Source organism: Hippopotamus amphibius, chromosome 10 (assembly GCF_030028045.1).
Source record: "Hippopotamus amphibius kiboko isolate mHipAmp2 chromosome 10, mHipAmp2.hap2, whole genome shotgun sequence".
Lineage (NCBI taxonomy): Eukaryota > Metazoa > Chordata > Mammalia > Artiodactyla > Hippopotamidae > Hippopotamus > Hippopotamus amphibius.
In genome coordinates this window covers 64,801,978-65,090,335 of record NC_080195.1, presented here as the reverse complement: position 1 = coordinate 65,090,335, position 288,358 = coordinate 64,801,978, and the positions used below count along the sequence as shown (strand labels likewise).

General features: G+C 36.6%; 1 protein-coding gene across 4 annotated transcripts; it reads right to left on the bottom strand.

Moving 5' to 3' along the window:
* Positions 1-70,373: 70,373 nt before the first annotated feature.
* Positions 70,374-270,188, bottom strand: CBLB (Cbl proto-oncogene B). Of its 4 annotated transcripts, XM_057697271.1 has the most exons (19): positions 270,077-270,188; positions 268,533-268,714; positions 255,706-255,956; positions 181,127-181,273; positions 163,422-163,578; positions 158,090-158,211; positions 155,722-155,859; positions 151,717-151,804; positions 148,492-148,623; positions 135,851-136,054; positions 120,807-120,992; positions 118,905-119,270; positions 111,187-111,281; positions 100,165-100,308; positions 96,909-97,006; positions 96,662-96,793; positions 93,973-94,113; positions 87,428-87,547; positions 70,374-74,134 (listed from the first exon to the last, which is right to left on the bottom strand). In XM_057697271.1, exons 2-19 carry the CDS (start codon positions 268,698-268,700, stop codon positions 73,875-73,877), a joined length of 2,949 nt encoding a protein of 982 aa, XP_057553254.1. In that variant the 5' UTR covers positions 268,701-268,714; positions 270,077-270,188; the 3' UTR covers positions 70,374-73,874. The 4 variants fall into 4 exon arrangements, with proteins under 4 accessions (XP_057553254.1, XP_057553255.1, XP_057553256.1 ...); XM_057697272.1 differs by lacking the exon at positions 100,165-100,308; XM_057697273.1 differs by lacking the exons at positions 118,905-119,270; positions 120,807-120,992.
* Positions 270,189-288,358: the final 18,170 nt, after the last annotated feature.

Sequence of the window (288,358 nt, the reverse complement as noted above, 5' to 3'; positions counted from 1 at the left end):
AGATGTTATTAAAACCCCAATGATTTGACGTCTGTGCTTCTGAAATGCTTGCCTCTTCTCTGACCTCTCTGGGACCAACATTCACCCCTCCCCCAGGACCTCCAATCCCTCCGTATGGTATTAAATACACTTTGGCATCAACACATAAGAATTATTTGTAGTAATGCCAGGTAGCTGTTTAGAGATTCTGAGTGTATCAATGTTAAGTGTATATACAAGTTTCTTGGCAGCCTGGGCACATTATGTGTTCTGTCTGGCTCTGGCCCACATTTGTCCCTTTTCATTGTTCCAAAGTTCAGCATTCAAGACAGGTTCATATAATTGCTTTCTCTATACGCTCACATAATTACATGCCAATACTTTTCCCCAAATTAGAAATTATATTCAGGCTAGATATTCCGCTGACACCACATTTCTCACCAAATGTCAGAGTCTCTTAAAAAATACTCTTAGCTCAAAAGGCCTAATTAGGTTTTCAGTAATTCATGTCATTGGTCATTAGGACAATCATACAAATCAGCAAGCACTCAGGTATCCAGGCACTAAATCGGAAGATGAATCTCAAAGATCATAGGCAACATCCTCAAAGATATCAGAAAAGTTTTCTCGCTGCTTTCATTAACCCTTTCCTTGTGTTTTCACATTTCAGGCACAAGTTCGGAAGAATAAAACTGCTCAGCAGGAAGGTTCAAAGTAAGGAGAGGAAAATATAGGTAGGACTATATAAATAACAAATAACTAGGAGGGCATTATTAAACAGACCTACACAAACATACACCCTTACCAAATCCTCTTGCGACCTTCACAGATCCTGCAGACCCAACTCTCCACCACATCTTGGATGAAGTAATGGTGGCTATGGTGTGCAGGGAGAGTTGGGTACTTTGTTTTTTGTGTTCCCCAAATGGCACAGGGACAGATGTACTTATTGGCTTAATGGAGGCACAGATGTACTTATTGGCTTAATGGAAAAAATAAGTCTTTAAAAACAAGCAGACTTTGAATGGACTCCTAAATGAATGGAGATCTATAACTTATTAGCAGTGAGGTCTGAAGCACAACACCCAAACCCCTGAGCGTGAGTTACTTCATCTGTAAAATGGCAGGAATACTAATTACATCAGAGCCTGTTGTCCTTTAAAGAATAAAATGCACATGTTAAGAAGAAAATGACTGTGTGTACACTATTGAGTGCAAATTGGAGATTACTGCAGGGCAGGGAAGTGCTGTTGAACAGAGTGTAGGTTACAAAGATGGAGGCAGTAAGCAAAGAAATAGGTATGTTTTTTAGATATGAAAACCATAAGCGGTATCTTTTCCCACATCGGGAAAACAAAGTCTCTGAGAACTGCTGACTTGCTGGTGGTATCTGGTCTAATAGATTAACTCGGGCAAATACTGGCCTATCTGTTTGTAGTTATCCTTGGAAATGGTCTCCACACATACGGAGCGGTCCTTATTCTAGCTTAGAGTCAGGTCTGTGCTGCTGTCAGCAGGCTCAATGACAATGTCAAGGTTTGACATGGACCAAAGGACCACAGTACCTGCTGTACAGGAGATATTGGATGTATGTGCATTCATCTTACTTTGTCCTTGTCTACTGCAGTTTGCAGCAATATGGACATAGGTGACCCAGTATAGCTAAGATTGATGGAGTGAAGTCTGGGTTACATTAAGTCTTCCAATTCACAGGTTTGTTACTTGCTTCCTCTGTATCTTAGTCTATTGCAACTGTGACCTACTATGCTTTGTTGGAGGAAAAATAATTAAATAATTTAAAGAGATAGCTTTAAATATCCTCCAAGGCCAGAGACCTTGAAGCCAGCAGTAAATAAACTCCCTAAGCCTTTTCCCACCACCTCCCCCATACTCCCAAGTCCAAAGAGTTAATGCTACAGATACAAAGCAAGGATGTGGCGAGAATGGGGGAAAAAGCAGTCACACTGCACTTCTGTGTTCAAGCTTTAGTTAGAGCAAAATGGAAAATGAAAGCCTTACTTCACAATGAATATTGAATTGTTGATTAATATCTTGGACTGGACCCTCTTCCTTGATGAATTGAGACTATGCTCTGTGATTTCAAGTAATTACAGACTGTCTGTTATCTCTCAGTGAACCAAAAAGTCATGAGTCCTGCCCAAGTTTCCATCCAGGGGTAGGGAACTCAAAAAGAAAGCTCTTTTCTGCTGGGGTGTCTGTTTCTTTAGACTGAAAGTCATTGAATGGACACTACAGCAACCAAACGATTGCTAATTTTGCCCCATTATTACTTGTATACATAGGCTTAACCAAGGAAAAATGCTCATCTGCACTGAGTCCACAAGTGGCAGCAGTTAGGCTGCTGAAAGAAATTAGGCGATTGATAAGAACCACATTAGTGGTCATTTCTTTCTTATTCTTCCTTCCACTTTCTCCTCCTTCGCCAGTCTATGCACACACCATAAACGTGATGCCACAGATTATCTGTTCACCATTACAACTAATGAGATGAGCTTTCTATGGCACACAATCACAAATTCGAATTTGTGACAAATCCACCTTTTGTCATGTGCAGATAGGTAACTTTGTAAACAGCCTTACAGAAGCCTCCCAATTATTGCCAGTGACAGTGGATTTAAAGGATTGGAGGTCATTGATCTAAATTAATGCATGGTCTGATTAGAAAGCCCATTGCAATGCAATTCATCCTTTAAAGGAAATTTTCCCAAATTAAGATAACACGTGGTTAGAGTATCATTTTCTTGAACTTCCTCTGCATCTCAGGCAGCTAATAATTAACACGCAAGGACAATCTTTCCAAGTGCAACATTTAATAACATCAACATGTCCCTCCCTTAGAAACTAGCACTTTTAATTCCTTTATTATTAATTTGATTAATGCAAACTACTGTATGTGGCTGTGAAGGAACAGAGGCAAATCAAAGTTAGCACATTGATTCATTTAAATTTAAATTGCTGAAAATGATATGCTCTTTAGCCTGTGATATCAAGCAAAGGAAAAAATATTCCCTGTACAAAATAATAGATTTATTCCTATATGAAGAATCCAAGGGAACATTTCAAATTCAAAATGACTGTGTGCATTTGGGGATGATATATATTCTCCATGGATTTAAGGGAGGAAAAATAAAATTCATAACACACATGAATAACAGCAAAGTAACTCCAAAGCCAACTTAGTTAACCAAGAACTCATGTGCTAAATGAGAGGGTCGTCTGGGCTGCAAACAACACCGTAGAGAAATATAACCAAGATAATTTTATAAACCTCATTTATGTTTCATTTTCCATGCTGTTGCCTTTTTTGCATTTCACTGATCATCATTTTAGGCAGAAGTTTTTCTTCTTCACCTTGAAGAATACATGACATTCTGTAGAAACAGCTCCATCTGTATTTCAATTTTAAAGAGTAATACACACGTACAAATATGCACACATACACACACATACAAAATTTATTCATTTAATATGCAAATAAAGAATTTGAAGATCAGAGAAGTAATTTCTGAAGGGTCTAAATTGATAGCAGGAAAAAATACATTTTTATTTTGACTTTGTTGACTTGTGATAGTCCACACCTAAAATGTTTTTCTTAAGACCTCTCTTCCTTGAGACGAAAATCAAAATGGATAAGGGTATGATCCTTATTTTATTTTCTAATGACTTCCAAGCACCTATACTAATGTCTAGTTCAGACAGCCATTCAATAAATACGTGTGGGAAGGAAGGAAGGGAAGATGGGGAGAAGGCAGGGAGAGAGGGAGACTGCCCCTGGACCCACAGGAAGTCAATCTCTGAAGAAGAGGATTTAAACCCAGGTCGTCTCCCAGCTGGCTCCTCTAACTCTGTCTCCACATCTCATAATGTTTAAGCAAATATGTTATTTTTAACTACTATATTTAGCAGTCCTAAGGCCTGCGTTTTTCTTTCTCACATTTTAACGCCTCTGTAATGAAGATACAAGTTATGCCCAATGACGCCTTATTTTGCCTGGCAGCAATCATGACATAGTTGTCATTTTATAAGAAAATATAAGAATTTCCAGCATCAAAACTTGCAAAATTAAATTTCAGTACATTGGAGGAAAATCAGAAACACTCTTTCAACCCGTTGGATATAAACAATTGCAGGAGGAGGTGGGAAGGACATGAAAAAATACAGGTTACGTTCTAAATGGAACTCAAAAGTAGACTACCTCTATACCATGGCAAAACTGACTGACGAGCCCAACACCAGGAGACTTTAATTATATTTTGGCTCTTGAAGGCACAAAGGAAAATGTGTGGCAGAACATAGACCTTGCTGACTGAATTGAAAAGCAATGTGGAAAAGTCATACTCCGAACGGTAAGAAATTTTAGGAATTCTTGGCCAACATAGTTTGCTAATATTGCTGATTTTCTGTATGATAAAAGTGATATATGATTCAAAATAAATGCCTAAATAATACCATAGGGATTCCTTTAATAGGTAGCAAATAAAAATTCTAAATGATAAAACAATGTATTTTATTTCATTTGACAGCATTTTTCTTGGTCCATGAAATAATTGTGAATCCCGCAATTGATGGCATTTTGAATCAATGAAATATAGTAAATGATAAATAAGCCAAGGACAAATCACAAAGTGTGATTTGCATTAGCTAGAGAGGTATCAGCAATACTTTCTTCAATGAATGCTATTCTAAAGCCAAGAAAGCAATGAGGAAACTTGAACCTTAGAAACCTTCTTTGTAAGTGTCCGGTGTCCTTGAGCAAGTTATTTAACCTTTCATAAGCCCCAGGTTCTTCATTTGTAAAACAATGAAAATATGGCTCTCATAAAATGCCTCTCATAAAAGATTGTTGTGAGAAATAAAAGTGCACAAGAAGCCCAGTGTCTAGTCCCTAGAAAGCATTCACAAGTGATGGCCATTATTTTTATCCGCTTGTGTCTTCTCACTTCTCAGTCAGACACTGAAGGTCTTCAGAAAGCAGTTCAATGCCTATTATTTCCCACAGGAACTGCTTGCTCCTCCTTTGTTCCTGTGATTTGGTCCCTGCTTTTAACACTTTCCTCTCAGCCCTCCCTCCTCCTGTCAAACTTCAAAGTTCTGCTTACGGTTCCAAATTCAACTCATTTGTCACTCTATACTCCCTGTAAACAGGTGGTTAAATGTGGATACTTGGGTAGATTTACTTGCAATTATCTAGGCAAACATCTCTTGCAGGTTGTAATATGTAGTTCCTTTTGTATCACATCAGGAGGCACACGCCTGGTAGTCTCATTTAAAAAAAATAATTGTGGTAAATATACATAACATAAAATGTACCAGCATAACCAATTTTAAGTGTACAGTTCAGTAGTATTATAGTCATTCACAATTGTTATGCAAACGTCAACACTATCCATCCCTACAACGTTTTTCATCTTGTGAAATTAAAATGTTAAAACTATTAAAAAATAACTCCCTTCCCCCAGCCCCTGGCAACCATCATTATACTTTCTGTCTATCCTAAGTACCATATACAAGAGGAATCATATAATATTTGTCTTTTGTGACTGGGTTATTTCACTTAGCATTAGATCCTCAAGTTTCATCCATCTTGTGGCAGAATCTCCTTCTTTTTAAGCATGAATAGCATCCCATTGGAGGTATATACCGCATTCTGCTCATCCATTCATCCTTAGTGGACATTTAGGTTGCTTCACGTGTAAGGAATTGTGAATAACACTGCTATGTGCACGGGTGTACAAATATCTCTTCAAGACCCTGGTTTCCATTTTGGGGGGTATATATCCAGAAGTGGGATTGCTGGATCATACGGTAATTCTATTTTTAAATTTTTGAGGAACTGCCATACTGTTTTCCACAGCAGTTGTTATCATTTTATATGCTAACCAGTAGTGCACAAAGGTAGCAATTTTTCCACATCCTCACCAACACTTGTTAAGTGTTAACTTAATGATGATTAGATTTGGGGTTCAGGGTACTTCTTGTGAAGTTCCCCATTACCCCTTAACAAATGGTTGAATATCCATTGATGATCTTTTCCCAGTTCCACTAATAACCTAGAGGTTGCAAATAATAATTTTCTTATTCTATCATTCTTTCAGCATGTTTTAGAAGAGATTCTTCTATAAAGAACTTCACACATTAATTACTTAGTTATCCTAAAATAAAATTTGTACAGGAAAGGAAGAACAGATGTCAGTTTTTAGAGAAATGACACTGGGTCTTATGAGCTCAACATGGTAACCAAGGAATATATTTTTCTTAAGAATATTAATGAGCTAATGGGTTTTTATATATTGCATGTGTTTCAATCCATGGTTGGCATTATTATTATCTTTTGATGCTCACATTATCCTATTTTAGGCCAATGGGGAGAAAACCCTTTCCATTTGGTTTCTGTTTTCTTTTGATATGAGGATATTGGTCTAGATAAATTCCTTATTTCCTGTTACAATAGGATGTCTCAGGTTCATCTTCCCATGATCTGCCCCAGGTCTAGCTATAAACAGTTATTTCACCAAGAGTCCTAGAATATTTTAGTGGAAAATTATATTTACAAACCACACAACTTCTCTTTGCTACTAGGCCTTTTCTGTAGACAGAGTCAGGAAATGTAGCTTTTTTTTGTTTGTTTTAAGAGAAAAAAATGTTTCCAATTCAAATTTAAGATTGCAGGTTTAAATATATTTAACTTGTTTTACTTTATATATGTATCTTTTCTCTGTTTTTTCATGATGAAAATCTCTTTCCTTAACTACCTTAATGTAATTACCTAGTTTTATCTTAAACACACCTATTGTAGTTTTAAAATAATATATTTACTACTAAAAGTAATCACTTGAAGTTATTTTTTTAACCTGAAGTAACTTTATCTCTGTGTGGTTACATAATCAACAACTGAGTTCACTTGTTTGTTTTTTAATAAAAAATTGAAGTATTTGATTTTTTGTCAATTCTGATATGTAAGAGGTATTCTAACTTACTGTTAATGTGACTTCCCTAATTTTGAGCAACATTAAGTATCTTTTGTATTTTTTTTTTAGTGAAATAGTCACAGAAATCCCCCTCCCCCCCTCCTTTTTTTTTAAAGTCTGTGTGTTTATTGACAGGGCAGGCTACTTGAGGGGGTAGAAGCACGGGCAGTGGGTGGTCCTGATGCCTGCGCTTCACGAGCCTGCAGGTGGTGGAGAGCTCGCTCCGGTAGCGACCCATGATCTCAGGCTTGATCTCCACCTGGTTGAAGCGCTTGCCGTTGTGAACGCCCCCCATCCCCCATGCTGCCCACCATCTTAGGCAGGATGATGGTGACCCTCAGGTGCACCTCTACCACCTCGGGCGTCTCGCGGGCGGCGCCTCGGTCTCAGCCTTGCGCAGCCTCCTCAGCTCGGAGCAGGCTTCCTCGGCAGGCTGGTTCCGCCGCCCGGCTGCCCCGCTGTCCCCGCTGTCCCCGCTGCATGAGCTCCAGGTAGGACGTGTCCAAGCAGGTGGTCGAGGTTCACGCCGAGGTAGGTGAACTTGTGGACGGTATGCTTCTTCCGCTCATTTAATTCTTGGGCTGTTGGCGTTGTCTTCTCAATTTTAGATACTCTTTATATTTTAGGGATATTGTATTAATCAAGAGTCTCTAGAGAAAAGAAACCAACAGGAGAGAGAGACTTTGCCTTATTTTAAGGAATTGGCTTGCCTGGGTGTGGGCGCTTGCAGGTCTGAAATCTGTAGAGCAGGCTGGCAGGCTGGAAATTCAAGGCGGGGTTGTTGTTGCAGCGTTCAGTCCAAAATCTGCAGGCTGGAAGTCTGCTGGCTGGAAACTTAGGCCAGGTTATTCTGCTGCAGTCTTGAGGCAGATTGTTTCTTTGAGAAACCTGCCTTTGCTTTTAAGGCCTTCAGCTGATTAGATGAGGCCAGGCACAATATGGAGAGTAATGTGCTTTACTGGGTCTACATCACATCTAAAAAATACCTTCACAACAACATCAAGACTGGCGTTTGACAAACAATTGGACACCATAGCCTAGTCAAGTTGACACGTAAAATTAATCATCATAAATATTAAGGATGTTTTCCTTAAGTGGTCAACTATCTTTTGACGTTATCTAAGCTCAGATCTTATGTATAAGTATTCAAGTATTTGTTGAGTTAAATTGACATCTATTTATAGATATTAGCCATTTTTATGGAACCTAAGATACCCACTAAGAATTATGAAACTTAACTGGAGTCATCTGTGCACTTTAATCGGAATATTAATTTATGTGAAGTTTATTAATAAATAACTTTGCATTAGTTTTTTAATCATAGGACTGCAGTTAAATGAAAACTTTTTACATATTCACGGAAACACTAGGTTTCTTTAAGAAATATCTGCCACAAGATAGTTCCACAAGAGGAAACAACCTTTTAATTATCAAATCTGCAGATATGTGATTCTTCTATGGTAGATGAAAACATTTGAAAATCTGGAAAAAATTCCCACAAAATAGTCCATTTATGTGAGTTTTGTCAATCTAGAATCACACTCAAGCTGCTTTTTCCTCCTAGGAAATGTTTGTCTTTTTTTCCTACTCTATGTCATGCAGGTGGTCCCCACTAGCATCTTAAATACTCTGCTTCCTGGCCACAGTGATGTTCTAACAAGACAAAATGATCAGTGTCCTTTCCTGAGACTTCTTAACTTGGGAAGGGAGAGAACCAGTTCCTCTCTAGTATGGGTGATGTAATCATCTGAATCCATGCCCCTCAATGTGTTTTTAAGAAGCCGGTCAGCTGTGTAAAAGTGAATGTCACCCAAAAACTAAGTTCATCTCTTGGTAGGTGTCGAGCCGAAAGACATAACCAACCCAAAGATTGGTAGAAGGAGGGATTTATTATTACTTGCAGCAAGTGAGGAGAACACCAGGGATCTTTCCCAAAGCAGTGTCTCCCCAGTTACCAAAATTAAGGAACTTTTAAGCTAAGGGTACACACATATTCGTGAAGGGGCTTGGGCAGAGGAGAATTCAGCATAAAATTGCTGCAGAGGTTGCCAGAGTCCAAACTTTAGTTGATTGAAGTCTGTAGGGTCAACATCATCATTCCATCCTCCACCTGGGTGGGGTCTTTAGTTCCCACAGAACTCAGACTTGGATCAGATTGTTACGTATTTCCCTTGAGGAGGAATTAGAACTGTTTTATTGCTGAACTGTTGTTTCTTGACTGCTTTTCCTTTGTTCCTGCATTCCCATACTTCCTTTAAGAACATTAATTACTGAGACCTGTTCAAGGGCAAGTGTTATGGCCAGGCTTAAATCACAAAATGGTTTAGGCCAAAATGGCTTCTCTTACGTCAAGAAAGCCCTGCCTGGTTCTCTTTTTCCAGGACCCCTCACCCTATCTGCTTAAAATTATTCACATCTAAGGAAGAAACAGAGCCACTAGGTGGAGGGAGCACCTTGGCTGTGTTCCAAGCCCCGGTTCCAACCTGTTCCAGGCTTCTACCTGTAGTTTCTTGATGGTCTAAGCTTGTGTGGGTTCAGTTTCTGTCACTTGCAACCCAGAGTCCTAACATACGCAGGTACCCAGAAGTTTTATACACTGTCTTCAGGGTATTCATGGGCTTCCTGAAGAAGCCCATCTTTGAACATTTATCCATGATCCTCAAATATGAACCCCTGTTCAAAGCTATTCTTCAATTCTGTGAACATTAGTCTCTGTATATTTACCCAGGAAAACACTATCAAGCTCTTTCACCTGGTAGCTTTCATGCACTTAATTAATCACATTCAACTCTCATAACTACAATTCAGTCAAGCAGACATCTTCAACCTTGTTTTTTACCTAAAGACACTGAGGCTGGAAAGGTTAAATAATATGTTCTAAAGTAGTACAGCTAAATTAAACCTAGTATTTTGCCTCAAATCTGGAGTTCTTTCTCCTGTACTAAAGTTGCTTTTAAGCATTATTGACTCTGTTGATTGTTTTAGATTGTTTTAAGTTACAACTTTGAAATTTGCCTTTAAACATACATATATATAAAACTGAATTGGAACAGGAAAGTAAGCACTCTTGGCAATATAAAAATGTTAATAATGGAAAGGTATATAAAATATGATTTTAAAAGAAAGTTTTAGATTGCTTATTTGCATATTCACCTCACCTCAGTCTTTAAATCAGCTGCAGTGAATAGCTGTAGCCTCCCAGAGCACGCTGAAATCACAAAGTCCTTAAGAGAAAAGAGCCATAGTCATAAAAGTGCCATTATAAATAATTAGAAATGTCTGTCACACATCCACCTAAAAAGGTTTGTGTAAAACGACTGGCATGTGACCCACCTGGGTTAATCTTCCCACTTCAGTTTAGTTTCTATGAGAATCTAGTTATCTGGGGAGTGTGAAACTCACAGAAGAAAACCGTGCGAACAAAGCCCACGACTGTGTGGGAGGGCTTGGGTTTGCTCCTAAACACAAGCACGTGAATCCGCCCTTGCAAGTTTGAATTTCAGAAATAATTGAGAGGGCGGCAGGGCAGTCCTGCTCCCTATTATCTTGGGGTGGAACAGCCTGCTTTTCCGAGGGAGGGACGGATTCACCACAGAGATAAACAAGCCCTCGCCTGGCCTCTGCGCACCTTCCCTGCCATTCCCAGCCCTTCTCTGGTCAAACAAGAGATTTTCCTTTTGATCAGGCAGTCTCCACAAATGACAAATCAGAAAATTTAAGAAGGACTGAGTAAAAATAAAGACACCAGGAGGACTGTGGCTAGCTGTGGCTTTATTGTAGCTGCTGTCCTAGATTTTGTCCTCTGAGAAGCGATCGCGCAGCATCTACCTTCGCTCAGTTTACAAAAGGCTTCTGTGCTCTTTTGTGAGTGGAATACATACTCTCACTGTTCTCAGAGGAGTTTTCAGGTTGTTCAGCAGCTCTGTGATTTACAAGGCCCCCTGGGTGCCCTGGATCTGGTTAACTCCCAATTCCCTTGCTCCAGGAATGAATATTTTCTGTGCTAACAGAATACTTGTCAGCTCAAAATGAGCCCCCCTCGAGTAAAGTGCATTGTGCTGTGACATCTTCCAGCTAACCTTGACTCCCAGGCTTCTCTCACGCGTCTAAGCAGTTGGCAGAGGGAGCAGCCAGGCAGGGGGCCCATCTTCTCCTTGCTTTGTCATCCCTCACTGAACCTAATCAGGTGCTTTGAGCCCAGTGGGAGCCCAGGAAATGTTCTTGTCTGTCAGGCTGCCTGTGGTCTCACAGAAGGTGGAACCATAGTGTCACTTCTTCTTCCCAGGAAGGCGCCATCCTACCCATCCCACCACCATGCACTGAAGCCTTGGAATTACACAGCTAGAGGTGTTTCTTCAGCCACTTGCTCACAAATTGCTTCTCTAAAGCTGTGACAGGGCTGAGTTGAAGTGGGCAAGAGGTTCAGAGTTAGCGTTTTTAACAAGGGGTATCAGGAAGATAGACTGAGCAAATCTGTGTGTAAAAAATGAAGACCCATTGAAAAGCTGAGCATCAGCTACGTGCTAGGCATTTTCCTTTCATGCATTCACTTAAGCAGCAACCATTCTTTACCAGAATGCTTTCTGTCTGTGTCACAGTGGAGAGAAGTGAGGCTTCACTGATGTAGGTCCCATGCAGAGAGACAATAAGGACTGTATCATACTGTAAAACCCTTGCCCTTGTCTCCAAGTTTACTCTGCCTCTTTGCAGAAGGGCTAGTATAGGATTCACTTCAAATTTCATAACCAACTTCTCCGTGGCAAATAGAGTGGGAATGGATTGTGGAAGGAGATGAAAAGTAGCATGAATCTAGAGAATGGCTGGAAATTTCCTGGGAGAAAACCTGCGAAACAAATTTAGGAATATAATTGGCTTTAGAGATAAACATAAAAACTGGGGCATTTTAGGTGCACATTTATAATAAATGGGCTTTTCAGTGCTTTGTAAGCCTGCAGATTTGCTGGAAATGGGGTAGTTAAGGATGTGATCATTCTTGTATCCATCCGGGACCAAATTCTGAATAGGTTGGCCACATTGGTTCACACACTGTATTTGGGTTTCTCAGTCCTCCGGAGAAATGGTCAGCTGTCTGTGGGCAATAAAGCATCACTATCTGCTCACAGCATGTTCCAGGGAACACTTGTGTGGCAGTCAACAGCAGCGGCTGCTCAGAAAGAGATAACAGATTTCCATCAATCACGCAGTGTTGGAATGTCAAGTGTACAACCCACTTATTCCAGTGCTGCGTCCTCTTGTCTAGAGTGGAGACTCTCACGGGAAAGGTTTAAGAGGAAATTGCAGAAGACATTGACATTTATCAATCACCACCTACTTCCTAGTTGTTGTACATTAATTCCTTACAACAATCCCAAGTAAATGTTACTGCTCCATTTTACAGAGGAAGGAAGAAGTGGGGATTCCGGGAGGTTGAGTGAATGAGCCAAACTCTCTTGGTTGTCCATAAGTGGTTTCCAACCCAGGCTAATGTGATTCCAAGATCAGCTCTTAACATTATATCACAACTGACTGCATAATTGTTAATACCTAGATTATATGTTGCCCTGGAGCCAGATGGTAGCAGCAGCAGTAGTAGTAACAGCAACAGCAATTTTTATGAGATTGCCATGTGCAAGGCATTTTATAAAGTTTGGCTCATTTGATAATCAAAACAACCAAACGAGATGGATATTTTTATCTGGTTTGATAAATGAAGAACTTTGTCTCTCCTCCCCTTGAGGGGGTGTGTGTGTGTATGTGTGTGTGTTAGAAGCTAGGGAGAGGGATACAGATGACTTCTTGGGCTGGTGTTCACAGCAGTGGAATGGATCTGATGAAATCTAGGCTGCATCGTTGAAAACTAAACAACAGGAGGGTATCATTTTAATCATAATTCGGGGTGTCAGTGAATCTATGGAGCTTTTCCAGCTAGGCATGTCTTGCTTGTCATGTAGGATATTGATAGTTGCATTTCTGCATATCACGGTCTTGCTCCTTTTCCCCACCTGCATTCTGGGCCACATGTATTAAGCTGAGATTCTTTCGTACTACTACAGATTATTTCTTCTGGTGTTATCTTAGTCTTACATATACACTTTAAAACAGATGCATTTCTGAGCACCATTTTCTGAATAAACAGTACTCACTAAGCACATCCCTACAGCCATTTGTATTGATAAGGATCTATGACAAAGCCTAGGGGATTATGTGAAGCTGCGACCTTGTTTTAGAGAAGATAGAGGTTCTCATCAATGGAGAGTCTCCCTCCTTGGTCCCTGTCCCAGCCCCGCTCGTCCCTCATAGTGGCAGCAGGAGAGCCCATGTATGGTTAGAGTCATGGCTTTCTTTCCCTTCCAGGTGTGTAACACGGAGTAGGTATTGCTCTCTTTAGGTCACTTGTTTTTCTCAGCTAATGTAGCATTAGATTTGCTCTCACTTATGTCAGTTGTTACCAGTTGAAAACTGCTCCATAGGTTGTGTACTAAATCTACACATATCTGTCACTTGTGGCCTAGTTCTAGCAGCTGCCTTCTGCTCAGAGATGGAAACTTTCCTGAAGGGAAAGAGCCAGTACCCCTCTGAGACTCATCCACAAAATCAATTTTTACTTCTGTTCCCAACTTGCCCTCGAAACACAGATGCTGTGCTTAAAAGATTAATTGATCATTTTATTTCAGTTGCACAGAAATGATGTTGAAAAAATGAGCAGACCTTAGGCCATTAGAGCTCAATAGTGGGCAAAAAGCAATCTGCTTATCAATTAAAATCAGCAACTCAAATTCCCACTGTTTCCAATTGTCAAAGCAGTAAAGAAAAATGTACCGCCAAATGGTATAGTATTGAGTACCAAATTCATTCTTGTGAATCTCTGTGTTTATAATGTAAGCATTGTCAGTTACAGTGGGAATCTGCTGGCTCTAATAGCTAATAATTTATATGTATTTTCCTTCACCACAGCTCATAGGTTAAATGTGATATTTATATGCAATAAATCCGATTTCCCTTTCTACCGCACACTTTACATGAAATCATTTGCTATTATTATCATTTGTATAATTTAATAACTGTCTCTCCACACCGTTTTTTATATTTTACAAATAAAATGGCATTTTGGTCATTAGCAGTGAAAGAGGACCAGGAAATCCAACCTACTTTGAAAAAAAGCCAAGAAAACACGACTTTCGTGACTAAATTATCACGTTTATTTTATGTTTAATCACTGTTTCCAATGATTCTATGTTTAATCACTGTTTCCAATGAACATTCACTTGGTTCTAGTCATGTGCCTTGCACTGTGCTTAGTATTATAGTTGAATCAAAGAAAATTAAGACTAGGGACTGGCCCTCAAGGAGAACAGATTAAAAAAACAGATATAATAGCATAATATGAGGCCAACCAGGATGAATAATAAGGTACTTTTAGGGTGTTGTTGGAATGCAAAGGAAGAAGGGATTCTTTTTGACTAAAGGATACTGACAAGATTCATGGAGAAAGAGCTGCCTAAGAAATGAAGAGAACTTTAATACACAAAGAAGGGGCTTTCAGAGCCCCACAGCAAGGGGAAGAACATCAGAAAATGCGCCAGGGTGTAGAAATGTATTTGTATTCAGGGACTGGGTTGAGGGTTGCTAGGTCACTGGGCCAGGAGGCTGGGGAGATGAATTAGGAGGTGAATCTGGAGGGTGAGTTTTGGCAGATGGTCTTTGATGCTGTGTTAGATTGCAAAAGCAGTCACAAATTCTTCTCATCCCTTCATGCATACTTCCCTTTTTTAAAAAAAAGAGACTATTTCTTACAGAATTTTAAATTTGCAGAAAAACTGTGCAGAAAAAACAGATTCCCCATATACTCTTCTCCCATCCCACCCCCGCCTATCTGTCACACGTGCACGCCATGCACACACACACATACGCCTATTATTAACATCTTGCATTAGTGTGGTACATGTGTTACAATTGATGAACCAAATATCAACACGTTATTACCTGACGTCCATAGTTCACATTAGGGTTCACTCTGTTGTACATTCTGTGGGTTTTGATAGATGCATAATGCCATGTGTTCACCATCTCAGTATCATACAGAATGGTTTCACGGCCCTAAAAATCCCGTGTTCCACTCGTTCATCCTTTCTTCCTCACAGACCCCTGGTATCTATCCATTGGTCTTTTACTGTCTCTATCGTTTTACCTTCTCAAGAACATCATATATTGAAATTACACAATGGATAGCCGTTTCAGACAGGCTTATTTCACTTATCTATATGCGTGTAAGTTTCTTCCATTTATTTTCATGGTTTGATAGCTCATTTCTTTTTTTATTACTGGGTCAGTGAATCACATATTGGTTCTGAGAGAGTAGCTTCATCCTAAATCTCACACTGCCTAGAATGTTATTCCTCTGAGTATGCACATTGGCACTCTGCTTCAATTAAGTAGTCACTCAGATATCACCTATCACAGACTTTCTTTGACTATAAATTCTCAAATGTCACCTGCTCCCCACACCCCTTATCCCATACCCTGTTCTGTTTTTCTTTGGACTTAGCACTTCTGGTATATATATTTTTTGTATAATCTGTTTTCTGTGTCCCATTGTCCCCAGAAGAATGCAAGACCCATGAAAGCAAAGGCATGGTTTTTTGGTGTGTCCTCAGTGCCCAATGAGATGCTTGGCTTTAGGTACTCAAGAAATAGTTTTGAATTATTGAGTAAATGAAAAAATAATAAGTTAGTGAATAAATGAGTTGAGTCCAAGCATGACTGTCCTGCCTCAGTCAAGAGAGACTCAAGTCCTGCAGCTCTTGCAAGCCTGCGTGTAGGCAGTATCGTGCATCATCTATGAGACACTGAGGCACACAGAAGCTGCCTGCTAGGACAGGTGATAAGTAATGGTAATCAAAATTCTCACTGATTTTATTGATTCTACTCATAGTAAGACACATCTTGTGAAAAGGTGCTGGTGGAAGAGTACCCCTCACAATGGATAAAATACAGTACTATCAATTTCACAGTGATTCTCTTGGTTAATTATTATTCACTGGAGGTTGAAGATGGAGAGGGAATTCAGATTGAAATCAGGTACCCAACTGTGGCAGAGAGTGCCATTGTCCTGTACAGTATTCATCTCCCCCCACCCCACCCCCCTCCACACACACCTTGGTGACAGATCCCTGAGGTTTGCCTTGAGTTCCTTGCCTCTCAGAACTAAAGACTACATTCCCCAGGTTTCCCAGCCACCCTTAGAGTGAGATGTGGTCCTGCTCTAAGTTCTGACCAATGACACATAGATGGAAGTGTTGTGGGGGACTTCAGAGAATGTTGCTTAAAAAGAGCTGACTTGGTTGGGAAGCGCTCATTTTTAGCACTGTCTGCAATTCTCCATGTAATCCTCAACAGGGAGGTGATGGCTGGAAACCCTGGAAACCAACTGTCCTCTTGAAACATAGACTGATAACTGAGGGTGACAGCCAGGTGTTAGGGAGGGGAGGAAGAAAGAAGCCTGGTGCCTGATGATTCCATAGGGTCACCACAGTGGCTCAAGTCTGCCCACCTCCACATAGAGGCAGAAGGAAAAGAGAACTTCCGTTTTGTTCTGTTGTTGGTGGTATATGCAGCCAAACCCGATCCTAACATACATCTGGCTTCAAGAGTTATAGCAAATAGGTTATTAATGGAAAAAAATATTGACTTTAATTTCAGAAGACATGAGTTCCTGTTGCAGATTTCCTTGACGACCCAGCTGTCACTCACAACTGGGAAAGTAATTTAATCTTTCTGAGAATGTGTTCCTCCACTTTAATATTTAGAAAAAGAATGCGTACTTGTGAAGTTGTGAGAATTAAGTGTAAAATTGTATATGAAATGGATTATATTGAGTATTAATAGTAATTATAATCAATAAGGCATCCTTGCAGGAAAAAAAATAGTCCTTGCTTCTACTGGCCTATTTAAACATTCCTAAGAAGCAATCAGTGTCTCATTATACAATTAAACTGACAATTTGGAACCACCTATTGTGTGCAGATCAATATTGGGTGTCCTGATGAAAAAAATAAATTATGATACCAGCCACCAAGCACCTCCAATCTAAATAGAAAGGAGAAATTTTTTTAAAATAAATTTTAACCCAGTTGTGAATTACTGCTGCCCCCTCACATATAGACTAAATAATGCAAGTGACAAAAATTAATTTTGGTTTCTGTCCGCCACAGATCTATGGCTAGCCTTTATCATTCCTTGGGATAATTGAAGGGACTGAGAATCTGCTGATTATATTCTGACAATTCTCTTTCAAACCACAGTTTAGAGTGAATTTGGCAAAATTCCACATTTCATCCTCCAGCTCCTCTATAGCATGTATAAAACATTTTATTGAGAATACTTAGAAAAAGGAAACTGGAGATTAAGAAAGAAAAGGAGGTAATACAGATGGCAGAGTGGAATGAGCTGTTTTTGCAGTGCATCCTTGCAAGAAATAAAATAAGTGGGCAAGGAACAAATAGTGTCAAAACCTTAGAAGTACACCTCTGCATTTGTGGGGGAGAAGAATGAAAGGTGGGTTGAGATGTTATAAACACAATGTGGTCATCATTAGTGATGAATGCAAGTATTTCTGGCTTCCAGTCTTCTGCGCACATAGAATAATGTGCTTTTTGGCCCCTTTGTGGGTGGCTGATGAGGTATAAGAAGACAATATATCACATCTGAGCTTGTGTGTTCAATTATTGCTGCCAGACCCCCCGCCCTGGCCCTCCAGAGCTCTCTTTCCCTCTGTCATTGTGACCAGCAGTGTTTGAGATGGTGTTTGCTTTGTCAGACTAGGTTCTGGAGTGTGGTGGAAAGGCACAATAGGTATATAGAAAGAGCAAAACAAATGTTTAGATTTTTTTTCCTGTCACTGAGATTTTGAATTTCTTTGTTACTACGACTGAATTTAGCCTTTTCTGTCTAGCCTATACAGTATTAGAAAGTTTTCCATAATACACCATGGAGAGGCCGTAGGTAGAGGTAGGGATAGGAACTGTATAATTAATGAAGGAAATAGGAAAAACATATAACTGATTGTCAGTGGAGATCTGCTCCACCAGTTACGTGAACCTCAGTAAGTTAAAAATATGATATAAAAAGTGACAGAAAAAGAATCGGCTCTTTACTGACTTCTCAGAGGAATGGAGTGAAGGGAGATTGTATTCTTTGGTGAGCAAATGGTGAGGCTGGGAATGCTGTTCAGTTGCTCTGTACCTAGGGGAAGAAGTAAGGGAAGGATTATAGCAAGACCTGAGGAGAGGAATGGTGGGGAAAACCAAAGCCAAGAGAGCTGGAAGTGTTGGGTTCTGGGAGGGTGGGAAGGAAATGACATGACTGTAGATGCATTAGAACCTTGGAGATAGAACTCAGAAGCCTAAGGGGGAATTATATTGAGTATTTTTGTGTGGCATGCAAATACAACCCTCTCCTCCTTTTTCCTGCACAATCTTAATTGAATCCCCCAAAGCAAATTTAATTTCACAAAGCCTTAGAAACTACTATAGGTTTTACTGAAATGTTAATTCCCACTTCAAGGTAGGTGTAGGATAAGACTATTAAGTCCCCATGGGACTGAGACAATTGGTAAGCAAATGTTTTATCCTTATTTCAGGCATTTACGTTATTCTGTACTTCTAGAATCACACTGAGACTTTTCTGAGACTGCAAAAAAGTGAGACTTACATAAATGTAAAAGTTGTCAAAGATATAGGAGAATTTATAACTACCATTTTTATAATTTTCAAATACATTTTGGGGGAAAACTTAGGTTGTCTTCCATTTTAATTCAATGCTGTTTTTTAAAAAATGCAGCAGTGATTTTGTTCTCAGTAAAAACTTGGATAAGCACTGATGTTTTTAAACCAGTGGCAGCTTAACTGTGGGAAGGGAGACCAAGACAAGGGTGTTATCAGCTTCCAGCATGTCTCCCATTCAATCAGAGTGTCTTTGCTTTTATATATTTTAAATATTAGAATTCCAGATAAGAATTCCTAGTTTTTAAAGAAAACGTTCAAAAGCTCAGCTCTTTGTGAAGTTTTAAATACTTATGTGTGTATTCTCTTTACTAGATAAAACATAGTCAATAACATCCAACCTAACCCCAAATTTCAAATCCTTGTCTGCCTGCTCTCTTCTGAAAAATCTCCCTGAGAAAGTCCTTTCCATACATCCCCCTCCCTCCCCCAAGCAACTCTACTTTACTTGTCCTGAAGCTCCCTTTATTGTACCCTCAAGACAACTACAGATCTGCCACACTGACCTTACGTGTTAGAACATAAGTGGTAAAAAAGTAAAAACAAAAAAACAAAAAAACCCATAAGTGGCACTTATCCTGACTTCTGCATCCTTCTCTATTTTCTGTTAATTGTTTTCATTTCACATTTGGATTGTAGACTTTTATTTCTAGCTTGGTATCCTCCCATGTATCTTGGACTCCTTAAGCCTTGAGAGTTGCCTGTGCATTTGTCAAATTCCAGCATCACCCCTTCAGCTGTCCCATCTTTGATTATAGAAATAAAAATCAAAATATTATCTTTAGAGCAGAAATTAATTACCAGTCAGGTAATACATTTGTTTTATGGCTCAGATTAGAGCTCTAAGAAGGGATTCTGCTGTATTTAAAATGTGAACAATTCCCATGCGAGGACAGCTCTGCCAGGGGAAATCACAGTAAAAGGACAAATCTTACAAATCTTTTAAGAGAACATCAGTAAAGCAGGTGTCCTTTCATTCTTTAATCAACCTGTCATAGGGAATTTTCTCATGAAACCAAACATGTGGGTTGAGGGAGAGACATCAATGCATTAGGTTTAAGTGCGCTGTGAGTATCTATCACCTGCTTGTGTACATTTCTTGTGCCATTAGGAGCTGCTCAAGTCCAGTCTCGTATATACCCCTTCCGTTGGATAGTGGCTGCTGCCACACATGCCCAGATATGGCTTAGGGGAATGGGTGATGCTGAGTGTAAGATGCGTAGTTCAAGTTACTGGCTCTATGGTGACTGACTTCTTCAGTCTCTATTAGGACCCACAGCCATGCAGAACAGTGTCGCAAATGGAAAGTAGTTGCTGAAGAGAGCATTTTATTGCTCTAAACTCTGAAATACTCAGATGGAAGTTTGTGGCAGGCTCCCTTTAGCATTCCACTAGCCCATGGGAAATTTAAGCACCATTAGATCAGCTGAGTGTGAAGGCTCAGGTGACAGAGCTCTTGTAACGCAACCTCGGACAGCTGGGAAACCTTCTCTAAATTATATCTAAAATTGTACAGGTTACTTAGTAAATGGTCAGAGCAGCACATCCAAATGTGACTTCCGTTGCATCCAAAATCAAAGAGGCCCGCTAAATGTGTAACTTTTTCTCTGTGGTTGTTAGGACAAAGTGCAGCAATTGTCATTCTTTACGGCTGTAACATGGCTGAAAAACAGACATCCAGAAATTTCCCTGAACTGACACGTCCTTGGATTTTCTTGGGGTTTATTGCCCATTATCTTGCGTGCGTTTTTCTTCCTGAGATATTATGTGTATGATGCTTATCAGATCCAGTAGACATGACGTCTTTAATGTAGCAGACAGGTAATGTTCTGTGGAAATGTGATATGATGAAAATCCCTGTGGACCTAGATATGGTGTAGAATCAGAAAGTTAACCTAGAGATGAATTAAGATGTAAAAAAAAATACTATTGGCTCTGCCAAGTGAAAGAAAATGGATTCTGATAGACTTGGTTTATTATTATTTAAAAAAAAAAAATCATCTGCTTTCTCAGTAACTTCAGGCCGATTACTAGAGGCTTTATTGACTTTCTTCAGTCAAGGCACATCTGATGAGTCAGCTCTGATTGAGGTTACCACCTTATCTGTTAAGATATTCCAATGTCATATTCCAAGACCCATCTACCTTTTTCAATGATGAAATGGAAGTTAAATGCAGATGGGAAAAGGATAACATCTGTACGAGTTTCCTAGGGCTGCTGTAACAAAGTACCATGAACCAGGTGTCTAAAAACAACAGAAAATTTATTGTCTCACAGTCTTGGAGGTTAGGAGTCCAAAATCAAGTTGTTGTAGGGCCATGATTCCTCAGAAATCTGCAGAGGAGAATCTTTTTGCCTCTTCCTGGCTTCTGGTGGTGCCCATCCATCCTTGGCACTCCTTACCTTGCAGCTGCATCACGTCAGTCTCTGCTTCCATCATCACATGGAATCATCCCTGTGTGAGTGTCTGTGTCTTAACATGGCATTCTCTTCTCTGTCTCTCTCCTCTTCTTACAAAGACAGCAGTCACATTGGATTAAGGACCACCCCACACCAATCTGATCTCCTCTTAATTTAACTGATCACATCTGCAGCAACCCTATTTCCAAATAAGGTCACATTCTGAGATACTGCGGGCTAGAATGGCAACATAACTGTTGGAGGGGGGACACAGTTTAACCCATAACAACACCGCTGTATCGTCTCAAGACTTGATGTTGGTACTCATTTCTGAAATTTCTCCAGAGATTCCGTATTGTGTTTTATGGGTGAGGATTACTTCAGAGGTTTTAAAGATGCCCTGTCTATTTTGGTAGCCTTCACACCATTGTCAGGGAGACGATAGTGGGACTGTGTTAGTTGCAGTTCATGTGTGTACCAACAGTGCATTCAGAAACAAAGAAAATAACCTGAGAGTGTTTTTTTGTTTGTTTTTTTTTTATTTTTTTGGGGGTACACCAGGTTCAATCATCTGTTTTTATACACATATCCCCGTATTCCCTCCCTTCCTTGACTCCCCCACCTCGAGTCCCCCCCACCCTCCCTGCCCCAGTCCTCTAAGGCATCTTCCATCCTCGAGTTGGACTCCCTTTGTTACACAACAACTTCCCACTGACTATTTTACAGTTGGTAGTATATATATGTCTGTGCTACTCTCTCGCTTCGTCTCAATTTCCCCTTCACTCCCCGCCCCCTCCCATACCTCGAGTTCTCCAGTCCATTCTCTGTATCTGCATCCTTGTTCTTGTCACTGAGTTCATCAGTACCATTTTTAGATTCCGTATATGTGAGTTAGCATACAATATTTGTCCTTCTCTTTCTGACTTACTTCACTCCTGAGAGTGTTTTTGCAAACTCACTAGGCCTATTCTGATGTGGACTTAGGATGAAATTCCATTTATCTCCTGACCCCATGCCCCCTGCCTGTCTTGTCTCATGCTGGTGTTCAGACCCTCAGAGCCAGTGCCCTTTCCTAGTTGACTGGAACTAGTAAAGAGATGCAGCACTTTTGAGGGGAGGCCGTAAAGAAACTTCATAGTACGTGCTTGTGACAGTGTCAAAGGGACACACTATCTCTTGAGTCAAAGGTCTTAGGTAAGCCAGTCTAGATAAAACAGGTCTGGGAAGTAGGTGAGAGGCAGCGACACTTTATTATAACGATAGTGATTCAAGTTAGGTACACACAGGCCAGATCTATACTTGCATAGATGTTTTGGTGATTGTTCATGCAAAAATGTTTGGCAACAACATTCTACCCAAGTATTTTCAGCCACTGCTGATGATTCCTAATTATCAGAACATTTTGATTAATAACCTGGACTCGATTTCTCTTACAGCAGCCATGCTTACTGATTCTCGTGCTGTCATTTGTCCCTCTTTCTGCCTGAACCGGTGGGAGAGAGAGAGATCAAGGAATTGGCTTCCGTGGTTGGGAGGGCTGAGAAGTCTGAGATTTGCAGGGCAGGCCACCAAGCTGGCAACCCTCAAGCAGGAGCTAACTGCAGCCCACAGATGGAATTTCTTCTAACTCAGGGACATCTTAAGAATTAATTGATACCTACCGCTGTACGAGTTGGAGGCTCATGGCATCATGGTTTGATTTACATATATTGTGAAATGATTACCACAATAGATTCAGCTCACATATGTTATCTCATATAGATACAGTAAAAAGAAGAGAAAGAATATAGAAAAAAGAAAGAAAATTCTCCTATGATAATTGTTAGGATAACTCACTTAACAATTTTCTCTATATCATACTGCAGTGTTAACTATAGTCATCATGTTGTACTTTAAATTCCTGGTACTTATTTAACTTGTAACTGGAAGTTGGTACCTTTTGACCACGTTACTCCAATTCCCCTCCCCCAGTCCTCAGCCTCTGTTAACACCAAGTCTGACCTCTTTTTCTATGAGTTTGTTTTGTTTTTGATTTTTTAAGATTCTATATATGAGTTCATACACTATTTGTGTTCTTTCTCTTATTCCACTTAGCATAATGTCTTCAAGGTCTATCCACACTATCACAAATGGTAAGATTTCCTCATTTTTATATTCCATTATACAACTACTTTATCCATTCATCCATTGGTGGATGCTTAGGTAGTTTTCATGTCTTGGCCATTATAAATACAATGCTGCTATGAACATGGGGGTGCAGATATTTTCAAGTTAGTGTTTTTAATTCCTTTGGATATATACCCAGAAGTGGAATTGCTAAACTATATGGTAGTTAAACATTTTTGAGAATCCTTCATATTATTTTCCATAGTGGCTAGACCAGTTTATATTCCCACCAGTGGTACACAGGCGTTCCCTTTACTCCACATTTACGCCAGCATTTGTTATCTTTGTGGTTTTGATGATGGCCATTCTAACAGGTGTGGTGATATTTTATTGTGTTTTTAATTTGCATTTCCCTAATGACTAGTGATGCTGAGCGTCTTTTCATGTACCTGTTGGCCATTCATATGTCTTCTTTAGAAAAATTTCTCTTCAGGTCCTTTGCCCATTTTTAAGTTGGGTTATTTGTTTTTTTGCTCTTTTTTTTTTTTTTGCTATCGAGTTATATGAATATTTAGTATATTATGATTATTAACCTCTTATCAGATATATGGTTTGCAAATATTTTTTTCTCATCCTGTAGGTTGTCTTTTCACTTTGTTGATTGTTTCCTTTGTTGTACAGTAGCTTTTTAGTTTGATGTAGTCCCACGTGTTTATATTTGATTTTGTTGTTTGTGCTTTATGTGTCAAATCCAAAAAATCATTACCAACACCCACATTGAGGAGCTTTATTCCTGTGTTTTCTTCCAGGAGTTTTATGATTTTCATTCTTACATTAAAGTCTTTATTTACTCCATTTTAAGTTAATTGTGGTGGGTGATGTAAGATAGGTGTCCAGTCTCATTCTTTTACATGTCAATATCCAACTATCCCAGGACCATTTATTGAAGAGATTGTATTTTCTCCATTAAGTATTCTTCACTCCTTTGTCAAATATAAGTTGACCCTCTATGCTTGGTTTTATATTTTGCCTCTCAAATCTGTATCATTGGTCTATTGTTTTGATGACTATAGCTTTATAGTATAGCTTGAAATCAGGAAGTGTGATGCCTCTGGCTTTGTTCTTTCAGGATTTCTTTGGTTATTCAAGGTCTTTTGTGGTTCCATATAAATTTTAGGAGTGTTTTTTCTACTTTGGTTAAAAAAAATGCCATTGGAATCTTGATAGGGATTGCATGGAACCTACAGATAGCTTTAGATAGTGACATTTTAACAATATTAATTCTTCCAGTCTATGAACAGGGGATAAATTTTCATTTGTTTGTGTCATCCTCAGTTTCTTTCATCAATGTCTTGTGTTTTCAGAGTAGAGATCTTTCACCTCCTTGGTTAGATTTATTCCTAAGTATTTTATTGTTTTTGCTGCTATTGTAAATTGGATCAATTTCTTTACTTTTCAGAAAATTTGTTGTTGGTGTATAGAAACACTACTGATTTTTGTATGTTAATTTTATCCTGCAACTTTAGTGAATTCATTGATTAGATCTAACGGTTATTTGGTTGAGTCTTTGGGCTTTTCTATATATAAAATTATGCCGTATGCAATCCTGATGCCTTTTATTTATTTCCCCCCCCCAATTGCTCCAGCTAGGACTTCCAGTACTGTGATGAATAGGAGTGGTGAGAGTGGGCACCTTTGTTTTGTTTCTTATCTTAAAGGAAAAGCTTTCAACCTTCCACTGTTGAATATGATGTTAGCTGTGAGCTTGGCTTGTCATTTATGGCCTTTATTGTGTTGGAATATATTTCTAGTATATGCCTAATTTGTGAAGAGTTTTTGTCATGAATGAATATTGAATTCAGTCAAATGCTTTTTCTGCAGCTGTTGAGATAATCATATGATTATTTTCTTTTATTCTACTAATGTGACGTATCATATTGATTTTGCATGTATCTAACCATCTTTGCATTTCAGGGATAAATCCCACTTGATCATGGTGAGTGATTCTTTCATTGTGCTGCTGAATTTAGTTTGCTAGTATTTTGTTGAGGATTTTTGCATCTGTGTTTATCAGAAGTATTGGCCTGTAGTTTTCTTTTCTATTAGTATCCTTTTTGGCTTTGATATCAGGACAGTGCTGGCCTTGTAAAATGAATTTGGAAGCATTCCCTCCACTTAGATTTTTTTGGAAGAGTTTGAGACGGATTGGTGTTAATTCCTCTTTAAATGTTTGGTAAAATTCATCCTGAAGCCCTCTGGTCCTGGGCTTTTCTTTGTTAGGAGATTTTTGATTACTGATTCAATCTCCTGACTAGTAATGGGTATATTCAGATTTTTAATTCATCTTTATTCAATCTTGCTACATTGTATGTTTCTAAGAAATTTTCCTTTTCTTCTAGGTTGTCCAGTTTTTTTGTAGTATAGTCATTCATAGTGGCCTCCTGTGATTCTTTGCACTTCTTTGGTATCAGTTGTAATGTATCTTTTTTCATTCATTATTTTGTTGATTTGGGTTTTCATTTTTCCTTGCTTAGTGTGGCTAAGGGTTTGTCAATTTTGTTTCTTTTCAAATAATGAACTGTTTTTTAAAATTCATTTTTTATTGGAGTATAGTTGTTTTACAATGTTGTGATAGTTTCTGCTGTACAAAGTGAATCAGCTATACGTATACATATATCCCCTCTTTTTTTGATTTCCTTCCCATTTAGGTCACCAGAGAGCATTGAGTAGAGTTCCCTGTGCTATATACTAGGTTCTCATTAGTAATCTATTTTATACATAGTAGTGTGTATATGTCAATCCTAATCTCCCAGTTCATCTCCCCGCACCATATCCATATGTTTGTTCTCTACGTCTGTCTCTATTTCTGCTTTGCAGGTAAGTTCATCTGTACCAGTTTTCTAGATTCCACATATAAGTAATATTATAAGATATTTGTTTTTCTCTTTCTGACTTACTCCACTCTGTATGTGACAATCTCTAGGTTCACCCACATCCCTGCAAATGATACAATTTCATTCCTTTCTATGGCTGACATTCCATTGTATATATGTACCACATTGTATATACGTACCATCACATTCCTCTGTTGATGAACATTTAGGTTGCTTCCATGTCCTGGCTTCAAATAAACAACTCTTAATTAGTTTTGGTTATTGTTCTTCTGTTCTCTATTTCACTTATCTCTGCTATAATGTGTAGTATTTCCTTTCTTTTGCTAAATTTGGGCTTAGTTTGTTGTTCTTTACCTAGTTCCTTAGGGCATACAGTTAGGTTGTTTATTTGGGAATTTTCTTTTTACTGTAGCTGTTTATTGCTGTGAACTTTCCTCTTAATATTGCTTTTGGCTGTATCCCACAAGTTCTGGTGTGTGTGTTTCCATTTTTGTTTGTCTCAAGAAACTTTTAAATTCCCCCTTTAATTTCTCCTTTGGTTGTTCAGGAAAGTGTTGCTTAATTTCCATGTGTTCATGGTTTTTCCAGTTTTACTCTTGTTACTGATTCCTAGTTTCATGCTGTTGTAGTCAGAGAAGATACTTGGTATGATTTCAGTCTTTTTGCATTTGCTAAGACTTGTTTTGTGGCCTAAAATATGACCTATCCTAGAAAATGTTCCATGTGTACTTCAGAAGTTGGATAGAATATTCTGATTACATCTAGTCTGTTAGATCCATTTAGTCTATAGCATTATTCAAATCTACTGTTTCCTTATTGATTCTCTGTCTGGATGAAAATGGGTATTTAAAGTCCCACTTTAAAGTAATATTGTATTACTTTTTATTTCTGCTTTTAGCTCTGTTAGCTTCTGCTATGTAGGTGTTTTGATGCTAAGCACATAAATATTTACATTGTTAAATCTTCTTGATGGATTGACCCTTTAATCATTATGTAATGACCTCTTTGTCTATTTTCACCATTTTTGTTTAAAGTCTATTTTGTCTGATTATAAGTACAGCTACTCCTGCTCTTTTTGGTCACCATTTGCTTGAAGTGACTTTTTCCATCTCTTCACTCTCAGAGTGTTTATGTCATTAAGGCTAATGTGAATCTCTCTTGCAGGCAGTATATCATTGGATCTTTTTATCCATTCAGCCATTCTGTGTCTTTTGATTGGAAAATTTAATCTGTTTATATTTAAAGTAATTTTTTATAGATAAGGACTTATTACTGCCATTTTGTTAATTGTTTTCTGGCTGTTGCGTAGATTCATTATTCCTTATTTCTTATCCTGCTATTCTCTCTCTCTCTCTTTTTTTTTTTTGTATTTTGATGTCTTTTAGTACCAGTGTGCTTTGACTTCTTTATTATGTTCTATTGTGTAGTTGCTAAAGCTTTTCCCCTTGTGATTACCGTGAGACTAACATAAAATATCTTAAAATTATAACGCCCTGTCTTAAGCTGAAAAAAACTTAACTTCAATAGACTTCCTAAACTTTACACTTTTACTTCTCCTCCTCCTCATGTTTTAGGTTATCGCTGTTATTACAATATTCATATTTATATGTTGTATAACTAATATATTGTTGTTATGGTTAATTTTACATTTATTTTAACTTTTAAATGAGAATTGTAAGTTAATTATGCTCCACCATTACCAATTTACAGAATCTAACCTTGACTATATACCATTACCAGTGAATTTTACACTACCTTTTTCTCTTTTTATTATGTTAATTGGTGTCCTTTTACTTTTACTCAAAGAACTCTCCTTAGCATTTCTTCTAAGGCAGGTCTAGTGTTAATAAACTTCCTCAGCTTTTGTTTGTTCAGGAAAGTCTTTATCCATTCTTCATTTCAAAGGACAGCTTCACCAGGTGTAGTATTTTTGGTTGATAATTTTTTCCTTTCAATATTTTGAATATGTCATCCCATTAGCTCCTGGCCTGAAATGTTTCTGTTGAAAAATCTGCTTCTAGTCTTATAGAGGTTCACTCATGTGGAATTTCTCTTTTCTCTTGCTGCTTTTAAAATTCTGTCTTTGTCTTTGACTTTTGACAGTTTAACTATAATGGGTCTCAGTACAGCCCTATTCAGGTTAAACCTGTTTAGGGTCTTTTGGGGCCTCATGCATCTGGATATTCATTTTTCTGCCCAGGTTTTCAGCCATTATTGCTTTAAATATACTTTCTGTCCTTTTCTCTTCTCGTAGAATTCCCTAATGCGAATATTGTTTCTTCTCATTTTTTTCTATAAGTCTCATAGGCTTTCTTCATTCTTTTTCATTTTTTTTCTTTTTGCACCTCTGACTGGATAATTTCTAATGTTCTGTTCTCCAGGTTGCTAATACTTTCTTCTGCGTGGTTGAGTCTGCTTTTGGAACTCTCTATTGAATTCTTCAGTTGTGTTATTGTATTTTTCAACTCTAGAATTTCTGTTGGGCATTTTGGATGGTTTCTACGCTTTGTCCAGCTTCTCGTTTTGTTCATACATTGTTCACCTAATTTTGTTTAGTTGTCTGTGTCCTTGTAGTTCATTAAACTTTTTTAAGAGGATTACTCTGAACTCTTTAACAGTTTACAAATCTCCATTTCTTCAAGGTCAGTTATTAGAACTTTATTAGTTTCCTTTATGGTGTCATATTTACCTGTTTTTTCATGATCCTTGATTCCTTATGTTTGTGTCTGTGTACTTGATTCCTCTTCCAGACTTTATGGGTTTGCTTTGGCAGAGACAGATATTCACCATTCAGCTTGGTTTAGGTTTCTGGGCATGTCTGCTGATAATGCCTTTTAGCAGGAGGGACCTGCTATTATGCTCTGTTTTGGGGGTGTGACAACTGTTTAAGCTCTGAGGTTGGGGATGGGGGCAGGGGGGCACTGGCTGAAAACAGTTGGATAGGAGTTCTGACTTGGTCTCCTACTTAAGTGAGGCCATATGATGGGTTCCACGGTTGCCTGGATTACTAGATAATTGAGACTGGGTATGATATTCAGTAGTGGGTGGGGCTGTGAATTAGCTTCCCTGCCCTGGCCTGGCAGCAGGATGGGACTCAGGGCCTGTATGGTTCATTGTTTGGGAACCTGAATTAGGCAACAGTGTGCACTTAATTCCCCGGTCAGATGAGACCACCAGTTTTGCTCTGCAGATAGGGAAAGCCATGGGCTGTGCTGTCCAAGTGCTACCATAAGCAGCATTGTTGAATGGGCTATGCAGCTTCCCATGTACTCTGGTTAGATTCCCTGGTCATGTGGGCTGAGAGTGTATTCAGCAATGAATGTAGCTATGAATTAGTTTCCTTGCCTGGGTGCAGTGGGAGAAGCAACTCTAGAGCTGGTAAAGGTCTTTGCTGTCTTAACTCAAGCTGATCCATGCCAAGTTCTCTGGCTGAACAGGACCACTGGCTTACTCTGTAAACCATTGACTCAGTCTTCCCTTTTCTTGACTTGAGCACCCTGGGTGCACAGCTTCCGAGTGTTCTTGCCAGCCCTCTGGTCAGATGGGGCCAGGAGCCACAGCAAGTTCGGCTGTGTCACAGCTTCCGTGCCTGGGGGAGGGGAGGGTCTACTCTAGGCAACTCTCAATTTCCCAGATAGGTTCTCCAGCTGGAAGGGGCTGAGTGCCATCCTAGCCTTGGCTGTGAATTAACTCCCCTACCTGTGCACAACAGGGGAACTCTCCACGCTCAGTATTGACTCTACTCTGGGAGCAATCAGCTCTGCCTGCACCCTCTTGGTACAGGGTTGCTGAACTACACAGCTTGCAGATGTTCCTGCCAGGCCCTCTAGTCAGATGTGGCCGGGAGACACTCTCCACAGCGGCTGGAGGTGCAAATTAGCTCTTTGCTGAGGCATGGGCAAACCAGCCTTTAGGGCCAGCAAAACTCCTTATTTGAGAACCCAAATCAGGCAGATTTGCACTTTGCTGAATTTCCTGATTCCGAGTGTGCCGCCCACTTGATTCTGTGGATGAGCAAAGCCTCTGGTTGGGATCTGTTTGGTCACTGCAGGTGTGAACTCTGTCTGCCGGGTTCTGTGTGCTGGTTTGTTGCAAGCCCCCTTCTCCATCCCAGTGAGGTTCCTAGAGGCTGGGCCCCACAGATGCCACTGCAAACCACGTAGTGAAAGATCAGAGTAGGGGCTCCCACCAAGTAACCCACAATGCTGGAGGGGACTGATGTCTTTTCCCACGGAGAACCAGAGGCTCAAGGGAGACTTTTCTGCATGATGCTGAGCCGGCCTGGGGGAGAGGTGATGCAGTCAACATGTAGCCACTTCTCTTACCCTTCTAATGAAGTGTGTTTTGGACTCTGTGGTTCAGGGGTGTTTCAGCCTTACCCCCATGTTGTAGGATTCTTTCAGTGGTGTCTTGTTCTTGAATAATTGTTAGTTGTTCTTCTTGTGAGAGAGAGCGATGTCAGGAACAACCTGTGTCACTGTACTGGTGATGTCACTCTCCTCCAGGTTTTCTGTTAAGGCTTTCGGCTGACTGGGTGAGTCTCACCCAGAGTATCCGGGTTAATCTCCTGCACTTAAAGTCAACTGAGTATAGATGTTAACTTCATCTACAAAATACCGTCACAAGATGTTCAGGGATTGTGTTTAATTGAATAACTGAGCACTATATCCTATTGAAACTGACACGTAAAAATAACCACCACATTTCTCCTTTGGGGATCCGTCAACTCAGTGAAATAAGTCAGTCCATTTAAATGGCAACATTTCCCACATTAATTAATGCTGGCCTTTAAGGGACAATGTCTAGAGAGCTTTATAGTAATCTGGTGCTTCTCTCACGCATTTCTCAGTGCTTTGGAGAAGAGTGTGCTTTTTGGGTTCTCCTACAGATGTTCATTTCAGTTTGGTTAAGTAAGCTATAGATAACAAATCTGCGCCATCATTCTTATCTTCCTAAATCTTTGTATTCTTCTTTCTATAATATTAAGAATTTTCTGGGGCTTCCTAGGTGGCGCAGTGGTTAAGAATCCGCCTGCCAATGCAGGGGACACAGGTTCGATCCCTGCTACAGGAAGATCCCACATGCCACGGAGCAACTAAGCCCGTGTGCCAAAAAAAAAAAAAAAAAAAAAGAATTTTCTGCACTGTATATATTATTCTACGTAAGCCAGTCTTGAGTCAGAAGCACTTCCAAATACTTGAGCTAGCACACTGAATTACAAATCTCTGGGAAATGTACACACATTGATAAATTAGACCTAACCTAAACAATTGAAACTCTTTTCCTATTTAGGACCTCAGGAATCTATTCTTGCACAATTTTTTTTTATATTTGTTAGTGAAGGAGAGTCTGAGACTCCTCCCGTGGGGCTTGGTTTTTGGTAAGGAAGCAAAGAAGCATCTGAGGTCTTACCCATTGCAAAAGAGTTTATAGAAGATAAGGAGAGAACAGAGAGAACACCTCAAGAGAGAGGTGGGACAGGCCAAGGAAGGCAATAGCCTTGGAGAATTAGGGTATAGAGTTTTGTTTGTTTTCTTTTTTTTAAATTAATTTATTTATTCGCTGCATTGGGTCTTTGTTGCTGTGGGTGGGCTTTCTCTAGTTGTGAGTGGGGGCTACTCTTCATTGTGGTGCGATAGCTTCTCATTGTGGTGGCTTCTCTTGTTGCCAAGCATTGGCTCTAGGCACACGGACTTCAGTAGTTGTGGCTCGGGGGCTCTAGAGCTCAGGCTCAGTAGTTGTGGCCCATGGGTTTAGTTGCTCTGTGGCAACTAAGGGATTGAAACGGGGATCGAACCTGTGTCCCCAGCATTGGCAGGCATATTCTTAACCCACTGCACTATCAGGGAAGTCCTGGGCTGTAGAGTTTTTAAGGCAAGGCTTTTGCATAATCCAGGAGGTCGTTGATTGACAGTCTTGATTGGCAGCTGCAGGTTACATAACAAGAGGCTCTGCTGCAGATATCCTTCCCATACTTCAGTCTGTTATAATCGGATGTGTGTATTCATAGAATATTTATGAACATTTAATGAGTCTAATGGCCACCAAAGGTTATCTATGGACATGATAGTGTGAAGTGTGCACATGTGCCAGAGTGGGGGATTTTTTCCAGTCCCCTGACCATTTTGGAACACTTGATGGGGGTGTGTTTGGGGCTGGGTTGGCAAATAGCTTGATGGGATTAGGTGACTGTTAGATATTCAGCCGGTGGGGCTGCCCCGTTGCTCATGACTACCTTCCCGCCTAACATATTGATGCCAATAAATTAGCAAAATCTAGAAACTTTTTGCTGTCAAGCTATCGCATCCCCTGTGGGGTTTTGTTTTTTGGCCCCTGGGTATATGGAGCCTGACTGTTCTAAGTCAGGAGGCAATGATTTTGTAGCTGTGTTGTAAGGAGAGTGGGTTTTTGCTTACAAAGTATGGGTAACTGCCTCATGTGAGGGCTTAACAGGATCTCCAAACAAAGTAGAATCAGCCTTATAAGACTGGGAAGAGAGGATGCTTCTGCTGACATAGGAAGATTAGTAGGTTTGGAGGGCCAGAGAGCTCAGATTCCATTGAATCCACCTAAGTATATTCATTCCAATTGGGAGAAATTTTTTTCCCCAAAATTTGCACTAAATCATATAAGAGAGTTGATGACAGTGTACTTCAGTATGTATTTTAATTTGGTAGCCTACGTGATCAGACTATGCCTTTGATTTTTAGCTGTATCCTACTAATAAGAGATCATTTTAGAGCAGGCCCAGGCTTCTGGTCCTTGGTAATATCAGTACCTTAAGCAGACAATTTAAAATCTTGATTTTTCTCATTTTCTTCAAAGCACCCTACGTTTTCCCCTCTATCCTTTGTTCTGTCTCTCCTGCCTCTCTCCTTTTCCTCTCTCCCTCCCTTCCTGTTTTCCTCCTTCTCGTCCCCCTTCTGCTTAATCTATATCCGTGGAATTATAAACTGCCAGTCCAAATTACGGTCTCTGTATGCCTTTTTGTCTCTGTCAAGGCCCATTTTAGAAATCTATTGTTTCAACAAAGTCTAGCTTTTATTATTTCAGGTGACACTGTACATAATTTCAGTAACTTTCTTGCTCATTTCATGCACTCTATTTTGCATGTTTCATTTTCCAATGATATTACACCATTACTGCCTTTAATCCAAACCAAGTAAAATCATCCCAGATGATCATCTTTAAGTGTTAACTTCTCCAGATATTTTGTGTTGAAAAAAGAAACCACTTATATTCAGAAGAAAAAAGTTTAATATAGAAGATTCGGTGGTTAGAACATCATTCAAAGGGCTTTAGGACAAAGTTGTAGTTTTGGTCTATAGGCTGATTTCCGGATATATACAGGACTGACTCACAAAAGCATTATTTCACTAGAGGCCAATACCAGAGTTAAGAGTTCAAGATTCAGGCTTGTAAAATTGGAAATAAGAAGCTGTCATGGAAACCCTCTCTTAACATGGAGGACAAAAAAGAATGGACATTTAAACAGTTCCTCTTAACACTGCCTCTCTTAAGCCTTCCAAATATTAAACCAGTTCATATAACAGAGTCTAAATCAGATAAAGAATCTAAGCTGCAAGGGCGTCTGGAAAATAGACTTTATACCTTTCCAACCTGATCAATAGGGTGGTCAGTTAGAGGATGAGTGAGCCCTTACTCAATTTTTATCAGAAGTGGAAATCTGGATGTCACCAAGATGGTGACATGAAAGGCTCCTGGATTCCTTCCTCCCATGGACACAATGAATACACAGCTGCACACGGCAGTTCCCTCTGAGGGAAATCTGGAAACTAGCTAAGTGACTCCTACACATCAGTCAGCTAAGAAAAACCAGTATCAAAACAGGAAAATCCGAGACACACTGTCAACAAAATCCCCACCCCCACCACAGTGCCATAAAATTGGGAGGGAGCCCCCAACTACCAGCTTTTCCTTGAGTGAAGGGTTTGGGTCATAGGTCTAGAGCCCCAGCTTTTAAGGTTGCCACCCAAGAGATGGAACCCCAAATCACCTAGGTCTGAAAGCCAACAGCACTTGCATTCATGAGTCCCATAGGACCATAGCAAACGAAGAAGCATGGGTGCACTGGCTGTGGCTCTCTCTCCAGGGCTCAGTGCAGAGGGAGGAGGCAGAAACATCTAGCTCCCAGTCTTTCTCTGGAAGGAATTTGACTACATACTTTACCGGCTGGTAACTGAAGTTTGGGCTTCCAATCAGACTTAACCTAGCTGCTGACTGTGGTCCTCCCCGTAGCCCAGCGAAGTCAGTGTGCACTTTTCCTGCCTTCCCTTGTCTTTCCCTTCTGTCTCACTCCAACCATAAAACCAAGACTCCACCTTCTCCCTGGAAGCAGCTTATCCACACATTTGATGTTCGAACTTTTGACACAGCCCCTTGAGTGAGGCCTTCAAATCACCAGCTCTGATAGCCAGCAGGGCTCAGCCTTCATAAATACTACAGGATCATATTAAACAAACAAACAAAAAGCTATCTTCAAATGGGCAAATAAATACTTCCTGCTGCTGTCCCCCCAGGGCTAAACACAGAGGGAGCAGGCAAAAATGTTTACCTCCCGGTTTGTCTTTGGAAGGGATTTGACTGTATACCTCCCTAGCTGCTGCTTGAGGTTCTGGGTTCTAATCACTGTGTGTGCTAACTAGGATCCTCCAAGGAACCTGAGAGAGCTGGTGGGAACATCCCTTGCTTTTTCTTCCCAGCTTCCTACAATAATAAAACCAAGTGTTCATTTTCTCCCTGGAAGGAGCTTACACGCTCATATCTAGCAACTGTTATGGCTGTCACCCAACTGTTATTGACTCCCAAATCACCTAGCACTAGGAGCTGACAAGAATTGGCATTTGTGAGTCCCCAGGGACTACACAAAACAAAGAAGCAGTTCTGCTTGGGCACATAAACATTCCGGAGACGGTTCCCTCTGGCTCAGCACAGAGTGAGTGGGCAAAATACCCAGCTCCCAGTTTCTCCTTGATAGGGGCTAGACTGCATATCTAACACTCTGACTTTCCCAGCTGCTGCCTGAAAGTTGAGCTTCCAATTAGCCTGCATTGAGGAGCCGAAGGGGCAAGCAATTAGTAGTCATCCTGGAACCTGAACAGCCATAAGGACATTGCCCATGCCTCTGGGAAACTGACAGGTCTTGGCATATCCTCAACTTCTGGGAGCCATTAATTACAAAGACGGTGTCTTAGACAATCACAAAGGTTTGAGAGGCAACAAGGAGCTCCAGTCTGGCTGATTGACAAGCTTCGTCTACACAAGGCCAGTCTGTCAAGATGGAGAGAAGTTCCTGTTTAATCTAACGTGCAGAAACCAACACAGAGAGTTAAGGAAAATGAAGAGGCAGGGTTATATGTTCCAAACAAAAGGAAAAAACAAATCTCCCCCAAACCAACCATAATGACACAGAGATAAGTGATTTACCTGATAAATAAGAATTTAGATAAGAGTTCAAGTTAATGGTCATAAAGACGCTCACTGAGGTAAGGAGACCAGTGCATAAACAAAGTGAGAATTTCGACAAATATTATTTGAAATATAATTTCAAAAATATTAAAAAGTGCCAAATAGAAACCATAGAACTGACAAACATGATAACTGAACTGAGAAATTCAACAAGGGGCTCAGTAGCAGACTAGACCAAATTTAAGAAGATTTAAATCCTATCATGCAGCTTCGGCTATCACAGTGGTATGAAACTAGAAATCAGTTACAAGAGGAAAACTGGAAACTACGTAACTGTGGGTATGAAAACAACATGGTTCCTGAATAACCAACCAATCAAAGAAGCAAAGGGGAAATCAAAAAATAATTTGAGATAAATGAAAATGGAAACAAACATACCAAGCTTATGGAATGCAGCAAAAGCAGTTCTAAAAAGGAAGTTTATAGTAATAAATGCCTACATTAAGAAGAAAAGAATGATCTCAAATAAACAACCTAACTTTAAATCTCAAGGAAATAGAATAAGAACAAACTCAGTCCAAAGTTGGCAGAAGGAAGAAAATAACAATGATCAGAGGAAAAATAAAGGTTAGAAAAACAATAGAAAAGATTAATGAAACTATGAGTTTTTTTTTTTTTGAGAAAATAAAATTGACAGATATTCACCTAGATGAACTAAGAAAAAAGAGATAAAAACAGAAATGAATGAAGAGACATTACAATTGATAACAAGAAATACCAAGGATCACAAGAAACTACTATGAATAACTATATGCCAACAAATTAGATGACTTAGAAGAGATGGCTACATTCCTAGAAATGAACAAGCTACCAAGACCAAATCATGAAGAAATAGAAAATCTGAACAGATCAATTACTGGTAAGGAGATTGAATCAGTAATCAAAAACCTCTCAAAAAACAAAAGTCCAGGACCAGATGGCATCACTGTTGAATTCTACCAAAGATTTCAAGAATTAATACCAATCCTTCTCAAATTCTTCCAAAAAATAGAAGAGAGAATAGTTGCTCATTCATTTTGCGAGGCCAGCATTCTCATGTTACCAAAGCCAAAGTCACTAAAAAAAGAAGAAAATTACAGGTCAATATCCCTGATGAACATAGATGAAAAATGTCAACAAAATATTACCAAATGAAATTCAACAATACATTGAAAGAATCATACACCATGATCAAGTAAGATTTATTCCTGGGGTGCAAGGATGGTTCAATATATGAAAATCAATAAATGTGACACATTACATCAACAAAATAAATAACAAATGTTGTATAATCATGCCAATAGATGCAGAGAAAGCATTTGACATAATGCAAATGCTTTTTTCATGATAAAAACTCCCAGCAGGTTAGATATAGGTAAAATGTGCCCCAACATAATAAGGGCCACATATGACAAGCCCACAGCTGACCTCATACACAAAGGTGAAAAGCTGAAAGCTTTTCCTCTAAGATTAGGAACAAGATAAGAATTCCCATTCTCACCATGTTTATTCAGCATAGTCCTAGCCAGAGCATTTGGGCTAGACTAGAAATAAAAGGCATCCATACTGGAAAGGAAGAAGTAAAATTGTTTCTCTTTACAGGTGACATGATGTTTATAAAATTCTAAAGACTCCACCGAAAAACTAACAAAAAATTCAGTGAAGTTACAGGATACAAAATCAATACATAAAAATCAGTTGTATTTCTATACACCAACAAAGAACTATGTGAAAGAGAAATTAAGAAAACAATCCCTTTTACAAAAGCATCAAAAAGAAAAAAAATATTTAGGAATAAATTTAACCAAGGAAGTGAAATATCTGTACACAGAAAACTATAAAATATTGATGAAACTAATGACTTATAAAGAAAGAAAACAGAAATAAATGAAAAGATAGCTGTATTCCTAGATTGGAAGAATTTATACTGCTTAAGTGTCCATATTATCCAAAGTGACCTACAGATTCAGTGCAGTGCCTATCAAAACTCCAATGGCATTTTACACAGAAACTGAAAAAACATTTCTAAAATTTGAGTGGAACCACAAAAAACCCCAAATAGCCAAAGCAATCTTGAGAAAGAACAAAGCTGGAGACATCACACTTTCTGAAAATTATATTACAAAGCTATGGTAGTGAAAACAGTATGGTATTGGCACAAAAACAGACATATAGATCAGTGAAATAGAGCAGAGCACTCAGAGATAAACCCATCCCTATATGGTCGGTTATCAACAAAGGCACCATGAATATACAATGTGGAAAGTATAGTATCTTCAATGAATGGTACTGAGAGAACTGGATATCCACATGTAAAAGAATGAAACTGGACCCCTATCTCATAACACACACACACACACACACACACACACACACTCACACACACTCACACTCACACACACACAATCTACTCAAAATAGATCTACTCTTGAATAAGACCCCAAACCATAAAACTCCTAAAAGAAAATATGGGGTAGGATGCTTGTCATTGGTCTTGGCAGTGACTTTTTGGATTCAACACCAAAGCAAAGGCAATAAAGCAAAAATCAACATAAAAAGCTTCTGCACAGCAAGGAAATCACCAACAGAATGAAAAGGCAGCCTACCAAATGGGAGAAAATGTTTGCAAATCATATATCCAGTAAAGGATTAATATCCAAGATAACAAGGAGCTCATACAATTCAATAGAAAAAAGCTATTTAAAAAATGAGCAAAGGACTTGAATAGACATTTTTAACAAAGAAGACATACAAATGACCAATGGGGTACATGAAAAGGTACTCAACAACAGTAATCATCAGGGAAATGCGTATGAAAACCACAATGAGACAGCACTTCGCATTTGTTATGATGGCTCTTATCAAAAAGACAAGAGATAAGTGTTGACATGGAGCAAAGGGAAATCTTTTGCACTGTTAGTGGGAGTGTAAACTGTTACAGCCACTATGGAAAATAGTATGTAGATTCCTCAAGAAATTAAAGATAGAACTACCATATGATTCAGCAGTCTCACTTCTGAGAATATATCCAAAGGAAATGAAATCATTCTGTACTCCCATGATCATTTCAACATTATTACAATAACCAAGGTATGCAAAGAACCTACGTGTTCATTGATGGATGAATGAATAAAGAAAATGTTATATATGTGTGTGTGTATATATTATATGTACATACATATATGACACATACATGCACACAGTTATAAATATATACAATGCTATATATATAAAGTGGTATATATATCTCTGTATATACACAGACACAATGTTATATATATATGTATATACATGCAGTGTTATGAATATTATGTATACACACACACAGTGGAATATTATTCAGCCTTAAAAAGAAATAAGGAAGTCTTGCCCCTTGGGACAACATGGATGAATCTGTAGTGCATTATGCTAAGTGAAATAAGCTGAACAGAGAGAGACAAATACTGAATGGTATCACTTATACATAGAATTTAAAAAAAAAAAAAGTCGTACTCGTAGAAACAGAGAGTGAATGCTGGTTTCTGGGGCCAGGGTAGGGGGTGAGAGAATTAGGGAGATGTTGTTAAAAGGGTACAAACTTTGAGTTATAAGATGAATTCAGTGTGAGGATCTAATGTATAACGTGGTGAATATAGTTGATAACACCATATTACAGAGTTGAACCTTGTGGAGAGATTACAGCTTAAGTGTTCTCACAAAAAAAAGTAGAAATTTATGCAGTGGAGAGCTACCTGGTGAAGTTGTTTTGGTACAGGCTTGTCCTGCAACCTTGAGTCATGTGTAGAGTCATGTGTTGTTAAAATCCTACAAGTTCTGTAGAGATTACAGGATGTCTGGCCCTCATTCTGATGGTGATCCCTGTCTCTGTGCCCAGGAAGTAGGTGGCCAGTAGACTGGACTGCTTTGAAGAGCACTGAGCTCACTCTCAGGACCTGCCTGGTGTACCACCCAGATGATTAGCCTAGACAGGCCTCCCTGTCTCATAATAGGAATTCTGATCATAGATCTGGCACATTAATAGTCCTGTGCCTCATATATAACACTCCTTCTGGCAGGACCCTAAGACACTTTAAAAATTGGGGGTACCTCTGTAGTGGTACAATGGTAAAATAACTCGGGGTGGAGGAGCCCTGATTTGTGTGTTAGGTGTTTTCAGAATGTAAGTGCTCCCTTTGAGATCATGGCCAATGTGGAGCTACCAACATGACGCCATTGAAAATGGGAAGAGGTGCATAGCCAGCTTTTAAGGACCTTCCGGGGAGGGCTCCAGCACCTCAGGCTTCCTAACAGAGTGGAAGAAGTGTTCTCTTAGGTACAGCTTTGGCTCACCCTGGAGGCAATCTGAGGCCTGTCCTGGACACCTGCTCGGTGTGGTCCTTTTTTTAAAAAAATATTTGTTTATTTTGGCTGCATCTGGTCTTAGTTGCCCTGCGTGGGCTTAGCTGCCCCTCAGCGTGTGGGATCTTGATTCCCTGACTGGGGTTTGAACCTTCATCCCCTGCATTGGAAGGTGGATTCTTGACCACTGGACCACCAGAGAAGTCCCTTGGTGTGTTTCTGAAGCTGTTACCACTACTGGGTAGTTCTAGGAGAGGGTTAAAAGGCTAGCAATGGTGTTTGATTCATGGTGTTTGTTCCAATCCATGTGACTTCTCTCTGAAGATGGATAGAGGTTGTGTCAATCTGGGATTCCCAGACTGGCTAGTTGGACCACCTTTGGAAAGCTGCTGAGTGAACACTTGATTATCCTTAAATTGAGGACTGTTTCTTTCCTTCTCAGAACTTAGGTCAGTTCATTATAGGTATTCATTAGCATCTCTGTCTGTGCAGTATTCCCAGTATCTAGTAATGACACCCAGACGGGCACATAATGGGAATTTCCAAATAGTTGTTGAATTAATGAATGAAAAAGTAAAACTGTGTATATTTTGAATAGAAATAAAGTGATGTTTGACCTCTTTGAAGAGTATAGTATGCCCAGAGAAATTCAGTTCTTTCTAAAGGCCATCTACCAATTGATTCACTTATATGCCCATGAACTGCCCCCAGATGGTCCTGGATTACATTATAATAAAATAACTAAATTATTCTTTTGGATTCCTTGTGAGCAGTGTTCAAATACACATATACTTTCCATTCGCTTTGATAAATGGACAAACGTGTACCTTTTAAATCTTCCTTATAAGTCATGTGCCTTTATATCCCTCTTCTTCAGACATTGTGCAACCAAATATTGAATGCAAAGAAATCTCTCCTGGGTCTCAATAAAGTAATGTTTCTTTTATTTATGATAAAGACCTGCATATTATTCACATCTAAGAACACAGTAAAATCCCAAAAGAATGAACCATGCTGAGTTTACTATTATTAAGGTAAATGAGAAGTATTATGGGTAATTCTTCAATTGTGGAAGGATTCAGAGATGCCTCCTAGTGAGACACTGAACTTGACAAGATGAAATCTACCTTAGTGACTTTCTGCCCCATTTCTAAATCAACCTGCCAATTTCATGTCTACAACTGAGATCATTCATTCAAAAATGTGATATATCACCACAGTCTCTGAAGTCCTCTTTGCCCACCTTTACATTGCTGCAATGCATAGAGGGCTCTGAATTTCTTCAAGGGAGCTAGAAAAGAAACCTAACCAAAAGATAAGTGAAAATTAATTTCAAAAACACTCAGTGCAAAGAGCCAAAAGTAATAAAGAACTCTGGGACAGTGGATAACAATACCTTTTTGATTGTCAGTCTCATCAATTCATCACAATTTAAAGATTCTAAGAAAAATTCAAAACACTTTTGGAAAAAAATTTAGCCTTACAAACTAAATCCATGCCACTCAGTTTGTGGACACAACAGTCTCTTTCTTGTGCTATTTCCCCTAACAAAGACAGTAGTAATTGATTAAGAAACTTTCCAGTTGTAGAAAAACTGTCAAAACATGTAAAAATCTTATAACAAAGTTTGACCTAAAATGGAAGCCAAGTTAAACTAAGGCTGGATCTCCACCAGATGGGAATATTGGGGCAGTATTTATGTATTAGATGAGGAGTTTGATCTGATCTAAATGATTTATTAAGCACTCTTCTATTCTAAAATTCTATCTCCACACACAAAAAGAAATGAATGTTTCAGTGAACTGTATCATAGTGAGAACCCAAGTGTACTGTAAAGTTACGTGTCTACATATCTTGATGTCAATTTATCTGAAAGCTTCACAGAGCCATGGAATGTCCAATCTTCTATTTAACAGATGAGGAAACTGTTCTTACTCCTGCTTTGTATCACCATGTTGATGGCTTTTCAGAATGCTGGTGTGCTTTGCCCATAGCTATAGAATCATGTGCATTTGCAGTGGTAGATACCAGGCAGATCTCCTGCTTCTAACATAAGTACAATTTTTCTACTGCTTTTTCTACTACTCTACCTTGCATGTTAAGTTATGACCCTGTAAGGAAAAGAGACAATATGTATTTAACTTTCCATGCTTTCAGAAAATAAATAACTCTTAAAATATGTTTGCCACTCCTGTTGCCTCAGAAGGCATTCGTGTTTTTAAATTGTAGAGTTAGGAATTTTGACTAAGGCAGACACACACTCTAACCTCACCTTAAAGTATCTGGCATTATACTGAAAGGTGGTTTTACTGCACAACAACTTGGAGGCCAGGGCTAGTATGAGAGTATAAAGTATGAAGCACAGAAAAGTCCAGAGGTAAGAAGAGGTTATTTGTGAAAATTGCTGTAGAATTTTCCCCTTGTTTTGAAAACTTCTGAGAGCAGTTTAGAAAGTCCACTATGATACTACTAGATGAAAGATGCTTTCTAAATACACTTTGAAAAGTGCAGTGCCCTGAGAATTAAATCACCAGGCAGCTCCCAACTATAGGGCAAATGAAACTACAAATTGCATTTATAGGATGCATTTCATCCGAAGGAATCCCAGAGCACTTTATCACCTGATTAGAAAACACACATCTAGGAATCAGCACGCCTACAGCTGAAACACGGCTGCCTGTGGGGCCAGTCCGGCAGCTCTTTAGCACGACAGCTGAGCCACACTTGGACAGGGGCAAGGAGACCCCAGCCTTAGCAACCACATGTTGGCTCCTGATTCAGTGTCATGGGGTTGGTATTGCAAAGCCTGGTCTTGGAATGGGAATGTCTAAGAAATTACATTGGAACCAGCCATATGGGAAATTATAGTATTTTTCTCTCATAGCATAGTGAATAAAGCATGGGCTTTGGAGTCAGACCATCCTTGGGGCAGAACTCAGTCTGACCGTTTTACTGGCTGTGTTACCCGGGGCAAGTTACCTAACTGTTCAGTCTCAGTTTCCTTGTATGCGTTACTTTATATAGTACATGAGATGATATAAGACCTTAGCTCAGTGTTTCGGACATAGCAGGTGTTCAGGAGATCTTTGTTTTCTTCTTTTGCTTACTGATTAGAAAAATCATGTTTTCCTTGTAAGCAGTATTTTATACCTAAATTTGCTTTGTTATTCATGCTTACCAGCATTTTAGGTACACACATATATGTATGATATATGTATATCAAGATACCATTATTTTATCTTTTCATTTTTAAAATTAATTTTTATTGGAGCATAGTTGATTTACAATGTTGTGTTAGTTTCTACTGTACTGCAAAGTGAATCAGCTATACGTATACATATATCCCCTTTTTTGGATTTCCTTCCCATTTAGGTCGCCACGGGGCATTGAGTAGAGTTCCCTGTGCTATACAGTAGGTTCTCATTAGTTATGTATTTTTATTTTGAGTCTTGGAAATTCACATCCCTTTCTTTTTTTTATTAATTTTTATTGGAGTGTGGTTGCTTTACAATGTTGTGTTAGCCTCCGCTGCACAGCAAAATGAATCAGCCATACACATATAGATATGCCCTCCCTTGCGGACTTCCCTCATTAGTTCTCTATCTTTTACACAGTTTCAGTAGTGTATGTCAATCCCCATCTCCCAATATGTGAATTCATGTGTATACATAGAATATGTGCATATATGTACATGGAGAGACTCTCATTTGTCCTGTTGCCCTGTACCCCACCATTGTTAGAGGAAGTCCTGGAAAGAGTATGAAACCAGTGCACAGGTAGAGGGGTGGCTTTCCTTAGGAGCTGGGGGGAGTCCCTACCTTGTCAGGTGAGGAGGCTGAGTGCAGACACTCATAGCAGTGTCGACGTGGTAGTGGGAGTCTTAGAGAGTTTTTACCGATTGCTTCAATCGTCTCATTTTTTTTTTTAAGGGAAATGGAAGCAAAATCAGCTGAGAGTGAAGGTAGGGCAGAAGGTTTGGGATGTTTGAGGAAAAACAGGTGGGCAGAAGAACCTCCTGGTCAACAGTGGGAATAAATGGCCAGGGTACATGTGGCAGGATTTCTGGCCAGTGTTATAGACTGTCTCGAGGTTCGTGGTCGTGATTCTAAAGTGAGACCAGTCAGCATGTTTGTATTTCTCTTTTGCCATGTCCAGCTGCATAGTTGCAAGCATAGAGCAGGCAGAGGACTTGATTTAATCAGGGTTTAAATTTCATCTAATCAGGGTTTAGTATGGCGAAGAAAATATGACCACAATAGGGGGTAAGGGAATGGAGAGTGTGCAGGGATTATAATAATTGGCCTCGCATTTAAGCTGTGACAGGAGGAGAAAGTGGATACCAAGGGTGTGAGGGAGAATGACAAGGTGACAGAGTCCATAGATGGCAGGCACTGGTAGGGTTGAGGGGTCAGGAGTCAGGATTCTAGAGGAGGATAATGGTCAGAGAACTTGTTACATGAATCGAGATTATGGAGGGTTGCAGTTTTAGCTGTGATGAGGTTTTGGGTGTGCCCCTTGGAGTGAGCAGCTGAGATGGAATAGAAGACAAGATAATTGGAGGAGAGAGGGTCAGAGTGCTAGGACGCCACTGTGTTGGAAGGATCGTCAACTTATGTATGAAAATCACTAAAATTTACATCAGTACTAGTGTGAGAGAATTTTATGCACCCAGGACTTCTGTTAAGAAATGGTGGGGAATGACCCAGGAGCTGGTAAAGGGCTGCAACATTAAGGGAGACCTCATGGATTTAGTATAATTCCATGAGATGCAGAGCTGGTGGGATCTGACTGTCCTTCTTGATCTCTGTTGATGAAAATAAGGAGATCTGGGGGGGAATTAAGAATAACACATGATCTCATCGCCCAGAGATGGTAGTATTTTAGAATGGTTTTTGTTTGTTTGTTTGTTTTTGGCATATTCTTAAAGATACTTACCCATACGGAGTAGAAAGAATGGTAGAATCAGTAACAAAAAAGATCTGTGTGTCTGCTGCCCTCTTCATCTCACTGGAGAAGTCAAGGCAGCTACAGAGATCTGAGGAAAACACCTGTGGAGTGATCAGATGAAAGAGGAACTGGGAAGAAAGTCTAGGCTGTCCTCTCCCTCAAGGAGTTAAACATGGAACCTCCAGAAAGTTCATCCACTCTCTTGGCCGGGGCACAAAAATTATGTTCAGAAGCCAATTAGAGCACATATGTTGTGGGAATCTGGGAGTCATGCCCCCAGTTATATGAATTGCACATATCTTTTGCTGTCTGTGATTGTTGATGTTATTCTGTATTATCATGTTTGTGAATTTTGTCTGTTAGAGCTTTCATTCCCCTCACCCCAAGTTCCCCCACAGAGGCGGAGACTATTCTGGCCACTATCTCACATGGTGGAGAGCAAACTGGCTGAGGAGTAAAGTCCTATTCTCCAGCCAGCTCTATCAGTAATAAAGCTGATCTTTTGATCTCCATCTAATGAGCCTTATTCCTCAGATTGTTTTGAAAGTGGGAAGGGAGAAGAGGGCAATTATGTTTGTCCATCCATTACACACACACATACTTTCTCCCTTCCGTTTTCTAGCTTTAACGTCTTGTTTCAAAAGGTCTTCCCCAAAACAAGATTTGTTTTCCGACAATGCATTCTAGCACATTTGTGGTTTCATCTTTCAATACGTTAAGTCTCTACCCCAGCTCAGATTTATTATATGAGATAGCAACTTAAATTTACACTTTTAAAATTCCCAAAGCCATTTTTGATAGCCTAAATTTTCCCCATGGGTTCGAAATTACAACATATGTAGCCCAAATATTAGAAAAGACCACCTTATCCTTTGGGCATCAAATGAAATGGTCTTGAATTGGAAACCTAGAATTCCTCTACTCTCTGGATATTCTTGTGGAAGTTTCTGTGCTTCTAGTCATCTTGTGCTTAAATTGAATGATCTCAGGTTTTGTCTGTCTAAAAGAAAATTGTATTTAGATTTTTTTTTTTGGAGGATGCAGATTCTAGATTGAGAGTTTTTCTTTTATCACTTTGAAAATGTTATTTTTCTGTATGTACTATTTCTTTTTGGATGGGGAAAGAGCTACTGCTAAGATTTTTCTCTCAACATTTGTCTTTCAGAATTGAAAATTTTGTGATTTGGTATGGTATTCCTCATGTTAACTTACTTAGGATTTGTTGAGCCTCTTGGGTCAATGCCTATAGTTTTTACCAAATTTCAAATTTTTCGAATGTTTCTTCACCTGTTTTTTTCTATGCCCCTCTTTCCTCTCCTCTTGATTTTTCAATCATATACATGTTAGAATATTTGGAATTAGATCACAGGTCAATTGAGGCTCTTTGTTTTCCAGTCTTTCTTTATGCTTCATTCAAATATATGTTGTTGAAATGTCTTCAAACACTATGTTAAATTGCTGTTAAGCCAGTTCAGTGAAATTTTCACTTCAGACATTGTGGTTCTCAGTTTTAGAAGTTCCTTTTATTTTTTTTTAATATCTAGCACCTCTCTATCTAATTTTATCCATATTTTCTTTAAATAAATAATGTCATATATAAACTTGTGATCGCTATTGTAATATACTTTCACATTTGTTCTGGCATTTCTGTATCTGATTCCATGGATTGAATCTTCTCCTGGCGATGAGTCCCATGTTCCTGCTTTTTGGCACATGTAGTAATTTTGACAGATACTGGCCATTACGGGGATCACTTTGTTGAAGGTCTGGATCTTGTCGTCTAACTTGAAGGGCTGTTGGGCTTTCTTTTAACAAGTAATTAAGTTTTTACAGATCACTTGGATCTTTTTGAGGTCCTTCTTTTAAGCTTTGTTAAAGTGGGTCTAGGGTAGCCTACACTCTAGGGGTAATTCAGTCCTACTGCTAGGCGTCATGCAGCCGGGTCTCCACTGAATGACCTGATAATCACTGAGGACTTGCCACTCTGGTTGGAACTCACGTAACTCCCTACCCACTGTGAGCTCTGGGAATTACTCTCCTTACAACTCCTTCATCATTCTTCACTTTATGTTGTGGAGTTTTACTCTATGCGTGTGAGGCGTAGTCCTTGGCAAAGACTCAAGAAGAGCCAGTGCAAATATTTGGGGCAACTTTTCTGCATACCTCTCTCTTTTTCTGGAACTCTGTCCACAAATTTCTTTTGCATTGGTCTCCCTTAACGCTGATCTCAAACTGTTCAACTCTATAAGATGCCACATACTGTTTCGTTTCTACCTCTTTCTGTTCCTGGTCTGGAAACTGTCTGCTTCCCAATGCCTGAAAACAGTTGTTTTTCAAACATTTTCAAACAATTTGTTTTCTGGTTATTTATTTCCAGAGGTGAAGTCTTGCTCTTGTTATGTCTTCATCACTGGAAAGAGGTCAGAACTTTTCTGTTAGTCTACTGATTGATTTCTGTGTGATCTTTCTGCTGTATTTGCTTTTAAGCTTTCTGAAGTGGCCTTTAGGAATTTCACTATAATGTATTAGATCATCTTCTAGTTATTCAATCTCTTTGTCCAGATGTTCTAATTGGTCCTTATTCAAATTTTTATTGTTCTTTTTTCATCTTTATGTTTTTAACTTTTTCTTTACCACAATAAATATTATTCATATTTATTTTGTGCTGTTTTTCACATTATCTTATCAGTTTATGGGTATTGTAATTTCAAGATCTAAATAAGCAAGATTTTTCAAAACTTAGCTTTCCAAATTTTCACACGATACTTGTTTTCTATGCACAGTCTAGGTCGATTCAGGTAAGCTTCCTTTTCAATTCCCTGTGTTCATGCGCAGACTTTTTTCTAATCTGCTTTTGTTGAATTTTTAGCCCTTTGAGATGCTAGCTTTAGGTAGGAGTCTCAGTTTTAGCTCCTACTTGACAAGGGCCCACAGTCCTATCAACTGTCTTTGCATGAACTTTGTAAAATAAAGTTCATTACAGTGAGAGCCGCTTGGGCAGCAACGACATGCGTTCTCACGCTGGTTCCCTTAGTTTTCAGTTCAGTATTTGTGTCTTACATCTTGAGATTTTCTTTTCATCCTTGCAAGCCCTGTTACCAATTCCATTATTTTTATTTTATTGTGTTCAGCAACTTATGTTTCAGTTCCACAGACAATCATGTTGCCTGACCAGAAATTCAATATTATTTTCTAAAGCATCAAAAATGAAAATTGTTTCTCAATGAATCACATATAAAAATGAGTCATAATGGTCAAAAAAGATTTCCTAGCTCTTCCTTATCTTTGAAATTATCTGTTAATTTTATTTGGGCAGGAATATATTTCTTACCTTTTTTGACTAATAAAATATCTTACTGAAGTTGAACATGCAAGGGTGTTCTGTGTTCAGTTTTTTAATGACACTGCAAATTAAGGAGTGATAAAATGTAATTCCTAGTTTGAAACAGTGGTTTTAAACCTGATTCTATGTTAGAAAAATTTTTAGAGCTTGGTGAAAATAATTTGAGATTGTGATTCAGTAAAGCTAGGGTGCAGTCATGTATAAATGGAATTAAGTGTTAATCCTACTTCAAACATGTCCTGAAACTCTCATGGCCTCAAACATCTTGTGCCCCACTGAGTATAAAATGTTGCTAACCAGCATCCAACTAGCCCTAGAATTTGCTGATAGCAAACAAAAAAGGAAGCATAATATTTGAACCATAACACTTTTATTTAGGGCATGCAAACTAGTGTTTTCTGTCCTGCCACCATATGTGGTAAAGTGTAAGTTGGCATCAGTTCATTTTTGGAAGGTACAGAAATATAAAATTTTTATCTTGCTGCTAACTGGGACTAAATGTCCTGCTTGTTTATTTTATTCACATCAGCTTATTTTAAATGGAGAAAGGTTTAAGCCCAGTATACACATGCTGAGTTCTACTTTGTACCTCCTTCAGAAATCTTATTATTGTTTTCTAAACTGTTATATAGTGCTTGAATTTTTATTTGCAATTTTCCATTTAATATTTTTTTCTCAAGAATATTATAAACTCCTTGGGGTCAAATACCCTGAAATAAACAGTCTTCAGTTTTACCACTGTGTCTAGTAGAGAACTAATACACAGGTTCTCCATACATGTTTGATTTCATGGTCTTTATTTGACATCCATTTTTCAAATAATTACCAACTCCCTACTCTCCTCTCATTTCATTTATTCACTTTTTCTCACTGTACACTTTCTTAAAATCCTAAATAAATGTCACATCTGGGGAGACCATATAATATATTAAAAATGGTAACCCAGAAGTAAGTGCCTGTTCTGTTTATGAATGAGTAGCTGGTATTGGATCAACCCATTGGCCAATAAACAACAAATAAGAGAGAGAGAGAGTGTGTGTGTATTTAATGGTACTGAAAAGGAACTAAGCAGGAGAATAGAGCATAAGCCAAAAACATTGATTTAAATGAGGATACTGATCTGAGGGCTGCCAGAAGGGCCCAATTCCAGAGAGAATGGAGCCATACAGAAGAGAGGAAAAAATTTCACGTATAATTTTACCTAACCTTATTGACTCCTGAACTGCACATACACCGAGCAAGATTTTACAAAACCAAGAAAACAGCAGCAGCTGGAGCTTGAAGAGTTTAGTAGAGATCTCAGTGCTATTTCGGGGACATACAGGTGGATGTTCAAATCATGTCAAATTAGAGGGTCCCAGTAAACACTTAGCCATTCCCTTGAGGCACCAAAAGATCATATCCTAGGATTAAGAACAAAACCCAAATAGGCCAGACCCATCAAAGACTAAAACTAACCTTGAAGGATTAAGTGATCCACCTGAACTCTAAATACCTTTAAAAAATATTTTAATGCTTTTTGGAGAAAGTAAATATGAAGAGCCTCTACAGTTCCTCATCCACAATGTCTAGCTTCCAATCAGAATTATAATCCAAGAGAAAAAAAACCCTAATAGGAGATACAAAGATGATTGAGATATTTATATTTTTCAGAAAAGAAATGAATGCAATTAACATGTTCAGGAAAACAGAGAAATGTGTTTGTAGTTTCAGAATATTCTTGGATTTTATAAATGAAAGTCAAAGAGAAGTTCAGTTTTAAAACAGAAAAGCATAACTTTTGTAATTAGCAAGAGAATAATGAATGTATCATTGAAAAACTGATAATGGAATAAAAAATTGGAATAATTTTGAAAAGTTTGTGTTATACAAAGGCAAAAAAATCAAGAAACACATAAACAAAAATATGAAAACAAATAGCAAGACCATAGGCTTAAACCCAAGTCCACAAGTAATTAATTGAAATTCATTTGGTCTAAATATTGCAGTTAAAAAAAAGATGATCTTCCTTGGCGGATAAGATATATATATTTATGGGAAATACTTTAAATATGTAGAGAAAGAAATGTTGAAAGTAAAAGTGTTGAAAAAATGTATCATGAACACATTAACCGTAAGAAAATAGGTGTGGTTTAATTGTATAGGAAAGATAGGTTTTAAGGGTAAAACATTAGCGGAGATAGTGAGGGATATTTCATAATGACAAAAGTCAATACAATAGGAATGGGTAACAGCCCCAATTTACATGCATATAATACTGTAGTTTCAAAATAGATAAATAAGGTTAGTAAAACAAAAAGGAAATAGAAATAATGGAGATTTTAACAATCAAAAGTGTAAATACATATAAGACGGAAAAAAATGAGTAGCCAACGTGACTTAATTGGCACCAATTATGTTTATAGAACATTGTACTATGCAATTGCAGAATAGACATTGTTTTCAACTGTGCATAGAATATTTGTAAAAATTGGCCATACACTGGCATCAAAGCAAATATCAACAAATTTCAAAGAATTAAAATAATTCAGTGTATTTTCTAACTACTTCAGAATTAAACTGGAAATAAATTAGAAAAACTAGACATTTTCATTGTTTGTAAATTAAGCAGTATAATCCTAAATAACCAGTTCCACTCAAGACCAATGAATGCATATCACGAAGAGAATGTGTAAGAATGTACATAGCAGCTTTATTCATAATACAGTATCCCCAAACAGAAAATAACCCAAATGCCTTTCACTGGGTGAGTGAACAAAATATGGTATATTCATACATAGCAGTTAAAAAGAACAAACTACTGCAACATGGAACCTACCACGTGGATGGATTTTATAAATATATTGTTGAATAAAAGAGGCCAGACACAAACAAGTACACACTGTATGATTTCCTTTATATGAAGTTCAAGGACAGGCAAAATTCATCTATCATGATAGAAGTTAAAAATAGTGGTCATTTCTGGAAGAGAAGATAGTAATGATTGGGCTGGTATATGATAGAGCATTTGGAGTGAAGGAAAAATTTCTACATCATCTTCTAAGAAGTAGTCAGATGTGAATGCGTGTGTATGTACAAATTTACTGTAAGCATGTTATATCCTCTATTATAGACTGAACACAGTCAAAACTTCTTATGTTGCAGTCTTAGCCCCCTCAGAATGTGACTGTATTTAAGGTCCTTAAGAAGGTAATTATAGTTATATGAAGTCATATACGTGGGCTCTAATCCATTCTAACCAATATGCTTATTAGAAGAGGAAATTTGGATACGCAAAGAGACACCAGGGACATATGTGCACAGAGGAAAGATCCTCTGAAGAGGTGGCAAGAGGATGATCATTTGCAAACCAAGGACACAGGCCTTAGGAGAAACCAACCCTGATGGCACCTTGATCTTGGAGTTCCACCCTCCAGAACTGTGAGAAGATAAATTTTTGTTGTTTAACCCATGCAGTCTGTGGGATTTTGTTATGGCAGCATGGAAAACTAATACAATCCCCCAACTAGAAAATAATAGCTGACATTTTAAGTGTTTATTAAATGTTCATTTAATCCTCTCAACTTTACTATGAGGGTTAATAGTTACATATTATCTTTACTTTATAGAAAATACTTAGAAAGGATGAGTAACTGTCAAAAATCATGAAGGTGGTAAGATGCAGTCCAGTGATTTGACTGTGCTGCCTGACTCCAAGTCTATATGTTTAATTCCTAGATTATATGTTAAATTTCTAGATTATATTCCTAGATTACAATGTGAAGTTTCTTTTATGTAGGTAGCTAGAAGAGAGCAATGGTTCTGCAGACATTTCCAGGGATGTTCTTGGGCATGGGTACTGAGGAAGAGAAAATTCCAGGCCATGGGGGATTGCCAAAAACAGTCGAGTTAAAAGGACCTCTAGCATTAAGCGTGTGGGTGAGGATAGCTGCCCTGAGGGTACGCATCCTCTGGGTTAAGTGTCAGCAATAGTGAAGAGACTGTTCACACTTGCAAGTAGGTCCTTGATTACGTGTGTGTTGGATTAAATGGAAAAGAGTGACAAATCTTCCCAAATGGCCTTGTGCTCTTTTACACTTTTTCCTTGAAACTCATCCTAGTCTCATCTCAGGTCTGTAATGGCGGAAGATTAAAATTGCAGGCTCACCTCCTACTTCACAAGTTCTGAGGAGTTTTATTTATTAATGCTAATCAAATATGCTAAATCTGCCAAAGGTGCCTGTTGAAAATAAAATGTGATTCAGCAGTGAATTTTTAGTGCCGTATTTTCTCTGTCCTTTTAACATCTTTATTCTCCTCTAGAGCTTTGTTTTATCTCCGTGTCTTGCATTTCTTTGATCCCGATTCCTCTCTGTGCGGTTGTCTCCTTGTCTTTTTCTTCCATTTCTTATGATTTACTCCCTTTTGGGGGGACTGTCCCTGGTTCAGCAGCTAGAGATTGATAATAATGTCTTGTTCCTGCACCGTAATTGCTGTGTCAAGATGGCAGGCTCAGCAGGCTCTCACAATTTTAAGGCCGCTGACTGAAGAGGAAGTTTGCTGTGTGCCGATTAACATGGGGGGAGGAGGGGGGCCTCAAGTAAGGATGCGACTGTCTCTCAAAAAGTGCCTCCTTCCCTCACTTTAAAGATGGAATCACTAAGCATACATGAGCACACTCATTCACAGTAGTCAAAGCAATGTATCTTTCATGATATTATTAATTGGTTTTGCATAATCTTTTCAGAACTTTTCAAGATAATGCATATTTAATTTTTCCCAAGTTATTTTAAATAAATGAGAGGCTGTAGTACCATTTTTCCTCATAGATAAGGAAACTAGGTCACAAATATTTTCAATGATCTTTCTCATCATCATGTAAAGAATCATTAATGATGGCACAGCTAGTATTTCAGGGTATTTTTCCATTAAACCAATTTCATACTATATATCCTTTCTCAATACACACACATACACACAGTTAATTGATGTAAAATTAATATAGAGAGCTTACAGTGATTTGTCTCTAATATTAAAGTTTGTCAATAAAGATCTTTAGTGTGAAATTTTCTTTTTTTTTTTTAATTTATTTTTACTTATTGGCTGCGTTGGGTCGTCTTTGCTGCATGCAGGCTTTCTGTAGCTGCAGAGAGCGGGTGCTACTCATCGTTGGGTTTGCAGGCTTCTCATTGTGGTGGCATCTCTTGTTGCGGAGCACAGGCTCTAGGCATGTGGGCTTCAGTAGTTGCGGACCATGGGCTTATTAGCTGTGGCTCACAGGCTCTAGAGCACAGGCTCAGTATTTGTGACGCATGGGCTTAGTTGCTTCGCAGCATGTGGGATCTTCCTGGACCAGGAATGGAACCCGTGTCTCCTGCATTGGCAGGCAGATTCTTAACAACTGTGCTACCAGGGAAGCCCATTAGTGTGAAATTTTCCATTCCATTAGACAGTGAGTTCCTAAAGTGAATATTTTTGAGTGAAGTACTGGTAATATTTGATTTATAGGGAGCCAGAATATATATTTTAACCTAAGGGAAACTTGATTGTCTTTAAATATACTTTAAAATTTGCATATGACCAGAAGTTTGGGTAGTCTTGCAGTATGTCGAGAATACGTCTTTGCTCTCAATTTACATAACTAAGAAATATTGTGAAGGCTCTGCATTCCCTGTTAGAGTTGGAAGGAATGTTATGAAATGACCAAGAATAGCAAACAGCTCTTAGAAATCCAGGCAAGCTTGGGTCTAGATGACATGTGGTGTGCATATCTCTTAAGATAACAAGGACAAAGCAATGAGGTCGGGAAGTCGGAACAGGATGAGCTCTTGAGGGCCCTTCCAGGTCTATCCATCTATGAAAATAGCTCATCAGTAATGCCTCAAATAAGTTCACATTTAGCACATGGGCTTTAAAAGTTTCTTCAAGTGGACAGGTTTTGCAGCATGTGCTGTGGGTGTCTTACGATAACAGGAGAGAATGCAAAGCCCTCAGCTGCCGCTTATCTCTAGGCTCCCAGAATTTAACACTTAGGGATTTATAGCAAACCCACTGCCCTGATGGAAACAAAAGTTCACTCATCTTGCTCAGAGCTAAACCAGAAGTGCTTAAAGTTAATCTCCCTAATAACATACCAAAGACAACGGTGTGGTGAGCTGAAAGCTGGTGCAGAAGTCTCCCAGCAGTTCTGCTTTAAATTGTGCTGGTCTCCAAATTCCTGCATTGCTGAATTTCAACTGAAAGTATACCTTTTGTCTAAAAAGCATCATGCATATTGCTTCTGGATTATTATTCATGGAGGTCCCAACAATCAGATTAGGTGTATATGACTCATGTGTCATTAAACTAGCTTCAGTGGTCTCCAATGTCAAGGAGATACAAGTTTTCAAATTTAAAAAAATGTAAGGTTTGATTGTCTTCACAGTCCTGCTCATGAGGTTGATTAGTTTATATAGAATATTTTTGCCATATAGATTTATTTTTTGTCTCTATTTTTTTCAGCTTTATCGAAGTGTAATTGACAAATAGATTTGTAATGTATTTAAAGCATACAACGTGATGATTTGATATATATAGACGTTGTGAAGGCATTCCCACAATCAAGTCAATTAACACATCCGTACCTCATATATTTACCTCTTATTTTTGGTTTGTTTTTTGGAGAAAACACAAATACGACTCTGATAGCAAATTTCAGTTACGCAATACAATATTATCAACTGTAGTTACAGCCCTATTTAGCTTCTAACCGGAAGTTTGTGCCCTTTTATCAACCCCTTCACTCCTCGGGGAGAAGCTAGGAGTTTGGAGGACCCTCTGGGATTGAATGGCGCTGGGCTGGGGTGGCGTTTATGGCAAGAGTGTGTATTAGCTTTTCTTACCTGTTTAGATGTGTTTAGATTTTCTCAGTTGTCCAATGTGTAGGAGTCACTTAACTAGTTTCTGGATTTCTCTCAGAGAGAGATGATCTGTGTGTTGCTGTATATTCAGTACATCTGTGGGAGGTGGGAAAATCAGGAGCCGCTTATGTTGCCATTTTAGTCATGTCCTCCTCCCCAAGTAGATTTAGATTTGAAAGAATCTATTGAAAAAATTTAGTTCAAACTTCATGTGTTGCAGATGAGGAAATGAGCCTAGAGAGATGATGTTACTTGCTTAGTGATTCAGAAACAAGAATGGTGGTCACTGATCTGACTTCAGTGAGGGCAGAACATTTCTCCTGTGTCTTTATAAGACAACAAAGTTAATAGGTGAACGAGATCATGGACTAATGACTTCTGTAGTTATGGATGAGCAATGTTAGAGGCCAGAACTCTTTCTGGGGGCTTTTCCCACTGAGACGACTAAGCGTCTAGAATTTCCCTCTAAGAACTTGGATGAGATGGAACAATATGTGGATGCAGTGTGTTAGGGCGTTTGGGGAAAATATAGTCGATAAACAACGAATGAAAGAGAGTTCTGCTTCCTGATCTTTGTAAAAAATGTAGAGAGCATCACTAAACCCATTTAAAGTCTTTTAAGCTTGCCCATGGATTTTTACAGTGTCATGTTTTAACTCTTTAGGTGAAGAAATGTGGGCATGAAGTATAATCTGAGGATGCTACAGTTTCACTTAGCGAAAGAACACAAAACTAGAGCATGAGCACTGGTAAATTGTCCTGTGATTTAGCATTTTATCTGTGATGTTTTTTCAAATCCCTGGCATTCTCCTGAGTAAATGAAAGTTGAATCTCCTTATTGATATCAGAACAGATTTTAATTAACACTGAAGGGTTTGAATACTTCTGAATTTTCCAGGTGGAATGGTAGCATGTGATCTCTAAAGGGAAGCAAGTGCTCTTGTGCCAATCTTCAGCTCCAAGTGAGTTTAATTTAAGGGGTCAATATCACAAAGGATTGAGAAGTCACATGCTGAAGTGGTAGTGGTCCTTTGAGAGGAGAACAAGAACATTGGTCTTCTCGAGGCGCTGAAGTGATGATGAGAGGCATAAGTGTCCTTACATGCTATTAATGTGAAAAGCAAAGTATATTCAAGCTGAATTTGCAGTGTCCTTAACATGACAAGTTTATAGCCTCTCAGAGATTAACAGCCTGGTGACCAAAAATGCTTCTGTGTTACACAGTGGAGCTCCACAGATGAAACAGATGCTTTTTGATTTAACCTGCGAGAGTATTAATTTGTTCCCTTTCCCTATTTATTGGCTTTTCACTGAATCAAGCAATTAACCACTTTTGCTGAGAAGTGGCATGCTGTAACATGCATTTTTCTTTGCCTCTTTTTAATATACACACACAGTAAATTACTAACAAAATAGATATTTATACACGTTGAAATGGCTAGCTGGAATGACCCAGTGTGCTAAGCCACTTTAGAATGCAGATTGATTAAGTTCTGCACATTTTCAAGTTGCTGATCACTTTGCAGAGTTTCCAGTGCATAGTTCAGCTTCAGCTGTGTGATTCTGTTTAATTTCCTGATGGTGTTTACCAATTACCAAACCATTCTTAATAATAATAAAAAACTGGTGAAGAAGCAAACATGTTTATCATTCTGACCCACAACTTGCTGCAGGTAAGAGGTGAAAGTAACTTGCTCATTTTCCCTTTCTGGTCCATAAAAGGATTGCTTAGATCTTGCCTGATTGTTTTTAGGTCTATTTTTAATGTCTAATGTGTAGAGTGGGAGTAATCGGTGGATTATAACTCTAGCTCTGCTTGTGAATTGTCGAGTGACCCAGGGAAAGTTATTTTTGTTCTCTGGCTTATGAATTCTCTCTCTGTGTGAAGAGAAGATACCAATTGTACCAATTTCAAAAGTTTTGAGAAGCATAACCTTGAAAACAAAACATAAAACTTTCCCAAACCCAAAGTGCTATATATATAAATGTTTAATGATGTTAGCACTGATTAAAAAGCCCAATCAAGATACATTGGTCTTGCTTTTGACCATCTAGTCTCCCTTATTTTGCATGAAATTCCAGATAAATAACATTGCCAATCGCTCTTGATTAAACATTTATACAAGTAAGTATCTTGGTACCGCTGTTTTTATTCATGTCCGTGTAGCCTTAGAGCCTAGGTATCTGTGATTAACTTTAATTTTCAGCAAAGATACCTTGCATTTTACATTGGAACATTTCTTTAGGGAAACATACAGTTCCTTTTGAGAGTAATTTCAGCACAGTCACGGATATTCTGGTTAAGTTGCTGCCACATGTTTTATTTCATGCCCTACATATTTACTTCATAAACAAGCTAACAAATGAGGTTTGAGTAGTTTACTGGGGGAGAAGGAGTGTCTGCTGTGAAGAGAGATTGGGGGATGAGATTGGATCCTAAACTGTTGAGTGACAAAGAGGAGAGGATCTCTGAGGAAGAGATTTTTGGGAAGGGGTGGAGGTTAGCCAGAATTTGCAGCTTGAAGGGGTGGACGGATTGAACTTGCCAGGCAGGAAGTTTTTCCAGAGAAAGAAAATGAATCTACCCAGCTCACAGCATCTTCCGAGAGAAGAACCCTCTAACGATGGCCACCTGCCTTTGAATATTTTTTTAAGCTAAGGAAACCACTGAAGTCCATTTGAAATGAAATGATTTTGTTTTATTTTTAGTAACCCATTAACTGAACACTTTGAAACTAATGGGCTGCCAAGATAATACTGTATGATGTTTTTCCTCTAATCACTAGTTTTGATTAGCGGTTCTCTTTTCTTGTCTGGTCACCAACATTCTAATTCAGTCTAGCCTGTCCACTGTCTCCCAGCCTTGGCCAGGCTTCAACCTCAGGCTAGGAGAAGAGAAGGCGCAAGATCTATTCTTTTCTACTATTCCTCTTCACACTTATGTTTCTGATTCTTCAGGATCGAGACAAGGGAGGAAAAGTTGAAGGGAGCAAAATTATTTTTGCTTCAAAAGTGCTATTATAGTGCATTTTTTATTTTATCTGTGTGGTAAATCCCTAAATGTAAACTCTGTCACTGAGTTAAAGTGTGAGTTCTTAAGGAGGTCACTTACTGGGTTATTGTCTTTTTTTTTTTTTTTTTTTTTTTAATGGAGGTAGAATTTACAGTATTATATTAGCTTCAGGTTTTGGACATAGCGAATTGATATTTTTATACATTACAAAATGATTACCACTATGAGTCTAATTACTATCTATCATATACCAAGTTATTATTCCCTATGCTGTACATCTCTGTGACTTATTTTATAACTGGAAGTTTGTACCTCTTCATCCCCTTAACCTATTTTGCCCATTCTTCCACCCTCACCCCCTCTGGTGACCACTAGTTTATTCTCTGTATCCGTGAGGCTGTTTCTGTTTTGTGTTTGTTTGTTTTGTGTATTAGAGCCTACATGTCAGTGAAATCATATGGAATTTGTCTTTCTCTGACTTATTTCACTTAGCATAACATCCTCTAGGTCCATCCATGCTGTTGCAAATGGCAAGATTTCATTCTTTATTATGGCTAATATTTCATACAACCCCCCCCGTCTTATTTATCCATTTGTTTATCAGTGGTCACTTAGGTTGCTTCCATACCTTGGCTGTTGTGAATAATGCTGCAGTGGACATGGGGGGATGCATATATCTTTTCGAATTTGTGTTTTTGTATTCTTTGGAAAAATACCCAGAAGTGGAATTGCTGGATTGTTTGGTAGTTCTGTTTTTAATTTTTTGAGGCGCCTATTTTCCATAGTGGCTATACCAATTTACCGTCTCACCAGTAGTGCATGAGGGTTCCTTTTTTTCCATATCCTTAGCAACACTTTTTCTTGTGTGTAGTGTGATGTGATATCATTATGGTTTAGATTTGCATTTCCTTGATGAGTAGTAAAGTTGAACATCTTTTTATGTGCCTGTTGGCTATTTGTATGTCTTTGGAAAAATGTATATTCATGTCCTCTGCCCATTTTTATTCAGATTTTTTGGGGTTTTTTGGCTAATGAGTCATATGAGTGCTTTGTATATTTTGGTTATTACCCCTTATGGGATATATCATTTGCAACTATCTTCTCCCATTCAGTCAGTTACCTTTTTATTTTGTTGATGTTTTCCTTTGCTATGCAAAAGCTCTTTAGTTTGATGTGGTCCCGTTTGTTTGCTTTTGCTGCCCTTGCCTGAGGAGACAGATAGAAAAGAAAAATATTGTTAAGACTGATGTCAAAGATCATACTGCCTATGTTTTCTTCTAGGAGTATTATCATTTCATGTCTTACATTTAAGTGTTTAATTGATTTTGAATTTATTTTTGTATATGGTGTACAAATATGGTCTACATTCATTCAAATCTGTCAGATTTCCCTACACCGTTTATTGAAGAGACTGTCTTTTCCTCATTGTATATTTTTGCCTACTTTGTCATAGATTAATTGACCATATAAGTGTGGGTTTAATTTTGGGTTCTCTATTCTGTTCCATTGATCTGTATGTCTTTTTTGATGCCATACTGCTTTGATTACTATAGCTTTGTAGTATAGTTTGAAATCTGCAAGTGTGGCACCTCCAGCTCTGTTCTTCATTCTTTAATTGCTTTGGCGATTTGGAGTCTTTTGTGGTTACATTAAAATTTTGGGGTTATTCTAGTTCTTTTAAAATTGCCTTGGATATCTTGATAGGGATTGCATTGAATCTGTAGATTTCTTTGGGTAGTATGGATATTTTAAAGCTATTAATTCTTCTGATCCATGAGCATGCTATATCTTTCCATTTATTTGTATTGCCTTCAATTTCTTTCATTAATATCTTATACCTTTCAGAGTATAGATCATTCACATCCTTGGTTAAATTTTTTCCTAGGTATTTTATTCTTTTTCATGCACTTGTAAATGGATTTCTTCCTAAATTTCTCTAATAGTTTGTAATTAGTGTATAAAAATGAACAGATTTCAGTATATTAATTTTGTGTACTGCAGTGTTGCAATGTGGTAATTATTTTGTAATGTATAAAAATATCAAATCACTATGTCAAATAAATGTTATTTATTCTAATAGGTTTTTTGTGTGGAGTCTTTCCAGTTTTCTATATATACTATCATGTCATGTGCCAATAGTGGCAGCTTTACTTCTTCCCTTCCAATTTGAATGGCTTTTATTTCTTTTTCTTGTCTGATTGTTGTGGCTAAAGCTTCCAATACCATGTTGAATAAAAGTAGTGAGAGTGAGCATCTTTGTCTTATTCCTGATCTTAGAGAAAAAGCTTTCAGCTTTTCACCATTGAGCATGATGTTAGCTGTGAGTTTGTCATTTTGTTTTGTTAATGTGGCATATCACATTGATTGATTTGTGAATATTGAATCATACTTGGATCTCTGGAATAAATCCTACTTGATCATGGTGTATGATCTTTCTAATGTATTGTTGAATTCAGTTTACTAATATTTTGTTGAGAATTTTTGCATCTCTATTCATCCAGGATATTGGCCTATAATTTTTTTTGTGGTGTCTTTGTCTGGTTTTGGTATCAGGGTAATGCTGTTCTCTTAGAACGAGTTTGGAAGTCGTCCCTTCTCTGCAATTTTTTGGAACAGTTTGAGAAGGATAGATATTAACTCCTCTTTAAATGTTTGGTAGTATTCTCCTGTGAAGCTTTCTGGTCCTGGAATTTTTTTGTTTTCTGGGAGTTCTTTGATTACTTATTTAATTTCATTACTAGTGATTGGTCTGGCCATATTTTCTATTTTTTCTTGATTTAGTCTTTGAAGATTGTATGTTTCTAGGAATGTCCATTTTTCTAGGTTAGCATATCTTTGTAGTAGTCTCTTATGATTATACAATTGGCTTTTTTTTTCCCTTGAAATTGCAATTTGTTTTAAGCTCTTTAATGGAGTATAACTGCTTTACACTGTTGTGCCAGTTTCTGCTGTACAACAAAGTGATTCAGCTGTATTTATACATATATCCCCATATCCCCCCCTCCCACAGCTCCTTCCCACCCTCCCTATCCCACCCCTCAAAGTCATCACCAGTCATCAAGTTGATCTCCCTGTGTTATGCAGTAGCTTCCCACTATTTTACATTTGGTAGTGTATGTATGTCAATGCTACTCTCTCACTTCGTCCCAGCTTCCCCTTCGCAATTGACTTCTGAAGAGCACTGGTTGGAACTGCATGAGTTCACTTATGTGTGGCTTTCTTTTCCAATAGTAAAGGGTGCAATACTACATGACACACAATTGGTTGAATTCCTGGATGTGGAACCACAGATATGGAGGAATCATGTATAAGGAGGGCCAACTATAAGTTGTACACAGATTTTTGACTGTGTGGAGGGTCAGCACCCTAACTCTTGCATTGTTCAAGGGTTAAATGTATTTCTGCAATATCAATTATGCCTCTGCTCTTTCATTGGTAATTGGGGTCTCTCTTGAAGTGTCTGTCTAAAGGTTTGTCAATTTTGTTTATCTTTTGGAAGAACCAACTCTTAGTTTAATTGATATTTTCTAATTTTTTTAGTGTCTGTTTCATTTATTTCCACTCTCATCTTTATTGTTTCCTTGTTTCTGCTAACTTTGGGGGATTATTTTTCATCTTTTTCTAATTTCTTTAGGTATAAAGTTATGTTCTTTGAGGTTTTTCTTATGTCTTGAGGTAGGTCTGCATCACTGTGAACTTCCTTCTTAGACCTGCTTTTGCTGCATCTCACAGATTTTGGAAAGTTGTGTTTCTATTTTCATTTATTTAAAGATTTTTTTTTCTTTTACATTATGGCTTATTACAGGATATTAAGTATAATTCCCTGTGCTATACAGTAGGACTCTGTTGTTTATCTAGTTTATATATAGTAGTTGTATCTCCTAATCACAAACTCATAATTTATCCCTCTTGCTTCCTTTCCCCTTTGATAAGCATAAGTTTTTTATATCTGTGAGTCTGTGTCTGTTTTGTAAATGAGTTCATTTGTATCATATTTTATATTCCACATATAAATGATACGATAATTCCTTTCCTTTTTCTGACTTACTTCACTTAGTATGGTAATCTCTAGGTCCATCCATGTTGCTGTAAATGGCATTATTTCATTCTTTGTTATGGCTAGGTAGTATTCCATTGTGTGTGTGTGTGTTTTAAGTGTAAATAAACACACACACACACACACATATCACATCTTTATCCACTCATCTGTTGATGGACATTTAGGTTGCTTCCATGTATTGGCTATTGAAAATAGTGCTGCTATGAACATTGGGGTTCATGTATCTTTTTGAATTACATTTTTCTCTGGATGCATGCCCAGGAAGAGGATTATAGGATTGTAGGGTAATGCTATTTTTAGGTTTTTAAGGAACCTGCATACTGTTCTCCATAGTGGCTGCACCAATTTACATTCCCACTAACAGTGTAGGAGGGTTCCCTGTTCACGACACCCTTTCCAGCATTTCTTATTTGTAGACTTTTTAATGATGGCCATTCTGACTGGTGTGAGGTGATACCTCTTTGTAGCTTTGATTTGCATTTCTCTAATAATTATCAATATTGATTATCTTTTCATGGTCATCTGTATGTCTTTTTGGGAGAAATGTCTGTTTAGGTCTTCTGTCCATTTTTTGATTGGGTTGTTTGTTTTATTGATTTGTAGGGGCTATTTGTATATTTTGGAAATTAAGCCCTTGTCAGTTGCATCTTTTGCAAGTATTTTTCTCCCATTCTGTAGGTTGTCTTTTCATTTTGTTTATGGTTTCCTTTGCTGTACAAAAACTTATAAGTGTGATCAGGTCCCATTTGTTTATTTTTGCTTTTATTTCTATTGCCTTGAGAGACAAACCTAAGGAAACATTGCTACAATTTAAATCAGAGAATGTTTTGCCTATGTTCTCTTCTAGGAGTTTTATGGTGTCATGTCTTATATTTAAGTCTTTAAGCCATTTTGAATTTATTTTTGTTTAGAGTGTGAGGAAGTGTTCTAACTTTATTGATTTACATGTGGCTGTCTAGCTTTCTTAACATCATTTGCTAAAGAGACCGTCTTTTCTCCATTGTGTATCCTTGCCTCCTTTGTCAAAGATTAATTGACCATAGGTGTGTGAGTTTATTTCTAGGATCTCTGTTTTGTTCCACTGATCCATAGGTCTGTTTTTGTGCCAGTACCACACTGTTTTGATTACTGTGGCTTTGTAGTATTGTCTGAAGGCTTATGCCTCCAGCTCTGTTTTTTCTTTTTCCCTCAGGATTGCTTTTGCAATTCTGGGTCTTTTATGGTTCCATATAAATTTTAGGATTATTTGTTCTAGTTCTGTGAAAAATGGCATAGGTAATTTGATAAGGGATTGCATTAAATCTGTAGATTGCTTTGGGCAGTTTTAACAATATTGGCCATTTTAACAAATATGGCCATTTTAACAATATTAATTGTTTCAATTCAAGAGCATGGAATATATTTCTATTTCTTTGAATCATATTGTTTCCTTTATCAGTGTTTTATAGTTCTCAACGTATAAGTCTTTGATCTCCTTGGTCAGGTTTATTCCTAAGTGTTTTAGTTTTTTGATGTGATTTTAAAGGGCTTTTTTTTTTTTTTTTTTTTTTTTTTTTACTTTCCCTTTCTGGTATTTCATTGTTAGTATAAAGAAATGCAACAGATTTCTGTATGTTAATCTTGTATTCTGTCACCTTGTCGAATTCATTTATCAGTTCTAGTAGTTTTTGTGTGAAGCCTTTAGGATTTTCTATATATAGTATCATATATCATCTGCATATAATGACAATTTTACCTCTTCCCTTCCAATTTGGATAACTTTTATTTCTTTTTCTTGTCTGATTGTTGTGGCTAGGACTTCCAATGCTATGTTTAATAGAAGTGGTGAAAGTGGGCATCCTTGTCTTGTTTCAGATTTTGGTGTGAAGGCTTTCAGCTTTTCATTGTTGAGTATTATGTTGGCTTTGGGCTTGTCATAAATTGCTTTTATTATGTTAGTATATGTTCCCTCTATACCCACTTTGGTGAGAGTTTTTATCATGAATGGATGTTGAATTTTATCAAATGTTTTTTTCTGTATCTATTGAGATGATCATGTGGTGTATCTTTTGTTGATATAATGTATCACATTGATTTGCATATGTAGAACCATCCTTGTGACCCTGGGATGAATCCAATTTGATCGTAGTATATGATCTTTTTTATGTGTTGTTGGATTCAGTTTGCTAATATTTTCTTGACAATTTTTGCATATTTATTCATCAAAGTTATTGGCCTGTAATTTTCTTTTTTGGTGGTATTTTTGTCTGGTTTTGGTATGAGGGTGATGGTGGCATCATAGAATGACTGTGGGAATGTTCCCTCCTCTTCAGACTTTTGGAAGAATTTGAGAATAATCAATATAAGCTCTTCTTTGTATGTTTGGTAGAATTCTTCAGTGAAGCCGTTGGGTTCTGGACTTTTGTTTACAGTGAGTTTGGGGTTTTTTATTTTTTTTTATTTTTATTTGGTCTTTTTGTTTGTTTTAATTACAGACTCTATTTCACTTCTAGTGATCATTCTATTTAAATTATCTTTCTTCTTGATTCAGTTTTGTTGGGCTGTATGTTTCTAGAAACTTGTCCACTTCTTCTAGGTTATCCAGTTTGTTGGCATATAATTGTTCATAGTATTCTCTTATGGTTTTTTGTATTTCTGTGGTATCTGTTGTTATTTCTCCTCTTTTACTTCTTATTTTGTTTATTTGGGTCTTTTTAGTGAGTCTGGACAGAGCTTTATTGATTTTGTTTACCTTTTCAAAGAATCAGCTCTTGACTTTAATGCCTTTTTTCTATTGTTTTCTTAATCTCTATTTTATTTCCTCTCTGATCTTTGTTATTTCTTTCCTTCCACTGACTTTAGGTTTCTTGTTTTTGTTTTTGGTTCTTCTTTTTCTAATTCTTTTAGGTGGTGGGTTAGGTTGTTTATTTGAGATTTTTCAAGTTTCATGAGGAAAGCCTGTATTGCTATAAACTTCCCTGTAGGGGCTCTTGCTGCACCCTATAGATTTTGTGTGGTGTGTTTTTCAAGGTTTTTTAAAATTTCCTTTTTGATTTCTCCAGTGACTCATTAGGTTTTAGTAGCATGTTGTTTAGTTGCTGTGTGTTTTTGTCTTTTCCAGTTTTGTTCTTGTAATTGATTTCTAATATCATACCATTGTGGTCTAAAAAGATGCTTGGTATGATTTCAGTCTTCTTAAATGTACTGAGACTTATTTTGTGGCCTAGCATGTGATCTGTTATGAAGACTATTCCATGTGTACTTGAAAAGAATGTGTATTCTGCAGTTTTGGGGTGGAATATTCCATATATATACATATACATATACACACACATACATATATATAATCTGTTCTAGTGTATCATTTAAAGTCATTGTTTCCTTACTTATGTGCTGTCTGGATGATCTATCCATTGCTGTATTTGGGGTGTTAAATTTCCCTATTATCTTATTACTGTCAATTTCTCCCTTTATATGTGTTAACATTTGCTTTATATACTTAGGTGTTCTTGTATTGGGTACATAAATATTTCTGAATGTTATATCCTCTTCTTGGCTTGACCCCTTTATCATTATGTAACGCTCTTCCTTGTATTTTCTTATAGCCTTTGCTTTGAAGTCTATTGTCTAGTGTATTGCTACCTCAGCTTTCTTTTTGGTTTTCATTTGCATTGAATACCTTTTTCCATTCCTTTCACTTTGTGTGTCTTTAAGTAAGTCGTAAAATGAGTCTCTTATAGGCAGCATGTAGATGGGTCTTGTTTCTTTATCCATTCAGCCACCCTGTGTGTTTTGATTGGAGCATTTAGTCCATTGATATCTAAAGTAATTATCAATAGGTATGTCCTTATTGCCATTGTGTTAAATATTTTCGGGTTGCTTTTGTAATTCTGTTCTTTTTTCTTTAAATCTCTACTTTTTTGGTTTGATGACTCTCTTTAATGTTATATTTGGGTTCCTTTATCTTTATTTTTCATGTATGTATGGTAGGTTTTTACTTTGTGGTTACCATGAGGTTCATGTCTGTTTCTCTCTCTCTCACTCTCTCTTCCTCTCTCTCTGTTTTAAGCTGATAGTCACTTAAGTTTGAACACATTGTAAAAGCTCTAGGTTTTTTTTTTATTAGCACCCTCCCCCCAATATTTTATGTTTTTGACATAATTATATCTTTTTATTTTGTATATCCCTTAAATTAACATATCGTAGTGATAGCTGATTTTTTGAATTTGTCTTTTAATCTTCATACTAGCTGGTTAAGTGGTTGATCCGCTGCCTTTACTATATTTTTGCCTTTATCAGTGATATAGAGATTTTTTTTTTTTGGTATATTTTCTTATTTCTAGCTATATCCTTTCCTCTTTCCCTTAAAGAAGACCCTTTAACATTTCTTGTGAGGCTGGTTTAGTGGTGCTGGACTCTCTTAGTTTTTGCTGTGTGGGAAATTATGTCTTTACTTTAATTCTCAATGATAACATTGCCAAATAGAGACTTCTTGGCTGTAGTTTTTTTCTCTTTTTTCTTTTTCTTTTCTTTTTTTCTTTTTAGCACTTGAAATAGATCATGGTACTCCAACGGATCTGCACAATTTCTGTTGAAAAATCAACCTTATGGGGGTTACCTTCTGTGTTTTTCTCTTGCTGCTTTAAAAATTTTCTCTTTTCAGTGGGTTACTATCTGACACAAAAGATATTCACTGGCAGGGTTCCCTCATGTCTGGTGCAGTGGCATACAACTCAAAGTCTTTTGATTCTTGGGTTATTGTGCCTGAGAGGCAGCCTTCTTATTTCAAGATGACTTAAGGTCAGCTGCTTCGACAGGGCTCTGCTTGTCTTGTAAGAATGTGTATCCTTGCCCTCCCAGTGGTGAGACTGCTTGTCAGGTGATTCACTGCAAATCCCTCTTGACCGTTTTGTTTTCACTTTGCTTAAATACTTACAGATGGCACATCAGTAAGTCCATTGTGTAAGTAGATGTTCAATAGAAGAAAATGACAGTTTCTTAATCTCTGTAATTGACTCTTTTCTGGAGATAACTTTACTTGGATTGAGAGAGGTGGATGCAGTCCATAACATTGTCACCCATTCCTCACTTCTCCCAGATCAACTCCTGAATCCATCATCTGCGTATATATTTTGAGGGCTGTGGATGAGCGTTCTGCTACCAGCTTCTTAATGAGTCCTACAGAGGTTTGCTAGGTGGGTTTTTACAATATAGAAGCATTTAGTTTGTACTTGTTGTTTTTAGCATTGGGGCTTTAGCCTCATTCTAGGGAAAGTCTTCTTCAACCTCTGGTTTAGTATGAAGAGACTAAAGGAGCCCATTAGTTATGCCACTTTTCTCTATATCCCAAAGACAAAATTATCTGTTATGCTTAAACTCGATTTTAAACTTAAAAAACAGTTTTCATCTATTAATAAAATAGAGAGCTTCTGAGTATTTGGTCTAGGTGGTGGTCAATGCGTAAGAAAACAGCTCTCGAGGAACCCAGACTAGCTTTGGTGATCTAGCCATCTCACCATCTCTAACCTCCACCTTCATTGTATTGGGCTTTATGTAGCAAGTACAGGAAGAGTGCATGACGATAGTAAATGTTTCATGTTAAAAACTCACCTCTGCAATTTGTCAGCAGAATGTGTAGCTCATTACCCTTCACAGTTTTAAGTTTTCTCAGTTTAGCCATTACAGTCGTTCCACTGTTGTCTGCCTTTTGCTATGTGAAGTAATAGAATAAATCTGACGTGCTTCTCTTTGCCATCTACTCTGGGGGTCCTGGGAGATCAAATGTGGCTCAAGTTCTTCAGGGTATGTGCTAATTAGAGCTGCCGTTATTGAGCATTCAATGGGACCAGACATATTCTAAGTTCTTTATCAGTTTTCACTCACTGAGCCCCCTATAAATCCTTTACTGTAGGTTTGGTTGCTGTTCTTATTTTACAAATATGGTATCTGATGGACAAAGAGGTTAGGACACCTGTCTAAGGTCATATAAATTGGAAGGAGCCAGAGACAGGAATTGATCTTAGGCAGTCTGGCTTCAGAGCCTGCCTTCTTAACCACTGTCACATTGCCATGGGAGTATGTGGGTAGTAATCTCTTGAACAGACATGTTTGTCATAACCTCTTTATGAATAATTAAGTATTCTCTTAGCCTCTCAAGTTACTAAAAGAGTAAATTACAAAATTTTAAATCTTGAAATTAAATTTTAAAATCTCCTAGCTTTTACTCTGTGAATCTGATTTTTTTGTTGTTGCTAGTAAATCACTGTTTGGATGGGGAGCAAAAGTTAAGAAAAGCTAAGGCAGCTACTGTAATCACATTAGTGAATAGGCTTATATATTGCCTAGTCCATGGGTGAAGAAAGCAGAATGAAAGAGATGACATTCATTTTCAGGACTGTTTCCACTGTTGGCTGCTTAAGAATGTCATTTTCTTTTATTTGAAACATTTCTATTGTTTACTATGTGTTAGACTGTATATTAGGAGCTTGTGACACAGACATGTATTAGACTAAAGTTCAGTCTGGTTGGGGCCATCTGTGGAATGAATTGCAGAAACTGCATGGTAAGCGTTAGAAAATTGGTGCTGTGTGAGATGTAGAAGATGACATGCTCAACTCGACTTGCGGAATAAGATAGGAAATGCTTCACAGAGGAAAAGCTTGAGCTGGATTTTGAAGAATGAGTTGGCCAGGCTGGAAAAAAGGAAAGGAATATTCATAAGGACTAGGAAGTACAAAGACATGGAGCCAATCTGGGCAATTACCAGCTCAGCAGAAAAGAGGGTCTGGAGTGGGAGGTGAGTAGGAGGAGGAATGATCCCTACTATAGAAAGTCATCAGGGGTTTCACATCAAGGCATAACACTGGCTTTGAATTTCAGAAACTTCGTTCTGTCTTGCACTGCAGCCACAGAGGTCAATTACAGGCTATTTAAAATTCTAGGGGAGTCAAAATTCAGACCCAAAAGATGGTGGTGAAAGTAAGGATAAAAAGAAGCAAAAGTATGTAATTAAGAACACTGCCCAGTTTCCCTTGAAAATCAAACAAAAGAGGGACATAAAAGAAAGGCATGAAAATTATATTAATTTCCCTTAGTTTATTGCCTGATTATCATTTGATGTGGCAGTTTCTGTTAGACACACCCTAATTCCTCTGGGCTCTGGGCATTTTCATAGATATTATCATCTCTGACCTCCAGGAAGTGATTCCTAACCCTATGGTTCCTAGGACCTGAGAGTGACTTGCATGGTCCTTCACCTTCAGGCATCAATATACCCTCCCTGGTCTCTTCTGTGTTGCATAGGCCCTACTACTTCTCACCTTTGCCTAAATACGTGTTTTATCATGTGTGCTGTTCCTGTTGGAAGAGCTTTACCTCTGGAGTTCTTTCTTAACAACAAAAACCTTCTCTTTTAGGCTGACAAAATGCTACTCAGCCTTATCATTTTCTAACTTTCCAGAAGGAACATCTCACACCCTACTTTACTTTCACAGTCCTGAAAGAAGCGTGATGGTTGTTGAAAGGATGAAATGCTTTAATACTAAGTTCCTTGCATATGTTAAGGGCCCGATATAGTTCTTCAGCACTTACCATAAGCACATAACGCCAGTACAATGTGCTAACTTATGTACAGTATTTATTGTATTGGAATTATGTGCTTGTATCTCCCATTTAATTGTGCGTGCTTTGAAGGTATAATTATTACTACTATTCATGAGAGTTTGCATGTACCAGTGATTTTCACAATATTCTGCTATGGTTCCTGGTATAGAAGCAGTTATTAACATGGTTTATCGCCACTGTTCTCTCCCTAATATGTACTGGCCAGTAACAAATGATTAGAAAAATCAAGAATTTAAAGAATAGTTGTTACTCTTGGTTAAGAATTATCAATTATATGGTATGTTATCAGAAGACCGTCAGCCTTTCCCAGATATGATATTTTTTATTCAGAATCTTAATATAACTATGACTTTCAGTTCTAAGGCATGGGAATAGCTTATCTACGTGAAATATCTTTAAATGATATGGTTTTGGTATTTAATAACTAAATCATCTGGGATGGCTACTTTGTACCACTTTGGCCAGTTAGCGCTTAAGTGAAATGTCTTTCCCTTACCACGAAGGAAAAAAATACAACATAGAAATGCTCTGAAAGAAATGTTTGCATTCATTTGAAAAATAAAATACCAACTCTGCTTTTGTTAACATTCATTTTATAAAATACTTTAAAAGAACAGATAAAGTACTGGAGTTTACATAATAACCAGAATTGCAAAGGGATGAATACAATATAAATTAATTGAACACATAACTATTTTGCCACATTAGACAAGTTTAAAAAAGGCATTAAAAAAATAAAATAGTAATTGGGAAGAAAACCCTTCACTCAATTGCCGTCATTTTCTGGAAAATCTTCCTAGAAGCACTAAAATTCCAGGTCAACAGGGAGTACCTGTATTGTTGAAAACATACTGTAATTTGCTTCCAAATCTGTCAGCATAAGAGAAAAAATTAAAATTTTAACCAGGTTAGATAATTCAGTGCAAATTAAAGCTTCAAGTTGAAGATCTGAGAGAAAAAATAACGTCTAAACCGCAGGAAATGCTTCTGGAACTGAAGGAGAAAAAATTCACATTATGAAGAAATCTTTGCAAGTGTTCTTGTGTGTGAAATACTGAGTTAACCGATAGGCCCTTTGAAGTTGCAATTAGGGCTCTATTATTAAGACTATTTGCAATATAGGCAAGGCAGTATGGATGGGGAGGGGCTAAAGGTCATCTTTGTGGAAGGAAGTTCAAGGTAACCATAGCACTGCTGATTCAATTCTAGAAAACCTGGTCAGGATAGATATTACAGACATCAAGGGAAAGAGAGGTTATGGAGATTAATTTACGGGACTATCTTTGAGGATAAGTACCTCTACCCCTAGAATATGTGGGGCACAGGGGAGAGCAGGTTAATGTTGGCCATCATCTATTTTAATTGTACGAATTATACGTCATACTGGCTTTAAAAATAATCTTATTACCAAGACTTGAAAAATGGGAGGAATGTCAAACTTTTTGGATCACAGTGAAACCAAACCTGGATCATTTCCAACCATTAATGGCTAGTCACTTTTATAATTAAAAAAATGTATTTTGGTTAAATTATGTCCTCAAAAAAAACTTTTGAGTGTGGTAAGTCATAGGTAATAGGTAGCAATAGGTTTTTCATGACAGTGTTTGATAGGAAGTTTCCTTCTTTCCATTCAATACAAAATTTTGCTTCTTTTTTTTTAATGATAAAAGTAGTGGTTGCTATTGAATACTAGATACAGAGAGATTTTGGTGGAGGCTAGTAAGTTTTCTTTGCGAAACATATTTTAAAAACTTTGGGTCTAAATTTACTGTATTGTCACCAGTCATTTTCTAATTCTCACTGGAAAATTTCACAGATTTTTGAAAATTGTTTGAATGAGATTATACTATGCTTTCTAACGTTCGTATTTTACATCCTTCCTTAATCTATTAAGAATGTTATAACAATGTTATCACAATGAAGTGGCAACTTCTGGCTTTTAGACTGTACCTAAGATCAGCAAGTCATAAAACAAAACAAAACACAGTGCTTTTCTAATGTTGTGACATCAGAAACTAATAAAACAAATGAAAAATCATGATGATATAACATGGAGTTCATAAAGCAGTGGAGAATTAGCCAATGCAATTTTTAAAAGTGTAAAAAACTGCCCTCATATACCTGCTTACAGGAAGAACATCTAAGGCAAACTAAAAATTCTCTTCCAGGGACATGAACCAGCTCAGAATCAGCTGAAGAAATTAAAACATGAGCACAAACTATCCAAGGCCTGTGACTCAAGTACCTCATGTCAGGAGACCAAACTGTCAAGTAAGGGCACGTGTCAGCTCACAAAAGAACAAAGGAATTCATTGCTTCCCTCCCCAGGTCAACGCAATGACTGCACAAGTCTTGGCTCTTCATTTCCTTTGGCTCTGCCACACATTGGGGCACGTGCTTGCAAATCCTGACGAGAGGCTATCAGTCACACTGTGTGAAGTTAGAGGAGTGGCAGAAATGTGCCCAAACCCACAAATTAGTCCACGTTTAGAAAACTTTCTGTGGGCTCAAGCATTTTAACATAGACCTGGTTTCATTTCATTTGTTCACTAACTTAATAAGGGGGAAAAAAAGCAGATTGCCTGAAAATTCTGAAGCACTGGTGGAAACTTTCCAGGCTTTGTCCAGCAGAGACACTTTCACCATCAAAAGCACGGACAAAGGATAACAAAATATTACAATGGGATCAGTTTATGATGGTTTGTGCTTTGAGAACACAAGTGCCTGACAGCGTGGAGCACATCATAGATGGCCAATAAATATTTGTAGGTTTATTAAAAGTAATAACACGGTTTCTGAAGAACCAACCTCCATTTTGCAAAAAAGGCAAAACTATATAAATTTCTTTCACCTGACTGGATAGAGCAATGAATGAGAAAATCTAAAAAATACGAACTCTAATTTGATGGCAGAGAGAAAATTACTAACAATTTTGCAAAAGAAAAAAAAATTGCCACAGTAGCATTAGCACTTAACAGTGCATCAAAGATTTAATGTTTGCACTGCAATATGAACTGGTTCCTGCACTTGCTAGGTACCAGAGTGTAATCACTCAAACAGGAAAATGAACTCTGTTCTGCTTTGGGAACTGTATGGTCATAATTTTATCTGAAAATTATTAATATACTTCTGGGAGACGGCCCTCTTATTCAGCGTGCCTCAAAGTAATGCAGGCAGGGGACTTCATTATATAACTTCAATACGGCATTGTCATGTGCAAGTGTATTTCCCCCACCTCTGCAGTAGTTGCTTTCTAATATTTTAGGGTTTTTTTGTTGTTGTTGTTATTTTAACAGAGTTGTGACACCCCTGGGATGACAAAGATGAGAGTGTGGAAGATGAAAGATCACAAACCTTACACCAAAAAGGGAAGCTCTTTTATATTATATGAAAACTTCTTATAAAAGGAAGTTCATTGACCAAAAAAATGCTTTATACATTCAGATTTTCCCCATCTCTCAACAGCGATGGTTTCCAAAGAAAAGACTCAGTAGTGAAGGCCACACACTTTTTTTGCATTAGTCTGATATGCTGAAAATCAGAACCTTTAAAGCATCTTGTAAATGGGAGCAATGGAACTGGAGCTGGATGGGAGAGTGGCACGGGAGCGATCGCAATGAATATGTGTCTTAGCTGCTGACGGAGACAGCAAGGGAGCTGGTGGGCAGTGTTACAGCAGACCTGACCACTGTACAGAGGGTCCATCAAGAACACAGTACAAGTTTCAAAAAAAAACCCAAACAAAACTAAAAAACTGCAACTTTGCCAACTTGTAAACAAGGAAAAGCATTTCACAGACTCAAAGTTCAAGGGAAGTAAACGTCTTTAAATTATTTTCGTCAGTTCAACCCTGATTTAAAAGTATGGCTAGAAAAAATAAGGAAGCCGCGGCCATTGGCATCCTGAGCAAGAAGTAAGCTGTCTTCTGAGAAGCAGCACTTCTGAGCTTCTCTCTTCTCAAGATGCCACGTGAGGAGGAGTCACTTTCTCTCTTGAATTCCATCTCACCTTTCTCCTCTCCACACGCCTGGAATAGTCAGCAATTGCTTTGCATTCTGGTGTGTACAGTCCTGGCTGCTATAGATTTAGACGTGGGGAGACTGGAGGTGGGAAGGCAAATTCTCGGAGGATGCTACGGGCCACTTCGACATTATTCTGGGCGATCTCTAAGGCTCTCTTCACTTCTTCAAAGGCATAACCCTCTCCCATGAGTTTTGCAATTTTTGCATCGACATTTTCCAACGCTGCCTCAGGCCCGTGGGGTTTTCTGTGGTGAATTTCAGGGGCAGTCCTGCGGGGTCGTGGTTTAGGAGGTCTGGCTGGTGCTTGTGAACCATCTGTGTAGATTTTTAAAAAGAGACAGCATTTATATAATGAGATAAAAATAAAGACATCATACATTAGTACGATCTCATTTTACATGAAAATAGTTTTTCATTTTTCATCATTTTTTCATTTCATTTTCTACAAAAACCATTTTCCATTCTTATATATTACGGTTGGATACTCTATATTGTCCCCATTTTGAACGTCAAAAAAACTGTTAGGGTGTGTTGGAAATTTGGGAAATTAACACAAATTATTCCCAGTTCTACATAGTGTTTTTTAAACCATTTGAAATAAAAGATACAGGAGGAAAAAAATTAAAATAACTGAAAAAGAAAAGCTTTCACTTTGGCAATACAGCTCACCCTTCTGTACTATGGTGGAGGCACTTTCTTGGGAAGTTTCACCAGAGGCAACTGTTACAAACTTGTGGATGTTCCTGGCAGAACATCCCCACCACGTCCTACATCCCACCCGTGTCACAGCAAAACTTCTGAGAAATATGCTTCCTAGCATATTTCTCAAGTTAATGACGCTGTAAAGTGATACCTTACTGGTGCTGGGGGGAAATAATGAAATAGTAGGTGCTTTGAGTCTGCTGTTAGTCAGTAGGTTGGACAGAAGTAAAGTCAGCGCTTTGCTGAAATACTTTATCCAGATTCCAATGTAGAAACCTTAGCTCGAGAAAAATCAAAGCCAGCAGAAACATTTGTGGAGAACTTGGTTCCAGATCAGTCCCCTGATAATAGTTTCTCAAAGTTAAACCAAATGATATTGGTATCCATGAATGGAAAGTAATCTTATTAAGAGAAAAGAAAATTAGTTACAGACCACCACCCCATACAGATCACCAGGAATCACCGGGGCATGGGCTAGTAACTTGATGGGGCACTTTTATCATGGATTTCCATTTATCTGTATCTGGTACTTAATATCAAATGCCTAGATTTTAAAAAAAAGGTTAAAAGTTGTCAAACATATGCCATGAAACATTTATGAGTTTAAGACAAGGTAGACATCAGCACTTATTTAATGTCTTTCTTCTTAGACCATCGACAAGTGCCAAATTCAAGGACATAGTTAAATAAATGAAGGAGTGAGGCTAGAACACTCCTGTCCTCCGTTCCCCTGCCAGCTTTCCTGATGGCGTCTGGAAATACTGTAAGCTGATGCTTTCAATAATAATCAAATGTAAGTCATAAAGAATTACCTGATATTGATACATTATTTCATATTTTTCTCACAAGTATATTTTTCTCTGAGAAGGTAACTTGTAAAAAAAAAATCATCATATATGCAATTCTAGCAATATCAATATAACATACACAAAATAAAATAGCCTCCAGGATGAAGATACTTGGTTCTACACAAAACTGGATGATAGTCTTACTTTTAATTGTCCCTTTCTTATCTAGTTTAAAAATATATAGCTGTGAATAAGTTTATTCAGCTCATACATAAGAACACACAGTTTCTGGTTCTTGCTAAAGTCTGTACTGTTTTTTTTTATCTAACTGAACATCTCAAATTATTATGGTCTAGTAAATTGCATACTGTTTTGAGGTTTCATTTATTTTTCTATAAAATATTTCCATTATGTCATACAGAGATGGACAATAAATCGGTGTTTTGCTTCTAATCACTTCCAAAAAACTATTAGAGATTCTAGCAAGCTTTCCTTTAATCAGTTACCAAAGAATTTATACACTGAAATATTGTCTGTTCTGACTTAATTTTAGGTGAGAAAAGTACCGAGAATTAAACAGAAGTTTAAATTCCTTGTATTCTACTGGTAATTTTCAAAGAATTTTTCTAATATTGTTATTTTGTTTCTGTCTAAATACTATGAATATATAGCTATGTATACTATTAAACTGGGAAAGATGCTATGGCAGTGAGAGACATCTAATAGTATAATCAGAAATTAAGTTTTAAGATTTAGAACTTTTAGATTTAATAAACATGTGTCTTTGATCTTGGTAGCTGACACTAAAAAAGATGGCACCTATCACCAGGAAAACCCCCCAAGCAATCTATCCACTCTGTGAGGCTGCTATAATTAATACTGGCCAAATGCAGTGGAATTTGCAGATGATAAATTTTATTTGAGAAAGCTATTCTTTTCTTGAAAAGTACTAAACATAATTCAGGAAGCCTAAGTTAGGTTAAACCAAATGTTGGTGGGGTGGGGGGAAAACCCACACGAAATGATTAAATCAAAACTAGAGGTGTGACGGTCCCTCTGATCTATCTGAAATATCAACTAGAGGAAATGATTCAAACCACCTCTGGAAGTAATCACAATAGATTTTGAAGACATTTTCAGTAAGAAAAGAAAAAACTTTGAAGCAAAGATTAATTTTTCCAAAAGACAGATTTTTTTCCCTTTAAATACAAAACTCATATATCCTGACTCATTTAATCCTAGTCCTCATTGCCCTAACTCAAAATCTGTCTCCCTAAAACACTGCTGACATTTCTTCGGAATCTTACAAATGCCCAGAGTTGAACTGTGTCGTGTATAGAGACTTGAAATTGGTTAGATGCATCTCAGTTTGGTTACTGAGTGAGTGACTTTGAGTTAAGTAGTTTACTTTTATAATTCTCTCTCTCCAAATCTACTTTTGTCTCTCCATTTTTAGAGGTATTACTTATCCCTTCTCAGTCAGGTAGTATGCAAATTAATTAATGTAATGCTTGCTATATGTGCTGAGGAGACCTTTAAAAAGACAAGACAATGCATTTACATCTATAATGATAACCACTATACTCAAATGCTGTAGAACAGCAATTATTATAAATTAATAGGAATGTCAATTAATAGTAATGTCAAACCTGGAATTTGTAGTGAGTATCTAGTTCTATACAGAACTTTTAAGCAAGATATTAACAAGCAAGATCTGTTACAACCTGAACTAATAGTAAAAGCTGTTTAAAAAAAAAAAAAAAAAAGACAATTTTCATGCTGATCATTACAGCAAGCCAATCCCTCTTTTTAGATACCCCTTCTTAAAACTCATGGACAGCCTTCACTGTCTCCACTCCTTCTTTCTCACAGTGTCTAAAAGAGGAGATACCAGGTGCTTATTCACTTTGGAATGTGTAGATGATGGAAAGGAGCAATGAAACAGCAGATGAACCTATCTCAGAGTTCTCCCAAAGCTGTTATGTTGTAGTTTTGGAGTACACTGGAATGACTATGAATTTTACCAATGCTGTGGGGATTTCTGTACCTGAATACATGTCATCCTTAAAAATCTGATTAGAAGGAGATGTTTTATTCTGGTGCTGCTGTCCATGCTCATGGTATTTTTGAACTCCAGTGAGCAAGGGCAACAATATCCAAAAAAGTGTAAGAAGATACGGAGACATAGGATATAAACAGTACGTCTTCCTGGATCATAATTTTACTCAAGGATATGAGAGAGTTAATATTTTTAAATATAGAAATAAATGCAGATACACCAAGTAAAATGCAAAATATCTATAAATTTTTTAAATAAACTATGAAGTAATTTCCTGCATGTGATTGTCCACTTTTAGTTAGCTCTTTGGTGGGGAGAAGCAATAGTTTGACAGCATATAAAATGGATGATCATAATTTAAAGTGACATTTTAAAAAATTTAATGATGTGGTAAGAAACTTATGATACTGTCTTGTACTGTGGAGTGTGATCTCCACTGTGTGAACCTCTCCGTGGACACAACATTGAAGGGCTCCCAAATGGCAATAATGTTTCTTACTGATGACAGAGTTCTTGGTGATTTTTCTTTTTAATTCTACTTTATTCTCTAATGTGCATACTTTCATAATTAAAAAAAAAAAGCCTCAGAGCCCATCTGCTGGTTTTACAGGCCTGAGCTGCTCAAGAATCTAAGACAGAGATTGCTGATATAAAAGGTACAGAAAGCACATAGTGAGTGGCTTCCTAAAGTCATGTGAAAAATGATCACAATCCAGGTTTTGAAATCTCTACTACAATTTTAGAATTCTTAGTAGCCTCTTTCATCACTACTGTTCCTTTGCTACTGTCTTTGATTTTATGATTGGTTATCTCCAAACTCAGCTTAGCAATCTTTGTTACATGAAAGTGTGAGTTGAGGTTTTAAACCTAATTTTTGGCTTGGCTAATGGTGGGATAACAACAAACTTGGCTAACAATAACATAAATGGGTACATAGCTTACTGATTCAAATCCTATCATTTACTAGCTGTGAGACACTGGGTAAATTACTAAACTCTGTTGTGTCTCACTTACCTCTATAAATTGACATTAATAATACCTATTTCAGATGGGTTGTGGGAAATAAAATTATGACTAGATCTATATTCTATAGTAAGTTTACATTTATATTGTACATATAACATTAATTCTATTATATTTATATAAACTACTCAAAACAGTACTATACAATACATAAACTATTATTTATAGTTGCACATACAAAACATTTTATATATGTTATATATTAAATTATCTGTTACCTATATTTAAAACTATACATAATAATAATTTTAAAAATCTGAGACAATCTAAAATTATTTAGTAATTCACTGATGATACTTGGGATGGACATCAAGACAGACTACAGATATTTTAGTTCTCAGACATTGAAAAGAAAAAAAAATTGGAAGAATCAATATTGTCAAAACAACCATACTACCCAAGGCAATCCACAGATTCAATGCAATCCCTATCAAATTACCAATGAAACTTTTCAAGAACTAGAACAAAAAAATCTTAAAATATGTATGGAGATAACAGAAGACCCCGAATAGCCAAAGCAATCTTGTGAAAGAAAAACAGAGCTGGAGGAATCAGGCTCCTTGACTTCAGACTATACTACAAAGCTACAATAATCAAGACAGTATGGTACAAAAATTTCAATGAAACAGGATAGCCCAGAAATAAACCCATGCACCTACGGTTAATTAATCTATGACAAAGGAGGCAAGAGTATACAATGGAGGAAAGACAGTCTCTTCAATAAATGGTGCTGGGAAAACAGGACAGCTACTTATAAAAAAATGAAACTGGAACGTTCTTTAACACCATACACAGAAATAAACTAAAAAAAGGACTAAAGACCTAAATGTAAGACCAGATAAATATAAAGCTTTCAGAGGAAAATATAAGCAGAACACTCTTTGACATAAATCATAGCAATATCTTTTTTGCTCCATCTCCTAGAGTAAAGGAAACAAAAACAAAAATAAATGGGATCTAATTAAACTCAAAAGCTTTTCCACATCAAAGGAAACTATAAACAAAACAAAAAGACCACCCACACAATGGAAGAAAATCCCTGCAAACAATGTGACCAGCAAGAGATTAATCTCCAGAATTTACAAACAGCTCATGCAGCTCATATCCAAAAAACAAACAACCCAATCAAAAAATGGGCAGAAGGCCTAAAGAGACATTTCTCCAAAGAAGACATACAGATGGATAAGAGGCACATGAAAAGATGCTTAACATTGCTAATTATTAGAGAAATGCAAATCAAAACTACAAGGCAGTATCACCTCACACAGGTCTGAATGACCACCATGAAAAAGTCTACAAACAATAAATGCTGGAGAGTGTGTAGAGAAAAAGGAACCCTTCTACACTGTTGGTGGGAATGTAAACTGGTACAGCCACTATGCAGAACAGTATGGAGGTTCCTTAAAAAGTTAAAAATAGAGCTACCATATGACCCTGCAATCCCACTTCTGGGCATATATCTGGAGAAAAACATGATCTGAAAGGATACATGCACCCAGGCCAACGTTCCTTGCAGAACTGTTTACAATAGGCAAGACATGGAAGCAACCTAAATGTCCATTGACAGAGGAATGGATAAAGAAGATGTGGTACATATATATAATGGAATATTACTCAGCCATATAAAAGAATGAAATAATGCCATTTTCAGCAACGTGGACAGACCTGGAGATTACCATAATAACTGAAGTAAGTCAGACAGAGAAAGACAAATATATGATATCACTTATAAGTGGAATCTAAAAAAAAAAAATACATTGAGATGGCCGTATATGCATTAATATGTATAAAATAGATGACTAATAAAAAATATCAAATTGTGCACTTTAAATATATGCAGTTTATTGTATGTCAATTATATCTCAATAAAAATGCTACAAATGAACTTCTTTACAAAACAGAAACAGACTCACAGACTTAGAGAATGAACTTATGGTTACCAGGGGGGAAGGGCTGGGGGAGAGGGATAGATTGGGAGTTTGGGATTGACATGTACACACTGCTATATGTAAAACAGATAACCAACAAGGACCTACTGTATAGCACAGGGAACTCTGCTTAATACTCTGTAATAACCTAAATGGGAAAAGAATTTGAAAAAGAATAGATACATATATATGTATAACTGAATCACTTTGCTGTATACCTGAAACTAACACAACATTGTTAACCAACTATACTCCAATATAAAATAAAAATTAAAGTTTTGACTAGATCTGTATCATACAGTAAATTTACATTTAAACTTCTAAAAACTAATATACAATATATTGACTATATAGACTATATTATATAGTTGTGCATGTAAAATATATTTTATATATATGTATTGAATTATCTGTTATCTATATTTAAAATACTTAATAACATTTGGCCCATAGTAAGTGCTTAAACTTTAAAAACAATTACTCCATACAATCTGAGACAATCGCTACAATTATTTAGTAATTCACTGATGACACTTGGGAGGAACATCAAGACTCTTTAGACAATAGGGCTTCCCTGGTGGTGCAGTGGTTAAGAATCCACCTGCCAATGCAGGGGGCACAGGCTGGAGCCCTGGTCTGGGAAGATCCCACGTGCCTCGGAGCAACTGAGCCCATGCACCACAACTACTGAGCCCACATGCTACAACTACTAAAGCCCACATGCCTAGAGCCCATGCTCTGCAACAAGAAGCCACTGCAATGAAGAGTAGCCCCAACTCTCTAGCTCTCTGCTACAGAAAGCCTGCGCGCAGCAACGAAGACCCAATGCAGCCAATAAAAATAAATAAAAATTATTAAAAAATAAAAATAAAAGACTACAGATTTTTTCAAGTGTAACAATAACTGAGAATTAAAAGAAAAAATATAAATTAACTTGTCAAGGCATAAAAGAAATCTCAAACACATCATCATTATGACTTTGTTACTCTCCTATAAGTTGGATCAATTATTTCTGGAACTCATTTATGTAAATTTGAATTTCTGCCACTACAGATATACTATTTAATTTTAGAAGGACATGTTATAATACACAGTTTTCACTAAATTACAAATAAAATATCTTCACATACACTATGGTAGGTATTTATGATTGTTAGAGCCAAGGTTATAACATAACTTTTTTAATACAGCCAGAAAATGGTTATAAAAGAACTATATTAGTATTATAGTTGTAAGAAAAATGACCCTATGTTGGGTGGTTTTAAAACTGAAGCTCTATGTAAGGAAAAACATTTTAGGTAGTTGAACTGTGGTAAAACTCTCTAACACTGCAATTTCCTTTGTTGAAACACAAAACAAAATCTTAAAAACACAATTTATCTTAAAATATCACTAATAACAATACAGAATTCCAACTCTTATGTGAAATGAAGCCATGATTTCCAATTGAGATCTTAATATAAAATTCACTCAACATCTGGTCACTTCTCCTTTAAGCTAGTGAAGGAAAAGTAGTATTGGAATTAATTCCCTTTATAAGATCTCCTTTATTTTGTAGGTATACTTGGCAATAATATCTGTTACCAGTTACAAACACATTTAATATAAATCATATGCTGAAATTCTAGCATTATTTTTAAGTGTTACCTTGAACGTCCTCTTAAATACTAAGAATGTTAAAAAGAATCTCAAGAGCTCAGCTGCACTTCATCAGAATGAACACAAACATCATCATTAGACTTTGTATTCCACTCTAAGTTGGATCCCCTGGGTTTTTACAGAATGGTATTCAAACTGTAGCACATTATATCTCACAATAAGAGAAAAGCAAACTGAAAACTGTATAAAAACTCATGCATAGCTAGTATAGACATAAACCCCATGTGAAGAAATAAGACTATCAGCAAAAATGTTTGGTCCATATACAGGTATATGTGAATTTAACACAAGCTGGTAAAATTCACTTATTCTGATTATCATTATGACATATTCATGTCAGCAAATATTGTTACACCTAAAAACTTTGGAAATTATAAACTTTTTTGGGGGGAGGAATAAAACATTTGGAAGGCTCTTTGTATCTGCAGACATACATTGACATACACATGTCCTTTTTAGATAAGGGTATAAGGAAAATATTTTAAAATCAATTAAATTTTTTGAGTTAGAAATCTTTTCATAGAACGCTTATATACATAAATCACCATCGATTATTTAGATCACCATAAAAAAATAGGAGAAATGGACTTTATAAGATGCAGCAATTACACCAGAATCCTCAAGGATCATCTCAAAAAGGCCTTAATGTCAATAAAAACGCTACTGCAGAATAAACGCTATTTGTATCCCAAAGGCACACAGCATCCAGTCTCAAGTTTCTGACAGATCTAATCCAGAAGGCAAGCTGAGTCCCTCTCCTGGTGTGAAATAAACCAGTGGACAGCTTGGTAATCCTGTGAAGCAGCATGTGAGCAAATATCTTGTTGGAAAAAAGTATCTTATTTTCTGTGGTTTGATTGTGTTTGTAAAGAGAGTTCAGGGAGCAGGTTGAAATAGTTGACGTTACAGCTAGCTGAGGTCCTCTGAGTAATAATCAGGACTATTTTATCACTCAGGTAAAAGCCAGTTCAGGCTTCTGGTAAATGCCTATTTGGGGATGTTTCAACAGAGGTTGTGACTCAATGTTCTTCCTTGAAATTTCTAGTGTAACGCTAACTGGAAGTCCTACCAGTTCAAATCATATACGTGAATGATGCTCCTCTGGGCTCAACAACACCCACGTGTTATGGTGCAAACTGCAACGAAGCTGTGGAAATAGAGCGTTTAGCTCACAACTCTTCTCGTAACTTGAGTGTATGTTTCTGTTAATCCAGAGCTGGTGGTACTGAATATGTTATTTTAAATCAGGTATGGAGCGCTTCTCAAAGTTGTATTTTAACATTATTTCCTTAAGGAGTTTGCTTCCTTCTCTTATATATATTGTTATTGATAGATACTGTCTCTCCGTCTTGACTTTCACATTTTTCATCATTCTAGAAATCTACCCTTTCAAATGGAAATACAGTGTTTCAGTGGGTACCCATGGAGATACCTGAAATATTGGAATGACCAAAAGTAAACTGGTAAAAACAACATGGACCAAGATTTTCTGTTTTCCCGAGTTATATTCAAGTGTAAAAGCTTACAAAACTACAGAGGGATTTTTGCATCTCCCATGCATGTCACCAAGTACAGAACTACTGTATTGATAATTCTCAAAGCAGCTAACTAATTATCTTGATTCAGAAGTTACAGAATGGACAGCTCTCACTGTGAACTGAGGTTTGATCTTAAAAGCAACCCGAATCCAATAATACACCAAAAAGGATCATTCACCATGATCAAGTAGGATTTATCCAAGGGTTGCAAGGATTTTTCAATATCTATAAATCAATCAATGTGATACACCGCATTAACAAACTGAAGGCTAAAAACCATATTATCTTAACAGATGCAGAAAAAGCTTTGATAAAATTCAACATCCATTTATGATAAAAACTGTCCAGAAAGTGGGCATATAGGGAACATACCTAAACATAATGAAGACTATATAGGGCAAACCCACAACTAGCATCATACTGAATGATGAAAAGTTGAAAGCATTCTAAAATCAGGAACAAGACAAGGATACCACTCTCGCCACTTTTATTCAACATAGTTTTGGAATCAGAGAAGAAAAAAAAAAAAAGAAAACCAAATTGAAAAGGAAGAACAAAACTGTCACTGTTTGCAAACGACTTGATACTATACACAGAAAATCCTAAAGACGCCACCAGAAACTGCTAGAGCTCATCAATGAATTCAGTAAAGTTGCAGGATACAAAATTAATATACAGAAATCTGTTGCATTTCTATACACTAACATGAAATATCAGAGAAATTAAGGAAACAACCCCTTTTACCACTGCATCAAAAAGAATAAAATACCTAAGAATAAATCTTCCTAAGGAGGCAAAAGACCTGTACTCTGAAAACTATAAGACACTGATAAAAGAAATTGAAGGCAACACAAACAGAAAGATATATCATGTTCTTGGATTAGAAGAATCAATATTGTCACAATGATTATACTACCCAAGGCAATCTACAGGTTCAATACAATCCCTATCAAATTACCAATGGCATTTTTCATAGAACAAATAATTTTAAAATTTGTAATCAAACACAAAAGACCTTGAATAGTCAAAACAATCTTGAGAAAGAAGAACAGAGCTGGAGGAATCACACTCCCTGACTTCAGACTGTACTACAAACTATAGTAATCAAAATAGTATGGTACTGGCACAAAAAACAGACACATGGATCAGTGAACAGGATAGAAAGCCCAGAAATAAATCCACACACCTATGGTCAATTACTATATTGATATAACAAAGGAGGGAAAAAGTCTCTTCAATAAGTGGTGCTGGGAAAACTGGACAGCTATATGTAACAGAATGAAAGCAGAACATTCTCTAATAACATATACAAAAATAAACTGAAAATGGATATAAAAAAGTAAATGTAAGACCAGATACTATAAAACTCCTAGAGGAAAACCTAAGCAGAACACTCTTTGACATAAACCATAGCAATATTTTTTTTGGATTCATTTCCCACAGTAATGGATATAAGAACAAAAAAACCAAATGGGACCTAATTCAATTCTTTTTTTTTTCTGACTGTACCACATGGCATGTGGAACTTCCCCAACAAGGGATTGAACCTGCACCCCTGAAGTGGCAGTGCAGTCTTAACCACTGGACCACTAGGGAAGTCCAAATGGGACCTAACTAAAAAGATTTTGTACAGCAAAGGAAATCACAAACAAAAAGACAACCTACAGAATGGGAGAAGATATTTGCAAACAACAGGACCAACAAGGGATTAACTTCCAAAATATACAAACAACTCATACAGCTCAATAAAAAAAAAAAAAAAAAAAAAAAATCAAAAAAATGGGCAAAAGACCTAAATAGACATTTCTCCAAAGAAGACATACAGATGACCAAGAGGCACATGAAAAGATGCTCAACATCACTAATTATTAGAGAAATCCAAATGAAAGCTACAATGCGGTATCACCTCACACCGGTCAGAATGACCATCATCAAAATGTCTACAAATAGTAAGTGCTGGAGAGGGTGTGGAGAAAACGGGACCCTGCTACACTGTTGGTGGGAATGGAAATTGGCACAGGCACTATGGAGAACAGTCTGAAGGTTCCTTTGAAAATTAAGAAGTGAGTTACCATATGATCCAGCAATCCCATTCTTGGGCATATATCTGGAAAAAACAAACTAATTCAAAAAGATACATGCACCCCAATGTTCACTGCAGCACTATTTACAATAGCCAAGACATGGAAGCAACCGAAGTGTCCATTGACAGATAAGTGGATAAAGAAGATGTGATATATATACACAATGGAATATTACTCAGCCATAAAAAAAGGATGAAATAATGCCATTTGCAGCAACATGGATGGACAGAAAGGCAAGTATCATATGATACCACTTATATGTGGAATCTAAAAAAAATGATACAAATGAACTTATTTACAAAACAGAAACAGATTCACAGAATAGAAAACAAACTTATGGTTAGCTAAGGGGAAAGGAGCAGGGAGGGATAAAGTAGGAGTTTAGGATAAGCAGATACACACTACTATATATAAAATAGATCAACAACAAGGGCCTACTGTCTAGTACAGGAAACGTATTCAATTATCTTGTAATAACCTATACTGGAAAAGAATCCATTATATATATATTTTTTTCCATTCTTATCCATTATATGTATTTTTTCACTTATATAACAATCACTTTGCTGTACAGCTGAAACTAACACGTCATTGTAAATCAACTATACTTCAAAAAAAGCCAAAATATAGTTAATGAAAAATATTGATATAGGACAAAAATCTACGTAGGAAAAACTTCTGATGTTCATAACTATGTGACAAATATATTGTTTTAATTGCTCAAAATATGTGTATGTTCAACATAACACACAGATATCAGCTACTCTTCCCTCCTCTCTTCTATCCATCCACTCATCCAAGAAACATGTGCTAGGCACTCTATGGACACCCGGATAAAGCAGTGAACCAAACCATGTGCGAATCTTCAAAGCATTAATACTCTAGCAGAGGAGATAGGCAAGCAACTAAATGAATGAAAGGTGCTATGAAGAAACATAAAACAAAAAGGGATAGAAAGTGACTGTGTGAAGTAGGGGGAGCTATTTTAGATTTGGTGGTCGAGGAAGACCTCCCAAAGAAGCAAAGCAGCAGCATTCCATTAATAATAGTTATGGGTACGACTTGTATTTACTAAAACGATACATCCTTCTGCTTGATGACTGGCAGTAGAACATTGCATGGTAGCCCGAAATGAGCTATGAAAATGAAGAGTTTGGGGACTTCCCTGGTGGTGCAGTGGTTAAGAATCTGCCTGCCAATGCAAGGAGCCCGGTCTGGGAAGATCACACGTGTTGTGGAGCAACTAAGCCTGTGCGCCACAACTACTGAGCCGACGTGCCATAATTACTGAAGTCCATGCACCTAGAGCCCGTGCTCTGCAACAAGAGAAGCTACCGCACTGAGAAAGCCGCACAGTGCAATGAAGAGTAACCCCTGCTTGCTAGAGAAAGCCCACATGCAGCCAAAAATAAATACTAAAAAAAGAAGAAAAAAAAAGAAAATGAACACAGTTTGGTGCTAATACTAATTCTAAGGAGATTTCTTCCTTTAAGGAAGAGAGAATGCAGCAGTTCAGTGTATAAAGACATTGCTCCGATTTCTCATATCTGATACACTAAAACAAAAGTTAGAGAGTGAATAGATTTTGAATCACAGAATGTGCTTTACTGACATGTCAAAGTTAATACTAAGGCTTAATATTTCCTTTTCCGTGAGACAATTCTGTAGGCATTCTTCTCATAATACATGCTTTATGAACAAATGCAAAGGTGATAAAAATACTTTCTTAGGCTGGCAGTGCTCATTAAATTATAATGAATAAAAAGGTGCTCCAAAAAGCAATGTACAAATGTAAGGTATTATTATTACTATTATTAGCCAACTCACCTGAAGATGAAGGAAGCTGATCATAGTCCTGTGATGTTCTGTTGGATTTGACATTTTCACCTGGTAATCTCCTAGCAGGAGGCAAAGGAACTTGGCCACTTGCTGGATCAAAAAAGGGATCTTAAAAATAAAGATAATTTTCAGATTAAAACTATTATCTTTGCCAACTGGCCCAAGAAAAAAATAAGAAATTCTCTATAAAGATAACTTTTTGAAAATAAGAAAACATTTCATGACTGATAGCCATTTTCTAATCTGTCTGCATATTTTCTAATTTATTCATCACTTACTCAAATATGATCTTCCTAAATAATATACACTATTAATTTTGTAGTTTTCAGATCTCTTATTTGATGGTAAAATTGTTGATGATAAAAACTGCTTCTAATTTTAATTTTCTGTCCCAGTCTGCCCTGTACAGTGAATAGAAACTGTTGCAAAGTCAAAGAAAAAAATGGTTTTGAATTTTGCCTGTAAGAGTATTATCATATCTCTCTCTCTAAGCGCTAGGCATGCACAATCTGTAACATGGACCTGACATTGGAGATTTGTGAGGATTAAATGAATTCATGTGTATGAAATCTCCCATACAGATAATGTGCCTTTTAAAATACTACATTGGGCATCCTATGTAAAAAACTGTTCATTGGCTCACTGAATAATAAATTCAGTTATTAAAAACTATGATATTATTAACATTAAGGGTTTGTATAAATAGTAAAATGTGGTTTTTCTTAAAAACCACCTTGACAGTCAGAGGGGGGGAATCTGAAATAGTGAAAATTTGAATTGTAGACAAATTAAAAATTATTGTACTTCTTAATTATATTTATTGAAAATATAATAATGGCAGAGCTAATGGCAGAAAAAGACTGTCTCAGTGCTACTATATTAAATTGTTAGGACCATAAAGCTAACTGGTTTAAAATTAGTAGTATATGAGTTTAAATTCATAGAACTGATTCCTTTTCTGAGTAGATGAACATTACCTCTGCAATCTTTCACTGATAATTTTTTATCTGCCACCACTTCCATCTCGGGCTCCTCTGTTTTCCTCTCTCATAACACTTTCTTTTATGTCTGTCAGTATCTCCAAAGGGCCTCTAAATTCTTTTGAGGGCAGGGAGCTTATCGTACTCAATTGTGCTTGAATTATATCTCCTAACAGAAACACAGTACCAAGCACACTGCTTGGTAAATAGCCTGCACGTCATAAATATTTACTTTTAGCTACCAAAATTAACTCAGATTCAGACTTTTCATAAATTCAAATTCTGTGAAATTTGTATTGCTAACATAAGGCTAAAATTATACCTATTAAAGAAGACCTGATATTTCATTGTTTTAACTTCCGTTTGAGTTTAATGTTAAAAATGTGTAAGAAGGAATGTAAGATTATTTATGAAGGAAATGCATGCCTATTTATATTAATTTTCACTAGCTGAAGTCATTATTTCCTTCCCCCTATTTGAGTACAATAATTATCTCCAGCTTTACTGGAAACTTTTTTTTTAACTTAAGCAAGGCTACTTAATTTGCTTTCATTAATTTTGAGATTAAAATGAGTCTTAGATTCTGAGTTTTCAATAACTGAAAAGTCAATGGTTCAGCCTCATTAATTTTGCTAAAACATTTTAGGAAGGAATAAGAAGATAAATCAAATTCCATGCAACAAATGTTAATCTTTTGATTTTGGAAGGCTAACCAAAGGAACCAAAAACTGTGATTTCTACATAAATTTAGAAATTTCCCAAAGACAGTTAAGTATTCAATAGAATTTACTTTCAGTTATTGTTCATCCTAAAACATCACTGATATAATATTAGGTCAGAGAAAAGATTGTCTTTTATAATACATACATTTTTTTATTTCCTTAGGGGTAAATTTATAGGTTTGTTAGATATGCTATAGACTAAATATTAGATTTTGGATACGTTACTAAGTCAAAAACAGTACAAAATATACAGTAGTATCATATTGCTCCATTAATCTATTGCACCTAAAAAGTCACTAAGTACACTAAAAATATTACCAAAAATAGCATGAAATACTTAGTTCAGTTCTGAATCACTACGATGCTTCATGCTAAGTTTTGCCACTGGTCAGGTACAGGGTAAACTGGGCTTCTGTAGCAAGTTGTAAATTTGGAGGCATTCCTGCTTCAATGGGAAAAGATATTATATATAATACAATTACTACAGAGAGTAGAATAATTACCAACTTTGAAAATCAATGAAGTTTTTAAAAGTAAAATCTTCAAAAATTCGTTAAAGTAAAATTTTTTATCCACACTTAGGATTAAAACATATGAATTGAAAATACCATAGCCAATGTACCATTTATACAGTAATACATGTTTGAGAAATGAATGAATAAACATGATGGGATTAGTCTACTCTAAAAAGTGGAGTACTAGTACCTGTGATTTACAGTATGGTAGTGCTAAATTGAAAATTTTTAAGACTTATTTTAAGAGATTATTTAAAACTAAGGAAAGACTGGGAGGAAAAGGTTTGCTAACTATGAAAGAAGTGGGGAAATATGTATCAATCACAATTATGCTGTGTAAGAAGGAAGCCTATCAACTGGTTATCTCTGGGAGGAGGCATTATGGAATTTTTTTCTTAATTCTTTTATTCCCACTATCTGAAACACTTCCATTTTTTTACTCTAGTATAGGAAAAGAGGCAAATAAAATTGAACACTTAAAACAATGGCATCTACTGTGGTTGAAGGCAACTCTAATACACACTCAAGATCTTCTCTTCTCTCTGGTTAAACATCCTCAGTTTCTTTAATCTACTGTAGTTTACGTGGCATGGTTTTACTTCCTTTCCCCATCCTGGCTGCACTCCTCCAGATGTAGCCTAGCCCTGGGTATCTCCAGCTTGAGCATGCATCAGAATCACCCCCAAGGGCTTGTGGAAACAGATTGCTGGGTCTAATTCCCAGAGTTTCTGATTTAACAAGTCTTGGGTAGGTCTAAAGAACTGGCATTTTTAACAAATTTCTAGGTGATGCTGCTGCTGCTGCTCTCTAGACTGCAATTTGAGAACCATGGCTCCACCCGTCAATCCTTCAGCACCTGAACACAGCAGTCTCCACACTGGCTGAGCCCCGGAGAGGACCTCGCTTCACTTGATCTCTGATTCGAACTCTGTGAATGCGACCCTCAAAGGGCGTGCGCGCCCTTGGTAACCATGTCATGAGTGTGCTTCATAAAGATCACAGTCAACCAGACCCCTAAACCCTTTCCAAGAACTGTTGCTAATGATCCAAGTTCTCTCTGTATTTTACGTATGCAATTGCATTCTCTGGATCCCGTGGAAAACCTTCCCTGATCTCTAATGAAGTCAGTTTGGCCAGCTTTCAGAGTTGAATTGTGACTTTAAGATTGGATAAGGACTTCAAAAGAGATTCCAGGCTAGAAATATAGTGAGGAAATGGTTCAGTGAGGGCTGCCAAATATGTTGTGAACTTTGTGCACTGCACAAAGACATGCAGTAATGGGAATGAGCAGACTTAAATACAGCCTTGGCTTTGTTCCTGGAGCACTGGCCCTGGCAGAGGGAGGTGTCTTCAACCCACCAACACAAAGGAAATGCCTTTTTGTAATTTGGACAAAAAGCACGTATATGCTAGCAGTAGCCCTGAGTTTGGAGACAGGAAAGTGTGAAGCTTTTACTGAGGACTCTTCAGGTTTTGTTAAGATATGACTGGCCTGTCCAGAGTAGATGGCTCATATACAGCAGTGGGCATTACTATTTTGCCAAAAGAAATCTTGCATGAAGGCCTAAAATAGAAAATAGATAAAAGCAGCATCGGAGCTGTCCCCTGCTTCGCTTCCCCACCCTGACTGCACAGGAATCCTAAAGCTCCTTTGCAGAAACACAGGACCCTGTGGTTTGAAAATCACTACTGTAGAGCAGTCACTGGGCTGTAAGACTGGAAAGGTGGACCCTGCAGGGCACTGAATGCTGGAATCAAGAGGTAGGTCTGAGTAGGTATTTAATGCAATATCATGAGGGATATCCAACCTCTATCTTTAATTAGTGATAATGATTTCCTCAAGGAAACCAAATCGCCATAATGCCAGAAAAGGCTTATCATTACAATGGACTAAAATTTTACAGATTAAACTATAGTGAAAATAATAGCAGTAAAATGCTCATATGGTCCATTTAAATTTAGCAATCACCTTTATTTACTTTGTATGGTTCTACAACTATTGAGTTAAACTTTCCTTTAGCATTTATAGAGTATTCTTTCATGAAGCTCAATTCAGGGTGAAGAACTGTTTTTGTGAATTTTCTATTACATTTCTTTAGACAGTATAATGTGTTACATACTTTGCAAAATGATGCAGTCAAGTGCTTATTTAAAAGCTGAAAGAAACCTTCATGTTCTATGATATCATTAGGTTAAGAAGAATGAAAATATTTCTTTCAAAAAAGGAGGTCTAATACATGTGGCTTAAAATTGAATACAAACAGTTGACTCACTGGATCTCATAAAGGATCTGGCAACAGACTAGCAATTCCTTCTGTTAATGATATGAGACTGGAAAGTGGGGAAACGCCATTTTTTTCTTATAAGTATTTATCATCAAGGGATATCAACATTATTTGGAATGGAATTAGAATACTTCCATGTATAAAAGGAGGTCAAGAGAGAGTCAACAGGTTCAGATGACCCTGCTCTGGTCCCATGTTAGCCTCACACCACAGGTTTAGGATAACTGCTACTGAGTCTGCCTGGCAGCCAAGCAAAGCTATATATGAAATAAAACAGTTTATACAACTCTCATTCTGTCTAATAAAATGAGGCCTTTTCATTTTGAAGTAATTTTTTACTAATTAATCTTGAGAAAAAATTTTTTGAAGATTTTTACAAAAGCAAAATGAATAATGAAATTATGATAAAGGACTGAAATATTTTACAATTAATTCTTTTGATAAAAACAGGTCAAAGTCTGTGTTTGTGGAAAATGTTCTCTTCTAGCTCCTGGAAGGCTTGACTTAATTTTAAAAGAAGACATTACATTGAGCTTTCATTTAATGGGGCTTAAATTACATCTATAAAAGGTGGTAGGTACCTTATAGGAATCTGGCCAGAAACTCTCCAGAAGTTTGTCTTGGAAAAGGTTGTTTACTAAGATTTAGAGATACTCATTTTTTAAAAAATTTTATTGGACTATAGTTACTTTACAATGTTCTGTTAGTTTCTGCTGTAGACATTCATTTTTTCAAAGTCCATGTATAAAACAAAGATTTGAGTAAGTGAAAAAGATAGCAAAATGTTAGTGTTTATATGTAGTTATATGAATAAGAGCCTAAGAGTTATCCATGCTTTCTGCTTCGATTAGAAGGGTTCTGAACCTTGCTCTTTGACTGGTAGCATTCAGTAAATTAATGTGATCCATGAGGGCAGGGAGGCATCTCACGGAGTGGGCGACCCAGAGGACAGTTCGATCAATATTTACTGACGAAAAATCAAACTTTTGAAAAATCAAAAAATAAACTACTTTTAGAAACGGAAGCTATATATTCCAAGTTATATGTCTATACTTTTGTGTGTCATATCCACAAACTGCCTCAAACTTCTAAATTATCAAACCAAATGGAAAAAAAAAAGTGAGAAAAATGTTAGAGGTGAATGATAATGGCTAAGATTCCCAAGTTTTCAATGAAGCATGTAGGTGGCCAAAGGACAAAGTGAGCACTCTTAAAAGGCTTTCATGATTCATCTCATACACAAATGTAAAGCAGTTGTTAAAAAAGAAAATCTTTACCTTGTGTTTAACCAAACCAAAGAGAGGAGGCAAACATTTCAGAGTACAGATCACAGTATCATAATAGGACTGACAGGAACAGTTACGGTCAGCAGATTCAACATAACAATATTTTTCCTGATAATTCTGACTACTGGAGTGGATGGTTTATTAAGACTTTTAATTTCTATTCCGCACTTGAGATTTTTTTAAAAAGCTATGTATTAATTTTTCTTTGAAGATTAATAACTTTAGTAGATGCATTGAGGGATTAAAAATAAAAACTAACAAAAGAATAAAATGCAGATATTTCAGAAAAACATGTATTAATGTTATAATTTATCAAGATATGTTTTTGAATAAAATTATTACCCTAAAGCACATTTAGTAAAAATTTTTAAACACATTATTCGAAAAAAATATTGCACTCAAAATTAGGAGAGAGTCTAAATTTGTCCCCATCACGATTAGCCCACACACAGAGCCCTTCTGGTTCTCACTTTGTGCAGCATACAGGTGTTTGTTTGGGCTGGACAATCTCTACAGCACTGTTTCTAAATTCTATGATTCCTTGTTGCTTTTGCCATTTTTGTAATCTTTTTGGCATTAAACCAAACAGTTGACGGATAAACCTACCCAACTGCTATTTTCCCCACTCAGGGATCTTTCCGCTTGGGAGCTAGAAACCAATGAATTACCAATGCTTATTTGATAGTATCATATTAGAAATGTTTTTGCTTTCAGAGAACAGGTTTGCTTGGCTGTTGCCTCCTACCTGAAGGAAGGAGGAAAAGGTCTTGTCCTGAGGATGGTCGGCTACTTGAGCCAGGAGGTTTTGAATGTTCGATGAGACTATGCCTTGCAGGAGGTGGGGGAGGTGGGAGGGATGGGGGGAGGGCATCAAAAGCATCTTCACCTGCATTTAAAGAAAGGTCAGTATCAACAGCAGAACTTCATTAATCAAAACACAGTATCAGGCAAAACTAATGATTTTCTCTTGCTGCTTATAAAGAACTTCACCTGCAGTGTTTATCCAGCAGTTCACTGACTTTAATCATGGGAGCTGATTATTTTGTAGGGGGTGTTTGGAGAACACAGACACACAAACACATGTGTGCATGCAGACTCTTTCTATCTCTCCAGGCCTTTCTATTAAAAAGCAGTATTTCAGGTTATGAAACAGTTTATTATTCCCTTGTAACCTTTATAACATTAAGACATTGGAGGTTTGAACTAAATATAATATTTCACATCACATCATCAAAACAGTTTTTGTGTAACCATAAGAGTTCACAGCCTCTAATTAAAAAAAAAAAAATCACACTATGCACAAAAATTTAATGTCACAGAATAGTTTAGATTATCTTTTAAAGTTTGCTCCACTGGATTTTAATTCATCTAAAGTAATGCTCCATATATTTCATTGTCAAAACATACAGAAAATGCACCTGCAGTAGAGGAGCATGAGCTTTTCCTACTTACCAGCTATGTCTAGAGAGAAGCAGTTACGTGTCACTAGAACTGCCTCTTGTGGTGGACCCAAAGCTGGTTACTTATATTTGCATTAGTTCCCAGCATCAGTAACTATACAATATTGCAGCATGCTTTTATGTCTACTGATGTTTCCCCTGCCACATCTTACTACCCTATTCATATTTTCCCTCACCTTGATTCTTTAAATAATAAAATTGCAGTGTATGTATTTTTGTAAGCAATAACAGATACTCTGTGAATAAAACGGTATAAATACCTACATATTCTAGTAAAAATTCTCATGGGTTTAAATATATTGACTTAAATATAAAGCTATATTTAAATACAGTTTCACCACTCATCCAACTTGCCTTGCAAAAAAATATTCAAAATATTTAATCTTAAATATTTTTCTCATGTAAAACATATGAAGGTATAGGAGAGAGAGAGCACACGCGAGAGAGGGTCCTTTGTGATCATTCCAATCTTCAGCCATCCACTACATTATCTTATTCATTCAAATCCTTTCTCAGCCGCTAAATGTCAGGCACCATGCTAGGCACACGGGTAATGTGAAGATCTAAATCATAAGGCCTCAACCTGAGGAGTGTAGATTCCACAATGAGATCTAAGAAAAGTCCACAAATGAGTCACAGGTGAACATCCCATCGGTCCCAGAGAGAGAGATGCATTGTAAGAGGGAGGAGGAACATAGAACGTGGCATTCAGCAGGGTGTTACCAAGAACAGGAAGGCCTGGGAGAGCAGGGGCTCAGAAACACTTGCTCATCAAATGCAAGGATGGTGTCTTCTAGGCAGAGTGAATAGAATAAATAAAACATGAGATACACATGAAGAGCCAAAGGAAGGATGAGTTAAAAATGCACTTGTCTGCATTGTGCAATATGGTAGTAAGTATCCACGTATAGCTATTTTTAGTTTAAGTTTAGTTTAAGTTCTGTTGGACAATGCTGACCTAGCCATAACGACTTGGGTAATAGGACAAAAACCAGCATACAAGAAGAAGTATTGATAGAAGGAAGAAAAAGACTGGAGGTAAAGAAGGAAGGTGAGAGGCTCTTGTAATCCAGGTAGGTGAGAGTAAAGCACTGAACCACAAAAAGAACAGGAACAAAAGCCATTCAGTTGTACAACAGGAAGCACCAGTTGATTGTGCTTTTGGAAAAAAAAATGGAAAGGTTCATTTCTAGTTGCCTAATAATTCAGATAAGCTTATAAATGAACCTTCATCATACATTATTTTATGTTATGGTGACTTGTTATTGTGCAACCTTGTGAAGGTTTTAATTGTCTTCCTCTAAAATAGGGTGAGGAGCTTCCTACCTAGAATTAATGACATAGACACCTGCACCAGCCAACTTTAACATACATACAGACTGTATGCACCTTCACACATGTGCACACACACACACACACACACACACTAGTATACTTCATAGTAAAATTTGAAACAAAGAAATTGAAATTCTTTGGATGTGTTCTAGCTGCAATGATTATGAGACAGAATTTATTCTCAGCTCTCTACAATAAAATATGTAATTTTCCATAATGTAATTAGCGAAGTGGAACTGGGTCATTTTATACTAAAAGAAAAAGTAAGTACACATTCATTAAGAATTGTACTTAAAGAAAATCTCAGATGAATACTCTGAATCTACGGGAACACAAGCACCTGGGGGGAATGAACAATGCCCTCATAAGATTTTGTAGACTGCATTTTGTACATGAAGAGACAACGTGATAAAATCCTGACTGATGGCAGCTATTTACACCGCCGCTTCAATCGTCTAAATGGAATAATGGTCACATGAACTTGAGAGCCACCATCACCTGGAGATTCCACTCTAATTCAAACAAATTCATAGCCTAGTGAGAATCTGCATTGCACTGAATTCCAAATTCTGATAATTCAGATATTAACTCAAAGAGGTGGCAGGGTGGCTTGTTTGAAAGTGTTTTAAAGGTTTCAACCTAATGGAGGGATGAGAAGATCATAATCAGAGGGCGTCCTGTTGAGTGAAGAACCATGCTTTGCATTGTCCCGAGCTGGAGGCCTGGCAGGTGGTAATGGCACTGGATCAGAGGCTGAATCAAAAACATCTCCTAGAGGATAACACAAAATCTTAATGTATTTTCAGTATAACAGTGGCATGGAATTTTGCCTTTAAATTCCGACCATTAAGATGTAGATTACCAAGAGAATATGTTTTACACATACCTTTTATATATATGCCTAAATCAGGGATGTTTGATTTCTTCATCTCTGAAGATGTACCATGTGTTCCATTCAATATACAGTGACCATTATCACAAGACCTAAAGCAGAAATCAAAGGACAAAAAGCATAAGGATAATTACGTTCCATTTAAAAGTCATTTGGGAGTGGGGAGATGAAGGGAACTAGCAACCCTGCGCGTGTAATAAAGTGAGAAAATAAACATAATTAATTTTCTTTTCTAGAAAAACTGTAAATATTATCTAGGTACTCTTACTCAAATATTTTACAAGGCAGAAATAAATATTTCATGGAAGACAGTCTTTTTTTTTTTTTTAAAGCGAAACCAAGAATTACGAGAGCCACAAAACTGTTGATACCCTTAGCACATCTATGGAATTAACATATCATTTTGGAAGATTTCAAATATTTATCAAGTTTTTGAGGAAAAAAATGTAATATGCAGGCAAAAAAATATGTAAAAGTCCCAGTGACATCATTACTGGTTAATGACAGTTAACAGTATATTTTTATTTCTGTAATTTAAGTTTTTCCTATAATAAACTAGAGCCTGTCAAAGAAGAAGAATTATTAAATATTCAGAAAGTTCGTTAAAATTCAGATAGGCATAGACCTAGAGTCTGGAGTATAATTTCACCACTGCCATGAACAAAACTCTGGCACTTCTGACAACTGTAGAAAAATGACTTTAGCAAAGGCCTTGGGTACACAACAAATATTTTAGTCTGGGTGTCTGTAAAAAGATAATGCTTATTAAAAAAGTATCTTTGTTGTTGGTATTAGTGCTTTGGAGTCATACTATAAACACAATGCATAAATCTGGGGGCACTGGAAGATAGCAGCAGGAAGAGAAGGCACGGAGCATATTTTGTCTTCAGAATATAGCTGTGTAGCAAGACTATCTGCTCACCCAAGTTATTTTGCTCACAAAGAGCTATATAGAAAGCAGAGTTTATATTTTACTTTTCTCTGATTTAGTCTGAATTCTTGGGGCAAAGTAAAAAGTACATACATAATGGAGGAGATATTGGACATTTGAATAGTTATTGCAAAGTGCTTCATCTGAAATTCATTTCCAATTTCTCTGGTGGCCATGTCTCTTTAAGGGGCCAGAGATGGTTCATTTAAAAATAGTTATCATATATTGAATTTTCATAGTAATGATGGATTTTTACTGAAACTGAATTATTCATCTACAGTTTTTTTTCCGTATATTGACAATTTACTTCTGATGTTCCAAAAAGAGGAAAAACATAGAAGGAAAGGATGTGTCTAAGTTTAAAGAGTGCTTTGTAGAGGACCTAAGAAGGTACTTCATCCATCAGCTTTCAAGAACAAATTATATTAAGAAATTCACTCAAGTTTAGGGATTATCAACATTTATTACTTCTCTATAACTGTAGAAAGATAGTAATGGTAGTCATAAATCTAATTTATTTTCAGGATTTGGGAGGCCTGCCACCAAAAATCTCATCCAATATGATGTGACAATTAAAATTAAAAGTATTAAAACTACACCCCTCACTTATCCAGCGATGAAAAAAAATGAGATCCCAAGGAGACCAAAAAGGCTCATCTTCAGTTTTTAAAAATTACTGCACATTTGTCAGAGTCAAGGGAACTGAAAATTTTAACAATTTACGTTTGATGTAAAGGAATAACTTTTTTCTCTAATGAGAATAGGAGACATTTGGTTCTTCTAACATAACAAATTATCTCTTTTTTCTCTGTTTTCTCAATGATACTGTTTTACCAACAAATGTCCTAAAGACCAGCAATCAGCAAGGAAAGTTTTGGTTCTCGCTTTGAAATATGAAGCCCTGGACAGCAAAGTGTTACTAACTGTGCTTAATCATTCTGCTGAGTGTTGATATTTCTAGCCATGTGACTCACTAAGGCAGATCTCTGGTTTAAATGGAGATTTGCTTCTCTTTCCAAGTACTGCAGTATGATACTTAAAGGAAGGTGTTAGAATATTTTTGATTTTGCACCTGAAAAGAAAGGAACACTCCACTCATAAAATGCTTTCTGTTGATTGACTTGACCTCTAAAGGAGAGGGCACACTAAGTAAAGATGACACAGATGACTGACGTTTTCAAAAGCTCTCCTATCCCTCAGTCAGTAAAGAGATACTGGAAGGCAAGAAGGCTGGCCCACCAGTAGCTGAGCCCTCTTCTGCATGTGCCAAGCAAAGCTCCAGGGATGTAATTATACAAAGAACACTGGAGCTCAGAAAGTAAGTTTGAACTGAGATTTGACTTACAGAGTACTTCATATATGTCAGATAAAAAAAAATAGAAAAATATTATTAGATTATGATTTACTAATTCAAATACATAAATGCAGAATTGTCCATCTACTTAAAGACAAACTCATATTTCAATACACACTACCCATTTTTTTTTTTTTTTTTTTTGCGCACGGGCTTAGTTGCTCCGAGGCATGTGGGATCTTCCTGGAGCAAGGATTGAACTCATGTCCTCTGCATTGGCAGGCAGATTCCCAACCACTGCACCACCTAGGAAGCCCTACACTACCCATTTTTAAAACTCTTATATACCTCCATAGGGCTGCCACTTCAAAGACCAAGGATGTCTCCATAATAGTGAAAATAAACAACTGACAAGGAAACAAAACCCTATCTCACATTCTTATTTGACCCAAGGAAAAGTAAAATAGTACCTGATAAAAAATAGGTAAGGGAAATAATTTTTTTCAATTCTTTGAGATCTTAATATAAGTAAGTAGCACATCAAGAAAGTAAATGAATATAAATTATATTAGGCCTTGCATCATGAAGAAAAATTCTAAGGAAGGTTGGTATAGTACCTTAGTTTCTAAGCACTAATTTTTCTTCATGAGATATGTGCTTAGAACTGATAAAATGCATTGAAAATAGCTTATTGAAAACTCATGAATTAATCACCACTATATGTAACCTAGAGCAAAATTTTATTAGAGTATAATTTGTTTTTTGGGGAGAGGGGCAACAAATTATACTGTTAGACTTACTAGTCAACTAATTTAGTCAAAGGACTTCCTAGTTAATAGAAATCTGCATCTTTTCATTTTCTCTGAAAGTCATGGAAAAAAATAGTATGATAGGTAGAGAAGACTTTGAGCAAGAAACCAAGGGTTTTTAATTAAACAGATGTGATTCAGTTGTTTAAAAACAAATGCCACAAATGATAATGCTTATGCAGATGCGAGGTGATAAAAAATGGCCCATATTCTTACCTAGGAGGAGGTTTTACATTATGACAGTGAGATGGTTGTGAATTCAGGGAAAGAGGATGGGATGAAGGAGTCTTGTACTCATCATCTTCCTCTACCGGGTCTCTTGTTTTCTCTGAAAGGGAATTTGCTAATGGACCAGTACACCTGCCAGAGGGGAAAAAAAATCCAGTCTAGTTTAAGCATAATAATTCGAGACAGGCAAGTCTGATGTGACATATTCAAATCAAATAAACTACTTTTTCACTTGTGTTTATTTTTCAATTACAGGGTAACATCAGAAGGGCTGTTCTTATACTAAATACAAATGAAAAGGATTTTCAATCTTTTGTTAAGACCCTATTGATGAAATAAAAGAGTTTTCGTACTTATAATTTTTAAATGGCACAATAAGAGAAACTAGTAACCTGTCAAATAAAATAAAAAGGTCCTGGAGTTGTAAGTGAATGCATAAAATTATTTACTCCAAAGCTATTACAATATTAACATTTTGTTCCAATTTAACCTAAACTGGTAAATTAAGGTGATATATATGGATATTTTATGTATTAAAGAAGTATTTATAGAAAGGTCAACTTTCTGTCTCTTGTGAATATTACTTATAGTTGAAAAATATCCAGTTTAATTAAACAATTCTTTCTCTCGTGAAGTTTCACTTCAGATTGTTAATTTTTGCCCCAACAACAAAGATATAAAAATGACTGGAACAATTAGAAGTAGATAATAAGAGAACTTAATAAGTCCATTATTTTTATGGCTTAAATTCCCTGGCTAAATAAAAAAGAATGAAAATATGTAGAACAGTTACCTAATATCAAAAGAAATTTCCAAGCATTTTACTCACCCACTGAGTAAACAAAGCCAATTAATAAGCCAACAAAAATATACTTTTTTTTAACAGTTGTTGCTAATGGAGTTTATCCTAACCCTTGCTGACGCCAGTGAGAAATACCAAAATAAGAACACACAAACCTACCCTGACCAACTTTAGGACAACTAGCCAGTTTGCAGGACACTGGAGGTATGTATGGATCCAAAACTTATTTTTTTTAAATCATGAACCTCAAGATAAATGTTTCGTTAATTTTTTTTTTTAATCTTTGTGACTGCAATTTCTAAACACCTTCTGTAGAGGGAGCAAGAGGCCTTTGGTATATGAACCATCAGGCCTGAAATAACTTTTTCATTTTTCTTTGTCCTTACTAGTTCGAATGAAAACAACTTTAAGGGCTTTTCTCTGTGCCCATTACAAGAAGACATTTTGAAAAACCTAAAGGTTTTAAAATTTCAACTATATATCTGAGTCTCTAGGAAGTTCAGAGATGGAAGAAAAATCTCTCCTAAGATTTTTCAAAAGTGTATTTTTACCCATCTTTGAAGACTTTTTCAATACGGATTTTTGAATTCTTATTTTGTTTGAGCAGCCTTGGAATTCAGATGACAGTTTCTGGTGAAATGAAAGCACAATGAAGCAGTGACAGGAAGTCCACTGTCACCGCCCCAAGCACAAGCTAATAACCTTGTTAATAACCTAAGGGTTACACCTACCGTGGTATAACCTTGGAATATGTACATCCCAAATGAAGGCCAGTGAGTATGTGGACTGCAAAATGGTGCTTCGATGGGAATTAGAGCAGGGATTTCACATACTACCTTTACACAACTTCTTTTAAACATGGATATAAATTTAGCTAACTCAAGGGCCAGAATGGGTTGGCAAAAGAAGTGAGAAAAACACACATCCTTTCTATGTCCTAATATACTGCCATGTACAAGGAAATTTTTTCCTCTGCAATCCAAGCATATACTGTATAAAAGAAAAAGACTTATTGACCGAATATTCAACCACCACATCAGTATCAGGAGTGTTCTATCTGCCTGTTGCAGCTTAGTTCCAAAGATTTAAGAGTCTTCAAAGAAGCACTGCACTATGACACAAGAAAGGACAGTGTTTGAAATCACAGTTGTTCTGGCTGATTCTATATTTTATCTTCAAGGATAAAGAATTTAAACAGGGTAATTCACCCCCCTCTTTATCTTTGCTGCAAATCAACAGATGGAGTATCCTGAAGAAAATGAAAAGCAAAGTGCACCTAATATTTTATGGAATAATAAGGGCTTGCTGCTAAAACTTACTAATCATAGATAATTAGCTTAAATGGATTTTAGTGAATTATGCTAGAAGTGAAGAAACTCTTCGAGTGGCATTTGCTGCATATCTAAATCTGAAAAAAAATGCCTGGATATCCCGCTTATCACCATTTTTAATCAAGTTCTAAAGAGTCAGATTTTATTTTCCTTATTTATTATATTTTTAATGCAAACTTTTTATATCAGTAGAATATTCTAGTTAAAAATAAGCCAATTTGTAAGAATATCATTCCAGTGCATTTTCTTCAATATTATGTAAATTTTTATACAAAATTGATCTTAGTTCTGAAGCAAAAAATAAAAGCAATCTCTATCATTTAAAAAAGGGAATGTCACTGTTGTACAGCAGAAACTGGCACAACAGTGTAAAGCAATTATACTCCAATAAAGATCTGAAAAAATAAAAATAAAACTATGAACTTTGGGTGGTTATGTGTAAGTGTAGGTTCATCATTTTTAACAAATGTACCACTGTGGTGGAGGATGCTGAAAACAAAGAAGGCTGGGCCGGCATGGGGGCCGGGGGTATATGGGAAATATCTGTACCTCCTCAATATTGCTGTGAATCTAAAATGGCTCGAAGAAAATAAAGTCTTAATAAAAAAAAATAAACGAGGAAGGTACAAATAGATAATTTGTATATAAAGTACCAAAAGAGAAATCTCAATTTATATAAATAATTACACTATTTGTAATTACATGTGGGAGTTTTTTCCTTTCACAAACTCGTTCAAAAAAGTAGGTTCAGCTTTACTTGCAACTAGATAAGTGGTAAAAATAATTAGCTTAAGAATTTTCATTAGCTATCGTGTATGTTTACTTTTGGTAGTGGAGAAACCATCTAGCTTACAGGACATGGGAAAATGTTCAGTCATTGATTTAGCTCATGGGAAATTTTTAGGATACCAGAGGAATAAAATAAAGCAGTCTTATTTGGCTGGTCCCAAGTTAAAGCTGCCAAGTAAACAATCTTACCATTTACACCCAGTACTTCATTCCCTTTATATTATCATCATACATTCACAGAGTGTTCTGCACTGTGGCTGTCATTCCTGAGTTAATATGCTGGTAATGCACAAGCACACACAGTCTTAAAGACACACAGCCATCCTCCCCACAGCCTGCACCTTTTCCTAAGTTCAGTGTGTGTTATTTAAACCTTTAGTGACAGATACATCCCCTTTCTGCATGTGCACACTTGAAACAAATCGAGAATATATTTTCTAATGCTGCTTTTAACTAGTGATTTTGCATTTTGAAACTGAAGGCTTACAGATATAATCCTCTAAGCCTCCTACACTCCTGGCATGAGAGGCATGTAATCAGAGGGGTGATCTTCTGCGTATCTCATTGGTTTTACCTATATAACTTTTACCTCAAACATCACCCTTGCCAAGTACTTTTCTTTCCTTCATTTGAGCAATTCCTGATACCTAGATTAGTTCATCAACTTTTCCAGAAACAAAGCCAATTAGAAATATCCATCTTTACTGTCTACTGATGAACCTCCTGTGACACTGTCCCACAAAACAGTAATTTTCTTGAAACTTTAATCTTTTCTGTGTATTTAGTAAGTGTTCATATGTTGACATTGTATTTTCTATATATTCATCTATTTCTGTTTAATTGTAAAATGCTTAAGGGCAGACCCTGAGTCAGCCAAGGCCTGGCATGGTATGTCCCATGAAGCACTCACAGCTTTTAGACAAAAAGAATGAGAGGCTATTGGAGAAATACATGACCAAACTGTTACGGGAAAGAAAAACATTTTTAGGATCCTTTCATAATGTAGAAAAATATTTAAAGTATATTATTTTGCTTGTTTTCTGCATGTAACAATCTTATTTAATAATCTCTGAAGGCAAGGTTTTGAAAAATATCTTTTATTAAAACCAAATCTTCAGAGCCTGCCATATACACGAGTCCATATTTCTTGTACTAACTATCCTAACCTAACAGGGAAAACACTCAACTCAGAGAAATCATAGCCCAGAGAAGTGGTAACACAAAATCTAGCTGTATTTGAAATGGGGATTGCACATGTGCCACCTGTAAGTCATTTCCCCAGTATCTCAGAGTGAGCTTTACAAACATGCCTACTAATTTTGAGGATTCTTTCATGACGTCAAGAAGAATCAGTGTGGTATATTATTAGATTGAACATTAAGCTTTAATATACTTTAAGTATAAACATTTTCATTAATTTGTTTTTAAGCTGGAGAAACAAATTTCAAGTTAATTTTTAACTTAACTTATTCAGGAACAATATTCATGTCTAACACTTTTAGGGGACTGCTTTAGAAATCAAGAAGACAGATGTTGAGGAAACTTTTTTCTTTTTTTGAGAATCTAATTTTCTAATACACATTGAACATTAAAGACTTCACAATGATATTAACAGTGGCACTAGTTATACTTGCCAATAACTAGACACAACTCAAATCCCTTAGTAGAGGGATGGATAAACAAACCATGGTGTATTTTACAATGGAATACCTACTCTAAGCAATAAAAAAGGAACAAACTATTGATACACTTGACCACTTGGACAAATCTCAAATTCATTGTGCTAAGTAGAAAGAAGCCAATCTCAAAAGGCTATATACTGTATGATGCTATTTCTGTGACCTCCTGGAAAAAGCAAAACTATATGGACACAAAGCAGATTGATAATTTTCAAGGGTTTGGGTAACAGGAGAAACTGACACAAGGCCTGGGGGATTTTTTTGGAGTGATGGAACTGCTCTGTATCTTCATTGTGGTCGTGAATACACGACTCCACATTTGCCAAAACTCACAAAACTGCACATTAATAAAGCAGGATGAATTTTACTGTATGAAAATTATGCTTTAACAACTGGAAAATTTTCATTTTAGGGATAAAAATTCATTTTAACTCGTTTAAGATATTGTAGATAAGCATCTTCCACAAACAAATATGCTTAATATCCCTAGTGGCCTTCGAATCACTTACCTAATTCGATTTGAGCCTACAGAGAAATGTTGATAGAAACAAGAAATGCTTGAATGTGGTGGAATATGTCAAGATGCCCTCACTTAATGTGAAAATAAAATCTCACGCATTTCTAACCACATGCATTTTCTATGAGTGGATCAATATATTCATGGAGAAATGGAGAATATATGGTAAATTATGCCTCTGTGGCACAAAAAAGAGGCAGTATAAGGAATATAATTTAGATTGCATATTTAAGTAGAATCCAATGGCTCACATTTCTGTCTAAGGCTACCTAATTATTTGTGATTATAAATCAGTTGTATGGTATATTATAAGTAACAGATTTGTCAGACTACTGGGATTAATGTTAGTATCAGTTTTCATCTTAGCTTTTAGTCAGAGAAAATGAAAGATTAATGGGATTAGTGGCATTCCTGCACCCAGATTATAGCCATCCTCCAAATGTCATTTTCCCACAAAGGATAAGGGAGGGATGACAACTCTATCTGAATTTAGAAATTATAATAAGAAAATAAAAAGAAAATACCCATAATATTTATTTTGTACCCTGTCCACACACTAGTTCTCTTCCTGTTGAGACTAGGTTAAAACGATATACTTGCAGCCCCCAATTCTTTTCATCAATGTGTCAGCAAGTAAGTTTTAGGAATTCACCACAAAGCATTAGAAAACCTACATTAGGATGGTCAAGCTGCTTCTCAGGAGATTTGAACAAAATTTATAAATCAATGAGAATATGCAGAAGAAATAAAGTCTGCGTTTCAAATACGAGTCATATCAATATCAGCAGGTCAAAACCAAATGCACAAACATTTCTACATGATACATCAATGAGAGAATGCCACAGCCAACATAATGAACAAATGGAAAAGAGGATCCATTCCACACCATCCCATATACATCATGCCAACTGTAACTTACAAAGGACTGCCATCTTATAGTGCACCGTTCCATCTACCCAAGGTAAAACAAACAAAAAACAAAAACAGTGCACCATCTTGACAAATCTTAAAAATATTTTAACATACTTGAATGAAAGCTGGATCAAAAACTAATAAAAGAGCATCACTGTTCATTCACTAGGCTTATGAAAAGAGTAGCTCTTAATTACAGCCTCATCTTCCATTTAAAGTTCTCTACCATATTTTCTTTAAATCAATGAAATTCATTTCTTATCACTGAATATAAACAGGATTAATATAAAACTACACAAATCCTCAGGTAAAGAATAACAGAACGTGTTTTCCTGCTCTTTTGCCATTAAGGATAAACAGTGAAGCCCAGTGTGCACTGTATATAAGATGAAAACTTTTCATCAAGCTTATTTTCCTTCAGTTTTTAAAATCACAATGTGATGTTTGCTTTAATAGCGCCTGTGGCTTAGTACTTATGTCTGTCTTTCTCTGTTTTTCACTCCCCAGTCAAAAACAAAGCAAAAGAAAACAGAAATGTCCCTTTTCCCATGAATTTAACCACCATTTCAGTAAAACTGGTCTAGCTTTATCATTTTGCACTTACCTATCTACTGACCATTTTGGCCACTGTTTAAAGACAACCACACTCACATGCACACACACAGGCACAGATGCTGATGTTGTCTGGAGGTGTGGACCTCTTAAATCACACACTGGAAGGTGGCAGTAGTTGAGGCTGTATTCACAAATTCACATTTCTAGTTTTAGATTATGATAATAATAATAATGTTTACCACACAAAAATGTTCTAAATTTCTACAATATAAACATTTCAAGGGTAAATGGTATAGTTTTATAAGGTGATATTTAAATATGTAAGTTCCTACGTTATTAAAAAAAATCTTATAGGATTACATTCATATGTCTAAGAGTATAACCAGTCTAACTAAATTTGGGCACTGGGCATGTAGAAATGGCCTTATCAACTTTAGATAGTATCGATTAAATATTTACTTGAATATAATATAAAGTTTAAGCTTAGATGGTTTGTCCAACTGTCCTCCCAACAGTACTGTCTGGGTGTATGTGTAATCAGTACCAGAAACCCAACAGATCTGTACGTCTTAATTGTACCACCCTGCCCCCTTCCCACACTTGCTCCTTATCCAGTCTCTCTCCCTTTGGTAAGGGGCACCAACCCATTCACCCAGTTTCTTTAACCGAAAACCTGTATAAGAATCATACCTCACAGACATCTGATTTATTAACAGGTACTGTTAGAGGAAAATATAACCCAAAGCAGACCATGTAACTCCATCGCCATCACCCCAAATCCCTGACCATCTCTTACTGGTTCACCACAGCAGACACTACACTCTCCACTGGTCTCCCTGCTCCCACTTCTGCTGTCCTATAGACAATTCACGTAGCAGCCAGTGAAATTCTTTAAAAACACAAACCAGCATCATGTCATAATGTGGATCAAAACCTTTGATGGCTCCTAAAACTAACCAAACCAAAGTTCTTAGCATGGCCTGAAAGGCAATATACGATTTAGCTCCTGTATACCTTATTCAACTCCAGCCCTACTGTCCCTCTTGCTGTTCCCTCAGACATGCCAGAGGGATCCACTTGAGTTCTGTCTAGCTTCTATGCTCTTCACCCAGACAGCCTCATGGCTTGCTCCTTTCAGGTCTCTGTTCAGTATTATTTTTCCTGATAACTTCATCTAAAGTATAAACCTCCCTACCATATTTATCCCTTTCCCTGCTTTATTTTTCCTTCTAGTACTTACCACTACCTGACAGTATATACTATGGTTATTTGTTTCCTTGCTATTCTCCCCAACTAGAGGACAAATTCCAATGAGGATGGAATTTCATCTTGTTCACTCTGAATCTCCAGTTAGTACACTCAACTGAATGAAAATAGGATAGTTAGGCAAAATTTGGATTCTCTATTCACTGAGCTTAAAATATTAGCCCCTTATCTGTTTAGAAGAAAATCTGTAACAACAATCACCACCACCACCTGCAACAACAAAAAACCCTTTTTACAAAAATATGAAGTAATATTGATTCATGTGTATTTGAAAGCTTAAGATTAACATGTTAAAGTATAAAAGGTCCATTTCTAAAAGACAAGGAACACGAAAAATATTCTTCCAAAAAATGATATTCCTCAATATTCCAGAACATTATTTTACCTGAAGTAATTATTCCATTATTACAATAATTCCTTTGCTTATTGGCCAACATCTTGTGTTAAGTAAAATAAATATTTTTAACTGTTTCAAGTTTCATTTAGTTTAATTTTGAAAAATCAAGTTATTTCAAGATAAATATAATTTAGTAAAAATTGACACTGCAATAAAAATAATCCACATAGGTTTTTTCATTCTTCCCCTAAAAAATTATAATTACCCACCTCAAACTTTTAAGAATCTATATTTATAGCTAAGTGTCAATCATCTTAAATAGAAACATTTAAGAAAAAAATAAGTAAATCTATACATACGAGTACAGTTTCAGCTTACTTTTATAAAAGAGTATATTTTAAAAATATAAATTAAGAAAAATGCTTATTAAAATATTAAGTGACAAAGGAGAGCATGAAATTATCTCTACAATATAATCTAAATCATGTAAAAAGTCTAAAAAGAAAAAAAGTCAAAATGTTAAAACTCTGAGCATTGATATTTTGGGTATATATTGATATATGCTCATATTTATGTATCTAATTTTTTCTTTTATATATTTTCCATATTTTGTACAATGAAAAACTGCTACCTGTATGTCAGAATAAAAAATAAAATGGAGAGATAAACATGCCATTAAAAGCCAACACCTGTAATTTTAACTATGGTTAATTTGCAGCATGCAAAATAGAAAACTAATTTGCTGTTATGGCTGCACTGTTAAAGTATTCCTCTGGTTAAGTAAAGCAACTGCCTTGTTTCTGAGGGAAAAAATCAAGAATAAATGGGGAGAAAGTATATCCATGGAGACATACAAACTGAAGTGTTAGAAAAATATCAATAAAATGCATTTCACTATGAATTTGTTGTTCTGTATTTATAGGAAAAACAAGCACTTAATATTAAATATAAATGAAGCAAATTGTAACCTGACTCCTGGCCCACTTGCCAATATGAATTTAATAAACAGAATGTAAAATTTTAATCTCTAATTAGCAAGATTTCATTTACTTCATTTTCTGATGTTCTCTGATTTAGAGGTAATTGAGCTTAGATGTTTTAATTCCATATATATATATCCAGGGTTCGGGGGACTACAATATTGTATGTTATTACTGATGCAGAGTCTATTGCACAGAATATGTGATTTGCTTCTGACTTCTACGTCTGCTACATATCTGGCAGCTCTAAGAAAAGTGGCCACCAGAGAATGGTCCAATTAGCTGTTTCCCACTGTTCCTGAAATGATGTCAAATTTCACACTCTTCCTTTTTCTCTTCCCAATTGTGCTCATCCTCCATGAGTCAGGAAATTTCCATCTTCTCAATAAAACATCCTTGACTTACAAAGTCTGTAACAGTCTGTTCTCCAAGCTTATATAAAAACTAACAAGTTAGATTCGTACAATTTAGTGCATAATGTTCTCGTGATTTCATGTATGTTAACTTTAAAGTGGATTGTAAATTTCTTGGGAGCTGGTATCTAGCTTATCATTGTTTTGCGTTCAGTGACGAGCAGAGGAAGCAGTGAAGATGCTCTAAGACTTTCAGTTAGAAATGAAGATCTTAGCAGATGATAAAGTCAATCAACCAAACAACCAGGTATTCTCAGTATACTCACTCAAGAGCAAACAAAGGAATAAAGTGTTAAGGGAGAAGCAGAGATTACGAGAAAAGGGTTTTGCCCCTAAAACCTAATAATCTTTTTAATGTAGAGAGGCACTTTAGTATTAGAAAACAGTAGCGCAAAGTACATAATTAAATGTGTAGAAAATAAACGTTAGGAGGAGGAATGAGAATCATTCTTATTACCATCAATATGACTGAAGTCACAGAAATTCACAAAAGCAGAAAAAAATCAAGACAAGATTAGAGGGAAAGCATTATGAATTTCTGAACAGTATTTCAGTTGGGTAAAATTCTGTGTATCATACTGATAGCAGGAGAGCATAGCATTAATTTAGAAGGAAAGAAAAGAACAATGTTAGGTTTTCAGCAGGAAAGTGATCTGGGGAAAGCAGAATTTAAATTAAATCAGCTACATGAATAAAATACATTGGAGGAAAGAAAGGCAGCCTGATTTAATATAAAGAGTAGGAAAATGGCAATCTGGAGACGTGCTTTTATCCAGGTTTGATTTGGGTAGATACTGTCACTTAACTGTATGATGTGCTTGTGTCCCCATTTTTCAAATGTGACACCTGGTTTAACTCATTTTTCTGGCTTTAAAACCCACTGATATTAATTCTGAGATCATATCATATGATCAGGTAGAAGGCTCTTTCCATTGTCTTGTTATCAGCCGAAACTAGGGCAATGGGGAAGATTAGCTGAATATGAAAAACTTTAAAAGAACAATCAACAGGACTTAGTGACTGAATGGATTTGAGAAATGAGAAAACTGGAGGAACCAAAGATTATTTTATGATGTCAAACTGGGTAGTTGGAAAAACCGTGATATCTCTAAGGAAGAGACATGAATTGGAAAGTAGAGCTCATTGTGCTACTTGAGCCCCCTCTTGGATGCAGGGAAGACTTATTTAGCTTCTTCTCTGTTGCTTTATGTGTAATCTCAGAGTGTAGGTAAGTCTCAAAAATGCTGTAGTTATCAGCAAAGAATCAGAAAGGATCTTGACTTCTCGTACTTTAGTTTAAAAATCCAGCTGGTTCATTTTTATTGATGCATTTCTATGCACCTTGTACTTTCTATACTGAGAACCTCAAAACCACTCTTTCAAGAACAATACGCGTGGACGACCGATCTCCAAATTCAATAAAACTCACTTGATGCTGGGAAGAAGGGGGGCAGCTGGAGGGGGAGGAGAAAGCCGGGGAGGAACATCATACTCTTCACTTCCCAGGTGACCATTGGAAAAGACCTGAAAGGAAATAAACAGGTTAGTTTAGAATTTAACTTCTGGGGTACTTTAAGACAATAGCAGCTCTTAGACAATCTATAATTTTAAAGGGAATATATAATTTCAGTTTATTTGAACAAATGAAATACCATATAATTTACTTGGGAGTACCATAGTGATTATCTACCACCACCCAAAGTATTACCAGGTTATGTGAAAACATAAAATACAACATGATTCTTAAAAGCATTGAGAGGAGATGCTGTAATTTCTAAATGAGATATAGATAGCTAGATAAATAAATAGTAAATGTCCTCAAACATGGTCTGTTTTTATTGAATAGTTAGCATTCTCTGTAAGGATTCAATAAAGAAAAAAAGCAGCACTGGTGCAATTCTTATTTCAATTCCTCCCAAATAAAAGTGTTCTAAATTATATCTCTCTTGGGTTAACAGAACATTTCTAAACTTCTTGATGAAACAATATATGAGTGTAATCAGAAATGCTTTTGTCCTTTCAGCGCTACAGGGAAAGAGAGACCTGGTCTGGCTTTCAAAGTGCAGGCAATTTTAAACATACTTTTCCGTGTGTGAACAACACAAACCAAAATTGTCACCTTGCTCAGAAGGTACCATGGAAAGCCAGTGTTTACTTACTCAGAATTCAGAAATTCTGATTTCCAAGTTGCTCTGTTACATTATGGGAACTGTCTGAACAACTGCTCTTTACGAATCCAACAACTTGAAATAAAAGCAACTTAAAAGAGAAAAAGAATAACTGCAAAGAGAGATTAAACATATTTTAAGACCTTTAAGTACTCATTAGGGTTTTATCATGAAGCTCTTTCCCAAACTCTTTATTAGTTCATATTTTAAAAGGTATGGGCTGATTTGTAGCAAAAAGGATGTGATGTAACTTGAACAGTTCTAGGTAACCCTATCATGATGTACCGATTTCTTTTTCCCCCCTCATAGTTCTAAAATGGTGTTGAAGCTTTTGAATGCAAAAGTGAAAAGGCCATACATATCCTTTCCTAGCAACTTAAGAGGAGGAACATGTTTAAAGAATCCATTTGAAATATATCAATGTTTGCAATTCAAAGCTACACAATGTAAATTTTACAGCATTAAAGTATCACTCTAAAAATAAGTCCTGTGCTCTAGCTTTTATTTCTTATTAGATTCAATACACTGGAGATACACTATGACAAAAATATATTTTTAATTTTATCATAGGTTTCTGACTATGGACCAAATAACTGAACAAAGCAGAGGTTTTTTTTTTTCTTTTTGGATTTTGCTAGAGAGAAGAAATTTCTAAGTAGATATTAATTACTGTACAGTTCAATGAAAACCTTTAACATAAAAAAATCCCTTTTAACTAACAAATACGTGTATCAAACCACAAATGCTCAGAGTATGATGGGCATATGAAGTCATCCTTAATTGGAGTCCTGTGCAATTAATTGTTGCCAGAATGGATACAATGTAAGATTTCTGCAACCAGATCTCCTTGATGTTTCTGTCATAAATACATTTAAAATTCATTCTGGGAAATGTAATACGGGTTTATATGCAATTATTTGTTTTAATAGGAGCAAGTATCTAATGTACTGTTGATACCTAGTAAAATTTCAGCAATTATAAAAGAAAAGGGAGCTATGGGAATAATAGTTTCTGTTGTATTAGTTCTACATGAGTCTTTTTCAGGACAAAGACTCCGATTTCCTCATTTTATAGGACATTCCTTCAATGCTATGCACAACAGTAGGGCTCAAATGAATACTGACCGCTGATTGATTTACATTTTACACATATGCAAACAGTAAAGGACCACAAAAATGCAGGTACTAAAGTGATGCTCATATTTCTGTTTATCGAAAGTGGTTGAATGACAGGATTTAACATTATTTCATTCTGAACTCCATGTTCCCACCTGCACACATTTCATTAGACAAAATCATTTTATCTAAAACTACCTGGGGGAATGCAGGAGGTCACAACTTTTTGAGCTAAAAATAAGTTTTTACCTCCTCTGGAAATCTGAAAAGACTTTTGCAAATAGGAGAAAACAATAGGTCCTCAAATGGATAGACTGATAGCATCAACAGAAGCAGTTCACACTGAAATCGCACTGCTTCAGGCCTTCTTTAACTTTCAACTAAGGAAACATCTTTTTCTTCTGTCTTCCAAGCTCACCGTTGCAAATTTAGCACAATTCCATTGGACATGCTACCAACTTAAATATTCTGATCCTATCACTCCTCTGCCAAAAAAGTTTTAAAAAGCTCTTTTTTATCTACCAAATTACAGATAACTTAGTATAGAATATAAGACACTCGAAACTGCTTTCAGTTTACATTGTCATAGTTTTACCTGCTGTACTTCCTCTCTTTGTATGCTCTATAGTCTGTCCAAAATTGACTTCCTGCACTGTGCTTACCTTCCCACCTCCGTGCTATTCCTCCCTGTCATGTCTACAAAAACACCACCTACTGATCTTTTAATCTGTATAGCCAGTGACTCTCTTGCGTGAAGCTTTTATTCCTTCTTTTACCGTGCATCTCAATTAGAACATTTTCCCCCCCTTGGGGATCTCGCATTATATTTTCTGGAGGCTTCTCCCGTGCCTCATCCTTTAGTTGATTATATACCTGTCTCGTTCTCACTAAACTGTGCTTGATTCGTTTGTATTTGTCACAGTGTCCTGAACATCCTACTCATTTAACCAAAAGAGGTTGAAGGAATAAGAATACATGAAGGGGAACTTACACGTGTGGAAGAAGTATAATCTGAGTGATCACTAAATTTATGATAAACTAAGTTACCCTAGATTAATATTTTTCTACAAGCCTCAAGATAACATTTCATCCTAATTTTGAAGTTTCAAATGTTTTCTTATGATTCAGATATTGTCTAAAAATTAAGGTTAAAGCATTTGGGACCCCTGAGATGTAAGAAAAACAAACATAATTGTGATAATCTTAGCACAATTCAGAAAAACCTTTTTAATTACAAAACTGCAAACACAGCCACCTTCCCCCAACCCACACATGTAAACCCACACATACATTACACCAAAACTATCACTATAATTTATCCTTCAGCAACATTAGATGAAAAATGAAACCTGTGTACACAGAGGACTTATTTTCTGAAAGATGACACTTGAGATTCATAGATAAGTTTAAGGTCATTCTTATAAACATGTGTCTCTCTACCAAAAAAGCAAAAGCCACAATCTCAAAAAGAGGAATCCTTCCATAAATTTATCTAGCAACATCTTCAACAGATTATTGTACACAGGGTCATTTTAGAATAATGTCAAAGTGACATGACAAGTCAGAGATAGTTTTTATCACATAAGAAACACTAGCATTCTTAATCTTTTAAGAGGAACAAATAAAGATAGTTGGACACAGTGTTAGTATCTAGATGTAAGGAGATACATTTCAAGTTTCCGATGATATTTTCTAATATTTTAGTGCAAATAGTTTTACCTCAGATAATTTAAAACGAACAAACCAACAACAATAAATAAATATCTAGCCAATAAAAAATTAAGGAACAGGTTTATAATGTGGCTAGAATTTGGGGGAATGGAAACAGTCCTATAGGAAAGAAATCTCTTACCAATAAAATAAAACAAGATACATAAACCCAATAACTCTAAGCTTGCAGGTTCATGTTAAAAGTAAAGTATGACCTTAGCTAACTTGATTATGCTAGGTGGGAGGGAAAAGAGAAAAGGGAGTATAAATGCAAGTCACAGAAAATTCTTACACTTCATTTTAACTATGAATTTGAGGGCTTTTTTTCCTTAGAGCTCTTTACAATTAGTCAGTAAAGTAATTTGAATTTATTTGTGCTTCCCTTACATTTATTTAGTAGTGAAGATGCAAATAAAAAGGGCACATGGTCCTAATGGATGATGGGAACTGGCACACTGACAGAGGACACACGACAAAGGGGGAGCGAGTCCTCACTCCATCTACATAATGTTTAGTTTTATGAATTCCCCTTATGGTATTCCATATGTACATTTAATTTTAAACTTTTAGCACTCATCTAAGTTTTCTTATCTTTAAAATGGGAAGATGATATTTAATTTGAGATATTTCCTTTAATGAAAACACGTCTAAATGATAGTTGTTACTATTTGACACAGAAATGCATTTGCTTACATTTGGAGAGACTGATGGGTTATGTGAAGACAATACATCAGCCTCCAGGTATCCAAATCCCTACGCCCTTTAAAGACTGCACACTAGGCATGGAGGCTGAGAATATATTGTGACATTTACCATCTTCATTAATATACAAGTCTTTTTAAATCAAAATCACTTCGCCTTCTTCATCCCTTCTCCCTTGTCTTCCTCTTACTGTGAATATGGGATCTACCTACAGAGAGTGACTACTTTTCTAAAAGGGTAAAAAATCCTATTTTAAACAAGACCATTACATTCTGCCTTTGGCTGAAGGCTAGTGCTGGAAAAATTCATGAAACAAACTGTCTATACTCCTCGTGTAGCATGGACATCATCTTCCTCCAAGCCCTTTCCTGCCCCACCCTTGCCCAACCCCACCCCCACATGCATACACTCTTTCACCTCTATCATCAACCTAAGCACTGTAATAACTCAGCAGCCCAGTTACTGAGTGTTAGCCGAGTATTCATTAGGAACTATGCTAAATAAAAGGAGAGAGGAAGGGGAGAAAAAGATAATGATTTTTGTTTTAAATTAAAAAAGAAATGACATCTATTTTAAATGAAAATGAACTGTTACAACTTATACTGAGACTCCGTATCTAATAGTTTGGTTTAATTCCAGAACCAAGGGGTATATGGAGACTTAGATATTTGGAGGGTAACTATTCTCCTAGAAACTAGGTACTCTTATTATTTCATTTCATAAAGTAAGGGAAATAAGTGGAATTGGGGGCAAAGATGTAGTAAGTTGCTTGCATCCACAAAGCCAGTGAATTCTAGAACAGGAAGTAAAATTCAGGTCTGATTCCAGAGCCTGGCTGATCTATGTTGATCAGATTTTTAGTTTTGTTAAAATGCAGCTATCAGGTTTCCCTTATCATTTTTACTTCTGCCTAAAGGAGCTGAACAGTTCCTCTGCTATAAAAACATTTTGTTCAGTTTGAAAGGGGAGAGAACATTGGGATTCTGGTTGCCCTGAGCACTAGGAGAGTCCTGTATGTAGAAAGTGCTTACAAATATGTAATTAAATCAGTCGGGATTGAGGAACTACAAAGACGTAAGGTGAGAAAAACTCCAACCCAGGATAATGCAGAAACTGAGAACCACAGGATCCTAGATGGACTCAATCTTCCATCAGTTGAAGCCACCCTCTAAGTCTCCCAACAGTGAAATGAGAAGAGGAATTAGGCTTTTTCTACTTTATGTCCGTTGTGATATATCCTGAGGTCTACTGAAGTGGAACCATTTTTCCTTCAAAAGACAATACAAGAGGAGAATAAGGGGTGACATGGTCTGTTTTATAGCACTTAATACATTAACTATATATAAATCCTTCTTTATAATCTGCCTTAAAAGTCAAACAGCTAGACTGAAATGAGAAATCTTAGATGTCTAGTTTTGGTTAAAATATTAAGTCCAGTTGTAACTTCAAATGAACTTTGAGAATATAAGCATTGCAATGCTAATACACACAACATGTGAGATTAGATCTTAACGAATTTTAATGAAGATTATTTAGATAGAACTAAAATTCAGCCTTCAATAAGAGAGAAACTTTGTGCTTTGCTCAATGTTCTCTGGGATATTAGCATGTTTCAACGATCAGGTCATGAAAGTTCACATAGAAAACATGTAAAGGAATCTTTATAACTGAAATCACCATTAATACTGCATACCTATAGTTAATATAATTAAAATAAAATTTCATACCTATAACCTAAGAAATTATAACCCCAATTTAAAAAAACCACCATCCATACAAAAATTAATAGCCTATATTCTAGGGTTTAGAAGGGCAGGTTTATTTAGTGCTAAGACTGTTTCACATATTATCTAAGAAGAACCCTGAAACAAGAGGTCTTCAATGAATTGGCTAAGATTATTATATTCTAAGTATTTCCAAAGTCCATTCAGGAAATGAATTATAATATGTTGCTGAGATATAACCATTCATGTCAGAGCTCTTCTGAACACTCTCCTTAAGACAGGTGTGATTATGTATGAATGAAAAGTAATAGAGACTGAAGGGAAGAAAAAAATCACTGTGAAAAAAAAAGGCAGGTTCTTCTGATCAAGAGTCTAGGTTGTAGAAACATACTTTTGAGGATAAGCTCTTCATTTTCAGAGAACACTATAAAAATGTTTATATAAGTGTGTTCTCTTCCATTTACATCACCTTTACATGACCTTGGAGAAAACCTTTACAGATCTTAATAGATGCTTTCTTACTGAAGGCACCAACACAAGGCATTAACAAAGAATTACAGCAAACCACCGCCACCCTTCCTCTTTGTTTTGAGCGCTTGGGTAGACAGTTTTGACTCTTGCTATCCTGGCTACCCGAGAATATCACTAATAATTAAATCTTACGCAAAGTTTTCCTTGCCACATGTGCATGGAAATGCGTGTGTGCACACACATACAGGAATTTAGCACATGTCATTCCTCACACTTTGTTTCTTGATCAACTCACCTATTGAACAAAACAAGCTATTATTTTGAAGGAACAGTCTATTCCTCTAAAATAACAACTTAAGATCAAGAGAGATGGGAACACTTTAATACCACAGTCTTCAAAAGAGGCAGAGCCTCCCTCAGCTGAAGGAAGATGGTGACGATCTGATCTCAGAGTCAAAAATATCATGGACACAAATGCCAGGAAACAGCTACAGGACAGCTCTACCAAGGGCCCACCGACGGTTCCAAACTCTGTGATTTCTGCTGCTGCCTCTCTGGTTCCCTGCAAGCTTAAAATCTTTCCTATACGTGGAAATGACAGTGGTAATATCCTTCAGGTTAGAACTCAACACGTATGAGAGTCTCTTTCAGTTTTATAAAGAGCTTGCTTTGTAACAGTGAGCTGGACTTGGTGTTTTCATGCATGTGAGAAGTTCATTTTACCTGGCTGCCTAAGGTGTACTGTCCCAGGCAACAATAATTCTAATGACTGATTGATGATATGCTGTAATTATACAATGTCTTTTCAAATTAGAACTAGAAGCGTTAAAAAAAAGAGTGCTGATTTTCCCACTGACAACTTATTCACGGGAAAAATTTTTGCAGACGAAATAAGGAAAGGTGAACTAAACCTCTGGCAAATTGTCTAGTGTCTTCGTATGAAAATTAAATCACTACTTAGAACCTTCTTCCTGACTTTTTTTTTTAAAGAACTTTTATTGAGACACAGTTAGCATACAATAAACTGCATATATTTAGAGTGTACAGTTTGGTATCCCAATCTCCCAACTTCCTGACTTCTTTTAGGTTTAAGTTTTAATGAGCTTCTGACTTATTTATTTATAACTTGCAGATAATTAAAGACTTACAGGGAAGTGTCACACTAGGCAAAAAAACCCATCACCCAACCTTCTATACTACCTCCTTATCAGAAGACTATGAACAGACTGTTTAGCTTCTGCTTTGCGTATTTCTTACCTTGGCTCCTTCTAAAGGCAAATCATGGCGTCTGTGTTTCCGCATAAGCACTGGGTCAGAGCCCATTCTACTGTGCCTTCCATTTACACTGGAACTGGCTGTGATTCCAGGCTTTGGAGAGCCATCCCCTAGGAGGCGACATCCCACCGACTGATTAGTCCCAAGCACATCCCGAGGGCACCAGGCTTCAAGAGGCATCGGCTGGTCTCTGGAAGGCACACTTTCCACGTGATGGAAGTGACGACTCAGTCTATTGTCAGGGGGGATTGGGGGAGGTCTCTCAGGTGGAGGGGGAGGAGGGTCTCTTAAGGGAGGTGGTGGTGCTGGGAGTGGTTTATCTTGTTTTCTCACCATGCAAGGAGAAGACTAAAGAAACACAAGAGGAAAAAGAAATGAAAAGGTGTTCCAGGCACTGAAATGACTTCCAGACTATTATTGCTTTTGTTTTCTAAGCCATAACAGAGCTTTATTAGATTCCTGTGCCATCTTTTAATGAGTTTCTTTTATCACCAATTAATGAAAGCTTAAAAAATTAATGAAAAACTCAAATATATCTCATTAAGATTTCTTTGTAGAAAATGAATACGTAAACTCCAATGTTAGGATTATAAGGACTATAGGAAAAAGGAGCAACAGATCAAAATTATATGATGATTTTTACTGGTTGACATTAAAATAATAATGAGTTATTATTTTATTTGCAAGTTTCTATGATTTAGGAGAGACAGCAGAAACCATCGAAGTTGTTTTAATTTTTAAATTGATTTGTAATATCTCTGGAAGACTGAAAATGTTGATTTTGTTATTTTTGTGTTCACTGCTATAATATAGAGCAACTGACAAGGGGGAAATGTGCTCTGGTTCTTTATCAGTTACTACCAGAATGGTGAAAATTCACAAATAATAGAGCAGCATTATTTATAAACCTTACCTGAATTTTACGGATCCTTTAAAAAAAAAATCAGTCTGAAATGCTTATGTGGAAATATGAAACTATAAGCTCCTGAATTGAATCTAGGTGAGTTTCACAGTTTTTATTTTCATTTACACAGTTCATCTGATGAATGATTTGTGCTTTTATTGTTAGAAAATATTAGAGAAAAAAGGAATGTGTTGTGTGTTTACGTAATTCTGACATCTTAAAAAGTTTTAATATGATCTTAAAATCATGTTGACTGTAATGTAGAAAAGTCCAATACCACTAAAATACTGCACTTGCAACTAGTTTTACACCATAAAGCATATTACTAAGTGGGATTAATATTTAAAATCTTATATGTAATAAAGCAAAATATTCCCTTATCAAATTTGGAAAAAATCTGCACAGAACTAAAATAAACTGTGGGCTTAGATGTACAGATAGAATTATGTCTTTAATATTAAACAGTAATGTAATTACTTTGCAAATACTGTAATTCTTTGTAATTAATTCCTTCAGGTATAAAAGGTACATATAATTCTCTCTTCTGAGTCACCTTGAAACATGGGTGATAATTTATCACATCTTAAGCCCTTATGCAAATATACTCCCATAACATTTTTCTTGTCAAGACACTATGAAAATGAGTGTAAAATATCATTTAATAAGAGCATGCAATTTATTTTAATATATATAATGACCTTTTAAATCCATTTTCCAGAATAACTATACTTACTCTGCTGTTTATTTTAGCAAATCAGGGGGCTGTTACAGACATGTGCTCTCTCTGAATAATTATGTAACTTTTATAGTAATAAAGCAAGGAATATGAGAGTGGACTCACTATAAGCAAAATGAGAGATCCATCAAAGTTGTTCATAAATAAGAGCATAAGAGATACGAGTAACAGAATTTTAAAAGCCTGAGCAGTCAATAATCATCATATAAAACTACCATCTGTGTTTCTAATAAAATTGATTTACCTTTGGTGAACCAGTTGGGCTGCCACAGGGAGACCGAACTACGCCTTTCTGAATTAGATCCAGGCGAGGAGGCACTGGTGGCAGGCTTAGATGTGGGATCTGGAGAGGGTCTGGATGTGGCTTTCTTCTCTGTGCGAGGGGAGAGGAGCCTGGTGATGTGACGGGGGAATTCTGCCTGTCAGTGCACTAGAATATCAAAAGACAATAGTGCTGCTTATTTCACGTATAAAGTGTGTACCTTTCAGTTCTTAAGACATTCGGTTTTGAGGATGTATCTGCTATTGAACATCTGTTAAAATAAACTCACTTAGTGGACTCTGATTAATAGATGGAAACAGCTCACATTGTCCCTCAAGGGCAGTATTATGTAAGGAATAAACGGATTAGTTTCTCCTATGTACTGCAGAAAGGGCCTAGGAAAAAACCAGCAAAAGTGTAGTTTAAAAAAAATCAAACGCAGGCATTCTTCTAGAAACCTGTCTACATCTTATGAGGAAACCAGAAACACGCAATGTAGTAATGCACACCACTCTTGATTATCTATATTATAGAATTTTCTTAGGTCTTTGGTTTATAGTATATTCTAGAACTTGGAAATCATTTGTTCCATATAAAATATACCCAGTGCATAATCTACTTTCCCACAAACCAATTAACTCAGACAAGCTTTTTAAAAAAGCTGTGTATTTAAAATAAACAGGTTTAAGACCCATATTTTCCCCCAAGCCTTCACATGGAAAATAAATCCTCAAGTTAAAGGTTCCTCTTTAAAAACAATTAAATCTAGGAAAGCCTGTACTTCTAAAAATCTGATAGTCTATCCTTCTAAACCCTCTGATATTACAGGGTTTCCATGTTATCTGGCAGATAAAAGAACAGCAAAAAGCCATCAACAAGTGCTTTGATTTGTATGCGTGTTTGTGTGTGTGTGTGTGTGTGTGTGTGTGTGTGTGTGTGTGTGTGTGTATGTCTGACGTAACCTGATTCCTATTTGATACAAGACCCATCCTAATTAATCAGATAGCTTCACTAAGTTAAATAATATTCTGTTCTGAAATATCAGGCAGTTTCCTTTCCAAGGCTAAGTTACCACCTACCTCTTTGGAAATCTAGGCTTAATTTTTATACCTACTACGTTAATCTAGTGTGCTTTGCTATTTATCTATTTCCTAGTGTTAGTATTTATAGAGTTTTAAGCTTGTTTTTAAGCCATCTCCCCCTAACACTACTTACCTTTACAAGAGTGGTCAGTGCCAACTGACAATTTAATATCAGCTCTAGCAACAGTGAGAAAGATTTAGCCATTCTGTCCTTAACTGAGATGCGATAATAAATTTGTGTTCATGTCCGCACTTAGTTACATCGTGTAAGGTCTTTTTTTTTTTCTAATGTACTACAATTGGGGTTTGTCTGCTGGTTTTCTTATGATCAGATGAGCATTATGGGTTTCTGGAAGGAAGGCCATGCTGGTAAAGTGACACTTTAACCACATCGCATCAGGGTCTGCACTATCAATGGGCTTCATCACTGTTGATGTCGACCTTGATTATCTCGCTGAGGTACTGGCTGTCAATGTTTCTACACGATAAAGTTATTTTCTTTTTCTCCCCATTTTCTTACTGTAGTCTTTGCAAGGAAGTTACTACGTGCAACTCACACTAAAGGAGTGGGGACTTATGCTCCCCCTGGTAAAGGCTTTTTAAAAATAAATATGAATGTCTACGCAGAAGCTTCAGGACCATATTTCAGGTATACTTGAATATTGTCACGATATTGCTAAACTATCAATTCTTTGTCTCTCTCAATAGGTGCCAAATAAAACAGGTCAATAAATTAGATGCATTTTCACATGTAAATTTTAAGAACCTTTTCTTTTTATTAATTTCATGATTCTTTTTATATCTCTTACTTGTGAGAAGGCAGAAAAATTCAATTGTTACTTGAAGGAGAAAAAGTAGAAACTCTAGAGTCATAAGCTGATTTTAATGCAGCCGGTCATTCTTAATAAAATAACATTTTTACGCCAAAAGTCATGGAGCCTTGCATGTCACGAATTTGAACCTTATGGAGCAAAACCAGTCCAAAAATGATCACAGACAGAACAGAAAAACATCCTGATGTCAAACTATGTGCATCACAGTATTGTAGCAATTCAGCTCAGGAGATGTCACAGGACATCTAATTCTCCACAATTCCCATTAAGGATAAATTACATTCTCTTGAGAACTAGAAAAACTGTTACCTGATAAAAATGCTTTATTGATCTGGTTATTATTCTTTACCAAAAAAAAAAAAAAAAAGATTCAAGAAGCAAAGCTATCCACATGGTTCCTATCCTATAAAATATAATTTTTACATATATATACAGAGAATACATAGCACTTCATCGTTTCAGCTACTTGCAGAGAAATTTTCCAGTGCTAGGTGCATTCACTGCAAAGACCTATGCTCCTCCAAGCACTCTTCCTCCACAGCTACCTGCCTGCTTCCCTAATTACCTGGAACAGGAAGGAGAATTCTGACACAGCCAACAGCCCACCATCACCATTAGAAATTGACTTCTGCTTTAACTACTAATTTAATATTTAAGTAGTTACCATATTCCTAGCATATTTAAATAATGGGATGGACTTGAAGTGGGTGAACTGTTAAGATATTGAAAGGGTGTATTGAAAATCTTCAGACAGACATCCAAATCACTGTGTGTAGTGCAGCAGTAACCCTGAACTTCTAGGTACCTCCACACAAGCACACTCTCTACAGCTTTGTGAATGTAATCTGAAGCAGACCTTGCTTAAGAACAATTCATACTGTATTCTCAAGGTGATTTTATACTGTCCTCCTGAAAGACTAATTCATTTTGGAGCATTACAGTATCTGTAAGTTGCCTCATTCAGAAAGATTTTATGGAGAATATATTAGTATGTGAAGAAACAAAAAATGTTCTCTCTTTATTGATTATATGATCTAAATTCACCATAACATTCATTTTCCAGAGCTCTCCTAAATTATAGTAAAATTCACATGTAAGAGTAGATAACTGAACAGTGCCTTTTATTTTATTTTACGTTTTAACAGTGCCCTTTAGATAATAATACATTTTTCTTTGCTGAATCCTTTTTGTTGTCTCTATGAACAATTCTGCAAGTAGAATATTGAAACTTTGCATTAACTTTTATTGCTGGTAAAATTCAAATGCTAACTATGAACACATAAACATTTTTAATAGATGGTCACATTAAAGGTCACTTTTTAATTTATTTGAGTAATCACCAATTATATTTTTCCTTCCTATTTGAAAGTCTAAGGAGACAAGAAGTCTTACACAATGCTTCACATGCCCACTCATGTTATGTGCTTTGTCCCATTATCTATCATATTCTTTTATTTACCTCTCAATGATTTGAAAGAGCTCTTAATATGTTAGGATAGTGAACCCCTATCTGTTTCAATTATGGTGGATAATGTTTTCTCAGTTTGTCTTCAAATTTTGTTTATGGTAGAGATTTTACTACTGCTCTTCTGGTTTTAATCTCCCAATGAATAAATAAAATTAATTAGTTTAACAAAAAGGCATATTAATCAAGGGATGCTAAAAAGGATCATACCCTTTTTTCCACTGCCCTACATGAAATCCTTTCTTTGTCTCTCCCTCTCTATCTATCCACTCTGTTAGGTTAGAACAGGAAAATGGAAAGCTAAGAAAAGATTAAGTAGGAAAGTATAGGAAGTAGAAAATAGGAGGTGGACACAGAATCAACTTTACAGAATTTACTGCACAATATAAAGAAAATCACTTATGTAGAGGTAACTGCAAGAATTGGGAAGAATGGATTCATCCTTTCAAGTTACAAGATAGCTGATCTGAGTAATTCCATTCCTTTATCTTGATTTTAGGTAATTCTCACTTTTTTCTAGTATTACACTTGCTTTCAGAACTTCAGAATATATGATCTTTTTTCATTTCCACTCCTTTCAAAATACAAAAGCTGGGCACCTTGGTTCCTGCCTGTATTATCATCACACCAGCCGTGTTTGTCTCACTAACAACTTCTCTTAAGTTCTTTAATGCTGGTCATTGATGAGCACGTCTTTAACAAGCTGAAAACCTGGTGCTCTAGAAATTCAAAGACCACGCTTGATTCTTTTATGTCTACATGCTTACCAATTTTTCTAAACCCGTTGCTTCATGAAATGAATAAGTGCTATACTTTATTTTTCTGACAAAATTTACAGAATTCTTTAGCACTTAGAATAGGAGGCGAATGACTACCATAAGCAATAGAGAAACCTAAATTTGCAATTTTAAGAGAAATCCTGAGAGAAAAAAGTAGTCAAAAGCCCATCTCAGCATGCTCAGCAATTACCAATAATAATCGGGGACTCATTCTATTTTAGTCGCTCTTCATTTTATCCACACCTTTTAAAGAGTGATTTTATAAAAGCCTTAATAAGATCCATTATTATGGAAATGGCAAAACATTTGGTAAGAAACTTCAAACCCTGCCAGGCTATTATTAAAAACAGGACAAGAGAAAACCTCTCCAATTACTAAGAAGATGAGAGTTCTGACAATCCCAGAGATAATCAAAGTCAATTTTATAATATTTCTAAGAAGATTTTTACTTAATGAATTTTCATATCTGAACAAGGTAGATACATGTATTATAAAGATTATGAAAAGGACAGCATTTCTCTAAATGCACGAAAATTAATGAAGGACACTGATAAAACTTTTATCACATAAAATATACTCTAAGTAAAACATTCTAATAAAATAGAATTAAAACAAAATATTCTAATATTTTTCTGCTACTAACTATCCTCTTGGTTTTTCTTCTCTCATTCATTTGTGAACATACATAATAAAATCAAAAGACTTCAAAATAATAGCCTATACAGAATATTATTCAGAAGGTATCCATTACTGAACCATTCACACACACACATATTCATGTGTAATCTGTAGTATAAGTATAAATGATTTACGTTGTCTGCTTTGGAGTACTGTATCCTTGTTCCCTTTTAGGTAACAGGCTTATATGAGGAACATCGTATAAGAGCAATACAATCATTTCATATTTATTCACAGTCACACTTCAAGAAGTCTCAAGATGTAGGAATTCAGGGAGAAACTTGAAGTGAAAAAGAAAAGTTTTCCCAACTTAATCTATAGATTGAATGCAATCCCAATTAAAATCCAGCAAGTTATTTTTTAGATATGGTCAAACTGATTCTGAAGTTTAGATGGAGACAAAAGACCCAGAATAGCCAACAGGATAGTTAAGAAGAACAAAGTTGGAAGACTGACACTACTTGACTTTAAGACCTACCATAAAGCTACACTAATCAAGATTCTGTGGTATTGGCAGAAGAACAGACATATAATACATCAGAGGAACAGAAATAGATTCCCCGAAATATAGTCAACTGATCTTTGACAAAGGAGCGAAGGTAACACAGTGTAGTAAAGACAGTCTTCTCAACAAATGGTGCTGAAGAACTGGATATCCACATGCAAAAAAAAAAAAAAAAAGGAATCTAGGCATAGACCTTATACCCTTCACAAATTAACTCAAAATGGACCACAAACTTAAATGTAAAAAGAAAAATTATAAACCTCCTAGAAGATAATATAGGAGAAGTCTAAAAAGTGATCAACAAATACAAGGTCATCTAGATACAACACCAAAGATGCCATTCTGGAAAGAAATAATGGGTAAGCTGGACATCATTAAAAGGAACAATTTCTGTTCTGTGAAAGAAACTATCAAGATAATTAAAAAAACAAGCCACAGACTAGAAGGAAATCTTCGGAAAATACACATCTAAGAAAGGATTGTTATCTAAAATATACAAAGAACTCTTAAAACTCAACAATGAGAAAACTAACAACCAGATTTTAAAAATGATCCAAAGACCTTATCAGATACCTCACCAAAGATATACAGATAGCAAATCAATGTATGAAAAGATGCTGCACGTCACATGTCATCAGGGAAATATAAATTACAACAACAGTGAGATCCTACTATACACCTTTGTGAATGGCCACAATGCAGATCACTGACAACATTAAATGCTGAGGAGGATGTGGAACAACAGAAACTCATTCACTGCTGGTGGGGATGCAAAATTGTACTGCCACTTTGGAAGAGTTTGCTGGTTCTTACAAAACTAAACATACTCAACACATAATACAGCAATTGTGCTCCTTGTATTTACCCAAAGGAGCTTACGTCCACACAAAAAACTGCACACAGATGTTTATAACCGTTTTATTCATCATTGCCAAAACTTGTAAGCAACCAAGATGTCCTTCAGTAAATGAAGGGATAATAAATAGACTGTGGCACATCCAGACAATGGAATATTATTAGTGCTAAGAAGAAATGAGCCATGTAGAGCCATGAAAGGACATAGAGGAAACGTAAATGCACGTCACTAAGTGAAAGAAGCCAACCTGAGAAGGCTACATGCTGTATGATTCCAACTATGACATTCTGGAAAAGGCAAAACTATGGAGACAGTAAAAAGGATCAATGGTTGCTGGGGGTTTTGGTAGGGGGATGAACAGGCAGAACACAGAAGATGTTTAGGGCAGTGAAAACATTCTGCATGATACTATACATGTCACCACACATTTGTGCCAACCCACGGAAGGCACCACAGCAAAAGTGAACCCTACTATAAACTATGGACTTCAGACAATAACGATGTGTCAGTGTAGGTCCATCAAGTATGACAAATGTATAAGTCTGGTGGGGAATGTTGATAATGGGGGAGGCTACGCATGCGTGGAGGCAGAGGGTACATGAGAAATCTCTGTACATTCCCCTCAATTTTTCTGTGACCCGAAAACCTGCTCTAAAAGTCTTAAAAAACAAAAAACCAACCAACCAAAAAAAAAAAAAGAAAAGTCATCTCAACGGAAAAACTCTGCTGGCATCTCTCCCTGCAGGAACAGTAACAAGCAATAGCACCTTTTAGCTTACTAAGAATACGGATAAATTGGTGCGTAAACTGAGGTTCACTATTTTAAATTATTATTGTTTACATTTCACTAATAACTTCTGTAAAATTTTTAGATACTACAAATTAGAAGGAAAATAGTTGGAAACATACATACGGAGAAATACTGACTGGAGTAAGAGCTGACTTCTCTTTGAGGTTTGACAGGGAGGCAGTCAATAAAATTGCCAACAGGGTCTACTTTAAAGAAGTGCAAACAGCCTCGCAAGTGAAATAACCCCAAGGGCCCTCTCCATTAAAATGTTAAACATTATTAACTACATAGAGCTATACTGCTTCTCCTTGAAGTACCTTTTATAAGAGGGACATAATCTCCTAGCCTGTGACCAGCCTCTATAACCCTGAAATTTCTTTGAAGTTTCACATTTTACTTTAAACATTTATATGAGTTTTACATTCTGATCCAAATATATATGTGATTTTAATTCAAAGTTATGGTTCTCCTGTCTGTGTGCAACCTCCCCTTAAATCTTGTAGCAAAATGTAAGCCTTAAGAAGTATGTCACGTTGATTATAGTGGCTCCTTACGCCCTTTGGTTCATTCAGCTGCACAGCCAATTTTGAGAAGTCAGGGAAGAGTAACATATAATTCAGAAATATCTCCATAAAAATGGCTGAGAAACAAGAACATCCTGGGAATTACAGGAATTAACCTTAGCCACTGAAAAACGCCTTCATGTGAAAGCCCTATGGCTCCCAAAATATCAGTTACAGTTGCTTTGAACAATAAGCAATTGCTATTTAGTTACTTAAGTTCTTCACCGTACTTTACAGAATATGTCCTTAATCATTTTTTTAAATTAATTTTTACTGGCGTATAGTTGATTTTCAATGGGTTGTAAACTATATGGGTTAGTTTCTGCTGTACAGCAAAGTGAATCAGTTATACACATACATGTATCCACTCTTTTTTAGATTCTTTTCCCATATAGGTCGTTTACAGAGTATTGACTAGAGTTCCCTGTACTTAATCATTTTAATTTACTCATGTAGAAAAGAAGATTATTGTAAGCTTATCTAAATTATATAGTCCTTAAAATAATACTTCAGCTGACATGTTGGCAACGTTGCATTTTCTCTGTTTTAAACCTATAAGATAGTTGTACAGTAAATTTAATGTGGTCATGTAATGAAATCAGAATTATATATACATTAATAAACTAAAGAAATACAACCAACCTCCTGCCAAACCAATCCAGTTGTGGTGTCTATTTCTTCCTAAACAATGACAGCTAATAGTATCTAAAAGAAAAAATACTTCCACAGACATCTCAAAAATACTGATATTTAATTCTCAGAAATAGAGCAATACTGCAGGAGTCTTAAATAACATTATATTAAAAATAATGTTAATAACAACTGATACTTAACATTTACTATGTACCAGCACTGTCCCAATGGCTTTACATTTCTGAACTCATTTAATCTCAACCCTAAGAGGCAGGGTTTCACAGACAAGGTCACTGAGGCACAGGCAATTAAATCACCAATGTAAGGCACACAGATACTAAGTGTCAAAACGAGAAGATGAACGCAGGCTGCTGGACTCCAGGGACCACAGCTCTCTTAAGAACAGTACAGTTAAGAACAGTGTCACCACTGATCATTCAATGAAAAAAAGAAAACCAACTTTCTCGATGGCATATACCATGTGTCAGGCACTACAGGAGTCTCTGAGAATGAAAAGAAGAGCAAGGCACGGCCTCTGCCCTCCAGGAGCTCACAGTCTACACCACAGGAGGCCAACCCTAAATCACTACATATTCAGCTATTTTTGAGGAATACGTGACAGTGTCTTCAAGGTCCCCTATATCATCACACTGTGTTGGACAAGGTAGTTTTTTCCTTTGATATTCACCTACTAATAAATAAAATGCTACTATTTTGCATGGAGAGCTGTAAGAAATCAGTAAACAGAATGCAATTAAATGGCAAACAATGAACCTGTGGCTTTGGATTGTTTATTGTCATCCTCGACTCTGCCTGTGTTGCACAGCGGGAGGGGTGAGGTCCACTGGCATGTGGTCCGAATAATTCTTAGGCGGGACTGTCCCATGGTTGCAAGATGTTTTGCGTCTCTGATCTCATCCACTAAATGTCAGTGGTTCCCTCGATCTCTCAGTCATTGTAACAACGAAAAATGTCGCCACATATTTCTGAATACCCTCATGAGGTAGAACTGCCACCTGAGAACCATGTTCTACATTTCAAATGTCTTGTTATTTTTGAACTTCACTTTTGTTGCAGGTTTTATCCTTACTGCTCCAGCATGTACTTGAGCCCTGTGGCTGGAATCTAAATCACATTAAAAAAGGTAATGCCCTCCTAAGAACACTGCAAAAACACTGTGATCTATACACATGAATTCTTTCCTCAGGATCAGGAGTGGTATGGATCCTTTCTTCACACATTCTTAGGAGAAGGAAGACTTCGATGATATATTAAGTTTTCCACTAGCTATATGTATTTTAATTGGTGACGGATGGCAGCATTAGGAGAATGCATTAAAAAAAGATGAAGAATAATTCCTTTGGCCTCTCTCTGGTCACACCTGTTTTTCCTCTTACATGGTCATTCATTAAAATTTTACATATTGTTTTAAGAAAATATAATGTTTAAGACCAAGAGAATTAATCTCAGTTCATACACTAGGTCAACCTGTCAACATATTTTTGTATCAAATCTTCATTTGTTTGTAATTTATGTATTTCATGAATAATATGTTCTACCAAAGTAATTGCTAAGGAACTACTGAGATTCTTTACACCTTTGGCAAAATGAACAAAATTCTGACTAGCAAGAGACACCTTTTCTTAGCTTTGATCTGACTGAAGTCAGAGAGAAGGATGTGATCTTACCAATCACACCCTGGACTTCCTCTAAGGACTCACTCAGATCCAATTATCCTAGAAATTCTGACAGCTTAAGAACTCAGGCAATGGTACAATTTCAAGGAAAACCTAAAACATCTTCTAGTGAAACTCATAAAACAGTTACATCTAGAAAGGCAACCAATACACTGTATTATAGATTTATAGGTTCTATTTGCTTCTGTAAGATTAGCATTACTAAATAAACTTATAAAACAAACAATAAAACTACATTCTATATGTTCAGTATGCTACTATTTATAAACGCCAGCTGCAGGATATCACCATGGCAACAGGAATATACAAACAGCTCAGTTCTCCATGCTGTGATGGAAGCATTACTAATTTAAAGAACGCAATATGCTTAAGACAGACAAATGATTTCACAATATAGTCATCAGGAGAAAGATGGAGATGAGTATTTGAAATGGCAGATAAAAGAAAACTGATTCCTTCTGCTGGACAATGACTGACAGTCACTCGTGGAGTTGAGAGAATAAAATATTTTTAAAATGAATGAATGAATGAATGAGGCAACAGACTGACAAAAAAACAGAATGGAAGAAAATCTGGTAGAAGAGCTAGTGCATCAAAATGATCTGTGATATTTGTTTATAACCTCAGCTATAAGACAGAACTGAAAAAAATCTGTAATTTGGTATTTTGCACAGACATAGTCTTCAGATTGGAATGAAAAACGTGCACAAAGTCAGGCCCCTGCCCTCACAGACCACGCGAACATGCACATGCATGTCATTTCACTTAATAAATGCTAGGTACCAGGAAACACGAAGATAAAGAAGATATTGGCACTGGCCTTAAGAATTAATAGTCTAATGGAGAAGACAGTTCTCTAAATAAAACATAACAATTTAGTGTAACTCCTGAAACAGAAGCATCTATAAAGTGCTATGGGAGCATAATATGATAGTAATGTTTTTCCCAGTTATTCAGAAAGAATTGATGCTTGTGTCTGCAGTAAAATTTAGGTTTTATTGAAAGTTAAGTGGCAATGATTTATGAAATTATAAAATTCACAACCTGTTTAATCGACTAGAGGCAGATCAGTGCTTACTAAGACATTTAATTGAAATATGATTCCTCAACTTGAAAACAAATGATTACAAGTTCTTTAAATTTTTCCAGTCTCTAACTACCATAGGAAAGTATAGAGAAGACACTGACTGGAGTGAAAGCTTTGTTAAATCACACTGCTGACTGCTGGGATAATAATGTCTGAGAACGGCACCACCCTTCTCTTTTTTGGATAAACTAAAGAGAAGGTCATTGTCAAAATCTCTCAGCTCCCTCAACAGAAAGCTCACCAGTGTGCCAGAGAGAACACAACATGCACAGTGTGAGAGTGCGTGAAAGATCAGGGAAAACCACCAGAGTCACCTTTGAACGTTCTGTGCTCATTTTACCTTAGCAGTGATGCCCTTCAATTGTCAGTGCCACTACTGAAGCAAAGCTCAAGCTTCAACTTAATTCAGTGGAAATCAAGCTGAAACTGCAACCTTTCCCAAACTCATATAGGGTAAATACCATTTTCCCCCAAGCAGTAAGGTGTACAAAGTTCTTGAAAGAACTGCTCTTAAAGGCCCTGCTCCCCACCCTGACACCAATCACTGAAAGAAGAAAGGTCATTTAGTAAAGAAAATTGAAATGCCTTTCTCCTAGCTAGAAAACATTACCACCTCCTTCATTGAAACTACTTGAGCTGTTGTATGTTTCTCAAATACTTTTCTGTCATTCCCTATTATCCATGCATTCAATAAACATTCTTTAAATGCTTTAAGGGGGCCTAGGCCTGGGAACTGAAAAGTTCTTCTTAAAGGGCCAGATAGTAAATATTCTAGGTTTTGCAAGCCAAGATGCACAATCAAGGAAATTATGTAGGTACTTAAAAAAAATCATTTAAATATATAACCATTTAAAATGTAAAATCATCATTAGCTCACAGGAAAATGAAAATAGGCCACAGATTGCCAATTTTAGTGCTAGATCATAGTCAAGCATTCAGCACAAAGCTAAGACCATTAGCTTACTAAATTAAAAGGAAAGCTCTTTTGCAACAAGACCTAGCTTTTTCTAATAAGAACCTACAGGAGTGATCTGTCCAATATAATTATCTACAGGATATTAGATATTTCTATTATATCTGTCTAAATAGATATTTCAATACCTATAGGAAATGTTCTACATCTGTACAGTTCAACACGGTAGGCACTAGACACAAGGAGCTGTTGAACATTTAAAATATGTTGAGTGGGGCTGAGGAATAAAATTTTTAAATTGTATTAAATCTTAATCACTTAAAATTTACATTTAAATAGCCACATACAACTAGTATATTGGAAAACAGATGTAATAGTTACTTATGTATTGATTAGCAGGGCCTAATCAAATTTGCTTGGGTTTTTGGTGACCAATTAGGGCATAAATATTGATATCTTTATAGGTTAATACCAACAGATCACGATTTAAATTATTAACTTCTGGTTAAAATTTCATTGGGAGTTAGTAACTATTCATGACAAACATTATAGTACAGAACTGAAAAGACCTTCAGAGAACAGAGACTTGTACTCTATCAAGAACAGTGTGTGTGACATGTTCCAAAGAGGGCAAAAGAGGTGTACTGCATGATGGCTCACAACTAGAGTTTTTTTGTTTGTTTGTTTTTTATCTTTTGGACACAACATGTGGCATGTGGGATCTTAGTTCCGCGACCAGGGATTGAACCCGTGCGCCCTGCATTGGAAGCACAAAGTCTTAACCACTGGACCACCAGGGAAGTCCCACAGCTAGAGTTTTGAAGTTAGGAAGACCTGGAATAAAGCACCAGTTCTGCTTTAGGGTAGTACTGGGATCTTAGGCAGGTTATTCCACCTCTTTCTTCTTCAATTTCCTCCATTATAAAACAGGACAGTACCAGTAGCTTCTCTATTGGACTGGTGTCACCATCAAATAAGATCAAGGATTTAAGAACCAGAACCCTGCCAGCTCATTGAAATCATAAATGTTACTACTTTATTTTACTCTATTAAGATAATATCATATGACAAATATTTTAGGATACAGTTCACCATCTGACTTGGTAGAAACCATTTCATCACTCTGCATGTGAGAGAGCTACATGTGGAGTGTTAGATATATCACTGTATTCTTATCCAGCAGACACAACTTTGAATTCTGGCTCCACAACCTCCTAAAGCAGCCATGTCACATGACTAGTCTGAGCCGCATTTCCTTATCTGAAAAATGAGAAGGATATTTACCTCTTCAAGCTGAGAAAATAAAATATGTGGAAAAGTTTTGCTCATATGCATATTAATATTGGTTACTGATTAAGAGTTCATCTTAAAATCAAGTCTCAATTCCCTGTTTAAATCTGAGATTTCTTTTCTTGTTCATCCTCTAGGGTTACTGAGGAATAATTACTTCCTTTCTTCCATCTTTTGGGCCAAAGGGATCATGAACTTCAAAACTAAAAATGGAATGTAGTTGTCAGCCTTAAAGGATAGAATCAAGAGTACTTTCTCTGAGAATTAAATTATGACATTTATGAAAAACCAATGAGGTGAAGAATAAAAATCATCCTAGACCAAAGTAAAATTTGAGAGTAGCCATGCTGGTGGTATTAATATATCTCCATATGCAGAAATTCATTTTAAAAAAATCCTAAGGAGGGACTTCCCTGGTGGTGTGGTGGTTAAGAATCTGCCTGCCAACACAGGGGACACAGGTTCGACCCCTGGTCTGGGAAGATCCCACATGCCGTGGAGCAAATAAACCCGTGCACCACAACTACTGAAGCCTGCGTGCCTAGAACCAGTGCTTTACAACAAGAGAAGCCACCGCAATGAGAAGCCCGTGCACCGCAACCAAGATTATCCCCCTGCTCACCACAACTAGAGAAAGCCCGCTCACAGCAAAGAAGACCCAATGCCACCAATTAATTACTTAATTTTTTAAAAATCCTAAGGACCAGACGTTGGTGAGCATGGCACACTGGAACACAGAAAATGCACAAGGCCAAGAAGTAAATTTTGACACAGCCCTAAAGAAGGGATAACCCCTGAAACACCTCATCTGTTTCCCGCACCACGTGTTTCCCTATCGCAAGAGACACACTATGGTAAATCCAATCTGATGTCGTTACACATTATCCTTGCTCCACCTAGATGGCAAATAGGTTGCATGTTACCTGCCAAATCCTAATGAACTGCAGTGGAGGTTCTATACGGCTGTGCAGGCCAAGTGTGAACTCAGCAGAGATGGGGACCATAATTGATTAGCCATGCCTGCCGTTGAGGCAGAAGGAAGGGGGGCACCTGCCTACTGTGTGTGCAGACCCTTTCATACCACTCATTGCCATTTACCTGGTTTTAAGAGCAAAACACTTCTGAGTGTAATCTGAATTTCGTTTATCTTTTTGTACAGAGAATAGCCTGATAGCTCAGAGTCCAGCCCTTCTGATCATTATGTTTCCAGTTTGTAAATTACTCCACTGGCATTGTTTCATTGACTAGTCTCTTGTGGGCTTGGTTACATAAACTTCAACTGGGCAGCAGCATCCATTCCCAGTGAACTGACAAAGTTAATTTTCTGAGTCAGCAATATTGATAAGCAAACCCCAGACTATGGTAAATTCACAAAGGTAAACCTTCTGTGACCTCTTCTTAGCCAAACAGAAGGCTGGCTTTCCTGGTAAGAAAATAACTATTAGACACTTCTTTTAGATTTCAACAAAGACTATTTTTCACCAGTTCCATCATTCCTAATTTTTTTTGTTCCCCTCATCCCCTTCATCATTCCTAATTTTAATAAATTCCTCTCTTAAATTTTTCCTCACAGATGTGCTATTGCCAGACTCGGATGATGTTTAATTCTACATGAAAGCTCTCACCATCTCTCATTTTGGAGTTTAAAACCAGCGAGAGCACTCTCAGTAGTCTAGTTCTTTCTCATTCTATGATTCCATCAGCCTTTCAACATTACTTATAGCTTCACCTTTCTTTTGATTCCAGAATCTTTCTTTCTCAAACCCAAACACAATCAGTCATACCCCACTTGTGACAGCATCATTTCTTTTTCATGTCCACACACACCCAAAACACCTGTGTTTCCTAGTTTTACCTTTCGAACATTTGCCAACCGATTCATCATCAAGGACTCCTCTCGGTCATCGTCGTCATCCAAGTCCAGCATCGGCATTCCAAAGGGGTCAATGATGCTACAGCACCTGGAACCTTCATCTCTCGGATCAAAGGGGTCCACGATTATGGGCTCCGTTCCTTTTATTTCGCAGCGACAGAAGGGGCAGCCCTGGCCGTCTGACTCCTGAATAAACACACAAATTGTGCTGATTGGTCTTTGTTCAAATAAAATACTACTGAGAGAGGCCAAAGTTCTACTATAAAAAAGAAGTTGCAAAAAAAGAGGTTTTCAGGTAGGCAGTGGGGGTGGAGGAAAAGCTATGTTGAAGGTGGTAAGAATAGAACAGGGAGCCAACAAAATATATGTTCAGTATTTCAAATTTCAAATTGTTGAAGAAAAATTTCTTTACAAAAACCTTTGATTTGCCAAAGAAAAGGAGTCTAACTTTATTTTACAATTTTAATGTGTCAAAACTTTAGAGTCCTGCAGAAAACTGGAAATTGAATCATGTCTCTCTTTACCAAAAGGCACCAGTGCTAATTCAACATTCTATAAAAAGTACATTTTGATAAAAATTCATTATAAAGTGGTAGGATCAATTAGAATAATCCATTTCAAAATCAATTCTGGAAAAGTTCCTGTGCACATAACGATGGCTACATATTTCCATTTTAATTGCCTGGGTCTTTTAAAGTCTTGATTTATAAGCAATCAATGGGAAAAAAATAAGTTTATATTCAGAAATCATCATCTGTCCTGAGAGCTCATATGGAATGTAATAATATGTGAAATATCAAGTTTTGCCCCTCATCTTGCTTTTGAACTAGATGCTGCAAAAAGATTTGTGCAAATACTTTTGGACGAGAAATTCATTTATTGGTAATTATTGAAGTTTTTTTTTAATATCCCAATTCTGTTTCTCAAAAACTAACTACATTAAGAATTCACAATTGGGAGGGAAATAGGACAAGATTATTTTCTCACCCTGCAGATAATGCTGACTTTTAGAGACGGATGGTATATGATATTCACCACCATATTTTTGTTTCTCCATTATATCCTGACTTTAGTAATATGTTATTTTAAAAATTGTAAAAATTATAAGATCATTTTAAGGCAAAAAATGGCATCAGAGCATCATTTTTAGAGATGAGGCTATGAATGAAAAGAGCTAACATCTTTAAAGAAACCATTCAGTATTTAAGATCATCCCATCCACTTGGTATGATGGGAAGGTGGTAATCTACCTGCCCTCCACTGACACTCTGATCAGTGGTGGAGTATCACTCTGGCTCTCCTAAGTTACTTAGCATACACTCTGTGGCAGATTCTGTGGTATGTAGTTTATTCTTTCCCAAGCACCACTCTGATTAACAAACTGAACACCTCCTTTGCCAAAGTGTCAAAAAAAGAAAAACAAGTGCTTTTTGGATTGGTTAATGAAAAGAAACTGCAACAATTCCTTATTCAGCTTCTGGTATATAACTTGGGAATGAAATCTGGAATGGTAAAATAGTTGAACTAAGGTGGTATGAAGAGATATAGGCAGGCTAATACAGAATCCTTTGATGTTTACTGCCACATGTGCTCAGCTCTGGTGGGTTTCAAGGGAACTCAATTATTTGCTCCATCATTTTACAGATGATAAAGCTGATACTTAATTCTCCCATCTTACACTGATATTTTCTAACATAGGAGCAAATATTTAAGGAAAGCTAAACCTTCCTCCTATTTTTTGATAACAAGAATATTAAATGTAAGTACATATTTGTGTGCCTGGAGTGAATTTTCCTGCAGATCTACATAATTTCGACCAAACAGTTCTAATATATAAGAGCAAAATGCAAAAGAACTGATGTTCCTTGCATTTTTAATGCACTGAAGGATAGAAACTGGTACTCTGGGCCCTAAGTAGAGCAATACAAAGCTATAGCAATTAAAATAGTATGGAACTGGCATAAAAAGAGACACACAGATCAACAGAACAGAATAGAGAGCCTAGAAATGAACCCATGGATATATGGTCAATTAATTTAGAACAAAGGAGCGAAGAATATACAATGGGGAAAGGAGAGTCTCTTCAATAAATGGTGTTGGGAAAGTTAGACAGCCCACATGGCAGAAATAAACAAACAAATGAAACTGGACCCATTATCTTACACCATACACAAAAATTAACCTAAAATGGATTAAAGACTTGAAAGTAAGAACTGAAACCATAAAACTTCCAGAAGAAAATATACGTGGTAAGCTCCTTGACATAGGTCTTGGCAAGATTTTTTGAACCTGACACCAAAATCAAAAGCGACAAAAGCAAAAATAAACAAAATCAAACTAAAAGTTTCTGCATAGCAAAGGAAACCATCAACAAAATGAAAAGACAAACTACTGAATGGGAGAAAATATTTGCAAAGCATAGATTTGATAACAGGCCAACATCCAAATTATATAAAGAACTTATACAACTTAACAGCAAAACAAACGAACAAACAAAACTACAACAAACAAAAAACCCAAACAAAAAACACACAAAAAACCCAACAATTTGATTAAAAAATGGACAGGTGTGAATAAACATTTTTCTAAAGACATATATATGGCAAATAGGTACATGAAAAGATATTCAACATCACTAATCATCAGGGAAATGCAAATCAAAACCACAGTGAGATATCACCTCACACCTCTTAGAATGGCTATTATCAAAAAGACTAGAAATAACAAGTGTTGGTGAGGTTGTGGACAAAGAAAACCCTCGGGTACTGTTGGTGGGAATGTAAATTGGTGCAGGTACTACGGAAAACAGTATGGAGGTTCCTCAAAAAATTAAAAATAGAACTACCATACAATCCAGCAATTCCACTTCTGGATATTTACCTGAAGAAAATGAAAACACTGATTAGAAAAGATATATGCACACCCCATGTTCACTGTAGCATTATTTACAGCAACCAAGATATGGAAATAACCTAAGTGTCCATCAGTGGATAAATGGATAAAAAAATTGTGTTATATATATACAATGGAATATAATTCAGCCATAAAAAAGAATGAAATCTTGCCATTTGCCACACATGGATGGACCTCAAGGGCATTATGTAAGTGAAACAAGCCAGAGAAAGACAAATATGGTATGCTCTCTCTTACATGTGGAATCTAAAAATTAATTAGTTCAAACCAAAAATAAGTTCAGATACAGAGAACAGACTGGTTGCCAGAGGCTGGGGGTGGGGTGGGGGGAGTAGGTGCTGGGAGAAATGGGTGTATGGTTTTTCTTTAGTTTAAGTAAGTTGAATGCCACTAAGTAAAAAATTAAAAGAGCTGATGTTCCCTGTGTCTTCAATGCATGAAGCATGGAAAGCTGTACTCTGGGCCCTAAATAGACACTTCATTCATTTATGCATTTTTTAAAAAAATTATTAGGAATTTTCAAACATAAACAAACGCAGAGAGAAAAGTGTAATGAATCTGTATGTACCTAGCTCCCAAATGCAACAATTATCAGTTCAGGCCCAATCTTGTTTCAGTTGTATGTTCACTTGCTCCTTCCACCCTTGGATAATTTTGAAGTAAACCCTACACATTACATAAATTCATCTGTAAATGTTTTAGTATGTGTACCTAAAAAGTAAAATCTTTTAAAACGTAACTATAATATAGTTCTCATAACTACAATTAATCTACTCAATCTAAATAATTAGTCATTATTTTTGAGTGCAGTGTCTAGAATGTGTAAGCCATCATATTCTCTTACAAAAGCTTCCTTAGGACCTCCAAGGTCAGTTTGTATGTTGTCTGATTAAGGATGACTTCTGGTTTATGTGACCTATTTCCTGCTAAATGGTAACAGAAAAGATTGTGTTTGGAAAGGGGAGGAGGTGAAAGGCAACAACAGTATTATGGTGGGAAAAATCTGGGAACAGTTCATCTAAAACTGAATTTAGGTTTTTCGCCATCTCTCCTACCTTAAAGTTTAATGCTACACAAATTACTGATGTCACAGTAGCTGCTTTATAAGTATGTCACGAAATATATTTTCTGTTAAGCTTTATCTCTGTTGAGAGTTTACATTACTTACTAGGATAAAAATCCAGCTGCAATGTACTTCTTTTCTGATTTGCAAACATAGATCACACAACAGGACTCCTCTAACAGGACCTCTCCCACCCCTCTCTCTGTAAACTGACTACTGTCATATGCAAATTAGGCCTGACCATATTCTCAAATTTGGTACTCCAATTCTCAAATTTTGGTGCTACTTTGGTACTCCATTCTCGTTTCTGTCAGATGGTTGATGAAGAACGTCTTCAACAGACAACTCATCAGGATTGCACTTCAATAATTAAAATAACATTTCTGTCAAAATAGACTTAACGCAAGATCACAGAACATATGTTAATGAAGAAGAAGGACCAATGAATAACTCCTTCTATAGTCACCAACACATCACATTCTGAGAAAGTTAAGAGGAAGTACCTGGACTCCATCCATTCTAATTCACTCAGTAGATTTCACTTCCTCAAATAAATCCTCCCAAACCAAAAGACACAGAAATTATCAGTGAGTTCTACACCATTTGAAAATTAACTATGTAATATGCTCATGATAAAACTACTCAGACTCATTTGGCAACTGTAAATACTGTAAGCTAATGATATTAAATATAACTTTAGGTAACCTGAGAACAAATTAACATTGATAGAACAGAAAAAAAATTTTTAACTTTCCCCCGAAATTCCCACTCCCCAATAACACCCTATGTAAAAATCCAAATAAATATTATCACTATCTATTATCTCATCATCATATATCAGTCACCTTCCCTATTCTTTCTGCACATGTTGTTTGGCTAGATATTATCTCTTAAATGCTTTCTTTTAATTTTTTAAAGATAAACATCATATATAATACAATTTATTTTGCTCTCAGGATGATTAATTATTTGAAGGCCTACTTTAAGGTCAATCACTTCATGCATTCCCACAAATACAATATAAATGGAGGGCTCTAGAGAATACATAGGACTTCATACGTCTCATTTTGGAGCACATTTTATATTTTTACTGTGTGTGTGTGTTTCCCATCTCGGTAACTTCTAATGTACTTTACCTTGCTATACTTCACACAGATTTGCAGTTACCATAAAGGTCTTTTTTTAAACATGGAACAACTATGATAACTAACTAGATAGATAAATACCCACATACATACACTGAGAGCAGCCTGGGTCCATACTAAGCATTTTCAGAGCACAATATATCCCACGAAAACTCAGTAACTTGTTATAAAGAATGAATAAGGATAGTTAATAGTGATATTAGAATAAGCAGCAGAGTAAGAGATATCTTTGGTTTTGATGTTCTTTTATGATGGGCAAGGGATTGATGAATCTAGACTCTTCTACATCTAATTTGGGAGGCCCATGAAAACAGGGAATCAGAAAAGGAGCATAGACATCCTGAATCAGGAAGCTTGGATTGGAATCATATACCTACCAATTACAGCTCTGTGACACTGGGTAAGCCATCTCTTCTTATTTGTAGGGTACAATGAGAAAATGCACATTTTAAGGGCTATCTTAAAGATAAAGTAAGAGAAACTAATTCAAAACTTTCCAAAGTGTTACATAAATTCCAGTTCCAGACTAAAAATAGTCTCAAGAGCAAAGAAACAAAGTAAGATAGCTGAGGAAGTGTACCATGGCCCTTACAGCAGTGGTCCCCAACCTTTTTAGCACCAGGGACCAGTTTCGTTGAAGACAATTTTTCCACAGGGGGGTGAGGGTGGGGGATGATGGTTTCAGGATGATTCAAGTGCATTGCATTTATTGTGCACTTTATTTCTATTATTATTACATTGTAATATATAATGAAATAATTATACAACTCATTCAGTGGGAGACCTGAGCTTGTTTTGCTGCAACTAGATGGCCCCATCTGGGGGTGATAGGACTGCCTCAGCTCTACCTCAGATCAGCAGGCATTAGATTCTCATAAGGAGTGTGCAACCTAGACCCTTCACAAACGCAGTTCACGGTAGGGTTTGCACTCCTACGAGAATCTAATGCCGCCGCTGATCTGGCAGGAGGCGGAGCTCAGGCGGTAATGCAAGCCATAGGGAAAGATGGGGAGCACCTGTAAATACAGAAGTAGCTTCGGGTGCCCACCGCTCACCTCCTGCTGTGTGGCCCGGTTCCTAACAGGCTGCAGACCAGTAATGGTCCATGGCCTTGGAGTTGGGGACCCCTGCCTTACACGACTCTCAAAGTGCAAGAGGAGCTCCAGGACTTTATCACCCTTATACAAAAAGACACGTGTAATCAAGGACAAATACTAATTATAACATTCTTAAAGGAAAATATTTTCTTATTGGTAGTACTAAGGTTACAAAGTTTCAATGAGGCTAGAAATTTGAAGGCTGGCTGCTTTTAAAGGAAGATATATTAAAGGATTATTTCTTAGTGCCTTGAATGTGATCCTCTGAGCTGGCTTCTCACCTCTTTTAGACAGTTACACATTTCTTTCCCAACAATGCTCTCTAAATATGGGGCATCTATAAATCTCTTTACACATCATAATAAAATCAAAGCTTATTAATTTTCATCTATTGACTTTTTGTGAAGTACTGTTTTGAATACTCCAATATCTTTCATTTAAATTATTGTGAAAAAATATACAGGAGGAATAATCAGAGGAAAAAAAATTAATTTTACTTTTAATTGAATTTACAGTCCTTGGCAGTAATTCAAAACAAGGCTGCACATCTAACTGACGTATGTGTATTCAGTTTTACTTTGGAAGGAAGAGCTGAAGAACACAGTTTAGAGTCTGTAGCTCAAAAGATATTTTCTAGATTCCTGGAAAGACAAATAGAAGGAAAACAGTTCCTTACTTTATACTTTATGTGATAACCCTGCTACATCCCTGCTGCATAATATGCTATTACAGAAAAGAAGACATGGAAGAGTTCAGGGTAAAGAAGAACATGTTTTATTAACATTCGTGGAATAGTATGGAAGTGAAAGAAAACTCTCCAAGTTTCATTGCCAAGGACAGAATAGAAATGTTGAACCCGGAGTGATACTACTTCAAAGAATGCCTCAAGAAGTGATTGCTCAGTTTACTTAGTATTCTGTGCAAACTCAGACTTGCCAATTCAATTTATTAAATAACACAGATGTTTTAGAAGGAGAAAAAAGTATTTGACACCTCTTCGGAGGCATGACTAATGGGCCATTATGACAGCAATTAAAGAGTAACCACTTGCAGCCCATAACAACTAACTGACACCTCTACTGTGCATTTCTCAGGGTTTCTGTTAATTACATAAATTTTAAGTCTCCAATGAATTTCAATTAAACCAAAGTAGGGCATCAAACAGAAGGAAAAGTTGGTGAAGTAGGACTTGCTAAAAATGCACAATGGCTGAACACATAATATTTTATGGTCAGGGTTTAATATCTCCTATTGGACTCTGACTGATTTATCAGAGCTTCTTGGCAGACATGCAGCCTTTAAAATCCTTTTCATATCAGCATGCCCAACCAAATAGTAGAAAGTAACAAAGATGTCTCGCACTCATAATTAAATTAGAAAGATAACAGGATATTCATTTCAAGTGATTATTAGTACCATGCCCCACTGTAAAATTTTTAGATTTAATTTTAACTTCTTGAGGGTAGGGACTGTCTTTAGTACAGAACCGGGAACACAGAAGCTGCTTAAAGAATGTCTCCTAAATATATGAGCAAGTGAATAGATTTGAGATCTTGAAGACTGATGGATGAAACATTCTCTGTCAGCTTCTACTAAGCCAGTTAAGGGAAACCAAATTATCCCTGTGCACAATTACGTTTGAAAACTGAATTTTTTCTCTGATAGGAAAACAAACAAGCATATAAAAATAAAAACACTGGCTTTAAAGTCAGAAAACAGACTCTAGCCCTTTACCATTTTGAATAAGGAAAAAGTTGAAAAAAAAATAAAAAAGACATATTACTCCATGTACTCATATCCAGAGACTTACTACTCACATAACATTTCCAATTACATCTACAAGCTTAGATACCATGTTTCACAATACAGTGCAGAACTCGGGAGATGTTCCATAATTGGTCCTTATATTGACCATCAATTAGGTTCAGTCCAGTGAGCAACTCATTGAGGCTACGATATGAGGTTTTCAGTATAGCTAATGTTTATTAACTGTATTTTAAATGGATTAACTTTATAAGACTTTTTTTTTTCTAATAACAGGGGCATTTTGCAATAACGTATTTAAATGATTGTCAAATACTGCTGTTCATACAAAAATATGAAAACTGCCAAAACAGATCTGTTGGTTGGCAGGAAGCAGCATTGCGTGAAATCTGTATGTAAATGCAGAAATGTTCAGATTATCCAAAAGTGGAAATGTTCAAAAGTTGAAGCTTCTTTGAAATCTAGCACAACTGTGGCACCCCAAGGATCACTAGCTTTATTAGTATTAGGAGGAGATAGTTTCTGAAGGCAACATTACCCAGAGTGTAAAATAAAGCCACGGAAGTCCCAGTGATGCTTCTTCAAGCAGCTCTGCGAGCACTGCTTCTCAGCAGGCATGAACCAAAACAGAGAGGGATGGAAAAGGCAAAACCAGAAAGGCCAGCAGATGGTTCACAGGCACACACGAGGCACCCATCTGGGGATGTGCACACACAGCTGGGAAGACTTCTGTTCGGAGGGAGGGCAGTGGAGGGCTGTGAAGTTCCTGCCTGGGCTAGCAGAAGGTTCAGAGACACTTAAATGTGGTAACAGGGTGTGCAAGTGTCTTCATTTGATGCAGCCAGATCACATTTGGACTTCAAAGGCCTGTGTATGGCAAAAGACTGGTAGAGTGGTAGGAAAAAGATGCTGGAAAAAGAATGCAAAGACAGACACTAGCAGTTGGCTATAACATTACAAGGAGAAATGAATGTAATATTTTCAGTGTCAACATGCTGAAGCTCTATGGTGTCACCCACTCTGGTGGGATAAGTGGAAAGAGGCTTCCACTCTGCAGTTGACTCGGGGTTGAGAGTCTAACTGGGAGGTGGGCTGTCATAATGGCATGAGAAGCAGTACGGTGTTGTGGTTGGATCTGGGTTAGGAATTGTAAAGACCGGAATTAAATCTCAAGTTACTGGTTTCCCCATAAATAATTAAAAAAAAAAAAAAAAGTTGAAGCTTCTTTAACCACTAAAATCCCACTAAGATGTAGAGACTATGAAACATCACTTTGAAATTCTCAAACATTGACCTAACAACAATTTTCTCAGGGTAGAGAAAACTTGAATCAGGGATCACTGTGCGTGTTTCTTGGTGCAAAAAAGCAATAAATAGAAACTTCGTCTTCCTGCCTGTAGGTTAATGCCAGGAATATTGCAAGCAATAAAAAAAAACAGTGCAAAAACAAAAACAAAATGTGAAAAGTTGAAGGGAAGCACCCAGCAGTGACTAAGTGGAACAAATGGATCTGAGGTTTAAAATTCTTAGAAATCATTCTCAGACCTTAAGCATAATAAAAGGTATTTGAAAGACCACAGATACTTTGCAGAGGAGAAATGAACAGAACTGAGACATTACAAGGGCTTTTCACAATTCATCTACAATATCAATGTCTTTTTATTTGTTGTAATTTTAGTCCTATTCTTGTCTTTCCTTTACATTATCCAGCATATGGTCTACAGGCATTTACTGAGTAACTACCAATGTGGAGGTAGCATGCTAGGGGAGAGGAATTCTAAACTAGGTAAAGCAATCCACATCCTAGAAGAAAAACAGGTAAATATGTATGTAAATGCTTATAAGACAAACACAAGGAGGTAAGAGCTTACAGGGACATATACAAAAGGTATCAGAAAGATATTTATTAATCATGAACTGTCTTGTGTGGGAAAAATTTTAAAGATGCTGAAATAATGCCTTTGCATATCTTTCATCAACTTATATGCAAAATTCTATGATTACATTAGGATAATAACATTATTCACTAGTGACATGAGTGTGATTTATTTTATTTCAACCTTCTAAGCACTTTTGAATTTGTCAGTTTTTTATTACTTTACTTAGTTAACTACTTTACTACCACTTTTTCAAACAGCTTCTCCTAAAATTTTATTTAGAGACAGTTTTGAGCACTTGGTAATTTATGCACTTCCTTAATCTCTAAAAGTAAAACTAAGAAGTATTGTACTTCAGAGTAAAAAAATAAAAAAGAAATTGCAAATGTTAACAATTTACAAAAATGACTGCACATATCTTAATATAAGGCCATTAGATCAATATTGAAAATCATGAAGAGAATCTAGGAATTGTTTAGCTACAAGCAAGAGGAACTGCACCATTTGGAGACTGCAGAGTAATATATAGAAAAGCTGTGGTGATGTAAAGGGCAAAGGGTTAATAACATACCCATGACAACTGGGAAATACTCCTGTGTCTTTTGCACATAATATACCTATTGCAAACAGTTCACAGACTTACTAAATTAAATAATAGCATTGGCCCTGAAGTTTTAAAAGATAAATATCATTTAAGAAGTATACAGGAAGGAAAATAAGTAAAATCTCTTTGTTTTACATTCAACCCTACTCTTTTACTCACCCTGAGCCACAAGGTAAACAGCTCTTTTGTATGACACTATAAACAATAATCTTTACCAATCAAAGGTTTATGCCAACCTAATGGGAGCTTCTGACTTTTAACCTTCTTAACTTCCAAATGCTAAGTTTCAAGTTGAAGATGCCAAATTCTACAACATGTATGTATTTGTGTGTTCCAAGCCGGGGGCCCCCAAAGAAGGGGCTGAAATACAGAGGCCATGTATGGAGGTAAAGTACTGGGAGTTTGTACCAGCCTAAAATTCTGGTTTTCTTTAGGGAGAAAAGCAAACTTTTAGATTCTTCATACCTGTGAGAACCATACTACCACACTGAGGACATAAGTCAACCTAAAGGGGTGACAAACACATTTGGCCTCTATCCGTTTAATACTTACCCTGAAATACTTAATGGGTTTCAGGTAAAGCAAATCATCCTAAAGTAGTCTCCTCCCAGTCAGCCAGGCTGGGTCAATAACAGCTCTATAATACTTTCTACTGATACACTTCAAACTCACTTGCAAACAGACAGTTTCGTCTTTTACCAGCGTAACTAAATTTATTGAAACTCATTTATAAAAAGACATTGCTATGTCTGCAGAGCTATTATTGCTAACATAACTTAAATAGCCATCATGTGACTATGTTGAGAGTCTGCTGATGCCATACTGAGCACCCCTTTCCCTCCAACTTCTCCCTGTACTACACAGAATTCACAAGCATCATGAAGGGATAAAGGGAAATTAGGGCAAGGATAACAAGGAAAACCTCAGGTAAAATATAAACCAAATGCATACTGAAAGAAGTGTAGGGATTTGAGCAGTTTTTACCGAGGTAGCAAAGATGTCCGGGAGTTCAGAAATGGCTTTGAAAATGTAAATCAATTGTAATTCATTTCCTGGTTCTTTTCCCTTTTTCTTCATCCATTTTTAAAATTTCCCCAAAGGAAAAAAAGAGGTCCTCTTTATAAGATTATGAAAATGTGAAAATCATTAATATTTTATCATCAAGTAATGAGTTCAACAAACATCAATGCTCCTGTGAGTCTGCATCGCCCCTTCCTGATCCTCTGAAGGCATCCTTCCTCAGGTACTGCACAGGTTCTGGGTTGGAGAGAAGGCTGAGGAACACCGATGATACACGCGACTGCAAATTTTTTTAAAGGCTTGAAATTTTCATTGTTTGTTTCCTAAACCCAATCAACAATACTGACTTCAATACTGGCTGTGTTAAACAGAGCAATTAAAAAATGGCTTGAGGAAAATATTCTGTGAATCCTCCAAATACTCAAAACTAGAAATCTGTCCAAAGATCTATTTTAAAATCTCCAACCTTTATTACAAATAAAAAAGTATAAAAAAGCCCTTGGGGAAACCAATTATTCTCTAGGTCTTATTCTAAAACATCAAATCAATTTATATTTATTGAATGCCTACAGAGCGGAAGGCAGCTCACCTTAAATTCTGCTTCTGGAAACTGGAAAATTTAGTGCCTGTTTCTGTGGGAACTAAAGGTAGTTGGGAACCTTTTTCTGTCTGATTCTCCTATTTTAGCCTTACAGAGCAACTGTAGACATATGTGAGATGGGAGTCACACCTTCTCAGAAGACAGGTGTTGAAACATCAACATAAAATTTATCTACTAGGGTTTACTGCTTGAGAATCTGACCTACTACAAATAGAATCTGACCTATGATAAATAATATAAATATGGTTAGTAGTTAACATTGATAACTTACATTCTGAAATCAAGTGTTACAGAAGTAGAACTGCTTACGATTAATATCATAAAATGAAGTTATACATACAAAGGAAACATAAAAACAAAAAAAATCAAATTATATAAATGAAAGACTCAAACATAGGAGATTTTTTCTAAAAACCATTCAGACAAAACACTTATCCACATTACTTCCTGAAACATTACGATGAAGAAAGGTGAAAAGAGAAATAGTCACAGGGAATATAAGGAAGACATCAACGTTGCTAATTAAATCTTGATTATACCTGCCAGGCTGTAAGGCAAGAGGTGCACATCAAATGCCCACAAGGCTCAATCTTGACATCTTTGTCGTTCTCAGCACAAATTTTACAGAGCTGAAAAGTGGAACCCATTTCACAATATAATTCATATTGTTCCTGGAAATTGGGGAAGAAAAAAGGCAATGATTATTTTTAGTGTGAACTGATAATACTGAATTTTCTTAAATACAATGACTTACACTTGATCCTGTCAGATCACGTTGCCATTTAAGACATGTTTTAAATTGGTAATCACAATTTGTTCTACAAAATTAAAGAGATTTTATCAGCAGTTGCATAAGCTTTTTCAATACTCTGGATTATTTAACATTTTGTACTGTTCCTTTGGGAAGGTACCTGCATCAACAGAGTGATGTAAGAGACAAAATTTATGGTTTTAAAAGGCAACAATAAATAACTTTGTTTTCTTTGTAAATGCCGCACACTCATCTAATTGTAATGTCAAATTGCAATATGGCTGACCATTAATTTTATTTCTCAGATAGCTATCTATAGAAATTCCAGAATGGAAGTAAAGCAGCATTTGCCAAGGCCTTTCTTCATGCTAGGTACTTTCGTCCACATTTATTATGTCACATAATCTCCAAATTATAATAAGATATACTGAATTAAAAAAAAAAAAGACCCGAGGGTAAGTTTAAATTGTTTTCCTCAAATTGTATATTAAATCTCTAACTCTAATATGCACACTCTTTTCCCAGTCTAACACCATCAAGAAAACTAATCTTTTCAGCAACCAAAAATTGTTTTATTAAACATCTATTCTCTTGATTTGCTGGTTTAGAAGCTTTTGGCATAGTAAAATTCTCAGTGTTCAAATAATGAAAAGATCTATGTCACAAAGAAGACACAAATATATTGGTAAGTATTAAAAAAGTATGAAAAAATAGTGTTACTTAATAGGCATACAAAGAAAGGGAACTATAGAAATAAAAATCTGTTTAAATAAGGCAATGTTTTAGTCTAGTAAGTACCTACTACATACATGGCCCTGGATAGGATGAATAAATGACAATTTTAATCCCTAACCTACTGAAAGATCTTACAACCTTGGTGAGAAAAAAAATATATATAAACACATAGATACACACGCATACATACACCCACACATTCATTTATAAATTGTCTACCATGATATATGTATGTGTGACTATATAAATAATCTTAAATTAAGGAAAAACAAAAGAATGGATCAAGATGGAAAAGAAGTCTAAAGTAATCCAAAATAAATATCACTGAAATCCCTAAAATAATCTATACTGGTTATGAAATCCAAAGGACCAATTTATAATTATAAAAAAATTAAAATAGGCTAAAACCATAGCTGCAGAATTCAACACAACCTAAGAGGTAAGCTATTCAAATATTTATGAGTAATTTAAGAGAATGATACTACTCCTGAATATGAATTTTTAAACAATTAAAAAAATAATTTTTAAACAATGACTTTATAAGGAATTGTGTCTCTTTACATATATTAGAAAATACATGAATGGATAAAGAAGATGTGGCATATATATACAATGGAATATTACTCAGCTATAAAAAGGAATGAGATGGAGCTATATGTCATGAGGTGGATAGACCTAGAGTCTGTCATACAGAGTGAAGTAAATCAGAAAGAGAAAGACAAATATTGTATGCTAACTCACATATACGGAATCTAAAAATGGTACTGATGAACTCAGTGACAAGAACAAGGATGCAGGTGCAGAGAATGGACTGGAGAACTCGAGGTTTGCGAGGGGGCGGGGGGTGAAGGGGAAGATGAGATGAAGTGAGAGAGTAGCACAGACATATATATAGTACCAACTGTAAAACAGATAGCAAGTGGGAAGTTGTTGTATAACAAAGGGAGTTCAATTTGAGGATGGAAGATGCCTTAGAGGACTGGGATGGGGAGGATGGGGGGGACTCGAGGTGGGGGGAGTCAAGGGAGGGAGGGAATACGGGGATATGTGTATAAAAACAGATGATTGAACTTGGTGTACTCCCCCAAAAAAATAATAAATAAATAAATAAATAAATAAATAAATAAATAAATAAATAAAAAATACAGAATCACTACATCATTTTTAAAATGGCTTTCATATATTAAATTTTTAAAATTGCTCACACAGTACACAGGTCAACAAGTGTTTCACATAATAATATCAAGACCACTGAGACTGAAATCTGGAGAATCAGAAATAAAATTAAAAATTATCTGTTGTCTTCCCCCAAACCTATAATTTCTTTCTATTAGAGTCTTACTATTATACAAAGCATGAAATATCTAAATTAAAAAATTTCTTAAACTTAACTACATGGAGAATAAAATATTCAAGTTCTCTCTCAAAGACTGTTGCCAGATTGGTGTTTCTCTACTTTTATTTTTTAAAAGCACATTCATATGTTCATATATGATCATTTTTTACTTACAAAACTGAACTTACATAATGTAATTTTACAAAATAAAATGTTACATAATTAAGCTTTACATAACTTTTTTACATAATAATATGCAGAAGTTCCCACCTGAGTATGTAGTGCTACCTTCCTCCTGTTAAAGACTACAATATAACGCAGTATCAGTATACTATGGTATTTAACCTTTGGTTGAATAGAGTGCTATTTTGTAACATTTCGTTTTTATGAAAAATGCTAAAGTGAACATCCTGGTGTACAGATCCTTGTGTGTATGTGCAAGTGATATGTATATGGAATCTACAGTCAAAGATCTTTAGATTTTGATAATTATTGAGTTTCACCCTCAAGAAAGGCTTTACCAAGTTATACTCCCACTCATAAACCTATGAGGTTGCCAACAATGGATTTATAAGAATTTAATTACTGTCTACGACAGGCTTCAATTACTCATTTGACTCTGAAAACTAATGCATATTATTATCCTAAACTCTTTGGAATTTTCTAAAACTATAGTACTCCCCTCATAGTCATCTACCTATGGATTTATCTATCTCCACACATAAATGTCAATATTATATTGGAAGTAAGATTTAACAGCAGAAATTTTTATTCAAAAAATGGAGAAAGTAATGTAATTTCTTTTCAAATACTCTTAGAATTCCTTAAATATCTTTTGCATTAAATACCTGTACATGATTTTACCTATGATATAAGAATCTTATTTATTTCAAAGGCATCATACTTATTAATTATAAATATGTCTCCAGAAATTGTCCTTACCTGTGTAACTTTTATATGATCGTGGGGTGTAGGTTCACATAATCCAGTTAAATCAGGATTATAACTCCTCCCATCAGGATAAAGATAGCTGGGTTATAAACAGAAATTTTATTAACATAAATATACAAGTCTTAGTTGCATTTAAGTTTATTTAATCAGATTCTTCTATATCCAAACACATTTGGATGTTTCCTTTTTTATGTAACTTACATCAAGAATTTATTCTATCACTGTTTCCATAATACTACAAGTTATTTTTAGGACATTTAAAATCTAGGAATCTTTTTCATAAGAGAAAGATATGATGAATATGGACTCAGCCATTAAGCAATCATTTTCAATTAAATAACTTTCCTATATGTACAGGTAAGTTAAAAATTTATTTCCCTGGTTACTCATATTCTATTCCAAAATACTTTGAATATACTCCTATCTGCAATTATTATGTCTTTCATCTGAAGCACAGTTAAAGTTAACTGTATCATTTTGCCCTATGCTTAGTAGTACAAAAAAAGAAAAACAGAATTAAAGCCCACAATTTTCCGACAAAAGTTATTCAAAGACTCCTGTGGTGGTGTCTTTCTCCAGTTTCCCATCCTTTTTCCTTCTGTTTCACCTTCCACTTACCCTGACACATACACATGTGTGCACACACACATACATGTTCATTAGAGAAATTTAAAAAATGTTACAATTCTATGCTTCATTTACTTCAAGTCAAGCTACAAACAGAACGGTTTATAAACATAAGGTTCTGTTACTAGAGAGAATTAAAATAAGAATTTAAATGCCATCTTGCTGTGCTAAACCAGCTTTTACTCACTCAGAAATTCATTAAAAAATGAAGTTTACTGTGTTGGTAAACACATATTTTAGATTAAGAAAACAGTAATATTACTGCTAGATTTCATCAATTCATTAATTTATAGTTGATTTTATTTCTATCTTTCTGTTCTAGATTTCTGAATGAAAAGTTAGGAACATAATACTACAGTGGTGAATATTTTAAAGGGCAAAACTATGCTAAAATTATTCTGTGAAGTAACCAAAAATATTTATCCTTAAATAAAGTCCATAAATACATTAGTAAGTGCTTAAAGTCACCCAAGAAAAAATGAACCTAGAAGACAGCAAATCAGTGAGTGGTGGGTTTTTTTGATTTTTGGTTTTTTTAAGATTTAGGAAAGGGAGTTGACTACATCTGACTATGATATAAATTTAGAATATCATTATAGGGGTTGGGACACAATTTTATAAATATTAAAATGACAGATAAGCAAAAGTTGGTAACTTTCTTTTTATACCCTAAAATGGCCAGTTTTAAATATTATCATATATTTTGTTCATCACACTTCAAAAATGTAGAATTCTAGGAAGAATTCAGAAATGAAAGATTACAAAATGACAATAAGGTTGCTAGAGGAAAGGTTAAACGGCTCTATTTAATGTGTAAGGAGCATTTCAATGATCACTGTTCTCAGTACACCGGGCTGCTACTGATGAGCCCTTTTCAGTAGCAGTGAAGGAATAAGGAGTCCTGGCTGGTTATCAAAGTAAACTTCTTTATCACCTACTTCCTACAATATCAGATTAACTATAAGGAAAGGGCAGCTGACCCTGATAGTTGGACCAGATGATATCCTGTGCTTTTACTGATCTTAAGGGAAAAAAGCAAGCAAACATAAACACTATGTAATTAAAATGCTAATATTTTAATCTAACCTACAACCAACCTGATCAGATTTTAATGCAATCTGTCATTAGACTTCAAATTCAACTTGCTAAACCCCTCTGAAGATTGCGTGTGTGTTTGTGTGTGTGTGGCTGTGTGTGTAAATATTAACAGCTAATCTGTACAAGAGTTTAGAGGCTAGACTGATTATGACATTATAATTTGTTAGTTTTGAATGACTTTTGAGAACTAGATATAAGGCATTATAGCAATCTAAACAAGCTATATCAAAATTATTCCATTCACAGATTTGCCCACTTGTAACCTCTTTTTATAAATTAAAACTCTGAAGCACATTTTCTCCAAAACAAAAATCCTGTTATCATAGTGAATAGAAAGCTACACATATGAATCTCGGATGCACTAGAGGTAACGTACAAATAACAGAATAACAAATTTAGGATGATTAAAAGAAAAAAAAAGAAATACACATTTGCCATTTAATTCTCATGTAACTCTTTAAATTCACAGGTTTTCTCTCTCTTCACATAGAGCCCATCACTTTTTCTTCTTTTTGTTTTTGCAGTTACTTTGGAAAAGTCAAACTTTTTGCTACTGGAAAACTTAAACTACTTGCTCTTCCTGGTGGACTTTCTCCTGCTAGGTTTCTATCACAACCTGCGCCACCCCAAGGAGGAGCACATGTATAAGGAGCTCCTTATAGACATATATATGTGTCTAAGTCACTCAGCAAGGCAGGGGACAAGAAAAGTCAGTGAGATGAAGTGACAGTGAAAACAACAAAAGGGAGAAGGGAATGGCATATGACTAAAATGAATGAAAGACATATTTACTATGAAGGGACCCATTAGATTGTCTAAATTTTATGTGTGGAAAAAAGAAGCATTCTTAACTTAAAAAGCAAAGAATTTGTTTATTTCTAAATTAAAAAAAAAAGCTTAAGATAAACTGAACTTAGCTATTAACATACAATTCTGGAATATGGATTTATTATTGCTGTGAGTAAAAGGAAGGAGACAGGAAGAGAAAAGGAAGGGCAGGGATGAGGAAAGCAGAAGAAGAAAAAGAAAACGTGGTATTACCAGCCAAAATAAAAAGTAAAACTAGCGATTTAAGGATTATATGAGGCAACAGAAGTCAATTACTTTAAAGAATTATCTCAATATATACAGTTTTACATCTAATTTTAAACTACCTTTAGTTATTCAGTTCTTGTCCTGTGAAAGATACAAGCTCATTGTAATTTGATGCTGGAATTTATTTGCTATATTATACAGTTAAATTCAGTGACAGCAATTACAGGTGGAATCCAAAAAATACAACAAACTAGTGAATACAACAAAAAAGAAACAGACTCACAGATACAGAGAATAATCTAGTGGTTACCAGTGGGGAGAGGGCGGGGGGAGGGGCAATACTGGGGAATGGGATGAAGAGGTATAAAATAAGCTCCAAGGCTATATCGTACAGCACAGGGAATACAGCCCATGTTTTATAGTAATTACAAATGGAGTGTAACCTTTAAAAACGGTGAATCACTATATTGTACTCTGGAGTGTAACCTTTAAAAACTGTGAATCACTATATTGTACTCCTGTATTGTACATCGACTATACTTCGATTAAAAAAAAAAAAAAACAATAACAAAAAAACCCCAAAACAACAAAAAGGAGGACAGAGAGGAAGGAACAGAGGGAGGAAGGTGAAAGAGAGGGAAGACACAGCTCAGAGACATACGAGCACAGTGCTCCCCATGGAAATGAAGTCCTGGGCCATTTAATAACCAGCTGTATTTTTCTGAGAGAGAAGAGCTGACGAAAGGCTCTTTGGGGGGGTGCTTTTGTGAGCAGCAACCCCACAAAGGGGGAACCCTTTGTAACTTCACCAATGGCCCACGCACAGAGCTGTCAGAACCTGCTCATGATCCCAACAGCAGGGTTAAAAGGCCCTACACTGACTGGGAGTGAGATTTGGGAGCCCAGGAGCAGAGCTAGGTAGAGAACAACAAATAATCAATCCGTTGAGTCCATTCCCCAATTGTACAGTATTTTCTAAGATTTGTTAGAAAATATTGAGACCCGGAGATTGTTCAGACCATGCTAAAAAAAAATACATATCATATAATTAGGTTACCTCAAACTGACTATTTTAAGAGATGAACGATAAAAACTAAGGAACATCCATTTCTTAGTCTTGAGATAAAAACCAGCCAGAACATGAGCCTCACCATCCATTCCCTCCATCGCAAAGCAGTCTCTATCCTCCACATCTGTGAATGATAAGCAGCCCCAACTCCCACGTGTCACACTTACAATCCTTCCCTGCTGCCGTCAATCAGGGCTTGAAATAAGGGCTTGTTGTGCGGTATGGTCTGTAAGATATTTCCATCCCCTGTCACGTAGCCGATGGCCCACTGTCCCAACCTAGTGCAGCTCAGCCGGAAAATGTAGCTGTGAAGTGTGAGAAAATTACGTTTAATCACATTCAAAATGTCAGCTAACGACTACTAAACAATTTGTTAGATTTTTCTTAAGTGAAAGAATACACAGAATCATTTACAATGTCTCTCTTCAAACTTCCTGTTACACTCTTCTCCTCCATGTACTGATCTGTAAAAGAAGCAAGGATGGTAATTCCCTCTAAGTGGTTTCATCTTCGAAGAAAACTGGGTTTTTAAAGAAAGGAAGAAGTTGTGATTTTTCAATGTTAAGAACTTCATATTGGTTTTGGAACTTCTGGAAAGAACGTCTCAAGAAAGTCTAAAAACATATTCTCCTAGAAAGCCGGAAAATAAGTATCGTGTCACTTACTAGCATCCTTAATCATAATCACAGAGAGTAATTCCACACAGACTTATGACTGTCAGCTGGATCCCAAATAAGGCACAACCCGAAGAACCCAAATGTCCTTGGAATAGACCCGACTCTTTTCTTTACCATGAAGCCAAAGAGATGAACCACTTTCCAAGAGAAAGGACCACTTAAACACATATCCAGCAAATATTTATCAAAGTCATTGATTTGTTCAGAGTCTTCCGAAACACATTTTAAATATCCTGTCACACCTTACACGTTACAGTTTACCACAGACTAATCATTTCATCTTTAACTACCTAAAACTTAGAAGAAATAATTCTTACAGGGCAAGAAGAGCACTATCTTAAGAGAACTATTCTGACAGTGATGAGACCTGGCTTTTGCTTCCAACATTGTCATTAATTATCTCCATGACCTTGAACACAAGAACACAAAAAGGACTCAGTTTTTTTATTTTTAGAATTGGACAAGATAATTTCCCAAATGACTTCTGTGTTAAATTTTTATGAGTCTGTGACTCCATCTTTCAAATCATACCTCCAGAAGCAAGAAGATACTTTGATGCCAATCAAGAGAGTAAAATTATGGGAAAATCTGGTTATGAGAGATCCTTGAACGAAACAAAGTGACTCACCTAAGCCACGGTCACTGTGCACATTATCTGGCCTGCTCTTGCGGTCACAATGAGAACCAGCTCTCAGGCTAAACCAATGACTCCACAGGAGCCACACTGTTTTCTGTACCCACTACCTCCTTCTAATATACCATATAAATTCTTAAAAAAATAAAAGGTGGAAATTTTTCATTATGACAGAGAAGAAAGGAAACATCAATAACTGATTGTACTTGAAAAGACTTTGTTAAAGGACAAATGGCATTTGCACTACAAATCAAATAAAAATGATATTAAAAGGAAAAGGTAGACTTAAACCACCAAATTCATTCCTAAAGTGAAATGACCCTTATATGAAAATCAGTGCACTCACGGACACTGGGATGGAGTGCACTGGACTGGGATGCCCTGCTTCACTCTCTACTAAAACATGAGTCTCCACTGTCATTACCGTCATACCCAGTACACTGCTTGTCACAGCACAAATGCCTACTATGTGCCTGGTGCATTTCTAGACTGGATGTGGGGAGAATGCCTGCACCAGGAGAGAGGCAGTTTTTCTGACCCCAGATTTTCCACTAATAATAAGGCGTGCTCTCTCGGTCAAAGGCAGAGGGGCTGATCACACAGCCAAGCTCTGTGAGTTTCACTCCATTTGAGCATCAAGCATGAGGTATTATGGAAGAAGTTCTCAAGGACATGAAACTGGTTTGGGTTGTTAACAATGGGCTTATACGTTTATGTACTTATATGTGTTTATCATGTATGTATATGTTTACTTGTATGTACTTATATGCATTAATATGTATTTCTGTGTAATTATGTGATTATCATAGAACCAAATTGAATGTCTTGAAAAATACCCTAAAATAATGAACATGAAACTGACTTATTTTGTCATTAGCACAATATTCAAGTATTCAAATATACACATACAATTTTATATACAAGCATGTGTGTCATGAAAACAGTTAACATGCTAATATCCTACTTCAATTTGAAACTCTGAGGCTTACTCTCTAAATTCATCAAATTACATACCACCATATCCTCTTTCACTTTATGAACCCAAAATTTCAGGACACGCATAAATGTACCAATTTGAAGAATTGAATTAAGAAGAACTGTTTTGGTCTATTAGCATTTCCCTCCCCTCACCCCCATGTGTGTTACTGACTTACTTAGGAAAAAGCCACAGAGGACTTTTCATCTTTACATACATCACATAATACTACTGCCAAAAAGTCTTACCTTCCGGGTTTGGTGCTGTATTTCTGTAGCCGTGCTTTTACTTCATCATACGTGAGAAATGCCATGTACCCCGGATGTGTTACAGCTAAGAAATTCCAATTCCGTAATATAGAGCCCCAAGGCTAAAAATGTAAATAAATTAAAAGATTACCTAGAGAATATCAACTATCAATTACACACCAACCCATCATTTAATACACATACTGAAATTCTGGATATTTTTAAAGTGAATATGAGCTTATGTGGCTTAGGTCAACTTCTATTATCTAACAGCAAACAGGCAATTACTTATTTTCTTTTTGGAGAAATAGGATTATGCAGAAAACAGATTTCTTAGGAATAAAATACAGAAAGCAAAAGGGAAACCACATTATCTCTTCTCTACACACTCTATTCCCAATACGGCAGCTGTGAACACTTTGAAACATAAACCACATCACTTTTCTGTTCAAAACTCTGTAACTTTGAGTGAAAGCCAAAGTCCTTAGAAATGGCCTAGAAAGACCGTGCAGGGTTGCACCCCACTTCCCTTTTTGTCCCCATCTGCTGTGACTCTCCCACTTTCTGCCTTTCCTCTAGACACATGGGCCTCATGGCTGTTGGCTTGAACATAATTATATTCTCTCACCTCAGAGCCTTTGAATTTGCGGATCCCTCAACCTGAATTATTTCTCCAAATATCATGTGACTACTTCCTCTCCAAAGGTCAATTCCTCAATGTGGCCTTCTCAGACCACCCTATTTAAAATCACTACCTCTCATCTCATGCCTCACCTCCCTGTGTGTCTGTTTTGTTCACGACTCTACATTTAGACATCTCATTGTATAGAACAAAAAACTCTATGACGGAATGTAAGTGATTTGGCAAAGTCTACACATTGACTATAAAGCCACATGAGAACAAAGAACATGCCTGTCTTGCTTCCCAGAGGGAGACCAACACACTAATGCACAGTGTCAGAGCACAGTGATCAGGCTGGGATGATAGCTGATGAAGAGCTTCTCTAATGAGTGACTTGTCTACAAGGCCTCAACTCCCACCATAATATACTACTGGACTCACTTTTGGTTTATTCTCGTACAATTATAAAATAGAAAGGTTTATGGTTTAGAGCTGAGCTCTGTAAAAATCTTTCACTGAAATACACATACACACACACACACACACACACACACATAGGGTCTGCATCCTTCTGTCTTTAATGGGATTAGTTGCTCCTCCAGTTACCATGGCAGGAGAAAAAAGGCAGCCAGTAATAGACAACTTTGCTTGAGGGTGTGAATGAATCATCTCTGCCATATCTTCAAGGCTGAAGCTACATTTATCCCAAGGAATTGGCAGTATACTCTATCTGATGTGCCAGATTATTAACTCAAATCTTCTACATAAAAGAAAAAAGAAAGGTATTTTGTGTTGCCAAGTGAAAGTTGTTGACACAGTCATACTAGACATGACTATTGGTGGAGGGCTCCTGCTTTTGTTTGTTTTGAGACATGTTCCTTGCTATTGTTAAGCAAGTTTCAAATTTACAAGGTGGAATTCTTCAAGGATTACATCCCTTGAGATGAGGATAACAAAGGAAAAAATGATTTAGTACTGAAGAGTTTAACCTTTTCCGAAATAACAAGAAAAATCTTTAGGGTATTTCCCCATCACACTAAAATACCTAATTGGGGAAAAACGAGCTCTGGAGGACACTATTATGAGAGGTTGTCTATGTACTTGAAAAAAAAAACCATGTTTTTAATTTTCTTGTTAAGGGATGACTAAAAATTATATAAACAATACTTGAAAGAGTATTAGCATATGTTTAAAAAACTGAAAAATAACTATTATAGTCACTGAGTTTTGTTTTGTTCTGTTCTGCTTCCTCATCTACAAAGAACAAGGATGAAAAGAATATAAAATATTTGCGTCACATCCATTAAAATCCACACAAATTAATGAAAGAGTTCTTTTTAAAAAATGCTGAACTTTATAAAGAGTCAATGCACAGATCAAATGCAAGTGAAAAAAAAAATGAAATTGGGAGTTTTGAGCCAAATGCTGCAGTATTTAGCAACTATTTCTTAGTAATAATCCAGAGGGCCATATTCTAACTGCAAAAATATGTAATAGAAAGAGTTTGTGTACTAATTTTCTTTGCCAACTAATGGCTTAAAGAAGGTAAAACAAAGTGATTGGAGAATGATCATTTTTGCAATTTGTTTTTAGACTATAGGAAATCTTTTCTTACACACGAACACAAAGTTATTTGGAGATTCTTAAATGACTACAGAAATTAATGCAGTGAATGAAGAAGACCAGTCCCTCCATTCTCCCAAAGGCCTCTGTGTTCAGGAACAGCCACTGACCGACCTACAACCTACATCAGGCATCGGGCCTCAGCTAGTCTGCCCAGATACTCTCTTAATCCTCACTACAATAGATGAGTTTCCTCCTCTTCTTTTTCTCCCTATTCCACGATGCTATGTGTATTCCACAGTCACTCGTATACTGCCCCAAATCACCCATTCCTTATCCTGCCACCTACTCATCCCATTTATCGCCCCATCTCTCAACAACCCAGTGTTCTCTACAGTGGGAAAATAGAAAAGGAAGCGAGCAGCAACCCCAGGGCGAGGGAAGAGGAAAGCAAAAGGCCTGTATTTCCATTCCAGGACTTGAGCACTTGCCAATCCCAGGCATCGCTGAACTACCTGGAAGGGAGAAAGGTAAGGTGAAAGGCAGACAGAGGAAGGTAGGCATTGCAAGATCCTTCCAATGACTCCCGGCACTTGTGCAAGTTCTGGCAAAATATCAGAGTGAGAGAAGACAGGAAAAAGGGAAACCAGAATCCACCAGCTTTCTTGCTTCTTTCATTTCCTAAGCAAGTCTCAACTTCATCTCTTCGCCCCCACCGACACCTTCTTCAAACCCTTATGCTAGTTCTTTATGTCACACCCCAATCCTGAGGGTGTACCTTGCTCACTTTCAGATCCCACTCTGCTAAATACCCCCTTCCCAACAATTTAAAGCTAGAAGAATTCACTACAAATTAACCATCAATATCACAGCTGCAGCAGAATATGTGTTCATGCAGTTGCAGTAGCCACAAAACTTAGGTATTTCAAATAGAATATACAATTACAAGAAAATATTACTCAATTTTTAAAGTTATGTAAAAATAAAAGATCATTAAAAGTTAATACATCTTTCTGTGCAGAGAAACAATTTTATTGTATTTTAAAGCACATATATGATTACAGTCTAAGCATAGTGAAATCAGGAGAGGTGAAGAATCTCAGAAATACACAAGGGCTAACAAGAGTTCTTTAGCTACTGCTATAATTATGAGTTTTTAAAGACATTAGGCGTTCTTTGGTTCACTGGTAAGGTTTTGGTTTTGTTATCCAATACTTTTCACAGTAGCTCTACTTACAAATTCTTTTCCTCTCCCATCCCCATGAGCATACATGAGATATATGTGCCTTAGAGTGTTAAGATTACTTGGGCTGTTTTAGAGCAAAACAGCTTTTAAGAAAATATGTGCACATATTAAGTAGCTGTTTGGGTAAGCGTTTAACCAACATTAAGCTGCCCTCACACCTCTGATATATAACTCTGAGGCAGTCTAGTATTTAACATCCTCACTAAAAAGTCGTCCAGGCTCCCCACCAAAAAATTGCACTCTTTCTAGAATAAATAGTTAGGCTTAAAGTATGAAAATAACCTTTGTTTTCTTCCTTCTCAAGGGGAAGAAGCAAAGTGCCTACTACTAGAATGTCTTGGTATCATGTTAAATAAATGAACTATCTGTAAAATTCTCAAAAACTTTTAAGGAAAGGAGAGGTTCCATTATAAAATAATCAGTATCAGTTAATACAACCTTTCCCTAAAATGTATCTTAAAGTTATTGGAAAGACATTAACTGACAATGTACATATACCAAGGGAATAATCACGAAACTACAGTAAACTGAAAATAACCAAAAGCATACTTTCTGCAGTCATGCATCGAATGCCCTATTCTATACATCTAGGTAGAATTATGATTATAAAGTTGTAATAAAGTAAAATGTATTCTGTAAGTATTGTTGACAAGAGTTAATTTGCCCTCTATTAATGGGTTCTTTCATAAATTAAAAGTTAATCCCACGCAATCTTATTTTCTTACATAAATCAGCTACCCGATCCTTGCAGGAGAGTACCAAGCAGAGTCATAGAGAAGCAAAATCCTTACAACATGAGAAACATGAAAACTAATATTATGCTCTAACATTTGTTGAAAGCATGTTTCAAACAGAATTAATTTTACTGCAGACTAAAATAATTTTTAAAAATTGTGTCAATATAAACAAGCCTGGCTTTTGATCAATTAACATCACTTGCTACATAATTTTTATTATTAGAATCATAAGATTTTAGGTGGGATTCTCATTTTGTGACTACTTGAAATGAATCTCATAGATGATATGCAATTTAGTGGCAGAGGTAAATTCGAAACAAATTTCAGGTCTTCACGTTTAGGATAGTTCTATTAACACATACAAAAGCACAAAATGATGGTACTCAGCTTGTATTACATGATACCCGCTTCTGAAGAGCTATGTGAAGACAATTATAAAAGAATGATTTAAAAAGCAAAAACAATAAGTAGGACAAGAAGGTTACTCTCAAAGTCATTTATATTAGGGGGAAAAAAAGGAAAACAAATCTAAATTTCCCAAATGAGAGATTTGCTAAATTAATGACAGACTATTTTGATAGACTATTCTGTAGCAAATAACTGAAAATTATATTGATGAAAATATTTACTGACATGGAAAAATGACTATGACATATGGTTGAAAGAGCAAACCAAGCTGTAAAAACAGTACACATCACAGTAATCTCCTATACATAAGAAGGTAAGTTTGTTATTTATTTCCAAGCTTACTTCCCTTCTCACCTAATGAATGTGGGAGGCAAAGGGGAGAAGTCGGGATACAACCTCAGCAAATGCCCACCTGTAAAACTTGCATTCTATTAGTTACTGGGCTAAAATGATCAACAAAGTGAGAAACTATATAGGAACTTTAAAGCAAAGCTCTTTTACATCAATCTTCTCAATGCTAATAAGCAACCCCCAGGCTCGGAACACCAGATACTCCAAACTTAAACTCTAAACTTACAGCAATGACCAAAAACTTGCTTTAAAACTGTAGACTACCAAAAATGAGACTATTTCCCATATAATTGTATGTATGTATGTGTGTGTGTGTGAAAGAGAGAGAGAGAGAGACACACGCGCGTGCATACAGAAGGGAGGGAAGCAGAAGAGAGGGCAGGATTAAGAAAATACAAAGCTTACCTGAAATAGCCTGGTAAAAATATCAAATTCAAAAACTGAAATGTAATCATTACAAGTTAAATCAATTGTTGATTTTAGAGCCATTGCTTCCAGGCCAGAGCTAATTTGATGGACCTCATGAAGGCACTGTCTGAATACTTTCCAAGGTACGATAGTTCTGTGCAAGAAAAAAAAAAAGTAATTGAATCAAGTGTCATTTAAGACATACCTTCCATTGAAACACCACAATTCAATCATAACATTAATATACTTGCATTTGTACTAAAAGACAAATAGTTGAAAAAACTGTTCATAATTCAGAACATATGTAATCTGTTTTGCTAACTGGATTATTTTCCATTTGCTAAGAATGTGACAAAAATGTAAATCAAATTTTCTCTCAAATAGTCCTTGACTATCAAGGTATTTCTAAAAATACTTCAGAAGAAGGTATTAGATCAAAGTCCTGTATGTCTGACCTCTTCATTTGTGTATACAAGGTTATGTAACTTTGAATCAAGTTAAATTCTTTCCCTCTATTTGTTTTCTTAAAATAATAACAAGATGATGTGTTCACATAACAGCAAGAATTCTTTGTTCACTGCATAAGAAAGTTCAGATGGGAAGTCATCAAGACATTTCTGCCACCACCCTGATATGTTCTACAGAGATGGAAAGCCACTGTATCTAACCTAACCAATCCCACTGGCTATCACATAGAAACTTATCTATTCAACACTTGTTCATTAATTTAATCTTATTAAATACCCCACATGAACACTTTACTATGTAACGCACATACATGGTTCAAAAATTTAGAAGAGCATAGAATGGTACCCAGGAGAAAGTCTCCCAACCCATCCTCTACCTGACAAGTTTCCAACATTCACTCATCTCCTCCCCACCGTGAAAATGAGTAACATTCATAATTCGTTCCTTACCTTTCCTCAATTTGGAATGTTAAATGCCTATTCCTGAACAGGTAGAAGAAAGCAATCATTCATATTTCAAAATTTTTAGAACAGCATAAAAGCTATATATACCCTCTTCCAAGATTGCAAATATTTAAATCTAAGACTTTACTTGTATCTCTTGAGAAATAAAGACTCAGGCAGAATGGACTAAATTGGCCCCATCTGATACTAATCCTGCCAGTGAAGCATCAGCATAAATATAAAACTTTCACGTTCATTCAATAATTATCTACTGCAGTGGGTGTCAGACTTAAGCATGCATCACAATCACTGAAAGGCTTGTTAGCACAGAAACTGCTGATCCCCAGCCCAAGATACTCTGATTCAGTATGACCGGGGTGGGGCCTTGGAACTTTCAGTCCTGGGGCAACACTTTGAGAGTCACCAATCTATTGCATCTATTAACTGCTAAAGTAGAGCACTGTGGAGAAATACAATTATGGAAATACGAGATACTATCTCTGCCCATGAAGAATACACACTTTCAGGGTAGAAATAAGATCTGTAATGCTAAAGAATACAGAAGAGGTATCTAAGAAAGTGCTGGAGGAATTCCAGAGAAGGAGTGGTCTGTGGCAAGATGAATAAATGAGTGATGAGACAGGCTTACAATGCTATGTTGTATATATAAGAAAGTTTATGTTTGATATGCCATTAAAAGAAAAAAATGATGAGGCTGAATACATCAGAAGGCTTTTCTCTATGTATGAAAAAAACAGGAAACCACAGAGAACTGAAGAGAGACACCACATCAGAAGCCATTTAGAAGAAACACACGTCAGGCTCTGATTAAGGTTAACAAGATGCTGCTGCTTTAAAATAACAATGAAAACTTTTGATAATATGAGAAGGCTATTGATTTATGGTGAAGTGTAAATATGCAATTATGTCCAGCTTCATTACCGTTACCTTGGAAGTAGTACCTAAGAAGCAGTTTTCTTTTCCAAATTAAAGTTTAAAATATTCAATACATAAAAGAGACATGAACCATAATATTCAAAGTAAAAAACAAAACAGTAAACAAAGAAATATTGATTTAAGAAGGCTGTGTTTTTTCTCTTTTGCATGGAAATGCGAAGAGAATTTTGTCTTGTGTATATATTATAGAAAGTGAATAGACTGGCCAGACACCTTTCAACATTTGTTACCATAAAAAAATGCTCCTCACCCCCGTATTTAAGATGCATGCATATCATAACTCTTTGGAATACCCAGTGATTTTCCAGAGCAAATTATTAAAAGATGTACAAACTTCTAAAGCTGCAGTCTAACTCACTACTTTGCAACGACAATTTACAAAGGGGCAAGCTACATTTCCACAGTACCTGTGCAAATGAGACTTTCCCCCAGCTCTCCTGTGATAAGCCTAATATCCCAACAGGCATTCACAGGAAAGTTACTTAAAGGGTAGTAACAGGGATTTTTTTAAAAAAGGGCATTATCTGTTTAGCTTACTACATATAAAAATTTGTACAATAGATACCCTCCCCTTGACCAGCTGAGCCAAATACCCACCATGGGAAGAAGGTGGGAGCAGGGGTGGGGGGTGGGGAGGGTGTCATGAGTGAAGAAGAGAAATAGAGTACCAATGATTTCTGGAAAAAAAAAAATGTTCTAAAATTGCTGCACTACGGATCTAAACTTCTTAAAGAGGATTTCAAGTTGCTACCACATTCTTTCCTGAGGTTTGTGGGGGGAGAAGGAAAGGCAGGGGATGACTCTTCACACCTTTAATTAAACTGCAGCAATACCACAGAGTGGTGGTTTCTACCACCGCTTCCCCCAGAGATGAAGCTAGTGAGAGAAGATGTTAATGGCAAATTGTTTTACAAATATGTAGAAACTTCAGTGTGCTGGCAGAGATGTAGGGAAAGAAAAGAGGCAGAGAAAGAAAAGGAATAGAACAGAAAAGGGCCAACTAAACTTCAAGCTCTCACCAATTCAGAAGTATTTTAATTTGTTCTTTTGCCACTTACAATTATAAATCACTTGAATTACAAGTTGAATTAACTTTAAAATTCAATGAAAAGCACAAGCAGCCATCAATCTACAAAGAACTGAATAAAAGACCAATGGGTAGCCAGGCACCTATAATAATGATGTGAGTGAGTTCAGGATGTTTTAGCCTCCAATGGGAATAAAAATGAGAGCTGCCATTTATTGATGACTATCTCCCAAACACCAAATTAAGTACTGAGTTTATCATAATAACAGTGTGAGGCAGATTTATCCTCATGATAGAGATGGCGAAACTGAGACTTAAAGAGGTTAAGTGATTCACCCAAGAAAGACCTAATATGTGCCAGACATTGTACTAGGTTCAGAGCTAAAAATCTAAATAAAGCCACAATCTAATAAGTGGAAAGACCTGTAAGTAACTTATGCTATGCCATGTGCTAAGGTTATCACAGAAAAAGATTCATATGCTATGGGAAGCCAAGGGGATGGAGATCCTTGCAAACAGGGACAGTATCTTATTCATCTTGGCCCAAGACAGAATAGTATGCAACTAAAATTTGTGTAATTAAACTGTGTCTAGGGAAGGCAAGGGAGTGTTTCATAGAGGAGGAACCTAGGAATCTGAGTGTACTACCACTCTCCTACTGTACAAAAATGGTTTGATAACTTTAAAAAAAAACAAATGATAGTATATTCACATAGTGTCAGGAGAGATAACAACTTGATAAATTTTAAATTCCTGCAATTTAACACAAAAGAATAAGGAATAGAAGACAAAAATGTAAGAAGATCGATACTCAAAAAAAGGGTAAAAGATTTCCATGAAATCACAAGTTCATAAAAAGCTACATAGGTTTTATTTTTAACTCATGTGAAAGAAATCCATATAATAAGAGTGTGAATCTCAACAAAGTCTAGGGTGTTTGAAAACAGGAACTTTTGTGTACTTCTGGTGTGAATGAAAATTTACACATTTCTAGAAGGCAATTTGGCAGCAAGTTTCAAACACCTATACATTTTAACCCAGAAAGCCTACTTCTAGGGATTTCAATAAGGAAATTGTGTCAAAAAAAGAAAAAGAAAAAAAAAAACACAGCAATGCAAAGACTCATCCATGTCTCTTCAACAGTGTTGTTCATAATAGCAAAAAATTAAAACAAATAATATGACATATTATATCTATAAATTAGAATATTTTACAGCAATTAACAATTGTACGAAAAAAGTACTGTCATGGAAAAGTGTCCATGGATTAAACGGAAAGAGCATTTTTTAAATTGTATGCCCTTGGGAATCCCCTGGCTGCCCAGTGATTAGGACTCCGCGCTTTCACTGCGAGGGCCCCAGGGGCCCTGCCTCAATCCTTGGTCAGGGAACTAAGATCCCACAAGCCACGTGGTGTGGCCCCCCCCCCCCAAAAAAAAATTGTATGTCCTTTATGATCCAACACTACAAACTATCTGGACTGTCTGGAGAGATCAACACAAATTTTAATTGATGATATCTAGATCATGGTAGGATTACAAACAATTTCTTTTAGAATTATTTCTAATATGTTCTAATGGCTTAAAGGAGTAAAAGACACTAAAACTATATTTTGTAATCACAGAAATAACCAATTAAAAACAAAATTAGAATAGTATTTGCCTATGAAATGGTTTTGTATCTAGGAAATATAAAAAGATTTACAGATTAAACTACGAGAAGACAAGAGAATTCAACATGGGTGCTGAATATAAAATCAATATACAAAAATCAGTTGTATTTCTATACAAGCAATACATAATCAGAAAATAAAACTTACAGAAATTGCAATAGCATCTGAAAATATCAAATAAATGGGAATAAAGCTAGCAAAACACAAGCAAAGCCATAGCATAAACACAGACATACAAGATCAGAGATGTAAAAGACACAAAGAGATGTAATGCTTTAGTGGACTGGCAGACTCAAAATAGTAAAGATGTCAATTCTTCCAAAAATTGATTCTTAGATTTATTACAACCCCAATGAAATAGTCCAGGAAACATTTTCATAGTAGGACTTGACAGGCTGATTCTAAATTCTTCATAGGGAAATGCCAAGAGCCAAGAAAAATCAAACCAAACTTCACTAGGAACAACACTGACAGGCTTATACTCTTTACATTAGTGAAGACAGCATGGTATTGGCACAAGGATAGACAGACAACAGAATAAAGCAAATTTTGGAAACAAATGCAATCATATCTGGACACTGGATATGTAACAGCTATATAAACAGCAGTAGGGAATGGATAATGTTTTCAATACATGCTGCTGGGTCAAATGAATATATATATGAAAGAAAATGAATCTTGACCCTGAATATCATATGAAAATCAATTTTATATGAAACTTAGACCTAAATATGAAAGATAAAGCAACAAGGTTCTTTGGAAGAAACAGAATAGAATATCTGCATTACTCTGGAGCAGGCAAATAATGTAAACAGGACCCCAAATGTTCAAAGGATAAAGGAAAAGATAAATTAAAAACCTGTGTTCATGAAACAATGTCATTAACAAAGTGAAAAAGAAACCCACATACTGGGAGAAACCATTCACATAATCAACAAAAGGTTCACATCTGTAATATACAAAAACTTCTAAATAGTAACAATTACTACTCAAAAAACTGGGCAATTTTCACACTCACACAAAAAAATCAAAATATTCAATACACACAAATATGTACTCAACTTCATTTGTCATCATGGAAATGTAAATTAAGAACAAAATGAGATTCCACTCATCCCCACCAGAGTGGCTATTAAAAAATGTTAAAATCACAAATGTTGGGAAGGATATGGAACAATAGGAAACTTCAGGCACACCTTATAGGTGATTAAATTGGCAAGCTGTTTTAGAAAACTCTTTCATGGTTTACTATAAGCTACTAACGCTAAAACTATGCATAAACTGGGAGCCAGCAATATCACTCTTAGATATACATACAAAAGAAATGCATACATATGTTTTTTAAAATGTACCAAAAATGTTCATGGCACCACTACTGATGAGAATCCAAAGGAGGAAGAATCCAGAGTCCATCACCAACAGAATGAATATGTAAATTGGGAACGCAATACAATGGGGCGAGGAGAATGAACAAACTATTGCTATTGCAAGAGCATAGATGAAATTCATACACATAATACAGAGCGAAAAAAGCCAGACTTTTTCACAGTATAATTGTATGATTTCAGTTATGTACGTCTCATGATGCTAGAAGTTAGGATACTGTGGGCAGGCAGTGACTGCATGGGACTTGCTGAGGGGGTGAGAGGAAGGCGGATTCTGAACCATAGATAATATACTATTACCTTACTTGGGTGGCATTTACACTGGTGTGTTCACTTTATGAAAATTCCTCATCTTACATTTATGATTTGTGTACTTTTCTGTATCCATATTAAGCTTCAATTATATATTAAACTTAAAAATTTTTTACATTAAAATTCTAAGATTAAAAGAGTAAAAAATGTGGGAACGGACAAAGCACCTGCCCTGGTACAAACAAGGAAATTAATGTGTTTGTTGGTTGGTTTTTGCTTCTGTTGCTGTGGTACTGGTAGTGGTTGTGATGGTAGTTGTTTAAAATCTATTCTAGCTCAGGGATATAAAATGTCATCTTGACTTTAAACAAAACGAAAATCTGTTCTATCTATATTAACTCATTCCTATTTTCCATTTCATCTGAATTGTGCTCAGAAAATTCACCTTAATCAACAAAAATATGTTCAGTGGCAGTACCTTTAAGTTAATAAAGAAGACGATAAAATATTCATAAGCTATTTGATATGTGTTGATTTTTATTATGGATGCAAATATTAGTACTGTGATTCCTAAGCCCGTTGATATTTTGTATATAGTTATTCCTTAAATCCAATCTTTTCTTAGTAATGACTATTTGTGAACGGATATGAAAATAGATTCTTAACAAGCTATTACAGCTGTTGCTCTTCCATCACTAAGAGAAAAATTGTTTTCCAGCAACCCACAGAAAGAACATATCAAAACCACTCTGGTCAAAGAGTCGCCTTACAACTAATCATAGATAGGATGGTAACCATGGTTACCAAGGACATTCATGATTAGATCTAACCATTCTTCCTCATAAGTGAAAATTCCTTACTCTCATACAGAAAGACACAAGATGCTGGGTATTTGTGATAGGTTATTTTTCTTTGTCAAAAAAAGTTTATAACATTTTGTCTATACAGTAGACAAGCATTACCTCCCTGTATAGGGGACAAGCATTCTCATTTTCACATTCTGAAACTTACATTTAGAATCAAACATATTTTACAAGATTGTAGAAACAAGGAAATAGATTTAGTATTATCCTTGACTTTTTTCAATAAACTCACTCGCGATATATTTGATGCTTTCTAACTTTTTGTCTCACAATCTAACTTTTGAACATAATAAACAGTAAACTTACTGTAACCAGGAAATTATATTTTGTAATTACTTTACTATTTTATTATTTTCAAGCTTTGAAAATAAAGTTTATTGGTGGAGAGAAACTGCAAATATAATATATAAAAATATATCAAAATTCCATTAAATTTTTTTTCCACTTAGTAGCCACTGACCACAGAAAAACGGAAAGATTCTGGTTTGAAACAATGGATATTTGCTCTTTTCTTTCTAATGCACAACTGTCCTTCAGGAGATTTGCTCTGCAATTTCAATGATGCTTGGTAAGTTCACAATACACACAAGATACCATAGTTTATGGACCCTAGCAAGATGCCTCTGATCTGCTGAGGTCAGATTAAACAAAATTAGTAAATTCTATACCCTAAAATTAGAAAGTTCTGCCACAGATCTTTTTAGCATTAAGAGCCCAGCCTGTCCTACAAACAAATTTAAAAGTCTGTAATAAAAGAAAATTCCCCAGAAATTTCTCTACATAGGTCAATTACATTAACAGGCAATGGGTGAAGTCTGCTAGCAATTTAACGTAAGTTAAATTGAGGCCAAAAAGCACACAATTTTCAATAACACTTCTAAATCCTCACAGAAACTATATACATACATACTATTGTGCACAGTAGATCCCCCCAAACTCCTTTTTATTAAGAGAGACTACTGATGACTGCAAATAACAAGGCAAAAACAAAGCTACAGAGAAAAACAATTATTATTTCTTACTGATAATCAACATTCAGAATAAGGAAAATAGGAAGATGAAGCATTAGCAGCCTATTAATGAAAAATAAATCCTAAATATTAATTTCATAAAGCTTTATTTACTTTATTTTTAAGTCACAAACGATTTCTCCACCAGCAGAACATGGTTCTAACACAGACATATATATAGTACCAACTGTTAAATAGCCAGTGGGAAGTTGCTGTATAACAAAGGGAGTCCAACTCGAGGATGGAAGATGCCTTAGAGGACTGGGACGGGGAGGGTGGGGGGGACTCGAGGGAGGGTGGGGGGGGGAGTTGAGGGAGGGAATATGGGGATATGTGTATAAAAACAGATGACTGAACTTGGTGTACCCCCCCAAAAAATAATAAATAAATTAAAAAAAAAAAAAAAAGGAACTGTAAATAACCTGAGATTCTACCCTATTTGCAAGCTAACAAGTTAGCTGCATGGATGCTGGAAGAAGATACAGGATTTGTGAGTCAGGGCATCAGAGCCAAAGGACTTTGTTATTTACAGGATACAGTGGTCAGAGTATCACCATCTTCTTGAACTTGTTCCCTGAGCTCTAATTCCCACAGAATGATGCAAAGAGAGTCAGGTGATACTTATACACACAGCGACTTTTGTAACTGGAGAGGAACCTAGGGCTTGGGGCACCCAACTATTTTATAGTGGTTAGTAAGTATGCTTGTCCATGGATCTCAGAGAAATACTGTCTTTACGTTACAAGGTTGTTAAGCAAACATGTTCTTTGCTTCAGAAGGAGAAGCTCTCTCTCTTCACCTACCAAGGTAGGAACATCCCACAGAGAAGGGAACAAAAGTGCAGAGTGACTAAGAACCAGGACCTTTTTGATTCCAGGGGCACATTACTAAATACTTAATAAGAAAATAATTATTTCTCTGAATACAATATAAGAACTTCTGAGAATGGGAATATAAGTGGCTTTAAAAATGTTTTAATTAATTAAATCAAACCAATCAGCTAATTAGAACTAACAAATGGAGAAATGTGAAGTCTGCTTTTAAAAAAAACAACGGTGTTCTGCACAGGAGAACTTTTTAAGTGATATTTTAGAAACAATTTCTGGTCGTTTTAGTGATTTGCTTAATATTCTGAGTTATGTAAAAAAAAATTAATGGTCTCAGCAAATGGCGTGAAACTATTTTCCTCATTTGGTAGAGCAGACCAAAAAACAAAGACAAAACAAAAGCAAATTACTTCTCAAGACAGGGAAGTAAAATAAGTAGCCAAATTCTGGATACAAACAGGTTGAACTTTAGAGGACAAGGTTAGAATTTTATCTTATCATTAGGGAGCTTAGACACTTCAAAATAAGAAAAGATATTCTCAGACTCTACCACCTAGGTGGCTGGCTATAATTCACGAGAAGTCTTGGTAGAAGCCCAGACACATTAATCTACCTACTTAGTGCACAGCAAAATCCAATACACCTGTTCAGTGTATACCAAAAACCCAACGCATCTATTCAGAGAAACATGTGGAGCCTATTAAAACTTTGGTTATAAAGGAAACATTCAGAATGTTAAAAAGAAAATAAGTTATAAAAGCCTCTTGTACCACATCTGATGAAAACTTTTTAAGTCTTTATCTAGTTGATCTTTCAGTACTATTATCCGATTCATCTCCCTCTTTCTTTAAATCCTATCTTCCTTTAGCATCTATAATACCACACTCCCCAGGTTTTATGCCTACTTCCCTGGCGATGCCTCCATTCCTTAAATTTCCTCTGTGCATACGTCATTCATCAGAATTCTTTAAGGATCTGTCTTCTTCATTCTCCCTGCACATTCTCCATGGTCTACATCAATCAGTCCAACGCCTTCACACCGCTTTTAAAGATTACAAACTCAGGTATCTGGATAGCAGGCAGATAATGTATATGAGTAAAGAGATCCAGGTAAGGACTGCAATGGAGGGGACACCTCTAAACTGGGCAGCTGGCACCCAGGTCTAGCCAACTGCTGCCATGTCAGAGTTCATAAACAGTGTTGCCATCACTTCCAATTTCTCAATGAAATTCAATACAATATTTTTGTATAAAATCAATAATTTTAAAAGTTACCAACTAATTTTTTAATGTAGATATTGTCTGAGGCCAAGGAAAACATTCCACAGGCTGTCAATCCACAAACATAAAGGTACTGTCAATCCTAAAATCTGTCTTTAATTCTATGTTCTTTTCCTCAAGGTTGTATATCTAATCTACTAATAAATATCACCACATGGATTTGTCTGGACTCACAAAACTGAACATATGCCAAGCTGAATTTATCTGACTGCCAAATCTCCTCTTCTTCCTACTTTTCCTGTTTCAGTAAATGCTATCCAGTTATTCAAATTGGAGACTGAGGCATGACATTTGGCTCATTTTTTGTACCTCATATATCTTAATAATCAAGTACAGTTAATTTTATCTGTACATAATTCTCAAATTCATGCACTTCTATTTATTTATTTGTTTACTTACTTACTTTATTATTATCTTCACCTAGTCTTCCACAATAGCCTCTACCTATCCCTAATTTATCAGTTTCTAAAGTGGGAAGTGGAAGGGACGGGGGGGGGGGGGGGGGGCGGGGGGGAGACGGGACAGGGTAGCCATAGACCCCAGGGGGTATACAAGACGACCCTATTTAGGATGAGAAGAAGACACTGAAATTCTATTTGCATTTTTATGCAATTTAAAAAATTTATATTATAATGTGTCCTTTATATATGAGAATACACATTATTTGTATAGTAATATGTATTTTATACATATGTATGTATGTAGATGATATAAATAGATGACATATGCTCAAAAAGTAGTTAGTAATAAGGTAGTAATAAAGAATATGATCAAATGGGTTTAGAAACCACTGCTCAAGTTCATTATCCACACTTCATCAAGAGTGGCCCACCTAAAATCCAAGTGTGACCACTTCCCTATTTAAAACCCATCATGGGTTCCCATTGTTCTCAGGGCTTCAGAGAACAGAGTTTTCAAAGTGCAACTCTACACGTGGAAAAAGGGAGTCCAAAGGGACAAAAATGGACGGAGCTTTCAAAGCACAGTCCAGGAGAGAGAATAACAATTTTAAGTACTTTGGTCCTTGAGGCTGGGGAATTCCTACAGTGGATCATAAACCACCACCCCATATTTACACCCCAAAGGAATGTTCTGGATATGATATAGCTCCACATATAATTTACCTACAGTGACGAGAGCATTCTCATCTGCTTGATAGCAGCATTAATCATTCTAAAGTAATAAAACTACTATTCTCAATTACAGATCAGTCTGTGAGCTCAGTAAACTGTGCCCAGTCTCCAAACATATCATGATTCTAATGAAATCAGGTTTCAAGTTTGAGAACCAGAACCTAATTCATGATGATTTCACTGAAGTAATTGTCACCTACTGAGGAGTTCACAGTGAAGAAAAGAAGGAAAAAGAAAACAACAATGAAAAAATGCCCTTTATAGAACTTTGAAATTATGCTGCATCTTTCTTTGGAAAGATAGCAGACACCACAAGAATTCCATCCCACTCATAGCATTCTTCCCTGCGTCCTCCTTATTAACAGGTGTGTAACCTGTACAAAATACCAGCTCCTCCATGGAGCCTGAGTGCTCCTAGTAAATAATTCACTATTTGTGACATTCCTTAAGCACTTCTGTAATGGGACAGGACTGATTTTAAATATTTATCATCTTTGTATACAATGTCCTCCCCAAACTGAATACATACCGCTTAGAGGTAGAAAATTATAATTTCACATTTTATTTGCTTTTTCTATCTTGGATCTTGTTGCAAGCAGTTGAACAAAATAGCCCTGTCATTTTAGTCTCCTTATGATATAAAGATACTTTGCTTTTTCAAAACAGCAATAAGAGTTGACTAAATAAAAGAAATACTAAATAGCAATTTTTCTAGTTCTATTTCAGTTCTTTTTCGTTCTCCCTAGAGCTCCTGCTGCACATTTTTCTTGTAAAAGTTCTTCACTTCTATTGTGCATCCTTTAATTAAATATGACTAAGTTGCCTTTTCTTTGATTAGAGGAAAAACTGATCTAGCTAATATGCTAAAACAAACCAAAACAAACCAAAAAACAAAAAACCATATCTTACTGCAAAGGTAAAAAAAAAAAACTTAATTGTCCTTTATTTCTTATTAAAAGTGAAAAGAAAACACAGGAAACCAGAAAAGGTCCCTACCACTTCCCCAGGAAATCAAAGGTAGATGTAATGAACTGAATTTTAAACAGATCGGTTTTTTTCCCATGGTCAGCAGGACAGTTTCTTACATTCTACCCCACTTTTACATAGGGATATACACAATTTTAGAAAACTCTTATTAACTTTTTCTGGATTTTGCTTTTAGATTTCTAGGGACCATGGAACCTCTACCTTGCAAAGTTGAATATTAATTATGTTATTTGTAGAATTAATAATAAATACATTCATGGGGCTTTGAGCCAGTTTAAAGGTTTAAACCGGTGAATTATTCCACAACACAGAGTACTTACAAAGTGCCAGACAGCGTCCTACCTGCCTGAGAGGTAGATTTTTCGCTCTTTTAACCTCTGCAACGACCCTGCACAGGTAGGTATTCTTGTTATCACCATCCACATTTTACAGATGGAGGAACTGATAGATGGAAAAAGCAGGTAGCTTGCCCAAAGTCACAAAACTAGTAAATGTTGCAGTCAGAACCTGAACACAGACCACCCGCCTGCACTACGCACGCTGCTGCCAGGACAAGCGAGCAAGCAAACGCTGTCCACCTCCCATGTGCACACGCTCACACACGTGCCTCTGCTGCTCCACGCATTTGAATTAAATGAACCACAGTTCCTGACAGTCTCCAAACAAGACACTGTGCTGAGCTACCCTGGGAAACAAAAAAACTGATTAAATAAGCCTCATTTCATGGGGCTTATAGTCTAATGCAAAGATAACTAGACAAATAACTAAAATCAATGAAAAATAATAAATATAGATGAGCAAGAGCTTATGGGAGTTTAAGAACTAAAAGATGCAGTGTAAGAATAAGGGACAGAATCATGAGCAAGATGAACTTGGAGGGATCCGGGAGAACTTTTATAGCAGAGATAAAAACCTTCAAAGTGGAAGGAACAATACCGGCAAGGACACAGAAACACCTGTAGTTCCTGAGGTGTCAGGAAAGAGCCAAATAATCCCACTTGACTGAAGAGCAGGACATAAGTAAAAGAAAAGGGGACTGAAATGGCAGAAAAATACATCATGAATTCAACTAATAATTACTGAATGTCTGTTATGTATACAGTATCCAAAGGACTCACTCAATAGCCATTTAAAGAATAATGTTTAAACTTTATACTGTAAATGGAGCTAATCTATGTGAAAACACTGGAGAGAGTTTGATATATAATAACTCTAATAAAAGCACCTGTTTTTACTAATTTGGGGGGGGGTAAAAATTTAATAGGAACTTCATATTTGAGCAGGAAAGACCCACATAATAAATACATTCGATACTATAAATATATCTAAAATACAACATAAACACAAAACATAGGGTAATTAAAGGTGAACATATGGGAGGGTATATATTAGAACCCAGAAAAGGAGACTTCCGAACTAGACTTAAAAGAAGGGTGCCAAGATTCTGGGATTGTAAAAAAGAAGAGGGAAGAGGGGCACACCCGGGAGAACTGTAGGAAATGATGATAAAAAAAAAAATCAATTTGCAAATAATAAGTTACTGAAAATTTTAAGCAGACAATAGACCTCATCCATCCAATCCACTCTCCCATCCATCCAAGTATTCATCCAGTCTGTTAACTCTTATTAGCGCTTACATATGCCAAGAAACACACCAGGCTCTGAGAAATAAAAATCAAGGGAGCTTTCCAGTCTATTGGGAAATGCAAGCATGTCAGCAGTTCACTGCAGGCCAGTGTGCTAGATGTGAGCTCAGGTACCTGAAGAACAGAGCAGGCATGTCCACCTTAGGTTAGGGTTACTGAGGAAAGCCTCCAAAGTGGCAACACTGGGTAGAGTGTGGGTAACCGGTTTCCCAAACGGAGGGTGCAGTTGAGGGAAACAAAGACAATGAGGTGTGGGGAAAAAAAAGCACACTAGGAAATAAGTATGAAGTATGAGTAGCTTGTTTCTTTGAAGATGAACTGAATATAGAGATGAAGCTAGAAAAAAACAGTTCCTAAAGCTTGTCACGTTAATGGGATTTTAGACTGTAACCCAGACTCAGTAATGAAGTACAGAAGCATTTCAGCACCCCCCCCCCCCAAATTAGAATGAGTAGTTCTGCCTTTTAGAGCTCACTGGTCTCACTAAGAAAAATAATGGGATAGGCTGTTACTAAAGTTAGAGAGACCAGACAGAAAGCTGTTGCAGGGAAGATTTTGAACTTGTATATGAAACTGAAGAATAGACCTTGAAGTAAAGTTAGGATGGGGTGAAGGGACACACAAAGATTCAGGAGTTAGAATCCATCGTTCTTGTTGGATTACAATTTGGTTGGAAACGTGTCTAAATCTCCTCAACGTCAAGAAATGCTTAGCAGGAAGAGCCCGGAAACTGCTACCTGACTTGCTTATTAGAAAAATGGCTGTCACCCACAGTCCAATCACATTAATGGGTCTTTAAAAAAAAAAAAAAAAATTTACATGCTAATAATACATTTTTTGAGCCTCATGCTTAAAGTTTCTGGGTTATAAACTTCACCGTCTAACCCAGAGGGTAAAGACTCAGTTTGGTATTAGTCTCACTTGCCAGAATTTACTTAGACACACTCACTCAATAATGCCACTCCTCTTTTCCTACATATTTCTACTATTTCCTGGTCAACAGACTAAGAAAGCAAAAGCAGAACTCAACTATTAAAACATTCAACAACTCTGCATAAAAATCTACCAATTACAGGACTTCCAAATCTAATAACTACAGAATTTCCCAACTGGAAATCTCCCAATTTCCCAGTTTCCCCTGACACATATGATATGCTATTGATATCCTCATGACTCCAGGCAGGTGGAACCTCTGCAGCTGGGCTTGGGTCTTGGGCAGAGGCTGGCCCTACCACGACTTCAAAAAGGTTGAGAAGCACAGAAATGACACATTAGGCACATGATACCTAAAGATTTTTGTCTGCTGCCTGTTTTTTAGGTCTGAATCCTAAAATTGCCTTTAGGAGTTCTATAATGTCCTTTGAACAATAACTGTTTCCCAATTTTAACTCAATCCTAATATTTTGTTCTTATTGACAGTTTCTTTTGGGAACAATGTCACCATAATACTATTTAAGTTTAAAGCTGCTTTATAAAAATCATAATCTGTTTGGCTGTTTTTAGAACTAACCACTCAGTGGTTCTGTTTTTGGAAACAACACATTCAAATTTAAGGCACTGGTTAGGTCAAATGAAAGCATTCTCAAATGCCCTCGATATGCAGATAAATAACAGAAATATTTCTGTATAAGAACTCAGTTATGCAAAAATGCAACCTAGTATTAAAGTATAAGGAAGATAAAAGAGTCAACCTTTTGAAAGGCTACATCATTCATTCGTCCATTCATTCAATAAAATACCGTGGAACTATAAGGTGAAAACCCACAAAGAATATAAACATGGTTTCTCCAATGATCTAATAAAAGAACCATTAATTTTGATGACTACAGAAATATGTCTGAGTTCCAGAAGGAGCTTTAAATTTGGCTCTCATCCCAAAAATAAAAATCTTAAAAGACAAATTAAGAAGGCTTCTCAAGTAAGCAAAGACAGAAGACAAGGGTACAAGGGTTTAGGAGGTAGGGAGAATGTTTAATTGGCATTTCAAGAATCCCCATTTGATTTAATAGTGATTTCACTCACTTAGCAGTTGGACAGAAGTTTCGGCCCCTTAATGTCTCTGGTTATAAATGAAGGGAAGTAAAGACGTCTCAAATGCATAATTTCTCTGTGGTTTGAGGTGCCGGCAAAACAAACTCCTCTCTTGAAAAACGTGTGAGCAATCTTTCCATTTTTTACTGACCTTTTGACAAGCAAGCAATTTCATAACTCACCAGAATTTTCAGTTTTTAAAAAGAAATACCATAAGCAATTTGTCTGATAGGTTTTCTTAAACTTTTAAGATAGCTTATTTTGAAGGTTACCAACTGTTTGCATTAGGCTCAGAGTGTTAATATATGAGCCATAGCTTCAAGAAATCCTCAGTTCTTACTCCCAGAACTCTGCAATCCCTTTCTGCTTTCTACAGTTCAGGAATATTTAATTAGCACACTCTTGGCTGTGAGTTTAATTCACGTGAGGATGAACCTTCTCTTTTTTTAAGTCCTCATTTGTGACTGGATATGGAAGCATTACAAATAGCTAGATCTCTGGAACACAGAATGTCCGTGTTAAGGGCAATAACAGTACTTCCTCCTGTAGTGCCTAAAAATAATTCAGAATATGTTTTATTTAAGAAGTCGGAAAAAGGCTTCAACATTTTTGAAGTAAAGAAATTATATATCTAATCAAATGTACATTGCTCTGTGTATGTCCTAATCATGTGGCTATACAAAAACGCAGCACTTCATAAAGAAAAAGAAGGGAAATCTAATGTTACAGTTAATTCCCCAGTGTCAGAGGACTCAGATCATAGAAAGTGTACGCCAACTTTTCTGTCTTATTTCATCAGCTGATCTATACACATAGAATTTAACTATAGGATGAAAACAATTACCTGTGTGTAAGCAATCTCATCCTTAATTCCTAGCTAGGGTTCTGCCTACATTCAAGGACATTCTGAGGGTACTCTCTCATCAAAGGGGACCCTTAAAAGAGACTGAAGAAACCACCTGCCTTCTGATGCTCAGTTCCTGATCATCTTACTAACAGATTCCTGACAAAAGATTTGCAGGCTTTATTTAAGTTATGCAGATGTCAGGTATTTAATGCCCATTATTTATCAAGATCACCTGGGTGTGTGCCTGGATAGGAAATACCTAAAGGAAAACACCTAGCTATTTTGTGTGATAATGCAACCTTGTGATAACATTATCCTCATGTCTATGTCTTGTTTACACACATACACTTTCTGTGCAGTGACACAAAGAAACCCGAGTCCCAGGGTTAAGGCCTTTTCCCACTTCAGTTTCAGATCTTCACCAAGCTTATAATCCACCGCCTCTAGGAAGCAGTCTCCAACGCCTACAATTCTGAACTAACTGCTCCCCCTGCAAATTGTCGGCACAATTTATTTACGCCAATTTTCAAAGTATCTTTTCCTTTCTGCCTTTTATTTTGTATGTGTGTTTTATGTATGCACTGGGTTATAAAAAGTCATGAGCTTCTCATGTATACTCTATAGCTTCTTAGCACTATTTAACTCAATGAATGCTCATCAAATAAACAAATGTCATAGAATATTTACTTGGTAATAACAAAATTATTCAGTTACTGAGGTATACTTTTGGTGGCTAAAAAGAAAAAATAGCAATCAAAACACTTACCAAAAACGCTGAAGTATATTCTCAAAATACTCAGGTAAAATTATACCATATGGAACCAGAGGCAGGTCTATGTCACTCTTCAAACATGGATCCAAAATTTGTACTTACTTGTCTCCAAAAAACTTCCTCCAGAATTCAGCAGCATCTGCTTTTGTGATACGAAAGTTATCTCCCTGGAATTGCCCATTGGGAAAGATTGCTTTGATTTCTGCCAACATGTGACTGAAGATAAGGGATAGTTTTGTAAGATTTCGTCTGTAGACACAAAGGAGGAAAAATGAAGGAAAAAATAAATATACAGGCATATCAGTTTTAATGGAATAGATACTATGAAAAATGAAATTATCAACCTAGGTCAACTCAATAAAGCCCTTAAAAACAATGTTCTAAAAACTATACATTGAAATTCCTAACAGGGCTTCTGTTAATCATCCGTGTATTCATTTAATGTAAACATGAACAAGATAAATTACATGGATTTGATGGGAGAGATGGACACTTAAAAAACTCATAATCAAATGTAAGTGCTAAACAAAAGAGATAGAGTGACTATTTCTACAGGGGGAATAAGGAAAAGATGGGTCATTTAAGGAGAATCTAGCAAGATAAGCAGTTGTCCAACAGACAAAAGACTTAGAGTGGAGAGGAGGGGAAGGAGGAGACGTGTGGGATGAAACTATTTGGATAATATCTAGGTTTAGCACGGCTGGAGAAGAGCGAAAGGTGAGTGGAGGAAACGGCTTGAGACGAGATGAGAAAGTTTGGCTGGGACATGACAAAGAGAGGCATCTGAACCAAGGAACAAAGTTTTCTGTCAAATACACTTGCCACTTCCACCTAAAAATTAGAGTTTCTGATGATAGGTCTCAGATATGTGCATATTTTAGAAGCTCTCTGGGTAATTCTAATGTAGTCCATAGAAAGCTACTGTGATAAGGAATGGGGAGCCAAAATGGACTAAAAAGATTAAGGAAATGATCAAATCTCTGTTTTAGAAAGAAAAAGTTATGCTAGCATGAGAACAATGGTTTGGAATGGGGAGAAATGTAGATGTTGTCTCTATTCTAATAATTTCCATGCTAAGTTCTGTGGATTCTGATATGATTTAGAACATGCTTCAAACCATGACTCATACTTTAAAACAACAGTATCATCTGCATTCCTTCTTAGCTTTTCTTAAGTTTACAACATTATGTTAATCAGCCCAAAACTGTGAGTGCTAGATAATAAGGAAGCAATTAGAAGATAAAATACTACAGAAATTTTCAGTTTTGAGCTGACCTTGCCTTTTTATATTCCTGCTTACTCAGAATCACCAGAACACAACAGGAACATATATAATATCTTTCCATTTTGAAGCTTTAGCTGCTTTTGCGTATGTGTTGAGGGGACGGGGAGGGGTGCAGGGAGGAGGCAATTGCATTAGCACTTAAAGTAAATATAGAGGAAGAATAGAGAAAGCTATCAAATCTGCAATGCATATAACACCATACAATGTTTCAGCAGGACTTTGACACTGAAAGTTATGGTTATTCGCCTCATTTTTACTCATGTACCTGTGTTTAATGACTCTCAAATTAACAAGCCAAAAAAAAATGTTAGGTACCAAAGAAATCCTATAATATGCATCTCTCAGTAAAGTTAATGAAAAGAAATACGTAACTTCCTTTATAGTGGAATACAGAAAAAATGAAGGTATCTGTGATAAAAAGTGGGAAAAGTAGGAATGAAGAGAAAGCAATAAAGTATAAAGTAGTCAACATCTCAAAAAATTCATCTCTACTGGAAAACCAAAAAGTCCCAATTTCTATAACCTTTATTATCTACAAGAAGCCTTATGAAAAAGGAGGGTCAGAACTTAGACCTTATTTTAGTGCTTGACTGGCAATAATAAGCAATCTGCAAAATTATTATGGTTAGGTTATGCAAAATGTTTCATCTTCTTAGATTCAGCCACACTTCCGCACAATTCAGCCTAATTCCAAGGTAAGACTTCTTTAATTAGCTGAATTTTTGATCTTCTCGTTTATGTCAAAACATCCTCATTTAGGTGATAGCAGATATAAGAAATTCAGTCTTAAGAAATGAAAAGTGAACTGATGAACTATATCAAAGGAAACAATTGCGGCCAATACAAACCGCAACTGACTTTTGAAATTTGAGTTTAAGGGAAAACATAAAGTCATTTTTGAAAATCTGCAATGAATTTATTTCTGTAATTAGGCAAAAGGGTTAATTTTCCATCAAACTTCCAACTGATACATAGAGAAGAAAAAAGAAAAATCAGGATGGCTATAATTAGGGAAAACCAACTGTTCCTTATTTTCTGAATTGGTTGCTCTCCATCCCCTTGCTTCTTTGTTCTTTAATCATATCCAAATGTTTTTCATTTTTATTTGCTAGATTTAAAGCCTGAAGCACAATACCAGTGATTACCCATCTTGGATATTTGATCCACTGGCTATATAGGCACTAAACTTTAAAACAGAAATAGTAATATTTTATCTTTATAATTTACAGTCTAGAAGCTCTAGTAATCACTACTACTTATATAACTAATCACTGTTAAATTATAAACTGTGTGTATAGTCCAATTTTCTTGTTCCTACAAGCAGATCACCACATTTTTGACTTCTCACATAAACTAAGGCAATGAAAAGATTTACTTTGCCTTTAGTCTTTAAAGAAATGCAAATTCAAGTTCTTAAAAACATGAATGCGACAGTTTTGTGTTACCTTACTTTTCACATATACCAGAACACATATTTATACTTATTTTATATCTAATTTCTAAAAACACACACCATATATATGTAAATGATTATTCTGGGAATTCTTTATCTGAAAGATTGATTTACAGAGGTTGCAATTCACACCAAGAAATGAAAAGAACTTACAGCTAATTCTACTATCTGATGTCATTTAAATTTACTGTCATAGCAAGTAGGTTTGTTTTTTATATGATTGTGTGGGAGTTTTTTGTTTACTATATTGTGCTTTACATTAAGCTTTAATTCCCTACCCCACTCTGCACTCTTAGATACCCATTTTAAAACTAAATAACCTCCAATCTGACCTCCATTTTGAAAATAAAATCCAAGGATACAGTCATCTCTAATCATTTAAGACATAAGGGGAAGAATGGCAACAGCCACACATCTTCTTTGTAGATGAATTTTTTTTCCGATCATGATACTTTTCCATACTTTGCCAATTTTCCCTAAGCCCACCTAACTGCTGCTCCTAAGACCAAAAATGACGACTGCTCAATAAAGGATCTGAAGCATCCTCATTAGGAATATGTATCTATCACTAAATGCCTCTACCCCTGAACAACTAAGGAAATCAAATTTGTCTACAAAGACTCAATAGTCTTAAACATAACTTCAATTTACAAGAAATTCTGCAACACTTTCACTTTCGATAGAGATACTTTATTTTGACTAATTACTACCCCATTATCTCCCATTAACCATCACAAGCTAAGCCATTTTTTAAATGTCTTCTGTGAGAGATTCTGTTTATAAGAAATGATTTTGGAATAAAAGGATTCTGATATACCAGGTAACCAAAAAGTAGCTTCTAGATGTCAATACTGGGTAAACCAGTAAAGATATGAACATATAGAGGAGCCTTGAAGAAGAGGGAGGGAGAGGGGAGTAAAGACAAAGGAGAGGGGAAAGATGAGAAGGAAAACTATCTGCATTTTTTTTTAAGTGTAATAAATGCATCAGCAATATCAAGACTATCACCTCAGAAGCAAAGTGTATCTTTTATCCTGAATTTGATCACCTAAAACGGTCTTCCTTTAAAATAGTATGAATCAATTTCTCCAAAATTCAACTTACATTACTGCACAGAATGTGAGGTCGGAATGATGGAGAGTCGCTATTTATGAATAAGTCTTAGTAGCTTAAGTGGCTACAGCCAACATCATCGGCAGACTGAATGTACACAAGATTTGATGTAGGATGACACAATCCTACCCTTAATAAATTTATCACACAGTAGGGAAGGAAAGAGACATGACCACTTTATTATGATACAATATGGGGGGGGCAATGCACCAACTACAGCCATCTTGAGGTGAGGAATTTGAAAAATGAATAAAAAATACATCAAAACTTGATGAGCTGCCTCCACTACATGTAGGCGACACACACAGAGTGTAATCTAAGTAGATCGCATGTAGTCCTTGCATTTTCTCAATTCAAGAGACAGCTGTGTCATAAATCAAGAAGGAAATAAAAAAGCTTTAAATGCTGAATTCGTGAAAAACGTTAAATGGCACTTCAAATCAGTGAGTTCCAAAGTTTCTGAGAATGTACTGCTTCTGGAAGAAGAAATGGGAGACTATTTTTTATCCAAAAACTATTAATAATTCAATTCTTACATTTAAAAGCTAGAACAATTGCTTCTCAATCTTTACAAGGTGAAACATATTCAACATAAAGAGAAAGGCAGGACACAAAGAATACAGAGGCACTGAAAATGAGTCTCATGTCCAGTTAAACAGCAATTTCCATTCCCTCTGTTTCTGCTGCAGTGCCTTCCAGGATGGGTTTAGGGTGTAACTTCTCACTGTTTTTGACCTTGGGAACATTTTGATTCTTAAGAAAGTGAGGATACAAGGCTGATGTAAGCCTTTCATTTCCCCCCCGCTTGGAAATAGTGACTATTATTAAGACACCTCCTGAGAGTCTTAAATAAAACTGAATCTTAACCATTCCCCTGCCTAAATGCTTTAAAGTTTTCAATACATCTAAGGGGAATACAACACAGATCTTTTGTTTGTTTTTTCGACTGAAGTATAGTTGATTTACAATATTGCGTTAGTTTCTGGTATACAGCAAAGTGATTCCGTTATACATATATATATACTTATTCTTTTTCTTATTCTTTTCCATTATGGTTTATTACCAGATATTGAATCTAGTTCCCCATGCTATACAGTAGGACCTTGTTGTTCATCTATTTTATACATAGTAGCTTGTGTATGCTAATCCCAAACTCCTAATTTATCCCTCCCCAACCCCCTTTCCCCTTTGGTAACCATAAGTTTGTTATCTATGTGAGTCTGTTTCTATTTCATAAATAAGTTCATCTGTGCCATATTTTAGATTCCACATATAAGTGATATCATATGGTATTTGTCTCTTTCCGACTTACTTCACTTAGTACGATAATTTCTAGGTCCATTCGTGTTGCTTCAAATGGCATTATTTCATTCTTTTTTATGGCTGGGTAGTATTTTATTGTGTATATGTACCACATCTTCTTTATCCATTCATCTGTTGAGGGGCATTTAAGTTGCTTCCATGGCTTTGCTATTGTAAACAGTGTTGCAATGAACATTGGGGTGCCTGTATCTTTTCAAATTATGGTTTTCTCTGGATATACGCCCAGGAGTGGGATTGCTGGATCATATGGCAACTCTATTTTTAGTTTTTTAAGGAACCTCCAGACTATTCTCCATAGTGACTGCACCAATTTACAAGGAATACGAAGCAGATCTTAAAAGTCCAAATCCAAATGAAGATTCAGAGTCTACCCCAAGTCAGAAGAGAAGTAAAGTATGAATAGAAACATTCTAACCTGAGACGCAGGCAGTAGGACAATTTTTCAAGCTGTTCCATATTACTCCACTGAACTGCTCACGTTAAAAGAATTTAGCAAACTATATCAGTCCAAAAGCTGCACTAAAATACGTGACCAAGGAAGGTTGTTTTCCTTTCTTAAAGGATAAATCATCCACCACTAACAAAGCTAGGGAGACCAAGTGCAAAATTGTGGCTGGGAAAGATGAACCCTGGGCATCCTTTGATCTCTGCAGTATACTCTCAAACATGTTGCCCACAAAGGTTTGTTAAGAGCAAGATGCTGTCTCACAAAATAAGGATGATGCACTCAGGGTTAATAAATTTGCTTTCTAAAATAAAGTTTTGAATGGACAATTTACAAATGCCTTACCTAAACACAACTAAAACATGAAATATTCCTACCATGTTCAAATGTAATATCATTTGATGAGTTCACAGGAGATATTCAAAAGATATTCTGCCTAATTCTTCAACTGTTGTGTATTAGAGATTGGCCCTGAAGTTTGATAGTACATGCTGGGTTCATATCCTTACTTTGCTGGTTAGTCTTGAACAAGTTACTTAATGTCTCTCTCTGAACCAGTTTCCTCATCTCTAAAAATTTTAAATAAAAATGCCTGCCTCACTAAGTTGTTGTGAGGAGTAAACAGATATGAAGGTAAGAGCTTAACACAACTAATTTTTTAAATGCTCAATAAATAAGTTATAATTATTAATTCTACCTACCACCTCTGTTTAAAAGTATAAATATCCCAGTAGCCTTTCTTCATTTCCCCATATAATATGATTGTCATTTAAACTGATGGCCATCTTAAAGGTGAAGTCATATTTCTCACCTTATTAAGATCATCAATTGTCAACGTGGCCTTTTATAATTCCACAGCAAACAATGAGCGAATATTTGATTAACCCATTCATTTATTCTACACATCTTGACTGAGTGTCTATTAAACTATGTCTAGGTAGGCACTGATGATACAAAGATGAAGATGATACAATCCTATTCTTAATGAATTTAAGGGGCTTAGGGATTGCCAAAGGAACAGAACAATGTAGTGGGAATATAACTGAGATAGAACCAGAACAAAGGTGGTAATCAGTGAGAGAGAGAGAGAAGTCTACAATTTTAGGGGTGATGGATGCAGTTCTGACCAGAATGTGGCCCAGCAATGGGTAGGAACAGTTCAGTGAAGGTGAATTAGGAGAGGAATTAGATAACTCCAAGGTAAATGGGGTCCTTCATGAGGATTTTGAAATTTCCTACGACTATGACAGCAAGTTTGCATGAAGGAGAGAACTACAATAAGCCTTATCTCAATACATTCAATAAAGCTTTCCAAATCATCTTTTTAAACGTCAGCTATTTTAACTTTGCAGCAATGTGAAGCAGGATTATCCCTCTGATGATTTCAACAAATAATTTTATATGGAAAATTTATTATGAGAAACTACAACAGTGTGATATGATCACTCGTGCTTTCATCTCGTTTAAAAGCTTAATAATATCTACTTCAATACAGAGAACACTTTTGTCTTTAGTGCTGGATTCCTTTTGATTAAGCCTAATCTGTAACAAGTATCCTTTCATAAAATAAATCTTAAAAATGTAGACCCGTCTATTACTTGAGAGAGAAAAGAAAAAACTATTCCCGCATTCCTATTTAAGATAAAATATCAATACAATGAAATTTCTGTGAACTATGTGGACAGTAACCATTGCAATGACTCAAACAGAAGCAACATAACAGAACTTTGTTTTCTTTGCTTGATTTTCTTTTCAAAAGAAAAAGAAACACTGAAAGTTCTACTTTTATGACCTGGGGGACTTTGATAAAAGAAAAGTCTTATCATCAAACAAACCTGACCCTGAAACAATTTGTTTTAATCCAGAGTCATTTCTTTGCAATTCCCAAGAGATCGCCATAAGAAAAATTACAGTGAAGGAGCATTCTGAATTACGTCAATTAAGTCAGTACTTATTGCTTCTAATAAAAAATCGTAATTATTATAATAATTTTTTAAAGTCTTTATTGAATTTCTTACAATATTTCTTCTGTTTTATGTTTTGGTCTTTTGACCACGAGGCACGTGGGTTCTTAGTTCCCCAGGCCAGGGATGGAACCCGCACCTCCTGCATTGGAAGGTGAAGTCTTAACTACTGGACCACCAGGGAAGTCCCCTCCTAACTGTCTTTACTTACTTGCTACATTCCCTACTCCACTATTATTGTTTTTTGTCGCATTTACACTTCAGAGATAGCTATTACTTTTACTCACTAGAATACAGTTTAAATTCTTTCTACAATAATATTTTCTCCTGTCCTTGGGACCAAGCTACCTTCCACCATTTCTCACACTACTTCTCTGTTCTCTCCTTGAGCATGTGAATGGCCTCCTGCTCTTCCTGATCTCTCCTGCTCTTAACCTCTGGTTGAGCCGTATCTTCCTCCTCACTGATTCCAAGTTCCTTCGTCTCAGCCTGTTGAACTTTCACCTGCAGCAGTTGTATGTCAAAGTATGGCCACGGTATCTTTTCCATCCCCCTTCTCCGATGTCATCTATCAGGCTGTTAAATGCCACCACTTCACATTATCTGCTGCAGCAGAAAGTTCTCTCTGAAGAGTACAGTTATTTTACATACATATTGCACTTCACCTCAATCAGAGCAAAATTCTTTGCTGGAGAAGAAAAAGTCTTATTATACCTGTAACAGCTTCTTACACATAATAGATACCCAATAAATGTTCATGTCAATGACCATGAAAACACTTAAAGAATAAATACATAAGAATTTCCTGACCCAAACAGTGCTAATGAACAGATCAATAGGAGCAGCACGTTTAAAGACAGTTTACAATAACACTACATAGTGAGGCATCAACTTTCCAAACGGTGATGAAAAGGAATTTTACCAAAAGCTGCTTTAAGAGAGATTTAAAAATCTAGTGTTTGACTCCTAACTAGGGGGGGAAAAAAAAACAACACTTTACTCTGTGAGTTCTAGTCTCTTCTCTCTCCCTTTTTTGTTGTTGTTGTTAATGGTAAAATATAACAACAGCAAGCAAAAGGAAATTAACGCTGTATGCCCCATGTGAAGTTCCAGAATCTCAAGTAAATTGAACACATCTGTCATACTTTCTGAGGAAGCATAAACATCGTTTCCCAACACATTACCTGTTCCCTGACAGTAATTCCTCCTTTTAGCTCTGGAAACTTTCCTCACGGATACCTTTGTTCCACTTCGACCCTGCTCCCCAGGATGGAGCAAGTGAACAACAAATGAACCACAGAGCAAAGAGATAGCTCATCTCTCTGGTGCTCTTGTTGTGAATTACTGACAAGAAAACTAAAATCATGATATTTATTCCATCTCTTCCCCAGGGTTAAAATTATCTTTATTCAAATGGTTGAGGCAAATGTAAAAATAAACATAATTTTGCAAAGCAATTCTCATTTATTTTTGGTATAATCTGACATGGATACCACATTATAATATATATAGAGTGTGTGTGTGCGCGCGCGCACGTGCGCACACGAACACACTCAATAAAAGTGTGAAGTGAGAAAGGCAAGACAATAAATAGTATGCCCAGTACTCAGTTCGATTAAAAAGCTTAATATCACACTACAGACAAATAGAAAACAAATACAGGATATACACAAAAAGATATAAACAGTAGTAATCTCTGGATAGTTTATAAATGGTTTTTCTATTTTTTTCTTTAAATATTCCTCTTTTCAAAAATATTATGGACAAGCCATTACACTGACTTTCTCAGGCAAACCTGCCAGGTGCCTGAAGGAGAGACAGAGACTAGATTTCCACACCCACTGCAACAGCCCATCCTCAGACAGGCCCCACTGGCATCCAGGCTGCCAAGCTCGGCTTTCAAGACTGGAAGGCATCTCTGGTGCAGTCACACCAAACCTTCTGCTTGACCACTGAGTCCCACTTTTCTAAAAAAGTATTAGCCCTTCCATCACAGACCATCCACCGATGGCACACTAGTATAATTTCACTTTTTTAGGATATAAATCAGGGAATACAAAGGTCAAAGAGTCCAGTAACTGATAAACTGAGCAACAGTCTCATTCTGCTTAAATCTCATTATCCTTAAATCTAGTTGGTGACGTTATCTCTTACCTTTACAATAATCTTAAAAAACACAATTCAGGTTGAATTATTTTTAGGAGCAAGGAGTCCCTGATAGTTATTATAGATAAATTAGCACATTACGTATATTCTTTGTCATACAACAGCATAAAAGAAATGTATAGTGACATATGACCAGAGTATTCAATTACCCACATTTTCCTGTCTACATACCACATACAGATATGACGTATGATAATGGTTCAGGAGAAGGGTACTAATTTAGATGTCTACAGCCTAAGAAAGAAATGCTGGGTTTTTTTAAGCAGTAAGACTGACTATATTGGGACTTTTTTTTCTTTCAAAATGAAAAAAACGTAAAATAATCATAGAAAAACATGGCTGCAATAGTTAATAGCAGTACAATTTCCCTAGACCACTATAAACTTCTTAAATTTTCTGAATATAGCAACAACAGGTATATTTTTTAAATTTAAAAAAAGGTCTAAGATTTTCTTAAACTGGCCAAAGTTAACCTAGATGTAGGTTAGTCTGTATCTGAGTGGTGGCGACAGGACCTTGTAGACAAGTGGTTTCTACATTTCCAATATCAAGCCGCATGAAGGAAATACTGGGATATGGTGGAGGAAACCATGGCACTGGGAGCACAGGGTTGTAGACCCAGCTCTGCCTGTCTCACTACTCCATGATAAGAAAAGAGCTACAAGCTTCTCTTATCCAAAGTTTTATCCTCTATAAAATGAGGAGACTGTGGGTATACAATTTGAGGTCCCATAACATTCCATGGGGCTATCATCTCTTTTATTCTGGTTGGTAGGAGGTAACTAGATAGCTCGGGCACTAAAAAGCCCATACGCTTTAGGCAAAAATTATGAATCCATCTCACAACCTACAATTAATACGAAGTACAAGGTGCTATATAACATTTCCAGTTTACAGACTTTCCTCAATATACCTCAGACTGAGACTGCAGAAATCCTAAAGTCAGGATAGAAAAATCTAACACTGAAAATTGAAATTATAGTAAGTATAAAAATTCATTAGTATGTTTAGAAGTCTTAATTTTTATTTTGTTCATTACCATAATAGGCATCTCTGACTTTTTCTTTCCTTTTCAACAAAGTCCCTGAATAACGTTGTTTTCCAAAACAAAACCACAAAGCAGCAGAAATAACAAAAAAAATAGTAATAAAAGGCAACTTAAAAGCTCTGTCTTTCATGTTAACGGACAGTAAACACTAGAGTATTGAAACCATATGAAAAATGTAGACTACTAAAGAAGAGTATACTCGATGGGAAACTTATGGTTTTAAAAGTTGATTTATTTGTTCTTGTAAGGAAATGTGCTAATAGTAAGCCAAGGACAATATCACGTCTAAGAATTTTAACTTTCACCTCAACCGAGAGTTTAGAAATAATTTAGGGAGGCTGTTATGTTTACCACGTGATGGCTGATCAATAACATGAATCAAATCCCTTTACCATTTTAGTCTGATTGCAAATGGAATAACCCCCACATCAAAAAACACCACCCTCATACACTGTCTTTGGAGTAGAAAGACAAACATATCTAATCTGCCCACACCCTGAAGGCCAAATATCACGAGTTAAAAGTTCCGCCTCTACAGTCAAATCAACTTCTACTTGAGCTTAAACCACTTAGGCACTGAATGACTTTGGGTACTAAGTTACCCACTAAGCCTTAGTTCCCTGATCTCCAAAACATGAATTACAGCACTACTTACAGAATTTGTGGAGGGTTACAGATGGCCAAAAATTCTTTGCCATCTTCCCATCATGGAGAGGGATCTATTCTCCCTCCCCCAGTACCTGGGCTAGTCTGTGCCTTGCTTTGATCAGTAGAATGTGGTAAAAATTACACCGTGTAAATTCTAAGGCTAGGCCCCAAGAGCTCTGTGGTTTCTGCCTTTGCATCTTCGAGAATGATCTTGGACTTTAGTGATCATGCTGTGAGGAAGCCCAAGCAGTCATGCAGAAAGGCCCTAGTGGGTCCCCAGCGGCAAGGCAGCAGCAAGTGCCAGCCAACACCACATAAAACAGAAGCCAACCCCCAAAATCATAACAAATAATAGCTGTTGTTAAATTAAGCCACTACGTTTTAAGTGGTTTGATACACAGCAGTAAATAATTGGCTTAGGAAACCTACACATAGCAAGTATTTGATTACCTTTTATCATTATTACCAGTATTACTGGTGCTACCAACTTAGTATCATTATCATTACTGACATCAATAGTAGCAGTTGAAACGCGAGGACCCTCTTCTCTCTGTCAATATGAGTAAGTAAATGACTTGTGGATATAGGATCAAACACTATGTAAAACTTGTATTCCTACTTAAAGTATTTTTACATTGGAAATTATAAAATTTTCATCTTCTTTATTTTCTCTGATACTAAAACAATCTCACCGAAAGAGGTTTTTAGAAGAAATGTGGACTATACTAATTGGAAAGTAGCCTAACTCAGATTTGGATCAGAAGGAATTTAATTTCCAAAACATACTTATTTAGATAACCACACAATGAACTGAACTGTGAAAATACCATTAGGCTAATCCACTGATTTATACCGACAACAGATTTAATTGCTACAAGTCTTAAATGCTCAAAGGTGGAGAATCCCCTTAATATTATATGTACATAAAATGTAAGCAAAGACCTGAAATGTTTATAGACTGTATTGCAGTCTTTTAATTGAGCTGACATTTAAATCACGTTTTCTAAATACGACTTAACGTAACTAGATTTGACATATGTCTAAGATAAGAAATCATCCTGGATTTTGGCTTGTCTAGTTCTATTCACTGGGGTCTCTGTTTAAAAGTCAAGCACTATTAATAATCCCTTACTTATCAACACTGAAGTGTTCACACTGATTTTTTTTTAAGCATAATTCTTTTGGCTTCCAGCTGTACCTAAATCATCACTATAACAATCTTGGGAAGACATTTAAAGATACTGTTGAACAGATTATTGTACCTGTCTATTCATGTAAATAAAGTTACTGAAATGGTTATTCAACAGATGTATTGCTATACCCAAGACTTGTAAGATTTAATTTATACACTAAGCATGAGACAATCATTATTCCTCTCCTGGTGATACCTATCATTTAAAGCGTAATAGAGATAAGAAAATCCAAATATTTAAAAAGAAACCATTTTTAATACTTCAGTTAAATACTAGAATGATGAGAGAAGGATCATGTATTAACTCATGAAAATTGTATTTCCTGCTAAATTATTTCCTACTTAATCAAGTATTTCTTAAAGAATCAAATACTAAGGGAGAAAGAAAAGCTAAAAATAATCCACAAACTTGGGCTGTAAAAGCAGCACCAATTAATCTTTTCATTTTCTGGCAAATCTTACTTATGATGGAGCTCACTGCTTCTCTAAAAGTCTAGCTTACTTGTACAAAAGTTAGTTTTCCCTGTTTTTCAGAATAATTTTATATGCATTGAAATTGTGATCTACATATATGAAATCCCAGTGACTTTAAAATAAAGTTTATTCACTCAGTAAATATTTTTCAAGGCTGCCACTACACTAGGCAATGGGGATAATGAGATGAAAACCAGCTAAGTCCTTGCCCTCCAAGAGTTTATAATCTAAGTGGGTAATTAGATATAAAAACACAGCTACAATACAGTGTAACTGTACAAATGAAGTACATTCAAGGTGCTTCAGCAACACAGGAGCCCACGGGAGAGTATACTCAACTCTGGGCCTCTTAAAAAGGGTTCAGAGAAGCAGGGGAAAGGCGAAAGAACTTGCCAGATAAAAGCAGCAAGGCTGGTAGACAAAGTTATGCGGGTGTACATCAAGACTGCAGGATCAGAAGTGATCTTCTGGGAAGAGTCTGCTAGGGCAGCAAGGCCACGCTGTCGATTCTAAGTCATCTTGCTCTGCAGGCCTGCCCATTATACCAGCACAGCCCTACCACCTACTCAGGCTGCTCAAGGATACAGAAGCCTACATATCCAATCATGACTCCACCAGGGAGCACTACATTTGGAGGGAGTTTGAAAAAGAAAACCACTTTCAATAAAATGTATCACAAGCTACAATTCAATAACTAGGAGTTCTTAGACCTTCATCCAAATTTAAAAGCTTTCATTGAAGATTTCTCTGTTGTAAGATAGTAATTGAATTTTGAGGGTTTCTTCCCTGTGTGCTTGACAGAATATAATCTAGATTTAACAAACTGAGAAAACAAGCAAAACAAAACAATAGCTCTCAGGGAGGAATGCTCCAGAAGCCTATGTCTTAGAAGCAGATGTTCTACTTTGGCAAGCTCTCAGCCCCTGGCGTATTACCATTTGAAACCCACTTAGAGATCACATTGCAAATGCACATCTGAAAAGATGTGTTTCCATCTCAAAATACCACAGTAATTCCCTCACTTCCAGAAATGATTCACCAGATAAATATTTAGTGTAGTGAAGAAATATATCCTTTTTCCATGATCTAAAGTAGAACACTGAGCTGACTAACTCCAACCCCAAACACATTATCAATAACCAATCAAGTACCATCCCACCAGGTGACATTCTCAGTTAATTCTCTGGGTAGGGAGACTGCCAAAGCTCTCAAGTTTAAGACCCATTTGATTCCACTGAAAGCACTGCAATCTGTTCTTTAAAAATGGACTGTAGTTAAGCAATACATTTTTCCATTAAGTTTTATGGAGCCCGATGCATTTCCTGTGTCAAAATCTGTCACAAAAATCTGTTTCTCGGATATCTGGTACAACACACGTGCGAATATGGTACCACATGGAGATGTCTGCAAATAGCAATGTGTGGCCTAGCATTTGGTTTCTGATCAGAAATAATTTCCAGTATGTTGGTTGTGGATTAATTTGGATCCTATTAATATCTATTATTAATCACTGTTCTCCCCATAATACACATACTATACACACCACCAGGAATAATGAACTGTTATCTTCTTCATTGTGAATAGCATTTTCATAGTCAAGTGCAAAGAAAGACTAACCATGAAGAAGCATGAATGGTAATAGTGAGCCTTAGACTTCAGTTCAGCAGTCAAGACCCAGGGCAAGAACAAAAGTAAATACTGATATCTGACAATTACACTCAAAATCCAGTCCTTGGACCAGCAGCTTAAACATCACCCCCACAGCTTTTCAAAAATGTAGACCCTCAGGCCCCACCTCAGAACTGCTGACTCAGAATCTGCACTTTGATAAGCTCTCCCCTCCTCCCAGGTGATTCATGTATACATTTAATATCAGAAAAGCACTGGGTCAGCTCAAAAGATATTTTATTTTTCACTGTTCTGCCTCTAGGCAAAATTGCATCTAAAGCAGCCTAAAGACCTAAAGACCTTTTTAAAGATCTGCAAAAGAGATTCCACTCTGTTGTCCCACACCACATACTATCCATCAGTCCCTCCCCTGATGCTGCCAACATGCTGGGAGTCACAGTCGTCATTACTGGGCTGGAACATCATTGTTTGAGAGTGATGTAGCTTCTCTTCCAGGACACACCTCACGGGTAACTGCTGATGGGACTTTCATTTCTCATCCCTTTTGCTCAATAACCCTAAAGAACTCACCCCTAGTCCTTGATGACTCCAACCTGGGACAGCCTGTACTTTTCACATTTGTAAATATCAACATCAGACTGGTAATAACCTCATCACCACACCCCAGCTCATCCCCCACATCTCTACCCTGGGAGAAGAACTTCTTCTGATTGGCTAACACATTGTCAGAGGTCAGGGAGCGGGCTTGCTTCCTCCTACTACAGGAAATAGAAGACAACCACACACATCACTGCTTTAGCAGAAGTGTGGTTCACCTATGCCTAATTTGAGAAAGGAGCTAACTAGTTCTCCCTTCAATAATCTCCCTGTCACCATTAACCTTTCAGATCCCTAAATGCAAGGAATTCATCTGCTATGTTTGGGTCTATCTCCTTAAGAACAGCAAGGGGGGTCAAAAAATAAAAAGTAAGACCTGTCAGCTGAGAAATAAAAAATATCTTCTCCAGATGCCACTGAGGTGCCATTTCCTCCTAGAACCGAGTATTCCCACTGCTATATATCTCCTTGTAACTTAACAATTAAAGAGCAATCAGGGCCAGCCTGCCTACCCATCAGCATAAATATCCTTGGAAAACGTCAATCAAGTCTGGCTAACTAATTTCATCATGTGAACCTCTAATCAGGGAGAGAAAGATCTCGGCACTGCCTGTGGTGGAGTGATGAAAGCAACACCACAGGCTGGAACAAGGCCAGGAGTGTAGGAGTTTGAAAGGAGCCGCTGCCGAAGCCTAAGGGTGATGCCGCTCCATTCTGGCACCTAAGAGAAGGAAAGTGAAAGGCAGAGATCGGCAGAGCTTGTAAGCCTGCCCAGCACTCTCTGAGTGTCCCGCCTGCAGTAATAAATCACGGAGGAAGTTCACGCAGGGGCTCTGAAAAACTGAGGCAGAGAAGCCAGCCTTCTCAATAGAAAAGGGCTGGTGGAGGAAGGTGTTCTATAAACGGCTGGTTCCCAGATGCTTTTATTTAAAAGAACAGATTTTCTTGAAATGTTTAACCACACTCAACAACAAAAATAGCGGAAACTAACCTAGGATTCCTATTTATTTCACCAAAAGGACATTAACACCAAACCTATCATTTTTTTGACATCAAATAATATTTTCACATCATAAGAACAAGAGGGGAATAATTTCTGAACAAAAAGGGTATTCCTTTACCCTGGATAAATTTAACTTCCCGAAAGACTCACTAAAATGCCTGCTATAACTTCCAGCTCCAGACCACAGGTAAGTCTGAGGAGCCCTGTCAGCAACAGTCCAATCATGCAGAGGGCAGAGGTGTCACCCCATGGCACCTCCACATGCCTCTCACCACAGCTGAAGAACTGAGCTAGGCACACACTACAAGCTTTGAAAAAGAAATGAAACAAAGTGAAAAAGAAGCTTCTCTCAAAGATGAATTAATATAGACTGCTAATAAGTAGTTATTATTCACCTACGAAATAGTAGCTCATTTTTTACAACTCTGGACATGACTTGCAAATACAGATTATACATGGCAAAAGGCCATGAGGAAAAAGAGTGGACTATTAAAATATACAAGGCCAACACTAAAAATAAGACTGAAAACACCTGTTCTCATCTGATTCAGTTCATTCAAATGAAAGTTTCACACAAACTACAAAGATTCTATGGACATGAAATTCCAGGTTATTAAATCATTTGGATAATAAAATTTAGTGCTCTAAGTTAATTTCAAGTATTCTGTTAAACGTTGTGACAACTGTTACCATGTTAAATTAATGATTTCTCTTCCTTTACATGGGTCTTATGTGAATTAGACTATTACTAAAAGTCAACCCTGCTTACTAAAAAACCCAAACAGACTTCTGCATATCCCAACACTACTTAATTGTTGTGCAAATGATATGATCAGACATTAACCTTACTGGGTAGCTCCCCACTCCCCCCACCCCCCAAGCAAGTTAGCAGTTATCCCAAAAGCACACCTATGTCACAGTCTTTTAGAACATTTCAAAATAATCACAGATTACAGAGGTGAAGGCACCTTAGAAATCATATAGCTATTTCTACCTTCTCATTCATAGACATGGAACTGCAACTTGAAAAGGTTGTGACAGGCCCAATATCACAGACCAATTCGGGGCCAGAAGAGAAAAGAATCTTTGAACTCCTAGTTACACTGAAACTACACATACATTTTGCCCCTGGTATTAAGAGGCAATACTTTCTTGTGAGCTAACCAATTCATCAGCCATTGCTTATGTTTAAATGACCAAAAAAAAGTTAATAATAGATACCCCATAAATATACTAAAATATGTTAAAAATGTATACATACATCCTAAGACAGAATACATGCATACCCTATGACTCTGCAATTTCACTCTGGTATGTATATCAGAAATACATGCATATGCACACCAAAATACACGTTCTAGAACCTTGACAGCACTACTAAAGCCAAAATTACTCAAATGGCCACTAATAGAATGGATAGTGTGAAATAGTAGTAAAATGGAACATTTAAACAGTAATGAAAATGAACAAACTGTAATAACACATAGTAACAAGGATGATTTTCACTCATAACATTTAGCCAAAGCAACCAGATTCAAAAGTATCTACTGTAAGATTTCACTTAATATTTACTTATTTAGATTATATATGGCTATATTACCAACCAAGGGATACAGCTATCCATAAATATGTGAATAGATATGTGTTGAGTGTTTATGTAAAAATATATATATCCCTCCCCACCCCCCATTCTCTGGGTGTAGGAGAAAGAGACTTCTGCTCTTTTCTTCACATTCATTCCCTGAAATGTAAATTTATAACCACAAGAGATTAACTTCCCCACTGGCTGCTTTCCAATCCACACTTACACCCTGTTAAAAACAAGACAACAGGCCCAAAGTGGAGTCACTTATGCTAAATTCCAGGTCACCCAACTGAGACTTAATTATTTGGCTCTCCCACAAATGGAACCTTAAACCAGTCAATCAGGAATCACCTGATCAGCACCTGCCTGAGAGACCCCTGTCATCCCCTAAAGGAAAGTAACCTTGCAATAACCAGCCCACTTTTGTTGCCTAGCATAACTTCCTTGTTCCTGCTCCCATCTGCCTGTAGAAGACCTTCCTTCTGAACAGCTCCTTGGAGCTCCTTTCTTTCTGCTAGATTGGATGCTGCCAGATTTGGATTGCCTTTGCTCAAATTAGCTCTCAAAAATTTTTGTATGCCTCAGGTCATCTTTTAACACCTCTAAAGCTAAACGTGAAATGCCAGAGTCCATTAATTGAGGCTAATATCAGAAAGAAAGTGGCCTCATCATTTTTTCAACCTGCCGTTGTGGGTATCACAATACTTTTGTCTGTCTGTTTATGATAAATCTTTCTTCCACTGAAAAACCCAACCACCAATTTCACATAATAATCAAGATTTTAATAAAAATTCAGTTTTCCCATAAAATGCTTTTGGAACTAATATCAATATGCAAAACAATGTAGGTATACTTAGACCTAATTTAAGGTTCTAATTTATAAATTCAGATATCAGGACAACTGGATTTTCTTGATATGAATCCTTCCTCAGGCATCCCCTAACTCTGCACACTGAAACAGAAAAAATAATGGGAAGTGGAAGCCTTTTCCTTTCATCAACCTATTGAAGGTTGAGCAAGGCAGTTCCCCAGCTGTACCTACTGCAATGGGAAAAGCGCAGCAAAGGCTAATTACAGAGCTGTGTGTGCTCAGGTGCCAGCTGAAAAGCAGATCCAGACCACCTCATTTTGGTCATCCCAAATTTTAAGGTGACACCACTATCAGAAGCAGGCACACATTTAGTTTTTGTAAGACACAAGCTAACCTCCAGAGTAATCTCAGGAAATTATAAAACATTTCCTTTTCAAAAATGCTAATTTAAACTATTATGTTGAACAAAGAGATGTAAAATGCTAGTTAAAATCTTTTTAAAACTGGAGTTTTAAAAATACACAGATATTCCATAGCACTGTTTGAAGTCTGTTCCTGAGAATGTATTACCTGTTCAAAAGTTAAAATACATTAAAAAATAAAAATAAAATGCCTTCAGATGAATTAAATGTGTCTGGTTTTTGTTGTCTCTAAAACAAGACAGAAACACATGGAGTTCCACAATAATTTCTTTCCTTCAAAGTTTCATTAGAGGATGATTAAATTTAACCCTATCCAGAGATTTGAAATGTTGGCGTGTTACATTATAAACACTCAGAGAAGTAAGGCGTTAGGTACAACCTTCAGATCTCCCGTTTCAAGTATTTAACCAAAACATCTGACCCTACAGACCACAATAAAAATAGAAATGTTATCACAAATCAAACTGTTTGGGGGTTAAGAGCAGGCTGAATGGGGATTTAAGTCTGGTTTTTTTTTTCCCCATCTGTAGTCAGAACCAGATGTTAGAGATTGAGATTAGGGGTGAGGAAAGAAACTTCCTCTTTTAAAACCCAAGAACTACCCTCTTCCCCCCATACTGCTTATTTTGAGTGAGATGAGTTTATGCAAACATACAAGGTTTCAAGTGAAAAGCTGCAACCTAGATGTCAAAACCTCCTAATTGTTAGTGAATGTGCAGATGTAGGGAGGTCAGGAATTTAAGGAGGCATTTATGGTTTGGTTTCGTTTTGTTTGGGGGATGGTAGGGCATCACAAGAAAGCCAAAAATTGTTTGACTCCTCAGAAGAGTACCACACAGTAGTAGGGTTAAGCAGCAAGGAAGCACCCAGTTCCTTTAAAATATATATATATATATATATATATATTTGAAAGATTTCATATATATAAGAGATAAAAGGAGAACTCCAGGGTGATTATTTGTTGCTTATTTGTCAAGATCTAATAAACAATATGACTAGATGGAAGGATATAATGTATAAAAATGACCAGAGTAATAAAGATGGAAAAGTAGGAAAGAAGAACAGCAGTGGGAGAAAGAACACAGGATAATGAGGAAGAACAAAGAAAGAAAACAGTCTCTGCAACTGAGAGGATGAAAAAAAGGAAAAACACCTAATGAATTAACAAAATAAATTCAACAAAATAAAGGGTAGGGAAAAACAAGGATTTAATGTAGAAGTTATAAAAGAACATTTAAGCATGAAAAAGCTACCTCTTGGTAGTCTTTCCATTTCTATTAACTACATAAAATAGGCGTATTAGTACACATTAGTTAAATACATGAAGCAATAGTTGCATCATGAAGCTTTAGTATCTTATAAATACAGACTAGTCCCATCCATATTTAAAATACCTGAATAATCAAAAAAATAAAAATAAAAGCCATTTTAGCATTTGACCACAAATAACATTTGTGTTCTGTTACCTCTCGGTGGTAAGATTACATACATGTGACTTCATTTTATTGTTTTGTTTATACTCCCATTACAAAATTTTCTATAAGTATGTATTCACCATATAATCCAAACAAGAATCAAATATACTTCTAAATGTTCAGCTCTGAGGTCTGAGGTGGCACATGAAAAAATGTTCTCCTAGCAGCTGAGATTTTACTACGTACCTTGAGTTGGTGTCTACGCCAATTCACCCTTCCCCGCCAACCAACCTGGAATCAGGTGTGTATAGTCTTAAGACTATTTTTATAACTGATAAACCTACTCCAAGGAAGATCCTCACCAAGGCTCCAAAACACACATCCATATAATCATATTTTTAAAAGAAAACAAATATATGCTATATTGAAATATTTCAAAATCTGAACCTGTCACTTATTGTACCATTTTTCTTATAGATCCACAATTTTTTAAAGTGATGTCCACAAAGACCTTATTTCTGCAGAAGGCAGGAATAAAACAGTTCTCCGTTATAAAAAGAACAGGATGCTAACAAATAATCACAAAAGTCATTCTTTAAAAACTGTCCTTTTTGTTTTTAAAGGATATCTATCCTACACCTTTAGACCATTAATATTCTATGAAGACTAAACAAACCAACAAATATTTACTGAATTACAGAGCAGCTACAAATTCCGCATGCGTATATGCATGTACCTTTGCAATGGGACAACTCTTCCCGCAAGAGGTGAAATCTTTTGCTCCATCCCTTCAATCAGGGCTTAGTCATGTGACTTGCTATTCCAATGAGCCATTAGTAAATTCAACAGGTCTGTACGCACTTGTGAATTGGTGGGTACCTTCTCTTCCTGCTGGGAACCATTATGCAATCATGGGATCATACTTAGGCTATTCTCCTTGAGGATGAAAGATGCATAAAAAGAAGTTCCAGTCACCCAGTTGAGGCCCCAGACACATAAAGGGAGGCCACCCTAGGTCATCTAGCCTCAGCTGAGCAGCCCAGACCACAGGAACCACCCAGCCAAGCCTAAGAGTCAAGAGGAATAACAATCATTCTCTTAAGCCACTAGGTTCTCTATGCAGCCAAAGCAAAGAGAGATACTAAGTACTGAACACCCTCATAATATCTGTAAAGCATCTAGCATACTACCTGGCATCTGTGATTGCTTTGCAAATGCTACCATCTTATTCTTTATGGTAGGTCCTTCCAAGGATACAAAAAGGTTTGGTAATCCTCATCACATAACAGGGAACTCCAGAAAATCTGGAGGCTTCTTAAATCACTGACGACTGAGCTACACTTCTAGAGTCTCTGATTCAATAACTGTGGTAGAGATTGAAAATCTGCCTTTCTAATAGGTTTTCCAGGAGCTGCTGCCAATTCTGCCGGTCTGCAGATCACATTTTGCAAAACACTGCCCTAAGAGTTTAGTCTCCAACATTCATTCAACGAATACTTCTTAAACACATCCTATGATCATGGAGGTGCTAGGCTACAGACTACGGAAAGACAAGTATAATAAGTAAAAGAAGGTACAGGTGTTATAGGGGCTACAGGTGCACCTAGAGAAAGGCTTGATGGTGTGTTTGGCAGGTAATTGGATGTGGACCAAAGAGTAACAGCACCTTAACACCCTCCTTCTGCCCTAAGAGTAGCAAATACACATTTGTTTCTCAAATATATGAGACTATATAGTTAACCTATATTTTGTCAATATTTCTTTTTCCCTTCTGTGACATTCTGACAATTACATTTCTAAACCTCTGCTCTAATCTCTACCTTTGCTATTAACATTACTGATAGAGTACACTTTGTAACGTATATTGTAGTTGTAACTACAACCATATAGGCCTGTGCAACCTTCTCCTAAACAATGACTCATGTTATAAACACAATCATCTATAATTCCTGCCACAGCAATAATGACATAGGGTTAACATGGCCTAAAGCATTTTCAGTTGGGTTATCTCTGCCTAATTTCCTTCCAGATAATGTGCACAAGTTCTAGAATACATGAATGTGTATAATTCTTAGCTCTTAATTTCTCTTGTGTCATAACTGAGTTAATGGCTGAATCTTGGCTATGAATTTCCACATTTCCAGTATTAAAATGGAGAAAATATTTGTCATTTTATGGACTAAGCAGTCAAAGAACATAATATTGTGGGTACTTCTGACATACCAAAACTTAAAGTTCCATAAAAATATGGGATGTCCTGGTAAAAACATGTGAGTCCAAGCCCAAAGATCAGAATTCTGGTTCTGTTCTGTGGATCTTGGACAAGTTACTTAATCTCTTTGGTTTGAGCCTCAGATTCCTCATCTGAGAAAATAAAAGGAGATGGTGACCAGTGGTTCTCCACATGCCTTTGTGTTCCAATCACCTGGCTGTTTTATAAAAGCCCATGCCCCAGGTAATATCCTAGAACAATTAATTAAAAACTTCTGGGGGTGGAAACCATATATCAGAGTTGCTTAGGGCTCCTCAAGTGACACTGATGTGCAGCCAAGGTTGAAAACCACTGAGTAGGAGGGTCTCAAGGTCCCTTCTAACACTCAGTGGTTCCCAAGGTGAGCTGCACGTGAAAATCACCTGGGGAGCTCAAAGAGCCTTTCTCTGCCAGGGCCCACTCCAGGCCACTCCAATCAGAACCTCAGAGCGTATCAGGCACTGGTGCTACTTTTAAAGCTCTCCAGATGATTCTGATGGATCACTGTGGCTGGGAATTACTGTCAAGACCTGCATGTTTAATTTACAGAAAAATTAACTTTAGAATTCTTTAAATGGCAAGCTCTTATCTGGTGATAGCAGGTGCATTGATAAAAACCCTGAATTATATACAAATCCCTAGGAAAAGGTACATAAAATCACTAATCCAATCTGAAACTATGAGCCAAGTAATATCCTTCAGACATCTACTGATAATTCTGACTTACTGGGCAATTACAATTATAGCATACTGGCACAGAAACAAAAACAGCAAGTGTAAAGACATAATTTGGGCTTTAGAAAACTATTGTACAAATCAAATTTAGTAAATAAACATAAAAACAAATTGTGAAAGTCAAATGCATACTTTACGAGAAAATAATGTTGACCCATTTCCCTTATTCAATTACTTAGAGAAAGAGAGAGAGAATGCTACCTCAGCATGTTAAAAAAAAAAAAAAAAATCCTGGGAAGAGATTTAAAACACTTAGACTCCTTGAATGTGTGACTAATGTGTTTTCATGAGAAAAATTTCTTTTTGATCACTCGACTTGGGCAGGTTGAAAGCTAAATTTTAGAGAGGATTTACCCTCTCTTTGGCATTGAAATATTGGGTCATTAATAAAAGTAATCTTTAAAACATCCAGGAAAATAAAATAAAAAGCAGCAGTCATTATTAATGCATAAATGGTCTATAACTTTAATAGTTTGCAAAGCCCAGGTATAGGTGACTAAATGACAATCACTGTGTTAAATACCATACTTACAAAAGTGGAAAAAGACAGTATTTTTAATGAGAAAGCATATACTTTTTAATACTTTAATGTATTATAGACTATTTAAAATGTTTAGCTACTTAAAGGATAATGAACCCAAAGGTTAAAAATGAGTAATCCTCTAACAAATGGCTAGTCAAATTAGTCATTTAGCCTTTTAAGTACGTATTAAACATCCAGACAGGTCTGAACAATTTTAATTTTCATTTTACAAAGAACTCTGTTGTGCTTAACCACATCACTGAATTCATTTACATGAAATGGTCTTCTTCCTCCACTCCGTGTGGTGCAGTGAATAGCCAGGGGACTTCCTAAAACGGCTGGGCCTGGCCCAGTACTCATCTTGAAGGCACCTTTACAGTGCAGTGGTATTGTTTGGGCATGGCAAGACACAATTCCAAGCTAACCTAGTGCTAACAACAACAACAACCTGTTACAACTCCTAAAGGTAAGAATTAAGAAGCGCATTTACTCAAAAACATATTTCAGAATGGCCACAAGCTCAGGACTCCACTTCTGTCAGCAGGACACCTTAAAGCAGTAACAAAGGACAGAATCCTGAAAGATGCCAGGGATGTCTGGGATGAGATGAGGAGGTGGCCTGGGTTGTAAGGGGAACAGAAACAGATTTCTTCAAATATATAAAGGGAAACATACATATCTAAATCAGAGATGATAAAAATAGCAATTTGCCAAAAATAACTAGCTGAATCATATTAATAATTTTCAAGACAATCCTGTAAGCAAACCACTAATGTGATATAAATCTACAACACCTCAAGGAGAAACTCCCGCACCCACAGACGCCCACATTGGACTGGATGTCACATTCCTGCTCTGCGTTATTTGGCTTCTGTCTCTAGCCTCCTCATTCCTCACCACAACTTTGTCTGTCTGTCTGTCTCTCTCTCTCTCACACACACACACGATTTGCAGTTACCTACATTGTTCTGTTTCCTTCTCACATCCAGTCCTCTCCAGCTGAAACAGTTCCCAGTTTGCTTCTTAGTCTCACTAATTCCTCCTTGGCCTTATTCAAAATTGTTCATGAGCTTACATCCACCTTTTTTCGGGAAAAAAAAATAATGCATAGGTCTCTACTAGGCTCTTAAAGGTGTCTGTGAGCCCAAAGAGGTTAGGAACCAGTGCTCTTCAGAGCTGTCAACTAAAAACTTAGTATAAGTTTTATTATGTGAAGGTGCCAAATACCAAATTAAAGTCCCAGACTTTAATGTCTGTCACCAGTGCAGGTCCCACAGAGTTTCCAAGAGACTCACAGCCAGGACCAAAAGATGAAAAAAAAAAAAAATGTTCAAAACCCAATAGAGTCTCCCAATAGAAATCATTCACTTGTCCCTCTGTTTCGGGAGGGAAGGCCAGAAAGAGGGAGGAGGGAGATGGTCAGCTGGCTCCATCCAGACATACCTTCAATCACACGCCAGGATGCAACTGGCCCAGCTGAAGCAGCTCAAACATTTTCTAGTATCAGTGGATTCTACTATTAAATTAACTGCTCCCTAAAACATTTAGAAGACACTAAAATTTGCATTTAATAACGAAAAAAAATTAATGAAGGTAGCAAGTATTAACATATGAATGAAGAAGTTAATATTTTCATGTGATTTATAAATGTGTATGTATATATTTTAATGTAGCATTTGATGTCACCACTTTAACTGCTTTCCTCTAAGAACAGGACAACTCATTGGCTTAGATGCTGAGGCAGGTTACATGTAAACCTGTAGTGTTGATGAAAATTAAATTAGAGAAATCAGCAAGGTCTTCACATAAGCTGATGCAAGCAAGCACTCTATTATAAACAGCACTCATGCATAGTCATTTTATGTACAAATTTTGGTTACTGAAGATATTCACTGAGCAAGCAATTTCAGGTAATTTGCTAGTTGTGATTATTGTAATGTGTAATTTTTAGTTGTGATAATTACCCAAGAGATTTAGAATACACTGTTTGTAGAATAATTATGGAACCTCTCTTTACTCCTTTTTTAGGCTCAGCATTTGAGGAGAGAAAATTTATGAAGCTTGAGATTTATTTTTCAAGCCCCCACTGAGATACCTTTGTATGGCAATTTGTATGTCTCTGACTCCCATAACTGCTGTTTGTTATTAAATACAGCTACTTTCAAAGTGCCAAGGTACCATAAAGACATTCAGAGTTTATTTTCATGGAGTGAACCACCTCCTCAAGATTCCACCTCAATGCCCTGTATTCACGCCTTCCATCTTCCTGGAGCGGAAGGTCAGGTGGCCCACAGTGGAGCTGTGGCTCAGCTGGTCCTCCTCAGCTGAGTCCTGGAATTCTTTCAAGAGCTACTTTTCATTACTTGCTCTCTTATTCCAGTGTGATGGGGGCGGGGGGTGGGGTGCGGAGCAGTGCATTATCAGTAGAAAATAAAATTAAAATAACCTGGAAGTTGATTCATACAGCAACGTTAATAACGTTGGGTATATATTCTTCAAGATAATGCAATACACTTCAATTTATGGTGTTATACCCCTCGAAGTGGCCATTTATTTGCTCAGTATACTCTTTTTCTTAAAGCTACATTTTCCCCTCAAAAATGTATTGCTGGCTTTACAATACTTGAACCCAGGAATAGCTGCTGGAACTAGCAAGACATTCAATTACAGGAGTACTTTTTAGGTTAGCGCTAGAAGTCTCTTCCATTCACCCAAGAACCTGTGTTTTGCTCTTAAACTTTATTCCATCATATTAATTATTAATTACAAATTAGCAGTTCTTGCATAGCACTCTGATTGCACACTTAAAATCCCTGCCGCCAACGCTGTTAATATGTATAAACTGCAGATGCCTTAAAAAAAAACAAAAAAAATCCAGACTTCCTAAACCTTCACTATCCTATAGGGACAGTCACTAGGCACATGCACTATTTAGCACTTCAAGCATGGTCAGTCTAAACTTGGATCTGCTGTAAATGCAAATACGTACACACTGGATTTCCAAGAATTAGCATGAAAGAAAAGACTATAAAATATTAAGAATCTGTTATATTGATTACATGTTGAAACGACAATATTTTAGGGTAAGCAAACTATATTTTTAAAATTAATTTCTCCTGCTTCCTTTTGCTTTTTAAAACACAGCTACTAGGTAACTTAAAATTACACATGCCTTGCATTATATTTCTATTGGACGGCATTGTCCTTTGAGCTCATCTGCTCCCATCTTCTGTTATATCTATTGCTTTGTTTCCATTTTTCTTTAGTTTTCGTTTAAGAGTTTCAATTCACGTAGATATTCCTCGACTGCAGAAGAGCCATTCCTCTAGCCTCACTCCATAGTGAGAGAGGATTTCATCTCTAATGCCTTTCAGTCCCAATAAGTAAAAAAAATCACCACCTCTATGTTCGTCAGCTGGTCTTCCTCACCACACAGGAACTTCCACATCCACCACCACAATGGTTCTTCAGAGGTCAGACCCTCCCCATCTCTCATCCACATGGCAGCCAGGTACCCACTGGTTCCCCTACCTCCAGTCTGTCCCCTCTTGTACATCTGCATACTCTCCCCATGACCATCTTTCTAAAGCACAGGTCAGATCACTTCATGCACCTCCTGGAATAAACGTCAACCTTATGGTTTTTATAAAGTACACATTTCTGGGCATGGAATTCAAACTCTCTAACCTGAAGGGACAATCCTAGCCACATTTTTCATTACATCTCTTCTTATAACATCTGACTGAACTTTATATACTATTACTTAGAATTCCCTGGAGTAGCAGGTACATTTGGAAGCCCTCACCTTTATAAATACTTCAGACTGCAAGACCCTTCCCTCACACGGGTGCTGGAAATTCCCACTCATCCTTTAGCGAAGCTATTTCCAGTCCCTGAAGCTGCATTTAATCACTCTACACTCTAACCCCCCATACCCCTTTGCCAGTATAAATAGTGCAGTTTTTATATTTTTTCTTCCCTTGAATTATATTGACCTATTTCCTCTGCTGTGAGTCTTCAAAAAACAAAAAAAAAGAACAAAAGAATGAAATGGAGGGAGGAAGAAAGGGAGGGAGAGAGGGAGAAAAGAAAAAAACAGAAAAAATATTAAGGATAGGAAGTAGGTCATGTTAATCACTATGTTCCTATAGTACCTATCCCGTGATCTGCACATAGTAGGGACTCAATAGGACAAATGTTGCTAAATGAAGAACGATATGAATGAAATTTGTGGTTTTAAAAACTTAGAAATTCAAAGAGATTTTAAATTCTCACTTTAGGGTGGCATTATGTATAGCATGCATTGAGTTCATGAATAAACAAATTAGCTTCTCTACACAGTCAGGTGTGCTGGAAAGGTTTCACAAACATAACCGCGTCTACTGCACGTGAAATTTTAGGACAATGAACACAGTCCTCCAAGGGAAGCTACCTATATTCTCAAATATCCACCAACTCCACTTCAAAGCAAAGGCAGAACTTGATACTTTATTCATATGGTCTAATGAACTTGTTAAAACATCTCACAAAAGGCAGAGATAAAAAGTCTGAGATTCCTATCTGCTATCAGCAAGCAGATATTCTTTTAAAAGGTCACAAAGATATGACAAGCCTTAAAGCCCTCACTAAGCTTTGCCAAATAGCTGGCTGAAAATCAACTCAGAAAAAAAAACAAAATGCCACAGGAAACAGCACATGCTATATCAGGGTATTTTTAAGTTAAAAATTAATGGGTAGATATTTCCAAAATAGAGATGTAGCCAAAAAAATCTAAAAACGGTTAAAACATGTATCAATGATATAGAAATGTTTAGAAACTAAATCTCAATTTACCAGAAGAAACTAAATATGGATTTGTGTAAAATATTCACTGTTAACTTTCAAAAAATGTTTTTAAACCCTATTTTGAAGCAACTCATGTTCATTACAAACCTAAAAGTGGAACCATATGAATTACTAAGCTACTTTTGTTGAGCTACTCAGAGACACAAATCTCGATTCTTTTAAGCTCACTCACTAACTACAATGATGAATTAGTTTGGTTAAAACAAATACCCAACTAAATATTTAAGTCAATTAATACTTAGAACAGTCCATCATACATATATCTTATAGAATACCACTATACAAAGAGAAGCTTTACTTTTTCTAAGTAAATTTCTATTGATACACCTAAATTTCACTGAAATAAATTTTACCAGATCAAATTTTACAGAAAGATGAATCACTTTTTGTCCTAAAGATTCTACTTTTCAGTAAAAACCTATGATGGGTAGAAATATTTTCCATTATCAGCAATTCAGTTATTGTACTAACTTGCAACATAATCTTGTAAAGAATCCTGAGGATTTGGTATATGTTCTGTAAGCCTTTTTAATAGTTCAATATATAGTTTTATTTGTGAAATAACATAAGGTTCAGAGAAACGCACACAATTAAGGGAAAACATAGCATAGATAGACAGACAGATAGATTGCACAAAGCATAATAAAACTAACAACAAAAAGTCTTATTTGCTTTAAAAAAAAAATCACAAGAATTTTTCTCAGAATTACACTGTTAAGACAAAGATTATTCAGAATTACTACTTCTGAGGTAGACGCTAATAAATTGATATCAAGCTGGAAAGGATTTTTGCGATCATGTGGATAAGTATATCCATGAATTCATAGATAAGTATAAAGGCCCAGGACACTTGCCTGACATCATGCAACTAGCTGGACTAGAATGGAAATCTCCAAACATCTCAATCAGTACTTGTTCATTATACTATTACTGTGGATATAATAAATACGCCACTGCTTTATGTAATAAAATCAGAAAACAAGTCCCCAGGAAGGAATCTATGTTTACAAAACTTTTTCCAAAAGAGACTGTTGATCCTTTGTCTGACTAGCTTGGATATTTAGGTTTCTCTACTAACATCTTTCTTCTAAAACCAACAGGAGGTGCCTTGTTAGCGCAGTAGGTAGAGCTCAGCCTCATAAAACCAACAGAAAAAGGATTTTCCATACAGATTTAAAAGAAAAAATTTAACTTCCCATCCCCTCTACAAAAGTTAAGATTTTCATCTAAAATGGTGTTTCTGTTAAATTCTTAAGAACCCTAAAAAAGAAAATTTATTTTAAATAACCTTAACCTTAACATACAAACTATAAAAGACTAAGCTAAATTACTAATTGTATTCTCCCGTCCTCAACTTTAGGTCATGCCTAATCCCTGTCCCATATACTTTAGAAACACTTGTTTCTCTACGGATCGGTACGTGCATTTGTTTTGCAGTTTTAGTGGTAAACTGTTCAAGTAATCATTCATTCACCAGCAATCCCATTAGGGCAAACTCTGTGTTTTCATAATATAAACTTCACATCAGTTTTAAGCTATATTTTCAACTTTCTTATGTCATGGTACTTTATCCAATCATACTCCTAAGTTTCACAAAGGAGCCATAATATCTGTTTCTTTTGTTTTGCCCCATATGCTTTGTACATAGTAAATGCATACTAGCTGTTTCTTAAAGATAACGGTCTATGACTTAGATCTCACTCCTTGAGCCATCAACAACAATCCGTTAGTTTAAAGTACTTTAAAGATAAGAATAACATTAGTAGACATTATTCATTTCCAATATTTCCAAATATTAAATTATTATTATTTGCTGTCATTATTTCTTTAGTTGGTTTTATTTTCTTTAAAGAAGTTAGTAACTACTGATGCAAATGCTTTCATATAACGATTTAAAAAATCATTTTAGGATAAATCCAGGACTAAACTATATTCAAATACTAGGCTCTCTGAAAGTAAACTAAGAAAAATTCCTAAAACTAAGTAATGTATTAGCTAATGTAACTGCAGCTATTAGATTATAAGATCAGAATGAATGCGATCTGCCAGCAAATAAGTGAAAACACAAAATAACCCACCATTTAAGTAGATTCATTCATTCGCTCACTCATCAAATATTTACTGAGTTTGGCCATCTGCCAAGCACACTTTTGGGCAATAGTGATATAGCAGTGAAAGTACATAAAATAACTGGATAAACGAATGGAGAGTCAGATGAAAACAGACAAATAAAAAATAACTTTGATTTTATTATACTGTTACAACAGAATCAGAGGTAGATAAAAAAAGAAAGATATATAAGCAACACATATTCCATCTACTAAGAGCTCAGGAAACAAAATACACACAAAACTTGAGTTCAGTTATAGGAGATTATTAATATAGTCCAACTGAACGACACAAATGGAGTACTATCACTTGAAAAATATTACTTGTGATAATAGTCATTTGACTTCTGTGTGAAAGCCTAAGAGCTGACAGTGTGAGCAGGCGACACACCATCAGCTCAGTTCCATGTTTCTGTCACATAACCATTCGTAAGCCTATGAACAGTGCCTTCAGACTTTTCCTTATTTTTAAGCATACACACAGTCTGTCAAGAATAACAAGCCAAAAAATCACCTATGGAAAAACTATGGAAACTGTGAAAAGAGCAGTGATTGCTAGGGATGTACGGGTTGGTGGCCCGGGAGTGGCAGTGGAAGAGGAGATGAGTAGACAGAGCACAGAAGATTTTTCGGAGAGTGAAAATACCCTGTACGGTGTGATAATAATGGATACATGTCATTGTACATTTCTCCAATGCAGAAAATGTACAAAACCTAGAGTGAACTATATAATGTGAACTAGGAATTTTGGCTGATTCCGGCATGTCAATGTAGGTTCATCAATTATAAAAAGTGTGCCACTCTGGTGGGAGAAGTTGATAATGAGGGATGCTATGCATGTGTGAGGGCAGGCAATACATGGGAAATCTCTGTACGCTCCCCTCAATTTCGCTGTGGACCTAAAAAAAGTACAGTCAATTAAGAAAATAATAACCTCACTACTGTCTTGTATATTTTTTTTATTTTTTTTTTCTCTGTTGTATATTTTTCTTAATTCCGACATATCTAACTAAAAGATCTGCCTTATGCTCACTGTTGTTTACAGTTATCAGAGTCATAAAATCAAGGACTGGGAGACAGGAATGTGTACAAATCCCAGGCAGACCCAGCAAACTGCCAAACACTGTTCTTATTGTTTTCTTTGTAAATCCTGGTTGGTTAACTGCTTTCTCAAACAGATGAGGGCTCAGATGGGGCAAAGGTCACATACACTGCTTAATGGTTTGTAGCAAAACAATAAGGCGACGGTAAACTACACATGATTTTAATGCCACATTGCTATGCACCGGAAATGAAGAGATTCAGTAAAAAATGAAGATGGGACATTTAGAGACAGGGAACCAAGAGTTCCTAATAACATAGCATAAGCTGCCATATCAAAAATAGCAAGTCTAAAATTCCTAAAGAAACATGTCTGTAGATACTAGAAGAAAAAAGAAACTTAAAACTCCACACTAGCATCAGTAAGAGGAAATATGAGCTACACCAAGTACAGAAAGTGTACACCCAGAAACATGCTTTAAGTCTTGCTGGGAGCTCTACAAATTAAGTTACACTGGTTTTGCTATGGATTTATGCCCATTTAAAATCAATGATTGCCTGGAAATAGTGCCAATTCAAAGACATTTCCTACTGGGAAATGTTTTCCCCTCATTCTTATTCAATGAAATTAATGATATAGTATATATTTCTAATTACATTCACTACAGTATTCTCCATTTTATTACTAAAATAAAAGTTGCTTAGCCCAAAATCTTTAAAGTTTTTCTTATGAAAAAGTAAAACATTCAGTTAAAACACCCAGAATTTTTTTTTGTGAATCAATTTAAAGCAGTTTAATATTTTTATTTTAAGTTCATAAGAATCACACATTTAAAAAGACAAGCTGTATTCTGTAGTCCACCAAGAAACCTATCCTAGTGAAATTACAAAAACAAATTAGAAGCTACTGTACAGGTAAAACTTGAACTCAGGGGACAAATAACCAAACCTGGTGAAACTTTATTTCTAAAAACCTCAAAATTGAAAATCAGGGGAGGCCTAAACATTGTGTCTATCATGCCAAATGGTAAATAACTTAACTAACCTAATCAAGACATTCCAGTTTGAGAAAATAACCCACAGCTATAAGCCGGTTTTTTTTTTCTATAATCATAAAATGTAGAAAGGATTAAACAGAATTGTTTGCAACATAGGAAGAAATCTGATTTTATATCAGATTCCAACACCAAACCAAACTCATATTAATTTCTTTATACTTCTTGTTAGGATTAAAGGCCTGCTACTTCCAGTAAATGCTGAGGTTACCCACTGATCAATTTTAAACCTTAAGCACTTCATAGGTGTAAGTTTAAAACACTGCGTAATGCATTAAATATGTATTTTCTATAACACATATGGTTCAAAAACCACGTTTAAAATCCATTAAGCCTCCACTTTTATTACTACTTTATATTATCAAAGCAATTAGTTACCAGCAGAAAAGCATTAGCAGATACGTATGTGATTAAAAACATTTCTTTTTTATTCTAATCCAAGTGATTAAAGAGTAGTTTCAGGAAACCTTCATTAGGAGTCTCCCTGAATATCAGAGGATTCCTGCTGGGCAAAACCAAAAGTAGGACTTTAATTCCAAATTTTGACATAGATCCAAGTTGACAAAACTAAATGTTTCAAGTCTATACGAACACTGTTGGCTAAGAGGCATAGTTAATATCTTTCAATATAGGAAGATTAGTCCAATTCTGGCATTAATGCTAATGAACAGTCCTGATACTTGCGGAATCTATGACAGAACTCATAAATGGTGGATGAAGAACAACATGGAGTTTAAGAATTATTTTTTCTCCTGGCTTGGTGACCTTGAGCCAGTCCCTGAAACAAGTCCATAAACTCCTTTTCTTTCATGTTAAAAATGACTGGCCTATGCACACACACTCACTCAAATGAGTGTGTGCATATATGAAGAAATCTGAATGAGCTCCGTGGAGGATGCCGAGCTCCGTGGAGGATGGCAAGCTCCTGCTACTTATTTTGTGCTGAAGTTATGGAAAACGTTAACGTTGGGAGAGACTGGACGAAGTTTCAAAATAAAAATTTGGAAAAAAAATTGCCTAGATAAATTCCAATATTCTATTCAGCTCTGAAGTCTGTAACCCTGTAAAAATCACTTCCTTTTTTTCTACTTGGTTTCCCTCCCTTTCTTCCATTCCCCTTTTTTAAACTTGTTTACTTGTTTGTTTGCTGTTTTAACTTCCCTCCAATGACGTAAACCTACCAGTAATATCTAAACTACTACACTGCTGCTAGTGGCACTAAGAGTAAAAGAGGACAAGAAGTAAAAGCAGAAACCAACAAAGATGACTGGTTGATTATAAACGTTAAAAGACTATGGTGGAGGGGCTCCCCTGGTGACGAAGTGGTTAAGAATCCTCCAGCCAATGAAGGGGACACAGGTTTGATTCCTGGTCCAGGAAGATGCCACATGCTGTGGAGCAACTAAGCCCGTGCACAGCAGCTACTGAGCCTGTGCACCAGAACTACTGAAGTCCACATGCCTAGAGCCCTTGTTCCACAACAAGAGAAGCCACCGCAATGAGAAGCCCACGCATGCACCACAACGAAGAGCAGCTGCTGCTCGCCACAACTAGAGAAAGCCTGCGTGCAGCAAGGAAGGCCCAACACAGCCAATAAATAAATAAACAGATAAAATTTTTTTTTTTTTAAAAGACTATGGTGGAAACTTTAGCATAGATAGTTTCATAAACCCATCCACTCATCCAACAAACACTTACGGAGCACCCCTTGGTCTCAATGTCTATGCTAGTCAATGCAGGGTACAAGAGTGAATAAAAACAGACCTAGACATATCACAGTCTTCAAAATACTAACAGATCAGTGTAAAAGAGGCAGGAGTCAAACTATCAGGCAAATGAAACTAACGCTGCAACCATACCAAGGACTATTCAAAGGAATTCGATCTAGTGGAGTCTGAAACATCTTTCCTGAGAAAGATCTGATCTGAGGAATACATTGGAGTTACTGATACCGAAAGGAAAAAATGACTGCTCCAGGGAGAAATGAGCATTTTCAAAAGCTCTGTGGTAAAAGGGAAAAGAGCAATTCCAAGGGACTAGAAAAAAGGGTCCGTTTGGATGCAGCAAAGAAACAAGGGAAAAGCTGGTGCAAGGTGATGCTAGAGGGCTAACAAGGGACAGACTTGGGAGGCCCTTACAGGTTATCTTTAAGATTTGAGACCTAACGAAGCCATGAGATTCTTCTTCTTTGTTCTTTCTATTTCTATAAAGCTGGTTTAAGTAAAATCAATACCTTAATTTCAGAGTCCTAATTCCTAATTTCAACTTAGTCATCTTATGCAGGTTACTTAAACTGACAGTCTATCAATTTTCTTATCTATAAAATGCAAATCAAGTCACCAAGCCCATTTATGTCTCAGAGATATTAAGAGAATTAAATGGAAAAGTGCATTTTAAAGGATGAAGCAAAGAATAGTGTACGAATTCAAAAATATTTCAAATAGTATTAAAACTAACCTACCAAAACAATATTTTTAAATGGGTAAAACTCAGCTAACTCAGCAAATTCAAGAAGGAAACAATGGTAGGTCATTTTCTATGCAAGGAAGAAGCATGATAAAATGATTAAGAAAAAACTCTAGAGAATATTTCACTATAAAATAACACATTCTTTCTGAGTAACAGGTATAAACATAGAACAGGAAGAAGTCAAATTAATTAGATCAAACAAAATCCCCAATATGGGTATCTTGGGGCTTATCTATGTTGGCATGTTTCATGGAGGAAAATACTTTAAACTATTGGTAATGACAGCTGTGGGAACAAAAGAAAATCCATTCTGGAGACGATACCTATTGATTTTTCTGAGTTTTTACTAAATACAAGCTAGGCTTTATTATATTTACAATATAATTTTTATGCAGAGATTTTCTGAGTAAAATTATAAAAAACCCATCATTTCTCCTCATCTCAAACAGCAGCATTTAGACTACAAAAATATTAGTCCAAATAACAATTACAAACTTGTCTCTCAAGGTCTGTAAGGTTATGTCCCCAAGGGCCAAAAACAATACTGCATCTATAGTTTATCATAGAAATATTAAAAAACACATAATTTTGTGAAGAAAGGCTCACATCTGAGGCACAAGTAAGCAGCTACACATACAGAAATAGAGGATAACTGGTAAGCCTATGCTAAAAAAATTCAATAACAAGAACTCCAAGTTGGGTATGGCTCAATTACTTTTAGAAAACTATGACTGTTTCCTTGTCCTCTCCACTCCTGGAAAATATGCTTTTTCCCTCCTTTTCACCTATGGCAGCATTTCAGTAAAGAAGATCTATCTTATATGAGGCCTGCAAAGCCTATTAGACTCCCCCATGCAGAAAGATCCTTGGATAGAAAAAGTTGATTGATGGTATATTGAAACTTAAATGTAGTTTGGCTTAAAATGCAGTTCAGTGAAGCACTTTGATGATTTTTTTTTTAATTCTCTCTAATGAAAATGAAAAGATCATCTGGATTTAAACTCAGTCATGCCCCAGAATTTGAGAAATCAAAGAGTGAGACTCAAAATCAGAATAGGGTTTTGTACAGGATTAAATGCTCTCAACTAAAGCTTTTAGGCGCTTTATGTTTATATGCTCATCAAAGATAAGAAAAATATAATTTGATAAAAAATAAAAGTTATAAGATATAACACAGATATGAGGACTTGTCAATATACCTAAATCAATCAACAAGCATCATGGAGGTTAAGTAAACTTGGTTTCATTTTATTTTGTTTTATGCAAAATAGTATATTTAACTTGATTTAAATTTTTTAACAAATCTGATCTAAGTTAATTGTCATGAGACTAAACAGACTTTGATGCTGGTTAGTAAAATCTCTTAATCAATAAAGTATCTTCCATCACTGACCACATTTGAGGAGACTAGTATAAATGCATAATATGTGATGAAAAAAAAACTACATTCATGAAAGCATAAAGGGATGTGGCACCAAGTTTCACTGATTTGTCTGAACTCACTCTCGTGCCCATTCCTTCTTTGCCACTGTCGTAAATTTAAACTTCAATTATGCATTATTTGTACTACCACAGCAGTATCTATAAATGTTCTGATTACCAATTTCATCAGACTCCAATGTATTCTGCACAATGATGTCAAAGCTTCATAAACACACCTCTGGTAATGTCACTGCTCTTCAATCACTCCTCACATCCTGAGACTTCCCTGGTGTCACAGTGGTTAAGAATCCACCTGTCAATGCAGGGGACACGGGTTCAAGCCCTGGTCCAGGAAGATCCCACATGCCACAGGAGCAGCTAAGGCCATGCGCCACAACTACTGAGGCTGCGCTCTGTGTCCATGTGCCACAACTACTGAAGCCTGTGAGCCTAGAGCCTGTGCTCTGCAACAAGAGAAGCCACCACAATAAGTCCGCGCACGGCAGCGAAGAGTAGCCCCTGCTCTCCACAACTAGAGAAAGCCCGCGCACAGCAACAAAGACCCAACGCAGCCAATAAATAAATAAATTTATTTAAAAAAATTACTTCTCACATCTTAATGAGTATGAGACATATTTCTTAGTCTAAGATTCAGGTACCGCTAAGATTTGGTATCAGCCACCTACAGAGCCAAACTTCCTACTCTTCCCCACAGGACCACTACAAACCTTGTTTCTGCTGTACTTGTGCCTTGCACAGTTCAGTTCCTCCATCTCCCATTCTCTGCCCACTAATATCTCATCTGTTTCTGAATATGAAATCAAATGCTCTCCATAAAACTCCATGATCAGGCCAGCCTAGTACAAGACATCTCTCCCTCTTCAGGAGTTCTTTACATTTCTTTCAAATCAATGTCTAGCACCCTTCTCCACAAAATCATGTCTCTTGTATACCTGCATTACTCCCCTGATCTGATAATTCCTTCAGGGCAGACTGAGCTTTAAATCTAGGGAGAATGCCATACGTGCCTATGCCTTTGTTGAATGACTGATAAAAATATCTTTTTTCCCTTTGAGTACAGTACTGAAAGGAGAGAGAAATAAAAGCATCCATCTCATTCAAAGGATGACAAGAAATACCACAGGACAAAAGGCCATTAGTGGAATATCAATGATCACTTTTATCAGTTCCATTGAAACATACAAAGATTGCATGGTGTCATCTGACTTAGTCCTGGTTTCCACTTTGCTAAACGATAAAATTAATAAGAGCAAGCAACTGCCTCACAGCCACTTGAAGCAAACCTGTCAATTAATTTCATCTAAACCATTTAGACAACTACTAAGCAGGTTTGCCCAATCTTCGTATTTAGCACTTAAGCTTTTCTTCCTTCAAAATTTAATTTTGCTATGTTAAGCTTTTTCGTACACCTAAGGTTCCAAGCTCATTAATGGAACTCTTACAAATACTATTCGTTACTCTCTATTCTAAAAAATACATTTAAAAATAAATAAATAAAAGCACTCCAGAAAGTGGTCTTCAAAAAAAAAAAAAGAAAAAATACAAGAAAAAAAAAGAAGCAAAAAGTATCTTTCAGAATTAACTACAGAAGTAAACTGTGCATCAATTGAATTTTCCTTTATGTGTTTGTGTACATGGACTGTTTACCCAATGTCAAGCTAAGTGCTTTTAAGAAACAAAGTCTGTATTTGAATGTTGAATTATCACCTCATTAATCAATTCAATCAAACATCAAGTTTACTGAGCAGCAAAATATGGACCCAACACTACTGAAGAGGATACCAAAAATATCATATACCAAATAATCTTCTCCAAAAGAATTCAAATTTCAATTGAAGTGACAAGTCTTCCACAACTGCAAGCAATGTAAAACAAAGTATACTTTGGCATAAACAGTATCCAGCTTTTAAAAGCTAAAACTGTTTCAGAAAAAGGAGAAATCAGAAAGGTCTAAAGACTCAAGGAAGAGTTGGGACAGGAAGTAGATGGGTATGATGAAGAGATTCCAGATGGGTGGGAGGGGAAATCATGACCAAAGGCATAGAGACAAGAATTAGCATGACATGTTTCTAGGATCACGAGCAAATGTAAAAGAGATGGAAATAAGTGTGAAGCAGGGAGAAAAGAGATAGGATACGTAAAGTAAACCAGCTTACAAAGAGCACATTTAATCTTCTGCAACAAAGGCAAATGCCTCCAATATGGAATGAAGTGTTAAAAAAGACTTCTCTAGCTTCACCACAATGGAGAAAGAAGATACTGGAAGGCCACCCATTAACAGTGATCTAGCCATGAGTGAGGGAAGGCTGAAATAATTCAGCTGCAAGAATAGGGAACAGGACAGAAAGCCCAGAGATAAACTACGGTCAACTAATCTATGACAAAGGAGGCAAAGATATACAATGGAGAAAAGGCAGCCTCTTCAATAAGTGGTGCTGGGAAAACTGGACAGCTACATGGAAAAGAATGAAATTAGAACACTTCCTAACACCATACACAAAAATAAACTCCAAATGGATTAAAGACCTACATGTAAGGCCAGGCACTATAAAACTCCTGGAGGAAAACATAGGAAGAACACTCTTCGACATAAATCACAGCAAGATCTTTTTTGATCCACCCCCTAGAGTCATGGAAATAAAAACAAAAATAAATAAGTGGGACCTAATGAAACTTCAAAGCTTCTGCACAGCAAGGGAAACTATAAGCAAGATGAAAATACAACCCTCAGAATGGGAGAAAATATTTGCAAACGAATCAACAGACAAAGGATCAATCTCCAAAATATATAAACAGTTCATCCAGCTCAATATCAAAAAAACAAACAACCCAATCAAAAACTGGGCAGACCTAAATAGGCATTTCTCCAAAGAAGACATACGGATGGCCAAGAGGCACATGAAAAGCTGCTCAACATCACTAATTATTAGAGAAATGCAAATCAAAATGACAATGAGGTATCACCTCACACCGGTTAGAATGGGCATCATCAGAAAATCTACAAACAATAAATGCTGGAGAGGGTGTGGAGAAAAAGGAACGTTCTTGCATTGCTGGTGGGAATGTAAATTGATACAGCCACTATGGAAAACAGTATGGAGGTTCCTTGCAAAACTAAAAATAGAACTACCACATGACCCAGCAATCCCACTGCTGGCATATACCCAGAGAACACCATAATTCAAAAAGACATAGGCACGCCAATGTTCACTGCAGCACTATTTACAATAGCCAGGACAGGGAAGCAACCTAAATGTCTATCAACAGATGAATGGATAAAGAAGATGTGGTACATACATACAATGGAATATGACTCAGCTGTAAAAAGCAATGAAACTGGGACATTTTTAGAGACATGGATGGACTTAGAGACTGTCAAACAGAGTGAAGTGAGTCAGAAAGAGAAAAACAAATATTGTATATTAACACATATATGTGGACTACAGAAAAATGGTACAAATCAATCGGTGTGCAAGGCAGAAATAGAGACCCAGATGTAGAGAACAAACATATGGACACCAAGTGGGGAAAGCAGGGAGGGTTGGGGAGGGAATGAAGTGGGAGATTGGGTTACCAAATTGTACACTCTAAATATATGCAGTTTATTGTAAAAAATAAAAAAAAATAAAAATAAAAAGCAACAGCAAAGATTTTTTTTAAAAGAGAGGACTCAACAGAACTCAGGACTACATGGAGAGGGGAAATAAATGAAAAGGATTAGTAGTCATAGATGACGTGAAGCTTGATGACACTAACAGAAGCAAGGATGTTGGGGAATAACAGGAGGAGTTCAGGTCCATTAATTTGAGATAATGTTATGACTTCCAAGAATACATGTTCACAGGCAATATGGAACTAGAGCTAAATTTAAACAGAATTAGAGACGAGAGAACCATAAGTATGACGAAGGTAGCTGAGAGTTAAATGAAATCACCAGGAAAAGGGTAGATTTGAGTCAGACTGAACCTTGGGGAATACCAGCAATTTAGGAACGCCACAAAAGGAATGCAGATGGAATGGTTTAGAGGTAAGAAAGGAATTGAAACAGATAAACATTACTGAAAACCAGAGACGTGACTATTTCAAATAGCAGTAGGAGGTGCAGCAGAGGCCGAGCCACTGCGTTGAACCATAAGGCCAAAGGAAATCTTAGAGCAAGTTCTGAAAACTGGAATATACCGAAGCCTAAATCTAAGAAATAACATAAGGCACTGTGTAGGAAAAAGTAAACGGTTGTGTACATCAGTAGTTTGGCAATAAAGGCAGGCAGAAAAGTGACTAATACAAGTGTTCAGGTTGATGGAGAAAGAAGCTGGTTTTTAATAAGCATTTTGGACGTCTGAAGTACTGTATGCATATACATAAAAGCAAGGAACACAGTCAGAGCAATAAAAATCTAATTTGCCTTATTAAGTTTTACATCTATCAATTTATCATTTTAAATTATTACACTGAAACTTGTTTCCAGGAATAAAAATACACTTGTGGGGACTTCCCTGATGGCGCAGTGGTTAAGAATCTGCCCGCCAATGCAGGGGACACAGGTTTGGTCCCTGGTCCAAGAAGATCCCACATGCCGCAGAGCTACTAAGTCCGTGCGCCACTACTGAGCCTGCACTCCATAGCCCACGCGCCACAACTATTGAAGCCTGCGCACCTAGAGCCTGTGCTCCACAGCAAGAGAAGCCACTGCAACAGGAGGCCTGTGCACCGCAACAAAGAGTAGGCCCCTCTCACCGCAACTTAGAGAAAACCCGCATGCAGCAAGGAAGACCAAATACAGCCAAATAAACAAAACAAATAAATAATTTAAAAAAAATACACTTCTGAAAATAAACAATTATTATTTCAAAAGGTTTAATTAAATTATCTTTTGTTTAAATATTCTGGTTTCCAGAAATTCATGTACTTTCACTTAAATATGTCACAGTACTACTAAAGTGGTTTTTAAAAAAATATCACAAACTTCATCAGAATTAGTGAAAACCTGTCCTGAAAAAGACTTCAGACAATAATTATTCCAAAGAATGAAACTAACAAATCGGTAATAATAAAAATGTATTTACAGGTATAATCATAAAATCAGACTGTAAACTTAAACACACAAACACTTAATTCCATAATAATTCAACACAGTAAATAAACCATTACTTTTAACGGTTTACCATCATCAGCAATCAACATTTATTAAGATTATATTTCCGTACAAACATATCACTGAGACATAAAATTTCCAGGTATTTACAATGTAGTTGGGGAAACTGGAAAGACATTAAAAAAGTAAGGGAATGGGTTCATGATAATAGTATTCCCTACCGAAAGTAAGAAAGCAATTTAAAAATAAAGCACAATGACTACACAGTTTTTATATATCATAAAAATGCTGAGAAATAGTACTAACATTTTTGAAATTCAGGCAATAAATTAAAAGTCAGATTTAAATTAAAAGCAAAAAAAAAACTACGTATGATTTTGATTACTGTTGATAATATACCATAAATTCAACTGTGCATTACCACTGAATTTAATGCAAATACTCTTTAATTCTAAACACAACAGAAGCTAAGAATTCTTTAACTAATAAATTAAAACATGAAAAGCCTATAGAAGTTTAGAAAAATGGATGCTTGTGAAGGTTAGTTTTATTTAAACAATTATATAGCTATTCTAAGCCACTCTATCACTTTAAGACCTTCTGTAGTTCATGAAGTATAGGGTAGGGTATAGAAAAATTAAAGACTAGAGATTTAAATTTAGAAAAGAGAGGATCTGCCCTGTGCAACTGACTTGTAAAAAAAATCCTCAGAGAAATCCATCATGTTCATGAACAAAAGGAAAATGAAAAAGTTTGTTTCAACTTAACTTTCTCTGACAACTTCATAAGTGCACAATCTGCAAGACAGGAATCCTTCTACTTACATGCAGCCAATAATTCCATTATGCTTCCAACATACTGGGCAAAATGTTAGCTATAACTTGACTAAGTCTAGGCGCATATATCAGCTAAATACAGTCAACCATTGTGAAAACCACTTGAAAAAGTATAAATGTAAATATTTAAAGTGGAGGCATGAAGTTTCTCAGAAAGTCAAATTAATGGACTCAAAAATACATAATAAAGTGAAAGTAGGTAATACTAAGTTTCTACACTCCTGAGGAGTTTTGCAACTCAACTTCAGGCCAGGAGTAATCAATAGTATAGTTTTTTGGTTGTGTTTCTTGTGTCTTTATTTCCTTGCTCCTGAAAAGTTTCAACTTTCATTTCTAGAAATACAATATCATCATAACTTTTCACTAAATCTCTACACTGCAAAATTCTTTAAATGGATACCACGTTTCCTTTCAGTTTTACTCACCCTACCTACAGAATATCAAACAATTCCAAATATCTGTTGATATACTATTTTCCTATTATTACATAGAAAAAATATTCCTAAGATGAAAATGTTATCTTTATATACGGAATCCACTGATGTTAACCATGTTAGGGTTCAGAAAGAAGCAGCTAGCAGAAAAAAAATCTAAAGTAGTAGAGACAAGATTGGTGAGGGGGGTGAGGTAAGTGTCATTTATTTTGATTCTAAGAAAAAAATTGTCACAGATAAATGCATGGCTGAGATATCAAAGTTCATCCTCATCAATTAGCAGTTCTCTCCCCACCGCCCCCACTCACCCCCTTTTTTGTTCTTGCAGTGATGCAGGAAAACAATCTATTTCAGCTTATAGAGAGAACATCAACTCAAAACTCATCATCATAAGTAAGTTATATGAATCTCACATATACACAAAATTTTTAAATGTGAAACCTCAACGAGTACAGAAAGAATTTTTTAGGATAATTTTAAAGAATTCTATACCATAAAAATCAAGAAAATACACACAGCAAAACCAGACTTTGCCCCACTAAGAAAATCAACAGAACTGATAAGATGAACATTTATACGGCTTAAAAAGTCCTAGAAAGTTTGTTTTCTATATCTTTGCTACTCCCCATTCAATTTTGTTCTTTACTAGGGGAAGAGAAATTTTAACTTCAGAAAACCAATAATCCAACAATTTTAATGGAGGTTCATAAGATCCGGGTTAAATTTTACCTACTCCTTAAAAGTAGGACATGAAGTGATCACCAGCATTTACATTTTTATACAAATGCCAAGTAAGAACTAAATATTCCATTGTTTCTATTTTCTTAATTTTACAGGATTCAGAAAATTGATCCGGGTAGTCATTCTGTCCCTTACACACAAACACAAAATAGTTCGGGTGCCTGGTTAACGTTATTCAAAATCCTAGTCCCTTAAAGATCAGTGACACATAACCTACTATGCAAATACTAGACATCTGCCTAAGAGATCTATCAATATTTCAGAGCCAAAGAGTTCAAAGGTTTACACATTCACCTTCCTAAAAGCCAAATGCCAGAGAAGATGACTAACCAGGAAGCCCTTCCTAGTTCTACCAATAGGCAGTATCCTATCACCAAAAAAAAAAAAACCAGTCTATCAACAGGATGCTGAAATTTCACAATAAGAGTACAGATTAATACAAATGTTACTGCAAAGAAAAAAAAGAAAATGTCTGCAAGGCAGGTAGGAAGAAAACCAATTTACAAAGGTCAGTGGCACTTCAGCATGCTAATGTGTGTTTCCCTCTCCTCCATGAACACATGAGAAGGTAGCTGCGATCATCCAACCAATGACCCTGCTTTTTCTAGATTCCCAGGAATTAAAATGTGCATTTAAACACACACACACGGGATCTGTACTAACTTCCCTTGTTTTATTCCTCAACTAATTTTTCACTATTTCAGTATTTCTCCATAACTTTACTTAACTTCTTCTTCCCTCCTAATTCAGAAGAAGAAACAGAGCTTCTCACTTCCAAGGTCGACTCCATTCCTTCTCACCTCTTCTCATGGTCCAAATATAAACAAGCATAGATATGAACCTGTCTGTCTGTATATATATTCCTGTTCATATCATGTTACCATACTGAACACACTTGTCTGCACCTTGTTTCATTTTCTTTCTATTTCTGTAAAACCTTTAGAAGTTGTTCTATACCAACAAATATGGATACAACTCTATTTTTACAAATGTAAATTTCCATTGTATTGATGAATAATTCTTTGATTCTTTGCCATTTGCTACTATAAATTATAATTACAATTTTTATTTACAATTATTTTATTCATATGCATTTACATATGAATAGTGTGTGCACACATGCACATAGTCACAGGTGTTTAACCTATTTAACAACAAATTACATTTTTGAATGGGGTAACATTAAATATCTCTAAACACAAGAGACACAGGAAAACTGCTGAAGAAAAACTGGTGAATGTGAAAGAAATAAAATGCCTTAACAGTTCTCAGGCCTGCTAATTCTTTAACAACCCCAATAATAACTCAGGTCCTATGATCAGGATGGGCATGCGACCAGGCAAAGATACTAAGTCTTTCCACGGTTGGTCAAGTTTGGAATGAACTGGGACTCTCAATTTTGGGCACCATGAATGGGATCTTTTCCCATTGAGAGTGAACTAAAGTAACGTTCTCACTCAGTTACACTTGCTTGGGGGTGGTATCTCTTCAGGCTCACTCAGAGCCAAGGTAAACAAACAAATTACATCTAAAATAGAGTGAAGGAATAACAGTAGGACCCTTTCAGAGGAAGATGGAAAAATAAACCTCCCATGTGATAGGAGTTAAAATTTTCTCTGGAGTCTCCTCTGCTATTCTTAGTACCCAAACAACTCCACTTCGTTTTGCTGTTCCATCTTGTGGATTCTTTAAAACGCAACATGTGTTTAATCAACCTATAATATTATTCATATCTCATCACCCCATAGCACTGTCTGGAGACCTAATGAATGGTGCTCAGGTACCTCAGCATTTTCTGATTTCTAAATTCACTGCTCCTTAAATCAAAGACAATAGAGTCGCTTCCCCAGACTGGAGCGAAGAAAGCTCTCCAGCCTTGTCCCTCTCATCTCGTCCCGTTTTGCTGACATGCTGTATTCGTGCTGCTTATGTTCCTGTTTATGGCTCAGAAATGTACTTGTTTATAGAACCCGTTCAATGCCCTATTCATCTCCAGAAGCTCACTGTGTCGAAATTAAAAGGCTGTGCTTGGATTTGATAAATGAAATGACAGAGGACAGAAGGTCTACGCAGCTTTATCTTAGGCCCTTATAAAAGGCCCTAAAATTCAAACATCGCCTCTGACATTCTTCCTGCTTCTTCCGAAAATAGATGGCAGGTTTGAACTTCACTGAAACAGCTGTTTCTGGCTATGATCGGTGTTACTGACAAATAAAACCACACAGAACAGAGCGGCTCCCTGGCCTGATCTCACCTCTGCTTCTCTTGGAGACTTTCCATTCATACCACTAAGGGGAAAGGGCAAGAAGGACAGTTCCCCCTCCAGACAGAACCACCAGGATTTACATTTCTCTCCCTACCCCAGACCCCTTCCTGGCCACAGCGGTTCAGGACAGACATTTTCAGATCCACAAACTATTTTTATGTTACAAGAAAATCTTGAGTTCAAAGTAACCAGTTTAAGAAACACATGGAAGGTTTCATGTTACTTGATTAGCTTGTATCCCACTTCCACATCAATCAGTCTATTTCAAATCCCCACCCCCACCCTCTCCAGTTAGCTGCCTGCACACTTGGATAAACAGGCTATTACTGCCTTTGTTCGGTGGGCTACTCTTTCACTCCCCAACATGGACCAAGCCATGCACCTCAGCGATCTTGACCTTTGAAAGGAGGATGCTTTTCTGTCTTGGTCACAATTACCCTCTTTGTTTCAAGCTGCAACTAATCTTCTCTTGTGCTGAGCTCTAACTTGCCAAGTTCTCAAACTCTGAGCCCTGAAATTCTCCCCAGCTCAGGGTAAAAAGAACACTGCAGGGCGCCCTTGAGCTTCCACACTCATCATTTCTCCATTATTCGCCTTCCTCAATGCCTCCCCCACCCAACTCTGGCCCTACTACTAACTGTAAACAGCTGGCTCTCTATCTCCCCACTATGCTTCACTTTCTGCTTTTAAAGAACCCAAGTAAACTTCTTTCTCCCCATTTCTCCCCATATGGTCTCTGTTCCTACTTTACCTTTTGAACTCAGAGGTTCCCTGAAACTCTCCCTCTTTCATAAAATCTTCTCCCCATCATCAGTCTTCAGAGAAACAGGCAGTTAATCTGGAATCTTAAAACTTAAGCCTACTGGTGTTTTCTTCCTGTGTTTCCCAAACTCCAGATTTACAGGTTGTCAAATCCACTGGGACTCCCTCTGTAGCCCTGCTCACTCTTCAGGGAGGAATGTGAGGTGGCTCCAATCTTCTTTCTTTAAAAGACAAGTTTATGTTTAAGGGGCCTTGCAAAGGGTACCATTTGTGGAGGCTGTAACCACAGCCTTGAATTCAAATGTCAAACACCTCCCCTGCTTATGCATGTAAAATGGACAACAGGCTGGTGTTCTGCTGTCCAAGCAAGGCTCCTGTAGTTAACAAACCCATATCTAGAACCTAAACCATGCTGTACAACAGAGACTGGCACAACACTGTAAATCAACTATACGTCAATAAATAAACAAATAGAACCTAAACCAAGTGCCACATATTTCTGTCACCTTAAGAGGGTTTAATAGCACAAACACAGCCTTGGCTCAGGGCAACTGTGAAGTAGGCTCAGGCTGTCCTTAGTGAATTCCACCCTCCACTCTGGACCCCCTTCTTCATTGTACCCTTCCCTGGTGCCCATCATCTAGCCCATTCTTACTCACAACTGGCTTAAGGTAATAACAACTTAAAAGAGGATTTTTATACCAACTGTGTATGTCCAGGTGGTGGAAATGGAGGAAAAGCTGATAGCTCAACCTGATATCCTGATGGGGTAGCAAGGGCACTGACAGCAGAGGCAGCCTCCCCAACGTCCTTCCACTTCACACCACCCCGAGAGGGAGGTTTCACTCTTCTACCTTTTCCCTCTCAGGCTCACTTACAAGAAGAGGACCTATCCCTACACCCTGGGAAAGAGTTAGGAAAGTAAGTAGAGCCACGCCCATAATCCTAGAGTGTAGCCATCTAGCCTCTTATTCTAGAGATTACCCTTCTTCACAGAACGTATCACTAACTGAGATTCTAGCATGTTACGTGTGTTGATTTCGTGCTCTGCCTCCCCCACTAGAATGTCTACTCCACCAGGATGGGAGCCACCGTTGGTTTGTTCACCAGTGAGTCCTCAAACCTGGAGCATTCCTGGCGCCCTGAGAGCCCTCACCAAACAAGAGTGGGATGATGGGACGATCTAGTCATGGTCATCTCTTCCTTTCAGTTTTGCAGATAATGGTTTATCAGACACTGTGCCAAGATTCAAACTCATGGTGGAAAAAGAGTGTCCTTAAACCAGTCTTCCACTCCAAGTTCCTATCTCCTCATCTCCTTGAACCCTGAGATGTTAAAAGAAAGGAGGAGCTGGAATGGAAAGGAGAAGGAGAGGAAGAGGGCAAAGGGAAGAAGGAAGAGGAGAAGAAAAAAACATTCAAAGCAAAATGTAGGTACTGTTTAGTTTTCCTGGTATTTTCTGTCTACTCTCTAATCCAGATGGAAGAGGAATCAAGCTCAACAATTCATAATTATCCTGCGTAACTAAAACAGGGCCAGGAGAAAGTAGGTGCTCAACAAATCACATTGAAGGAACCAGTGGGTAAATAAATGAATTCATAAAAGTTTGAGAGTAAGGTAAATTATACTGCCATGTATCTGTTATCTCAGTTTTCAAATTTAAAACAACTCCTTAGTGAACTGTTTTAAAGGTACGAAGTACTTGCCACTGGTTGTAATTCTTATCTGTTCCTCACTGACCGTTCCTGATGAAAATGTGTTAAGACAACAGTCTAAGAAGGTATGACGTCACCAGTCCTAGGCTGATGTTTAGCCTTCACTCTCCAGGAAAATAAACAATGTACCACCTCATGAAGGGAACCCCAATCTTTCCACTCATATTTCATTTCAAATCCGAATGGCACCATTGAGAGTATTTTGATAACATATAAATTCATAGAAATTAGACAACATCAATTTAATAAGATTGAAATTCTTGAGGAGACTGCTCCGACTTAGCACTTAAACAACAAATCCAAACGCTCTGGAAATTTAGAGCCAAGCACTCTGGGCTTTTAAATGGCTCCAGCATGACCTGTCCCCAGTTGTATTTATGGAGACTCAAGTACACTGTACAACTCAATTAGGGCAACAAGATAGTAGATACTTTAAAAGAAATCCATTATCTCCTTGACTACAGAAATAAACTCACATTTACTACATATATAAAATGTTCTCTATTAAGTCATTCATAAAGAAGAAATAAAACCATGTGGTACAAAATGTAACAATACAGTATAAAACATGATCTAAAATTTAAAAAGATAAAGTAGGATTTTAAACAAGATACACTAGCCCGGAAACATCACAGCTTCAGTACACAGTCCAACAAATTTCCTACTCCATTGTCTGGTCCTTATCACTATCTCACAAACGGTTTTGGAATAACCTTTCACATGAATTTTAAATGGTGCTGCTTCACTGCTGAAGAACCTAGAGTGGTTTTCCACAGCTTTTATAAAATCAAATCTGTAGTCCTTAACTCTCCATTATTTTCTCCACAACTTCATTCACCTTTTCATCATCTTTTATCATTCTCTCAAAGAATGTTAAAGATCAAAGCATCTCACATTAATAACAGTTAATGGCCTTGAACTATATTATACAGTTAAGCAACATTTTTCTGTATACTATATTTTCAAACACTCCACAAGATGGATATTGTAATAACCTTCTTACAAGTAAGTATATCGAGACCCAGAGAAGTTAGGTAAATTATCAAAGTTACACAGTGACCTGGAGAGCTAGAGTTTGACCTCAGATCTGTCTGGCTAATGCTTAGTGGACTCCAAAATGGGTATGGAAATGAACGAAGCCTGAAGACAACCAAGAAACTACAGAATGGAGCAGGAATAATGGAGAAAATTAACCAATGAAATTTAAGAGCAGATTTCATGGGTACAGGGAAATAAGAAAGGTAGAAGAACTTGGGGTGTGTTTGCAGAATGAGATTTTGGAATTAAGGATTACTGAGGGTAGTAGGACTTGGCCAGGGATACACATGGCTGAGGGGAATAATGGTAAGAGTTCCTGAGAGTGAAGTCAGCCAGGTGAGGATTACAGTTGTCTAGAATGAAGGTAACATCTGAAGTGCAAGACAGACTGTGGGGCAAAGTTCCCTTCAAACACTGGAGTGTGCTATGAAGACTAAGATTGACATCTCCGAGGATGTGCCTGCAAGGGAAGTCAGAAGACCGTGGAAGCCTTGACAGCAAAACTTTTGGAAAGTAAAGAGAAGAGCAATGGTCTGTAATGGCTCCAGAGAAACAACAGATTTTCAATTTTGCTCCAATGATCAGGATATATACTGTAGTACCTAAAGGTTTTTATAGATTGATATGGAAGGAAATGCTCCTTCTTTTCCATTATATATAAAATGAATTTCAAAATGTGAATGAATCACAGGCAAGGAAGATTACATGCAGCCACTCCCTAGTTTTAAAATGCAAGATGCCTAGTATTTGTGTGCAGTTATATATATGCATACAAAGTGCAATGGAATTTCGCACAGCCATAAATATAGAAACTGGTAAGGACATCGACAGAAGGACACGTGTTGTTCTTATAACACTGCTCTCCTTTCAACTTTCCCCAACATAACTAAATTACTTGAGACCAACCAGATCATTCAGTGAAGCTAGAGCGCATCCCCAGTAAGAGGATGTAAGTTGCCTTTTGGACTGAAGGTGACAAACTAAACAATGCTTTCTGAAAATTTCTCACTCATCATTTTGAAACTTTTTTTTCCTAGTACTCATCTCCCACACAGAAGGTGGTTCCTATAACATGCACAATTTCTTGTAAGTGGTATTCTGTAGCCTAAAAGGTTGCAAAGCACAGGGCATTTTTCCATCGATTATAATATAAGCCCACAAACTCCCCAAGCAAGTAACTGATTTTCACCAGTGTGTATGTTCAGGAATAGAGTCAGGCACCTGGTCTCCATTAAGGTCCTAGAGCTCTGGTGAACCGGCCAGGCAGAGCTGTACCAGAGCCTCCCTGGACACCGGCCAAACAGAGAAGGGGAAGAGAAAGACTTGGGGACAAAGATAATGGAAGGAAGGTATAGTAGAGCAGACACAAAGACAAAAACACAGGAAATCTGGACCATCAATAGACAATATCCTGTTTAACCCTCAATGCGTCATAAAATCCAACACAGTTAGGGATGGTCATAAACTCATTTAACCTACAACAGAATAAATGTGTAATATAAATCCCAACAATATAACATTAAAGAGTCTTGTTAGCATGAATCCAGCGCTTGTTTTAGCTAAGCAAAGCACAGTTAATAAAGCTTTATTTCATATGGCCGTGACTTCACTTATTACTATTATACAAATTTGAAACTTAAATCTCAAAGTAACACGGCAGAAACGGTGACCGCTTTCAGCAGAGCGGTGACTTTTAGCACATAGTTTTGGCCGGGTGTGACAGAGACACAGAATAGTAGCAGCTTCCACTGATGCTTCCCTCCCTCTCATCTAAAAGTACAACAGCTCTAGTCTAGGAGGTGGTCAATGACTGGGGCTCCTTTCTTGGAGTTGGGCCATTCCTATGCCAGAGTTCTCCTTCATGTGGCCCAAGATGACTCATAGCCATTGTAGCCAGCAGGGAGCAGGAAAAGGGGGGAGAGGAGGGCATGCGGCCTCCCTTTAAGGGATGATCTAGAAGGCTCACTTCTATTCACATCCAATTAGTCAGAACTTACTCACGTGGCCACATCAGGTCCATGTGAGCCCAAGAAATACTCTTGACTATGGGTGGATAAAAATGGGAGAACGTATTGTAAAAGAAAGGAGCAAAATGAATTTTTGGAACATTTAGCAGTCTTTAATAGAAATGACAACGGAAACTGCAAAACGATTTTCATTAGATATTAAATGAAGTTTCACTGAGTGAATTAAGCCAAATTAGATCGTCTTTCCTTAAAGGAAAAAAAACATTAAGAGAGATGTCATACTACATGAAAGGTAGGATTATATGAAATACTAAACATCTTTTAAAACTACCACCAAAATGAATATTTTCCCATTTTAGTCTTAACCTTTTTTATTTTTTAGCATAGAGAATAAAGAAATACACATCAATAAGTTTAAATAACACTACTCGACTCTGGGGCAAAATACCCTCTACCTTTCTTTCTGTGATAAATTTAGAAGCAAAAGATGATTATATATAAAACATAAATTGAAGCTTCTTAAACTTTCTCATCTGAACACAACCTACTTGATTTTTAAAAGTAAGCAGCAGGTCTAAGGTATCTTAGCCCTGAGTCCAGAAAAGGTCAAAGGAAGTTTTACACCACTTTCTCCAGGCACATTTCAAGATCTCACCTACATCAGCAGTAATGAGGTAGTTCAAAAAGGTGAGAAAACATTTCAACCACAATGGAACAGAAGCTTCTAGGGAAGTTCTATGCCAAATTTCTAGACCAGAAAATTTAACATGAACAACCTGCTGCAATTCTTTTTAAGTTATAGTCTTCCTGCAAACAAAGAACAATTTAAGTAATAATTTTTTCTTCTATCCCTCTATATAGTAACTGCTAAAGAGACACTGTAATATCCTCTAATGTAATGATAAAATAATATTTTAAAATATCATTTTTTAAAGCTCATGAAATATGCATACTTAAGGAAATAGAGGTAACTTTTTCAACCCAGCTTATGACAAACACTAGCATCAAGTACTCAGGTGAAATAAATGTAATGAATACTGTCTGTCTATACGGTTGTTTTCTCATAGTGAAGGCAGAAGATCAACTCCTACACACAAAACTGAAGCTATCTTCGTGATATGGAAGATCCCCTTCTAAAATCAAAGTTCTCTCTTTCCTCTCCATTTCTATGGGAATAAGACCCAATATCAGTAGTAATTCCTAACCCTGTGTCACTTCCCCATTCTCCCAACTATCTTTAGGGTGAACCTAAATTCTAAAAAGAAAATCCTTTCAAAGTTAGTTAGCATTGACTTTCGTTTAAAATTTCCTATCACTTAGTCTAGCACAGTACACAAAAACTTCTAAGATACATTATTAAGATTTTGCAAACATTTTTCTTCACATTTATTACTCTCTTGAAGGAGAAATTCTCACTATTGAAAGCCACTACAGGAAGTGCAAATTATTTATTACCGCTGAAAATTTAAATCAATACAGCCCTAATAACAGTATTTGAAATGCTACCTTCAAATACTGACAGTTTTAACTTAAAGGGATAGTTCACCTCATATGTAATTACATAGTTAGCACACCTGTAAATCCAAGAACCCTAACAATCAAATGTAGTTGATTTGCTTCCATTTTCACTGGAACACTTACTTGGGAATTCTACTGCTAGATGTTAAGAAACAAATAAGAGCAACAATGGCAGTTATAACCTGTACTTTCTCCTCCTCCCCCATAATGCATATTTGTCAACATCAAAACAACTTGTAAGACTGTCTGTGGTATAATCACTGTATAAATCCTCAAGAATCATAATGGGAAAAGCCTTCTAATAAAGCCACTGAATATGTGTCCAAAACTGCCTAATAAGGTTACCCCTTGTTTATACGACAGACATTTAGATCCCTGTACTTCATTTCCTAGAGGAAGCAACATTTCCTATCAAAGGCTTTTCCTCTGTAATACCGCCTCTGAATCAGCAACACAAGGATCTGAACGTTTCTCCTCTAAGAGGGAACGTGATACAGGATCAATCATATGAAGCATTGCATAATAACAAGAAAGATCAATCAGATTTTATTGTGAGAGCGAGAACACAGATGAGAACTACATTTATTTTTCTTTTAAGGAACCATCTCTGCCTCTCAAAGTGTGTTTCAAAACAAACAAGCGAACAACCCTGCAGTCTAAGATTAAATTTTAAAGTTCCAGTTATAAGACAGGAAAATATCTGATTACATCATTTCAGAGACAAAACCACTTTACGGTAACAAAGTAAGACACACCTGCATATAATCAAATGCTTATCTCATGAGGAGCCAAATGGGAAGTGCAATGTCTACTGGAAATTCAATTAGGGCACAATGAAGAAAACTCACCAAACTTAAAAGCCAAAATCTATTCTTAAAATCTGGGTCGATTCTTTCAGGTGTTCAATGAGTGCCCAGTGTGCATATGACACGTGGTCTAGTACAAAGCTAAAACAAGTGAAGCACCAAACATACTAATCAGTAACACCAAACTTCAAAATGAACAGCTAACAGTAAACATCCAAAATGCAAAACTTAGTCATTTAAATATGAAATTGTAGGGACTTCCCTGGAGGTGCAGTGGTTAAGAATCCACCTGCCAATACAGGGGATATGGGTTCGATCCCTGGTCAGGGAATATCCCACATGCCATGGAGCAACTAAGCCCATGCACCACAACTACTAAAGCCCGCATGCCTAGACCCTGTGCTCCGCAACAAGAGAAGCCACTGCAATGAGAAGCCCGAGCACCACAACAAAGAGTAGCCCCCGCTCACCGCAACTAGAGAAAGCCCACATGCAGCAATGAAGACCCAATGCAGCCAATAAATAAAATAAAAAATTTTTAATAAATTAAACAAGAAAATAAGAAACTATATGCTACACTATTAATTTCCTTTCTTCCTTTTCTTCTTGATGTATCCTCTCCCCTCTAACCCTCATCAGAAATGTAACCAGGCTCACAGGTGAAAAATCAGAAGAGAAAAAGAAAAGCATAAAAAGCTAAGCAAAATCCCCAGATTCCCACCCTACTGCGATAACTAACACCTCGGAACCCCAACACAATACGCTTTCACAAACTCCCAGCTAGGTGTGACCTCCCACTCCTTTAAAACATCTTTCATGACACTCTTGCCCTGCCTGTATCTAACTGCTATTCCTACATAACTCCACACCCAAGTCTTCCCTGACCCCCAGGGTGAGCTGAGTTGCCCTCCTGTGATTCCTGAGGACCCTACGTGTCCCTCAACTAGATATAGTACACGGAAGAACCAAGACAGAACTCTGTTTCTACACTACCAACTACAATGTTTTGACAAATAGTAAAAGCTTTTTCAAAAAACTCAAATTCTAGCACTGAATTATTCAGAAAATGCTTCAAGAATAAGAACTTCAATTATACCTTGAAAGATAGGTAGCACACTTGGGAAAAGAAACTATTAGCAAACATTCAAAATACTAATTGGGTGGGACAACCTATTTTAGATAGGGTGGTCAAAGAAGACCCATCTAAGGAGGTGATACTTACACTTGGATCTTTTGTCCCCATTCTAAAAATGTGAAGACTCTGAGGAAGAGCTTTTCGGGAAGTAGAAGCAATTTGAAGAGGCAACAAGGTAGAAAAGATCTGGGCACAATCCAGGAATTGAAGTCAGACAAGTAAGGCTGAAGTTTAAATGTTATTCAAGAGTAAGCAGGAGAGTAACATGGTATTTTTTTCAAACTACTTCAAAATAAGGGAACCAAATAAACAAAGCTATAAAGAGGGAATACTGTCCTGTGAGATATTCAGTAATGGCTGGAGGTACAGAATATGGTTCAGAAAAGCAGGATGAAGCCAAAAAGCTAGTCAAAGTGTTTGAGGTTGAGACAACTGGAAACAAGGAACCATTAAAAAAATCGTTGGACTTCCCTGACGGTGCAGTGGTTAAGAATCCACCTGCCAATGCAGGGCACAGGGGTTCAAGCCCTGGTCCAGGAAGATCCCACATGCCATGGAGCAACTAAGCCCATGCACCACAACTTCTGAGCCTACGCTCTAGAGCCCGAGAGGCACAACTGCTGAGACTGCAGGCTGCAACTACTGAAGCCCATGCACCTAGAGCCTGTGCTCCACAGCAAGAGAAGCCCCTGCAGTGAGAAGTCTACACACCAAAATAGTAGCCCCCACTCGCCACAACTAGGGAAAGCCCACACGTAGCAACAAAGACCCAACCCAGGTAAAAATAAAATAAAATAAATAAATAAATCTTTTAAAAAATTTAAAAAAAAAATAATCTGGCATGATATAATTATTTTTTTTAAAAGATGGCAATTCTTTCCAAAAAGGTATAAAGTAACACCTGAATACTATTCACCTGTTTCATGAAGAGAGGTGTGTGCCAAAGGCTCTTGTATATATTCATACTGTTATGTTCATTAACTTCAGTTACAACGAAGAAACTACCCAATAGTGCTTCTGTCATAGGGATTTTGAAATTTTTTTTAATTTGCATTAAGAAGAAATATAACATGGATGCATCAGTATTACTTCTCAGTAATACTTATAAGTATGCTAATTTTAAGCAGTAAAGTACAACAAATAAGTAAATATGTGGAAAGTGGTTTCACTGGTAAACCTGATGTTTCTGTGCTATTTGGTTCTATGCTAAAACAGATTCTGGGCCCTGGTTCTAATTATGGAGCAGCAGGCAAAAGAGTGATGCATGTGACTGCAAAGCCCTTTTCATCCTTTCTAAAACGTCACATGAAAATATAATCCTCAACTGATTAAAAAAAAAAATCTCTGGACCATACAAGATTAACAAACCCAATTTAATTAAATTTCTCCAGCTTAATAATTATTACATTTCTCCTTCCATCCCCAGAAAGAAAACAAAACTGAAAAACAACAATAAAAACCAATAACAGCTCCTGTCTGTATACAGGTTTAATGATGCGTGCCAGTTTCATGATGCAGCTTAAAGCATATAGGTTGAGATTAGTGTACATTCATCCCTCATTCCTTTAACACACAGGTATTGAGTACCTACTATGTGGAGGAACTGGAGTAGGCACTAGGGAGAGAGTGGTGAGGGAAAAAAAAGAACCTTATACATAGTTTATGATAGGATCTGGAAAGAAGAGAATAGAGGACCATGACAGAAAATAATGTGCACAACAGTTTACAGTGATCGGTCAAAGAAGGCCTCTCTAAGGAACTGACATTTAAGTTACAATGTAAAGGATGAGCAAGAGTCAGACAGATAGTGGAAAACATTTCAGGCGGCTGAGGCTGTAGATACAGAGGTTCTACAGGCCTGAAACACTGAAAAATGGTAAGTGGCTGGAGCAACAAGACCTGAGGGAGGCTGATTTGAGACAGAGCTAGAAAAGCAAAGAATGAAGAAATACAACAGATAAAGCATTCATATGCATAAACAGTGCTTTGCGTAGTGTTATTACTCAAGGTTACAGCCATCACAGTTTCCACTCATTTCCACCAGATGCTCTTGTATGATGAGAAAGGATTTTGAGGCGAGCTAATAAAAACAACTCATTCAGCATGATGGTTCTGGAGAACATTCCTGACTCCTGCTTCAAGATGAATAGTGAAAGCAAACCAAATACCTTGCTCTGGGACAAACAGGCTTTCTAATTTCCATGACCAGTTAAAACTAAAGACAAAATTAGAAATTTTAATGCAAGATAAAAATTAGTGATTTTTACTCTTTTTATAACTTGTTTGGCTTTCAAACACTCAGTAGGACATTTTCTTTCTGCTTGTAATTAGTATTGTTTTCTGAACAAGAAATGTTGTTAACATTTGTTTTTAGTATCCAGGGGTATTATAAGTATAAATGTTCAAGCTTAATTCTGATTTAAAAAAAAAAAGTAAGACTCACTTTCTTAGGCATTGTCCTTATAATTCAAATAATTTTATTACTCATCAAAATTTCAAAAATTTGATATGCTTCTTTCTCTTTTAAATCTACTGAAATCAACAAACAACTCAGAGGTAAGTTTTCTTTTTAAATCCTGGAGCAGCATAAATTTTAAAATGAAAATTCTAAGCTTTATATAAGTTTCCTCTGAAACAGTTAAACAATCACTAAAGACTGGTGCTCCAAAAGAATTAGAACTTGATAATTAAGTGAAACCTTAAATTAAAAAAAACAAAAAACAAAAAAAAAACCCTGAAAAGTTACTATTTTTCTAGATCTTAAGATTCCCAGGTCTGGAATAAACTGACTTCCTCAAATTATCCTCAAAATAGTCCTTCTGTTTTATTACTGATTTTTTCTCTCTTTTTTTTTTAACCACAAGAAATCTTTAACTCTACATCATTATAAACTATATCAATTCAAACACCCTCATTGTGCATTAAAATGAGCTCAGGAATTTGAAAACAAAACATTAAGGACTGGGTTAACCTCTAATAACAAAAGAACAGATTACATAGGGAACATCAAGCCTTAATGTCAGGACTCTGCACTTCTTTTACTGTATTGACTTCATCTGGAGAAATAGTTCTTAAAACTCCAAAATATACAATGGTACAGCAAACCCTCTGATGGTAATTTTCCAAGGCTTTCACTCAGAATCCAAGAAACTACTTCTTACATAGTCGTATACAGTAGGTGGTACTATTCCGATAAGCAATGTTAAATGCCACTTAAATCAACAAAATAGCTGAAGGAAGCATAAATACATTCCTAGCAACTGAACAGAAACCAGGAGGTTAATATAACTAAAAAAGGGGGGGGGGGGCTGTATAACATTGATATCTTGCTGTATTTACAACAAATTTTAGCACAAAATTCACTATATAACTTAATTACAAACTCAGAATGAGAAACAAAAAGAACTCATGTTAAAAAACAAAACAAAACATATAATGTATGCAGTTTTTTTCAAAACTTTTATGTTATCTTCCTGAAGTGTATACCAATTAAGAGAGTCGCTCTTCAATTTTAACTTTACTACTACCGTATCACGAAGAGACTCTACATGCTTCAGAAATGCTGTAATCTCGAGGGAAAAAAGTCATCTACTGGACCTTTCATTGGAAGCTTTTCTTATTCACCAATTAAACGACGAATACATGCTATCCCCAAAGCTGGTCAATTGTACAAACTTTGTAACATTTTGCACCTGAAGGACAGTCTGCCTTCTGCATATCACTTGTTAACCTCCATGAACTATCAGCACCAGCCACTTTCTAAGGCTCTTCATTTTTATTTTAATGGTGAGAAGCAAATGCTTATTCAAGATTTTCATACTATTTGTACAGATGAAAAGAAATATGTAATTCTACAAAGAATAACCTAAAAAGGCACCATAAATGAATTTATTTTCCTATACTATGAATAGTTCTAAAAACTAGCTTCAATCTAAAAAAAAAAACCTCAAGTCATATTTCACAGAAATTCTTTGTGAAAACTTAAGAACTGAATTTTGAATTATCTGTAACAACTACTATCTCATAATGAAGAAAATCTACAGCAGAGCTATGGGAAATTAAAAATAATCACCGTGAAGAAAAATGAATATGAGCTTACTAAAAAAGGAGAGATAACAGTAGGAATTTTTAAATGTTTAGACCAACTTAATTCTGAACTCCAGCTAGGAATTTTAAATAATATTATTTACAATTACATATAAAAATAGTTTTATTCTAAGGCACACTGGGACCCAGAAAAATTTTCACACTCTTAAAAATCTAACCTACTAGTTTCAGATGAACTCTAAACTACATGCAGTAGATTGCTGATATATTAAAATACTGGGTGTACATTCTGCTTCTGTCAAAGCTTCAATGGCCTGCAGTGAATTGGAAAATTGCTAAAATAACATCTAATTAAAATTCTTTACAGTAGTCTGAGATTGTAATACAGCAAATAAAGTCCCGTTCTCACCTTGTTTACGTGCCATCTGTTTCTTTCTTAAATGTCAAGTACTGAAAATGCGAAAAGATTTCTAGTTATTTTACTCCCACATAAATGACAGTTTACAATAAATGCATACTAAGAAGACTTTAACTTGCTGTGGGAATGATGCCACACGTATAGTAGAGGAAGTAAATAAAGAGCAGTTACATAATGGAAAGTTATCAGGGACAAAAGACATCTACACTGATCTTTAAATGTAATGGGTACTTTGGGTGACTGGAGGAAAATATTGTTTGCCTTTTGTGTCTCATCTACAAAGCTTTACTTTCCAACCTTAAAGTCATGTCAAGGATGTACCAGAACCACCACGTTGCACAACTTCCTGGAGTGCCATTTCTCTTAGGAAACAGTAAAAGGGTCAAGACAGATCTGCCTAGGCCACCATCTCTCTGTTACTGGTTTTTTAAATCAGAAGACTCATTCAGTCAAGTCAGGAGCCCTGTCCTCTCTTTCAGACACTACCAAAGACTTCCTCATCCCTGATCAAAGCAATCTATCCTGGTTATGTGTCTAAAACCACCTCCCTGGAGATGAAATGTGGGTTTGGGAGTGTCCCCAATCTAGCCAAAATAAATAACATTAAATTTTATTATGTAAGAACAACTATTAAGATAAATTGAAAAGAACAACTCAAGGAGGTTCCCAAATTAGTTTGGGGAGATACCATGAAGACATCACAGAGGCAACATGAAACAAAAAAGAGGATATAATCTTAAGGACCGAGTTTGGACCTCCACAGTTATAAGAAGAAGAAAATTATTTGGCAAAGATCTCCAGGCAGGTTTCCATATTAAAATATGGCCTGAGAAATGGATGGATCATGGCCAATCAAAATGGTAAAGTTGAGATTACTGACATCCCACACTAGTTAACTTACAAAAACACACAAAACCACCCCCACCTTGGTATAGTGAGTCAAAACAAACTGCTGACAAACCCTCACAGCGATGTGAGGGGGCGCAACAATAATACACGCTGCGAACACAAATGTCTCTGTGTTCCTTTAAAGTCTGTTTCTAAGTCTGCATGGTTGATGTAAGAGAACAGCAATCCCTTTCTTTAAAAGTCCTGTCTATGTATTCCAAATGTCTCAGATGTCCCTCAGAGCTGGTATGCTCATGCCAGAAAAAAAAAAAAGAGGGAAAAAAGCAGCTTATACAGCAAGAATACCAGATCTAACTGTCCGACCTTGCCTTTAAAAAGGAAAGAAAAAGAGATGGCAGTTAAGGAAATACATAAATACCAAAAGAAAAACATGTCAGCTGAAAGTTGAAAACTAATTTTCAAGTTTGAAAATCCTTATCTGTAACAGGGAACTCCATCAGTAAAGACACGAGATGATCACCATAAGAAGACTTTTTTCATTTGTGCACATGTATTTATGCATTCCCTGAAGAGTAGTGAAAGGATACAAGGACCATCTGCTGCACAGCAAGCTATAAAGAGGATGAAGCACTTCTGACAATAACATATACCAAACGAAACTGGACTATTCATGTCGAAAGCATAGATTTTTGGAGGATTCCCCCGTTGCAGTAAGGTTCTGTGTATTCAGGGTCAGCAATACAACACAGCATAAAAACAAACGCTGTCTTTGAAGAAATGTTAAAATAAGAGGAAGTGAAAACATTCATAAGAGCTCAGATGGAGAACTAGTATGTCAATAGGAAAGCTGTAAATATTTTCATTGCCATGTATAGTTTGTAGGAACAGGCAGAATGCTGACACTATGGGTTTTTCGGAGGTTTATTTCATAGGCACTATGAGTAGTCATAAGGACCCTCCATTAAAGTGCTTCCAAATCATAGTAATTTCACCAACTTTATCCAAAAATGTCACTACATTAAAGACATTTTGCATACACATAGAACTAAGAATTGGATAAGACTCTGCGCTTCCACTGCTGGGAGCACAGGTTCAATCCATGGTCAGGGAACTAAGATCCCACAAGCCACATGGCTAAAAAAAAAAAAAAATTAAGAATTGCTGTAAAATATAACCATTCTATAATAAACAACAGTGACATTATTGTGCTTATGAACAATTTTTCCTTCTAAAATCAATGGCACTTATAGCCAAATCTAAAAAAGTTAATATTCAGAGTTTACCTACAAATTCCAAAAGCTAAGCCTTTGGACACTTCACCAGACACCTTCCCGTGTAACACTTTCACTTGCTCGTGTTTCTAGGCCCTAGTAGCTCATAAACATGAAACAAAAGAGAAATTTCAAATAATCCTACAATAATTCTAGAGAAACAATCCTATATACTCATGAGTGTTGGGCAGCTCTAAAGCACTGTTCTTGATACCGTGGGAGATACACAGGAGAAGTGATTTTTGCCTTTAAACAACCTATAATGAGACATTTAAAATGACCCCCCGTTTTATCACCATTTTAAAAAAGATGGTAATATTTGACAATGTATGGTTAAGGGTCACATGAAAGGTATTGATAAACATCAGAGAAAAAAGAGATGTTTTGGATGGAGTGATCAGAAGATGCTGAAATAAGATGGGGATGCTGCAGAGTGGGAGCTTCAGCTATATCGATAATAAGAAAGCGCATCTGCATAAATAGAGGAGGAGATATAGGAAGACGAAGGGGAAATGGCAGGGTTAAAAGGCTCGCATGCGAAGGCAAATTCTAAGGATAGTGATTAGGCCAATCTAAAAAGAATATAAGAGGGACTTCCTAGGTGGCGCAGTGGTTAAGAATCTGCCTGCCAATGCAGGGGACACAGGTTCGATCCCTGGCCCAGGAAGATACCACACGCCACGGAGCAACTAAGCCCGTGTGCCACAACTATTGAGCCTGTGCTCTAGAGTCTGTGAGCCACAACTATTGAGCCCACGTGCCGCAACTACTGAAGCCCATGCGCCTAGAGCCTGTGCTCCGCAACAAGAGAAGCCACAGCAATGAGGAGCCCACGCACCACAGTGAAGAGTAGCCCCCACTCACCGCAACTAGAGAAAGCCTGTGTGCAGCAACGAAGACCCAACACAGCCAATAAATAAATTAATTAAAAAAAAAAAAGAATATAAGAAAGAATTTCAATCCTTCTTTTCCAACAAAACTCCTCTAAAAGCCCTTCAGAAACTTATCTGTCTTGTGATCCTTTAAAGTGACTTAAAACTGGGAGTGGTCACCAAAAGAGTTCTGAACAGATCCAGGCTTCTAGCCTCATCTGTGCCATCTCAATGGTCCCAGGTAACTGTATACATAAAATGAGATGATTTGAATGGGGGATTTTAAGAGCAAGCAGGATATCAGAAATAGCTAGGACACGTTTTAAAAATGTAGATACTCAGATCCCAACTGGTAAAGGCAGAGAGGTACTGTAGGAAGTCAGGGATCTGTACTTAACCATTCCAGAGAGTAGGAATGCATCATTTGGTCCGTGGACCATGTACAGAAGCCACTAGATTAGATGATTGCCAAAGACATTTAATGACATATCTTGTGTATCTTGTGTTTAAAAAAGACCCTAATAAAAAAGTTTAAATTTATCCCACTTAAAAATTATATACAAATTATACACATCATACTGACGCAAGACAGAAAATGGAGGTGTAATAAAGATTTAGCTCTCCATCATTGATTCCCTGCCATTCATTTTATTGTCTTCAGAAGATTACAATGACCAGTAATTCATACAGTATCACTAGCAGAAACAGAATAGAAAGTCAAGAGGAGGAAAGTGTTTAAGTTAAAAATGCCAATTTTCTAAGACTGCTATAGAAGTTTACAACAATAGGGCAGGGGTCAGTAAACTTTTTCAATAAAGGCTCACATAGTAAATATTTTCAGTTTTGTGGGTCATACAAGTCTCTGTGGTAACTACTCACATCTGTCGTTGCAGCCACAGAACAGGCATGTCCATGTACCACTCAAATTTTATTTACAGAAGGAAGCCAGGCTGGATCTGGCTTACAGGCTGTCATTTACCAAATACTGATAAAGTGGGAAAAAAATTGTGATAAATTACCAACTTTACGACTTCAGTTGCTTTATAAAAACAAAACTTTTTACATATTCAACTCCATGGAGAATAAACTAAAATTAGAATTATACAGGGGGAAAAAAATCACAAAAAAATTGGTAAGGAGAATTTGTTGTTTCTTAGGATTTGAATCTGTGCAAACCTACTTTAATCGGATAAATGAGACCTGGCTGACAAGAGTAAAGTTCTTTAGTCAAATTAAAATTTTCTAAATTTTTCTGGAAAAGAATAAACTTGACAGCTCCACATGCTGCTATAATCATAGAAAATTAACACACCTCATAAAAAGCCTTTAGAGCAAAAACTGAAACGTTTGCAGTATCTGCAAGATGAGTTAAGATTTTATTTTCATTAATATTATCTCAGCAAAAATGTATTTAGGTAACCTCTCCTATTTCCTCAAAGTAAAAGACTTTGCTAATCTAGAGAAATGAAAAGTTTTAAAAGTCACAGGCAACGTTTCTCTCTCTCTCTCACACACACACACACACTCAACCACAGATAAATACAACAAAAAAGCATGCTTCAGAAACGAAGTTTTAAATAAACATTCCTGAATTTAACTAATATAAGCTATCTTTGAAAAAAAAAAAAAGTTCCTTTTACTGACCGTTTGACATACAATATCATTACTGGTTTAATGAAGATGAAAAAACACCTCACTTCACAAGTATAAAATGTGCTAACTGTTCAAATGAGTCTTCCCGAAACAAAGTTGAAAAGGGCTTAAAATGCTGGTACCCTTCAGCTGCCAACAGGTGCAGGCTCACACATGTGACTGGTAATTAGACATCATTCAGAAATACATCACACGTGAATATACACAATTCCTGTCAACTCATGTAACCTCCAATCAGTTTAGCTTCTCCAGATAGAAAATGGAATTGGAATACTTACCACTCATCCCTGAGGTATGGCTGATAGCAAAGATAATAATATGAGACTTATAAAACATGATTTCATTCTTCCTTACCTATTGAAACTAATTACTTGCTTTCAATTACTTGGGTCTGAACATAAGTTTCCAGTCGTCAAAGTTTAAAAGAGAATGAGGTATTCACTCAATGAAAAAAGAAAACAGAATTGTTTTCTCTTTTTACAGGATAATGAGTTCAAGATGAAACTGTCTTAGCAAATTTGTTCCTTCGTTTAATTTTAAATATTTTTCCCTAAAAAGCCAACGAGAATAGAAAAAATTGTATCTGTTGTTCTGAATATAACATTTTTCAGGCCAAAAAAGACCTAAGAGAAACTGCTGGAGGGAGCAAGTTGGTAAAAAGGTTCCTGAGCAGCTTTTTGATCATCAATAGAAAGAGAACAGGCATATGTAGTGCTGCCCTTCTTTCCTCAGTCTTGTAGCCTTAAAAAAAATATGGAGCTGCCGCAGGAATTCTACAACCACAAGGTGACTAGAATGAGGTCACACTCAGCATACTAAGGATGGACATTATTACACCAGAAAGAGCTTGGGTCTCTGACAGCCCTGCTGAGAGTTTTACGTCCCTATATATATAAACTACTGTTGCTCAGGTATGATTACTTTTATCCAAACACATTCCTAATTTATGCAACTTATATACTCAGCCCATGTTGATAAAACACTTTTAAAATTGTAGTGTCCAAAATTTAGACAAAATTTAAACTCTTTACTTTAAGCCAAGAGTTGGCAAACCACAGCCCCCAGGCCAAATTTAGTTTACCACAATGTTTTTCTACATAAAGTTTTATTAGAACACAGCCATTCCAATTCATTTACACATTGTCTACATCTGCTTTCCTACTAGAAAGGCAGAGCTGACTAGTTGCCACAGACCATATGGCAAAGTCTAAAATATTTACTGTCTAGCTCTGTACAGTTTGCTGACCCCTATTTTAAGCCACACAGCATGCCATTTTTTGAAATAATTTACTCTTGTTTTTCTAAAATCTTTGAGTTGATCCTCTAAAATCTTTTTTTTAACTTTTTATTTTATATTGGAGTATAGCCAATTAACAATGTTGTGATAGTTTCAGGTGCACAGCAAAGGAACTCAGCCATACACATGCATGTATCCATTCTCCCCCAAACTCCACCCCCACCCAGGCTGCCGCCTAACACTGAGCAGAGTTCCCTGTGCTATACAGTAGGTCCTTGTTGGTTATCCATTTTAAATATTACAGTGTGTACATGTTGATCCCAAACTTCCTGGGGGAAGAGATAGTCAGGGAGTTGGTGATTCTCTAAAATCTTAATTTGAAATCATTCTTATAACAGTTTATATCTTAATATTAAAGACACAAAGTAAACGCAAGTGTAGCCACCTCTATGCCACTAACATGGAAAACACCTTCCACATCTTTTTTTTAGTTTGCAATACAGAAAACTTCATAAACATTTAATGATGATGATGTAAGTCATAATTAACCATTTTAATTAATCCACCAGAGCTTATCATAAAATAAAAGAATAAAACAGGGATTTTTAATCAAGGGATAATAAGGGCTATTAATATTATAACTTAATTAAATATACATATTCATAGTATTAATAATTTCTAAAGATGACATTTTATACACTGAAATCACTAAGAATGTTGTAACAAGATACTTATAAATTTAGTATTTCAATTTATATAAAAGTTTTATTATTGATAAAAGTCAAATTTCACCATGCTTTTCAATATATGCATAAACATTAATCAATAAATTAATTCAATGAGTTTTTTATTATAAACCTCAAAAAAAAAAAAAAAACCTACAAAATTATTTGAGCTACAGACCTTTCAAAAAATAATTTTAAGTAATTTGGCATTATCTTCTACAGCGCAAAGTTTTTCACACTTTCATGACATATACTCTAGTGAGTTTCAGTTTTCTTACCCCTCCACTGTATAAATTTTACACTGTGGTATTTGGTCACTGTTATGGGTGAATCGTGCCCCCTAAAAAGATATGTTGAAATCCTAACCTCAACCCTACCTAGGAATGTGACCTTATTTGGAAATAGGGTCTCTGTAGATGTAATAAAGTTAAGATAGGTCATATGGCTAGGCCCTGAGCCAATATGACTGGTGCTCTCCTAAGAAGTAAATTTGGACACACGCACACAGAGGAGAACATCACATGATGACAGAGGCAGAGACTGAAGTTATGCTGTTTGCCACAAGCCAAGGAGTGCCTGGGGCTACCAGAAGCTGCAAGAGTCCTGAAAACATCCTGCCCTAGATGGCTGGAGGGAGCAAGGCCCTGCGGACACCTTGATTTCAGACTTCTAGGCTCCAGAAGTGTGAGAGAATCAACTTAAGACAACATCAACTGCAGTGTCAGCCATTCAGTTTGTGGTAATTTGTTACAGCAGCCCTAGGAAACTAATACAGTCACACATCTGTGATTATATGAGATTATATCACATGACCAGATGTTCAAAGTAACACATTTCAATATTAAATCTAAATTATCTTTGAGTTCAATCTGTTCCTCAGTGGGTTCTACCAGTTAAGACAGGCAGCCTCAATCTTTCTTTACAATTTAAACCTATAAATGGGTACTTTCTGTAATGACCTCATATGTGTATCCTGCTATAATTAACACATGTATCTATAAGCAACTCATGTATAAATGTAAACTCCATGCTCTAACAATAATGAGCTTAAAGAGACAAAAGATTAATCTTAAAAATGGGTTTAGAATACTGATTCCTGAAGCACTTTATTTCAAAACAGTGAGACGAGTACTATTTTATGACCTACCCAATTAGTGCTGGATGCTGATCTGTTTGGATTTCCAGAAACTCCACTTCTATGTTAAATCACCGAAAAGAAAAAGATGCTTCTTGGGCTAGATTTCCAAGCATTCCTCAGGCTATAGAATTATCACTGCAGCTTGTCTGTTTTATAAACAGACTTCAATTTAGTTTTGTAAAGAACTGCCAAAGGAGCTCTCTCTAATTTATCAATAAATAACAAATCTGCCACTTGAAAGACATCATTCATCAACCTTCTTTGTGGGAGTATTGTTATTATGAAACTGAAAACAGGCATTCTTTCTTGAGTGCTTCTGGATTTTAATTATCAAATTTGAATGTCACCAGATATTTACTGAAAGGAAAACATCAATTTTAATAAGCTGCCTTAAGACTGAAAACATGAAGGTATTTTCAACCATAAAGTCAAGTTCACTTGAGTCTTGTGAGTTGGCTTACTGTCTTATGATACAATGGTTATCACTTAGAAATTTATGAACCTTTAATCAACTCTAAACTGCAAGGAAAAAAATTCTCCAACTTTAAAATCAAAATATTACATGTATATAGTATATTGTTTGACCTGGAAGGAATTTAAATAAATTGCAATAAAATTTTTAATACCTAATAAACCAAGTGTTAGAGACTGAAGGACATTAACACAGGGTTGGGAAAAAAATAAAATAAATAGCAAATAAAGGGATTAAATGGATTAAATTAAACATTTTATTTAAAACTTAAAAGCAGTGGGCAGTGGATTTAGTTTTAAATTTGAATATCTGAACAGCAGAATAATTTGTGTTCTTTTGTTGTTTGAAAATATATCCCAAAGAGGAAACTGCTAGAAAAACCCCTTTCACTTTTCACTTACATGAAAATCAACAAATAAATTACTTTGTACCCAGTTAGCAAAGCAGCATGGATGTAGTTGGCCATAAAGTCCCTAACAGTCAAATATTCTGCAAGCTCTCACCTGCCCTCTTTAACAGACTCCCTTTGTTTAACTTTGAAAACATTTGTCTAAATAACTTTCTTGTGGCCTCTACTCTCAGTGTGTTAAAGAAATAAGCTCCTTCATTTCCAAACTTTAGAAAAGTACATTCACATCTCTCAGATGCTTGAAATATGAATGAAAACATTCTTATCAAGACTAAATAAACCTCTATTCATTCACGATAAATTAATCTCAGGAAGATGTTCACTTTTTCTAGAGAAAATTGCATTTCCTACTTGGCAGACACATTTCTACTTAAAAGGATTGATTACTATTTTCCTCTGAATCCAAATTACATATTGTCTTTTTAAAATATCACAAATTAATCTTTTACTTCTTCTAGTCTTTCACTGAAAAGGAAAAAAAATGCCTAGAATGCAAATACATATAGAAAAAAATTAAACAGCAATTGAGTATATTTACATTAAAATACTTGTGTTCAAAGACCTATCAGTAACCTATTTTGACTTAGAAATCGTATTTTTCTACTTGTAACTTGTCCCTTGACCTCATCAAATGCATAAGAACTGCAATTTTTACCATTAATAAACAAAAAGAGAAATGGAAAGATTAGGTTAATATTTAAAATATAAAATTATTTTTTAAAGAAATATAAACCATTCCCTCTCATGCATTATTAAATAGATATTTCATAGACTAAATGGAATGCATTCAATACTGTACAAATTATTCATAGAAGATATAACTTCCCTAAGATTAATTCTCCTGCAAATGATTACTGTAACAATGCAAAACAGTATTTTTACTAGAAACTAACTACTATTGGATTTGAAAAATTATTTAATAGACTGATGGAGCAATAGTAACATTTAGTTTGAAACAAACTACATCTTCATTTTTTGATGTTGAAATATCTGAACCAACAAATATTATGAATATCCAGAAAATAATTTAAAGACTGAAAAAGCACATACGGAAGTCAGGAAACCAACCAAGGTTACAAAAAACACTTGGAGGAGAAACAGCATCAGATCATGAGATTCCTGCCCTCTTTCCTCATGTCCTTCTCACAACATACAGGGCTGCCCAGGAGAAAATGTTAAACTTGATGTGGGATTATAAACAAGGCCATTAGCCTGTGAGGCCTAGTAATAATTAAAACTATTACACAGAACCCAAACTGTACACAAAGGTCAATCTCTTTGTATGGTTAAACAGAAAACCCACGAGGAATTTCAAAACTGCTTCCATGATCGTGTAATCAACATGTGCTCGTGTTTATACCAACTTAAACATTTCAATTAACACACTATTCTTTAGCCAAAACAATGCTGTCGTACAGCAGTATAAGGAATGCAAGCAGGTTGGTTTGCAGCTTTGGGTTTTGTTGTTGCCCTTATTATAACTATTGTCGTAGCTGATGTTGTTTTGATTTAACTTTTAATTTAACCATTTATCTTTAGTATATCAGTTTCAAAATGTTCTTGGTACACTATCTCATGAATTACAACACAGGCAGAAACAGCAAGCATAGTGATTTGTAGTTCTTTAGAGGGAAAAGCACTTTATTAATGTAGCAAGCTATACATTTTTCTTTGTTCAGCCAAATGGTCCATAGAGTAAAAGATTTTTGCCTGATGCTCCTGAGGGATTTTAAATAAAAGCTAGCATCTTCTAGAACTAATGTTTTAAATGTCAAAATACATTTTATTTAAAAATCTTTTTTGGAATGAGTATTATTATACACGCTATGCACACTACAATTTGTTTTCTACAACACACGTGCATAAAGAATGGTCCAGAGGCTTTCACATGTTAATAATAAGACATCTACGTATTACTCTTTGGCATGAATTTTTTAAAAACCTTTATTTTCTTCACAGATAGGTTATCAAACTCAGAGCTATTTTTCCACCTCAGCTGACTTTTGGTTTTGTTTCACTGGTTGCAAACCAGAGTGTGGGAGGGAAAAATGGGTTGTAGCACTCTGGTTCACTGAAGCAGTTCTAAAATATGGAAAATCTGATTATCATTACGCCATCATCTCTGGGTGTTCTAAAACACAGTGTCCAATACCAGGCCGTAAAGAAGAGGTGATTAATACATAACATTTTATATGAAAGAGTACATTTTTTTCTATTAAAATGATCAACTGATGAAACTGCCAGTCACATCAATGAAGAAAAGGATCTCCTGTCAATTTCATATTTGGCACCTGTAACTACCTTCACACCCACTTTGACTTCTGCCACTAAAACTTGAAGCAATATGTTATAAAGTTTCTCCTCTTCTCTGTGCTTGAAACTATAAAGTGTCCCTTCTCTACATGATCCCTAAGGCCCACTCCATGCATACGCTCGAAAACTTACGTGTGCCAGAAATCACTGAATTACTCTTCCCAGAAATACCAGCTTGGAATGGTTTACACACTGCTGGAGAAGCACCAACTTAAAGTGAGCTTCAACTGGCTGGTGGAGAGGGGAACTGGGGGAAAAAATGATACTGGAGAAGGAAGAGGTTTACTACAAACATCAAGTGAGGCATACAGGCCGCCTCTGCCAGAAATCATTATTCCACCCATTCTCAAAGCAAGAGGCTTGCACTACGTGCTCTTAATATCTATTTCCATAGCAAAGACATTTACCTAACTGTAATTTCTACCTTTCACCCTCTACACAGGGAATACACTGAGTGCCATTTACTATATCTATTTATTTTTTATTTCTTATTATATTTATCATATTTATGTGAAATTGCCTTAAAAATTTGGGCTACTCATATTTTAGCAATCAAAGCACAGCTGGTTCAAAATTGATGCCTGATTTTTTTCCCACTTGCTCTTACATTTAAAACAAATCCACACACTGAATTGTTCATTTTAAAATGGTTAATTATATCTTATGTGAATTTTACTTCAATAAATTATTGTTTAATGTGAATCATTAAAAAATTAAATAAGTAAAAAAATAAATAAATAAAAATAAAACAAATCCACAAAGAAGTTTATTTTTGATACAACAGGAACATTAAAATAAACATTTTGATGCATGTACTCATCCAGCACAATTTTCTTCAATAAAGTACAGAATCTTTCAGGAAAATGCTAGTTTAGTCAATAAACTCTAAGCTACTATTACTGTCCTTCATTTTTAGCTTAAAGATACTAATGTCTCTAGTGACATTATTTACAGAATAAAAAAAAAAAGATTGTTCAGAGAATTTACAATATTCCCAATTAGCAGGGTGTCAAACATGTTAGATAAGAGTCACTACTAAACAGAATACTCAATTGCCTACCAATCATGAGAACATTCTAAGATGTTTCTTGTGTATTCGACAGAGCAAAACATCCCAGAGTTCCATGTACAATGGCACATTTTAGCCTCAGTTTGCATTTGGAAATCTAAGGGAACATGGAAGTGAATGTTTAAAAATATATTACTACTAAAAGAAACATAAAGCAAAAATCTGTCTTGTTACAGTGCACCAAGAATAATACCTTATTATAAATTATGATCAGACATTTATCAAACGTAAGTTTTGCATAAACACAGTGGCCACTGAACATTACCAGAAAATGGAACATGGATAAAAAGAAAAATCCAATTAGAAATATGCTACACCAGCACAGAAGCTAATAAACTTTGTCTGAGGAATGAACTTAGGACAGTCACAAAACTTACATTTGGACACTTAAAACACAGAATTTACAGAGTTACCTCAATGCGATTAGTTAGTGTTATGCAATCTGTCATCCTCTGTAGAAATCTACACACAATCAACCAAAACTTATAAAGATTCCCCCGTGATATGCTCCCACATAAAAATTCAAAAAAAAAATCTAAAGTTATATATGAAATGGTAGTTATAAGACATTCCCTGAGTTAGAAATGTTTCAAATTTCTAAAAAAGATGTAAAAGTGAGATACACGTTTACCCCATCATATATTACTACATCCAATTAAAAAACTGTAACCACTCAAATTCCTAGTCCTATAAGTTACACACCTTCTCTGACCTAATAACCTAAAAAGTAAAATTTCATGGATTACGTTGCTAGATCAAGAGGAATTTCAGGGCTACCAAATCTGAACAAGAAGTGTAAAGATATCTTTATAACAAGTTAGTTTTATTAGATCAAAGGTAAAACTACAAGGTAAAAATACAGTTTTAAACATAAACATATGGCTTCCCATAACCTTGGCCATTCTTGGGAAGTCTGTAAGAAGAAACAATCACTACGATATTTCTCTTCCTTACTTCTAGAACCTTGTGGCAATTCAAATTCCCATTAACAGTCCTGGAGAGAGTCTTAGAGCTTGAAGCTACAAGGCAACTAACTGGAAAAGTCACCACCTTCAAGATGTGTAAACTGTGGTCCAAGAATATTAAGTAATGAGCCCACAGTTACATAATTGGTTAGACTCCTATGATTATGTTAGGATTCATCACTAATTTAGAGAGCAAATTATAAATAAGTAAATATTTATGCCATTTTACCTTTGGCAGAGGGTTTTCCTATGTTTGAATTTGATGGTTTTACTCACTCTGGGTGTTTTGCTGGTATTTGCAGACAACTTCAGAGTCTACACAGGTAACTGAATTTCCTGTTAGACAATCCTATGTTTCATTAGACTAAATGAGACCACTGTTTCTGACCTAAAACATTAGATTTCTTAGAGGTTTTTCCTATATCTAAGGAAACTATGAAGCCAGAGACATTAAGAGTCTTAAACTAAAATTCAGCACAACTACATTAAGACATTATACATTTTAATTAATATCTATTTTCCAGTCTGGAAATCTAAACAGACTACCACCATCAGTGAATATCCTAGATATAATTTAAATGTCCCAGAAGCGGAAAACTCTATTATTTCTCTATCTAGTTTACATTAGATCATGAAATTTAATGCTGAAATAGCCAAACAACAAATCTTAATGTAGTCTCTAAGTCAAAAATCCTGGCTATAAAATGAATATTCAGTTGATGTCACTTCAGTCATCGCCACCCCAGCTTCTCACTTAATAGTCAAAGTATAGGAACTGAAGTTACATCTTCCACCCACATCTAGCTCACCTACACCTCCAATCAAGACTATGTCCTGAAGACACTGTTCAATACCAAATGCTGGTGGAGTGGAGCAACAGGAACTCCCACTGCTGGTGGGAACGCAAATGGTATGGCCATTTGGGAAAACAGTTTGGGAGTTTCTTACAAAACTAAACACAGGCTTATCACAATATCAAACAATCATGCTCCGAAGTATGTGCTCAAATGAGCTGAAAGCTTATGTCTGCACAAAATCCTACACACCAATATTTATAGCAGCTTTACTGGAAACAACCAAGATGTCCTTCAATAGGTGAGTGGAGAAACAAACTGTGCTACATCCATGTAATGGAGTATCACCCAGTAATAAAAAGAAGTCAACTATCAAGCTATGAAAAGACATGGGATAACCTTAAATGCACACTGTTAAGTAAAAGAAGCCAGTCTGAAAATGTTACATATTACATCATTTCAGCTATATGACATTCTGAAGAAAGCAAAACTATAGAGACTGTAAGAAGACGAATGGTTGCCAGGGCTTCAAGAGGTGTATGGTGGAGGCAGGGGGTTAGGGAAACAATGACTAGGTGGGACACAGGGCATTTTTAGTGCAGTGAAACTATTCTACACGACACTATAATGGTAGATATATGACATTATTATACATTTGTGGAAACTCACAGAACTGTGCAATACAAAGAGTGAACCCTAATACAAACCATGAACTTGAATTACTAAAACTGTATCAATATTGGTTCATCATTGTAACAAAAGTACCACATTTTGCAAGCTGTTAATAATGGAAGAAATGGCATGTGGAGGGAGGAGGTATATAGGAACTCTACTTTTCTGAGTCATTTTTTGGCAAACCTAAAACTGCTCTAAAAAATAAAGCCTATTTAAAAAAAAAATAAGAACACTGTCTCACGAACCATCTATTGACACATAAATTTGTGTAAACCTTGCGTAAAACTACAAGGTTTAGATAATGTGAAAAGCAAATACACAAATGCAATGCTATTTCCTCCAAAATAAACACAGGTGAAACAAAAAGCAACATAAATGACCTTAACACTAAGAAAAATACAATCTGAAATATTCTTACCTGTCCTGCGACTGCTCTTCGTACATCCTCTCCTTGCCTTCTTTAAAGAGTCTTATTGCTCTTTTTGACTTTTTCATTAGACTATCAATGTAGATTTTAAAATATTCATTCTCACTGAGTTGGGCAAGTTTCTGGTTGTCATCATATTTACTCAATATAAGTCTCAAATGCTGATATGTATCAGGCAAAATATCAAGTATATATGGTGGGCTATTTTTCAACTGAAGTTTGGGATTTTGGCACAGTCTGACCTAAAAGAAACAAAGACAGAAATAAAACATTTTCATATGAGCTGCAACACTTTCTTTCACAGAAGAACTGAGAACATTATCAAACTATGTACTATTTCTCTGCCTTCCATAATATAAATTTTGATTTTAAAATTATGATCAACAATCTACAAAGAATCTACATTCCCATCTGTTTTCATAAAATTAAATACTATTTTCTCCTCCTCTCATTCAGTTTTTTAATGTTGGACCTTTACTTTCAACCCCTAAAGTTTTCATTCTGTCTTCAACATCCCATTGTTCACAGCTTAACAGAATACCAAGGTGCTAATTATTATATATCACTAACAGTCTCTTTTTTTTTAACAAAAATGAGGGAACGGGCCTCATCTGCTGGCCCCTCTTAACATCTCACATTCAGATATTACTTTCCCAGTTAAAGCTCTTTGATAGATTTTACGTTTTGGTGTATTGTTCCTGAACCCTGAGGAGACTAAAAACAGGTGCAATTTTAACAAGTGAAGGATTAAGTAGTAAATGGGTGTCGGGTCAGAACAAGTCTTTTCCACCTCTTTACATTACATCCCAGGCCTAGAAACACCTGTTACATAACGGTTCAGTCATTCCATCAGGTGCCACCCAACCACTGGGGCATTCAGGGCTGCCTGCAGAACTGAAAATACCTTCTGCTAGCGAGAAAAGGTAGTAATTCTGCTACTACATTCACTTCTACATGTTCACGTGATTTAGTCATAAGCAAGTTAACCTATCTCATTCTCACTCCTCCAATCACAGCATAAAGAACCATCCAATGAAACAACTGTTTAAATGAAATCACTGGGAATTGCACAAGTGTGTACAAGTGTAAAGGTGTGCGCTTTTACAAAAGGCAAAATGGTACACATAAAGCAGATTTACTGAGAAGCTCCTGAAGCATAAGCTTGAGGGCCCCTCAGATCCTTGGCCCTTTCCTAAAGTTTCCATCCTTAATTTTTTTGTAAAGTTTTCAAGAGCGAAACATTTTACACACAACTGGTTAAGATTTCTGCCTTTCTCCCAGTGTGACATCCCTTCTGCCAAACATAACCTTCCGTTAGGTGGCACTGAAGTAGCTGGGGGCATCTCTGGAGCCTGGCTAATGGGAATTTGAGTGGAAGATACACTCAGTTTGGCTTTAGTGAAAGGTACATGTAAAGAGCGCAGTCACTTCTGGAACTAGTTAAATCATGATCAGCAGTTGTGACAGACGAATGGCTGCAGGAATATTTCGAGTGTCCGTGGTGTTGACCAGCCCAGCACAGAAGCAGGAAGGTCACGTTCAAATTTCATAATTTGAATGTGTCCAGTGGTTCCCAGGCCTGGAGGTACATGTGGGCAATGGAAGAAAATCAAAGCATGAAGTGCACAGAGTCTAGATTATTTCTGACGTCTGTGGACTTAACCATTTCTCTTCCATTTATAATTTGTTGTGACTTTTTTATAGTTCTAAAAAAAATTCACTTTCATACCCAATTTTGTATTTGTACTTTTTTTTCTTTAAAAGGACCGCTCTAAATTTTAGGTTCCACAAAATATGGATCCACTTCTGGGTACTCATAAAAATGCCTGGGCCAAATGAAAAAGAGTTGAACAATAATAATTTCAAGAACCACAAACACAGTAAATCAAGGAAACGACAAATGAAAAAAGTACTCACACTTTCTCACTTGCTTACTTTGAGAAATAACCATATCCTTTGTGCGGGAAAAAACCTGGCTCAAACTATCAAGCATCGGCCCCTAATTTCTCACCTTAACTAAGGGCATTATATCTCCCTCCCCATTGTACACAGTGCGTAAAGCAGAATTGTCTAGCGTACAGTACAGAACTAATAAATGGATGTATAGATGGTTGGTTGATTGATTCTGAAATTCTTTATGTATATTTTTACATACAAATATTATTATATTACTTCCTTATTTTCACGACTGAACTATACATACTAGTTTTTTCTCCCCTAAAGACTGATGAAGTCCCAAATATATCAATGATTTAACAAATCCTGGTTGAAACAAGATAGTCTGTCAATTCTTAAAACTAAAAGATAGCATTACAAGTATACACAAATTTCAAAGATATCGCCACCAACGTCTAACAGCAGGCAGTTTAATTTCAGCAACATAAAACTTGGTACAACATGTCATAAATTGATAAATTATTAACTTGTAGTTAGGGGACTAGGTAGTTTTAAATTCATTTCCTCTAACTGGTGAATTTTTTAATTGATAAATAAAAAACTTCTCTCAGGTATTTTTTTCAGACATTGCAAATTACTGTTCTTTAACAGATTCTTTTAAACGTTACAGATTTTTAATTTACTATTTGCTGCCTGAACTTTTTCTCATTTGCTTTATTTAAATTGTAATGCTGGGGGGGACTCGAGGGAGGGTGGGGGGGAGTCAAGGGAGGGAGGGAATACAGGGATATGTGTATAAAAACAGATGATTGAACTTGGTGTGCCCCCCAAAAAATAATAAATAAATAAAATTTTTAAAAAAAAATTGTAATGCTATCTGAGATTTATTGCTTTACTCAGTACAATTGTTTGAATAACTACTATATACCAGGTACTGAGCTTAGTGCCAGGAAATTATAGATGACTAGAGCATAATTCCTGCCTCAAGGAGTCTGGCAGAAGAGACCTAGTTCTCTATAATTAACTTAGGAGCAATGTAATTCTTGCTCTAAGGGTTCTTAGTAAAGATCCTGTCCAATCCATTCATTTTCAGATAAAGAAACTAAGAACTACAAAGATTAAAGGACTATTAAAAAATCATTAATCCAACACAAGAGTCTGCATCTTATGAATCTCAGGCTGATCTTCTTAACTATATCACAATTTAATTAGAATTAGGCATATAATTAATGATCCCTGGCTAAACTCATTTACATTTTTATTTTACTCCATTTGCAAATTTACATGAACTTCACGACCCATTTGTTAATTCTACAAACGTTTATGTGTCAGGCATTGTTTCAGGCCCTAAGGAATACAGCAAAGAATAAATCACAGACCTGTCCTCAAGGAGTTTTCTAGTGAAAAAGACTGGTGGCTTAGAAAACAATGACATGAGAGGGACTTCCCTGGTGGCATAGTGGTTAAGAATCTGCCTGCCAAAGCAGGGGACATAGGTTCAATCCCTGGTCTGGAAAGATCCCACATGCCGCAGAGCAACTAAGCCCATGCACCACAACTAATGAGCCTGTGCTCTAGAGCATGTGAGCCACAACTACTGAAGCCCACGCACCTAGAGCCCGCGCTCCGCAACAAGAGAAGCCGTTCACAATGGGAAGCCCAAGCACTGCAATAAAGAGTAGCCCCCGCCTGCCACAACTAGAGAAAGCCCGCGTGCAGCAATGAAGACCCAACGCAGTCAATAAATTAATTAAAAGAAAAAGAATGACAGGAGAATAGGAGTGCTGTAATGGAGGAGACAACAAAGCGCTAGAGGAGGAATGAAGCAGATACATCTACACGGGAGTACCATGAAAGGCACACCTCAATCTGCAAAAGGAACGTTCCCAGCAAAGGGACGTGCAAAGGCCTGAGAGGCCTGGGAGAGCAGGGTGTGTGCAGAGGGGTCAATGCAGCCATTCCAAAAGGTAGAGGCATGGGAAGCCCCTGGGTGAGTGGAATGAGTAGGTGTGCAACAGGCTCGAGTCAGTTCATCAAGGCCCCCGGAGGCCACACGGTTTTGTAAATCTGCACTTGGGCAAGTGCAGCATAAACTGCTGAACCACTCCTGTATGCCGCCGAGCGTGCAGTTCATCCGCTGCATTAGTGTTAAACTCTGTGATTTATGACAACTCCTGCCAAAAATGAACAACCCTATGCCAGGACTATGACTTCTAAGCAGGTCAAATTCAATTCAATTCAATAAATATTTATTGAGTGCCTGCTACGTGCAAGGAACTGCAAAAGCCAGGGAGAGAAGAATTGCTTTTCTATCAACAGTATTTTAAGGAGAAAAATCAAGCTCACCATTTAAGGTGCAAGTTCAGATTCAAATGACAGACCTCTTCTAGAAATATAAGTCACTCCCTAGAATGAAAGAGGGTCCTAACACAGAAAGCTTTCACAAAGAACACATCTACAGTCACATTATACAATGACGGACTTTTTAGGGCACCAACTGGTACATAAAAGGATTGGTTCATTACTCTTCGCTTTTGAACTGAAAGGTAAAACATTTAGTATTGAAATTGGGCTAAAAGTTCCATTACAGCCATTGGCCCAAAGGATTTTAGAGTTAAAGAGGACCCTGGAGCAACTCCTTCCTTGTGACATAACAATATTTAAACACAGAAATGGAACCTAGCTGAGTTTATTGCTCAGAACCCTGCTGTCTGGACTTACAAGTCAGACGCTCTCTCCGTAACAGCAGACAACTGCCTGATGTATTTCTTGAAATATATTTAAAGATTTTTAAGTAGATCTCTCTATATGTCTATATATGCATCGTCTCACATACATAAAAATACATATTTTATATTTAATATACACACTACATGTGTATTTCAATAAATACATGAATATGTATTCACATACATAAAATATACATTCAACCATATCAAAGCAAAGGCACAAATATAAACACAGGGTTTACTAGCGTTATAAGAATTTTTAAAGCCATTAATTATTCTTGGAACACTCTTGCATTTAAACAGTTTCCTGACTGTGCTTTAATTAAAATTTCCAGCCAAAAAGTAACAAAGAAGTATTAGGTCAGCTAACATATTTCCTGCAAACAAGGTTCAAACCAGCCCCTGAAACCTATGAAAGAAATTCTACTGAAGCAAATGGAAACTTCAACAATAAGGAATTGTGTGCAAACCATAGCACACTTTCATTATAAAACACACCTCACTTCATGGAGCGTTCAGTTATATTAAGTATTGTACCTGCGAAGTGAAATATCCCATTTTTTTAAAGATGGTATGGGAAGCCTGAAAGAATCCCTTGTTTGTACTCCTCAAGTAACTGTTGTAAGAGATTCCTTATTGCAGTTACTTAAAAGTACACTGTTATGATAAAAAGTACCTGTGAGTTCTTTAGGTTCTTTACATTTTAGTTCAGCAAGTCACCACTAGGTATATAAAAGTATAAAAAAGTATACAGCATAAAATGTAAAAAACATAAAAACAGAACCCTTTCTGTATAGAATATTAATTGGGCAAAACAAGAAGGTTAGCATATAACTGGTTATGAGTCTAGAAATTAATCACAGTAGCATTTGGGGGAAATTACCAATTCTTTTATGGTTTTCAAAAACTGTTTCTTTAGAAGATTGTTATAAAAAGCACCATTAAATAATTGACTAGTTGTAATTAAGATGTCAATTGTGTGTTCATCTGTTCACTATCTTTCTTCCAAATGAGAATGGAAATTCCTTAAGGGTGGAGAGCATATCTATCTCACTGGCCTATCTCCATCACCTAATGTAGGATCTTGCACATAGTAGATGCACAATAAATATTTGATGGAGGAAAGAAGGAAGATACGGAGGAAAGGAGCATAGTAAGGAGGAACCTCTCAGAAGTAAAGTAATATTACAAATAGGATATCCAAATCTATACTGAATAAACCTGTCTACAAATGAGTACAAAGCTTGGAGAAGAACTTGATCATTTCAAATATAGGGGCAAAGATCCTTTTGATTTACTTTTCATGCAAAGAGGAAGAATCACGTTATTCCCTGGAGCAGCATGCTTGAATCTTCATACTATGAACACAGATAGGCGTTTGAATCCATCAAACCTGGGCTCTAGCCCTGCCATTTACTAGCTTTACAACTGTGGGCCAGTCTCTTCTTCTGGAGACCATGAACACCTCTATGGATGCTACCAACTCTCAGAAGAGGAAATGTAAAGTGCTCTGCACAATACCTGGCACACCGGGGGCACTGGCAACTTTCTAGAACTTCTTCTGCTTTCATATTATACTACAACATGGCAAAATCCCTGCAGGTTTTGCAAAGGTATGAGAAGTAGACCAAGAGCACTGGCCACCTTGTTGGGGATCATTCAGAGTTCTTTTATTTGGTTCCTAAAGTTCGTTATACTACCTGAAATCCTTAAAAAGTCTCCTGTTTTGTGCAGGATAGCAGCAAATAAATCTAATAAGCCCAGGTCACACTCCTGATGTGGAATCAGTACATCGGTATTCAGCTGATCTAGAATCTTTTGAAAGGTAGAATACTTAAGAACTATTTGTTTAATTCCTATTGGAAAACAGTGTGAGCGTAACAATTATTTAAATATTAATATGTTAAAAAGCAAAAAATTTAGTTAGATATTTCCAAAATGCTTCTTTAATTACTAGGAGACAATCAGCACTTACAAATACATTTTAAAAAAAAGCTTAAATACATGCCCAAGCAGAGTAGATAAAAACAGCATTGTGGCATCATTTAAGTCACAGCATGTTTTTAAGGTGATCTTAATGTAAAGGTTCAGGACTGACTGATTTCCATTTCAATTTTTTTACTTATTTACGCACTTAATTGCTAGAAAACTAGTTTAAATATATATTGTTTATTGTATAACATACAATTTTAAAACATGATTTAGGCATTACAAATGTTACGAGTTAAATCACTTACTGACAACCCAACATAAAATTTAAAAATTTCCCAAAACTTCTCTGTATATTTCCTTACTTCCCTCTTATCTAAGAGGAAGTTACAGTTATCTACCAAGGATTACCCTTCTACTTGTTCTTAGCCTTTCCTTCCCACACTGTAATCCAGGATGCCACTTTATCAATTATTTCTCCTTCCCTTACATCTTAAATCACCCCCTACCTACATTCCTTCCCCTGAATCCATGAACTTCTCCAATAGCACTGACACACACATAAAGTTATGCTCTGCTCAAACCCTCAAGCTATGTATCAGAACTCTCTTTCTTTACACTAGTTGTCCCAGTTCTAGAACAGTTTTTAGATGCTCCACATACTCGTTTTAATCTAGGTGTCACATAAGTGAAACTACACTGAAAGATCAACAATGGACTCGACTCAAGAAATTCAATGACTTCTTAAACTTTCATTCTGCTTGGTTTTCTCAATTTGAACTTAGTTTTCTTAGACTACGAAAGTATCTCCTATGAAAGCTACCTGTACCCAGGAAATCAATATGCTCTGATTCTTTTTCTGTCTCATCACTGTTCTTTGCAGATTCTCATTCCTTCACTGCCATCTAATTACACACCCGATACAGCCAAGAATTCCAATCTCTAACTTTTTCTCCAACTCTCACCTTCTATTCTGCCTTCCAAATCTCTTGTTGTTCTATAGCTTGAAATGCTGCCTCTATGGGCATATCTACCAAACACACGTCTCTAGTTTCAACTTCTCTCTTTAACTGCACATTCAGTTTTCTGACTTCAAAATGGATTTCACTCTGGCATATCAAACTCAACATGGCCAAAATCAAACTTATCATGCACCAGCCCCCAAGCTTCCTCTTTTTCTTCCTATGTTCCTTATCTCATTAAGGGCATCACTGCCTTTAGAGTCAACTAAGCTGAAAACCTCAAGAGTCACTTTCACTTCAACTTCTTGTTCATCCTCTGTCTCTGAAGGGTTACCAGGACCTTAGATTTTACTCCAAAATGCCTCCCACATTTGAACCAACACTTGCTATATCTACTGTCAATTCTCTAGCTCGGCCCTCCATTATTTCTTGCCCAGTCTATTTTAATTCATCTTCATCATTATTTCTACTTTTAAGGGTTTTTTTCTCTTAATTCATCCTTTCTAGAGTCCAGGGAGTAATCTATCACAGCATAGCCTTGACTTTCTTTCACGCTGCTCAAACATGCCAATGGTTCCCTGCCTACCAAATCAATAAAGTCTAAATTCCTTGACAGAACAGTCGAAGCCCCTTCATCCTTCTCTAACTTGCATTCTCTCACTCAGCAATCTCCCTTTACTCAACATGCCTTCAGCCTGATGCGTTTGCCACCCCATTGGAATCTAAAACATCCTCTAAAAAATAGCTGGATGATACTTCCACCATGCTGCATTCTACACCAACTTTTCACCCCACATTCACATCTACCACATACTGTGTTATAGCAATTTACACCATATTAAGCACTCACTACAACGTCCTACAAGATAACATGGTGATTTATGATTCTCTATCTTTCCATATGTGGGATATGATAAATGAATGATGAAATCAATAGAGAGCATAGAAAGCAACTTTTAAAGAAAGAAAGAAGTTGATTCAAAATCTGAATGGCTAAAATTTTATAGGAGTTAGAAGATTACTAACTGATTAAGGCTTCTGTTAAATGTATGCTCCATATCACAAGGATAAACCCACGAAACTCTAGGGAGGAATCCTTTAAACCTTTTACTTTATCCAAGAGCTTTGCCTAGAAGTGACAAGAGGCAAACTTTGGGATCACTTCACTTATCTAAGCACAAATTCAGAATCTGAGTACTAAACAAAATAACCCAGACACGTAATGTGTTATCACCTATCAAACTCTCCTAGGGCCCATGATTCTGCTAATATAGAACAATCTCACTGAGGAAAAGGAAATAAGTGAAGAACAATTCAAATAAATGATATTCCCTGTTCCAAGGGCCCAAGGATGGTAATATTCTCAAACCCAGCAAACAAACAATAGGCATCCAAAACTGAAGTTTTAATCCACATGCAATATTTTTCAGAGGTATGAGTACTTCAACTTAGAAAAGAATACTTACTCTTATTTTTTAATAGCTGTATGTAATTTAAGCATTTTTGATTGACAAACTTTAAAATATAATATTATGGTTGAAGTGAAATTATAAAGATAGAGAATAAATTACATTCCAAGCTTGACAAATGTACTAAATGTACTGAGGGCAAAAGGCAGGAAAAGACTGTTTGGTATCATCACTTTTTAAATGCTTTTAAACTCTTTCCGTAACATAATTTCAAATGAATGACAAGGACAGCAAGACAAAAACGTAGGCAGGTACTCAGCTTGCTTTGCTCTTTGGCATCAATTAATTATTTTTTAATTTCCTGAGCATCCATGTATGCTCAGTACATTTAGTATCTATTAGATGGAAAAGTGCTTCTTCCACTTTCCATCACCTGGCTAAAATGCTTGTGAAAACTATGCTCAGGAACCTCACATTAATAAATCATCATTCCTACCATACTGATTAGCAATCATTTCCTTACCCTCACCACAGCATTTGCAACGAGAGTGCAATAATGCTATTCCTAAAGGCAGTCGCCAGCAGAATCCAGACAGACAACAGTCTGAGCAGTGGCCAGAAAAACAAGGCAGATGTTCTCGACTGCTCCCACTGTACTTTGTATTACAGCACTTTCCATGGTACGTGGCAATTATCTACTTATATGCCTGACTCTAATGCTGGTCTCTGAGTTCCTTGACAGGTCAAGAGCAGAGTTATATCTTGTCTAGCTTTGCATCTCCAGGTAATAAGCACTTCATAGAAACACAGCAGGTCCTCAAAAAATGTTTAATTGTTTAAGAACCTCCATCTCTGTAAGAGCTTTGGAACAGACTTCACATTTCACGTGCATCTGAACTGCTCTGTGTATTCTTGAGTAATAGTTTTGTCACAATCAAACAGGCATCTACTGACCTGAAGAGTTGGGGTCAGCTATTGACTTACACTGACACATAGAGCTAAAACCAGAAAATATGTCTAAATGAGATGCTTTGGGATATGCTACTATTCTTTTTCTCAATAAATGAACTCTGCTAAGTCTGTGCCACTGATGTTTTCTTACAGAACACTTCACATCTTACACAGAACATAGCTGAGCAATTACTCCCTCCTACTCTCAGTGACCTTGTATACAAAGCCTGCCCTCTGAAAACATAACAATTAGTTGGAACTGGTATCTCAGTTGACTGTTTTAAATTCTAGAGGCCAGGGAATGGTGTAACTACACACTAGATATTTCCCCTACAATCTAAGACTGCTCATTATGCCCTGCAAGATAAGTCATTTTACTTTGTTGGTAGCTGAGACATATGTACTTGGAGCTTGTTTACAAATTTACACTTATAAGATTTGACCTTATTAAGAGGCTTCATTAAAAAAAAAAAAGCTAAATACTTACCCCTGCCTTTTACATAACTACCAGTTCGACTTGAAAGTTACTATTTTGTTATTCACAAGCTAAACTCCTACTATGGCAGTTATTTTACAAAACACTTAGGTAATGTGTCAAAGGATTAACTTTTGGACTAACAATAATGTTTCTGATGTAATCACCAGGACAGTGTTGATATTATACAAACACTTCCTTCACCACTGACAAGGAAGGAAAGATAAACACATGAGGGGGATTCTTCTGCATTACACAACTAAATAAAATATACTTCCAATTAGTAATTATTGACGCTTTTTTATTACTGTGAGATAAGAGTAGCAATAAACATACTGGACTCTTTTATAATGATTTACATGGTTTCCCTCCACAAAGCCCATGAATGCATTCATAAATAAACAATTTTCAGCCTTGACAAATAATGAAGACAAATAGGGAAAGCCACACAATGCATCTTTGCCAACACCTGAACCCGCATTCCACTAAGTAGAGACTTTAGGTAACAGATTTCCTCGTGAGTCAAGTTTCTCAGTTGGAGAGGCTAAACCCAAACCCATAAAAGAGTTAATAAACAACGACAGATGCTTAACTGTCAAATAACCATCTATTTTACCGTAACCCATGGTGAAATAATTAAAAGAGGATAAAACTTAGGTTAACAATCGGTTACAGACCAAAATTACACACATATTTTTTAATGTTTCCAAACTAGACTCTATATTAACTATACTTTACCACTTCCTTATATAAATCTTTCTCATTTGATGTTCTAACATTTTCTCACAATTGTACAAATTCCAACCACTCAAAGAAGGGGGTGGGAAGAGAGGAGCAGCTCCTTGGTAGAATCTGACCCATTTTTGCCCACTCATGTAACAGATAACTTAAAGAAAAACCTTGAACCTCCTTCCCTCACGCCCAACTAATGATTCAGGCATGACAGAGACCTTAAATTGCTTACTCCTTAGAAAAGCAAAGACAGCTAGTATTGTGCCTGCCAAATATATACAATTTTTCCAACTGCATGCTCCCCATTCTTAAGTATCCAGTGCTAAAATCAAAACCTGACCTCAAGCAGCAAGTTGCAATGTTCTGACACTATGACATCATTCTGTCTGGAGCACTTTAATATCACAATCTGAATAAACTGGCAGAAGCTTAAATAGGTCACACTGAAGCCCAAAACCAAGGATATTTTTCTGACAAAAATATTCTGGCTCTGCCTCTAGCACCACCAGCCATAGCATGCCAGGCCTCTCCTCATTTGTGCTTTTTCATAAGGATAAATGAAAATAAAGTAAATCTTTTCCCCTTCCTGTATTGCTAATACCACTGACAGTGGCTTTTTGTGGCAAATATTTGAACACAGTTACAAACCAAAGTAAAGGTGACCACTACCTTACGACTTCATGAATGCTTTAGCACACACCTAAAAAGAAATATTTTTTAAACCCCCATTTCTGCAGGTATAAAGACACCAAGAGCCCTACATCAACTAATTTTATAATTAGCCCCAAATATCTATGAAATAAAACCATAAGGTGCTACAAATATTTACCAACATAGAGGGTACAGTACTACTGCTTCAAAAGCAAAACTATTAATTTTGCACAGCAGCAAGTTACATCTTAATCATATTTATTTCATAATCCTACTTCGTAAGATAGAATACTGACAGCTACAGTTTTCTCTATAGACTCCTGTATAGTATAGTATTCAGGTTGCCTAGACTTCTCTGGGTACTGACATCCAGCTCCCTTTCTTCTTGTAACATTGTAGTTCATCTGAAAGCAACATGCAGAAACCACAGAGGTTTCTGATACTCTCAGTCCCACCACCTCCATCATAAATTTTCCTTTCACAATAAACAATGTGCAATCAAAAAGGTTTCCTGTTTCAAAATGGAATAGATGAAAGAAGCTGTAGCTTTACCATTAACAACAACAAAAAAGTTCCTTAATGAAGATGAATTCTCAAAGATGAAAATGGAAACTTTCAAATACTGCTTCCTCACTTAAGGACTAATCTGGTTCTTTCCCCAGCAGTCATTCTCAGCATCATACATTGTGGTTGTCATGACTGGTCCATCAGAGACTTTTCTTAAATTACTTGTATACACTCTTTTGCTATCTAACAGAGAGAAAAACTTACATAAGATGGAACAAACACTTCCAAACTATTCTATGCCATGCACCACAAAGAGCAGCCAACAGTAAAAACTTTGCATATCTGAGTCATATAGAGGAACTTTGAACCTTAAAGAGTAGGACAAAAGGTAAAAAAACAAGTCATTGCTCTGAATCCAACTTTTCAAAACACCCACAGCAGATAAAGGAAAGATGGTCAATCCAAATCAAAAGATTGTTGCCATGACAATAATTATTATTAAGTAACAGTACAAATAAAACTGGAGAAACCATGTCCAGAATCAACCCTGCTGTGCACAGGCATAGACAGAACTTACCACTTTGTCCATGAGTTTCCAAGTTTTCTCCACAGTCCTGCGATCTGCTGCTGCTTGCTTAGGGGGTCCAACTGCATCTTGAATAGCATCAATAATACCCAAAATTCGTCCTTTCCGCGGGTTTCCTCCTCGACCACCAGGGTTTCTGCCATTCATAGAATTTGCCATGTGGAATCTTAGTTCTTTGAAAGGGAAATTAAAAAAAAAGAAAAGAAAAAAGAAATTAAGAAAGTTAGTTGGTCATGAAAATATTTACCCAACAGAAAACAGGTTAACTTGTACCCACTACATCCTCCTCCATCAGTGAGAACGAAATCCAGGGTCCCGGATTCAACTTTTCCATAGCGTGTGAATTTGCACTCTCAATCTTTACACACAACAAACAGGTTTAGAAGCAGTGATCTTAGATTTGTCTTTGGAACACTAAGAGTTAACGATGCCAAGTAGTGAGGGCGCGATTATTACCGAACTCATAACAACAACAACTTATATAGATTTCCTCTACCTACATAAGAACACAATGTTTTTCCCCCTGCCTGCCTAAATCCCAATTCAAAAGACTAGAAAACATTTTGGGAGCCTTACTCAAAAACCGCACTTTGACTCTGCTACATTTCGCCAAGTTATACATACGTAAAGATTATTCCATAGGCGCATAAGGGGCACATCTGTTGTCAACAAAGGCTTAGGACCTGGATTTTCCCCGCTAAAACCACCAAGTACGGACTCATGAACATGGATGGACACACGAACACTCAGTTCTTTAACCAACGCGGTTGAGGAGTTGCCCCCAAGTTAAGAGCCAAAGAAACCCACACACAAGTAACCCGTTTTAAAAGGGAGAGGGAGAAACTGACAAGAGCGGGCACAGAAAGGAGAGAGTTCACTTCTTTCTCTCCACGCCTCTAGTCTCACCCAAGTGGGGTGGGGGTGGGGGGGGAGGGGGTCCAAAGCTTTGTTTCGGGACCTCGGTGCCTCCTCCCTGCTCAGGCCCCTCCCCTGCCCAGCCTCGGACCACAGCTGGGGGAGGAAGGTGGACAGAGAAAGGACAAAGTCTCCCCTCGCGCCTCCAGCGCCCGCAGCCCGGTCCGTCTCGGGCGCTCCGCGGTCGGCTCCCCGGCGGACGCGCCTCCCCGGGCCGTCTGCGATCCCAGCCGCCCGTCTCCCTTCACTCCCTCTTGCTCCTTCCCCGGCCCGGCCCGCCTCCGGGCTTTAAATACCCCTCTGCGAACGGCGGCGGCGGCGGCGGCGACAGCAGCTGGGAGCCGGGGCTGTCCCCTCTTCCTCCGTGTCCCGCGCCTGGCTGCCCCGGGGCCCCCGGGGCGGAAAGCAGCGTCGAGCCTGCCCGGCGCCCCCTTCCCTCCCGGCCTCTCGGCGCCGCGGCCGCCCAGAGACACGCGTGTGCGCGGGTCCGGCTCTACGCGCACGAACCCGGGCTGGTGGGCAGCCCGGGCGGGGAGTGTGCGAGCGCCGTGAAAGCCCCGCTCCCGAGGAAGGAGCGACCCAGAGCACCGGCCACCGAGACAGCGAAACGCAGCAATTACCGTCCAGACCAGTCCACGCCCGCTCTGCCCTCCCGCCCGACTCTCGGGGAGGCCGCGGGACGCCGCAGCAGCCCTGGCCGGAGGAGGAGACCACTCGCCGGCCACCCCACCCCTGCGGGATACACACAGAGAGCGCCAGGCGCGGGGCGGGGCCGGGGGCGGGGCCGCGCGCGGCTGGGCCAATCCCGCGCACCCGGGCCCTGCCCGACAGCGGGCGGCGCCAATGGGCGGGAGGCGCCCGTCCTCCTCGCACTACCACCCGGTCCACGTCTCCCACAGTACACAATGGCCCCAGAGGAAGGCCCGCTGGCCGCACGTCCCCTATGGAAAGGGATTCAGAGGGAAATGCGGGGACTGGACTCACCCGAGAAGGAAAGTGGGAAAGGGAAAGGAAATGAAAAAAAGGATGCAAGGCACTAGGGAATTGACCAATAAGGAGTGGGCGGGTGGGCGTGAGCGTTGGGAACCCAAGCCAAAGCCGACTCCGGCTAAAGGCGGGACTTCCTGCTTCGCTCACCTTCCTAGTCTTTTGTTTCATAGCAACAGAGTAGTGGCTGGGAGGGTGTTGCTTCTTTACTCTGGGTGGATCCGAGGCTGAAGAATTCATCTCCCTAGGGCTGCCAAACTCTTCTATCCAGGACAGCAGCCAAACAGGACTAAGGCATGGCTTCTTGTTGACTGTCAGAAAAGAGCAGTCACTCAGTTTCTCAGATGAAGTATAAGCCTTTCATAGAATAGACTAGGGTTAACACCTGATTGCCAACCCAAACTTCCTAAATTTCTGAGTGTGTTTCTCTTTTACTGTCAGTTCTAAAGAACTGCTGATCAAACATCAGGTTGATGAAAAAGTAAATAGTTGACACCACTGGCCAAATTGTCTCTACTAACCGTGCCAGGGCAGTAAAAGAACCAGACCATGGGGATTGCTAATATAGACACTGTACCTTTTTATTTAGTGCAAGTTGTGTATAAATGACTGAAGAGGAAACAGCTTTTGTATTTTGTCTGAGTCACCTTTATTCTGTGTCTGCCATTCTCCCTCAGCGTTTGTAATCTCTCTGTGGCTCCATCCTACATCTTTAGAAAGGCCCACATCTGGCTAGTCGTAAAAGGAAAAAGCTACTGTGCTGGGATCCTTCTTTCAACAAGATCATAGATTATACAGATATCTTCTGTTTCTTTCTATTTAACTTCAGCCCTACCACAGGTGCTACTAACAATTGCTCTAGATTGTTACGCTTTGGAATTTTCTTTTTACCTCAGTTGGTAGTATTGAATACACTTTACACCTTGGGCTTCTCAGATATAATATTTTGTATTCAAAAAAATTTTTTTTAATTCTTTCTCTAACCAGTTATCCTGATAAAATGTTTCTCGATGGTTCTAACCACTTTCTACCTAAATAACTAAAAGTACTATGATAATTACTGTCAAGGATCCTGAGTTGTTATAAACATTCTCTACAGCCCTGAATTCAGATGGTTACAATTTTCATTTGATTGAAACAAGCAAAACCTGCTCTTTGCAACTAGTCAGGTGATAAAATGTGATTCAAGAAGTAATTTTGTTTCTTTGCCATTATTTCATGCCAATAATTAAAGAGTAGTTCCTTGTTTTCACATTGTGGTTATCTACAAAAGTACTGGCCTCTCCTTATCTCCTCCACCCATGCATATCTCCTTTACTCACAGTAACAGTAGCTAAATTTACTAATGGGAGACAGCAAAAGGAAAAACCTTATTGGGTCACCTTTTAAATAAATCCAAAAGGAATATGTGTATAGAAGGTTTTTCAGCATGTAGGAAAAGAGTAGCTTAAGGAAACATTACAACTAAGTACATTACTCATATTCATATCTAGGTAAATGTAGAATAAGTAAAATACATGTTATAGCATGTGGCATTCCTTTGATGTTAGTTTTAAAATTGAAAGAGATGACAATGAGAAAATAGAACTGCCTATGGTATCAAGCTTATCGAAACAAATTACAAGTTTTGTGGGATATGGTTTTATATAAATGTGTGTGTGTGTATTACACACATACACACACACCACACACACCCATATATATATACACACATATATATTACCAAAAATGTACAGCTTCATTCTCCACTAGCTATTTTATCAAAGCCATCTTGAATCCAAGGCAAGTTCTGGGTGTAGCAGAGTTCCCATTTGAACCCAAACTAGGATTCAGGATTTGCTTATGTGTGATGAACTGAGGGAGTAATAGCCCTCCCTGCAAACTATTTGCATGAGTTGATGTATGTGGGAGAATAAAGACATGTTGGGATGAAACTTCATATCCCAGGGTGCTTCCAATGAAGACACAAGCAATAGAACATAATAAAGGGCTGCATGCTAAGGACTATAAATAAAAGCGTAAAGAAATGTTTTCATAGGAGACTTTGTGACACTCAGAGCATAAGCAGTAGTACTTCAAGGTGACAGAGCTGGCTAGAGAAATACTCTCTTCATTTCTACATAGAACAAGTCAATCTCCAACATGGTGCAGTTTAAGGTGAACTCAGTATCCTTCAGCAGCATGGTGATTTGTAATCTAAAGAGACCTTGGGTATGACATCTTTCTAGGAGAGGAGTGTTCTCCTGGAAGATCCTGGCATGAGGGAGAATGTTGAGACTCCTAACAAAGAGACTTGCAAGCACCATAACAGCCAGTAACTAAATAACATGAACAAACTCATTATAAGTTTACGTGAGACCCTTCCCTCAGGACTCCCAGAAAAAACTGGGTGACGTTGTGGCAGGGGTACCGAGAAATTCTGTAATGGCAGATATGAACCCTTGTCATTTGAGCATTAATATTAGACATTAACATATGTACTCACAGGCTGGTGCCATTTGAGAAAACACAGATTAGAGTCCTGTCTTTAAACACAGGAAAAATTTTTTTTAAAAAGAAGACATTAGTCAGTGGGAAGTTGTTGTATAACAAAGGGAGTCCAGCTCGAGGATGGAAGATGCCTTGGAGGACTGGGGCAGGGAGGGTGGGGGGGACTCGAGGGGGGGGGGTCGGGGAAGGGAGGGAGTACGGGGATGTGTGTATGGAAACAGATGATTGAAACTGGTGTACCCCCAAAAAAATAATAAATAAATAAATAAATAAATAAATAAAAAGAAGACACTTATGTGGGCACTTAGACGTTTTTCATTCAGTTCAAATTTTCTTCTTCTTTCTACTTTCTCCAAATGCACAGGTGATCCATGAGATATTAGACTAGTTGGCTAAATAACAAAGCCCTCCTATAACTTATTTGATCTATAAATAGCCACTTAAAAAATATTTATTGAGTGAATGAATTGACCACGGATATTGTATAGGACGTATAAGGTTGTCCCTGTTTCTGTGCAATAGAGAGTCTGATTTATTCACAATTTCAAGCAAGATATCCTACCAGGTAAATTTACAATGCCCCTCCAACTCAAAATCAGAATGACACAACACAAAATACTAATCTCCCAGGGAGATTGTTGACACAAATTCACAGGTTAGAGATAAACAAGCAGATTACTACTAGTCATATTTGGGTATAACAAGTCATCCCTTGTTAAGGGTAATAAATTCCCATCTTTCCGTAACAACACGTACCAATGGCTGGCAGTGAGGGATGCTAATCTATGGATTCACCAGATAGAACCAGAATCTGTAGTTTGGAATCAACTGGAATTATTGCTTACCAACAGAAGCAACAATAAACAACAATGCCTTAAACAAGACAGAATCTTATTTCTCTCACACATAGAACAAGTCTGAAAGTAGAAATTACAGGTAAGAATGTTGTCTCCACAATTTTTTCAAGGATCCAATTTCCCATCTTTCCTCTGTATCATCCCAGCACCTTGTCTCTCACCCACAGATCACCTTATGTTCCAAGATGGCTACTGGTGCTCCAGCTATCAACACTTATTTTCAGGTTAAAAACTAAGAGGAAAGGTAAAAGGGTATATCAAACTTCTCCCTGAAGCAATTTCCTTTAAGTAATTTTCAGAAAACTCTCACAAGTATTTCTCTTTAATAGCTCAAGGCCAGAACTTAGTTCCATGGTCAAATTTAGCTGCCAAAATGTCTGGAAAGCAATGTGCTTTTTATTGTAGGAAGCAATATAACCAGCTACAAATTTGAGTTTTGTTTCTAAAAAGAAAGAGGTGAATAGATGTTTGGCAAGAAACCAGCAAATACTATCACAAAGGTCTTGTTTAAGAATTAAACTTATGATTAATATATGAGTTTTTGAGACAAAAACTAGAGATTGCAGGTGGTATGAGATAATAAAAATTTGAAATACCACATACCAGATAACATATATATGTTTTATTTATATATATATGTTTTATATATATGTAACTATATATGAGATATATATGAGATACATATATGAGGTACATATGATTTATATCTGTGTGTGTGTGTGTATATATATAAATAAATATAGATATAGATATTCCTTAGAAGAAACCAGCATCTGCTATTTGCTATTACTGGACAAAATATCATTAAAGTTTATTATATGTAAATAAACATAGTAAATTATATACAGTTCTCATTACAGCAGCATGTAAGCCCAGTAATCCTGAACAATTTCAATATCACAGGGTGCAGAATGGGCCAAATTAAGTAAACAGCTTCCTTAATAATTTCCATCCTAAAGTTCATGTCAGATTAAATAGTTGCATATTTGGAAAAAATAATGTACAAAATCACTTCCTTGTGATTTTCTTTCCCAGATGCTTGATTCTCAGATCAATTATTTTCCAGACTATGATTTATTTGGCAATTTCTTTGTAATAAAGTGGATTTATACCAAAGGGTTAAATATAGCTACTTAAAAACTTGGACTAAACCTACTACTTTGTCTCAGTTCTGTATTCTTTGGTATCCCTGCTGCATTCTTTTTATTTCACAGTACATTTTCCATGTTTCCTAACATGGATATATTTTTTTTTCCTCAAGTTTGTGTCAAAAAGGTAAAATGTGATAGAATTTGTCATAATAATTTATCTACTGCCCCTACACATTTCGATTTATACCACATTAATACAACATTGAATTTTTATTTTTCAATTAAACAAAATGTAAATTCAGAATTTCAAGGCTGAAGGGCATCTCAGTAATGAGCACATCACTCAGGTTGGCAGATCTGGAAACTGGCAAATTTATTCAAGGTCATTGGACCCTAAAAAATGTAGACAATAAACTCAAATTTACAGGAGATTAATGTATAGTATAAATACTATGTAATTATGTGAGAAATATAACTGCTAATCAGACCAGTATTAATATAGACCAGTTATATTTTCATTTTTCTTCTCAAGAAGCCAAATTAAGACCAGAAAGTTCCAAAATGAATGTGTAACTCAGAAGCAAATTACCTGCAGGAGTAACTCTAATAATGTCAATAAAAATCTAGTGTATTGTTAACCTACAGAAAGTCTTCTCTACTGGTTTCACAGTTTCCCATTCTCAATGAACAATAATTATCCTTTTCTATTTTAAATCTCTTGATTGTTTCAGGACACAATTTATTAGGTATCCATATTTATTTTATCAGCTATGACTTCTAACTGCTCATTCACTGATTTATTCAACAAACCTTTTTTGAGCATCTAATATATGCCAAGCATTATGCTAGACACCAGGGAGTACAAAGATGACTAAGCACCAGTCATTGTTTCCAAAGAGAAAGCAGGCATATAAAAATCATTATAAACTCAAGCGATAAAAACAGTAATTTCTTTAGGCAGAAATGATTATGAGAAACTGAGGAAAGGCACTTAACCCAGCTTGGAAAAAGCGATTACAAAGCGGAGACAAAATAAATAGGATTAACAGATAAACAGGAAAGGGTCATTCTAGTCAGAGGTTACCTCATGAGCAAGGGCATAAAGGAAAGAAAACAAATATGGATGTACAGAGAATAAGTGGGTCCATTTTGTGGGAAGCAGAGAAAAGTAAGCACAAGGCAAAAAGTGGCAAGTCATGAGTAAATTAAAATAAGGCCTCAGGTGCCCAAATGAAGAACCTGGATTTGATCCTTTTTCTGATGGGAAGCCATTGAAGTGTTTTAAACCAGGGGAGAGTATATTGGATTAGAAGAGTAAGGGAGATGACATTGTAACATTTATATTTCTGAGTGATCACCCTGATGGTCAGATTGATAATAGATTGCAGAGGGATGAGACTGAGGCAGGGTAGCCAGTTAGGACTTATGCAATCAGTAATGATGAGGACCTAGAGGCAGTGGTACTGGAGATAAAATAACAAGTGACATATTTGAGAAATACTGAGAAAAGTGCTTTTCACTCCCATCTGCCCATTAGAAAAACAAATTTCCAGGCCCCACTATCAGAGATTCTGCTTTGAGCTAGGATAGCATTAAAGCTTCCCAGGTGATCCTTATTAGCAACTGAATGTAGGCAGATGAATTAATCAATTAGCTGTTTTTGTAGTCACTGATAATTACAGAAATAGGAGTCAGGAATGATGGTCAAAATTCTAGCTTTAATGACTTGGCAAAACATTGGCTCAACAACTAGCATAAAGAATATCAAAGGACAGTCTGTTTAGGGAAAAGGGAGAATTAATTTGGTTTTCAAAATTCAAAAATGTAAGAAATCCAGTGCGAAAGCAGAGGATATTTTAGTTAGATGATGGGATATATATAATCATATGTGTAGCAACATTGACAAGTGAGGAATACCTGAGAGTTCTGAAGTCATAAAGAGAGATTATATGGGATAAGAAGAGTTGAAAGTTGAACCCTGAGGATCAACATTCAGAGAAAAGCAGAGAAAAAAGAAATCAGCAAAACACAGAGAATCACAAAAGAAACCAGTTAAGTGTGGTATGCTGGAAACCAAGGGAGTACAGTATTTCCATGGAGCAAACAACAATGTGGGTAAGAGGTCCAATTAAAAAAAAAAAAAAAAAAAGACTACAAAACATCCACTGGAGTTAGCAATTGAGAGATCATTTGGGACCTTAGTGGGAATGACATCAATTAAAGAATGGATTGACACGAATGGAAGATGAGAAACTGACAAGTAGAGATTAGTCTACTAAGAAATCTACATAAGGATGGAGAAGAGAAATGAGAGAAATTTCAGCATGAGTGTACGTGTTAAGAAATAAATGAGAAACAAAGAGATTAAAGGACACGTTATCCTATGAGACTGAACAAAAAAAAAAAGACCTCTGAGAGTAAAAAAGGTGGAGACAGGGAAATATATAAAAACTAATATCTATAAAACTATATACACATAGTTTTATTATCAATACATTTCTAGAGATGATAAGAGCTTGAAGTAGCTCATGCTTGATGGCTTCCAACTCTACTGGATGAAGTAGTAGACAAAACTGTGGTCTCAAATTGAAGGGAGCTTGAGGAGAATGATGAAGATTTTGAGTTGAAGCAAATGAAAAGGACAAGTAAAAGAAAGACTGAGAATCTATTCTGAAGACACAGTGGAGTTTAGAGACGATGCATTGGGTAGTGATGCCAACCTGGCAGGATTTGTAAGTTTCTCTAGCAGGGCACTGGGAAATAAGACTGTAGCTTCAAAACAGGTTTGTGTTTTGATTGAGCAGGTGCTGCAGAAATACAAGAGTGAAAGAAATCAAGGCTTTTGGTGAAAGAATAGTTCAGATGATCAACTATGGGACTCAAGATGGGTCAGGAAGGAAGCAACAGAACATGAAAAGAGAATTATCTTTTAAACATGGTATATTAACATGCCTCAGCCTGCCCGAAAAGCTGTGTCATAATAATCCAATCCCAAAAGAAATTATTTCATTTGGTCATGCATGTGTGCATGCATGTGTGAAAAATGTTTACATAGTTATGTATGGCATTTTCTATTATTTGATATACTTTCATATATAGTTAGATGTATCTACAGACTACATTTCTTTTATAGAAAATTTTATTTTCCAGTAATCAAAGTGAAATAGGAAATAAGATACTTTCTCACATTAATAAAATATTGATTTTAAATGTCTGTGGTAATATATTTTTCACAAAAGAATTAAACATTAAAAAACAAAACTATTAAATTCATTTTACTGTTTGTAAATGTATAGGTTGCCCCAGATTACTAAAGAAATCTTAAACACTCAAGAGGGTTCCTCACTTTTTATCCATTTGTATATTCCAACCACTAACTTTTTATGTGCCCTTTCACACTATGTGAAACAGTAATCATCTAAAAAAAGAAAGTGGCTTCAGCAGATGACATACAGAAACAGAGGACACACCAAGGACAACTTTCTGGAATACTACATGCCCTACTACATGACATTGTACTTTCTTGACCTATGAGTAAAGGGCATATATTCATTAGCAGGATTCATTTCCATTAACTGGGTGCTGCATGTTGAAGAATCAGAAGGGGTACTAATCCAGCTCCAGCTTTCTCAAACCATCATCTAAACACATCAACAGTATTAAGTCCATCAGCAAAGTTCTTCTTTCCATCAACTGTATTTCTCAACATGTAACATTTACAGACATGTTATCAGACTTAGGAACTAGATTTCCAGTGTTTTCCATCAGAACTGGAATTCAATATGACAGGAATCAGCTGCTCATTTTCACTGGTTTCCCATTAAGCACTGCGTCCTAACTTCATAGTGTTACCCCCTTCACATTTGTCTGCATCACACACACACACACACACACACACACACACACACACACACACACACACGCGCGCATCTTTATGTGACCCACCTGAACAAGCCTGCTTTACTTAACCAATCTCAACTTTCTAGGACTCAGCTACCTGTGCTCTTTAATGTCAGTTTACCTCCATTGTACACACTGTATTCAGACTGTGTTCAATTTTTTTTTCAGAGAAGCTCCATTTCCCTCTCTCTCTCTCTCCCCCCTTCTCCTATGCCCTAATTGCCTGGTTGAAAAACTATGAGAAATTTTCTCACATTGTAGCTCAATGTGTTTTCTCTTTCCAAATAACCACATTTATTCCAGGATAATAGGATGTCTTCACTGGGGGGCATTTTATTAAATGCTGGCCTTGGGTAGGTTGATGATTTTGGTTCTATGCACCACGCCTCCCCCCCACCATCCCCACGGCTACCACATCAGACACCTCCCCAGTAGGAAGCGACTTAGATCATTTACATAAATTCTTTTTTTTTCCCTGTCACATCTTGTTTTTGTTTTGCCTGTTGACTAGAAAAAAGTGTCTACGTCTGATATTAAAAGAGAAGGTCACGAAGGCTTCACATTGCTATTTAATCTTTGTTATTAATGAAAAACAGATATATTTTTAAAATATGGTTTCATGACCAGCAAGCAAGGACAAGACGCAGAGACTTCAGCCAGGAGATATCAGCAGCTTATATGTTCTACAGTAATGAAAAGGAATATTCACGTGAATAATGCTTACCTATGAAATAGAGATCAAAAGGTCTCTTACCAGCTGCGGTTACATCTAAATATGAAGAAAAATGAATTCAAAAATTTTGGAAGGCATCCTCTGGGAGGGGACGAAGGTAATGAATACAGCTGATTTCCTACTCTTCTTCCGCCTGTGCCTGCTCTCCCAATGACCTCTTTCCAATTTTCCATCTTATTCTCACAGGTCACCAGAAGACTGCTAAGAAGGCAATCAAAATTGTGAACATTGATTTTTTAAATGTACATAAAAGGATAAATGATAGGATTGTTTGAATTGAATGTCAATAGCAGAGAGAGAGAGATCTAACTGCCACCTGCCAAAATCAGTCAATTTCCTAAAGGATCATTAGAAAAAAAGTTTATAAAAATGCTTGGGGAAAATAACCACTTCAATTCTTCTCGGTGGCTAGATCTTGACAGTCTTTTTTTCGGTTACAAAAAAGAAAGGAAGAAAGAGAGAGAGAGGAATGATGGAAAACAAAAGTGTTCATAGCCGATAAGTCTCTTTTCTTTTTCTCATGTTCTTCCTTACTTGGTTTTTAAAGCATTAAACCATTCTACTGTTGCATCAGTGTATATAAAGAACAGCCAGAGAGTCTTTGCTCTGGGTCAGGTGCAAGGTAATTCTTGCACGAAATGAGCTATTTCTTGGCAGAGCTAAAAATAACGAATTGAGATGGTTCATTCAGCTTTCAAGCAAGCTTCTTTTCTAAATTCTGATGTTGATAGCTTATCCTGTGCCTCTTAGCCACAACGCACCGATGGAAGCATTTCCTCCTACCTGTGGATATTCACGGAGAATTACCACATAGATTTTTAGTCTAATGTTGTCAGAAATAAATGTTACTGTGGAATTCAGATTACAATATGCACAATTAAGCGATTTTATTGGTAGAAAATGAACAGGACTACATTACGTATCTGGAGTTTCTTTCATACACACGATAAATGGGCTGCTACTAGTTTGATCAACAAGTGCTTTACATAAATATATGACTACAGTGCCTACTACAAAAGTAAGGAAAAAATGGGTGTTTAACTTGGGTAAGAAAGGTAAGGGAATGCCTTATGGAGAAAGTAAGCTAGACCTTCCATTGAAGGTTGTGTTATTGAAGGAAGAAGAACAGACAGATTGGGAGGTAAGGATTAAAGGTTGGGGAATGGAGCATACACAGGAAGCATAACAATCATCTCATTTCTGTGTCCAAGGAAAAGAAAAGCATCAGCCCCTATGCTGGAGGGATCACACTGAAAATGACAAAATTCAAAATTCAACAGATGGAAGTATTAAATGATATAATTGGGAGTTTGTAGTAATTCTTTAGTGAAGAGGGTAAAGATAAAATCAGTGTTTGACATTATTGTGAAATGAGGGGACTAGTTGAAATGCTCTTGTTGGGAAGCTGTTGACCTGGTTTGGATGTGACCAGTTTAGAGTCTGGTATGGTGTGGTAGCTCTAGTAAAAGGAAGAAATTAGGAGGAAGAAGGTTAGACATAATTTAAAGAAGAAGGATCATAACCTTTGATTCTAATTGAATATGATTTTAAAGGGAAGTAAAAACAACGTATCTGCACATACCTGTATTTGATAAAAATACAGAAGTCAGAAAGGGGAACAGACTTGGGATTAGAATGAGCTCATTTTTATATGCTTAGGCTTGAGGCTATGTTAGATGATAAAAGAGGTCTTTTTCATACATTTACTCCTATGTTCATAGCAGCACTATTCACAATAGCCAAGTCATGGAAACAACCTAAATGTCCATCGACAGATGAATGAATAAAGAAGATATGGTACATATACACAATGGAATACTACTCAGCCATAAAAAAGAACAAAATAATGCCATTTGCAGATACAACTAGAGATCGTCATACTAAGTGAAGTCAGAAAGAGAAAGACAGATACCATATGATATCACCTATATGTGGAATCTAAAATATGGCACAAATGAACCTATCCACAAGCAGAAACAGACTCACAACATAGAGAACAGACTTGTGGTTGCCAAGGAGGAGGGGGGTGGGGAAGGGAAGGACTGGGGATGTGGGATTAGCAGATGTAAACTATTATTTATAGGATGGATAAACAACAAGGTCCTGCTGTAGAGCACAGGGAACTATATTCAATATCCTGTAGTAAACCATAATAGGAAAGAATATTAAAAAAAAGAATGTCTGCATATAACTGAGTCATTTTGCTGTACAGCAGAGATTGGTACAACATTGTAAATCAACTACACATCAATAAAAAATTTTTTTAATTTTTAAAAATTAGAAAAAAATTTTAAAAGTGGTCATTTCATACAAGTTCACTGTCTTCTTCTGTTGACATATCATAATATCTACCAATATCTGGCTAAATAATCACCAGTTTGATAGATGGGGAAACGTTATGATAGAAGAATTAAAAAGGATTAAAAAAAGTCCAGTGCTTCAGCGTCCGTATACACAACCCCACTTAGTGATATAATAGCCCCTGGTTAAACATACTAAGGGGAAATTCCATTCCCACGTAGACACTTCTGAATGTGAGAAGAAAGTTTGCCTTACAAAGGGCCAAAATCTGTGTAGCCCAGATAGCTCAGTGACCTCAGTCTTGCCCCTTGGGACCATAGAGAAAAATGCAAGTTTCCTTTTGGTTGAAAGCTCTTCACAGTATATTAATTTGACAACATAGAGTCCCCTGAACCTTCTGTTCTTTAGGATAAATGACCTTAACCTGGTCCTCAAGTTATCTGGTTTTTATTCTTTTGCTTCTTGGTGTTTCTTTTCTGGCCATACTCCAATTTATTTCTCTCTTAAAATAATGAATATATATAAATAGGTAAAATATCTTGCTAACCTATGGACTTTGGGTGATTATGGTGTGTCAATGCAAGCTCATCAATTGTAAAAAATGTACTACTCTGGTAGGGCATGTAGATAATGGGGGAAGCTATCCTTGTGTGGGGGCAAAGGGGCCACATGGAAACTATGTGTACCTTCTTCTCAATTTTGTTATGAACTTAAAACTGCTCTAAGAAAATAAAATCTGAAAAAAATTATGTTCAGATATGAATACTGTTGCAAATACAGTCTCATGGCAGAGTATAGTTGAACTTAGCCATTTTGTAGACTATGAGATTATTAAGACAGCCTCTATGCCATTCCTGTGGTCTGTCATATATAACTTCATATATAACACATAAAGAGGTGTGCTCAATCAGAATTTGAGAAGACTATTCTTATTCTGTATCTGTATTTTAGGTTTGTGTTTTTTCATACATAGCAGCTTCTAATATGTAATACTTAACTAGTTAGGGAAGACTGTCACTGTGGAAACAAAAATGTTTACTTGAAGTCTGCAATGAAATGGGTGGGAGACATTCCAAAGAGGCCTTAATGATGTTTGTATCATAAAATCCATGTTAAAAATAGAAAAGGAGTTAAGCACAGCCATTAAAGCACAATGTGTGAAAACAAGTATTTAATACATGCTAGATTTTCCAAATAGTGAAAAAATTGGGGAGGGATGCTGAGATTGAAGGAAACATCTTTACATCAGTGTGATTTTAATTAATAACCTAACGTGAAAAAACAAAACTGAATGACATTAGGCCAGAAAAAGTGTAAGAGAGCTTGAGTTAATAACTTTTGATGGAACAACAAAAAAAAGATGTAGCCATGGAGGGATCAAGCTATGCAGTGACTAGTTAATTGTAGAGGTTGGTGGTTCTTGGACTTCAGTGGAACCCACCCTGTTCATAGCCAGAAACCAGATTCATTTATAGTTTCTGATGTAAAGACACTAGAATATAGAGGCTGTAGTAGTCAGAGTCAGAATATTGTTGCTAACAGGCCCTGGAGATGGGCACTTACAAGTAAAGATTCCATAGGGTGCTAACATTTCATTACCTTTGTCCTAAAAATAGTACCAGGAAACAGTGGATTATTTTCCCCTGTTAATAAAAAAAGAAACGGTGTCTATAATTTCAGAAGGGAAAAAAATGTACCAAGACAATGGCCACCATATTTACCCTTGGATACAGAAGTCAGATTTTTCTTTCTGATCCCAGTGAAATGATGAATAATTAAAAATCCTGTTCCATTCCCCAAACAATGGAGGACCTGTAATTCTGATTATCTTCACTCACAAAATATATCATTACAGGCTTTCAGAAGCAGAATTTTTAGGTGACAACTGGGTATAATAATAATGCAAACACTGACTGTCAATAGTTATAATAATATTAACATATTTTTTATAAATTTTGAAGTTTATTTGCAATTTAGGGATACAAAAAGCATTATACTAAACACATGGTGAGGACCAATTTATCAAGTTGGATCTCAAGGGGCAGCAAGGGTAAGAAAGAGGGTAAACTTTTAAAGACTAGATAGAAAGGTAAATGAAACCATCAGGAGAACGTTGCCTCAAAATATTCATTTGTCTATCCATCAGACTATAAAATCAAAGGGGAGGAGAAAAAAAGTGATATTAAATTTTAAAAAAGCTAGTTATTCCTTTCTCGAAGGGTTGGTATTTTTAAGAGACCAACAATTTTGGTTGAAGTTATTTTTCTCCCATAACAGAATGTTTTTGAGTTAGTAATGGGAAGAAAACCTTTTAAAATTGTTTAATTTGTCTATATTAAATAGCTAAATTGATTGCTTAACTTTAAATCAAAATGTTATCATTAAACACTGACATTTCAATTTTATTTAATGAATATTTACTGAACATCTTTTATGTACAAATGGAGGTATGCTGGTATACAAAGGAAACAAGAAAAAGTATTGTATTCAAAATTTTTTGGTGTCAAGTAGTAAAAATGCAACTCAAATCAGGTTAAGTAAAATTAAGGGGGAAGGTGATACAGGGAGTAGTGCTTTTGACTCAGGCCTAACTGGTTTCCAGGCACTCAGACATCCACTGTGTTGGTCTTATTTGTAAGCAAGCTGTCCCCATGTGGTAGCAAGTTAGCCACTGACAATTCTAACCTTTCCTCATTCTCACAGCTTATTATCCCTGTGAAAAGAGTCTCTCTTGCCCAATTAGTTTGAGGAAGCTCCCAGAGAAGGTTCTGATTATGTTGGCTTATATAAAATACATCACCAAAACAGTTTCGGAAACCAGAAAGTAGAAGGGCTGATATGGGCCCTCAGTCCAGCTGCATGGCGTGGGGATGGAGTGGGGAAGTCTAGATGCTAACTAGACCAAACTAAGTAATCCCTCAGTGATTACAAGAACTCTATATGTAAGGTGAATAAGACCTACATTTAGCCTTCACTCTACTGACCACTGCCTCCTAACTAGTTACCGAATTACAGGAACCTTCAGTTTTTTGTAAAGTGTAAACATAAATAGTTGGTCTCACAAGATGGGGTGTTTTGTTCACTGAGTGACAATTCCAAGACGTTCCTAGTTTTTCATCCACTTGCCCAGCTGCTCCTTCTGCTGCATCCTCCTCTCGTAGGTGATTTCTAATGTGGAACCAGTGTTCTACCTTACATTCACCTCCTGATCTTTTCCACCTACAACATCTCTTTAAATGACCTCATCTACTCTCATTAACTTAAATACCATCCATACATCCATTCTAAATACCTATCTCTAACTCTGACCTCTCCCTGTAACATCAGACTTATATATCCAAATATGTGTTTAATATTTCCACATAAATGTTTACTAAACCCAAAACAGAACTTCTGATAATCATAGACTCTCAAACCCACTTTTATTAACGAGCGAAAGTTTGTGTGCCCAGTGCACAGTGAGGCCACACTGAAAGGTCGGGGTTTGGAGCAAAGAAATGTTTATTGCAGGGTCAAGCAAGAACTGGTGGCTCGTGTTCAAAAAACCCCGAACTCCCCAAGGGTCTCAGCAAAGCATTTTTAAAGGCAAGGTGAGAGAGGGGTGTCCCAGAGTGTGTGATCCGTTCCTGCACAACTCTCTGACTGGTTGATGGTGATCAGTCCTTAGGTGTCAGAAGGGGCTATGTGCTCCTGATCATCAAGCTGATTTCTTTCATTTGGTGGTGGTTTTAGCCTCTGAGAAACTCAGGAAATATGCATCAGATGCCATTATCTGGGTACTTTAGAGAGGCGCTAAAGCAGAGGATATGGGGGAGGGGTCTGTCCCGGGAAGGCCCCGCAGGGTCCTGCTTGGTTACACTTCCTCCCTTGAGTCCCCCACCCTCGCCGTTAATAAGCAGCATCGCAACTCATGCAAATACTTTAGACAAAAATCTGGAAATTACTCTTGACACTGTTTCTTCATCCTTCAGACCCACAGTATTGGCAAGTCACATGAAATCCACTTTGAAAACATTCCAAATTCATCCTCTCGCTCATCTCTGCTATAACAGCCCCACCCAGGAAAACTATTGTCTCTTGGCTTGACTAAGAGCATCCTAACTGACCTTCCTTGCTTTCCAAATCCTGTTCTCAGCAGAACAGCCAGAGTATGTTGTTAAAATGTAACTTAGTTCACATCACACAAAACTTTCACATCTCATTCAACTTCCCTTTTCACTTGGAGTAAAAGCCATCATCTCTAGTATTACCTACAAGCCCTACTTAATTGGGCCTCCATTATTTCAGATTTCATCTTACACCATTCCTATCCCTCACCCACACTAGCTCATTCTTGCCCTAGGGATTTCATTCCAGTGTCTCCTTTTGCCTCTTCTTTCCTTTCATCTCCTTAGAACTGATTCCCTCTAGTCAGCTCTCAGTTTAAATGTCATCTGTGCAGAATCTTGCTGTCTAGGAAAAACTTACCTGTTATTTCTCTACTATTCACTCAATACTTCTGTACTCTAAGTGTGTGGGAGTTTTGCCGCATCAAGCAATTCTCCAACTGTGATGGACATCGATTGGCTGTCCTGTAATTCAGTTCTGAGCACCATATTCCTGGAGCTGGCATCAGATCCCACAGGTTAGAGGCTCAGTCCCGCTGGACGGCCCTACCTCTCCCCCACCTCAGACACTGATCGCAAGTCTCCTGTACTCCTGACTGGCAAGATATCAGATGCTCCCATGACACCCCCCCCCCCCACCTCAGGTCTGATTAATTTGCTTGACAGCTCACAAAACTCAAGAAAACTGTTTACTGCTTAGATTTCCCATTATTATTATAAAGGATATTAAAGGAGACGAACGAACATTCAGATAAAGAAATACACAGTGTGAGGTCCAGAAGGGTCCAGAGCACAGAAGCTTCTGTCCCTGTGGAGTTTTAGCTGCACCAAACTTACTCACCAACCCAGGGCTTTTGAAACGTCATCCCTTTGGGGTGTATAATGGAGGCTTCATTACATAGGCATGGTTGATTAAATCACTGGCCACTGGTGATTAAGTTACTTTCTATTCCCTCTCCCCATCTTGCAGGTGAGGGGTGTGGGGTGCAGCTGATTTAATCACTTCTAATCACCTCTAATCACGGGGTTTGTTCCCCTGGCAATCAGCCCCCATCCTTCAGGGACTTTCCAAAACCTCCTCATTAAGATAAATGTGGTGTGGTTGGAAGGGGCTTGTTCTGAATAACAAAAGACACCTTTACAGCTCTAATCACTTAAGAAATTCCAAGAGTTTTGGGAGCTGTTTGCCAAGACAGGGCAAAAACCAAACATGTATTATGATAAATCTCAATATCACAGCTTTTCTCCAATTATTTAATCAAAAATGGCCACCCAATCTCACACTACTACAGGAGTCTGCAAATTTTTTTCCTGCAAATGACAAGATAGCAAATATTTTAGGCTTTGCTGGCCATATGTTCTCAGTTACAAGTAATTGACTGGTGTTGCAGCAGGAAAGCATCCATAGACAATATGTAAATAAATGTGTGGCTCTGTTCCCATAAAACTTTATCTGCAAAAACAGGTCAACCTAGTTTACCAGTGCCTGCTCAATTACATCAAACTGTTCTGATTCTCTGCTTTTTATTTGTGCACTGTGTTTTCCCTCATTCAAATTTAAACTCTGAGGACAGCAGCACCATCATCTATCTCACTCCCTGTTTCTTTACTAACTCCTAACAACTGGAGCCGGGCGAGCTTGGCAAATACTTATCGAATAAATGGATGAAAGTGGTGTGTAAAATTTAAAACACTACAGGAAAACCAAACACCACCTCTGAGTGTTTAGCTAATTGTTCCTTAGGACAGGAAAGATTAGGAAATTACTCCTATCAATAGATGATTTTACTATTTAAAAGTCTGTATTTATCTTTTAGGTACAATTTTACCTTGTAATGACAGAAAGACAAAGGGAAGTTTAAATTATGTTTCCACAGTATATATTTTACACATTATATTTATTTTTACTTTACATTAAGGCACTTCTCTTAGGCCAATGGTTCTCAACCTGAGGTGATCTTGTACCTCCCCCACTCCCCTCCAGGGACCTATGACAATGTCTGGAGATATTTTTGATTATCACAACTTAGGGGTACCGCTAACATCTAGATGACAGTTAACCAGGGATGTTGCTAAATATGCTACAATCCACAGGACAAACTCCCACAGCAAAGAATGATCTGGTCCAAAATGTAATAGGGCTGAAATTAAGAAACCCTGCCTTAGGTTTATTTCCCATGAAAATAGTTCTTTGTTTTTAGGGACATTTTTATGGGATTTAAGGATGCTACCTAAATCTGTAGATGAGTTTTGAAAATTTATGAGAAGGCAGCCTGCATTTCTTTAAAGCCATAACTTTTGTATGAAATGGAAAGCAATTCTCAAGAATACATTTCACTTGGGGAAAAAAAAAAACGACAAACCTCACTGTCGCATTTGTATTCCAAGAACATTCAGCCAACCTGATAACCTCCTCAGAGGAGTCAGATTTCAGACT

Coding starts and splice junctions, on each gene's coding strand:
- CBLB (XM_057697271.1), bottom strand. CDS start 268,700: ATGGCAAATTCTATGAATGGCAGAAACCCTGGTGGTCGAGGAGGAAAC. Junction 181,274..255,705: donor GAAGAGCAGTCGCAGGACAG/GTAAGAATATTT, acceptor TTGTGTCTACAG/ACGAAATCTTACAAAACTAT. Junction 155,860..158,089: donor TACAGCACCAAACCCGGAAG/GTAAGACTTTTT, acceptor CACACTTCACAG/CTACATTTTCCGGCTGAGCT.